The sequence below is a fragment of the Akebia trifoliata genome, chromosome 3 (genome assembly GCF_017979445.1).
Source record: "Akebia trifoliata isolate Shusen 1 chromosome 3, ASM1797944v1, whole genome shotgun sequence".
Taxonomy (NCBI): domain Eukaryota; kingdom Viridiplantae; phylum Streptophyta; class Magnoliopsida; order Ranunculales; family Lardizabalaceae; genus Akebia; species Akebia trifoliata.
In genome coordinates, this window is record NC_141377.1 from 54,053,627 (window position 1) to 54,339,169 (window position 285,543).

The 285,543-nt window shown below is 34.5% G+C and overlaps 18 protein-coding genes across 25 annotated transcripts; 10 read left to right on the forward strand and 8 right to left on the reverse strand.

The window, feature by feature from the left end:
* The first annotated feature begins 202 nt into the window (after positions 1 to 202).
* Positions 203 to 5,620, forward strand: LOC147408007 (NADH-ubiquinone oxidoreductase-like protein). The gene is made up of 2 exons (XM_086436830.1): positions 203 to 556; positions 5,227 to 5,620. The coding sequence occupies exons 1-2, from the start codon at positions 244 to 246 to the stop codon at positions 5,418 to 5,420; spliced, it is 507 nt and encodes a 168-aa protein (XP_086292956.1). The 5' UTR covers positions 203 to 243; the 3' UTR covers positions 5,421 to 5,620.
* Positions 5,621 to 8,626: 3,006 nt separating this feature from the next.
* Positions 8,627 to 22,878, forward strand: LOC147408008 (protein SGT1 homolog B-like). The gene is made up of 10 exons (XM_086436831.1): positions 8,627 to 9,037; positions 14,527 to 14,596; positions 14,907 to 15,031; positions 19,516 to 19,690; positions 20,004 to 20,100; positions 20,235 to 20,300; positions 20,885 to 21,023; positions 21,456 to 21,535; positions 21,640 to 21,744; positions 22,542 to 22,878. Exons 1-10 carry the CDS (start codon positions 8,878 to 8,880, stop codon positions 22,647 to 22,649), a joined length of 1,125 nt encoding a protein of 374 aa, XP_086292957.1. The 5' UTR covers positions 8,627 to 8,877; the 3' UTR covers positions 22,650 to 22,878.
* A 3,242-nt stretch (positions 22,879 to 26,120) lies between these two features.
* LOC147408009 (late embryogenesis abundant protein Lea14-A-like) lies at positions 26,121 to 27,272 on the forward strand. The gene is made up of 2 exons (XM_086436833.1): positions 26,121 to 26,412; positions 26,888 to 27,272. Exons 1-2 carry the CDS (start codon positions 26,207 to 26,209, stop codon positions 27,135 to 27,137), a joined length of 456 nt encoding a protein of 151 aa, XP_086292959.1. The 5' UTR covers positions 26,121 to 26,206; the 3' UTR covers positions 27,138 to 27,272.
* A 2,832-nt stretch (positions 27,273 to 30,104) lies between these two features.
* LOC147408010 (serine/threonine-protein phosphatase PP1) lies at positions 30,105 to 41,084 on the reverse strand. 2 transcript variants are annotated; one of them, XM_086436834.1, is made up of 4 exons: positions 40,387 to 41,077; positions 32,165 to 32,724; positions 30,556 to 30,765; positions 30,105 to 30,445 (listed from the first exon to the last, which is right to left on the reverse strand). In XM_086436834.1, exons 1-4 carry the CDS (start codon positions 40,568 to 40,570, stop codon positions 30,431 to 30,433), a joined length of 969 nt encoding a protein of 322 aa, XP_086292960.1. In that variant the 5' UTR covers positions 40,571 to 41,077; the 3' UTR covers positions 30,105 to 30,430. The 2 variants fall into 2 exon arrangements, with proteins under 2 accessions (XP_086292960.1, XP_086292961.1); XM_086436835.1 differs by lacking the exons at positions 30,105 to 30,445; positions 30,556 to 30,765 and adding an exon at positions 30,772 to 30,949 and having other exon boundaries at positions 40,387 to 41,084.
* A 9,029-nt stretch (positions 41,085 to 50,113) lies between these two features.
* Positions 50,114 to 52,816, forward strand: LOC147408011 (uncharacterized). Its single transcript, XM_086432876.1, has 3 exons — positions 50,114 to 50,278; positions 50,563 to 50,692; positions 51,753 to 52,816. The coding sequence occupies exons 1-3, from the start codon at positions 50,146 to 50,148 to the stop codon at positions 52,357 to 52,359; spliced, it is 870 nt and encodes a 289-aa protein (XP_086289002.1). The 5' UTR covers positions 50,114 to 50,145; the 3' UTR covers positions 52,360 to 52,816.
* A 4,900-nt stretch (positions 52,817 to 57,716) lies between these two features.
* LOC147408012 (small ribosomal subunit protein eS10z-like) lies at positions 57,717 to 60,810 on the forward strand. Its single transcript, XM_086436836.1, has 5 exons — positions 57,717 to 57,827; positions 57,916 to 57,964; positions 58,069 to 58,348; positions 58,806 to 58,938; positions 60,447 to 60,810. Exons 1-5 carry the CDS (start codon positions 57,825 to 57,827, stop codon positions 60,531 to 60,533), a joined length of 552 nt encoding a protein of 183 aa, XP_086292962.1. The 5' UTR covers positions 57,717 to 57,824; the 3' UTR covers positions 60,534 to 60,810.
* Positions 60,811 to 61,337: 527 nt separating this feature from the next.
* LOC147408013 (CAAX prenyl protease 1 homolog) lies at positions 61,338 to 70,089 on the forward strand. Of its 2 annotated transcripts, XM_086436837.1 has the most exons (14): positions 61,341 to 62,566; positions 63,479 to 63,626; positions 63,728 to 63,812; positions 63,918 to 64,013; positions 64,145 to 64,210; positions 65,282 to 65,380; positions 65,503 to 65,616; positions 65,759 to 65,869; positions 66,176 to 66,238; positions 67,265 to 67,357; positions 68,080 to 68,193; positions 69,361 to 69,432; positions 69,522 to 69,587; positions 69,655 to 70,085. In XM_086436837.1, exons 1-14 carry the CDS (start codon positions 62,392 to 62,394, stop codon positions 69,769 to 69,771), a joined length of 1,419 nt encoding a protein of 472 aa, XP_086292963.1. In that variant the 5' UTR covers positions 61,341 to 62,391; the 3' UTR covers positions 69,772 to 70,085. The 2 variants fall into 2 exon arrangements, with proteins under 2 accessions (XP_086292964.1, XP_086292963.1); XM_086436838.1 differs by lacking the exon at positions 69,522 to 69,587 and having other exon boundaries at positions 61,338 to 62,566; positions 69,655 to 70,089.
* A 1,479-nt stretch (positions 70,090 to 71,568) lies between these two features.
* Positions 71,569 to 84,901, forward strand: LOC147408014 (mitogen-activated protein kinase 4-like). The gene is made up of 6 exons (XM_086436841.1): positions 71,569 to 71,971; positions 77,902 to 78,031; positions 81,456 to 81,593; positions 83,431 to 83,763; positions 83,930 to 84,113; positions 84,224 to 84,901. Exons 1-6 carry the CDS (start codon positions 71,811 to 71,813, stop codon positions 84,394 to 84,396), a joined length of 1,119 nt encoding a protein of 372 aa, XP_086292967.1. The 5' UTR covers positions 71,569 to 71,810; the 3' UTR covers positions 84,397 to 84,901.
* A 550-nt stretch (positions 84,902 to 85,451) lies between these two features.
* LOC147408015 (putative polygalacturonase) lies at positions 85,452 to 90,174 on the reverse strand. Its single transcript, XM_086436839.1, has 6 exons — positions 89,966 to 90,174; positions 88,301 to 88,633; positions 86,991 to 87,117; positions 86,705 to 86,879; positions 86,468 to 86,544; positions 85,452 to 86,290 (listed from the first exon to the last, which is right to left on the reverse strand). Exons 1-6 carry the CDS (start codon positions 89,996 to 89,998, stop codon positions 85,581 to 85,583), a joined length of 1,455 nt encoding a protein of 484 aa, XP_086292965.1. The 5' UTR covers positions 89,999 to 90,174; the 3' UTR covers positions 85,452 to 85,580.
* A 7,774-nt stretch (positions 90,175 to 97,948) lies between these two features.
* On the reverse strand, positions 97,949 to 113,225 carry LOC147408016 (uncharacterized). The gene is made up of 4 exons (XM_086436842.1): positions 112,910 to 113,225; positions 106,645 to 106,906; positions 100,887 to 100,954; positions 97,949 to 98,501 (listed from the first exon to the last, which is right to left on the reverse strand). Exons 1-4 carry the CDS (start codon positions 113,039 to 113,041, stop codon positions 98,244 to 98,246), a joined length of 720 nt encoding a protein of 239 aa, XP_086292968.1. The 5' UTR covers positions 113,042 to 113,225; the 3' UTR covers positions 97,949 to 98,243.
* Positions 113,226 to 121,078: 7,853 nt separating this feature from the next.
* On the reverse strand, positions 121,079 to 149,488 carry LOC147408017 (uncharacterized). 2 transcript variants are annotated; one of them, XR_015176942.1, is made up of 24 exons: positions 148,935 to 149,488; positions 148,702 to 148,809; positions 148,063 to 148,211; positions 147,903 to 147,984; positions 145,969 to 146,384; positions 144,154 to 144,586; positions 143,839 to 144,062; positions 139,185 to 139,380; positions 138,874 to 139,019; positions 138,621 to 138,795; positions 138,433 to 138,486; positions 136,965 to 137,144; positions 135,843 to 135,955; positions 128,182 to 128,358; positions 126,885 to 126,942; positions 124,919 to 124,978; positions 124,603 to 124,644; positions 124,379 to 124,509; positions 123,627 to 123,762; positions 123,466 to 123,543; positions 123,169 to 123,285; positions 122,204 to 122,266; positions 121,810 to 121,970; positions 121,079 to 121,683 (listed from the first exon to the last, which is right to left on the reverse strand). XR_015176942.1 is itself a non-coding variant. In XM_086436843.1 (23 exons), exons 1-23 carry the CDS (start codon positions 149,079 to 149,081, stop codon positions 121,890 to 121,892), a joined length of 3,366 nt encoding a protein of 1,121 aa, XP_086292969.1. In that variant the 5' UTR covers positions 149,082 to 149,488; the 3' UTR covers positions 121,079 to 121,889. The 2 variants fall into 2 exon arrangements, 1 of the variants encoding a protein (XP_086292969.1); XM_086436843.1 differs by having other exon boundaries at positions 121,079 to 121,970.
* Positions 149,489 to 163,858: 14,370 nt separating this feature from the next.
* Positions 163,859 to 184,887, forward strand: GSH1 (glutamate-cysteine ligase). 3 transcript variants are annotated; one of them, XM_086436845.1, is made up of 17 exons: positions 163,859 to 164,039; positions 164,174 to 164,265; positions 165,157 to 165,476; positions 167,241 to 167,391; positions 167,620 to 167,727; positions 170,495 to 170,587; positions 171,033 to 171,116; positions 171,335 to 171,403; positions 171,485 to 171,555; positions 171,996 to 172,064; positions 176,690 to 176,783; positions 176,884 to 176,973; positions 177,074 to 177,154; positions 178,542 to 178,634; positions 182,439 to 182,622; positions 182,712 to 182,781; positions 184,486 to 184,887. In XM_086436845.1, exons 3-16 carry the CDS (start codon positions 165,166 to 165,168, stop codon positions 182,774 to 182,776), a joined length of 1,563 nt encoding a protein of 520 aa, XP_086292971.1. In that variant the 5' UTR covers positions 163,859 to 164,039; positions 164,174 to 164,265; positions 165,157 to 165,165; the 3' UTR covers positions 182,777 to 182,781; positions 184,486 to 184,887. The 3 variants fall into 3 exon arrangements, with proteins under 3 accessions (XP_086292971.1, XP_086292970.1, XP_086292972.1); XM_086436844.1 differs by lacking the exon at positions 164,174 to 164,265 and having other exon boundaries at positions 163,860 to 164,039; XM_086436846.1 differs by lacking the exon at positions 164,174 to 164,265 and having other exon boundaries at positions 163,863 to 164,039; positions 182,542 to 182,622.
* A 3,199-nt stretch (positions 184,888 to 188,086) lies between these two features.
* Positions 188,087 to 222,226, forward strand: LOC147408019 (transcription factor jumonji (jmjC) domain-containing protein). Of its 3 annotated transcripts, XM_086436849.1 has the most exons (34): positions 188,087 to 188,272; positions 188,356 to 189,723; positions 196,279 to 196,336; positions 199,004 to 199,126; positions 199,586 to 199,643; positions 199,755 to 199,891; positions 200,797 to 200,958; positions 201,056 to 201,142; positions 202,824 to 203,006; positions 203,576 to 203,728; positions 203,822 to 204,013; positions 204,108 to 204,179; positions 204,733 to 204,828; positions 205,035 to 205,121; positions 205,251 to 205,367; positions 205,482 to 205,689; positions 205,802 to 205,866; positions 206,237 to 206,295; positions 206,385 to 206,516; positions 206,596 to 206,755; positions 206,836 to 207,165; positions 209,662 to 209,844; positions 209,998 to 210,059; positions 211,088 to 211,166; positions 212,881 to 213,030; positions 213,117 to 213,250; positions 213,923 to 214,043; positions 214,120 to 214,193; positions 214,807 to 214,954; positions 215,067 to 215,216; positions 215,927 to 216,022; positions 216,117 to 216,212; positions 216,313 to 216,524; positions 221,865 to 222,226. In XM_086436849.1, exons 2-34 carry the CDS (start codon positions 188,387 to 188,389, stop codon positions 222,109 to 222,111), a joined length of 5,568 nt encoding a protein of 1,855 aa, XP_086292975.1. In that variant the 5' UTR covers positions 188,087 to 188,272; positions 188,356 to 188,386; the 3' UTR covers positions 222,112 to 222,226. The 3 variants fall into 3 exon arrangements, with proteins under 3 accessions (XP_086292975.1, XP_086292973.1, XP_086292976.1); XM_086436847.1 differs by having other exon boundaries at positions 188,087 to 189,723; XM_086436850.1 differs by having other exon boundaries at positions 188,087 to 189,723; positions 200,800 to 200,958.
* A 5,434-nt stretch (positions 222,227 to 227,660) lies between these two features.
* On the forward strand, positions 227,661 to 242,727 carry LOC147408020 (protein REPRESSOR OF VERNALIZATION 1-like). The gene is made up of 8 exons (XM_086436851.1): positions 227,661 to 227,985; positions 231,929 to 231,991; positions 234,125 to 234,880; positions 235,355 to 235,489; positions 239,272 to 239,355; positions 240,463 to 240,522; positions 240,621 to 240,710; positions 242,312 to 242,727. The coding sequence occupies exons 1-8, from the start codon at positions 227,758 to 227,760 to the stop codon at positions 242,591 to 242,593; spliced, it is 1,698 nt and encodes a 565-aa protein (XP_086292977.1). The 5' UTR covers positions 227,661 to 227,757; the 3' UTR covers positions 242,594 to 242,727.
* A 1,511-nt stretch (positions 242,728 to 244,238) lies between these two features.
* On the reverse strand, positions 244,239 to 251,865 carry LOC147408021 (putative prolyl 4-hydroxylase 3). The gene is made up of 8 exons (XM_086436852.1): positions 251,517 to 251,865; positions 251,343 to 251,427; positions 249,822 to 249,919; positions 249,571 to 249,668; positions 247,928 to 248,057; positions 247,614 to 247,801; positions 247,197 to 247,283; positions 244,239 to 244,596 (listed from the first exon to the last, which is right to left on the reverse strand). Exons 1-7 carry the CDS (start codon positions 251,711 to 251,713, stop codon positions 247,210 to 247,212), a joined length of 870 nt encoding a protein of 289 aa, XP_086292978.1. The 5' UTR covers positions 251,714 to 251,865; the 3' UTR covers positions 244,239 to 244,596; positions 247,197 to 247,209.
* A 3,664-nt stretch (positions 251,866 to 255,529) lies between these two features.
* LOC147408022 (F-box protein SKIP23-like) lies at positions 255,530 to 256,762 on the reverse strand. Its single transcript, XM_086432649.1, has one exon. The coding sequence runs from the start codon at positions 256,760 to 256,762 to the stop codon at positions 255,530 to 255,532; it is 1,233 nt and encodes a 410-aa protein (XP_086288775.1).
* Positions 256,763 to 259,433: 2,671 nt separating this feature from the next.
* LOC147408023 (F-box protein At2g26160-like) lies at positions 259,434 to 260,686 on the reverse strand. The gene is made up of 2 exons (XM_086432650.1): positions 259,885 to 260,686; positions 259,434 to 259,780 (listed from the first exon to the last, which is right to left on the reverse strand). The coding sequence occupies exons 1-2, from the start codon at positions 260,684 to 260,686 to the stop codon at positions 259,434 to 259,436; spliced, it is 1,149 nt and encodes a 382-aa protein (XP_086288776.1).
* Positions 260,687 to 275,030: 14,344 nt separating this feature from the next.
* LOC147408024 (F-box protein SKIP23-like) lies at positions 275,031 to 276,275 on the reverse strand. Its single transcript, XM_086432651.1, has one exon. The coding sequence runs from the start codon at positions 276,273 to 276,275 to the stop codon at positions 275,079 to 275,081; it is 1,197 nt and encodes a 398-aa protein (XP_086288777.1). The 3' UTR covers positions 275,031 to 275,078.
* Positions 276,276 to 285,543: the final 9,268 nt, after the last annotated feature.

Consider the following 285,543-nt stretch of genomic DNA (forward strand, 5'->3'; position numbering starts at 1 on the left):
TAACAATATGAAAAATTGTGGTTTAATATAAAAATTTGTAATTAGACCAGAAAAAGTCAATCATCTTTGGAATTTGGATCCTATAAATGTCGAATCAGTTTGTTTTTTGAGTCAGATCGGATCACCGATTCAAACTGGACTCGTTCGTTACACATCCATTGGTTCTTAAACGCATCAGTCGCAAACAAGTAAATATCACACACACACACACACACACACACAACACACACACCAGGAACGAAAATGTTCCTTCGTAGGTTTGCGCGGCCATTGTTGGCGAAAGTGAAGGAGACGACTGGTATCGTAGGGTTGGATGTGGTTCCAAACGCACGAGAAGTCTTGATCTCACTCTACTCGAAGACCTTGAAAGAAATCAAGGCCGTTCCTGAGGACGAAGGCTACAGAAAAGCAGTCGAGAGCTTCACACAGCATCGATTGAAAGTTTGCAGAGAGGAGGAAGATTGGGAGCTGATCGAGAAGCGAATAGGTTGCGGACAAGTCGAAGAACTCATCGAAGAAGCCCAAGATGAACTCAAGCTCATCGCCAAGATGATCGGTCCGTACAATTTTCCCCTCAAATTCTGTGTTAAATAGATTTCTTAAAATTCCCTAGTTTTTCTAAAAATTAGTCTGAGATTTGATTCAGAAGAGTTCGATTTAGGGGTGAAAACACAAACTTTAGAATTCGCGATGCGTGGATCTTAGAATTTTGAGCTTTATGTGGAGTCTGATTCCGAAGAAACACAAATTGGTTAGAATTAGCTATCCTTGATGCCCTAGTTATTATAAGCATTAGTGTTAGATTTGATTCTGAAGATTCCGATTTAGGGGGAAAAACCCAAATGTTAGAGTTCTCGATGCGTGGATCCTAGAATTTTGAGGGTTCTGTGGAGATTCTGAAGCCCTGGTTTCATTAGTGATAGTGAATATTAGAAAATTAATGACATCTGGGATGTGGGTTTCTAGGGATTTAATATGAGAAATCGAAACATAATGCAATTTGGAAGAACCCTCAGAAATTTTCAAGTAAATTTGGTGTGAATGTGGCATATGTTTCTTTCTTCTTTTAGTTGGGGATCCCAACATGAAATGTTTGATCTGCAAGAGGTTGAGGAAACCTTCCTCAACAGAACCTTAAAATAAAAAAGTAACAACAAAGTGGAACATGAGCCCAATATGCAAAAACTAGAAAAACCTCATGCAATTAAGGAATGCCATCTATAAACAAAATCATCATTGTACATCCTCTTTGACTTCTCTTGGATATTGGCAAGGAAAAAAAAAAACAGAACAATATAACTTTGCCCATGATAGTACTGAGTACCGATCCATCTCCGTCCTTTGCTTTAGCAAATGGTAATAGGCTCTAGAGGCTATTACATCTACCATTAAAAGCATAACTAGCCGTGAGCAAAAAAAAAAAAAGAGAATTGAACTATCCGATACATATGGAGCAATAGGAAAATGTGAAACAATATGGATCTTGCTCTAGGACAATGAGAGAAGAGGTGTTTGCCATTTTCACCAGTTCCATACACATGACACAAAAGTTCACTATTAACTTCCTATGAACAATGATATTATCGATGGTTAAAATTTTCTCAAGGTTACTTGACCATTCAAAATGGCCATTTTTTTGATTGAATATCTTATCTGCAAATAAAGGAAATCAGAAAGGGTTTAGATGAGCAATGGGACAAGAAGGAATAAAATGACTTGATATAAAAGTAACATTTTCGATTATTTAACCATGCACTCATGTCTTCAGTCTTTGATGAAATCCAAAGAATCATCATCTTGACAACTAAATCCATCTCCTAATCGCTCAAATTCCTTTAAGGTTGAGTTCCCATGATATCTCCACCCTTGAGCTCACAAGCATACTTAGAACGGGTTGATTCTTTTTGTAGACAGACAAAAGAAAAGAGGAAATTGATATGAGAGAATCTCCATATCATCTATCCTCCCCAAATCTCACTTTATAGCTCGTTCCTACCCTAACTCTAATACCTTTATTGAAATCGACACTCTCACCCGAAATACCCCTCCAAAGATCATGCCCATAGGAATTCTAACCTTACCACTTCCCAACCTGAAACGTCACATCTAAAATTTTCCATAATGATTTTCTTCCATTGACTAGAATGCTCACCAAATCTCCACAATCATTATGCTTGATTCATAATTTTCAACCTCCTTATCTCAAGCCATACTTCTTAAAAAACGAAGCTGTAAAGAGAATAGAAATCACACACAAAAACAAAGGAGTTTATGTGGTTCGGCAGTGTGCCTACGTTCACAAATCAGGTTAAAAACAATTACTATTTTCTTTTACACGTTTTACAACCCTAAAGATCTCTATTTATAAAATCAGGAGTTGCTAAATGTGTCTATCTCCCCAAAAATAGAAAAAACCATTAAGAAAATATTACATAATTTCCCTTTTAGTAATCCTAAAAATTTGGTGCAGAGCCCCCCCCCCCCCACCTGACAAAGAACATTGCCCCTACCACTCAGCATACTGCCAACAGAATACAAGACATTTACACAACTCTTCGTTCTTCTTAGAAGTATGCACCTTTCCCACTTAACTAAGTGGTACTTGTGTGATTTCTCTATGTCATTCTGCAAGAAAATTCCCCACTTTCCTCTCAATGACCTTAACCAATTGCTCTGACATTGAGTACAATGAGTACATAAGAATACTAACTAAGACACTCATAATATGAGTCAACCTACCCACCTTTGAGAGCTGATAGTTGAGGATGTTAGCCTTCTTTCCACATTCTCTACCATGAGGCATTGTATTGACTTCATTTTATACCTAGCCCCCTAAGGCAACCCTAGATAAGATGATGGACAAAATGCCCATGTTATGCCTCAAAACATGGGCAAACATATTGGTATTTCTGCATTCTTCAACTCCAAGCAGCTTTTTTTCCCAAGTTTATCCCCAATCTTGAAACTTCCTCAAAACAACAGTGAAGTACTGTCAAGCATCTAAATTGGTCAATGAATCACTCTTTTGCCTAATGCTTATACCCATCCTCACTAACCATCGGAAAATTTTCATCACTCTCCCCAATTTGGAGGTGATTCCCATTAGAATGAAGAACAACGGGAGCAATATATAGGAAGGCTAGATAATATACTCTCAATTACTAAGGGTGCAACTTGGACGTGTTGGGTTGAAGAGGGCCAGCTCAGCCCAATCTGAGATGCAGACTGCCCAATCCAAGCCAAACCAATCTTCGGGCCTTAGGTGCTAGGTAAAGACCTATGTGACCTTCACACCACTCGGCCCTAGCTTAACTTGCATTAATTCAGGTTTGGTTGAATTTGTCAAGTTGGTCACATTTTTTCAGGCAAATAAAAGAGAACCAAAAGAAGAAGAACTAGAGAACCCTAATCATTACCAAATCACACAGATTCCCCATCTCATTAACCCCGAAAACTTTAGAGAGATTGATGCAAAGGTTAGGAACACATCAGCACATCTAAATACTGAGCTAGCATATGTTTCATGCTTGTTTGAGTAATAGCAATGAGATTGCTCAATATCATGCTAAGAATAGCTAGGATTTCCAGAAGAAGATGCCATTCTTTTGATGAGAAATAAAAAGGAATATCGAAAATTTGAGTGGCTGAAGCTGAAGCAGCTACTCTCAAAGTAACAGAAAGAAAAGCAACGACTGGAAATTAGGTACCCCCGTTGATCGTGCACATCGTTAGTAAACACAAAAATTTCATTTCAAGTTATCCTATTGAGAGCCTCTACCCCACCACAATAAACAAAAACAAAGAGTGAGGATTTCCTTGTTTTACAAGTTTCTGACTTTTGTTTTGCTGTTCAGTTCTTATATTTGTAGTTTGCTTGTATTTAGTAATCACATATGCTATGGGTTTGTAGAAGTAGGAAGCTTTCTTGTTCAATCAGTTGTAAGATAGAGATGGAATATGGTTGTCCCCTTAGTCCGTTTGTGTTCTTTGCACTTCCAAGCTATAAGAAAATAAAGTGAAGATGATGATTGTCTTAGTCTTATGCTGTTGGATTATTTTGGGGTTTATCATTCCATAAGTGGACTGGTTCTATTAAACCCAGGTGAACTGTGGTGGCACAATGCTTCTGATATATGTGACACTGAATTGGTTAGATGCTGCTTTGACTATTCCTCAAATTCCTTCGATTCATCATTTATAATGCCTTCTTCCTTCTATTATATGAGATCATGAATCCTATTTTGCCTTTCAATTCTATCTAGATCTTTATATTTATTTTTGAAGGAAAGTTGGAAATAGGTAGACCCCTACCAGAATTCTTTTTAATCAACCAAAAACGATTACAATCTATGGTATTTACATCCTTATCTAGAGCTAACTACTGGTAAGGCATTAGTTTTCAGATCTCTTGTTACCAAACCCATCGATGAATTCAATAATTATATCTAGGTCTTTGCCTTGCATGAATGACTCAGGAGCTCTTAGGCAACAAGGCAAATGCCCCAACAATGATCTGCACCATATGAATCATAGTTAATCTCTCAGCTCCAAGTGAGCACTTGTTGCAATGGGGGAATACTAGGGGAATCGATTGTATGTCTAATTCTCTGGTGTAATGGTAAGCCATCCATTGACCTTTTTACATCCTACAGTCATACTGAGGAAGAATTAGTTGTTAAGTTAAATTGACTCAACATGTGGAGTATGTTAGCCTCATACCGTAACAGACAATTGATTTTCGTTACAAGTTATCCGTCTGTATGTGCTATTTTTATTAGATTGTGTTAATTTGTGTGGGCGCACAATTAGTACATGTTAGTACAATGTCCAACGATACCCGGACAATCCCTTGTGATCTCTGAACCATGTTGTAATCTCCCCTCGCTTGTTTGGCCTTGGATTGGGCTATCCAACTCAGGATCATCAGAAACCTTAAACAATGAGTCCTGGTTCTATTACCCAATGAGCCATTTTATAATAGGAGATGCCCTTTTTTGTTGTCTTGGTCCTTTACTTTCCCTATGTTTAAGATAACATCTGCTTGAACCCAGATCCAAGCTTCCTTTGCTCTAAAACAAATTAATATGCTCATAATGTAGATCTACCATATTATTGACTTGAATATAAGGAGCTCACACTGTTTTTCTTCTTACATTTGTTTTGAGTGTCCATTCCCTCCCTTGATCTTCTATGTTACTGATGTTTTAAAAATATTTGGGAGTGCAGAGTGGGACCCGTGGGGTGTTCCTGACGGCTTTGAATGCGAGGTTATTGAAAATGATGCTCCAATTCCTAAGCACGTCCCTCAGCATCGACCAGGTCCACTACCAGAAGAGTTCTATAAGACTTTGGAGGCAATCACTTCTCATCCAAAGGATGAGCCGGCTCTCACTTCTAGCGAGTCTAAGTCTAAGGAATAACCACCAGCACTTGCTTTGGTTTATCTTCAATAAAACTAAATTCTCAATCTTGATCCATGCATTTTTTTTTTTTTCATCTTTTGTTTGGTGGTGTTTGATGTATTTTTCATTATGTCTCCTGTGTTGCATGAGATAGCTTACTTCATGGACAAAAACTTAAACAATTTGGTGAATAATCTTGAGCTGAACTTGTTTTAAAATTAATGTGCAGTTAGTTTGACCATCATTTACCAGGAAAATCGCAATAAACAACAATTGCATTCTGAAATTGAAAGTTTCTTCTGTTCTGACATGGAAAGTTGTTCCCACGTCTTAGGTCCAACCCCCCTGAACCCATATTTCTTATGTTAACCACTTATCTATCTTTGTCTATATTTAAAAAAAAAAAAAAAAGTTTCAAGATAGGATTCTTTTGGAGAAGTAAAAGAACAGTGTCTTTTTTTCCCCTTCTTTCTTTTGGAAGAAAATGAAAAATATTGTGCATAAGCCTTTGCTACAAGCGCACGATTGTTATCCAAGTCAAGCTTTACAAAAGAAGTAAGTAATTAATTCCAACGATCAATTCCCAAAGAATGTGTGTAAATTAAACGTAATAAATATTAAAGTACGGTAAGAAACAATATATGACCACAATACAAGAGGTATCTATATGAAAAAGGGGTCAATTCGACGTTGAATTTGGCTAAATTCAAGCAAACTCAGCAGTCTATTCACGGGGAAGTCAGCAAGTTTTAATTTATTATTTTATTTTTTCGATTGATAAGTATAAATATACTAATCAAGATCAAAATTACAACAATACAGATTAATACTTAATCTCTCAAAGTACTGGTGAAATTCACCAAGCTCTCTATATCCAATTTAAGTAAAAATTCAATGGTGTTAATCCATTAAGTTATCTGTCTTTATTTTCATTGTCACAAACTTGCAATATTAAAAATAATCAATGATCTTGAGACTATAGGATTTTAATAAGAGAAGAAGAAAATGAGCTAAAATAAATGAGTCGTGCTGGGGGTGACACAGGATTTACTGTGATTCTCACAATTCTGACATGGACATGCATACATAACCGTAGATGATTTTTACTCGTATCACGAGAAAACACATCTATGTTTATGTGCACATCCCACGTCAGACTTGTGAGAATTGCAGTAAAATTCTTTTGTCATTTCAGCATTTTTCCTAATAAATAGTCTATTTACTACTATTATCCTTTCTCAACAAAATGAGAAAATCCACGTTTAGAGAAAATTCTTTTGTAGATCATCTTTTATGGCATGTTTGATTGCAAGCAAATCACCATGGAAAATATTGTTCTTTCAAAAACTAGTGTATGATTGATAGGAAAATACAAATATCGGGGAAAAGGATTTTCCATATGTACTTGATTTGCCTTAAGTAGCCATATATCTTTTTTCATCCCTCCCACCTAGGCAAACGATTTGCCACCTGAGACAGAAATTTGGATCTCATAAATACCCCTCAATTTTAATATAATTGGGTCATTTTGGTCAAAACCCAATAGAATTGCAACATTCGACTTCATAATCCCTATAGTATAGGTGGTTAATTATAAAAATTGCAAAAATATCTATTTTATTGTATAATTGTTAAAATTCCATTTTTTAGTATTTTATATCACAAATAAAGTTTAATTAAAAAAGCTTAAATAAAGAAAAAAAATGTAGAAAATAATATTTTTTCAATTATTTTTAGTTTAATTTAAACTAATAAAAAGATTATTTTAGAGTTTCAAACAAAATATTTTTTAAAATTTAGATAGCAAATCTAAAGAAAAAAAAATCATTTAAATAGATTTAATATATAATGAATATACTATCATTTATTTTAGCATTTAAAAAAAAATTATCATTTTTAACTGGAATTTATTATTAGTATTTTTTTATTTAGGTGGTAAACCTAAATAAAAAATTCATTTAAATAGATTTAATATATTATCATTTAAAATCACAGATTTTTTTTAAATCTAAGCATTTTTTAAATGTTATATTTTTAATATAAAAAAATACATATTTCATATATTAAATATTTAAATAAAAAGATACCAAGTTTTCCACATGATTTTCCATGATCTCCCCAAATGGTGAAAATGGATTTGCTTTCACATCATTTGCCTGACAAATGATTTGCCAAGGAAGTATTTTCTCTCCAATCAAACACGCTCTTAAAATACTTTAATAGTCCCTGATGCACCAAATCAAGTAATACTATCCTTCGGTGCAACTTGGTTCAATTAGGGTCAAATGGGAATCTAACGAACTTAGGTTATAAGAACCAAACCAAAATGTCAATAAAACCGAAGCAAAGCAAAGCAAATCAAACTAAGTTTTGGATCTATGGGTTGCCAATATCCTATAAACCTGGAAGCAACATATTTACTATCGTAATAAGAAAAGACGGATAAGAAATGGTTTGACACCAAATCTTTAGTGGTCACTAATGCCCTTATTTTTATATCTCAATTTAATATAATTCAGGTTATTATAGTTTAAAACGCAAAACATTGCAACTCACGATTGTAGAATGACGTAACTTGCTTTTCAAGATTACAAAAATATCTTCTTTTTTTTTTACTATATAATTTACAAAAACCGTTTTATCAATATTTTAAATTACAAATAAACTCTTTTATACACGTGCCTTTTGCACATGCCACTTTCTAATATTTTTTATGATAAAAATAAATAATAAACTTAAAATTTCATATAATAGATGTATATTCTAACTCCTAAAATTATTCATAATAAATGAATACATGTATATTCATTTAAGAGATCATCCTCATAAAAAATCATTTCATTCTAAAATTTCTAACCCTAATTTACAAATTGAAACATCGTAAACTATTTGATTTTTGTAAATCTTTTATGAGATTAGAAATTTTAGAATGGACTGATTTTTGATGAGGATGATCTCCTTCTATACATTAAAAAAATGTTAGGCATAATGTTTGGCTCTTTTTAGGATCTTCGAACGTCATCCTGTATTTAATCATAACCATTGATGATTTTTTACTCATATCTCAGTAAAATACATCTATGGTCATGTGTGCATCATCAAATCAAATCAGAATGTACAAATTATGTAAAATTTAATGTTACTTCAACATTATCCTTATTTAGTATATAAGGGTTGGGAAGAAAATAAAATTGATCGGTTATTCAATTTCTTAACTCAGAATCGAATAACAATTTGTTACAAACCGGCCCAAAACAATCAGCCTGCTTCGATTCTCGATTTGAACCGGATCAAGTTGTGGTCTCCTCCAGTCGTCGTTTCAAAGAACTCTCTGGAAGGAACATTGAGAATCTTTTTTTTTGAATCCAGCTCATGTTTCCATCTCTAAAACCTGAATATTCTATTTCTTTATTTTTCTTGACTTAATCAAGCCCAGTGCAAGCATAGTTTCATTCTGTCATTCAATCTCTCTCTAATGGCGGCTCATCTGGAAATGAGGGCCAAAGAGGCCTTCGTTGACGATAATTTCGAGTTAGCAATCGATCTCTACACGCAGGCGATCGATATGGACCCTGAGAACGCAGATCTCTTATCAGATCGAGCTCAAGCAAACATCAAGCTTAAGAACTACACTGGTATCCACTTCTCTCTCTCTCTTGATTCGATCGCGACTCTTACTGAGATTTTCTAGGTTTAGGTTTGTTATTACTTATTAGTATGTGCTATTCGTAGGAATTTTGAATTAAAGTTTTTATTTTGATGTATAGAGGCACCGCCACACTCAATTTTAGTAGAATTGAATGAGTTTAAATATAGATTTCTTATTGAAATGTTCATTCTTTTGCATTGAGATGGTTTTGGGAAGAATCGTGATAATCAGACTATCCCACGTGGCAAACTCAATCGACTGCCCTGACGTGACAAGTTCGAAATCTTAGATCTGCACTCCTCGGGATACATGTCTGCACTTATCCATAACAGAGTGTGTCTCGAGGGAAACATGTTTCCCGAGGAGCGTAAATCTACTGTTCCCGAATTTGTCATGTCAGGTAGTCAATTGAGTATGCCATGTGGGGTAGTCAGATTATCACGACTCTTTTGGGAATTAATTCGTCAGAGAATTCTTGGAAAATTCATAAAAGGTAGTGTAATAAAGCATCCATACGGATTCATCCAAAATTCTAATTAATAATTTGATGAATCATGTTCATTAGAGATAATATACTTATAAATTAGTTATAATAAATAATGAAATTAAGAAGCATTGATTCAATAAAGAATGAGATTGATGTAGGAAAAAATTTAATTAAGAGTTCTATTACTGACTTCAAACATAACCATTGATAGAAAAGTGATGGGAATGACAAAGCATGTGATTGTAGAAGATTCTATTGAAAATGCATCGTAATGACCCATTGTGTGGGATGGTGGAACGAATTAAGAACCAATTCATTTATTGTGGGAGGTAGGGGTGGCAATGGCTCGGCTCGGCTTGGCTTGGGTTGTGTCGTGTTCATGCGTGTCGAGGCAAGGATATTATGAAAACTTACCAAATCGAAACCCAACCCATTTAATAATCGTGTCAAAAACTTAAACCCAAACCTAACCCATTTATAAATAGGTATATCTGACCCAACCCATATATAACCTATTTAATAAAATTATAATCTTTATTGGGAAAAATAAGTTCCATTTCCATCACCAAAAACACAATTCCATTACTAAAAATAATTTCAACCATAGACTAAGTTCAATGGTGAAAAATAACTTTCTTTTGATTTTTTTTTTTCCAAAGTTCATAGAATTTTGTCCTTTACAACCCGTGGCATCAGATCATGTTTTTGGATGCCGTAACGTGATGTGGTCAGAAAACTTTCCTTAGTAAGGAAAGTGTTTTTCAATATTGTTATTATTATTATTATTATTATATTATTATTATTATTATTATTATTCTTGGCTAAGCAAAGTGTATTTCATTATCACATGAGACATACTAGCCTAACTAAGTAAGATCTTAAATCTTCCTGACGGACATTTTGCCCATATTAGGAATCAAACATTACATACCTCTAGATTTCAATGAAAAAAATAGAGTAAAAATTTATAAATATAAATAAATTACTTAGTAGAAAACTGTTTTTTCTTTCCCAAACTAAAACTTAACCATTTATTACTTTAAAAAAATCTTAAAATTTGAAAAAAAAAAATTGTATTATGAAAAAGTTTTAGGAAATTGTAGAAAAAAAATGAGTAATTTAAAAAATTCTTAAATAATTGTTGATATATTTAATATTATATGTTAATGACAAAATAACTAAACGGGTTAAGCGGGTTGACACCTAGAACCTAGACCCAACCCATTTAATAATCGTGTTAGATGGGTTGACACTATTATGACCCATACCAAATTAGGCTTGACCCAAACCCAGTAACTTTGTGTTGTTTTTGAGTCATGCTCGCGGGCCGTGTTTAGATTTCCACCCCTAGTGGGAGGTCAAAAGGAAAAATAGTGGACCTTACCCATTGAATCATGACTATATTGGCTATTTGATTTTATAATTTGATAGATACAGAATTGTGGGGGCAGACTTTAACTTGACCACGAGTTGTACATAATTAGCTTATCAAAATAACATCTTTGATATCTATTATTATTTTTGTGGGGTGTTTAATGAAGTGAATAAGGTATTGACTCATGCGATGTGATGGTTTTGGTTCCCACCTAAATTAAGAGGATGGTCATTTGATTAACATGGTACCAGAAAATGGTATGAGTTTAAAGGCAGCAAGGCCTTTGAACGACAAAGGTTGGAGGAGGCAAAGTGGGAGCTTGAGATCAATATTGAAGGCTAGAGATGCTAGGTTGAAACCAAAATGTCCAATCCTCCTCCTGCTAGGAGAGGGGGTCAATACTTATAAAATATGAGGAGCAACATGCTCCCCCTGGCCCAAGTCTTTTCTTTTCCTATCTATGAGTAGGTGGGGGATGTCCCTTTCATCGTGGAGTTGGTTTGTAGGGTTGCGGTCATCTGATGTACTAGAAGGTGGTCCACCTTTGCATCATGGACTCAACCAGCAGATTTGGTCTTGCATACTATTGGTACCTATTTTGGGCTCTTTCCTTTGAGTGTGAGGATGTTTCCCTATTTAGCACTTCACCTTTCGTTAAGTTACCGTTTGGCCCACCAATCCTTTGTCTCAACTTGCTCCCTTTAAAGTTGGTCGGACCTAGTTTTGAAAATCTGGGGTTGCAGTTGATGGTGCACTTGACTCCTAGTCAACGAGTTGAGAAGTCCTCATGCAATCATATCAACCATGGTGCCTAACTACCTACAATGTGTTTGTTGCCACTTGATGATGCCAAGCGCACCTTCTACATTGGTCCCATGTTTTGATGAAACAACCCTATTTCTTTGGCATGCATCCTCCTGGCAGCGTTCTCAGGCTTCATTGATCCTTGAAACACTAGGAGTTGGTTGACATCGTAACATGAGAACAAGCAGCTTCAAGGTTGTCAATGCAACCTTGTTGGTCTCAAGGCAACAAGGTCAAGAAAGAGCCGAAAATTGGTTAGTGGCATGAGAGCCAAATGACTACAAGGTAGTTAGGGTGACTTTATTGATTCCATAGGCAACAAGGTTAAGAGAGGGCCAGGAATGGCTAGCAGCGTGCAAGAAGTCAAGGGAAATCTTGTAAAATCACTCAAAAAGAAACTTCTCTTAGGAGACATTTTTATGCATTATGAAGCAAAACTTCAGTTTTTAAGTCATCGAGAAAATTTTGATGCAAATTTTTGGAGTACTCATGGCCCTTCAAACATGAGTTGAATTGGGCCTTCATATCTCTTTTGATTACCATCTTAGGCTTGACGCTAGGGGTGGGGTGTAGTAGTCTTGTTGCTCCTTGTTACCAGTCATCCATCAGGAATTTGTACTCCCTTGACCGATGTATGCTGCCTAGTGCTATACTGAAGGTGATGGCTTTGGCTTGGTTGGCTGAAAGAGATATAATCCATTTAGAATAGAAAGTATAAGTACCATTTTATCCGCGTAATCATGTTTCTTTTGTTGTATCTCATGTGGGGGAGTGAAAAACTCGCCATCTTTATCTAGCCTATCCAATAGGGGTGGAAATACTATTATATATTGTATTTATATATTACATTTTTGTGGATGAGTGTTTCCAATGTTACCGTGGACAATGCTAAAAAGGTTTTCCTTTAATTTTCTCTCTACTTTTGTAGTGGAGATACAATCGTGTCGCATATTATGTTTTTGTGGGTAAGTGTCCCCTTTACTACCTTGGGCAATACTAGAATGGTTTTACTCTAGTTTTCTATCTACCCTTATATATAATGTGGGACAGGATCAACAAACTACTAAAAAACCCATGCTACACAGAGATCACCCTCACCAAAAATCAGCCCATTCCGAAACTTCTAACCACAGTTTACAAGTTAAAGAATCGTGGACTGTCCATTTTTTCGTAAACCACGTTTGATGGGGTTAGAAGTTTCAGAATGGGCTGATTTTTGGTGAGGATTATCTCTATGGTGAGGAGATCATTCTAACCGAAAATCAGCCCATTCTGAAACTTCTAACCCACAAAGCGTGGGTTTTTTTGTGGGCTGGCGATCCTTTCCCTATATATATATATATATTCATTTTTAAATATTTTGTTTAATCTTTGTTACAGAGAATTCAAAGTTCTTCTATAATTAATTTGATGATAACTTTTTTTACTTCCAACAATTTCATTGCATTGAAGAAATTTCTCCTTATAAACCCTGCCAAGAAGTGGTTAGGCATGCCTTCACAAGTATGTGGAGATTCACGAGGAGGTGAGGCCGATTATCAAGTGGTTAATCCAACCAATGAAATATTTCTGTCATCAATTAAGATCATCCAAGAATCATTTTTTATTAATTTAGTAGATAAATTTATGATATTGGATATGTCTAATGTACTTATTGACATGTAAGGATAGCAATACCCATTTGGCGATACCTGATATATCATGGGTACGATGCAGGAGCTGAATGTTGTTCAATCAAGAAAAAATTTCATTGATTAAGTGGAACAAAAATGAGGGGATGCTGAGCTGGATGATAGTGTTTGACTGTTTGTAATTTGGTGTTGGAGTAGCTTGTTTGGAGCTTCATTGTTCTTTCTTTTCCTTTCCTTTTCTTTGCTTGTTCTTCCTTGTTATATGGGTTGGTCCACTCAACCCCCCTTCTTTCCCTGTTTAATAAAATTATCTTCACCGATAAAAAAAAAACCCTATGAGTAGCCCCAAGAGGTGACTAACTAAGGGAAAGTTGACAGAGATGGTTTGTTTATGTGCAATGAAAAATGATTATAGCCTTAGTTTGAAGGAGTGTGCAAGTTGAAGGTTCTAAAAGAGCAAGAGTAAGACCAAAAAGGAAGTGGTCTAGGAAGCAAATGTGCATATGAAATTATTAGAAGCATGAGATTAGGCAGCACTGAATGGGGGACATCCCAAATTATTTGGATATGGCTTGGTGTAAGTACTAAAACGTAATATTTTGAATGTGCCAACATGATGAGTCGGTAAAGTCTGTGAGTGGTTATACAACCAACCTCTAGCTGAACCCCCTCCTTCACTCTTTTCAAGAAATCAAAAAAAAAAGAAAGACATTTTGATAAATGGATCCACACATTAAGTGAGACACTTCACATATCTTCTTTTTGGATTCTGGAAAATGTTGGGTAGCTTCCTTTTCCTTGCCAACATCAGTATTTGTCTTGCATCTTTATCTTATGGTTTTGGATTAATTTCTCTCCCCCCCCCCTCTCTCTCTCTCTATATATATATATGTTTGGGGATGAGGGCAGATAATGAGATGACTGCTTGATATTTCTTAAAGAGGCTATTTTAGATTATAATCATTCTTCATGTAAGCTATTGTGAAGTTACTATTATTAGCATTTGTTAGGTTGGTTTCATTTTGCCCTAGCTGTTGGTTTGTTGTAATTACATCATGAGCCGGCAGTTCTCTAATATTTACTTGGACCACAATGTAACTTTTTAACTGCTGTCATTTTTTATTGTCTTTTTCTAGCTTATGAAATTGATTGTTCTTCTATCCACATTTTATGAACAGAGGCCATTGCTGATGCAAACAGAGCAATTGAGATGGATCCTTCATTAGCTAAAGCGTACTTTCGTAAAGGGTGAAAACCTTAATCTTCTATGACATTATTTGTTTTGTGTTTGGTTAATTCAGTTTATTGTGCACGTTTAAAGCATAAGCTTTCATCTCAATATCCTTGATCTCACTTGCAATTTAGGAATCTTAATAGGTGTGTGTTCTTTTTTATCTCGGGGATCAATACATATCTGGCTTTGATGTCATCTCATTTCTTTTCTATTTTTCTGATCACAATCTAACTGTCGATTACATATTCTTTGACATGAAGTGACTGTTTTAATAGCACTTCTTTCAGGAATTTCATTGTAAGAGTTTCCTGTTTATTTTTACAGTACTGCATGTATTAAGCTGGAGGAATTTCAGACTGCAAAGGCAGCCCTTGAAGCAGGTGCTTCTTTGGCCCCAGGTGATTCAAGATTTACTAAATTGATCAAAGAATGTGAAGAGCGAATTGCAGGTGTGTAAGTTGCTTCCGTTATAATAATTTATATCAGTTTTAGGATAATTGTTCACGATTAAGTTTAGGTTTATAAGCAAAACATATCTACTAAATTGATCAAAGAATGTGAAAGAGTGAATTGCAGGTGTGTACGTTGCTTCCGTTATAATAATTTATATCAGTTTTAGGATAATTGTTCACGATTAAGTTTAGGTTTATGAGTAAAACATATCATGTGTTATTTGCATTCTTTGCTAGTTTTTCTTGCATCCAGTCCTGATCTTAGCTTTTCTTATTGGTGATTGATGAACTTTCCGTCTCTGTAGTGCTTGCTATGTCTGGTTCCATTTATAGGTCTTCTCGACCTCTTCTTTCTTAATAAAAGCTTTATATTATATATGGTTACATAGAAGTTTTGATGCACGGTAGTGTGTTTCATTTCTCAACATTGTCATTTGGTAGAATAATGTTGTTGTTGGTTTTTTTTTCTTTTTAATTTATAGATGCCATTCAAGTTTCTTGATGAATTATATTAATTAATTCATCAAGAAACTTGGGACTTTGGGTTTAGAAGAACTTTCAATGATTGGGAGGTGGATGTGTTAGGGAGGTTAATTTTTAGGGTGGAGAATAACTATGTGCAGAATTCCTTAGAAGACCAAAGATGGTGGGTTGGCACTAGAGAGGGGAAGTTTACGGTTAAATCTATGTATGATAGCATTGCTCCAAGTAGTACAATGGATTTCCCTCATGCATGTGTTTGGGTGGTAAGATTCCTCCTAAGATATCGGTTTTCATTTGGCTGGCGGCATTAGGGAGACTCGCAACTCTTGATCAGTTGATCAAAAGAGACTTTATTTCTCCAAACCAGTGTCGTATGTGTAGAACTCAGGTGGAAACGGTGGATCACTTATTCATTCATTGTCGGGTGGCTCATCACATTTGGTCACATTTCTTATCTTTATTTGAGATAGTGAGTTGTTTTCCTCGCTCAGTCAAGTTGGTTTTGGAATCGTGGTTGGCTTGGGGAGCTTCATTTTCATATTCGAAACGGATTCTCTGATTTTTTACTTCTTTTGCTATTCTTTGGAGCATCTAGAAAGAACGCAATCGTTGCATCTTTGAGGGGAAAGTTTCTACATTGGAAGGATTGATTCTTTCGATTTTGGAGCTCTTGTTCTATTGGAGTAAACTTTATGTATAATTCAAGGGGGTCTTCTTCGAGGATTTTCTTGTGCGTTGGGATAGGGTTTGTTCATTGCCGCGAGTTTTTTTTTTTTTTGGTTTTGTTTTGTTGTGTTCTTTTCTTTTTTGTTGGTTCTCGTTGTTTTGGGTTGGTCACCTCGACCCCCTCGTTCTCTCTTTTCAATAAATTTATCTTTACCGGTAAAAAAAAAATATTAATTCATGTTGTCTAATGGGTTGAAAATTGTAAGGATGGATTTGTAGCTTTTCTAAGTAGTATGGAACTCTACTTGGTTTGACATATAATCAGTTCATTCCTTTTTTTTTTTTGATCGGTGTAATCAGTTCATTCATGTCACATGCTTTTAGCTACATAAATTGCTGACTCATGAATGCTTCTTGGACCTTGTTATCTGTTTGAGTAGGAAAACACTTATCATTTCCATGTGGGTAGTCTTCCTTGAAAAGCTGACACTTCATGCAAGGTCTTTTTGATCAACAGAGTGGTTGTCACTTATGGGACTTCCCCGTCTCTTCCATTTGTTGGAGCTTTGAACTCACATCTGTTCCTAACCCTATTTCATGAACTGTTTGTTCTACTCTGGCTTTCGGAGGCCCTAAAGGGAGCCAAACATTGTGCCAAACATTTTTTCAATGTATCATAGAGATCATCCTCACTAAAAATCAGCCCATTCTGAAACTTCTAACCCCATCAAAAGTGATTTTCAAAAATTGAACGGTCCATGATTCTTCAACTTGTAAACTAGGGTTAAAAGTTTCGGAATGAGCTGATTTTTGGTTAGGATGATCTCTACACTATAGAGACTATCCTCACAAAAAATCAGCCCATTCCGAAACTTGTAACCCTATTTTGAAAAATGTTTGCACAATGTTTGGCTCTCTTTAGGGCCTCCGAATGCTTCCCATATATAGATTTATTTTTTTCATCTTTTTACCAACCAAGTGGTGGAGCAGTGTGGTTCAGCGACCTAGTGTGCTCCCCAGGGCATGAGATTGGGTCTCCCCACGTGCTACTTAACCTGATACTTCCATTTTTTGTGGCTGGGTGTATCTGCAGGGTTTAGTCCCACCTCCAAAGGTGGTGGGGTCGCCCTGTTGCACCCAAAAAAAAAAATAGATGAATATTTTATTTTCTTTGTTGTTCAGTTAGAACTGTTTCTCCTGAAGTTCTGTTTTCTTAAAGTTCCTTGGTCTCTTTGATAGAGTGACTAATTATTATAGTTATAGTTAGGGGAACTTTTTTAAGGGCTAAAATGACTTCAAAAAAAAATATTTTGGTCATTAATTCATCTCTGGAACTTGATTCGTGGCCAAATTCTATTTTTAGTCTTATTTTTCTGATGCATAAAAGATTTTATTTTCAGTCTTGAGCTTAACTAATGGTACATAAATATAAAATGAATCTTACAGATAAGTAAATGTGCAAACAAATGCTTTTCACACGTTCAATAAATGTAAATGCAGCTTTTGTATTCATGGAAAAAGTATTATTTGTAGTGCCAGACTTGGAGAGGATTGGAGATGAAGCCAATCAGCTATTTGTGTCAGCTACATTAGTTCTGTCATGTCATTCCCTTCTTTCTTTCTTTCTTTCTTCTACTTTATTTATTTATTTATGGATATGTCATTCCCTTATTTTGTTTCTTTTTTCGATGGATATGCTATTCCATTCTATCTGGGATCATATCTTTTGTTAAAACATGTGGCTGCAAAAATATTTTACTACCTCCATCCCCATCCTTTTTGGCCTTTTACTTGACATCCTGGATCTCTTAACCTGCATCACTTCTACTGACTGGTTCTGCTAATGGTATTGTTGCATAGAAAAGAGAAAAAAAGCGCATCCTCTTGGTATTTTCTAAAATTTTCAATAAAATAGATGAAACCAAAATAAATATATTAAAATATTATTTATGTTTATAATCTCTTGGTGACAGAAAAATGATGCAACCATTAGAGATCCATCATCATAGATTTTATACCTGCTATTGGTGGTCAGTATGTGAATTTATTTTTGACGTTCTCCTCCATGTAGGATTTTATTTTCCATTCACGCTGCTTTTAATCTCCTTTCACTTCCTCAACAATGTTGTTTTGGTCTTCCCCTCTTCCTGGAGCCATCAACCTGCACCAGAATACTCCTAATTGGCACACCATCAATAGCCTTGGTCTACAACAAAGAGGTCGACCAGCCATTTCAAAGTTTCCTAATGAACTAAATGAATCCGTGCCTCCCCCTCCCCACCCCCACAACAAAAAAAAAAAAACTGAAAATTATATTCACATCTAAGCCTTTAATGCTGAAAAGTTATGAAAGAATTTAGTTATCCTCCATGGTTCAAAGTCCTAATCTGGGTATCAAGATCGTTTGACCCCGGTATTGAGTCATCTTGGATGATCCCGAATCTAGATTGTCACACTTAGGGTTTTGCGATTTGTCTTTGACAAAACAAAATTAAATTATCAAACCTTGAAAATAAATTTACTGTCAAACCATTTTAAGTAACATGATCAATAAATTAATCATAGAAATAAACTCCTACCTTTTTTTAACATTCCAATGTCTACTTATTTCTCGTCCTTCCATCTGACTGGGCATGTAGCCAACTATGCTTGTATGGTGGAGAATACATCGGAAACTGTCGAAGATGCAATGGACCATTCATTTTTGGTTGGACATGCTCCTACATCATAGAATCTATTTGACAAACGTGAGACACAAGACTAATCAGTCCCACAAACTTAGGTATTGAGTGAACTTTTCTTTTCCAAAAGAAAACTTTCTTCTCTTTTTATAACTGATACATGTTGTACTGTACAAAAGAGTAAAAGGCTGAGATGAAGATATGAATCCGAAATGATGTGAAATACAATTCATACATAAACCATGACTCGGTAAGTCTGAGTTGACTCGTTGAGACTGTAAACCATAAATGTGGCTTATTTAAGACTCTTACAAGTGCCTTGTATCGTAGGACAAGATTGAGACTGAAAAACCATGAAAATCTCTTATTTAGGAATGTTGCAACAGCCTTTTTATCTTGTCAAAATAAGAAAATAAGAGAATGGAGCAACAAAGAAGACAGAAGCGATTGAAGGAGTGGGATATTTGTCGAATCATCACCACATATTATATCTATTTCATTTGGTGCAAGTTAAATTGAACTATAATTATGCTATTGTCTTCATGGTGATTGTTGGATTGGGCAACCAATTTTTCAGTGTTTGATGTGTTCATATTTGCTTACTTTTACTGTTTCGTGTTTATGATCTGTTTTTATGATTGCTGTATCCAGAGGAAACCAGTGATCTACTGAAGGAAGTGACGCCGAATGCCCCAGCAAATATTTTATCTTCTTCATCTGTGTCTCAGTCATCAGATGTAAGCACAGAAACTGTAAAAGATGCTGAGCCAAGGCATGAAAATTCCCATCAGCTGACAGTGGCAACTCCAGCTAAACCAAAATACAGGTTTTTTTTCCTTTTCCCGAGTCTTTTCATCTTAGTATGTTACCTGTCCTCTTTGGTTCAAAAAAGAAATAAAAGGGGAAAAAAAGGTCTTGACATTATTATTGCATGATCCCCAATTAGAAAGCCTGATTTTTTCTTCATTTTTAAAGCAGCCTACTTAAGAGCCTTTGTATCATATAATGCTTATGGTGCATTGAAGTTGAAACCTTTTCCAGTGTATTATTAAGTTATCACACTAAACGAATGAACAAGAAATTCATTTATTGTATTACTGTCTCAGCTAAGTGGTTTATCCAAAAAAATGCTTACACAGGCATGAATACTACCAAAAGCCAGAGGAAGTAGTTGTGACAATATTCGCAAAGGGTATACTTGCTGAAAATGTGGTTGTCGACTTTGGTGAGCAAATAGTATGTTTCTTCTCTGAACAGTTCATACCAATTTGTTAATTTTCCACTAATGGATTTTGCAGTTGGGTCTCAAAAATATCTTAGTACAAAAAAATTGATGGGCTACTAGAATGTTATGTATTCTTGCCTTGCAGTTCAGTATTACCATCGATATCCCTGGGGAGGACGCATATCATTTTCAACCTCGCCTCTTTGGAAAGGTACGAATTCCATTTTGATAGACAATTTCTTTACTCGTTTAGTTTTTCAAATAATAAAGGATTACCTGCATTTTGTGTGTTCCATGAAGAACTTGCTGAGTGTATGGTTTCCTCCACTCTCGGGTGTATCATACCCCAGTTAAGTTCTGTGACCCTCTTATATTCATAGTCTCTCCCTCTCCAACCGATTGATCTTTTGGAGTAGTTGGTTTGTCAACATGGTATCAGAGTGCTAGGTTCGTATGGGTCAGTCTGATTCTTTCCACCCTTATGGGTGAGAGGGAGTGTGTTAAGTGTATATTTTCCTCCACTCTCAGGTGTGTCGTACCCCAATTAAGCCTTGTGACCCTCTTATATTCATAGTTCTCCCCTCCTCCAACTGATGGATCTTTTGGAGTAGTTGTTTAACAGAACTACGTCCCATCTGTATCTGCTTTTTTATTTCTTTCTGTCTTTAGCGATAAAAGCCTTAATCCCAGAAGGCTGTTTAAGTTGTCACCACTATAAATTTGCACTAGTTATTCTAGGTGTCAATTTGGATTGCTAAATCATTTTTCTCTTTGTATTTGTTGCATGACAAACAGATAATACCTGAGAAGTCCAGGTACGAAGTATTGTCAACTAAAATTGAAATACGCCTTGCCAAAGCTGAAGCAATTGTCTGGACATCTCTGGAATTTAGTAGGGGAAGTACAGTTCCACAGAAGACTATTGTATCATCAAGTAAGTTATGATTCTCGTTTATTTTGCATTGCCACCACTTAGGATGTGAACAAATGTTTTTTGTTTTTCTTATTATTATTATTTTTGTTAATTTCAACCACAACAATGTGTGCACATTTCTGCTGGTTTTGTCTAGTTTTCAGTTGCTTTTGTGTACCATTTGTCTAGAGAATGTATGTATCAATGTTGCATGGAATTGGCCCGAGATGTGATAGGAAGTCAAAACTCGTCAAGCCGAAAAATTCTGGCCATTCGAAATACCCTGAAAGCAGAATCAGATAGCATCCAATTGGACACTTCACTAATTTGGGAGCCCATGCAATACTGAATTTCATGCATTGAAAATATATTCTCTATTATCTGTGAAAGAATAAATACGTACATTCTCTATTATCAGATCTTTGTGTACTATTCTGCCTTTTGAACTTGCAGGTGTTGGATCCCAAAAACCCACTTACCCATCTTCAAAATCGAGAGATTGGGATAAGTTGGCAGCTCAAGTCAAGAAAGAGGTTAGTAACTTTATAGCTTCTATTAACAGCATTCTCCGTGTCATCTTGAGACCACTCTACACATAAACAAGTGATTGAGAAATGATTGGTGATTGGACTTTCAGGAGAAAGAAGAGAAACTAGATGGGGATGCAGCTTTGAACAAACTTTTTCGCGAGATATACCAAGATGCTGACGAAGACATGAGACGGGCCATGAGTAAATCTTTTGTAAGCTTACTGGCCCTTTGTTTCTCCTACCACATGCACAAGAATAATGCACCATCTGATGACTTTACTCACTCCAAGCAACAACAAAAGCCTTGCTTCAAAGATTTGGGGTTGGCTAAAAGTATCTCGTTCCATCATTCCACTCTTTTTAGAGCCAAATCTTTCGTTATTGAAAGTGAGTTCATATTGTGATACTTTTTCACCATCTCCATTCACATTCTTTTGGGTCTTCTTTTAGTTCTTTTAGGGCATTCAACTTGAATATTTCTTTTAACTGGAGCTGTAATTAGCCTTTGTTAAACATGCCCAAACTATCTCAGTCAACTTTCTTTTGTTTATCACCTATTGGAGTTGTATAATTTTCCAAAAGCATACATTTCTAATTTTATCTTTCCTAGTCTTTCCAATCATCCATCCCAATATACTCATTTCTACTACACTGATCATCATAAAGCATACTTATCCATCTAATTCCATCTTTAGAAATGGAGTTCCATTAACAAATTCCTCATTTAAACTTTAGAAAGAATTCATTAAGCGAACATCAAATCTTTGGAATAATGCTTTGATGAAAACGACGCCGATTTTCATTTGCCAAAATTATCTGACATATTTCATCATCATCATCACAGCCTTATTTAAAAAATTTGGAGTCAGAGCTGAACAAATGTTGTTCAATCAATTCTCATTCTTTTGGAATGGTTTCTCACTCCAAGAATCCAAGTGTTTTTTTCTATGCCATTATTATCGTTCAATTGAATTTAAGTTTTTCCTACACTGTTAATGTATTATTGCAGGTGGAGTCAAATGGGACAGTGCTGTCTACAAATTGGAAAGAAGTGGGGTTTAAGAAGGTGGAAAGTACCCCACCCGAAGGTATGGAGGTAAAGAAATGGGAGTACTGATTCTTGCACCTACTGTAATTGCTCTGTGTGATTTTGTTTAGCTTTAGCTTCTTTTTAACTTTTTATTTATTTATTTTCCATCTGTCTCTGTATCTATCTTATGTTTCGCTGTTTCAATTTTCTTTCCAACAGTAACTTACCAACTGTAATAACCGTTTTTAGTATGTTTTGTGTTGGATGATGTTTTTAAAACCAAACCAAACCAAACAATTGATGATTGGACCAAAAATTACTGTGATGGTTCAATTTGGTTGGATTACTTTACATTTACTAAAAACTTAAAAATATGTAGTTTTTATCATTAAATTATCGCCATTTTATTTTTTATGAAATACAAAATTCTTGAAAACCCATTGACAGCTGATTTTATGGTAGAAGGTTCAATGAACTGTTTTGAGGTCACACTTGTTTATGAAGTCCGTCATGTCATCTTAGATAATCAACTCCCAAAAGTATTTAATTGGATGGTGCAGCTTAATAAAATATTAAATAATGAAATCAAATTCAATATAATAAAATAAATTAATGGAGAAGAAAGTAATAAATAGGATCGGATAGACCGTGGCTTTGGTACTAATAATAATTTTGTTATTATTAAATTCCAATTTATAAAAACTTTTAAAGATTAAATTTAAAAAAAATCAATCAACAATAATTTAAAATATATATATATATATATATATATATTGGTGAATGATTGCATAATTTTGTTTCAAAAAAATATGTTTTTCATCAATAGAAAAAAATTCACTCAAGTTGAAAATATGATTTGATCTCCAAAATGTGAGTGGTTTTTTTTGAGTCCTTGACATGTGGTGTGAACGACATCAGCAATGAGAGTTTCTCTCCTGCTCAGGGTGAAAAATAGAAAATTTCTGATCTGATCAAACTTGTGACATTTGAAAATATGATCATAGAGTTGTAGAATTTTATTTTTAAATTTGAGTGCTCCATAGCCGTTCTTTTTCTACAACTTGGATCAAAATCAAAAAATAATTTTTATTTTATTTTTATAATATGAATATTTTCACGAAAGCTGTGTTATTGGATTTTCAATGTGATAATCAATGTGGGCTCAACGACTTTTTTTAAGATCTGAAATCTAAAAAAAAATTAGTTTGTGGGCAGAGGAGATGCGGGGAAGAGGGAGAAGCTCTCTCTCTCTCTCTCTTGCTGATGTCTTTTTGCACCACATGTCAAAGTAAATTATACTTTCACCGCCTATGCTTTGGCATAATTTTATGTCGACCACCTAACATGTTGACAATTGCACTTACCTCCTCTGTATGGGTGCACTTATACTCCTTCCATCTATTTAGGGTTGCAACTCGGGTGGGTTGAGCCGGATCGGGGTTCAACCCATGCCCAACCTGACCTTTGCCATGAAATGCTTAATCCAAGTTGGATTGATCAGGTTGGCTCATTTCTCATTAATACTAAAATAATTTTATAACGTTAAGAACTTGTACGAAAGTACGTGATGTAAAAAAAATTAAAATCTACAATTATTTTTCCCAAAAGTACATTTCATAATTCGCATACATGAAATTTTAAGCAAAACATGACGATGATTAACTGGTTTGAAATGTGACTTGCGAATGAGAAAAAACAAAAAAATTTAAATTATAATCATATTAAGTTCGAAATCAAGCAACCTTTTGCTTATGCTCAAACCTAACACGATTTGATTCGGTAAAAAAAATTTGCCCAAACCTGACCCAAGGTCAGGTTGAACTAGGGCTGTCAACGGATAGCTATCCGATCGGATAGTGTTATAATCCGAATTCGAATCCGAAAATAAATACTACTATCCGAATTCGAATTCGAATCCGATCGGATATCCCTAACATACATTCGAATTCGAATCCGAAAAATATATCGGATATCCGATAATATCCGATTCGATAAAAAATTCGACGAAACCCACAGATTTGTCCGAAAAATCACTCCGACCAGTTCAGATCGGATCAGAGAGAGAGAGAGAGAGAGGGAGGGAGAGAGTATGTACCTGCATGCTCGCCGGCCGGAGAAGACTTGTCGGGTTCGCATAGTTGAAACGACGAAACCCACAGATTTATCCAAAAAATCACTCCGACCGGTTCAGATCGAGAGAGAGAGAGAGAGAGAGAGAAGAGAGAGAGAGAATACTTACCTGATGATCGCCGGCCGGAGAAGATTGTGGTCGAAGTTCGATCGAAACCCGCTGTTGCGTCTGGTTCTTTACGGCTTTAGGTGGTTTGAGAAGATGAAGTTTTAAAAATAAAATTTCGTTGTATGTAACGAATACATAAGACATATATATACATATATAAAAGTTTTGTTATAAAACATAAATACATGATATATGTATTGTTATCGGAGCGGATATTATCGAATCGGATATCGCAATATCCGAATTCGTATCCGAAATTCATTCGAATGTTAAAATGACATCCGAATCCGAATCCGATATCCGAAATTTTCGAATAATATCCGATTTTTCGAATTCGAATTCGAATTCGAATTCGGATTTCGGCTATCCATTGACACCCCTAGGTTGAACCCATCGAGCTCATTTTCGCCTGCCCAAGTTGTAGTCCTTCATCTACTTGCAATCAACCAATAGTTAAAACCTGAATTTAAAAAAAAAAAAAAAATTTATAAAGATCATTTTCCCTTTTTTAAAATGATTTTTTTCTTTTATAAAAGAAATATTCATTTGAAAAAATGGCTTTCCTTTCCTTGTGAATACTTCCAAAGGGATTTTTATAATTTCAAAATGAGAAACATTTTCCTTACTTAGTAAAGATTTTAAGTCTTACTTAGGGTCATTTTGGTCAAACGAATTATCACATCAGCAATCCAACACCAAATCCCTCTAAGTTTCATCGAAAAATTCTGATCAAACAAAAAAAAAAAAATAATTTCTTTTGAGTTTGATCCAAGATTTTGAAAATGAACGGCTACTGAACTTTAACATAACTCCCAAACATAAAATTGAAATTCAATGGTGAAAATAATATTTTTTTGAAAATTATTTTTTCAAAGTTCTTATAATTTTTTCCTCTACAACATTGAATCATTGAATCATATTTTTGGATGCTAAAAGTTGAACACAAGGGCCCTTAGTAAGGGTGAAATTTTTATTAACTTAGTAAGGCTGGTCGGAGGATAAAAAATAAAAATAGTAGACGGTGTGTGTGAAAAGGAAACAAGGAATGTATCATGTAACTACAATTGTAAAAATGTAGGGGTCAAGATGGAATTACGCCAAACGACAGGGGGTCAGAGTGTAATTTATCCAAATTAAATATCTAACGCGTAATTTACGCTTACCCAAATAAATATCTAACACCATCTAGTACACGGAATCGACTCATCTCGTAAACCACAAACCATGAAATTCAACCACGTGTCACGCGGTATCATCAAGCACCCAAACAAAGTGGACACTTGGCAAAAACCCACTCATCTATATAATAAACTAAGATTGCTATCTTCAGCCAAACACAAACCTTACGTATCTCTTCTAAAACCCTAAAAACAGTATCGAAAGTTTAAAAAAAAATAAAAAAAAGATGTCTCAATTGATGAACAAAGCCAAGATGTTTGTAGCAGAGAAGGTGGTCCACATGAAGAAACCTGAAGCCGACCTTACTGACGTCGATCTCAAGGACGTTAGCAGAGATTCCGTTATCTTTAACGGAAAGGTGTCCGTTACTAACCCATACGACCACTCTATCCCCATATGTGAGATCTCTTACACACTCAAGTCCGCTAACAGGTAATCTATCTATCTCTCTTTTTTTTTTTTTTTAGATTAGATAGAATTCGGGCGAGTCCGATTTGACTCTGACGAGTTGAGCTGTCTCGTAGGTGTTTGGTTGAACTTGAAATGTTGAGAATTCATTCCCTTGTGCTTTGGTGAATATATTTTAGGAGAGATGCTATCAGCACACCAACTTTTACTTATGCCACACTAATCCTTTTGAAATTAGCAAAGTATTTAATTTACAGATAGATAGATTAGTGTGTTATGAGTAAAAGTTGGTGTGTTAACAGAAGTTCTCCTTAACTAATGTGGGAACTTCTTGAAAAAAATTTTTGGAGGGTTTGATTGACATGGTTTAAAGAACATGTTTATGGGAACCGATCAAACCAAACGAGTTGGGTTGAGTTAACTTTGACAATGGGACGAGTCAAATCCTCTTAAACCGGTTTGAGTTACAATTCTAACAATTTTATGGTGGGTTGATCAGGGTTATAGGGTCGGGTAAAATGGCTGATCCGGGTTCGCTTGAGACAGAGCAGGCAACAAAACTAGAAGTACCAGTGAAGGTGCCGTACAGTATATTGGTGGACCTGATTAGAGACATAGGTTCGGATTGGGATTTGGACTACGAATTTGAGGTGGGCCTCACCTTTGATTTGCCCATCATTGGAAACTTTACTATCCCAATCTCTAAGAAAGGAGCGGTCAAGCTTCCTACCCTCTCTGATCTCTTCTAACTTTTATTTAATATAATATACAATATATGTGTGTTGTACTCGAGACTTGGGATGAGTTTTTTTTTTTTTTGGTCTTGTATGGTTCAGAATAATATCTATATAATTTGACTCTGTTGGGTCAACTTTCCTCCATCATTCAGTGATTAGTCCTTAGTGGGTGTTTATGTTGGTTTTTTAAAGCTGCTATTGGCAACCCAATTTTTAACCTTATTTTATTACCCCCTAATCAAAGATTAATACATGTCATTCAAACATTATAAAAAATTTGGTTAAAGCAAGTTATTATTACCTCAACATTTAAATAAAAAAATAAAAAAAATATTGGTTTGCTAGGTCAATATTTTGATGGGCTCGTAAGATCCACGATCATGTCAAAACAATGTTTTGACGGTGTTGATTGACATTTTCTCATATATTCAGAAGGTACACTTAGTGTCGTGTCACTACTTTTTATATAATTATTGTCGAATTTGACAGTAATTAAATAAAAATGGTAAATTCGATACTGTAATGCAAATAAGATTTTATTTTATTTTTTCTTTGCATTTTTTACAATTTTGATACTTGATTAATCTCTTTAAAATATTAAAAATATATAAGTTTTGATTGAAAATCAAAAGTTACAAGGTAATTATTAAAAAAAAAATTGAATATCAATTTTGTTCTTTATTTTTTTATTATAAATCATCGAAAAAAAATATATATCTTAACTCTTTAAAATTAAGAGAATATCATTTTTCATTTGTCACTCACGATAAAGATTGTATGAAATTATCCTAATCTTCTTTAAAAATTCTAACAATGTGAAGAAGACAGCTTAATAATGTGAAGATGAGAAAATGGTAATTTGGATATTTCAAATGTCTTGTACAGGTGACTGGGACTGGAGATGAGGTCCATGACCATTGGTCCTGCTAAGGGACCATTTAAAAAGAACCTCCATGAAAGTCTTTTTAAGTAATTTTTTCTATATCTTAACAAATGGAAATCTAGTGAGAGCTTCTATTGACACTTCAATTTTACTGTTTCTTATTATTATTATTATTATTAATTCAGTAATAAGTAAAAGTGGATGGGTGGGATGTGGGAAACTGATGGCATAACCGTCCCACAAATATTTGAGATGGCACCACTAAACATATACCCCTCTTTAAGATTTTGTGAATATTTGAGATGGCTCCTGTGTTTTCGAAGGGATGACATGCCGTCTCTCATAGATTAATGAAAAACTGATTTGAATGGCTCGTCATTTTCATCTCATCGTCATTACCATCACAATCATCGCTGTCAAGATCACTAGTTTTAATGATTTGAGAATAAATCGAAGGTTTTTAAGACATTTTCTATTAGTGATGTAGCGGAAACATCTAAATCAATATATTCTAAATGAAACACACAAAATTAATTCGAATCAATATATTCAAACTTAGAAAATAGGTGAAAATCAGATAAATAAATTGAAATAAAAGAAATAACTAAATTCAAAATTTATGATTTGTTATGATATTAAATTGATTAAATTTTATTTTTGAAATTTCTTATATAGATAATTTCATCATAACAAAAATCTTCTAAAATACTAAAATTTAACTTTATAATCTATTTATAATTTAATAATAATTTTATAGACCAACTTTATAATCTATTATAATTCAATTTAGACATTTAAAAACATTTCTAACTATAACTTAAAGAATATAAAAACGAATTTAGAAAAAAAAAAAAAAAATAGAAACCTAAAAATAAATTAAAAATTAAAAATTAAAAAAATTAGAAATTTCCTAAAGTTTTAAATTACTTAAAATTGAACTAAACTCTACTAATAGAATGGAAATCAAAATTGGGTTGAATATGGATCCAACTTGGTCAACCCAAACAAAATTATTTAATTGAGTCAACTTGATCAGATCTGATTGATTCGATCATGAAAATTCTCTTCTTTTCAATCTTTTTTATGATCCATTTTCTCTAGGAAATCAAGAAAAATCCATTCTACATCAATATTGTCTATAAGAAAAGACTAAGATTAAGGGGGACAGGCTATCAATTTGAAATGGCAACATCAACCAGTTAAATGGGGAATAGCCCTCTGCATTCCACCTCCCCTATCTAAGTGTTAAATGAAGGATAAAGTTCAGAACATAATACTTAATATGTAACATATAACTCTACCTAGATTTTAACTTTGAATTAATGAGTTTCCAAATTTATTCCTAATTGTTTAATTTAAAAGTTTACCAAGAATTAATCCAAAAAAGCTCTAACAAATTCTATCAATGCACATTTGTCTAAATGTAAGGGACATCGGTGAACAGTCAGAACAGACCAAAGGGGAACGGTGTTCTTCAACCACAAAAAAAAAAAAAAAAGGAAAATTGCTATTTTAGTCTTTTAACTGCTTGATGAAAGATCCAAACTTGTTATTGAAACCATATTCACATTATCACTTCTCTTTTGTAATTTGTTAATAGGTTAGAATCAAAATGACTTGTTGCATGTACATTGCCAAGAGAATGATCATAATAATGGAAACACCTCGTTCAAGATCAACTCACCTTGGTTCGTATTACCTGACCAAACTAAATAAACAAAGATATTTTATTGACACACCACCAAGAAACTCAAGAACTTTTTGGGGAACTACTTAAAATTAAAAGAACGTTACAGGCACTCCATGTTAAAAGCAAAACTTTTGAAGTCTTTTCTTTTAACTTTGGCTCGCCCTTAAAAAGTTAGTGGTGTGCCAATTTAACTTCCCATTAACAAATTACAAATCACCATCATTGGGATAGGACCAACCAAAGCCTCCCTAGTTCTAAAATCTATATCATCACCTGAGAGAAACTGATGTTTTATCTAATCGAAATCTAGATTAATCTAGTGGCGTATCCAGAGAGAGAGAGAGAGAGAGACTTCCCTCATTGGGTTGATAAGCATCACAAGGCAAAGAAATCAAGGTTGGTCATGTGAGGGAAAAACATGGAATGTTCACCATTATAGTTTGCACCGATTTTGTCAGGTTTTTCAATTTTAATTTACAGATACTCATCATGTCAGCTTCTCCCACACAATGTTGCAGCAACTTCATGCCTTTCCTTCGTGTTCCTACTCTTTCGGCCTTAAAACACAGCAATAAAACAGATAAAACTTCTGATTCCAAAATCACGCTGGGCCATCCGAGACCCAACAAAAAACCTGTCCATAAACCATGTAAACAAAGGGTTCCAAACACCATCAAGTGTCGTCGTTGTCGTGGTGCTTTGCTCCTTGGGTAATTGGCAGTGCCCATAGAATTATCCCTTGCCGCCCTGAAGGGAAAAACATAAAAACACCCTCTTCAGTTAGTTAAAGAAACAACATTGTAATCAATAGAAAACAAAAAAAAAATCACATTTACAGGAAATTCATGCTCTTGTACCTTGTGAGGTGGTGTCCCTGGTCTTGACATGTTACCAAATCCTATTTTTCCTTTCTTATCAGAGGGCTTAAGGATTTGAAATGAACATGTCAATGAGTCGTCCACACTCATCATGGCACCAGCATTGTCGAACTCCCCACAATAGTTTGGGGCAGAGAAGATGGTCACAAGAAGTCGTTTGGCAAAGAATTCGTACCCATCTTCTACAACCTGTCACAATCATAACTAGATAAAAGTACTGAGAAACATCAACCCATGAACCACTTAGTTAACATGATCACTTGGGTTGCAAATCTGTGGATCCCCAATATAAGGTGTTTGAATATGTGAACCAAAATATGAATGTCACAATTTCCTCAAGCACCACAAATTGAGCAATCCACACCGCTGAAATCTGCAAGACAAATTAATTTGGTGACTCACAAGTTACGATACCTAGCCAGCATAGAGACTGCTCAGACATGGACCTGAGGTGTTCGATACAACAGGGAATCCCAGTATGCCAGTCAGGTCCATGTGAATTTTTTATAGGCACGTAACAAAGAATTTTCTCTCTTTTTCCTTTTTTTTTTTTTTTTTGGCATGAACATCTAATTCATGCAACTAGAGCATAAATAATGATTGCCAAAAAGAACAGAAGAGAAGATGAATATTTCTGTCCCCCAATGTTTTACTTGGAACAAGTAAACTGCACCATATCTAAAGATTAAAGAAATGCTTTTAAATCTTTGGGTATATTATGAGTAGTCTATATTTCTTGTTTTTACTACCTATTTATACTCGCTTGTAGGGCTCACATGGATATCAAGTTGGGGCATCAATTTCTATAGTGTGTTCTCAATATTATGGAGAGCATCCTCAAAAAGACGAATTCGTTTTACATTCAGAACCTCATGTAAAATTGATATGAAATTGAAAAATCTAGACTCTTGTATTAAACAATTAATCCAAACCAGCTTTTCATATGATTAGCAATGTTGGAAGAGACTGATTTTTGATGATTATAAAAGTCTCAGTGAGGATGGCTAAATCACATGGTTGGATAGTATAACATGATACTCATGAGGACCCTATGAGTGGGATTACGAGTATGAAGAACAACATATAGGCATAAATTGAAACATCAGCTAACACCCAATCATATCCTAAGGCATTGGAATTATATTATATTTTGGCTTCCTATCACTTATGCTGTCAAGTCACCAATTATACTACCGCATTCACGGTTGCCAGATAGATACCCATGGAGAAGAACATTGAATCTCACTCCCAACGTACACAAGTTAAGAGGAAGTAAACATAAGCTGTAGAAACTATTTATTACCCCAAGATTGGTTGATTAATCATCAGGGTTTGAATTAGGTAAAAATAATAATAAATTCATGGAGCTTTGACTACTGTATGGTATGCACCACCATACTGGGGATAAAGCAAAATGAGTGAATGGTTGGGAACACCAAGGTACACATAGAATTGGTAATGCAGATACCATAAGTCATCTATACATAAATGCATCAATCGGAAAATGCAAATATTCTTACAATAAACAGAAATAAAAGCCAACCAAGCAAGTTATAAAAGTCAAAATTTGAGTTCTAGTTAAATTTACCTGGTGAGCGCGGCAAATGAGATCAAGGTCATGTTTCTGAAGAAACTCGGCAACCTTGTCAGGCCCAAATGTATAGGATACACCTCTGTCGTTCTCCCCCCAGCCCTCGATATCTTTATCAGGATCAGCCCACAGCAAATCACAAAGCAGACCCTGATCTGGAACATCAACAGGGCGAGCAATACTCCTGATATTATCCAAATTCTTCAAGTCAGGAGACAATCCTCCATGCATGCAAAGGATTTTCTCATCAATAAGGGCGGCTACGGGTAGGCAGTTAAAGCAGTCGGTAAATATCTTCCAAAGACGAACATTAAACCTTCTCTTGCACTCGTCATAAAACCCATATATACGATTGATGGATGCACATTCATGGTTGCCTCTTAGGAGAAAGAAGTTCTCCGGGTATTTAATCTTGTATGCTAGGAGGAGACATATGGTTTCTATACTCTGCTTACCACGATCAACATAGTCTCCCAGGAATAAATAGTTTGCCTCTGGTGGTAAACCCCCATATTCAAACAGTCGGAGAAGATCAGAATACTGACCATGAATATCTCCTGCCAGTTCAAGAAAGTAAGCTTCAGAAATGACTATCTAATTAAAAGGAAAGAAGGTTGAAATATAACATTTAAGATTCAAATTATAAGAGATAAATTTCCTGATAATGTATTCGTATCATCTGGCTTAGCATTTATTTATTTAGACCTAAACAGATAGATAGATAGCCAACCAGAGGCCATGAGGAAAATGAACAGTTAAAATGCAAGTGAACGTCCCAAACGCACCCAGAACTATTCCCTATTTCTCCTAGAGTGAATTCTTTGAAAATTTCTTCCCATGGTGAACTTTGAGGCAATTGGAAGGAAAGGACTTGGAGAAATGAAGGACCTCCTACACAAGTAGTCTTTAATTTTTAGATGGGAGTATCTTGTGTTCTAATTCTGTTTATTCTATTGGTTTGATCCTATGTCTCTCCTCGAGTCACCTTCACCTTTAAGGATATGTTCTATCTTTTTATAAAAAGATTTAGTCCATTAGTCTTACCCCGAAGAGGAGGGCGGGGCACCGTGGGGGAGGACAAGAAAAAAAGAAAGGTCCCAAATAGACCCATCTTCATATTTGCTAACATTGACTCCTCTTTAACCAAACATATGAGGTACCAGGCACTAATTCCTTTGGAGCAGGTACATGGTCTTTATGACCACCATCTTTGTGGATAATGGTTAACCTCCACTCAAAACAGTATTGGGTCAATACATACTTCTTCCACCTTCAAACACACGAAATAATAATGTTGAAGCAAACAATATGGTCAAGCATCACAGCCTGAATATTCTACTCATTAACCATGTAGGGTTGTATTAAAATATGAAGAAACGTCTCGGTGATCAATTGAGATTTGTATATGATTTTTTTGCTTGAATGGTACAACCGTACCAAACTCTATGTATAGGCTTTAGTTCCAAAGCAAAGAGAAAGGGTGCAAGAGTGGTAAGGGGAATATTAACCTCTAAGCTCAGATTTATTTTATTTTTATTTTTGAAGGACCTATAATCTCACTATGTCTATCATATTATTAACTTTTCACGTGAATTCTAACTCTACTCAAATACCAACTTGGTCATTTATATCATTTTGCTTTAGATACTCTATCATCATTCATCACTTGCTCTCTTATACTAAACCAACAAATATTCTCTCTTTAAGAACTTAAAATGGATAATCTCTCTGAAAAGGAAAACCCATTTTATTCAACTAAATTATGCTCTGAAAAAGAGAATCAGGGCTCCTCTTTTCTTCATAGGGCAATAATGTTTCCAATTCAACCCAGGCCATAACTTGCTTACATTTCCTCTTACCCTTGCTACAGCTTGCCTCTCATCACATGTTGCTACCCTAACAATCTACAATCTCCAATTAGTCGCAAATAATTCTTGTTCAAATATTGAACTTCTATTTTTTTTTATTAATGAAAATTTTATTAAGAAACAAAAAACAGCACCTTACAAAGAAACTGAACAAACACACACACATACACACAAAACAAAAGGAGGAGAAAGGCCACTCCACTCAATCAACACATAATACATAAGATCTTCAAAATAAGACCCTCTAAACTCCTTCAAAGTTTTGCTACAAAGGAATGTTAACTCTGCTATGGATAAAATGACCTCGTGCAGCGAATGCTCTTTCCCTTAGAAAGCTCCACTATTCCACTCCATCCAAATTCCCCAACATATGACAAATAGCCCTTCAGACTCTCCCACTCATACACATTAGATCCAAATTCCTCAAAAATGATTATTCTCCACATACTAGATATCTTCTCTCCGAATATCCACATCCATTTACCAACAATGGTTGATTACACAAACTTCATCCTCCTTATTCCAAGACCTCTTTTAAGAGAACACCTTCTCCAATTTTACAGAGTGGTACTTAGGCGCATCCTCACAAACATTCCATAAGACCTCAAAAATGTTAGTTGTAACCTCATGATATTACCACCAAATACTATTTTCCAATTCCACTACTTGATATGTAAGCTTGTTCCAAAATCAATATCACAAGTAATTATCATCAAATTCTAGATCAACCAGGTGATAAATGGATAATGATATTGAAAACAAGTAAATGACTACATGAATGATTGGTGATGCCATTTGTGCTATCCACACGGTACTTTATGTGAATGACAAACCAAGATTTGTTATCATTGGTCAGAAAATGTGTTGTATATCTTTTATGGCATTCTCAGCTACATTAGCAATCCAAACCAACACTTGAGCATCTTAGGCAAGTGCTTCAAATCCTTAATAAAGTAAAAGTAATTCGTAAAGTTAAAAAGGTGTTCTTTCATGATGGATCAGATAGTGTTTTGGGAACCTTTTGTACCGACAAATTGAGTATAAACTTGCCTAATAACCTGTCAAAGCATGGAAACAGGAGTGATTAAGAATACTAGAGAGTATGCTTTTGATTAATCACGAGTTCCTGCCTTTAGATAGGAATCTAACCTCTTAGTATCCTTGAAGTCTATCAACTCTTTCTATAACCAAGTCCAAAATGGACTTGCTTGTATAGTTGGCACCTAGAGACAGTGCAAATAGCTTGTTGGAAAGCTACCCACCTAATAGCCCATGAAACCCACAAGGCAACTGAGATTGGGAACAGTCCCAACCCCAAAAAACTTCTCTTTTTGATAGGTTGAAGGTAATTGGAATAACCTCAAAACAAACAAGGAGCTTCCTAAGAAATTTTAATTGATGAGGACAAGCCTCAACAAAAACTAAAATGTCATCAGCAAACTGAATATGATCGGAATGCTCAACATGAGGAGCATTAATCTGGCATTATGAAAGGATAAGAAAGCTTGGAAAATTTTTTGTCAGTTGTTTGACTTTCAGTCCTCAATTCACTCCAAACTAAGTATTCCATTCCTTTACATGTACTGTATATTTTGTACTTTCTACATGAGATATTTATCATCTTATATTTTCTACAAGAGAAGGTTTAATTTTTCTTTTCTTTTTTTATGAAGTTGTAGGGACTTCACGACCCATAAATATACATGGGTGGAGACAAATAAGGCAGCTCATAAATTAAAAATCCCCTCTTTGTAAGCACTCTTGTGCACATATCATGTTTCTATTGTGTTCAATTCTTTAATTCATCTTGTACTTTGGTTTTCATCTTGGTTTGCATCAATAATTTATCTACATCTCCTCAGGCATAATATGACACGGTAAGTGTACATAACAAACATGGCAATTATACTTGTGAAGAATTAAACACAATACAGCATCCATTTGACAGTCCCTGAAACATTTATGGTAATTTAATTTTTTACAAGGCTTGACAGAGCAATGATAAGGGAAGATTATGCTAATTTGAGAGATCTCTGCAAAATTGAGTTTTTTACTACTCAAGATGCATTCTTGTCTTTTTGAGTAGTAAACAAGTTGGGTGGGTGGGTATGTGTTAGTAAAAGTGTGCAGGAGTGCACACGTCCATCTTGCGAAAAGAGTATCTTTCTGGCATATCCCACAGCCAGTCTGGACATAAGAAATTTTTTCCCTATTCCACAAATAAGTGATTTAATGCTAGGGGATACATAAGTCAAGAAGGGCTCAACAAATATTTATCTCCAAAAAAATGGAGAAATCACTCCATCTTCCCTATGATCACCAGAGGGTCAGAACACAGCCCCTCGTCTCATGAGAGGAAACACTTTAGAATATTAATAATACGGTATATAGAAGAACTAAAATGAAAAAAAAAAATCAAGTTATAAAATGAGTAAAAATGCACTAAGGTACCACACAATCATGATTCTTTCGTAGCCAAGATATGACCTCCAAATCTACCCCAATGATATTATAATTAAAGTTATTTGTCATCACCCATGTCTTCAATAATGTTCCATAATCTCCAATGCATGTTGAAACACCTCCATGAGCAAAAATGCACTAAGGTACTGCAAAATCATGATTTTCTGTAACCAAGATACGACTTCCAAATCTACCCACTGATAATATAATTAAAGTTCTTTGTAAAAGGATGGACATTCATCATCCATTTCTTCAATACTGTCCCACAATCTCCAATGCATCCATCCCCTAACCTACCACCAAAGTCCCAGTTATTCAAATAATAAAACTCAAAGAGTAACCTCTGGCGTACATAGGCTAGGCCCATCAATGGATATTCAAAAATCCAAATCCAATTTGAATCCGTATTAGAAATTTTGAAAACTATTGAAAAAATTCGGATATTTTTAACATTTGAATGTATTTCGTATACGGATTCGGATGTTGATAATCCGAACTAATAAAATACGATATGATTTAAAAAATACTATATATATATATATATAGAGTAGCGTTCAATGGCCAACAGTTTGGCAAACACATTTTTCAAAACATGGGTTAGAGGTCTTGGAATGGGCTGATTTTTGGTGAGGATGATCTCTATGGTGAGGAGATCATCATCACCAAAAATCAGCCCATTCCAAAACTTCTAACCTCATCAAAAATGGTTTACAAAAAATGGACGGTTCACGATTTTTCAACTTGTAAAATGGGGCTAGAAGTTTTGGAATGAGCTGATTTTTGGTGAGGATGATCTCCTCACCGTAGAGATCATCCTCACCAAAAATCAGCCCATTCCAAGACCTCTAACCCATGTTTTGAAAAAGTGTTTGCCAAAATGTTTGCCAAACTGTTGGCCACGAATAGGGACCCATATATATATATATATAAATTTTCTTTAATGCTTTTTATACATTTGTTCTTTCCTCTCTACAAACTCTTCACGACTTAGGGTTTGCTACCAAACCAGGAACTACAATGGGGACATTTTCTCTGGCAATCCAAGATCTTCACCAGCAAACTTCCAATCTTGCAAATAAGTTCCTCTCTCACATCTTCAACCTCAAAAAAAAAAAAAAAAAAACCCTTGATTTTCTACTTCGAGCTCCGTCATTTTAAAATAATGCCCCAAAATCCTATCTTGCCTTGAAGTTAAAAGTTGAAGTAGATAGAATCGTGAAGTTTAGGGTGAAAGATCATGGGTTTTTGACATGGGTTGAAGATGAATAGGTTTGAGAAAAAATCAAGGGTTTTTAAACAGAGGTTGAAGAATGAATATGAGTGTTTGCTTGGTACAGGATGATGGATTTGGGGAAAAATCAAGGCGGGTCGGCTTGTGAAAAAATTTGGGGGTTTTGCTTCCACCTTCTCCTATAAGTTCAAATTCTTTATAATCAAAATTTTATTAATTTTCTTGCTTTCTTGGGTTTTTGACAAAATCAAGGGTTTTTTATCATTTGAATTCGAATCAGATATCCAATAAGTTAATCAGATCCGAATTCGGATATAGGTACATCCAATTCGATTAATATCCACTAACAGGCCTAGCATAGGATACAAATCCAAAAAAACCCATAGATGATTAAAGACCGATTGAGCTTCAACAATGTTGGAGTCTGACAAACAATGCGAGCTAAAAAGCAGGTAAAGTCACACATTTTTTGGGGTGGGTTTAGTGAGAAGGTGGGGTTTCGATCCTAAGTCTCTAGTATTACCAAACACAAACTTAAACACTACGCCACGGTGAAATCTTCAAACATTTATCCTGTTGTAGTAGGATACCAACCAGCAACTCTTCGTATTACCACAAGAGCTACCGACAAGGTTTAGATATAATGAACTCTAAAATAATAATTCACTTTTTATTATCAAGATACATCTAGCCTTTCCGAAGGATAATCATATGTAACTATTGTTCACCACTAACAGCCCATCCTGCAACCTTCGGTGGTCATGGCTCACTGAAAGGACCTTGTGAGTATCTTCAAACCCATATTGTAAGAAGAAATAAAATGACACTCTACCAAAGAGCACAACACTAGTATTAGTGAGAATCTTAAATTCTAAACATTTTCTTTAAAATAAATATATGAATTTGGTTGTCGATTGCGTAGGATGACTCCCTAGGAACTCTTTGGACCACATCACACCATAAAAAGTTACAAGTGCTTAAAGGTGCCAACTTGACAAGTTGGTAAAACCAGATCTCAGGATCGAACCTTCAACCTTAATACCCATAGAAAAAGTTACGAGTTCTTAGGAACCTATAAATTTAACAATGCGTTGATTTTAACAATTCTCTCACCACTTATTCATGTTTGCAAAAGCCCTCTGGGTTATAGAAGATTCTTAGCCTTTGACAGCAAAAAAAAAATTACGCAAAGTCAATTTGCCCAATTCAATGATCCATGCCAACTATAAGAATCCCAAAGGACTTAATTTTCAAATTAAAAAGCCCAATCGCAACTTCAGAATTAAGGTCAGGAAGATCATGAACCAGCCCAAGCCCATATTCAACCAACAATCTATCCATTGGAATTCTCACAAAGAAACAATAATACCCAAAAATTGGGCCATGCACAGTTACTAAGTGTGGACCAAGAGGCCAAGGATTTAATGAGCTCATATGAGCTTGATTTTTACAAATTCCAAAATGCCCCCAGTCATAACATTTCACGCCCAAACATTTCTAAAGAACACCCCCTCCCCCCTTATAAATAAATAAAAAAGTGAAATATGGGTTCTAGATATTTTACGAGAAACATTTTCCTCACTAGACTAGTAAAGATGTTAAGCCTTACTAAGGGACCTTTTGCTCGACTGCATTAACACATCAGCAATCCAACACCACAGCCCTTTAGGTTTCATTGAAAAACTCAGATAAAAAAAAAACTTCAAAAAACAATTTGTTTTGAGCGTGATCCAAGGTTTTGAAAATGGGCGGCTACCAAACTTCCACATAACTCCAAAAATTAAAATGAAACTCAATGGTGAAAAATAATTTTTTTTTTTGTAAAAAAAAAAATAAAATTGGAAGTTCATAGAATTTTGTCCTGTACAACCCTGAAGCATCGGATCATGCTTTTGGATGCCACAAGACGAGCCCAAGAACCCTTAGTAAGGATAAAATCCTCACTAACTTGGTAAGGCTAGTCGGACTCATATTTTACGACTATAACTTGTATAAATATAAGTTATATTAATAAGTTAAAGTATTCATTACTTCAGGAAGAAGAAGAAGAAGGACAGTAGCAACAGTGTTGTTGCTACTACAGCAAAGCAGAAACATGTGCTATTGTATAGTTGCTAGAACAACAAAAAAGAAGAAAAAGAAGAGAGTGAATTTTATATATGTTATCTAGATGATACCATGCGTGCAAGGCATGCATCCCTTAGGCCCTGCACCTTGATTGAGGTGTGGTCTAGGCATACGCCTCACTTACATAACTCACCTCACATGTATCAAGGCATCTCGCCTGAGGCACGAAGGCACTAAACAACTTTCTATGTGTTCAAGAAATCCCTGAGATCACAATTCAGCTAAACATCAAGAGAAAAAATTTAACACAAAAATCCACCTAAATTGACAGTCAATTAACAAAAAAAATTACAACTTTTAGCATTTTAGCACACAATTCTCCTTAATACAACTTCACAAACAATATAGAAATACTAAATTCAACATTTAAATAAATATAATTAAATAGCTTCACCTTCTAAGCGGCTACTCTAACAAGAACTAAACATCCACGAATATTAATATTAAACCACATAAAAAACAATTCCAATACGAATATAAAATCAATAAAAAAAATACATTAAAAATTAAAAATTAAAAAAATCTTTTACCGCAAATCTTGATTGGTGCTTCGAGTTCAAGCAGATTAGGCTGACTGAGAAAGATCTCCTTAGAAGTAACACAAAGCTGCCTAATTTCAGCCTCGGCCAGCTGTACTTGTCTCGGCGTTCGTCCGTTCTTTGCATCAAGAAGACGTCGTATGATGTCGTCCAACAAACTCTCGTCCATCGGCATCGTTTATTATAGATTAAGAAATAAACTTCAACAAAATCAAAACCCTAGCTTCTCCTCCTCTCTTCTTCTTCTTCTTCTTCTTCTCTCTTTATCTCTATTTTGCTAAAACACGATAAGGTTCGAGATCAAAAACAGATTCAGAAAGAACGATAGATCTACGAAGATCAAAAAGCGAAGAGATTCGATGCGTGAAGACAAACGAGCTTTATAAAAGCTAGAGAGAACAATCTACAGAGAGGCGAATATTATTAACAATGAAAACGAAGAGTAAGTGATTTATTATCCTCTGGTCTGACTTAACGGAATCCGTTAGATTTAACGGATATTTGTTGTCAGATTCCGGTGACCGCAAAGCTTTATACGGTCTCCTCTTCCCGCCTCTCTCTCTCTCTGTCTAGACTCTAGAGAGAGAAAATTTGGCTTGGGCGGCCACTTTTAGAGGCAGAGATTGTGTCGCAAACAAACCCTACCCACGGCAAGAGAGGTTACTTTATTTTCTGAAGTCAACTTCATACGCGAGTGAGATGGACGCAAGAGATAGAGACGAGAAAATATCAAAAATAGGAAAATTTGGTGTCGGTCGTAAATATATGTCCCCCGTGTTACCGTTCTCCTAGCTGATTGAGCCCCTTTTTCGTTAAAGTTTAGCAATTTAGGGATGTCAATGTGTGGGCCAGCCCACTGTCTATCTTGGGCTTGGGCCTTGACCTTGAGTTGGCAAGGAAGGGTCGAGCTCATAATTTAGGTTCACTAAACAATGTTCATCGAGATATATAGTTAAGTTCAAATAAATTATTGTCAATAGTAAATTTTTTGCCTTCTCAAGACGTTTGAAATAATGTAATAAAGTTTTTGTGTGTGTGTGTGTGTGTATTCTTTGATGAAAGTAATGATACATCTTCATTTTATACGCACTCAATGGATCATTATTCTCTGATTTATAATCAAGAGTTTGGTGTATAAGAGTGTGAGGTTGATTGGTCAGTTTCTCAATCTTCAAGTTCAATTGACTGAAAATGATGCTTTGTTTTTAAAGAAGAGCAAGCTTGTGTGCTTAATCTTCTTTAGAGGGTTTGTGTTGCTTTTTATTCCTTTAGAGACTTATGATGGAGAAATTTGTTAGTTTTTAGAGAAGGACTTGTGTGCTTGATATTCTCAAAAGGCTTGAATTCAAGTGTGATTAAGGAGGTGATGCTTCTTTGGAGAGTTTATGTTGTTTCTTCTTCTATATAGATAAAGTCTAGGTTTCTTACGTTTTTTTTATATTAAAATTAAAAAAAAAAAAAAAAAGTCTAGATTCCATCGGGAGTTGACTCAATGGCAATTTCGAACCGATAAATGGTGAAAGTCAATAGGTCATGAGTTCGATACCTAGTATGAGCATTAATTCCTCGGGGCCATCTTCGAGGGCCTACCCTCACTTACCCGATGCGTGTGATGTGTAGGTGTTGCATGTGCTCGGTGGCCTAGTCTTTGATTCTTCCGGTACCACTAGTTCGATCTAAGTTCAGATACCCCTGTATATATATATATATATATATTTATGTTCTTGCGATATTCAGTTTTTCAAATTACATCCTTAACCAAGTGGGGGTTTATGTAATTTGTGAAAATAGATGACCCAGGCACCACCAATCTCCTAAGATGAGGGATTCACCATTAAGCTATTTGGTGTCTAAGTTACCTAGTTTTCGATGAGCCTGGAGGCCCAAGTCGGAGGTGTGGGCTTATTCATATTTTTCCTACAATTTACAACTACAATTGGATACATAAAATTAATAAATAGAAAAAATAATAATTAATTTTATCATAACCTTAGGGGTATAGGGTAGGCCATCACTTTGAAGGCAAGGATGTGGCAATATTGGAATGGGACCTCTTTCATAGTCAAGGTAGATTGACTTGATGTAAAGTATGTTGTACATCATCCCAATTTACATGAAATTATTGTTCACAATGCTTATGAAAGTGATCAACCCAATTGCGAATAGAGTAAGAAATTGTTTATGGAATGATGTAGGTGTTAGGTATAAAAAGGACGTAGAGTACAAATCAAGCATTATTAGGAAAATGGTTTCGTAAGTCTGGTGAAGAGAAATTAAACCTTTTAGAGTAGAATTATTTTTGAAAAAATTGGTTGAAAGGCCTCTAGCTCCTTTTGAATATGGAGCTTGGAGATGAAACCTAAATAAGGAGGAGAAATTCAATAAAGGCGTCTAGTTTAAGGTGTGGACGGATGGTCGTACAAGATTCTAAGAGGATGGTTGGTGTGAAAACTTTTTGTTAAAGTCTTAATGGTTGGTGTGAAAACTCTTCGTTGAAGTCTAAATTCTCTAAATTATTTTATTCGTCTAATAAGAAAAAGCATTTCATTCAATGTGTGACTAGGAATCTTACAATGCTGCATCCTTGAATTTAATTTCATAACAAAGTTGAATGAGTTTGGAAAGCGGGGACAACTACTTATTTCCTTTACCTCTCCTCATATGATATAAGTTTTGGTCAAATGTTTTTATTTCCTTCATAGTTGTTATTCTATAAACACTCTATTTTTGCACTCACTTAATTGATTAACCTGTCAATCCAATTGCGACGATTTTCGATAATTACGAATGTTCTAAAAGTTTTTGTTTGTCATTAGATATATTCTAGAGCTCGTATGAGATATTTCATGCAAATAAGCTTTTGAAATCATAATACGTTGAAAAATGTGACTCGAAACATGAAAATCATAATTCGAGGATAAAAGAAATTTTACAAGAAAAATTGACCAAAACACCCCTAGATACTACATCATGCTTAGTAAAATCATTTCGAACATGTGAAATAACAATTTGGAATCAAATAAATCATTTTGTCAATTTTTACAAAAAATTTGACAAAATTATCAAAATGCCCCTCATGGGACATGCACTCGTCTCGTGTTCAAAAAATCATGAATGAAATAAATTGACGTTTCCAATGAATTCCTTGTGAAAAATCAATTCTGAAACACCCCAGAATGATGAAAAATGACATCCTAAATGGAAAACCTTTTTTGAGGGTACAATGATAATTTACCAACTTAAAAAATCGAAAATCTGAAATCAATAATTAAAAATCTTAATTTTAACGAATCAAATTTAATTTTTAAATGCAATTAATTAAGTCAATGGACTAAATTCTAAGTATTGACCCATTTATTTAAGTGGGGCCCACCAAATATTTAATTAAAGATCCCTCTAGGAGATCTCAAATAATTAAATAAAGATTCATGGGAGGGGTATCAAAATAAAAAAATAAAAATATTCTCCATACATCAATTAAATCAAACCCAGATTAAATTACTTGAAATTTTATCTAAAACCACCAAAGGATTAGTTAAGGCTTTATGTAAACTTAATCTAACTCAAACATTATAAATAAATAAAAATCTCTTTAAAAAGACAATCCTTCTATCAAATCTCGGATGCCTTTAGCAATTCTAGGAAAAAGTGATCAAAATCTCTCTAAAACTTTTCCAAAATCTTAAATCTAAAACCCCAACTCAATACCCATATCTTAAGTCTGAATTTCCAAACTGATAAAAAAAAAAAAAAAAACCCTTCAAGTCACTCATATCTAGTAAAAAAAATACTCATGAATTCTTATTTTAAAGCTTGGGAGAAAATTTAGAAAATAGATACAGACCAAGAAAATTCGCAAGAGAAACACTCACTACTAATCTCTGAGAAAGCACAACGCCAACAATTAACTGTCAATTACATTTGAAGGTAATCACAATAATGTTAGAAAATATGTTATTTCTGCAATATAGATTTTTTGTTTGAGTAGAGACCAACTTGCTTGACGGGATTCGTGTCTAACACATTCCAACCTCGGAATTTGATCTCAAAATCCGATCTCTTCGTAGATCTTGGTCCTTTATCTATTCTAGAGTCGATTTAGGTCCCTAAATTGTAAAATTAGATGGCAACTCCATAAATCCCACTAAAGAGATTTTCTACAAATTTAAAGTGGATCACCCACAGATCAAGTTGCTTTCACATTCCAACTTCCAATTCCTAAAGAGCAATGATTCGGGATCTAAAATCCACTTTGAGTTGTGTGTGGTTTTGTCCAGTGGTAAGAACATTGTTCACTCAACCATAATCTTTTCAATAAAAAAATATATTTTTTTATTTCTTTTAGCTAACTATCTCTTTGATGCATAAAATGTGAAGGATGTCATTTTCCTCTAGCTTGTGATAGAACTAGACCTCTAAATTTGTTCATGGCAGAAAACATCGTAAATCTTCGTCTATGTTGTGTTATTTTCTATTATTGTACATGGATTTCATGATTTGATGTAGGGTACCACATCCACAAAAGAATAATACTAAAGTAACTCATCAACAGACACTCAATTGTCGTTTTATGTGCACGTGACCATAGATTTTTTCCTTGGGTATCTCGAGTAAAAAAAAAAATGATTCCGTGCACATGACACATCAGTTAAGTGTATTTGAGTGTTTTTCTTAATTAGCTTAACACGACTCTTCGCCAAATGTCAATTCCGTACGAGGTTTTAATGAGATAAGATATTGGGTATCCCATAGAATTAAGATGTGGGGTCATGAATAAGACTATTACGTCCCTTGAGTGATAGTGGACAAAAAACTAGACCAACCCTGCTTGGACCAGGCCTCTAATGGACCAATTTTAATATGTATTGGAGTCACTTTGCTGGTTGAGAGAGAGAGAGAAAGGAGAATACCTACTTATCCTTCTATCTATGGATTGAATTTGGAATGCTCATTGACAATGGCAATTATTATCATCCACTTATAAATTTTAAGTTAAATAATTGAATGCTTGCACGCATACCACTAGTGTGTCTCATCAACTATCAAACATAGTCAATCCCATTAGGGAAAAATAGTGTAAAATAATATTTATATTTATCATAACTACCATGCCATCTTTAAAAAAAATATATATATTTTTTTTTGTGAAGTAAAAAAGATATTATTTTACTTTTTAAGTCCTTTAGGCTTCAATTTTATAAAAATCGATTTTTACCCTAAGTCGTGCCTTGGATTCATCGGACACAATAGGCTCTAAAGTTCTAAAAGTCTAGTAGGGTATGTAAGATTGAGAATGGAATATAGGAAAGAAAATGATATTGGAAAATGCAATTTACAGGTTTCTCTTAGATAGTGGTCCATCGGTTTGCATCCATGATCAATCAATATATAGGTCCACATATCTATACTTTTATACAATAAACTATAAATTTCCATCTCATAGCACCACCACGACACTGATTCTCGTTCTCATGCCGAACCCCTCCTTGTCGTGACTTCAACTTATAGTATATTATATATGTGAGTGAGTGGAAAGATCTTTATAGAAGTTCTTATTTGATTCAACCAAAGAGTTAGTATCTTATGCTTATATATTTTGGTTACGATCCGACGGATCATTTGAAATAAAGATCAAGCTATTCTGGATTGACTAGGTGATTGTATCCTTTCTTTCCCCCCTCTGATAGTGAAATTATGATATGTTAGCCATGGATTGTGTTTATCCGGCCAAAGCCAACCCATGTACTCAGAAAATGACTATTCTCTTATGGTTGATTACATCTTCACAAATGTCGAGAATGAAGAACTACAACAACACAAAGAAGTGCAGTGGTACGGGGTACAAAACTCTCGTTTACTCAAATTCTTGAGGGATTGAGGCGTGGAGTAAAAAGAATTCTGACCTCACTCCCTGAGAAGATGATTTTCACATCCTAATGTTATTCTCCCACAATCCCCACCCCACTTTGGAAACCGACACTATGTTTGAATTTTTTTTTCTTAAGGGCAACCAAACAAAATTCATTGTGGAATTCAAATTATTACCACGACCATTTTCCTACGAATTCATTTTCTCTTGAAAACGAGTTCCTTGAAATCATAGACCCATAGAAGAAAGAGGTCTACATGTAAATTAGGAGATCCTTGTGACCTTATATTATAAAACTTGAAAACTCTAGTACTTGATTGAATCAAATGTCCATTGAATCGAGACTTGATTGAATCAAATGTCCATTGAATCGAGTCGACTGCACATTTCAGTTTCAACTTACCATTAAAGGCTTTTTTAATAAGACATCCATTGAAATTGAAAATTTCTCAAAACAGTAGACTATCCATTTTGATTCCAAAAATCATAAATTACCATTTTTGGAATTAAAGCATTTTAGTTAGAGTGGGGGAAAATTAACTGTTTTATAAAGTGAAATTTTAACCATTCATTAAAGTTGGAAAAATATTTGTTGTTCTATAAATTAAGAAAAAAAAAATCCCCACTTTAACCAAAATGTTTTAATTCCAAAAAAATTAATGGGATATTTACGAAAATGTGATCAATTTTTGACGAATTTACGATTTCGGCTCACTGTTCATTTCAATTATCAAGACGTGAACAATAACAAATTCGAAGGTTTTTAAAGTGTCTATTTCACAGGTTTAAAGTGACTGTGCGGAAATAGTCACTTTAAACCTGTGAAATTGTCACGTTAAAACCACTGAATTTATTACCATTCTGAAAAAATTTTTATCGAAAACGTGATCATTTACATTTTGGTAATTAAAATGAACATTTAACCAGAATAGTTAATAGTTCATTTTCAGCTCATGCAATGGTAATTCACCCAACATTAATTTACCATTTTATAAATTAAAATGAATAGTCACTGTTTTGGGAGTTTTTCAAATTTTATCTACCTTTTTTGGAATTTCCCCTTAATTAAATCAACCCTTCTTAAGTTTACATCCCGAGTTATTACCTCGAACTCAATTGAGTCAAACTGACTCAGCCCAAGTTTCAAGGTACTCAACAAGTTTTAGGACCATATGCATGTGACTAACTAACCACAACCACTAGTACTAAACAAATAAAAGGTGGTGTGAAAAATGAGGAATTAAAACATCTAAATATAGGGGGACAAGGTTGAGACTTTCCATCTATGACTAAGTAACCCAACCAACCATTCTTTTTAAAGCCAACTAATACTTAAAATTCCATGGTAGTTCGTTCCCACACTCCATTGCTCTTCGCTAAAGGTAAGTATAATCATCATTTTTCCTTTTCAAGTCGTCCAAAGAGAAGGAAGACTCCCTTCAATAGAGATTTTTTTATATTATTTTCTCTAAGTTATTTTGCCATCCATCCAAGCAAAAGACACTCCTCCCCTTTACATAATAAAATGTGGTAAGTGATTTGCATCAATGAAAAGACTTCCTCGTTTCCACTTTCAACATCCATTAACCCTTACACTTACAACACACAAATACGTATATAGGAGGGTTCTAAATATCATTAATTGGGTAAAAGATTAGGAAATATCTAATTAATTATTCATAAACAAATTCTTTCATAGTTAATATTATAATCACCCCAACCCCATACTACTCTATCATTTGCCTTTTTCCCATACATTTTTCTTGTAATTAATAAGACATTGGCAAGCACTAGCTGATTTAGTTGGTAAAGTCTATGAGTAATGATATTAGAGATCTAGGTTCAAATCCCACCAGTACTAACTTACAAAATTCATTAAAACAGACTTACTGATAAACAAATAAATAAATAAATAGATAAGGACTTTGCTAACTCTCTTAATCTAGTTATCGTCTAAACCAAATCAATTGTTGTTCGGCCATTACAACATAGACGAGATGAAAGAACAAAGTCTTGAGGTCTTTCTAAAGAATTATAATGCATTCTTTGTTCTATACAAATAAAATGTGGTGAGAATCAACAATAATAATCAAAATAAAAGGCAAATTAAAGTAGAGAGAGCAACACACATAATTTACCCGGTTCAACAAGATTGCCTCTGTCGTCTACAAATGATGAGATCCTTTCACTAATTCCATAGAAATTCTAATGAGGCATGAAGCTACCTTAGATGGGCCATGTGATGACATGCATGTGATTAGATATTTGGTTGCCATAAATTGTATTGAAAATAATTTATATATAATAATATAAGATGAAAAAGGTTAATCTTCTATAATTATCTTTATAAGTAACAAAATGCACAATGAGAAGAACCCACAGTTATGAATAGTATAATAATAAAACATGGAAAATCCTAAAGTGATTGCGTGGGACAAAGCATTCAACACTGAGTTGACAAGGAGGTGTATACAAATCCATAGATGTTTTCCTCAAGATACAAGTGAAAAGCGTTTATGGTTCTACGCATATTTCCATGTCAGCTTAGTGTCTAACACAGTGTCCTGCAATGTCATTCTAGCATGACTCTAAAACAATTTATTTATAATAGTTCAAACTTTTAAGTCATGTATATTAATTAGGATTTTGAAGGTGCCAACTTGCTAATTAAGATGATTAAAGTCAAGGGCGGGTTTAGAGTGGGGGCACTTGCCCCCACAAGAGTTTTCAAATTCTATGGGTTAATGTCCTATTGCAACAGATTTTAGTGGCGGATTAAGAAATTTGCCGCTATTGCCTCACAAAATTTTTTTTTCCTCTTAGTTGCCCCCACAACTATTTTTTTCACTCTTAATTGTCCCTACAATTTTTTTCCTACCCTTGGTTGCCCCCACATGAGTAAAATCCTGACCCCGTCCCTGATTAAAGTCAGAGTGTTGATTCCAAGATACCTGGGTTCAAAACCCATCTTTTCTTATTTTGGTACCCATTAACATTATAACATGCTTGCCTATAAAAGAAAAGACTCGTGATTTTCTGACTCCCCCCTCTTTGACATACTCCCCCATACTCTCCTAACATGATATGTGTGAGAACTATAGATTTTTCTTGGGATACATAACTGCACATCCCCATGCTATGAGAAAAATCTATGATTCTCACACATGCCACGTCAGGAGAGTATGGCAAAGGGGGCACTCAAAAATATCATTATTAAAAATAAATGTTAATTAGCATGTACACTCTCTTTATTGGATTTGGGTGGGTCTGGAACTACTCCAGTGCATGTCAAATGGTATTTGGACCTAGTAACTTATTGGATCTTGCCAAATCCAATTATATAAATAATACTGTGTATAATCAGGTTCTAGTAACTCATGAGAAAACATATGATCTTGACCGTGCAAATACAAAATCCAATGATTGAGATTTATAATCTGAAAATTTTTATTACTACCCCAACTTTTGCTAAGAGCAGCCTAATTCATGTGAAATGAATGGAGAATTAGCACACATCTTGGTGTGCTCTTAGTAAAAGTTGGTGTGGAGATCATGTATATTCTCATGAGTCACCTGAAGAGTGAGAGTGAGAGACATGTGGATTCCTTGAGAGCAAAGTAGGAAGGAAAGAGCGAGAGACAGGGCATGGTTGGGTACGTTAATAGCTAATACTTGTCTACGTACATTGATACCGGAATGAAGTCGATGCCCAGTCATTTTAGGGTTAGATGGAAGGCTGGGACCCATGAGGGTGATGTTGTTGGGCCCTTAAAAGGGAGATAAGTTGATCTTAACTTCTTCACAATTCTTTACGATCATTAGAACCCTCAAAGTAAAAGACAACACAAGGGTTAAGACTTAAGAGTGAGAGAAGATCATCCATGGGTCAGCATTCATGCTGCAACCAACAGAAGGTTAAGAGGGGCCTTTGGTCACCAGAAGAAGATGAAAAGCTATTTAGATACATAACCACTCATGGGTATGGTTGTTGGAGTGAAGTCCCCGAGAAATCAGGTCTTGATCTTCTACTTAAAAAACAAACTACTCTCTCTCTCTCTCTCTCATATGTTTTAAAAATTGTCCGAGACGCAAGTCATATCGGTATCGTTCAGGAATGAGATGACACATCATAACCTCTATGTTTTAAAACTCCAAAATCATCTGAAACGCTCAGATGATTCATCCAACTCATCCTTGTATCATTCGTGAATGAAACGATACACATGAAACCGAGATTTAAAACCATATACTCTCTCTCTCTCTCTCTCTCAATATTATCTTTTTCTTTTGGGGTGCAGGGCTTAAAAGATGTGGAAAAAGTTGCCGTTTAAGATGGATCAACTATTTAAGGCCTGACATTAGAAGAGGAAAGTTTACCCTAGAGGAGGAGAAGTTGATAATAAGCCTTCATGGTGTTGTAGGAAACAGGTTTGTTTAAAGGAACTTCAACTTCTAGTACTTTTTCTATACTATTGTTTTATTTATTAATGTGCTTTGATTGCTTTCCTCAAATTAATAAGAACTCTGATAGATTATTTAATTAATGTTGCACCCCAACTAGTTCTGTGATTTGCTCTCTAGGTATCAATATTTGCTAAGAGTCCCATTCTACTCAAATATTTCTGATATATTATGCATTATTAATGAATAACAATATCCACACATCGGTAAGAAAGTTCATTTACAGTACACTAATGCTGGAGTGACACAAACAGGGACAGAGGGGTGACACAAATGATGTGATGGCGCACGCACATAACCATAGATGCTTTTTTACTCGGAAAAGCATCTACGGACTACGGTTATGTGTGCGCCACCACTTCTATGTGTCACCCCAGCATGACTCTTTACAATAATCTGAGGCTTTGGCTGCTTTCCTCCGACTTCTACCCCTTAAATTTCTAAAGGCTACACTGATAAATTCATTAGGCTTCTCAATTTTGCATCATTATTAGTTTTGTGATGGGCTCTTCAAGGTTTAATGCTGAAGATGTGATAAGGAGTCCCATTCTACTCAAATATTTGCAAATTGGTCTCCTCTGATCATGACCTTTTTTTCTTTTTTACTTCCTTGTTTTCCTTCATTCCACCCTTCAAGCTCAACTATCCAATTAATTCAAGGAATGTTATCATGGGTTTTGAATCTTCGTGATATTTACGAAATGACCATTGTACATTGACAATAAAATCCTTGCCTTTTTGTATTGAAAGTCAAAATAAGATTACTTAATTTGTAAAGGGCACTCATAGAAGAAACATAATTGTGGAGGATACTAATGTTCCAATCAAGTTTTGGACATTAGCATTCCCTCTACCCCCATCAGGAAGCACAATCAAAATAGTTCCCACATTAATCTACAGAATAGTACGGGACACCTATCGCATCGAGAAGGTTTATGTGGTCCAATTAGTTTGAGCTCCTCTACAACCTCATTTATTACACCCTCTTACTTCAATTGTTAAGTTATAACTTGCATGAGGTTTGCAGGTGGGCTCACATAGCAAGTCACTTGCCCGGTAGAACAGATAATGAGATAAAGAATTACTGGAATTCATGGATTAAAAAGAAATTACAAAAGAAAACAATCTTGCCCAATGTTGAGAATCTTCACTCAAGTTATGGTTCAAAACAACAAGATTCTAAAGCAAAGCCACCAGCTCAAGAGACCATGATTTCTTCTCCTTGCCCTCTCTACATGTTTGAAACGAGTCGGGTCGATGTGATGGACAATGCACAGACCGAGATCTTCTATGAAGCCGCAATGGACCCGAATTCAAACAATCATGATCAATTTAACCCTTTATTATCTCCTCCCCCAATATTCACAGGAGGCTTTGAATCAAATTATTTTCCAACATTTTGGGAGAATATGGAAAACATTGTACCTATAGAGGTGCAATCATGTAGTATGGATAATGATGGAGAAATGGTCATGGAATGCTTGCAAAGACAAGAGTTGAGTGAATGGGTAGAGTCTCAGCAGTGCCCAGGGTTTCTAACTTGGGAGAATGTTGAAGCACAATTGAGTGAAAGAGTTGCACCGGCTTCATCAAATATGGGAGCTAAGATCTCTTCCTACCCTTCATCTTTATAATGTGCTAGTGATGGTCTCTGTCGCTCTGTCTGATGGGTTGTGATTATTTAAAGAGTCCTGATAATATGACTCGCCAGGTGGCATACTGAATTGACTCCCTGATGTGGACAAGTTTAAGAACCGTAGTTCTATACACCTCGGGATACATGATTCCCTCGGGATACACTTTTTATGGGGAAGTGCATTCGTGTATCCCAAGGCATGCAGATCTATGGTTCTTGAACTTATCCATGTCAGGGAGTCGATTGAGTATGCCACTTGGCGAGTCATATTATCACGACTCTTATTTAAAAGGAGTTTGTTCTCATTTTTCTTTTTCGTTTTTATTTGTTATTTTGTTTATTTAACTTGGGAGAGGTGTGAAATTAGAGGAAGCATCCAGAAATGGTTGATGATGATGAGATATTATTGAATCCTTCATTTGGAGGATGTCATGTTGTTTATTGAGAATAATGGTTCGCTTGATTTATATGAATTTTTCTAGCCTCAAAACTTATTTGAGTAATCCTAGGGATCTGTTCTGATTTCCTAGAGATAAATTATTTAAGTAGTCCCTAGGAATACCTTCATATCTCAATAGTGGTAGACTTGATGCTTTACCTTAGATGTAGTTTGAAGATAGTATTTTTTTGTTACATCTTTTTATACCTAAAATTTAGGATGATTTTATATATAAAAGAGTCACGATCATGTACGGTGTCCCATTTGGCACTTGCTGGTTGGAGATAAAACACATTGGGCTGTGTGCCATGTAGAGAATGGCTTGTTGAGGAGTCCATTGTGTTTTAAAGTCCAACAAAACAGTATCATTTGACACATTTTGGTTGGAGATAAAACACATTGGGTTGCATGCTATGTAGAAAATGGCTTGTTGAGGAGTCCATTGTGTTTTATAGTCCAACGAAAAAGAGCCATGTAGACACCAGTCTTAATCAATAGGAACAACATCCAGACCCATTCTAGGCTGGATCCCGATCCTTTATAAATAGATCAAGATCACGCCCTTCTTACACGTAATGCATTTCAATCCATACCACACAAAGCACCAAATCATCTCTCTCAATCTCAAGAACCATGTGAATGACTTCATTACTCCCATGGATCCTTCTCCTCAAGGCAACATTTTATTATTAACAATATATCTAGTTTATTGAAAGGGTAATTATAAAAGCACCCACGAATTAATAAGAGCAACCCACACCATAATGAAATTGTTGTCTTATATGGCTTAAAAGCTTCAAAATGAACTGAATTTTGGTGAGGATGATCTCTATGGTGAGGAGATCATCCTCACCAATAATCAGCCCATTCCGAAACTTCTAACCCCATCAAAACAAGTTCAAGAACTGTAAATTGTCCATTTTTTTTTCAAACCAGTTTTGATGGGGTAGAAGTTTTGGAATGAGCTGATTTTTGGTGAGGATGATCTCCTCGTCATAAAGATCATCCTCACCCAAAATCAGCTCATTCCGAAACTTTAATCCATATAAGACAAAAAAAAAAAAGAAGCTATGATGGGGTGCCCTTGATAATAATTGGGTGTGCTTTTATAATTTCCTTTATAAAAATGTCACTACCTGAAAAAATGGGTAATTTCGACTTGACCCTTTTAAACACTTTTTGAAAAAAAAAAAAATTGTAAAAGGGAAGTGTATAAAATATAAACTCAAGACATTGCATACATTGCTATTAGAGATCCTAGATGTACATATTTGGATCATTTGGTACATAAAGGAATAAAACTGTCCAAGTGGTTTTCACTAGGGGTGCAAGTTAATTCGGTTCAAACCGAGAACCGAACCAATCCGTGTGTTTTGGATTGGTTTGGTTCGGTTTAGATGAAAAACGGTTCGGTTTCGGGTTTTAAAAATGAAGAACCGATGGATTCGGTTCGGTTCTCGGTTCAGACTTAATAAAAAACCGAACCAAACCGAAAACCGAACCAATCATTATTTTTAAATAAAATATATATTTTTTTCATTTTTTAAAACCCTAAACCATTTTCATTCTTTCATTTTTCCTTCCACTCTCTCTCTCTCTGCCGGGCTCTCTTTCTCTACCGTCGGAGGAGCTGCTACGGGCTGCTCTCTCTCTCTCTCTCGTCGAAGGAGGAGGAGCTACTGCTCTCTCTCTCTCTCTCTCTCTCTCGTCGTCGTCGAAGGAGGAGCTGTTGCTGCCCTTTCTCTCTCTCGTCTTCGTTGGAGTTTCTGCGGGCGACGGCTGCTCTCTCTCTCTCGTCGAAGGAGGAGCTGCTGCGGGCGGTGGCTGCTGCTGTTGCTGAGGGCGACAGCTCTTGCTGCGGGCGACAGCGGCTGCTGCTGCTCTCTCTCTCTCGGCTTGGGACTGCAGGCGTGCGAACTCCGGTGGCCGGCAGATGTCCTCTCTCTCTCTCTACGTGCGGCTGTGGGAGCGCGGCTGGAGGTTAGCTAAACCCATTTTGTTTTGGATGGATTTTGGAGAAAAATTAATTTTTTCCATAATTTTTAGAAATCTAATTTTTTTTTTTGAAATTAATCTAATTTTTATGTGATCTCATATTTTTTTTTTTGTTTTTAATTTTTTTTATAATTTATGTGTTTACCTAATTTTTTTGATAAATTTGTGGGAGAATTTTTTTTTTTTTTTTTTTTTTTCAACCCATGAAACCGAATCGAACCAAACTGAATTAAGATCGGTTTGGGTTGGTTCGGTTCTAGACCAAATCGGTTCGGTTCTGATTCTCATATAATGGAACCGACCTTGGTCGGTTCGGTTCTAATTTTACTCTAAACCGAACCAACCCGAACCGAGTTGCACCCCTAGTTTTCACCAATGTAGCATCGAAAACTCTCTCTATATTTTCTTTGCAATAAATTTTAGAAAAACACTTTCCCTACTAAGGAAAGTTCTTTGACCGCAACATGTAGCATCCAAAAGCATGATCTGATGATACAAGGATGTAGATCAAATTTTTTTAACAACCTTGAAAAAAGTGAAATTGTTTTTCACCATCGAATTTTAATTTTAAATTTGAGAGTTTGGTGGCCGTCATTTTTCAAAACCTTGGATCTAGAGGGGTGTGGTGTTGGATTATCTATCTGGCAATCCTTGTGCTCCTCTAAGGGGAAATTTCATGGTATTAGAGCACTTGCCTTACTGAAAGACCTTGATCCTTATTGTGATGGCTTTCTATGATAACTGATAACTTGAGGGTCCATTTAGTGAACTTTTTTCCTTTTTTAATGCCCTCAATCACCCTTCAATTGGTGAGGTCAATGATTCAAAAGGTCAAGATCAACAATTCAAATCATTGAGATCAACTTTTGTTCCACTTGTCGAGATCAAATTTACAATAGTCTATATCAAAGAATATTGCAAATTGTCATTCACGACGTTTGAACATGAATCATCAAGATCAACGATTCAAATCGTCGAGATTGACGACAATTTGAATTGTTGATCTCATAAACGATTTGAGTTCACCGTTTAACGAGGTGAGGGGGTATTAAAGAAAGAAATATTTTACTAATTGGTTTGTTATGATACCACACCAAAACTCAAGGTGCATTTAGAAAGACATCCCCTCCCGCAGTTCTATCAAGCAATTTTTTCTTCTTCATATTATTTCTTCACTTTCCTTTGGTCTAATGGTGTTTACCAAGCTAAAATCCCACGACTTTCTATTGTGGAAGAGAGAATTTTCCCATTGATCGAGGAAGTTCTAAGTCATTCAGTTGGCATAGCATGTTCTAGAGACATATGGCTCGCACTTGAAAATACATTTGCTCAATCTTCAAAACCTAGAGAATTATTGCTTCGTTATGAACTCCAACAATGTACACGTGGAAATCTATCGCAGATAACTATATAAGTTCAAGAGCATATGTGATTCTCTAAGAGCAATTGAACAGCAGTGCCAGACATAGGTCTTGGTCTTGATTACAAGCCATTTGTAGACACGAGGCTTACTAAACCACTACCCATTCCAATATATAATGAAGTTACACCCAATTTGATGAACCATGAATCGTGTCTCAACTCCATGAAGCGAAACATTCTCATGGTGAGACAACCTTAATTCATAGGCAATGTGGCAGAAACAACTTTCATCATAATGGCAGAGGAAGTGTAGTTGGTGGAATAATTAAATAATTTCGATCAAATAGAAACCAAAATCGATACTACATTCCTACAAGACAGCCAAATAAGGGAGTCGTCATCTGTTTTAGTCACACAACATGGTTACTCTTCTCTCACACAAAATCTCGACAATGATCAACAAACAATCATTTATGTGGAAAAGCAACACACTGCATTCATGGTTATTGATCCTAAATGGTACCTTGATAGTAGACCAATTTCGTTGGACAACCTAGTGTGCTTAATGGATCCCTTTTCCACTACATTTGTCATTTTGTACTAGAAATTAATATTGCAATGTAGACCATAGGTCGTGAGTTCGATATTCAGTATGAGCATTAATTCCTCAGGCGCCACCCGCGAGGGCGCACCTTCACTTATTTGGTGCGTGTGATGTGCTTGCACGTGCCCTGGGACTAGTCCTTGGACAAGACCATGCTCTATGGATTGGGCAAAGCCTAATTACAGGCTTGGTCCGCTATCTACAGGGATACCCCGATTGTCCATGACTACTTTTCTATTCTTGAGTTTGGGTCATAGATTTTCTACTTGACTAGCATGGTTTCAAAACTCTTCGGAGGCCGAGATGTATCGCGGTATCAAGCATGGACGAGACGGATAGACAAGTCAATGTATCAGACGAGATTTAAAACCCCACATAGTTCATTTTTTTGATTGTTGAATGAGACTTCTCAAATGTAATAGAAAATTCGTTTGAGATGACTTGGTATCAGGCATGGACGAGATGAGATGCAAAACCGAGTTTTAAAACCATGTTGATGGGGCATTTTGTGATCTTGTTCTTTGTAGTCCTATTTGGTTTATACTGGTTTTCGGATTGGATTGGGTTGGATTAGGACCAACTCAAAAACATTGATTTTTCAGATTGGATCAGATCCATTATATAATACATCTCATATTGGATTGGTCCTGATTTAAAATGATGAAATTTAACTGTTTAATTTCAGATCTATGTACGACTTTCATAAAATTCTTATCAGATCCCTACCAATTCGGTGCCAATGGATCCAATTATGGGATTGGATCAGATCCGGAATAATACATCTCAAATTGGATTGGATCTGGATATATAACGATGAACGGGTTCGGATTCAGGTACAGGTTAATAAATTTCTTATCAGATATTCAGACCTCTGTCAATTTGGTGCCAATCTGATCCAAATATATTAATTTGACGGGCCTAATTATCCTACAAATAGCCCAAAACCCACGCCAGGCCCAGACATATCGTATAAATACAAGCTTTCTAGGGTTTTGGAGAGCTCTGCTTGAACTGTGGGAGAGAACAACCGAAGCTTATCAGCGGCTCCTCGTCACAGCCAACCATGGTAAGTAAAACCCTAATTTTTTCTACTCGAACTCCAAATTTTATTCTAAATCTTATCTACTAAACCCTAATTATCTTTTCCACTTCAGATCATCCCAGAGAAGAACCGTAGAGAGATCTCAAAATACCTCTTTCAAGGTTTCTCTACTCCTCCCGATAATTTTTAGTTTCAAAATTCAATTTTTCGATTACAAATTTTGATATTCGATCTGATTTCTTTGAATTTAACTGAAATCGATCAGAGGGTGTTTGCTTTGCGAAGAAAGACTATAATCTTGCGAAGCATCCAGACATCGATGTTCCAAACCTACAGGTTATTAAGCTCATGCAGAGCTTCAAATCGAAGGAGTATGTTCGCGAGACCTTCGCTTGGATGCACTATTACTGGTACCTCACCAACGATGGGATCGAATTCCTCAGGAACTATCTCAATCTCCCCTCGGAGATCGTCCCCGCGACATTGAAGAAATCGGTTAAGCCTGGTGGTAGGCCCATGGGTGGCCCACCAGGAGATCGACCTCGGTAAAATTCAACTTCTATAATTTGATGTTGTATAGTTTGTTGGTTTTGTTTACTGGGTTTTCTTTAAATTGATTGATATATGTTGGGTTTCTGTTAAATTTTGATGTTTCAGAGGCCCTCCTTGATTTTATTGCTGTTTGTTGGTTTGGGGTTTCTTTAAATTGGTTGTAGTGTGTTGGGTTTATTGCTGTTTGTTGGTTTAGGTTACTGGGTTTTCTTTAAATTGGTTGATATGTGCTGTGTGTCTGTTAAATTTTAATATTTCAGAGTCCCCCATCAATTTGATGTAAAAAAATGCAACCTATGTTGATCTAATTGCTTTTTGTTGGTTTGGGTTTCTGTTAAATTTTAATATTTCAGAGTCCCTTTGATGTAAAAAATGCAACCTATGTTGATTTAATTGCTTTTTGTTGGTTTGGGTTCCTGTTAAATTGGTTTTAAATATTTGATTTTGCAGTGGCCCTCCTCGGTTTGAGGGAGACCGACCCAGGTTTGGGGACCGTGATGGATACCGTGCAGGTCCCCGTGGGCCTCCGGGTGAGTTTGGCGACAAGGGAGGAGCCCCACCTGAATTCCAGCCTTCTTTTAGGGTAATTTTAAATATTTTGAATGTTACTTGATGTCACTATTTTGCAATTTTTTATGAGAGTTACATTTTTTGGGCTTTGAGGCATAGTGCTTAGAATATTGATATATGCTTCGATTCTCTTCTATTGTTCATTGGGTTGATTTTTGGTTGGGATATTTAAGGCTCAGTTGAAGAAGCGTGGTTCAAATTAGTATTCATGGGAGTGTATTGGGCTCCATGTCATGATGATTATTGTCAACTATGTTAGTTCTTTCTAGTGTTAATGTTCTACGGAGGGCCTATCCTTACAATGGTGGTGATTTTGATGGTGTGCAGAGGACATTGAATACTTCAAGACAGTCATTGTTATAGACTTTATAAAGTCAACTGGCCTATGTTTGTACCATACCTAATAACATGACCTCTGTATCTGAATAATTATACTATCTTCTCAATGAACCTTGCACGCACCAAAGTTCAACAAATATATATACTGAAGTTGGTGCAAATACTTCTATAAATATCTGCATCACCAACGCATACTTTATGGAATTCAACTGAAGAAAACTCCTAGGGATGAGATACTAGTTAAGAATGATGGTAAAGAAAAATTCTAAAGAGGCCACTTCCATCATTTAGGTTAAATTATCTGTTGATATGTACAGATGGAGTGGTAGAGTATTATGTGATTTAGTAGTATCAGTCAAATTATTATGTTAGTTTTACAAGACTACAATAAGGTAACCATGCCCTTTGAAGTGAATGTCGGGCTTCCAAGAAATATGTTCATAGCAGGGATAGGGATCAAGATGGATAACAGTTTAAATTAGAAAACATTGAAACCTATATTGATTATATTTGAAGTGAGATAAAGAATAACCCCAATAGGAGTCAGAATAAATGAAAATTGTTTGAGTTGGTTTAGTCATGTACAAAGCAAAATAAATAACAGCACACTAAGAAATGACACTTTGGTGGCAAGTCAAAGACTTTAAAGGGGTGAGATGAAGGTTGAACATGATGTGGCTTGAGATAGTAAAAAGTATATGAAAGCACGTGCCTTGATTTAAGAAAAAAGTAGTAGAAAACTCAATATCTAGAATAACTATATTACTTTTAGATACATCATGATTGTTGTCGTAAAAAATCAATTTTATAAAGGTATCACATGATGTTTTTCTAATAACTTGAACAAATTAAACATATATAATGTGTATCATTATGAATAACTCTATTGAGAGCTTTCTAATGATATTATTTTTATCATAGATAAATTCACTGCTTGCAAATCATAGCATTTTGAAAAATTCGAGTAAAAACAAAATTAGTTTTGAAGAATGGAACTTTAAGAAATATAACTTGAGAATAAATAGAATAGCGTGTCTTCTTTGTGTCCCCTATTGTGGATAAATAATTTAAGAGCATCTTTGGATAGTTTAACATCAAAGATGCTATATGCATCATTCCATTCGAATATGGATTTGTTGATTCTTTCATAGTCATTCACATTTTGTAATTTGGAACATGCAGGGTCCTGGTGGAAGGCCTGGCTTTGGCCGAGGTGGTGGTGGTGGTGGTTATGGTGCAGGAGGACCAGCTAGCTCAAGTCTTGCTTGAGAGAACATGCTGGTCATTTGAGCTCTCCTAATTTTACCAGTTTTAGGAGTTCGTCATCATCCAAGCAGAACAACTTTGTTTTTGTTGAGTTTGATTTAGTTCCATGGGTTATTTTCAGCATTACAGACAATATTAAGTTTGTTTCGAAATATTTTTTTGTCTCAGGTGTTGTGGATTGAGAAAGAAACCCAAGCTTGTGTTCTCTTTGAAGTAGTATCAGTGTCTAATTTTATTAAACCATGGGTTACATTAATAGACATTTGCTTCATTTCTGTCATCATGCCCACTCAATAAATGAAGCTGAAATTACAAGCATAACTCTTAAGTGAAACAGTTCTGCTTAGTTTACTTTATGGTTTAGTTTGATCCGAAGCTAGTTATGCTTACATAGATCAGACAGCCTTGTTTTTAGAGGAAATAGAGAGGGGAGACAACTGCGTTAAAGCTTAGACCACTGTTTATCATAAATCATGTAACTATTATGACTCAGGAGAGACCCTGACTAATACTACTACTACTTCTACGGATGTTGATTCCAAAGAGGATGCTTGTGCAGGGACAAGTATTTATGGTAAAAAACCCATAGTTCCAGTCCAATTCTTAGGAGCCATCTGGGCTAGATCAAAGATTTGAGAGAGGGCATTTAGTCCTCATTCAGAGTCCGAATTATTACACCCTGAAGCTGCATGTTGTTGCTCTGCTTAGCTTTAGTCTTAGATGATATAAGGTATTTTTTATTTCGGGGGGGGGGGGGGGGGCTGAGTTCAATTCCCCATCTTGAGGTCCACCCTTCAATAATGGTATTTAAAAAAATAATAATATTAGAGTGGATTAGCAATTAATTTCTTTATAATATTCAAATTAATAATATTGAAATTATTAAAAATTAATTATTTTATTAAAAAAAAAAAAAATTTGGTTGACTCTCTTGATTTTAATTAACTCACCCAATATTTTCCAAACACCGTACAAGTCTCATAGGATCTCCGAGGTTCATGAACGACATCAAGATGACTCCTTGACACATCTCAATTTTGGATAATTTTTAAACCCATGGTCTCATTTTAGTTGATATAGAATGAGATTTTATCTGCTAACTTGGCCCAACCACCACCTTCAAAAAATAATGTTAGACAATTCTAAATGATTAAACAAAATGTGTTAATTTAATTTTTAATAGAATCAAATTGATCAACCTGGTTGAGTTTGGACTTTGGGTCAGATTCATTTGGTCTTAATTGATTTGATCCCTTGACTTTCATTAACCTGGTCAAACAGTTGACAAAAACAATAATCATTTAATATTGATAATAAAATGTCAAAAATACCTTTATGTGTTATGAAAATGTCTTTCGATCAAAGCAATTCGATCGTGTTTGAAATAATTTTAAAGATGATAAGCCTAGAGAAATGTAATCATTTGAAATCAAATTCTCATTGATTTAAACTTAAAATTTGTTATTTTAAAACTTAATCTCATCGTTTTCAATCATTTATCATCATTTTCAATTCAATTTCATGTTTTTCAATCTAATACATGTGTTCATCCCGATCTCATCATTTTCATCTCATCCCAAAATGCATTTTTTGACTTATAATGCTTAGAATCTCCACATGGAAAATACTAAAACATAAAAAACTATGAAAAATAGAAAATAATAAAAAAAATGAAATTAGTAGTACTCCATCAATTAAATATGTACGTTAGTCTCTACTCCCTTGCCGTAAAGAACACAATCAATAATTTTTTTTTCTGTTTTTTTTTTTTTCCTATTTCGTAGGGGAGGGGGAGATAAACCTAATTTTGCCTATTTTGCAGGGGGTATTACTAAAATACCCTTTGAAAATCTATCGATTAATGTCGAATCGGGTGAACCGGCCTCAGCGGGTACCGATTCGATCCACAAGACAGTTTTTGAACATATTTAAGCTCCAAATTCTAACTAAACGTCCAAACCAATCTTCCTTCTCTCTCTCTCTGTGCACCTTTGAGTCATCTCCAATGGCGTTTCCGTACATGGAAGCTGTAGTGGGTAAGCAGGATCGTGTAGTCTCTCTTTCTCTGTTTTCTCTTTCTTTCAACCACATTCTCTGATGGCACTTGTCTTTTATGTATTTAGTGCTACTTGATTCTTCTTCAACTCTGCTTGAAGGTCTAACCATGTTTGTGATTCTTTTTTTTGGTGTTTTTCGTTTCTTATACTGTTTTCTTTAATCTTGATATTGAGTTCTTTAGCTGGTTGTTGGTGCTGTTGTCTGATTTCTTGTTAAACTTCAGTTTTAAAAGAAATAATAAAGTACAAGTCATGTTAGTTCTGGGATTAGCAAATGAGGGAAGTTTCCTCGTTTTATTGCATTTAGAATCGAAAAAATGGAACGCTCATTTTGTGTTTTTGAATTGGGATTTTTGGACTATTTTTCTTGATGTAAGTTGAAGATGTTTTAATCATTTCAGGTTGGTTCCCTTTTGAATTCTTCTCTGTTTCCGTATCTTCCCCCCTCCCCCCCCCCCCCCCCCCCCCCCCCTTTTTTTTTGAGTTTCTTGGTAATCAAAGCCTTGTGATTCTTCTAGGTGGGGATTAAGAAATGAGGCAAGATTCCTCCTTTTATTGCATTTGGAATAAGAAAAATAGAACCCTCATTTGTGTTTTTGAATTAGGAATTTTGGATTCTTTTTCATTTTCTTCGATTTATTCGATTGTAATAGGGATTTTCAGATTCTTTTTCATTTTTTCGCTTCATTCAATTGAAACTCTTTTTCATGATGTAATTTGAAGATGCTTTAATCAATCTTGGTTGACAACCTTGTGATTCTTCTGTATTTTTATTTTTTATTTTTCCCTCTTTTTGATTTTCTTGGTAATCAAAGTCTTTTTTATTTTATGTGTAAGCTGGACTTGAACCCACGATTAAGCCCATTGGTAATCAAAGTCTTCTTGTTGCAGGCATTATGATCTTGATGTATATTTTCGAGACTTATCTTGATTTTCGGCAACATGTTGCTCTCAAACACCCAAAGCTTCCCAAGCCTTTAGAAGGAGTGGTTGGTCAAGAAAAGTTTGAGAGGTCTCGAGCTTATAGCCTTGATAAAAGGTTTATTTGTACCTCATCATCTTCTTCTTTTCTGTTGATTTCCCTCATCGAGAATGTTAATTTAGTTTTTAGTTTCATTATTTATTGTCAATATCTTCCAGCCAGTTTCACTTTGTTCATGAAGCAATAATCGTCCTGACGAACACAACAATTTTGTTCTTTGGTGTGTTACCTTGGTTTTGGAAGGTAAGCCAGTGAGGATATTGTGCCGTAATAACATTGTTTATGTTTTCTCTTTTTAATTATTTTATAGGTTACAATATTTATTTGAGCTACTCCATTTGGCTGCAGAAATCAGGGGACTTTCTGATGTATATTGGCCTTGAAACAGATAATGAAATAATTCACACCCTTGTGTACTTAGCAAGAGCTATGATTTGGTCGCAGGTGTGGATAAAACCCCTTTTTTTTCCATCATTCTACACATGTAATTCCCTTGCATTGGAATCCATCTCTATATCCCATTTATATTCCTAAGCTCTTTTTTACTAACGTTGTTTTTGCGATTTTTTGTGCAGATTATTGACTTGCCATTCTCATTGTACTCAACTTTGGTGATTGAGGCCCGCCATGGTTTCAACAAAGTTTGTATTCTTGTTCCATAGTTTCTTTATATATTTCTAGTAAATAAAATAGTGCTTTCAGACATTTTTAGGTGTTTGGGAAGTTGATTTCAACTAAGATTATGTTATTTCAGGGTTATTTACATGTTTGGGTTAGTTTCTTTGTATTTTCTATTTTGGGTAAGTACGGTGGTAGTATAAAGCATAGTCAAATTATAAGTTTCAAAGTTTGTTGAAACTATTGTAAGGGATATGTTTATTATGATTATCAATCAAATTTCAAATTCTTTAGAGAATTGTTTCTCTTGTTCTGCCTTGTGGATTCAAGAACTTATATGCATACATACATACATACATAAGAAAGAAGATGGTGATCTTCTCATTCGTTTCACCAAACTTCAACTACGTCACATTCTTTGCCGACTTATTGTACATACCAGTGTTTTTAAACGCTAATTGTGAGGTGAGGCATTTTATTAGCCAAAGCCTTGAGTTGTAAGGCATAAACCCCACAAACATGCATTTTTTTAAATTGATAAATAATTAAATATGCAATAAATATATATAAAATTCTAATAAAAACGTAGGGAAATTTTTGAGAAAAAAAAAAGGAAGAAAAATTACTATGATTTGCAATGTCACGTTCCGCAGTTTAGTATCTAAATCTAAATTAAAATCCTCAAACAATGTATATATAGTTAAGTACCTCATGTAAATTAAATCTTATAGTAAGGACAACCTTACAATTATAAGGATTAGTATGTAATGACATTACTAAATTAGAGAGAAGATATAACATGTCCCCATAAAGCATACGCCTTAGCCCAAGGGCATAAAAAAGGCATGTGCCTCCCCTAAGGTGTAAGCTTTTTGAATGCCTCATTGTGTAAGGTGTAAGCCTATGAGAGAAAGACCTTTCCTTGAAACCTCAAGGAAGTTTTCAAGAGCATTGCTTCAAGGCGTAAGCCTCCAACACCTCTCAAAACATCGGTATAAACATCTTCACATTCTCAATTATTGGGCGTTCCTTCAATTTGCTTTCCTCTATATCTCGCTGAGCTCTCTTTCCAAGATTTCCTTTATTTTTCGCAGAAAACAATACGGATTTTCTTTATGGACATGTTCAAAGGAGTCTGTCTCTCTATCTTATTTGGACCGCCAATTGTGGCTGCAATCGTTGTAATAGTACAGGTATCACTATCATTTGTTTCATCTTCTTTAAATTTAGAGGAGTACATGATCGGAGAAATCGTTTGCTTTTAGTTGAAACATTTAGTGATTAAATTACGCAATTTTGATATGCGTTGCTGCAGAAAGGAGGTCCTTACTTTCCCATCTACTTATGGGCGTTTACATTTGTTTTGTCCATTACAATGATGACGCTATATCCGATTCTAATAGCTCCACTTTTCAATAAGTTCACTCCTGTGAGTATTGGTATTTTTGTTGTTAAATGTTGCATTGAATTTATGGTAAAAAGGATCTGTTAGACTTGCACATGTGGTTGAATTCATTAGTTGATTAATGGTGTTCAATTTTCTTCTTTTCTATTTATGCTGTTTGCAATAGGTCCCTGAAGGACTACTCAAACACAAAATTGAGATACTTGCTTCCTCCCTGAAGTTTCCTTTAAAGAAGCTTTTTGTTGTCGATGGCTCTACAAGGTCAGGACATAGCAATGTGAGGATTCGATTTTCCACTCGTATCTTTACTTCTTATTATTGATTCTTGTACCTATGCTTCCTTTCATTTAACAACTTTTTACAACAACGGAGATTGCACTACCTTCCAAATGATCCATTTTGCCAAGAGAGTATCTACATATTCATTTCATACAGGTTTCCTACCAATATGAGACAAGAGCATTAATTCAAAATCTTGTTTGATGGCTTTTGATGCTTATTTCTATTTTTTGATATACAACTAATATTAGGTATTCCAATGATCTTTGTTGTGCCCTAATTAATCTTACTGATACCTCCACAGGCTTATATGTACGGATTTTTCAACAATAAGCGTATAGTCCTTTATGACACATTGATTCAACAGGTCCGAAGGCACTTTTTATGTTATCTTTTCTTCGTTTTTTAAAAAAATTTTGTTTAAATTTTTTAGTCGTTGAGGTCTTTGAATGCAATATCATAAAATTTCCAATCAATCAATCCACAAAGACTTAGCCCTGCTATTGGTTGATTGATTGACATGTTCCCTATTTGAGGATAAACAAGAAGTAAGCATTCCTTAGAACCATACTGTTTTTATTTAATTTCTTGTTCTGAGTCAATGTTTCAGGAGAAGAATTGAGACAGTCTCAACCAAAACATTCCTAGACAATCCGAAATATTTAATACTTTAAGGTCAATGTTTCTTTCTGGTCTTGGCTGAAACTGGAATGTTCACCTGAAACATTTCGAACAGAATGAAAATTGTGAACAGTGGTCCTAACTTATAATTAATGTTAATTGGATCAAGTCTTGACGTTAATATTTGGGCTGATGAACTCCCCATCTTACACTGATGATCAACCCCGACGTATCTATCCACGTAATAGTAGAGAGGTTGGAGCTAAGATGGTACTTCTCCAAATGCATGCCTCGAGCATGGATGGATATATATTGTAATGTTCAAGGTTTAAAATCTTGTTTCAAGGCAATTCTTTAGTCAAGAAAAAAACCGAGACGGTCTTGATCGAAACTTCTCTGAAACATTCTCTGGTTCAGGGTCAATGTTTCGTTCCAGTGTCAGCCAAAACCGGAATGTTTCTATGATGAAACATTCCTGTAACTTTGAAATTATGGATATACTGAAGGGAATATCAGAAAACAAGTCTTCAGGAAAAGAGTTAACCTTTTATTTAAAGAAATGACTTTGTGAATGCATTGATTTGGATTATATTTGTTCTACTTAATTTAGAGAGATTCTATTGCCACACCAACTTTTGCTAACTCCACCCCAATTCAATGTAAAATCATCAAATAATTACCACACATCTTGGGGTGGCATTAGCAAAAGTTGATGTGGCAATAGAAGCTCACTAAATTTATTATATATATGCTCATAAGTGACATTTTGCAGTGCAATAACGAGGATGAAGTTGTTGCTGTTATTGCTCATGAATTGGGACATTGGAAGCTTAATCATACAATGTACTCATTCATTGCCACGCAGGTGTGTTCTAAATTTCTGGTCTTACGGAATGTTTTGATTATTGGAGTTCAACCACTAAATAAACATTGTCTTGACTTCTGATTATTTCACAATGCTTTCTAGAAATGAATTATCTTGGACCTTTGGTGTTTTCTTGTAAGCATCTTATAAATTTACGTGTGTATTGTGGTAAAATGTGCAACTAGTTCTCCTAAAACTTCACAGGAAACATATTTAAAGGAAGTTTTACTTTACATTGGCATGCCATATGAAATCGACATATCAACTCTCAATTGTGTTTATTTATGTTCAAATGATATATGGATTTTAACGAGTTATTCTACACTTATTTCCTCTTGTGAGGGCATGGATAACATTTTAGACAATCCAACAGTATGTTGAGCCATTATCAACATGGTCATTCTCACAAAAAAATCTGTCCAATTTTTCAAATCTGAGTCAACTTTTCATGATTTTAAGAATGTTACGATGGTTGAAATTTTGTGAGGATTCATTATATATCCATATGGGCCTCACAAGTGGGAGAGAATATAGACTAATCAAATTTGAATGTTTGTAATAGTTGAGGACATTACTTCAAATAAAATAAGGTTAGTAGTTTGTATTTTGTCCTATTGAATACCTAGTCCAGTTGATATTATTGATCATGTCCGCTCTTTTGAGTTTATAAGAGCACTTTGATATGGTTGGCTCAGCTTTATGTAACATGCATCTGACTGCAGATTCTATCATTTTTGCAATTTGGAGGATATTCTCTAGTAAGGAACTCAAGTGATCTGTTTCAAAGTTTTGGTTTCGAATCACAGCCAGTACTCATTGGATTCATCATTTTTCAGGTATGGAAATATCTTTAATCCATTTCATACAGAATAAAAAAAAGAGAGATTCTATTGCCACAACAACTTTGCTAACACTACCCCAATTCATATGTAAATCACCGAAGAATTAGCACACATCTTGGGGTGGCATTAGTAAAAGTTGGTGTGGTGATAGAAGCTCTATAAAAAAAAAAACCTATATAATTATGAGCCATTATATGGTGAACCTGAGGCTACCATGCACTCGATATTCCCCAAAATTCATGTTCATCTGGTGTGCTATGTGCACACCTCAAGACATGTGTGCCACATAATGCATATATGTTTGTAGTTTGCAAAGGATTGGGTTTTACTCTGATCTGCTCGGCACGTCTATTTTGGATAACTTACCAATAAACTGTTTCAAGAACAATATCAATGAGATCAGATGAATTTGACCATCCAGGTATCTCCAAATTTTTTGCGTAAATTAGGAAAATTTTGGCTAACAAGGGGTTGCTCCATTAATTCACCAAATTAATTGTCAAATCACAGAATAAAAGAATATTTTTTCTCTGATCAACCAAATTAGCCCTAACCTCCACTCATAGTCACCAAGTTGGGATTTGGAAATAAGTCGGCAAGGGAAAATTTCAAAAAAGTTGGTAAAATCGGAAGAAAAAAAAATCGGGCTAGGCTTAAGTCTGTAATTATTCAAACTAGGTAGTGTTCTCATATTATATCACCAAATGTCATTAAACTACAATGATAAATCACCAAACGCCCCATATAGATTGATATCATCCTTGCATCCACATTCAAGGTCATCCTCATTATCTAATGCTTCATCAATAAAATGCTCACTGACATCTTCATCAAGGTCATCTTCTCTTACTAGTTCTTCGATTTCATCTTTCCTTTTAATCTGATTTAATTGCAAAGTTCGCAATTTAATTGAGAAGTTCATATAAGTCCTTATTTATTGAAAAAGTCATGATTAAGTTGATGAATGAAAAAAAAGTCACAGTTTAATTGCTACTTTTTCAATAAGTTGGAGAATTTGGTGACTATTCCTCCACCTCTTTCCATCTGTTGAAATCCTAACTTCGTTATGCACCTATTTTATTGCTTAAAAACATCACTTTTGTAGTCCCCAATTTTTTTTTTTTTATAAATCTCTCCCTGACTAGTTTGCTTATTTTGCAGCACATTCTCATACCTCTCCAACACTTTTTAGGCTTTGGTCTGAATCTAATCAGCCGAGCTTCTGAATTTCAGGTAGAGATATCTTTCCATCGAAATGAGGAGGGAATGTTGTGTGGTTTGAGTTGCTTTGATACCTAATTTATTTTATTTTATTTGTTAAGGCTGATGCTTTTGCTAAGAAGCTTGGTTATGGCACACCCCTTCGAGCAAGCCTTGTGAAACTACAGGTGATTATCCTCATTCGTAGTTTACATGTTATTGTTCACTACTAATATGAGGTTTTAATGGTTTCAGGAAGAAAATCTGACCACCATGAACACGGATCCATGGTACTCGGCTTACCATTATTCGCATCCTTCACTTATCGAAAGGCTGGCTGCCCTCGATGAATCCGATAAGAAAGCAGATTGAGTAAAAAACTCAAACCAGTCAACATCTCTTTTACAAATGGGCACAAATTCGACCGCCCTTCCATGCTATTATTAGTTCATTTTCTAGTTAGTCAGGAGCATTGTAAGCTTGAACATTATCCATTTTTTCTCACTAAACTATACAAATTGAGGTAGAAATTACATAACTAGTTGCTATCAACTTTTTCATTGCCTCAGCTCGGACAACCCTTCGTGGAAAATGAGGGAAAGATTTTTAGTGTTGAACAAAATTGAAGAGGATATTTTTATGATCTTGAAAATTACAGAGTAAAAAAGAGGATATTTTTATGATTTTGAAAACTAACCAACGTAATCTGTAATTTTCTTCATTTTTAATTAAAATGACTTTAATCATATTAAGTTTAAATGTTAAGGTGGGGGATTACATATTTTTTATTTTCAACATACTGAAAATCAATCCAACATATGAAGTAGAACTCTTATTAATCTCATAATCTTAATCATGTCGGTCGAAGACTTCTATTTCTTGACCATTGACCAATCTTTTAATATACCTTCAACTTGGATAAAAAATTAAGATTTTTCCTAAATAGATATCCCAAGTGAAAGTCAACTCAACTCTTTGAATAGTCTTAGTCGAGGAGTTGGCGGACAGGGAAGTTGAAACTCGATGATGATTAATGCTGTGCACCCCTCACAAGCAACGGTATCTGATTAATGTGATAGAAAATGATTGACCATTATGTTATTGACGTCAACAATCCGGACCATTCATGTGTGGGGCTATGGAAATAGATAGATAATGATGAATATACTGAGTCTTGGTACTTGGCTGATGTCTCAAGGGCACAGAGCCACACATCTTTGCTTGTGTGTCTTGATGAAAATGATTTATGATTTTGTATCCTTACCACGTCATTTACGTACCCAATCGTGTGCGTTCATCATGATTCAAATAGATAACACCTATGCTTTACAAGTCGTCAAGTCAATTCCATTGGATTGGATTTTAAGTTTGACTATATATCTTCTAAAACTCGTCCAAAACAAGTTAAATGAATCAACTTGAAATTATACCGAGTCAAAATAGGATCCCGACTCAGTTGTGTGATTATATTTAAGTTTTTTTTTTTTTTTTTTTTTTTTAAATCTTTTAAATTTTAAATAATAATTAAAATTTAAAATTTAAAATATTGATGACATAATCACATTTTTTAAAAAACTTATAAAATACTCTAAATAAGGGATAAATATTACATTGGTAAATCAAGTATATCGATTGATTGTGAGTATCTTCCACCCTTAGAATTTTATTTCTTTAACATTCAAACCTCAAGAACTAATTAGACTTTGGGGACGTTGAAACTGATAGGTTTTAAATAAAAAAATTCAAAGACTTTATTTATATAATCCCTAATTTTTTTTATTTTTTTTTTTGAATTTATCCAAATTAAACCTTTAAGGAATAATTATTAATTATCAATTTTTTACTATGATTATATTTTAAATATTTAATAAAGGCAGATTCTATTGCAACACCAATTTTTACTAACGCCACCTTACTTCATATATAAATCACCAATGAATTACACACATCTTAGGTTGGCATTAGTAAAAATTGGTGTGGCAATAGGAGCTTTCTTAATTTTAACATATTTGGTCAAAGTGAGTTTTCGAGCTTTAAGTGGATGATTTGGAAAACTAACATTATTTTTTGAGGTGGGCCATACTAAAAATCGACGGTGTAGATCAAGGGATCATCATCTAGTTTTTTTCACCTTTAGCATCATATACCATTTAAAGAGTCAGAAAAGAAGAGAGAGAAAAGCATCCATCCACGAGTCTGCAAAGGCCACTTCACGGATTTTCGAAGTATTTTCTATTAAAGTTCCACAACTTCTTCAAAAGATGGACAAAAAGAGCGGAGAAATTTCAAAGCTTTTCAACTAGATTTAACGGAGTTTCAGCTAAATTTAGCGGCGAATCCTTCATTCTCGCTCTCTGAAATCTGCTTCTGAGTTTTCGGATTTGGATCCTTTTTTTTGGGGTCTTTTAAAGATGTCTGGGGAATCTGGTTCTGGTTCAAGTGATATCAAAGGAGTCCTCACTCATGGCGGTCGATACGTCCAGTACAATTTGCACGGAAACCTTTTTGAGGTCCCTACGAAATACGTTCCACCGATTCGACCCGTTGGTCGAGGGGCCTATGGCATTGTCTGGTAAGATTTTTGGAGATTTAAAGTTTCTTAATTTAGTGATTACTTTGATTTTTGATTTTCTGTATAAAAAAATGGGTTTAATTTGGTTGAAATTTTAGACAGTATTGAGATTCATGTGGTTTGAGTTGATATATTTTGGTTAAATTTCGATTGGGTTTTGGGAGTTTTTAAAGAACACGTGGAGAAGTTGTGATTCTATTTATAATGATTTCTTGCTTAGTTGGTTGACAGTGTGAAGATTATGGATGGTTGTGAATTTAGGGGGTTTGGTGAATTTTTTTGAGTTGGTTTGTAGGAAAATTAATGAAGAATTGGAATTTGGGATTGGGGGTGTTGTGTTTTTTGCAGATAAAAGTTCATGTGATACCCTAATTGAGGTTACTTGAATCTATTCTAATGTAAATGAAGAAGGATCCCGAACATTTCTAGTAATGGAGAATTACAAAGTAGGTTTCTTGATCTATATATTATATAGAGTAGAACAAATAAATGAAATTATAAGACTATGGTAAGACTGGCTATGCTCCATGGAGCTGAAGGTTGGGCAGTTGAGAAGCATCATATAAAAAACTTGACTGTGGCCATGATGAGGATGTTGAGATGGATGAGTGAAAAGACTAGGAAATATTGAATTAGAAATGAACATATTTATTAAAATGTAAGAGTAGCTCCAACAAGTGATAAACTAAGTGAAAGTCAATTGAGATGGTTTGAGCATGCTAAAGGCTAATTTCAACCCTAGTCAAAAGAAATATTCAAGTTGAAGGTTTTAAAAGAGAGAGGAAGTCCTAGAAAAACGTGGATTGGGATAGTGAAAGTGGATGGAAACAAATTTTCAATAATAAAAAAGAGCTGCTATTGGCACCCCAACTTTTACTTATTATATCCCAATTAAAAATAAAGAAAATAAGCGTATGATTGAGAATAAGTAGAAGTTGGGGTGCCATTAGCAGCTCGCTTGTTTTTTTTTGCTAGATTTCAATTTTTTGGGTTTAGGATTTTATGAGCCTAATCATAATTGTAAACAGCTACTGAAATCATTTGAATGAGTGTTATAATGTTGAGATTATTATTTAAGCTAAACCTTTGTAATGTTTGAAGAGTGTGTTTTAATCCTTAATTGGGGTGTGATAAATAATTTAAGAAATTGTGCTGTAATAAGTAAAACTTGGGGTGCCAATAGCACCTCTAATAAAAAGATGTGGCTCTAGACATAGTGGAACAGAGTGACAAGATTTGTTTAGAAGACCTCAAATATTTGGGATGAGGCTTTGATAATGATGATGAAATGCTTCACATTAATTTGGTGGTAAGAAAAGGGATTTCCAATTGTAATGGTTTTGGATAAGGGAACCCAAACTCCACACTGTTTTTCATTAATATGGATTCATTAATTGCACAACGAGAAATCACCTTGGTGTATGTGATTTGCATAAATGTGGTGTTGGTTGATGAAGCTAGAAGGCTAGTAAATACTAAATACTAGAATTACAAATGGAAATTTAAAAATATGGGCTTTAAGAGATTAGAACAAAGAGATAATATGTGCGATTCAAGTCAACTTTATTAATGATACTCATAGGGATGAAAAGCTAGTTAAGATTGATAGATGAGAATATTGCAAAATGACCAATTCCTTAATTTATATTCCATAATAATATTTATAAATATGAAGAAATTGGTGAGGATGTGAACCATGAAACTTGTGTTGGTGGCTAATGTAAAGACATGCTTTGGGATATATGTAATTGGCATATAATGTTCAACTTCAAAGAAAAAATTCGATAAAATGACAATCATAAGCCTTTTTTTACGGAGGTAACCGTTGGGTAGTTAAGGAATAAAATGTCCACATCATGAGCGTAAAAGAGATGAGGATATGAAGATGAATGCGTGGTAAGACTCAACAAGACATATCTCAAATGTATTCATTTGAGAGAACCTAAAAATATCTGCAACATGGGATGTTATAAAATAAAGTTGGTTGAGATGGTTTGGGCATGTGCAATGAAGACCAATTATGGCAGTAGTGAGCACTTTGGTGTAAGTTAATGCTCTAAAAGAGGGTGAGGCGATGGGAAAATTGACGTGGATTAGGTAGAAAGAAATAATCTTAAGACAGATATATAGATAGAATATATAACTCTAGATAGAGTTTAATGAAGAAGTAGAAGTAATTTCCGACCCTAATAGAGTTGGATAATGTGTAGACTTCATAACTGACATATACACGTGTTAAATATGGCTAGACATGCGGCTGATACTTGATAGTATGAATGAATTTGTCTTGAATCTAACTCTAAGAAAAACAAAAGATTGAGGGCCTATTTCTCGTTCTTTCGATATAAGCTGTCCCAACAAAAAAAAAGGTATGTGCTTTGTCGTCATCATCCTAAGGAGGAAATGATCTCTAATATCCGCACCAAGATATGGTCCTCCATCCAACGATCTAGACCCTAAGAAGAGAAACCTCATAATGGTAACATCATTTCACTAAAATGAGTTTGTTAGACTCATTTATTATGCTACAATAGATTCTTGTTTTCTCATCAGTAGTGAGATTTACGTAGTAGAATCAAATATTCTAAGGTAAGTGGGGACCCTTTTAACCTTCTCTTTTCAAAAATTTCAAGTAACTAATGGACTCACCACTTGTCAAGTAATTGTTGATTGCTTTTAGCTTTTTAAGAAGTCCACCATCTTCTACAAGCAAGAAACAAGTAATTCTCTTCTTTTCTTTTCCCACAAGTATTTGAAATAATTTTATTAAAGTATAGATCTAATAATCAATGTATTTGTTCCGACATGTCCATTTTTTGGATAATTTGAAAAAATTGTACTAGACATTTATTGGTGTTAGATACAAAAAAAAAGGTGTCTTGTCATTGTTACATAAGGAGTAAATGATGGTGATGAACACTTCTCGTTAGGCTAAAAGTAGTTATTTGTTTCTTTATATCTTTTAAGAGAGATGTCGATGACTTTAATGGTGTTGACTTTTGGAAAGGCATTGTTAGGCAAGTGGTCATGGAGATTCGGGGTGGAAAGAGATAACCTTTGGAGGAAAGTGGTGGTTGTGAAAATTTGGGAGAGTGATTTTGGGTGGGATAGTGGGCTGGGGAGGGGTACTTTCGGGTGTGGGGTGTGGGGGGGGTATCCTGAAGACGTTTCAGTTTTTTTTATCAAAGAGTAATGTTTAAGGTGTGGGATGGTAGGCAGGTTTGGTTTTGGGAGGATTTATGGTGTAGGGATGTGACGTTGAAAGATAATTTTTTGTCTTTTTTTTTCAATTGTCTTCCAAGAAAGGGGCTCCAAATTCTGATTTTTTGGTGGATTGCGATGGGCTTATTGGTTGGAATTTTGGTTGGGCATTTAAAAATTGAGAGGTGGAGAAGGTAGCGTTGTTGACAAGCTGGCTAGAAGAGATTCATGCGCCCAAAGGCTTGATTGATACAAGGATTGCAAGGACGCAAAGGAAGGCTTATTTTTAGTAAGATCTTTATACAAATCCCTTATTTCTACAGAGGGTGTGAATTTCCCAGCAACAACTATTTGGGGTCCAAAAGTTCCTTCCGAGATTGCTTTTCTTTTTTTGGGTCTGCGGCTTGGGATAGCATCCACACCATGGACAGATTGATTCAAAGGGGCTTTTGCTCTCCAAACTCTTGCATTATGTGTAATAGGGTTGGGGAATCTGTTAGTCATCTTTTATTACATTGTGCATGGGCTTCGGAGATATGGAACTACTTCTGGGGTTTATTTGGTGGTGTGGGTTGTCTCCCTCGTTTGGTGAAGTCCCTTTTCGAATCTTGGCCAAGAATGGGAGCTTCTTTTACATGACAAAATGAATTTTGTGGTCCATCATCCCGTTCTCGGTTTGTTGAGAGGTGTGGAAAGAAATCGTCGAGTTTTTGATGGGTTAGAAGTATTCTTAGAGGACATTTTTGTATCTATTAAATGTTTTCTCTTTTCTTGGTGTAAATTTTTTGTTGAGTTTAAAGGAGTCTTGTTTGAAGACTTCATGGGGAGATGGGATTGGGTATGTAGATCGTCCTAGACGTTTGGGCTGGTTCGTTTTCTCCCTTTTGTACTCTTTTCATTGGTCTCCTTGACCACATTTAATACCAGTTGCATTTACCTATAAAAAAAACTGTTTGTTTCTTGATAAAATGGCAAAATCAACGTCAACTATTACTTCATAATGCATCTGATTGTCTGCAGGTCTTAGTGAAAATTTGCAATCCTTCATCCCCCATTTTTCAATCATAAAAGTGAATTGCTTTTTGCCGTTCACAGCTTTGTTGCAAAATATACAAAAACCTTCTTACCGCCCGAGAATGTGAAAAAAGAGCTAAGATCAAGTTCATCCTCTTTGAGTCTCTAGACTCCAATGTTCCATTCCTTGTCATTTGGCCAATCATAACTATCACAGAAGGGGAGTAAAACACTTCAAGTTTGGCCTAAAATAGGTTGTCATTGCCCTTCATAATCTAGCCCTATCACCAGGGGAGAAAAGTAACTATGGGTGTTTTTGTCCATTGTTTGGAGAAAGACAGGGAAAAAACAAATCAAGAGATAAAAATGAGTTGAAAACCAAAAAGAAGAAAAAACAAAACAAAAAAGAAGGATAAAAGAAAAGAATAAAAAAGTGAACAAGGAGGAAAAGATGAGAAAACGAACAAAAAAGATGAAGGGAAGTGGGCAGTCAATTTTGCTTGCTACTATGTGTTGCACGTTATGTCTCACCCAAAAAACAGAAAAATAAAAAAAATCCTTCCTAGACTTTCACTGCAAGATTGCTCGTGAAATGTGCCCCCTGTCATGTGGTTGCTTGAGTTGAGCCACAAAGAGTGTGCTTGTTGCAGCTCCGACCGTGCAAGAAAGACGCCATTGATAATTTTGTTGGATCCAAATTTCTTCAATCCGAGGTGAATGATGCAGTTCAAAAAGAGGGCATTGATTGATGAAAAGAGGTGCATTGGGAGTTTAGCACTTCAAGATTATTTTTAAATTTTTATTGTAATTTTGGTTTTTCATTCGAGTGAAGCTATGAAGAACAACCCAAGGGATATATGACTGTCCCTAGAGTTATAGGCTTTAGTATTGATTCACATTTTGAGGAGGCGGGAGCTTTTCTTGGAGAAATAGATGAGTTTTGGGAGCTTTCTTCTCATGGAGACAATGAGCATGGGGCTCTTCCCTAGTGTGGCTTGGAGCTGGGTAGAAGCAAAGCTTCCCGCCCATATCACATGAGCTTTGGGGTGGAAGAACAACCTATCCATCTATATTATTGAGAAAAGAACGCTTAAATCTCTTCCTCCAAAGGTTGGGGGTAGAGGTTGGATCTTCCCAACACACCCATTTCTTGGTGGTTGAAGCTTGCACCCACCCATCTTTCAATCCACAAATCTGGGTCACTCATCTACATTACCTTGTCACCAGTCTCACCCTTGCCCCAGCTTCCAAACCTTCAGTTGCAGTTGCTTCTAGGATCAGCTGCTGTTAACATTGTTCCGCCAAATGACCTTTTAACTAAATTATTTTTGTTGTGCTTAGCAGCTATCCATTGCTTTCGTCAATTCTAAACATTAATACTGTATTTTTTTATTCAACTGACAATTGATATGTTTGGGACAAACTCCTTGACCACATTTCTCTCCTATGGATCTTCTTTCGTGTTTATTAAGAATTTTGTTTTCTAACTATCACTCAAAAGTCATGAATTTGCTAGACATTGAGTGTTTGATGGGAATGTTAGAGAATGTAGTTCTTTTATTTGAATCATATGTTAATCTTTAAATTGTTTTGAAAGGTTTTAATGATATGATTTGTTTCACCTTGTGTTTTATTTTATTCACATAATTTTATCACAACCTCTATTTTTTTCCTTTCATTAAATGATGATATATGTGAATTTTCATTTCCTCCAGCGCTGCTGTGAATTCTGTGACACATGAAGAGGTTGCAATCAAGAAGATTGGTAATGCGTTTGACAACAGGATAGACGCCAAAAGGACGTTAAGAGAAATTAAGCTTCTCCACCACATGGATCATGAAAATGTGAGTTTAGTAACCTTAGGGCCTGCTTTGTTACCCATAGAAAATGGAATACAAAGTGATTTTCTATGGATATACAATTTTTTCTAGTTTGATTGATTTTTCAGGTTGGGACATCTTTTTCCCGTCAAAGTGACTTACTGATTTTCCCATATGGATGGGACTGTATTGTCCCACCCCGGACCCTTCGAAATTGGAATCCCACCAAAGCAGGACTTCACACCATCTGTTCTTCCATTTTTTCTGATTTTTCCCTTACCGCAATCAAACGATGGATTTCAGTTTTCAAATGTGTCCATTTTCCATGATCATTGTCCCATGGAATTCGAATTACATGGAAAATGAGATTCCAGGCAATCAAACAGACCCTTAAATGTTCGTAAAAATATTTTAGTTTGAGTTCACTTATGCTGTCCTATTGAGACTTCTATTGTTCACGAGTTTGAATGTTCTCTCTGTTTACTTACAAATGCATGGCTGTGCTTCATTCTGGACCTACTGTACTGTTTCTATTCTCATTTCATCTTTTCCTTCGTATTCTGTGTTCCTGGTGTTGTTGCAATAAATCAAGGACACCAAACTGACAATATCTTGGTAATGATCCCTTCCTTACAAGGATGTCTACAGGTTGCCGTGGGTACGCAAGACTACTGTACTGTATTCTATCAGACTTGTACTAATTGCACCAGTGCCAAATTTAAATTACTCTAAATTGCAATGGTGGAGTACAGAATGACAGATTTACAACCTCTGAAATGCTGTATTTGATGAAGTGTTCCATCTGAGGCATCCACTGTTAGAAAATTACTTCAATGTAACAATCCCTGTTAGACGTTTAGATGATTTGGTTTGAGTCCAGAGAGTGTTCCTATGCTCTTAAATGAATGCTTTATTCATTTTATAACTAACCTTTATAGTTAATGCTTCACCTAGCAGGGACCCAAAGTGGTGGCCATTTGGATGCCCATGACTTGAGTTAATGGTTGTGGTATACATCCTTTTGATTCTTTAACCTCTCTCCCACTTCTCTCGCAACCAACTCCAGACACTTTGTCTCTCAACAAGTGTTTTTATTTCAACCCTACACCTTACTAGATGGTGCTCATCAAGACCTTAGGTAGCCATGTGTCCTTGACCTAGTCAATTTTTTTAGTTTAAAATTTTTAAGAGGCGGTTGTCTAGCATATCACAAGGGTGGGACACCTCCCTCAATTCTCTAGCCACAACTAATAAAAAGAAAATGACTCAAATGCCCCTCGATTTATTCCCCCTCCATAAACCCACTAATAGCACATTTTGCTCTTCCTTCCAATTAACCAAGACGGACATCACTGCCTTATATGATTTGGTCCTTATTAGGCTCATCAGAGTGATGGGGCCCACACTTTAATTTCCAGGTTTAAATAAAAAAATAATACTAAAAATTCTGAGACAGCAAGGAGTTTGATGGGGTTTTCTTTGAGGATTTTGTTTTTAAGTCGGATGCTCTATGTCATGAGTAGCTAGTGTTGGGCTTGTTGTACTTCCGCCTCTTTTTTCTTGTACTAGGTGCCACCTCAGCCGCTTTTTATCAGTAAAATTTTGTACTTATCCCCAAAAAACACAGCAAACAATTTTTTTTTTCTCGGGAAATTTTCAAATTTTGATATTCATCAGGAAATTATATTTTGAGTTACTTTTGCAACTGGGCCAACTCCAAATCCCTTCATTTGGTTGCCTGAATTGATTGATTTCTAAATAGATAATAACAAAACTGCCATTGAGGGCATTAGAAACAACCTTTTCTTTGCAGTTTCAACTCATGAGCTCACTTGGGCCCATATTTTTGGATTAGGACACTACTCTTTCGCTATCTTAATCCATCTTCTTTTGGATTTTCCTCTCGCTCTTTTAGAACATTCATCTTGCATATTCATTTTTATGGGTCTGTACTTGGTTTTTGTTGACCGTCCCCAAACTATCTCAGTCGACTTCTTTTCTTAGTTTATCACATATTGGATACAAACAGGTAAGCTTGTATTCTATGTATACAATTCAAGTTATACATAATTAGGAGTCCTTGAATTACAATGATTTTGATATCACATCCCAACAAATACTTTCCTGGTGATCAATCACCAACTAGATCCAAGACATCTGTCAAACATGCATGTATGCAACCTCTTTTCCTTTGGTGCTTGCTTAGGCTATAGGTGCTAAATGGTATAGGCTAAGCTAAGCTTTGATTACACTCCACTCTACCTTTTGCAATCTTAACTTGTTACTTCTTTCACCTTACACGATCGTCTCTTTTCTATCACCTCCTTCCAACAAGGATTCTTTGGACCCTTTCATGCTTATTAGTTGCTTCATTGGGAATTTTGAGCCAAAGAAAGAGTATATGTGAAAGTTTGAGATATTAGTTTTGCAGGGGTACTTCATCTTTCCAAAGAAATGTAGTCCCAACTTGCCTACTATATCCCAAGTTTTCCCTCAGTGGGACACAGGCGACCCCATGGAGAATTTTCACTTGTGTTACCCTCCTCAAACTGGTAATATATATAGGTTTGGGATCAGGTGACAATCCAGTTGACAACCATTTGTAAAGTTTTGGAATGGGATGATTTTTTGTAAGGATAATCTCTATGCTAAGGAGATCATCCTCACAAAAAATGTCCATCAAAAGTGGTTTACAAGTTGAAGGTAAAAAACTTGACGGATTCTTCAACTTGTAAATCACTTTTGATGGAGTTTGAAGTTTCAGAATGGACTGATTTTTTATGACGATGATCTCACCATAGAGATCATCCTAAAAAAACCAGCCAATTCCGAAACTTTTAACCCGTATAGGACAAATGGTTGTCAAATAACGATTGTCAACTGATCCCGACCCTTGCATGCGTGTGTGATTGAATATTTAAGTTTCTTGAAGTGTACACTCCTCTGGTTGCTGACAGGCTGCGATTTATATTCTTTATCTGTTCAGATGTCATCCATAGATTCCTGGTGTTTATATAGAAATTAATTTTTTTTTAAAGAAACTATAACCTATGGAACTCTAGGAAAAAAATAACTATCTAGACTGTATTGCTTCTACCTTCAACATGGGGTGTCCAATTCTGAAGATTGTTAAACTTTATTTGTTAAAATGCATGGTGACAAAAGACCTTTTAGCAATTATTGAATTTCAGTGTTGTTGGATTTTACTCATGGATAGAATTTCTTTTATTCTACATAAGCATTGACTCTATCTCCAATAAATGTTATATCATATCTGAATTCACATTTCTTAGAATGCAAGAGGTTAGTTTCCACCACAGGTTCTATGTTTGAACTTATTTGTACTGGTTCACCTGTTCTTGTTGGCTTTAGTATTCAGGCTGAAATGGTTTTTGTGTTCTCTTTTTCTTCTAGTGTGATCTGACTGCCAGTATTTTGTCTTCCACAGGTTATTGCCATCAAAGACATAATACGCCCTCCAAAAAGGGAGACCTTCAATGACGTGTACATCGTTTATGAGTTAATGGACACTGATCTTCATCAAATAATACGCTCAAACCAACCATTGACAGATGACCATTGTCAGGTTTGGCACTGGCCTTCTTTCTTGGCGCATTTAAGAATTTACAGTCATCATGTCAAGGATGGGATGGAAAGCAATCTCAATGTTCATAGCTTATCATAATTGTTGCTGATTGTTTTCTTTAACTTCTATGGAGGGAGTTGAATTGGGTAATAGATGCGCCCTTTCATACCATATTTAACTCTTCATTATTAACAAACAAATGTTTGAATTTAGGACTTAGACCCATAGCTCAGTTGGTGTGACACATTGCAAAACAACTTTGAGGTCATAGGTTCAAGTCCAGCTTACCCATCCCCATCCCTCCTCCCCCCCCCAAAGAAAAAAAAACCTTTCACTTTAAAGGCTTTCCTTTTTTCAGCCTTTAAAATAATTCCTGAAATGACAACTTATATCTGTCAACAGGAGAATAATATCACATCGTCCTGCATCAATATCGGTCAAAAAGATAAGGGGAATACTATTACATGTGAATCATTTGTCTGCCATCGGACTTCATATTAATATTTTAATTTTTGAAGCTATGGACTTGACATTTACCACTGGTCTATCTTTACAAGCAGTAGCATCCCAGAATATTTTTTGAATTCTTGGAGTGCTTTGTGATCACAAACCATCAAATTAAAAGGAATCTTCTATAAGATGGTTGTAAGACCAGCTATGCTTTATGGAGTTGGATGTTATTGCAATCAAGAAGCATTATTGATGAGGACATCAAAACTTGAAAAGTAGATTTTTTTTTTTTTTTAGTTTTCTGTCTTAAGACTTTAATTTTATGTTTTTTGGACTTATTTTGATATTTTATTAGCCCATGGTCTTAGTATAATATTTAGGGACTGTTTAGTAATTTTAGTTTGTCTTCTATTTAAGTTTATTACGGTTGAAAAATTAGGAGAGAGAAAATTTCGAAAATGAGGTTATTTATTTGGTGTTTTAATTTGATTAGGACTCTTGGATTTATTTTCTTTATATAGATTGTATTAGGAATTTTTTTAGCGAAGAATTTTGATGAATAAAGAATGAGTTTCTTTTATGGAGTGGAGTGAGTTCTCCACCATTCTTGGTGTGATTCCAAAGTTCTATCTTTTTTATCATCTTCTCATCTTTCCATTTTTTTGCTTCTTGATTTTCTTGAAATCTTGAATTCTTAAATCCATCAAGAATCATCTTTTCTTGATTTTCTTTTAATCCTTGAATTTTTTTTATTCTTGATTCTTGAAACGTACAAAATTCAACCCTTAATCCTTTCTCCATTCTCTTAACCTTTAATCATTTCCTTACCATACAAATCTTAACCTTTAATCTTTGAAATAAAATTTTCATTTTACCTTTTGAGTTTACCCTATCCTAACCCAAATCAAAAAATCCAATTTCAAATTCTTACAACTTACCCAAAATTCCCCAACCAAATTTCCTAATTCCCCAAATTTCTTTTCTTCCCTCACCTTCCTACATCAATTATGTTAATAAAATTAGCTTAGTAACGATGAGGGTGTTGAGATGGATGAATGGAAATTCTGGGAAGGATGAAATTAGAAATGAACAAGTCAGGAAAATGTAGGAGTAGCTTGAATAGACAATAACCTACGAGAAAGTCGATTGAGATGGTTTGGGCATGTCTGCCGAAGGCCAATTACCACCCTAGATAGAAGAAATATTCATGTCAAAGGTCCTAAATGAATGAGTGTAAGACCCAAAAGAACATGGATGGAGATGGTGAGAGTTGATATGACCTGACGTTGTTGTTGTTGTTGGCATTTTTTTTTTCATGATTACTATGTCAGCAACTTGTTTGTGTTTGAAGTAAATGAGCTTGACATTCAAAATGCATCCCTTGCAGTACTTCTTGTATCAGTTGTTACGAGGACTGAGGTATGTGCACTCAGCAAATGTCTTGCACCGTGATCTTAAACCCAGCAATTTGCTCCTAAATGCAAATTGTGATCTTAAGATTGGTGACTTTGGACTGGCAAGGACGACATCTGAAACAGATTTCATGACGGAATATGTTGTCACTCGTTGGTACCGAGCACCAGAGTTGCTCCTTAATTGTTCAGAATACACTACTGCCATCGATGTTTGGTCAGTGGGTTGCATACTTGGTGAAATCATGATGCGAGAACCTTTGTTCCCAGGCAAAGACTATGTTCATCAGCTGAGGCTCATCACAGAGGTATGGTTCTGATATTTTCTTCATTTTCAGCCTGCCTCTAAAAATCTAAAAAAATAATAATTATGCAAATAATTATTCTTAAAAATGCTCTGTTAAAAAAGGTTCATCCTCATCAAGTTTACTAGAATCTGAAAAGCTTCACATTTTTTATTTGCTATATATATAGCTACTAGGTTCGCCTGACGACTCCAGCCTTGGGTTCCTTCGAAGTGATAATGCGAGAAGATATGTTAGGCAGCTTCCACAATACCCAAAACAACAATTCTCAGTTAGATTCTCCAATAGATCTCCTGTAGTTGTCGATTTGCTAGAGAAAATGCTGGTCTTCGATCCAAACAAGCGTATTACAGGTATAACCACATAGGTTCTAATTTTAAGTGCAGCATCTTTTTCTATTTGGTTTATTATTGGAAGTCATTTCATATATTGTGCTTAATTTTTCTTCTTGATCCGTCCGCAGTCGATGAGGCACTTTGCCACCCGTACTTGAAATCTCTTCATGATATCAATGATGAGCCCATTTGCCCAAGGCCCTTTAGTTTTGATTTTGAGCAACCATCACTCACTGAAGAGAATATTAAGGAGCTAATCTGGAGAGAAACTGTGAAGTTTAATCCAGACCCAACTTTTTAAGAAAAGATTTGGTAGTAATGTATATTATAGAAAGATAATTGGAGTATCAGTTTGTCACATACAATGCATTGTCCATCATAATTTCCCATAAAAGATACAATGCACCTGAGCAAGGAATCTGAAGCAACACTTATGAGGGATTTCTAAGTTTCAACAACGCCAAGAAGATGCAAAATCTATCAGTGTGGGACCGTATTTGAGCTTCAAGTCTCCAATTATTAGCAAATCTATGTTTATAAACAATGTAAGTGCAAGTCATCTTTTTCCGTAGAAACCGAAGGCACTCTGAATTCTGTGGAAGGTTTGCCGCAGAGATTATATATGCTTGTAAGGTTCATCACTTTCTGATATTCTCACCTATCAAATAAAATGTGAGAACCTTTAGATTTTTATGATGTATTAGATAGCTTTTGAGTTATCCCTGTTTGTCTTGAAAACCTATGTAGATTGCTTTGTGCAACTCTCTGTTTGATTAATTTTTTATCTTGGGTACTGTGATATTAAAGCTTGGTTATTTCTTGGTTTACACTCAAGACCCCACCCATGTATAGTGGGGGGTATAGTGATGGTACGGATCAAGCCTCAAGGCCCTACAGGTGTCGCAGTGCAGCTGTTTACTGACATTATCACGAAGAGTTTCCTAGCACACACGAGAACTCCAGACGATCCCCTGGAGGTAAGGCTTGGGTTGAGCCAAGGCATGCCCATAGATGGCCCTTCATGACTATGGGGAGAGGATGTGCAACTGCCCCCTCCTTAAAGAGTATGCTAAGTCTTTTGACCATTCCCAGAAAGAAACATCAAGACATGGGGAGAGTCATATTGGGCTCTATCGAGGTCCAAACCCGCTTGAACCAATTATGTTCTCTTTGATTTCCTCCCCATGTTGATTGTGCTTTTCAATCTCACTAATGATCAATATGGTAGGACATGCATGGACCGATCCATTCTGCACCATCAACAATTCTACGTGATAAGAAATTTTAGGTAGAAATGCTGGAGAAGAACCTCAAAGAAAATATGACAACCGATGGAGGACTGCTACACAAAAGTAATTTGTAGATAATAAAAACACAATTTATTAATTTAAGTCATTTGATCCTCTACTTTTAAGGTTTATAAAGGAACCACATAACAATGAATGGATTAACAAAGAATCCATTGCAGGAAAATAGATTTGAAGTTCATAAATGTCCAATGCTGTAAGAACAAACATTCAATCGAACATCGTCACTCCATAGACTATCATCAGTCGGAAAATTGCAGGTAGTTGCTTCTTCATTCTGATCAGGCAACAATCCACACGGCTTCGGACTCACATTATTCGAAATTCCTTCAATGTCAGTGCAGTTCCATTGCAGTTTCTTCGGTTTTGGAGACAACGTAATAGACACATTGGAGATGCAAATTCCCGTAAAAGGATGTTTCTCAATTCCTGCCAAATTCGCAGACATTGTAACATTATCCGCAATAATGTCACTATAATTGATATTTTCAATCACAGGAAGTGCATTCGGGTCATAATTTTCGTCGGGGTGTGACCCGTAAGCTCCAGTCATCCAAAACACATACTTCATCGTTTTCATCGTCATTCGTCTCACAAATATATCTTTAACATACCCGCCTCTACCTGGAGCAGTCTTGATCCTTATTCCGGATTCTGAATTAATGGCTAATATGTCTTCGGCTCTGACATCTTTGATCCCACCCGACATCTCGCTTCCTAATGCAATTACAGCGCTATCGGGAGAAATGCAAGTGAGTCTTCTGATCATTAGATGTTCGGTTGGGATTCCAACTGCGATTCCGTATTCGTCCCAACCGCTCTTTACAGCAATGCAATCATCTCCAGAGACTATGTAACAGTCTTCGATGAGTACATTCGAGCAAGAATCTGCAAACAAGAAAAAGTCATCAAAAAATAAAATAAAATTGCCCAGAGCTTATATTGTCACTCCAAATTTTTATAACATACCAATTAGTAAAATTATATATCACCCACCAAACAAGGATATAGATACACCAAAAAGCGATTATAAAACAAAAGAATGGAATTATATTCTACACACACCTGGATCGATACCATCGGTGTTTGGAGATACTGGATCAAATGGAGCGAGGATCGTAAGTCCCTGGATGATAATATTTCTGTATTTTTCACGTAAATTTTGATCGGAACACGTTAAAATCTAAATTTGAGTATGATTGCAAAGAAAATATTTTTTTTTCAAAAAAAAATGACCATAAGAAAATATATTTAATTGAAAATGTCAAAAAGAAATTTGGTTGTGGAGAAACAGAATCAAACCTGCTGTAAATTGGATGAACAAACCAAGATGGAGAGTTGAGTAATGTGAGATTAGATATCTGAATCAGATCAGAGTACATTATTTCGATCAGATAAGGTCGAGTATAGTTCAACTGATTCTTATGAAATTTGTCCCACCAGATTGAACCTTGGCCGTCGATTGTCCCATTATCACCTAAAAGGAAATCAGATCAGACCAATCAAAATTAGCCTTGATTGATCAACTATTGCATTGTAATTATGGGCCCACTTAAAAGGGAATTTTAGATGGGTATGTAAGTGATACCTGTAATTACAACATCAGTGAGATTTGTCCCAAAAATTAGGCTGCCATATCTTAAACCGCCTCCGGGCGCATCTCGTCCTCTCCCATAAGAAGGCAACACAGGAATAAGGGGCCATTCATTCTCATCCTACAAAGCATAAGATCAAGTGTGGTGTATGATAATAACGTGAGTACGGTTACATCGAAACATAGAGATAAAATTATATGTGAGTTCTTTTGATTTTTAAGATATTAAATCAAATGTATATGGTTGTGTATTATTATCTTATAAAATGAGATTGTAATCATAGTTTAAAACCCGAGTCAAGCTTTCTGTGTCCACCAGGTTGGTTCAACTCGAAAAACACAAGGATTGACTTGCTCAAATAAAATTATATTGAACTTATAAATATTTAAAGGGAACAGATCAAAGAACATATGTAAAAACAATGTAACATTAATAAATTTTCAAACTCTGATTTAGAAGTTTTGGATTGAGCTGATTTTTTGTGAGGATGATCTCTATGATGGGAAGATCATCCGAAAAAAAAAAAAGCAGTCCAATCTGAAACTTCTGACCCCATTAAAAGTGATTTAGAATGTGGACCATCGATTTTCTGTCAATAATTTGTAAATCACTTTTGATGGCTTTAGAAATTTCAAATTGAGCTGATTTTTTGTGAGGATGATCTTCTCATCATAGTGACCATCCTCGCATAAAATAAACTCAATCCAAAATCTCTAACCCATATTTTGAAAAACCATTATTTTTACATATGTCCCATGAACCGGCCCCATATTTTAAACTACCCTACACTTTACAAGACATGTGGCATTTTCAATTTATTTCAAACCCCTACATTTTTGCCAAAATTTGAAATACCTCCTTGGAAATACCACACGTAATCCAACGGAGAGGGTTCCTTCAAAATTTTGAAGCAGGATACACAGCTACACGCTTTTCCCCTATGAAACCCAGTCGAGTCAGAGTGGCTGAGTTTCGAGTCTAATCAATGATGTTAAATACTATGATCTAGATTATAATCAGATAATTATATTTAAATGATATACATGTATTTTCCAATGTATGTCAAATTCATTGGAATCGGTTTTTTCACTGAGTCAAATCTGACTCAGTGGGCAACGATCCAATACAAAAAAAAACTGGCTTCTAAATTATGGTATGTGGACCCCATTAAAGTTAGCGTGCCAATAGAATATCTTTTTTTAAATAATTTTCCTATGATCTGTGGGGTCCACTAAAAGCATAGATAAATAGATAGACTGACACGTGTAAAGATCATAAAGGTATAAGAGGAGAAAATCAAGACCTCAGATGCAAGGATAACTGCATCCTTCTGAAGATAAAGAGTGAAGTAGCTGGTGAGATTAAAGCTACCAGTCAGCCATTTGCCAGGTGGTACAATGAGCTGCGCTCCGCCGTCAGATTCAAACTGACTTAGATGATCAATGGCTTCCTTGAAGGCCTTGGTGTTTGAGGTCTTACCATCTCCTACTCCTCCGAATTCTATCAGCGATGCGCTGTGCTTTCGACAGCTCATCGCGATGTACTGAAAAGATTTAAATTCAACGGCTTCCTGGCACTCGGTTCCTCTTAAGCTCAGTAGTCCCAATAGCACAATAAATGAAAATAACTCAATCACCTGCATAATATAATAATATTTTTTTTAAAAAAGGAATAATGTGAAAGGTGTCATTTGGGCCCACTAACAATATAATAAAAATAAAACAATATACAACCTCCTCATTTTAGGAAATGAAATTTTTTTGATAAAGATATTGCTATCAAAATTTTGATAAAGATGCAGCACTCTTGGTCCTGGGACTACTATCCCTTAAAGAGATGATTTTCCTCACTAAGAAAGGGTTTCTGCCTTACTAAAAATCGTTTTGCTTAGATGGATTATAACGTTACCAATCCAACAACACAGCACTCTATATTTTTTCTGAAATTTTTTTTTTTTTGAAATAATTTCTTTTGGGTTTGATCCATGATTGAAACGTTTTTCATCATTGAATTCTTAAAGAGAATAATTTTCCTTACTAAGTAAGGGTTTAAGCTCTTACTAAAAGTCGTTTTGCTCAGATGGATTATTACGTTAGCAATTCAACAACAAAGCACTCTAGATTTTTTCTAAAAACTCATATCCATTATGAATTTTTTTTTTTTCTAAAAATTATTTCTTTTGGGTTTGATTCATGATTTTGAAAATGCATGGCTACCCAAAAATCCAAAATTGAAATCCAACAGTGAAAAATAATTTGTTCTTGAATTTTTTTTCAAAGCCCATATAATTTTGTCCTCTACAACACTAAAGCATTGAATCATATTTTTGGATGTCAGAAGCTGAGTCAAAAGACCCTTAGTAAGTGTGAAATCCTTACTAAGATAGTGAGGTTAATCGTAGACTTTCTTAAAAAATTGAACCGAGTTTGTTCTCTACGATCCTTATCATAATTTTGATAAAGACGACTTTATCAATGACGAACTCCTCTCTCGTGACTATTTAGCCGGCCTACCCGGACATTAATTGATCCAGACCTCAGTGGTCAGCAGTCAACCACGCTTTCCATAATTCCACCACCACTTTTCTGAGAACTTTTCCGTTTTCCACGCACGTGACTAGTACTTTGTGGCAGTCTTTGGGTGCAAAAGCCGGACCAACTTGATCCGGCTGATTTGTACAACATCGACATACTAGAAACCAACTAAACCATAAGGAACGACCATTCAGAAAGGAAACAAGATGATATTATCCGCCAATAGCGGACATAACGAGACGCATTTCTGGAGATGTACTTTGTAAATCTCGAGGATAACCAAAACAGATAAAAACCCAGAAACCAAAGCAAGATAACATAACCACCAAAAATCAGGAATCCGTCATGGATTAATAAAACCCAGAAAGAAAAAAAAAAGTGGGAAAAATCTATTAAACACAGAACCGAGAGAGAGAGAGAGAGAAGAACTTTACCTGAAATATTGGTGGATTTCTTGGAGACTCCATTGTCTGAAACGCAATTTTTCAGATATCTTGTTATGTGGGGAAGAGAAGAATAGTATATAAAGAATTTTTGAAACTTGCAACGGAAACCCGTAAATTCCTGGAATATAACTTAAAACTTCCTTAGTTTGAACTTTTAAATTTAGAAAGAAACAAGATATATCTTATATAATATAAAAGGGGCATATTTTCTGGAGCTACGGTCCAGAACTCTTCTTAAAGCTTGCACTTATGTTTTTGTCTTTTTAGGAAAGGAGAATATCAGTAATAATATAGACTCCCAAGTCCCACCCCCACAAGTTTCAAGCTATTAAGGTTCCGAATTTGACTATGGTAGGTCTCTTATTTCTCAATTATTAATATACTCTTCTTTTCCAAATGATATAAGATTGAATTAGTCACGATTCGTTTCTTTTCTGAATAAAACAACTATTTTTATTTTTTTTCTCTCACAATATATCTGACATGGTATTACATTATATATTCTACTAATACTTCAACTTCACTATTAGGTAGTTGTCAACCGTTGATCATCTATGCGTAACGTTAGTTAGCATTTATCAATAGATTATACTCAATTTATAATGTCTTTGTGTCAATAATGCAATTAATTAACTCTTAAAAATATTGATGTTGTCCTTATATTTAAGTTCGATCTATATTATTTTAGGATTAATAACTATTTTCCAACTCGCCCTTCTGACATACTCCCCCCCCCCCCCCCCCACTCTAACGACGTGTCATGTGACAATATCGTAGATTTTCTTTCTCAAATTGCACAACTGCATATGTTTATGGGGTTGTGCATCCTAAAAAATAAAAAATCTACGATTATGTCATATGTCATGTCGGGAGAACAAAGGGGGAGTATGTCAGAGGGGGGAGTCAGAAAATCACGACTCTTTTAGACACAAGAATTAACACATTTGACCAACATGGGTAAGAGTACCCAAGTGCTCTTAGCCTATAAGAGGACTTGTGGGGTATTAATTTTTCTTTTAAACTCATGTTTAGAAGATTTGTATTCATGTTGCGACTCAATCATGTAGTTTATTAAAAAATATGAGCAAAGTATTTGGAGTAGCACAACAAAGTAGATAAATAGATTAACACAATATATGTTAGAGGTCTTAATTTACATAAGGATATACCCAAAGATGATGATAATTGTGATAATTTTGAAAAGGGGGATAAAAGTAATAAATCTTAAGAAAATTAGAGAGTTTTTAAATGTTGATAATAGTGGTGAAGAATTTGGCTAGCTTGATTACTTGAATTATTGATTTTGAGCTATAAATGCATTAGCAAAATCTACAACTTTAACTTTTCAAAAATGTCCATGAAATACATTTTTATGGTCTTTTAGTCCTAAAGGTACGGATATTTGGTACAATGGCCTTTTTATAAGCATCAAAAGATCTTAATTGTGTTTAGATAAAAATATTGATTATTGTAAAATTATATATATACATTTCTAAGGCATTTTTGAAAAATAAAGTTACAAAGGATGTTAATGTCCGCATTAAACTTTAGCATTTTCCAATATAACATCATTTGAATCATTTTCGTATTTTATTGTTAGGGTTGTTAGTAAATCGGGTTTGGATCAGTTCGAGGTTGATTTGGGACTAATACAATAAGAATCAAACCTGAAACTAATCCAATAAGCATTGAATCGAACTCTTGTTGTATTAGAGTTTAAACTAATCAAACCCAATTTAAAATACAAAATATAAATAAATTTAATACATAGAACAAAATATATAATACAAGGTATATACTTTCACACATTTTAACAGATCGGGACATGGTTGATATAGAATGATTCAATAACCTATTTGATCGAATCCTTATTGGAGAGTTGTATAATCAAAATAAATTGGATTTTGGGTTTTACCTAATCTATAGACAATCGTATTTTTTTATTTCTTCAATCCTTTTTTTTTTTTTAATTTTAAATTATATCTATATAATAAAATACAATTGTAGGTCCTACTGTTACTATAGTTATAGGGGATAAACATCACATCCATCCCATTCGGTAGATCTCATTGTATTTTTTTTTTTCACCCCTTCAACTATATTGTCTTTCAAATACTCATTTATTCTTCTCTTTTTTTCGATAATATCCTTCCAACTACTATTTTTTCTCTTTTACTCTTTTAACCTCAAAGATTTTTTAACAATACCCTTCCGAAATTATTATTTTTCCTCTTTTATCCTATTAATCAAGAGGATGCTTGTGGCACTTGCCAACCTAATAAAATTGAAATCACCTCGACCCTTCCAATTGGTAAATGGGAGATTTTTTTAGAATTGGGAGCTGCCACCTAATTTAATTCTAGGAATAAAAAATAACTCCAAAATGGATCCAAATCGATCAACAGATAAGAGAAATCGGTAATGGGTCAGATTACAGGTTTTAGAAGGTGCTAGGTACTAAACCCGCCTGATTGAGATGATCGATCTCTACTACGATTCAAAACTATCCCATGATCAACGTACAAAGACTAAAGTCCAATTAGGGAATTAGGGGCCAATCATCATCAATTTATATCAGATTTGTTAAATGAATCTTAAGGTTAAAATTCTCCCAAATATTTTAATAATTACTCGAATTTCGCACAAAAAAATGAAAACTTTGAAAAATCCCTAATTTCATTCCATGTCTAAAGTTCACGTGGTAATATTTTCCAATTAATCACATATGCAAATATTTTTCAAATCGGCAATAATAGAAATTATGAAATTTTTTCAAGTTTGAAAATCATAAATGTGAAACTGCCAAATTGGCAACTTATGAAGTTTCTAAATTAGAAATTAAAAATTTCCTAAATTTGAAATTTAAGAATATATGATAAATTCCCAAATTAGAAATTTATAAAAATAAAATTTTTAAATAGAAAATTACAAATATAGGACGAGTTTCAAATTAAAAATTTACGAATAGAAAGTTTTAAAAGAACATAACCTTTTCAAATTAGCAAATTATAAATCAATATAGAATTTCTAAATAAAAAAACACGAAATTCCTAAATTAAAAATTAATAGATATGAATTTTCCCAAGATAGAAAATTAAGATATTTTCGTATTAGAAAACCCTGAATATAATTTTCTAAAATAAAAACTTTTGATCATAAACTTTCCAAGATAGGAAGTATGGATATGGAATCTTAGCAATTTGCAAATATGAACTTTTCAAAAATAGGAATTTATGAATATGAATGTTTTTAAATAAAAAATATGAATATGAGTTCTAAAATAGAAACTTATGAACATAAACCCTCTCTTTTTTTAGAGAGAATTCGTAAATATATAACGAATTATCAAATTTGAAATTGATCAAAATAACCTTGCATACAAAGTTCCCAAATTGGAAAAATCCCATATTAGCATGTTTACCAAATCGAAAATAAATAAATAAAATGAAAATTTTCAAATTAAAAAAAAAAAAAGAAAAAACCTCCACATTTGCCTAATTAATCCGATGGACATATGTACAACTCTTGATTCTCCAAAATAGCCCTCGGTCAAAAACATATACATTCATCTAAAAATACATCATCATATGAAAAAATTCTGAAATCCTCAAAAGATAACCACAAAATTGACAATATTGTCTAATACTACTAACATAAAAGATGATAAAATAAAATTTTAATTTCCATTACCATGATTTGCACAAATTCGATTTGAGCACAATGATCATAAAGTTTACAAAATAAAAATAATATATATATATATATATATATATATATATATATATATATATATATATATATTATATATATATATATTTATCCTAACCTTGTTAACATAAAAAGGAGAAAAATAATGAAAGAATGAACCTCTCCTATCATAAATTAGTTCAAACCTGATGATCATGAGATTATCGCAAAAAATAACATGGTACATAATTCGGCTAGTTGGAAAAGTATGAGAACAATTAAAAATAATAAAAAAACTACTATGATATATTAATAAATGATAGAGATAACGTGAAAATAAAAAAGGGGATTCATCGCAAAAAAAACTAGAAGAAAACGAAGGAAATACTGAAACAAAATAAAAAATGACTTACCTATAGAACTAAGTAGCAGTTGTTTTATTCCTTTAGAAGTGAGTTGAGAACTTGTGAGTACCGTAGTAAACGAAGGAAAATGACGATGTTACTATTACTGCAAGTATATTACTATTGTTGTGGCTGAGAAGTGGATTGTTGAGTTAGTGGCTAGCTATTGCTATGGGTCAATTAAGAGAAGAAAAGGTTGTTGAGGTTGTTGTTGAGGAGGGCGTTAGAGAGAAGAGAAACAAAAAAAACATAGCAACTGTGTTGTGGGGCGTTTAATTAAAAAACTGATTGAAAACAACAAAAGAGGGGCTACTGGGGCATTTTAATAGAAAAAAAGGAATAAAGTTGCAGACAATGCTGCTAGGTTTTAATGGTGCTTTGAGGAAAAAGGAGAAGAAGAGGCAGATGATGCTGCTCTTTTTTTATTCTTCAAGTCTTATTCTTCTTCTTATTTCATTTTCTTCTTATTTTTTTTCTGATTGTTATTCTTTCTTTTAGTTGCTTACTGTCCGAGAGGTCAGAGAGAGAAAAAGGCAAAAGAAAATCCTGTGAGAGAAGAGACAGATGAGTCGCGGTTGAGAGAGAAAAGAGTGGATGTGGAGTCTGTGAGAGAGAGACAAAGAACTAAAGAGAGGGAGTCTGAGAGAGGAAGTGTAAAGTGAGAGAGAGAGTCTGTAGAGTGAGAGAGGGAAAGTTTATCCTCTAAAACGTGAGAGAGAGGGAGAGTTAGGAGAGAAGAAGATGTCTTTTAACTTGGAAAGACCTCTCTCATATATACAATTTTTTGCTTATCTTCCTTTTTTTTCAATTTCTTTTTCTTCTATTTATAAAAGAATAGGAAGTCCTCTTTAAGAATTTTATTCTTTTTATTCATAAATTTGTTGATGATTTATTTTCGATCACGTTTTCCTAAGAGTCAAAGTCGGACATTGAGGGGCATTTCGATCATTTTTGTAATTTTTCATAAATTTCTCTGTTTTCATCGATTTGAATCTCGTTAGACTCAAAATTATAATTTGAATGCAATGAAGATACTTTCGAGATTTTTCGGAGATCCAAGATTCATGAGAGGTATTTTCGTTATTTTGTAGATTTTTACGAATTTTGACATAAATTTTTTTCTAGTCTCAACGTAATTATTTTTAAATTTCGATGTCATATTTTTCTAGCATGACGAGGTCTCTAGATTATCAAAATGTGTAGTGAACCTAATCGTACATATTTGCTAAATCAGGTATAAGGTGTGACAATCTTAAACGTACATAACTTTCTATGTCAAATCGTAATGAGTGAAAGCGCATCTATGGGCATGCGCACCTGTGTTGTACCCACTGAGGTCACTCTAGCAACATTAATCTGTTTGCATTAATCTATAAATAAACGAGTATGACCTCATCAACCAACAAGAAAAAAAGCATAGCTACATGATAAGGAGTCCGAATTTTGAAGAAACCCTCCTTGTCTCAAAACACGTAGCAATTTATATTTATTCTAGTCCCTACTTATCGTCAATATCTAGAATACCTACTCCATGGAAAACATGGGCGCTCCTCTCTGTCTACACGAAACATTCAGAATAAGCAAAACATGACGTCAAAGGAAAGGCGTATAAATTAAAAACCTAAACCTGACGCAATTGCTTGCTTTATGATCAGGTTGCAGTTCCTGCAAGTCTGTAACAGTCTCTCGCTCTCAACTTGTTTCCACGTGGCATTATTTTTTCGTTCCATTGACCACCCTTTGTAATAAAAGATCATGAGATCAGCATTTTGGCCCTTTTGTTTGGCTTTTGTGGTGAACGGTTGTTGATTTGATTTTGTTCTCTCTCTCTCTCTCTCTCTCTCTACATAGAAAAGTAGTTAGTGGCAGGCAGGGCACATGCGGATTTGCGGAGGTAATAGGTATACACCAAGTGGTCAGAGCATCTTTTATGCCACTTAGACACTTTTATTACATCTTGGTGACTTTTTAGTAAGTAATTTATTTAATAGTTTCAGAACTCCAAATATGCATGTTAGCCACTTTTTTTTTTTAATTATTATTATTATTTTTAAATAAATTAATAAAATAATCATTATTTTCAAAACTAAACACATTACAAGATGAGCTTTGAAGTGCATACGGTGGCTAAAATTAGTGGAGCTGACACTAACAGATCCACTAACAAGTTCATTGTGGAAAACTCTTAGTGGGAGGATTTCTGAGGTATTGACTGTTGATCTCATGAAGCTTTTCCAAAACTAACGTATCTGATTTTTTTTAAAAAATGCAAAATTAATTCTATACCTTTTGATTAATCACCTATATTTTTATTTAAATTTAAAAAATGCCATTTCTATATGATACCTGAAACCACCAAAAAAACTCTCTTGGACTATGTAGGAATCCTCCTCTCTTTACACTTGTTGATCCTTCCATGTTTTACTGGATATGATAGTGATGACAAGGGCGTTGAGGACATTCTGACCATTAGTCCTTGCTTCAGTATAAAAAAAATGCTGTAGTATTAAAAAATATATATATGGGAAATGTTCAGCACCAAATATTTTGGCAAAACATGGGTTAGAAGTTTTGATCATCATCATCAAAAATCAGTCCATTCCAAAACTTCTAACCTCATCAAAAATGATTTACAAAAAATGGACGGTTCATGATTTTTCAACTTGTAAACATGGGATTAGAAATTTTGGAATGGGCTGATTTTTGGTGAGGATGATCTCCTTACGGTAGAGATCATCTTCACCAAAAATCAGCCCATTCCAAAACTTCTAATCCATGTAGGACAAAAATGATTGACTAAAATGTTGGCCAAAATGTTTGGGGTTGAACGGGACCCTCTCTCTATATATATAGGGTCAGGTTTAAAGGACAACCATTTCAACACACATATAGACAACGTGTTTTGTCTTATATGGGCAAAAATGTTTGGAAAGGACTGATTTTTTGTGAGAATGATCTCTGTGATGAGGGGATCATCCTAGCAAAAAATCATCTCATTCCAAAACTTGTAACCCCATCAAAATTGATTTACAAAAATTGGACGGTCTATAATTTTTCAACAAAAATTGGACGGTCTAGAAGTTTCATAATGAGCTGATTTTTGGCAAGGATGATCCCCTCATCACAGAGATCATCCTCACAAAAAATCAGTCCATTCCAAATATTTTTGTCCATATAAGACAAAATACGTTGTCTATATGTGTGTTGAAATGGTTGTCCTTTGAACCTGACCCATATATATATATATATATATATATATATATATATATATATATATTTCAAGTGTAAAATCATCAACTTGAAAGAATGAAAAAAAAAAAAAAAAAAGCATCTTAAATATTCATGGAAAAAACGTTTAAGGGTTCCACTAAAATTTGGTTTCAAAGTTGAACTTTGGATTGATGTATTTAAGAGTAGCATTTATTTAGAAAACTAAAAAAACACGATCAAATGGCATTGTGGAGAAGAAGTGGTGATCTCACCATCACCAAAACCCAAGGCAAGTATTTTGACGAGAAAATCGAAGGGATTTTGAGTCCCGACTTTGAAGTGGGTCAAACCGCTTAAAAATTTAAGAAACCCTCTTTCTAATATGACACGTGCCTTTTACATTTTCGTTATTATTTGAGATAGCTCTTGAAGAACCACGTGTAATGCAATGCAAAGCGGGATGGCCACTTCAAAGTTTTTTCCATTGCAAAATGTAAAGACATGTTCAAAAAGGGTATGTCATTCGTCTGAAATTTAATGCAGTTAGTCTCACGTTCTCAAGCCTCGGGTCACAAGAAGATTTCCATGCAGGCCTGTGTACCCCGAATAGAGAGGAGAAGGTAGCAGCCAACACATTCTCTCTAGCTCGCACTACAAAGCAGGAACACTATTTGAGGGAAAGTATAACAAGATTAGAACTCAAATGATTCACGTGAAAACACACTGATGTATGTTGGATTACTTACAGTGTACATAATCTTTTTTTTTTTTTTTTTAAACATCTTGGTTTTGGTTTTGAACTGGAATGATTTTCAGCTCAAAAGGGAAACAAATTTTAGTGTCCAAAATAAATGAAAAGAAAGCACAGTTTTGCTAACTAGTAGTGGTAGTAGTAGTAGTAGTACAACAACAATGTAACAGCAATGGATGACGGTGGGCACCAATTCCGCATCAGAGTTTGTTGTTCAGTAGGTTACCCGTTGTGGCTGCTGGGGTTTTGTTTTGTCTTCAGCCTGGTTTTCTAGTTCTGAACTACTACTACCAGATGGTCTGTTGCCAACAGATGATAGGCTTTTGAGCCAAGCTACTTGAAATCTGGGGCTGCCTCTGTTTGAATTGTTTGGGGTCTCGGAATTGACAATCGAGTTGTTGGAGGCAACACCTGCCAGGAATCGGTATGCCACTTTGCTTGCAGATACGATCTCTTCTTTAGCTTGGCGAAACTGCCAAAAATACATAATACATATACCAAGTTGAGAATAGTTTAATTCACAAGCCAGACACCCAATTCAGTATGAACAACAGAGGATTAAGAAAACAAGATAATAATTGAGTTAGAAAAAGACTGTTAATCATATTTAATTCATTGCTCCTTTTCCTGTGAAATTTGGATGCATTCTTTCAAGTGGAATGTGTTTTCCCCTACGCTTTCTTTCAAATCCTGGAACGGTGGACTAATAATACCTTCCCTCATAAAGAGAGATCTTTGGGCTATTCTTCCATCGGTCATTGGTTGTTTGTACTTAAGGTTGTAGCTGGTTTGGGTCTGCCTTAACCCGATAATCTTTAAAAATAAAAAATAAAAAATTGGGTGTTTCAAGGTAAGGAAAGTACTCCCCAAGCTGTGGTTCGGGAGATCTAGGGCTTGCTCTACTTTTGGTCAAAGCTGAATAAAGATTTTGTTGGGGTCTCTTTTGCGGATTTTGTCTTTAGATGGGATTCTGTACGCTTTATGATTTTCTGGGGGCTTTTTGTATATGCTTTCTTCTTTTTTCTGATCTCTTTTTATGGGGGCTACCTCAGCCTCCTTTTCTTTTTCTCTTCTGTTGATTAATAAAATTTTAACACTTACCAAAATATATATATAAAGCTTATTATATTATCTCACCAACACTTTTATACCACACCAAACAATGAAATTAAATATCAAGTCTAAGATGTGGGTAACTGTTCCTATATTTTTAATAACTGCACCCCTTCCCATTCTTCTCCAAAGAAATGTAGGTTTCTACTCAGGTGTGAGAAGTTCTTCAAGTTCTAAAGGGACAGACAAGATATGAGAATGATCAACAAAAATTTTTGTTGGCTGTTGTATTGAGTAACATGCCTTATATCAAGGCATGTGAGTTCAGATCTTCCCTTACTACCTCAATCTACCCCATTTTTTGCCTTCTGGCCTTTCTAGAGAAGTTAAACTGCACCACAACACTCCTCAATAGTTTTGTCATTGGACATAGTTGTACATGGGCCAAACCATCTCAAATGAGTCGCCTCCATTGTATCTCCCAGTGGGGGGCCATTCCTAAATTTCTCAAATGCACTCATTTATGAATTTTTTTTTTTTAATTCAAAGATCTTTATTAATAGCATGATCGAGGAGACCATTAAGTAAAGTACAAACAAGAGGAAAAAAGAAAGCAACAAAAAGAAGACGAAACTCAAAGCGAACTACACAACGATGCTACACACCCAATCCCATTTGGCTATGGAATCTTCAAAAAGACCCCCTTAGACTCCACGAAAATCTTGCTCCACAAGATTGACCCCAAGATAGAAAAAATAGCGTTTTGGACCAAGGATTCCTTTCCTTCGAATGTCCTAAGATTCCTTTCCCTCCAAATTTCCCAACAAATGGCAAATAGAGTAATGCTCCAAAGTTTTCTCTTAAATGCCGAGAAGCCCGCCCCTATGGCAAACCATTCTTCCACTAAATTCCAAAACGAAGAGTGCACCACATCACCCCAAATCATCTAAGAAAGAAGATCCAAATCTCTAAGGCCACCTTGCAATGAATGAACAAGTGATCTATGGACTCCCCATTCTCCTTACACAACCCACAATAGTTAATGGATATGACCCCTCTTCATAACATTATCCAGGATCAAGATTTTACCCAATGACGCCACCCAAACAAAGATAGCTACTTTTGAAGGAACTTTTAGGCCCCACGCATTCACCACCGGGAAAGAACACTCATACCTCCCTAGTAAATTACAATAGAAGGATTGGACCGAGAAAGACCTGTTCTTACCCAGATCCCAAGTACGACAATCCACCATCGAAGAACTAATGACCACGAAATCCACACTTGCAATGAGCTTACCACTTCCACCTACCAACCATTGAAAACTCTACTGAAGCCAAAACCCACAATTCCTAGAGGAAGAGGATTTGGCATTTTTTCAACTTTATAATTATGCATTTTTTCTAATCTTACAACTCATTTACTGCAACATCCTCATCTCTACAATGCCCATCTATGAACATGATTCTTTATAAGCATGGCTAGTTTTATTGCTGCCTTTCAAAAATTTCATGTAGTTTCAGCGGTGATCACATAGCACTTGAGAAGTGTGCCACCACTTCAGCCAACCAACACTAAAATCTATTGAGTATGTTCTTGGCCTGACCACCTAGCCCTACTCGCTTAGAAGCTAACTCACCCTCTCCCTCTATGCACATCCCCATCAATCTCTCAACAAGTGTCTAAAAGAGCAAGTTTGAAGGCCCAAAGGAACCTGGATTACCATAGTGAAAGATAATAGCACACTTTCAATAACAAAAAGAAAGAAAGGAAGCAACCAACGTAGAGGGGAAGTGCATCTCACTCGTAAGGCCGTATTTCCAGCAGCTTCCATGGCTGCATCCCCGGCATTGGCAAACCGATTGACCCAACCTGTAAATGACAAAGTGTAAGAATATGGTCCGTAAAGTGGACCACAACTAATTTTGTTTTAGTACATCAGATGCATTCTACCAAACGACAATCCAAATAGATAATTATATTTGTGATACATTGATCTAAGGTCAAACAAACATAAAAACTGTGGTACCATTAGGTACTTTGTAAAGAACACTAAGAAATTAGTGAATAACAATGAAATTTTTTTATATACATAAGGATAGGTGTGTCATGATGTCGTTGGCTAATTGGAGTAAAGAGAACCAAATGTTTTGTGTGCATAACAATTGTAATTAGCTTCCTCTTCCTCCATATATTACTTCTTTCTATTTTATTGATTAGTTGTTGTACAGTAGGTCTAACTTTATGAAAGTATTTGCAATTTGAAAAGGAAATTCTGAGGAATCAAATCCATACGTCTTTTTGAAAAGTATACATTTGGTAAGCTCCATGAAGGAACTCATGAGTCAAAGTTTTGTTCTGTTCCAACATGTTTTGCGGAACATTCCGCTTTAGGCCGTGAACACAAAGGAACATAGGCTCTAAAATATTGAATGCTTTGGTAGTGTTTCAGATTGTCTTGAAATTTTTCAGAAAGTCTTGGAATATTTCGGTTGAGACTATCTTGGTTTTTCTCTTAAGTAAAACATTGCCTCAATACATTGGGTAACATTGCCTAAAAGTTTTGTTCTGTTCCAAAATGATTTGGCGGAACATTCCGCTTTAGGCCGAGACCGTAAAAAAACATAGGCTCTAAAATATTGAATGTTTTGGTAGTGCTTCGAATAGCCTTGAAATTTTTCAAAATGTCTTAGAATATTTTGGTTGAGACCATCTTGATTTTTCTCATAACCAAAACATTGCCTTAAGACAAAATTTTAAACTGTGTAAAGATATCTCCCCCACCACTCACCTCCAACATGGACCAATGAGAAAATATGACCTCCCTATGCAAGTCAAACAAAGAAGGCCACCAGACCAACGGTTCAGAGTAAATTTCAGAAATATCCAAGTCAACGACAAATCCCAACCCGCAAGTTGGTGTTCATCTATGGAAGTAGTATTAATAATATTATTAATAGTAGATGTAGAAACATCCATCTCCATTGGGAGTTTGTTGATTTTTTCAAGAGTTGATACGCGTCATAATTGTTCAAATACTTCTCCTTGCAGCAATCCCCCAAAGATCAATGGGAGTCAGTTGTTCAGACATAAAATAAATTTTAGTGGAACAAGTCAGTCACTTGCTACAAGGATTGTATTTATTATGTTGGCAGATCATTGTGTTGTGTAGAAATTCTGATTAATGATTCTGATAACTCTTGCAACATAACTCATGATCGCCTTCATGTTCTGGAACTATGATACATGCTCCCAACTGTTGTCACACCTTTCATATAGAGGGAAAGTAGGTGTCATGTATTCCCTTGGGTAGGGTAACCGTTGTAGGGTAGTTAGGTGCGACAAGTACTGTTAATAAGGAAACCATCTTCTTTCTAAGAGCATTCCTTTTCCAGGCACTAACCGAGCTTTGTGATAAGAGACAAAATCATGAGGCGCCCAATCTTGTTTATAGAGTTTAATTCTAATAGCAGGGCATAACACCTTAAAAAAAACTAAAGAGTCATTTTGGGAAACTTTTTTAGTTGTAAAGGGTGCCAAACGCTATTCTGAAAGCTCATCAACAAGTCAGAATCATTGTGTCTTGCAGCAAGTTCTATATTGCCAACGAGCTACTCACTTGTGGGCACCAATTTGCACCCTGTAGGGATCCAAGGAAAAACAAAACTCACAAGCCTGTGGCCCGATCTGGCCCAACATTTTTTAGGGCTAAAGCCCAATCCAACACTCAGCTCCAGGCATGGGCCTTGTCTTTTGCAGCCCAGTCTCACCACTCCTGTTAACAAGAACCCTAGATTTTTCCCCAAAACCAGTCCACTTCAAGTTTTTCCACCTCGATGGTAAATTATTTTTAAACTTCTAAACCTTAGCAACAATCCATCATTTTCAAGCTCGCCTTAATCCCTTGTAGATGGTTTTCTCCTTCAAAAATCTATTATTTTCTACTTCAAAAATCCAATCTTGTTCTTGATATTTGAAGGTTGAATTAAATATTGTTTTGTTCCATGATCACACCTCCATGTGGCATCCAAAAACATGGTTGGATGCCACATGGATGTAGAGAACAAAATTTTAAGAACTTCAACAAAAAAAAAAAACAAAAAAAGTTTATTTTTCACCATTGGATTTTAAATTTGGGAGTGCAATGGCCATCCATTTCCAAAGCCTTTAATCAGGCCAAAAGTTTTGTTTTATTTTATTTTTAAATCCAATCTAGACCATGAACTTTAAAGAGTCGAGGTGCTATTTGGCCAACATGACAAACCACGTGGGCTTAACAAACCTTAACAAAGGTGGGAAGACGGGAATTTTTTTTTCCTGCTGCAGAGTGAATGTTGAAGAGGACTTTCTTAGGTAATTACCCTATTAGAGAGGACCAAGGTCACGGGGTATGTTACTAGTTTGAGAACACTAGGGGGATGGGGGCACCTCCAATATTCACCAAAATGGAGACGGGTTTGTACAATTACCTTGAAAATTTTATAAAAAATAAGCCCGGCTCGAAGCCCGACATTCTTTAGGGTCGCAAGTTGGGCTCGAGCTAGGGGGTTCTAAATTGGCCCTTGCTGATTTGGTATAAAACCCAATTGGCCCAGCCCAATCATGATCAAACAAGGTCAAGCTCATTTTACACCCGTAGCCCCCTGTAAACAATTGACACGCCTAACACTCTCACACCTTTTGGTTGGTCCCAAGGTCCATTGGCATGGAATACCTAACATGACACCAAGCGTCGACATTGGGCCTAAGGCGCACCACCAATCTGTCACTTTGATTTGTCCCTCTCTTAATATGGTTTACCCCTTCACAAGGACAAATAGATATCTATCTCTCAAGCATCCATGTAAACAAATGGCGTCTAAGAATGTGCATAACATGTGGATGTCATTGAATATGTTGCAAGTGCTAACTAGGATGACACGATATGCCTATCTACCAGGTCTAATGTGAAGGCATGGTTTTGATCCCAGGTATATAGTATTACCAATGGACTTTACCACCTTACTGAAATAGCACCTTCAAGATTTAATTCATGTTACAAAAACAAAAGTTCAATGATCCAAGCATGGGTAGGTAGATTTACAATGGTGGCAGTGGGAGCACTAGACCCCACAAGAATTTTCGAAGTCAAGAAGGTTATGAGCCATTGCTACATATATTGCCCCAGCACCAAAAAAAAGTCCTCTTAGTTGCCCCCACAAAAAAATTTCCCTTCTTAGTTACCCCCACAAAAAACTTTTCCCTTCCTAATTGCCCCCACTTGGGAAAATTCTTGGCTCCACCCCTAAATCCAAGCAGTCTTTCAACTATAACACCCTTATAAATCTATATGTTCCTTAACAGATGAAAGCATACGCATTTTTTAATAACAATCTGAACTGACTTTTTACCAAATAATGGACTTGTTCCATTATTCTATAAGCTATCATCAAATAGAACGATTTAATGCTCCATTACAACTTCTAGACTCCATTGTCCTCATCTATGGGGAATAACAATTAACAAGTTCACAATGAGAGCAACCAAGCTAACTACTGATTCCAACTCCCAATTATATAAGTTCATTATTAAGACCAAGTTTGAGGAAATTTCATCACCTAACCAACTGATAAAAGTTTGGATCATTTGGTCTTGAATTAGGCTAGTAAGACTAACTCTGTCATGCTCCCACCCTTACTAAGGCTAGTTCGGCACACACATGGATTACTATGTTGGCCAATAACACCACAACCCTCCGGATTTCTTGGCTTAGATCAAATTTATAAAAGAATTCAAACAAAAAACTTTTTTTGACTTGATCAAAGGCTTTGAAAATAGACGACCACCGAACTCCCAAATTCAATTGCAATTTTTTAAAGTTCTTAAAATTTTGTGATCTACATCCTTATGGCAACTGATCCATGTTTTTGGATGCCATGTAGAGAAGTGATCATGGAAATTTCTTAAATTAGTCAAGAAAGAGTTTTCCTTCAGTTTTTTCTGCTCGATATAGAAAATAGATTAAAAATAGATGTCCTCAAAGAAGTACACCATACCAGCAGTCCTCTAATAATTGAATTTTACTACCTATTCCAACTTTGAAGCCAATAACCTTGTTAAAAGCTTCCTCCCCTTTAGAATTCCCCTCTAGACTCCAAACCCAAATGAAAATCTAGCCAATACACTTCGCATCCAAAAGAATCAAATCCAAAATTGTCAATATTAACTCTCCTCGTAAGACCAAAAAGATATGCATCAGAGGTCAATTGGTCATACAGTGCATGCAAACTATTTTTTTACAAACTCAATTTGGTATCAAATCATCTAAAAATGCACAAGCAAGGACAAATACTAGCATCTTCCTCCCCAAATCTCCACAATCATTTGTCTAAAAGGGCCATTAATTTTAATATTTGAGTTATGAGTCCATCATTTTATTTTATTTTTGAAGACAACATTTTTCCATTTGATGGAATGGTATTTTGGCTTCCCCTCCCTATCATTCCAAAAAAAAAAAAAAAAACACAATTTTCCTCTCTATGATTTTCACTATAGCAGTTCGAATAGAGATTTAAAAAAAGAGCCCTAGGCAAACAACTTTTGATCAAAACCATTATGGCCCCTTTTAATAAGTAGATGTTATTTTCATGATGCGAATCTTTTTATCTATCTTATCCACGACTGGATGCAAAATCTTCTTTATCCTGATCTATGATGTTGACAATCCACTTACTTTGCATAACGAATGCGAGTGAAAGATAAAATGGTCTCCGATTTCACACACTTTATTCATGGTTATAGCTAACCAACACAAAACACATTCAAATCATCAAGGGAGACTCCTCAAATATTTGAAGTGCTCGTAGGAAGAACCAAAACAATTGGGGCATCGTCTGCAAACTTGAATCGCTTTCGTTTGCCTCAAATCCAGTAAATTTGGTTTTAAAAGTCACACTTACCAACAGCCTTCAACATTACTAAAAACTAGAGGATAGCGTATCTTTGTGTCCCAACCCACGAGAATCTCTCAAAAAAGTTCATCAAGTTCCCATTAATCACAATTGAGAATAATACAATGGATAGACATGTCATGATCCAAATTCTCCACATAATTCCTAAACCCATTATTCCCAACAAATTAGTCTTGCAAATGGATCTCATTTTCCGCATCTCCATCCTTAAGTTGATGCACTCATTGACCATCAAATACCACCTAAATGTTTTCTAGTCCTGTTCCAATGTCCAAGCCAATCACCGCTACATATTCTACGAGAGCTAAGTTGGGCCAAAAAGAAGTAAGGCATGCACTTAAAAGCTAAAAGTTACATGATATTTAAGTTGCTGCAGAGAAAGGTGTAAGTAATACCGTTTTCCGATTAAGTTTCTTATTATGGGCTTGTATTGCCATAACTAAGAAATAAAAATTCCCTGCATTTTAATGGTTGAATCACAAATATAATTCTACTGAGAAAACCTTGTGATTGTGACAAACAAAAGTAACCAGAAAAACATAGGCAACTGAAAGTATCATTTCAAACAACATGGAAGGTTTCATGGATAAATAAAAAGGACTTGGACGCTACCTGGAAGTTTGGGCACACCAAGCCTTTCACAAAACTCATCACAAAAGTGATTGCAGTTTTTTGACAGCAGATCGTATGAGTTTCCAGGCCACTCTCTGCTCAGTTCCCTTAGAATCTGATTTACTTCAAAGATCAAACAGTTTGTTTGCCCGAGAACAATGCATTCACGATAGGTATACATTGGATTTTTACTAGGAGGACAGCTAAAAACTCCACTGCCTTGATCACAGAACCCGAATGACCATTCCTCGTCACCATAAACCTGCCCAACAGAGTGCACCATAAATAAAAATGCCTTAAAAGTAGAGTGATGATCTTTCATAGTAAGATTCATATTCTTCATGCGTACTTAAAATCTAGAGAAACTTTAGGAGTAAATAATAGCAGAAGAAAATCAAGGTTGCAAACTGAAAAATGCATTAGGAAAAAAAGAAGGCAAGAAAAACTTCTACTTGAGAAAAGCCTTACTGTGGTAAATATTGAAATCAATTGGAAAATGTAAAGAAAACAGAAGGATATCATAAACAATGCGTTCGATAAAAGGATGAAAGAAGCTAAGGAAGTTTTCTAGTACCATGTCTAGACAATATAATTTCCATATTAAAGAAGCTTTTCAAAAAAATTGTGCTAATATCTTGCATATAGGGGATTCCTACCAGATTATTGACAAAGATGTTAGCCCAGAGGATCATAAAGGTGATGCCATGAATCATAGGCCCACGATAAAGTGCTTTCACCAAGGGGAAAGAGATTCTAGATGGGGCCCTAATCGCAAATGAAAGCATCGACTCAATTACTAAATAAAGAGCCCCAAGAATGGTTTGCACGATCAACTTGGAGAAAGCCTATGACCATGTAAATTGGAACCTCTTAGGATGCATGATACATAGAATGACTTTTGAGAGCTTGTGGATTAAGAGAATCACGAAAAGTATCATCGTCCTACTTATGATAACAGCCCACAGGATTTTTCAAAAGTTATAGGGGCTCAGGCAAGGAGATCCTTTTTCCCCATTTATATTTGACATAGTCATCAAGTCACTGGGTAAGATGATGGCTAGGACAGTGGAAAGGGGTGATCTGTGACTTGTTTCTAAGGAAATGGTGGAAGTCACAGGGTGATATGTGAGTATTCTATCTAAGGTTTCTTTTTTCATTTGGATTGTCATCTCAGATAAAACCCTAATTTAGTCATATTTCATTTCTTTAATGTGCATCGGATGGGTTTTCCCCAAATCAATGCTTCCTATTTCAAGGTTGGACTTCAAATCATTTCAGATTGTGAAAAAGATAAAACCCTAATTTAGTCATATTTCATTTCTTTAATGTGCATCGAATGGGTTTTCCCCAAATCAATGCTTCCTATTTCATGGTTGGACTTCAAATCATTTCAGATTGTGAAAAAGATAAAACACTAATTTAGTCATATTTCATTTCTTTAATGTGCATCGAATGGGCTTTCCACAAATCAATGCTTCCTATTTCAAGATTGGATTTTAAATCATTTCAGATTGCGCAAAAAGAATTTTGCAGAGCATTCTCTCCCATTTGTACAATGCTGAAGAATTCCGAAGCAAAAGAATAAACACGACAAGGTTCTAAATCTCAATTTCAAAATCAGTTCTCTCATTTGTACTTCAAATCATTTCAGATTTAGATGCTGTAGAAAAATTAAATGGGTGAAAAAATATTCATTTAGTTGACTCCATGATGATGATGATTTGAATATCATCCAAGACCAGAACTGATTTCGAAATTGAGATTTAGAACCTTGCCTGGGGTCTAAGGGAGAAACTAGCAAATCATTATCTTACCACGTATAACCATGCCATTCATAGCATAAACGTGGGTCCAAGAAATTACAGTCTAACGTAAAATCCAAGTTACTACATTACGAAATTTAAAAATGCTTGATAGAAGATTATGCTTTCCTAATTTGTACTTTTCTTTAGAATAACACCTCTGCTTACCTATCAAAAAATAATAATAATAATAATAACACCTTCTGCCAATTTTATCAAGAGTTGTTCAATTTCATAATCCAACACTCTGATTCTTTTACGAGAATCAATAACTTCATCCAGAAACCACATTGATTTCTTAAAAATTATTTTCAAACCACGTTGATATGCATTTAACTAGGTCATGTTCTCCAAGGGAAAAAGAAGAGCTGCACAATCACCTTTGGATTTGGCAAGAACTGCAAAATTGTGGGCTACAAAGAAAATCCCCCCTCGCATGGCTCATGAATCATGAGGCCGTGAGAAAGAAAATCTCCCCTTGCCTAACTCATGAATCATGAGGCCGTGAGAAAGGCAAGACCAAATACCAACCTGACATCAAAAACTTAATATCCCATATTGCCTCCACATTACATTTGGGATGTCCTTAAACCACCAACTTGTCTTGGGAGAGACCCCAAAAAAGAAAGAAAATAAATGTGATGCCATCATGAAATGTTAGACTGGCCAAATGCAGAAGTATTAATATTTCTCTACAATTTTTTTTTTAATGATGTATTTCTCTACAACTTTCATACATGCACAAACAGTGCATTTTAGGCTAGATTAGAATACCCACCATTAGATGGATCCCACCTAAGAACTATTCAAGGGAAAAAGCAGCTTTACTGACTGACAATAACCAACAGATGCAGTCACCCATTTCAAAGGCCTCTATGATGAAAAATCAGAACGGTTAGATGTGCTTCAAATTTCATGGATCATTCAGAATTGGTATGAAACAAATACTGTATCATTGAGCACTGATGTTGATGTTACTTGCTTATTCAACTCATGCAGCTTCAACTAAATTCACTATTCTCAAGATGTGATGCACCATTGGAGAGGGAGGGAGAGGAATGCACAAGTCCCCTTACTTGAATTCAACTACATTATGTTCCTTGGAATCATTTTCTTTTTCATAAACTTTGTTACTCTTCAATTCAAATATTGTTCCACACGCCAATTGAAGAACAAAAGTTCAAGAGAAGAACATAAGAAAAGTCATTTCCATATCAGAACTCAAGAAGCTTTTGTGTGACAACTTCTCTTTTTTGATAAGTATAAATGACAAATAAATAAATAAGAAAGTGGTCGAGATGACCAACCAAGGTACAAGCAAGACAGGACGCGAAACCCAAACCAGAAACACTTTACCCTTTTACTGTTACAAACCCGATCCCATGCTCGACGTGGACGTATCAGGCTGATAAGAGAATCGACAATAAATGAGCACTGGAGTTGATGGGCATTTGATCAATACTCCTCTTAGCTTCTTTCCATATCTCCAACTCAACCAAGGAAGTCAACCATGCTAGCATAATGTTGTAATTCTGGCATCACACCATGACGCTTAAACATCGAGTTTAGTCAGGAAATGCCTCCTTCACTAGCTCTAAGAGGCAGAATAACTAAAGAACTACAAGATAAGTTCTCATTTGGGTCCATGCCCAATATGAGCATCTCATTGAATGCGTTCAAAGACTATGGCCATGCTGTGTAACCGATCATCATGGCATTTCAAGCAACCAAATTGTCTTTGAGTAAGTCTTTGAAAAACATTTTCACATCATCCATGCTTCCACAGAATAAACGATGACAATAGCACTTCCAACAATTTTTTCTTGGTCAATCCCACATTTCAAAACAGTGAATATAACCTATTCCATCGTTCCACTGTCATTAAACCACCGCAACTTTAAAGAACTCTATTGAATGATAAGCCATCGCGTTCCACTTCCACCATTCCATCCATCTTGGAATAACTTCAAGACATCCACATAGTATCCACAATGGCTTGATTTGGAGCTTCCAAGTTGAAGAAAACTTCGAAAACACTTCCCAGGATAAATTTTGTGGGATACTAGCAATGAATGCCACATTGCAGAAAACATCACCACCCATCCATTCTTAGCGTGCCCAACACTCAAAAGATTCAAAGAAAAATTCCATCAAACACATTTATAGCTAACACTTCCCATAGATAGAAATCAAGGTAACAACAAAATCCACCAACAAGCACACAGCCTTAAACCACTGAGCTTCGATTTTCTTATAGGGCCACAACATCCTTAAGCTCCCTATCGCCAATGTACTCATTTATTTCCCATGCCTCACGAACATAACAATCTATGACATTCCAAACATCTTAATCCCATCAATTTTACTTCTGCACCAGCAATCCATGGTCATGATTGCATTCCTTAGAAAAGTTGGCGTGCAAGCCAAGAAAACCATTTCTTGTTATAAACATTATTAAGAGGGAACCAGGGGCCGAGATGACTAGGCCCAAACAGAGGGAAGATACTTGGGGGGGGGGGGGGGTATTTGCTCCACTTCTATGATTTCGAAATTCAAACAATGCAACAAGAATACTAGTCGGGCTGAATTGATTTTTTTTATATATAAAAAAAAAAAAAACGCCTAACACCCTCATTTCCAAGAAAAATGTTCAAACCATGTCAACCTTCCAAATCCAAAGTACCCAAAAATCATAGTGGTCCAAACCAAAATGTCCATAACCATACCCAACTTTTTGGAAATTCCAACAAACCCACTACTAAAGATAGCACCAGTGGCAAAATTGCACCAGAGAGAAATCACATATCTCATTATCTTGGGCAATACAGCAAGCTTTGATTGAAAACCTCAATGCACAGACGTTAAACTGAGACCAGAGCAACTCAAACCATTGAAGAGACACAAAATGTGGGTTAGGTAAATTGGATTCTTGGGAAGCCATTTTTTTGTTGTTAAGCAAGCAAGGGATTAGTGGTAACTGAAGATAGGTTCAAAGGGATTTGAACCTAGGTCATAGGATCAACTTTCCTCAAGCTTTTATCACTTAGCTAAGTGGTACCTTCCTTAGGAAGCCATAAATTAATGTGTGATGTGCAACAACATCCTTTTTTTACACATCAAGGGAACAGTGGACAACATTGGATTTTCAGAATTTCGATGAGGGAGCTGCCAAGATGTCGAGGAATCCAGATTTGGTAAAGTGGGAGTAGATTTGATTGACAAGGCAAAGGTTGAGTTTTCACCAAAGCATTGAGGGCTTTAGAGTAGAGGCCATGGGATACTAATGCTTTGAGGAAGGTAGTAAGTTGGAGAAGAGAGAGGGCTTAGACCCATAGCTCAGTTGATTGATATGTTTTAAATCTAATGCAACTTTGAGGTCGTGGGTTCAGGTCTCCAGCTTATCAAATAATAATAATAATTGGAGAAGAGATAAGCTTAGATGCACGCAAGGGAGTGTATGAGCCTCTTCATGCATGATGTGAGTTGTGTACAGTGATTGATAGACACTTATTTCATTATTGAAAAAAATTTATCAAAGGATTACATGGGGGATGTTAACCAACCAAATACTCCAAAAGACCGGTCTGTTGGAGAGAGGGAGAACCATGAATATAAGAGGGTCACGAGCTTAATTCGGGTTGACACACTCGAGAGCGGAGGAAAATATATACTCAACACTCCCCCTAACCCATAAGGATGGAAAGAATCGAACCCGCGAAATATACGAGCCTAGCACTCTGATACGATGTTAACTAACCAACTACTCCAAAAGACTGATCTGTTGGAGAGGGGGAGAACTATGACTATAAGAGTGACACGGGGCTTAATTGGGGTTGACACACCTTCTTCCTTTCTACTAACTAATAGAGAAATTACAAATAACTATACACCCCCACAAGCTTGGCACATATATGCTTCTAATTTTCAACCGAACTTGGCTAAGTCTTATAAAATAATCAAAATCATACCATAATTTCATATAAAAAAATTATGCTTCCAACAGGACCAAAATAGATTTTGAAACTGAGATTTAAAGCCTTGTCCAACATCCATAGGAAAGAATCGCAAAATCCGATCTTTGACTAAGTATATGAGAAAATGCTACCTTTGATAACAGTAACGCTGTTCTAGCAGATTACAATTTTACAGACGAAGGATACCAAACCAAAACTAACATGCAAAAGTAATTTTCTCTAATATTGGTCACGAATTACACTTACTTCATATTCGAAAAAATCTGAATCAAAAACTTCATATGGATCTAAACAAACTGGTTGAATATCATCAAAGTTGAAACTTGAAACCCTAGATCTCGTCTTCAACAACAGACATTGCAGTATTACAAAGGTAATCCTGGATAGATCAACTAGAATAGAAAAACCCTAAATTTTTCTATTGAATCAACAACGGTTTCAGGAAAAAGAAAAAAAAAAACTAACAAAGAACAGAAAGATGAATCAGACCTGAACAGCACTGTGGAAAATCCCTCCCAAACCAATACCGTCTTTGAAGATCTTGTTGATCTGAACAATGGTGTTGTTCGTTTTTACAGAACCACTATTTGTCACATCGTAGATATGGAGGATCACCTCCATTATCTTCAAATAAAACTCCTTTCTCTTCCCTCTCGATTGATTCTGAAACCCTAAAAACCTAAATCTTCTCTCGCTGATCAAACTCTTTTCTCTTTCTCGCAGTCTGTAGTTTTTCTCTCTCCCTCGGAATTTTCAGAAAAAAATCAGAATTTCATATCAGACAGTGATGTTAATGTCTCGGGATATGTACGAAACTGCGAATATCTTTTCTCGTTTATTACGGGTAAAACAGAAAGTTTATTTACCTAATTACCCCTAATCTTGTGAGAATGAGATGGACTTGGACTGTTGGACACGACGTGTGCACATGTACCTTTACGTTTTGTGAATATTTTGAGATAGCCCTTTAGATTTTTAAATTTATGACATGCTCCCCTTGACCTAGATATTCTCTCAGAAAGTTATGACAATGACCTCAATGCCCTTGTCAACATCGTTATCGTTGTCGCCATCATCATCTTTTATCTTCAAGGAGATTTTTCTTGAGAATGAAAAAATAAAAAGATTTTTAAGTCATTTTTCATTGGTACTAAGAGAAGATCGAGGTAATGAGACATGTCACTAATTTCAAAATATAGCAACATCTTAAATATTCATCAAACGCCAAGGGTCGTGTATTCATTAAAGTAAAAGGTTCCTCCAAAATGTTGAAATCGTGGATGGCAAAAATTGTATAGGCTTTTTCTTTTTTCAAAATTATTTATCAAAAAAGACCTTTTTGAAGTGTATTTAAATTTGAAATCTCAAATGCCAAATTTTTTGGAAATTGTTGTATAGGCTGGTGTTTTCCAAATATCTACCAAAAAGTTTACAGGTGTGTTTGAGAACATTAGTCGAATATGAGGTTCAACACCTGAAAGTTGAAGGTGAAAGTTAATTTTAACTTTGACATTTAATTGCCTTCGATAATTCAAAATTGAAGTTAGAACTTCAACTCCATCATTGACAGATCCAAGATAAGATCTAGGGTTAGGGTTCCGCAATTGAGCCTAGATCATGAATCATCTCTCAATTTCATGTCTCAATGGTGATTTCATGGATTAGGGTTTATGTGCAGGTTATAGGATCTACCATTAAAGTTGTCGAGAATAGTGATAAAAAGAAAAAATAAGGGAGGGGACTTGTTTTGGGTTTTCAAAATAGAAAGATTAGGGGGGGGGGTGAGAAGAAGAAGAATAAGAAACCCATGTTTTCAAGCTCTGGAAGATTAAATGAAAAGAGAAAAAAAAAAAATAGTATATATATATAATATATGTATATGTTGGGTTTGGATTCGTTAACTCATAAAAAAGACTCATGGGGTCAAAAACACATGATCCCAACCGTGTGAACATAAAATCCAACTATTGAGATTTATCTTCAAGATTTGTGTTATTTGAATTTGTATAAATTATGACTGTTGGATTTCATGTTTACATAGTTTTGGAATGGGCTGATTTTTTCTAAGGATGCTCTCACCGTCATAGATGTTGAACTTGACGTTCATATATATATATGCACCCTACGTTTTGGCAACATTCACCTCCCATGGTATAAGTGTATTAATTGAGTAGGAGAGTTGGCAAGTCTGCAACTCGTGTGGATGGTGCCCTCCAAACACACATAAAATACCAACTTGCATGAGTTGCCAAACTCATAGAGTCAATTAGAGATTTTCTAAGGCATCCTAAAGAATTCACACCATTAGGATGTGAGATCATGAGAAGTATTTTAAAATATATATTCCCATTTAAACAACTTTAAAAGTTTTAAAGGAACTGTCCTTTATTTGAGAGGTGATCTCCACATTTCTATGAATATTTGAGGTATATCCTTATTTCTTAAAATTGATAACATACCCCCATAACCTTGATCTTTTTTTTTTCTTTTTTTTTTTTTATAGATTAATGAAAGATGATCTAATTATAATCAAATACCCTTTATTTTTCTTCCCACAACTTTGTAGAAAAATCGATCTAAGAATAATAAATATAAAAAAATAAATCAAAATGTATCAAACACAAAATAAAAAGATTTTTACATAATTCCCTCAAGATTGACGTACATCAACGAATCACACCAATTCCATTATAAAGAGAAAAATCGAAGTTACAAATTACACCCTTTTAATGAAAATAGATATATACCCCCTCAAAAAATTTAATTAAAATTTTACATAATATCAATGAAATTACAAAAATACCTTTGACCTGTGTCTTCACAATGTTAAATGATGAACAATACTTCTTCTTGATCAGGCTCCACATACCATAATAAACTATTCATTTTCAACCCCTTAGATGATGTTGGCGATAAGTGGTGATAATGACAATAAGGTAACAATAACAAATACTATTAAAATTATGGTGATGATGATAACAAGGATGAACATGGTAAAGATATGTGATAATGAGGATGTGGATGATGATGGTGCCCAGGGGCGGAGCTAGTAAGGAGCTGGTGGAGGCAATTGCCCCCACAAAACTTTGAGAAACCCTTATATTTTCAATTAACTACATGTCCCATTTGTCCCTACTCCCTCACCTCTCTCTCCATTTGCCCCCACACCCTCACCTCCCTCCAATTCTTGCCCCCACAAAAATTTGAGACACCCTTATATTTTCAACTAATTACATGTCCCATTTGTTCACATTCCCTTACCTCTCTCCCCATTTGCCCTCACCGCCCTCCAATTTTTGCACCCACATAACTTTGAGATACCCCTATATTTTCAACTAATTACATGTCCATTTGTCCCCACTCCTTCACCTCTCTAATTTTTTATTGATGACATTGCCTCTTGATCGGGACTTCTCAAATACTTATTGGAAATGGCCTAACTATCATTTTCTTCATCTAGTAATGAAAAATCTCATAATTTCTCCCTAAAATCATTCATTTTCACTATACAATTAACTATAGTTTGCCCCCACTACAAGAAAATTCTGGCTCCGCCCCTATTGGTGCCAATGATGCTGATCACACTAGCCATCATGGCGGGTGTTGTCATTCAAGAGGTAAAATATGATTGTTTTTTGGGAAAAAAATTAGAGATATTTTTAATCATTGGAGACATTTGTCATTAATTTATAAAATAAATAAAAAAGACCAATGTGAAAGGGTATGCCAATAGTTTAAAAACACGGGGGTATCTCAAATGTCGAGGGACACCTCCAGTCCAGTTGGCTTGACCCATTTCAAACCAATTTTGTGGACGTGGGTTCAAGTCCAGCCAATTTGAAGAGAAAAGGACAAAGAGGGTAAGAACGTTGAAAAAGTGATGTTGACCTTAAGATCATTTTAGAACTTGGGGATCAATAAATTCTCCCACTTGGCATGCAAGGAATACACCCTTCGAGTGTTGTAGATAAGGATCAATATACTCTGCTTGGCTTGGGTTGTACGTCAGATCCTTTGTAGTGCGAATCTCCTGTAGCTCATATTAACGTTTGAGGATGTGCCACACCATCATCATGATTGCATCCAATCATTTAAATAGAGAAATACAATGTCTATCCATTTTCAAACACTTTATTAAAGTTATAAAAAAAAAATTTAATAAATAAATAAATAAAATTTTAAATTTGATCAAAATCATGAACCCTAGAAAGAATGTGTTGTTATTTTCCATGAATGTGATGTTCTATGAACTATGAAACAAGAGCTATAGAGAGGTATAGGAGAAATGGGATATAGATGATCCACTCTTGTACCTCAACCTAAAATGTGGGTGTGAATGGGCCTATTTTGATTCGGTTCTTAAGGTATTCAGAATTGAAATCATCATATTTTTTTCGATTTTAGTTATTATTAGTTTCCATTCCAATTTTAAAATGAGACCAACTAGTTGCACATCATTATTGGTTGGTTGCATAATTTGTTTGTTCATCTGCAAGGTGATTCTACTCATGTTTTCTTTGTTTTAAGATATTTAAATTGTTGATTAATCAATTGAACTAAAATGGTTTTTTTTTTAATGGAAATATGTCTTGATCCTTTGGTGAACCTAATAAAAAATTGGTCATCTTTTTTTACAAAAAATTTCAACAAACAATAATTTTTGTGGGCATGATTGAATGAGAATTAAGGAAAAATATGCAGTCTTTTTATTTTGTACTGTTTGGATTGCAATAATACAAATGAAGTGCAAAGGGTAATTTTTAAGTGATGGAGTGCAATTGGTGATGGGTGATGTGCAACTATTCGATCCCTTTTAATATTTATAATTACAATTTATTTTAATATAGATATAACTTGATTTATTATTTTTTATTTTTTCAAAAATAAAAATCCATCTTCTTTGTAAGTAATAAACTTATAAACCCCAAGGGGTTGGCTCAATGGTAATTTTGGATCGATAAGTTGTTAATGCCCGTAAGTCATGAGTTCGATACCCAATATGAGCATTAATTCCTTAGGGATCAACTGCAAGGACACACCCTCACTTACCTAGTGCGTGTGATGTGTAGGCACTGCACGTGTCCCGAGACTAGTCCTTGGACAAGACCAAGTCTATGGATTGAGCAAAGCCCAAATACGGGGTTGGTCCATTGTCTGTAGAGATACCAGTTATCAAAATAAATTAATAGACAATTTAAATTAGAATACACAATTTTTTTGAAAACTTGAGATTCTTTACATAATACTTCAACTTTAAAAAGTATGGGAACCTTCAATTCTTATTGGTTCGATTCATTTAGACACGACTCTAATCGGGTATTGTACCTAGGGACCTAGAATCAGGGTGTTGATTCCTAATATGGTTTAGTTCCAGTAAAATGGGTAACCAATGCCACACCTAGCATAAAGCACAAAAGACAATAGACTAGTTTAAGAGTAAGACAAAAGATACACTAAACTAGTTTAATAGTGTTGAGTGCAGGGGACTCAAAAAAACAAAAAGAAATCAATAGGTCCTAGTGAACTTAAGCAGATCCAATAGAACTCGGTCATCAAACAAAGTGTTTGTCAATCCTTGTGATGTATTATTAGCTTATTAGGGCATACTCTTTTAGGTTAAAGGAGTAGAAGAGGATAGACAATAAAATTGACAAGATATTATTGGAAAGGTGGGGGATGAGGAAAGATAATAAATCTAGAGGGGTATTATTGAGTAGAGAGGGAAAAGAGGATAGTCAATACATAAATTTGAAGGGATATTTTTGAAAATGTGGAGAAGAGAAAATAAAATTAAATTAAAAATTATCTTCGAAAATGAGACAATGAAATTGAAATTTGAATCCCAACCCCACTTTATCTTAGGGGGATTAAGATTAAGACAAATGATTGAAAACAAATCTTCTTGTTATATACTAGAGTTTATCATTATCATAATTTGAGGGTCATTCTTGGAAGTTGGGAGGAAAGAAAATGTATTAAAATTATCTTCGAGATACTTTCTTAATAGGGGGTAAAGATTGAGAAAAAAGAAAGGATAACCATTGTGTTTTATCAATTACTAAAGTTTTACAGTGCCTAAGGCATAATCATTCTCTTTGGGGTTAAAGGGGGGTAAAAAAGAATATAAGAAAGTTGGAGGGCATTATTGAAAAAAGGGGTAGACGAGAAAAAAAAGTAAAGTTAGAGGGACTTTATTAAAAAATGGTAGAAAAGAAAAGTCAATAAAATTGAAGGGATATTCTTGAAAAATGAAATAAAGTTACAAATGTCCTTGAGATTTGTAGAAATGTTAAATCCCTACCCCTTACTTATGTGGGGGATAAACATTGGGAAGAGAACCGTTGTATTCCATTATATAAATACTAGAGTCCGCCCATGGGTTAAGGGTGTAAAAGACGAAAAATAATAAAATTAGAGGGAGGTCAAAGGGTTAAAAGAGGAAATATATTAAAATTAGAGGGTTATTATTGAAAAAGGGAAGGGGTGGAGGGAAAAGAAAAATAAAGATACTAAAGTTGAAGTGGGAGAAGGAAAGCAATAAGGCGGGTCACTGTAGCTGAGGGGACAATTTATCCTTTACAATTGGGTACCACTGTTGTATTTTATTATATAGACTAGAGTTTGTCTTGACTGCACCACAATGGAGAAAACAATAAAGTTGTTGAGATATTATTGAATCTCAACAAATCCAATCTCACATACATTTCAATGAACAATTTCAATTTTATTCCCTTATTTCTAATTCGTTTTCAAGAATACCCCTTCTACTTTATTATCTTATCACTTATAATACCCCTCCAACATTATTTTCTTTCATCTTTCCTCAATTTTTTCAATGATACCCCTTCAACTTTGTTGACTTTTACCATTCTACCCATTTTTCTAATAATACATCTACAATTTTATTGTCTTTCCTCTTTTACCCTCTACCTTAAAGAAGATGAGAAACTCTAGTTATATAAGAAAACATAATGGTTGTCCTCTTTGTCTCAATCTTTATACCTTATAAGAAAATATCTTGAGGATAATTTCAATATTATTTCAACAATAACCTCAATTTTATTGTCTTTCTTCTTACATTTTTTAATAATACCCCTTAAATTTTACTATCTTTCATTATTATTATTATTATTTTCAATGATACCCCTTCAACTTTATTATCTTTACTTTACATTTAACCCCGAAAAGGATGCTCATGCCATAGGCATGGAAAACCTCCTGTAAATATAATGCTACCGCTAAATTTGTTGACACCAAAATTTGATCTACCAAAAATGTCTCCACATTTACATCTAATAATGGAAATTTTCATTAGAAAGAATAAATTTACAATTCCAAAACACTTGTAAGCACATTAGTTAATTTTTAAAATTACAATTTTTTTTTTTTTTTAATAAATTTCATAATTTTCTAAATTAATATTTTAACTTATAAAGAGGCCGTTACAATATACAATTGCAATTTGCAATCCCACAACCCCTATAACCACCAAAGTTTAAAAAAAATAAAAAATAAAAAATAAAAAAACAACGATGAACATATATTTTTATTATGTTATCTTCAAATTCACCTTAGTTTATATTTATTTTAAATTACAGAAAGGGCATTACAACATATAAATGATAAAATATAATAAAAAAGCAATAATATCTATTTTAAAATAATCTTTAACATAATCATGCAGAAAACACTACTTTTTTTTGTTTGTTTGTTTGTAATAAATGTGGTTCTACACGTGCCACCTACTAGTATATTACAATTTATTAGACAAGTCCCCACAACACACCATTATCCCAGTTTTTTATTTTTATTTTTTATGAACCGAGGCATCTGGGCCTCTTAGACCACCCATTATCCCAGTTCGTTTGTTAAATACGAATAACTTTTGCACTTCAATAGAGATAGTGGGCCTGACAAAATTAGAAAAAAAAAAAAAAAGATTTTATCTTATTTTTCTTTTTTGGAAAAGAAATTGTGTTTGACAAGATTTTTGCAACATTAATAATGTTAGATCTAACAGTTTCAACCCAGCACAACAATTGGCCAGCCTCATAAACCTTAAGATCACTCCCCTAGACTTGGCCGAAACACAATTGCAAACTAACCATTCAAACCTATAAAATAAAAAAAAGTTGGAGCAGCTGTCCGTTAAAAGAATTATACATATACATGGGCTGTTAAGCATTTATTTGGGCACAAGAACTGCCAGAAAAGAAAAGGCTACTTCGAGAAATGAAATACTACCATTGACCACGGTCTTCTATGAGAGACTAATGAACCGTAATACCCTCAGCTTCAACCTATTGCGGACACCTTGATTTTTACCCTTCGTTTAAATACCATCATCTTCAGTTGGAAGGATTCGTGTTTGGAATCAATTTCGTTTTTGAAGGAAAAAAATCAAATTTTTGGGAAATCAAGGTTTCTATCCTGAAATGGTTGAAAAAAATTGCCATTTTTTCACTGATTGAATTTTAAATTTGGGAGTTAGTTGGAGGTTCGGTAGCTGTCTATTTTCAAAATCTTGGATCAAACCCAAATGCAAAAATTAAAAAATTGGGAATTGTTCTGTTTGTATGCAAGTTTTTTCCATTAAATCTAAGAGGACTTAGAATCTTATTTAGTAAGGTAAGTGTCAGTGATTTGAAAACCCATGGATTTTTCTCAAATTACCCCCAAAAAGGCCTTTGATGCTCATGAAGAATCCACATTTAAAATACCACAGAACACAAACAAAACCGACAACATTGAAGCAACTAGCTACTCGACAAGCACACTTGCTTGAACGAGGGCCGTCTTCCTGCTGTTGTTCACCACCATGGAGGGTATGGAGCTGAAGACACTCGCATGGGAGATTCAGCACGAGTCTTCAGCAAATTACAAAGAAGAAAGGTCCGATTTAAGGAAGCCTATCAATCCTCAAGAGGAACTTTTGCTTGCTCTAGTACAAGCCATGATCAGAGGCAAAAAAAAACTTCTAAACCTTCTTCTCATTCTTGAAGAACTTCACCCAGTACGAAGAAGATGTCCATTCATGTCCCAACAATGAAGAAGAGGAATATGATTCACTAGAACGGCAGTACGGCTTCAGAAGCAGAAAAGAAGACCATACACAAGGCAAATCTCACAGTGCCCATATTAGGCTTATTCTTGTTAATTCTTCAATAGAAACAAAAAACAAAAAAGTGGTGACCTCTGAACCGGGTAACTCTGGAACATATATTTGAGTATGGCTATTTACATGGCTGAGAAGAACCTACGATCTCTTGTCAGAAATCCGAAGAACCCAAACACATTGTCAATAATCTCAACCAATAATTGGGCGAACAGAAAATCCATGAAAAAAAGGAACAATATCTATTAGCAGTAAATCCATTGTTGAAACTGACCTTGGGATTGGTTGACGAAAAATGGGCATCTAAGTTTTCAAGTATTTCATCGGTCGGAAAAAAAAGTCTCCCAAGTATTTCTATTCCAAATCTGGGTCGGTTGAAAGTTGCTCTTCCAACATTTTCAGCAGATCATAGTATTCAGTAAAAGCAGGTTGCGACTGGAAAATAAACACAAAATTAAGAAAATCACGACTGCCAACTAAATTGCATGCGTGGTATCACTATTATATTAGAGAGCTTCTATTGCCACACAAACTTTTGCTAATAGCACCCCAATTCATATGAAATTACTGAAGAATTATCACACACCTTGGGGTGCTCTTAGTAAAAGTTGGCATGGCAAGTAAAGCTCTTTTATATTATCATGGAAGCTATAAACGGAGAGACATACCTGAAGAGTGAAGCTGTATGCTTTCCATAACCGCATATCATTTCGGAAAAGATCAAAAAGAACCTGTGTAGAAGGCATCGCAAAAATTTCAGAAATGATCAAGGATGTGAGATGTGAAAATTTCAATTCAACCTCATATTTTTGAGGGTATTTACTTGGGTCTCATTTGGCCAGCTCCACTTTCAAAAAAAGTGCTTCAATGGAATCAGTTCTATAAGAATTGTGATTGTGATATTGCTTGTTTGCCGGGTGTTCAGCAAAGTGCTTTTTGAAGTCTAGAAGCTGAACAGTGTTTGTGAAAAACAGCTTCCAAGGACATTTTGGCCATTACATAGAAAAATTGATCATTAACTTAAACTCTATAAAGCATCAGGTGCATTTTTTTATGAACTGGTGGTAAGCTGGACTTGAACCAGTGACCTCAAAGTTGTTTAGTCATGTGTCAAACCAATGGGGGCATTTTGACCATTAAGTTGAATATATCATGACCATTTTTGTCCAGAAAAATTCTTTTTTTCTTCTTCCTCCTAAAAGAGCTTTTAGGGAGAAAGCTAAATTCCGTCACCAAGAAGCTCAACCAAACACTACCTTACCACTAACATAGCTTGAATGCATTTTATCCTTTAAACGTGATATTATATATTCAGTCATATTGATCATCATATAACTGTATACAGTCTAATATTTATGATATTAAACCATTAAAAAAAGACACAAAATGAACGAGTCTGCAAGCACTAAAGCACCATGTAAAAAGACAGGTAACAAAAACATCTGCTAGCAATAAAGGATCTCACCATTCATGGGAACCAAAAAAGGATCATATTTCATTGAAAAATGGATCTCACTAGAAGCCATTTAAAAACAAGAAAAAAATCTTAATATGCTTCTTATTCAAGGATAAAAGTTAGATTGCCACCAAAATAGGTGTTGGAGTTCTATATGATCAAACAAGCCAGTTATACCTCTGGACGTCTCAAAAGAGTAGCAAGGACAACAATCCACTCCTTAAACTTGACAGAGCACATGTGAGCCAAAAGGAATTCAGCATCCAGTCGGCTCTGCAAAGTACTCATTTGAAGCTGCAAACATAGAATAAATTAGAAAATCACCCAAGGAAAAAAATAACACTAGTCACTCAGATAGATTCATAATAAAAATCATAATTTGGCCGACATTCCACATGCGAGTCAAATCTTGAAAATGGCTAACATGTTCATCATATTTATTCTTTAAATGAAAGTCAGGTTGGTGTCTGATACCTTTTGCCCAATTAGTTCAAGTCCCGAAGCAAAATTCTCCAAACGAGCAGATCCATTTCTTTCTCGTTGAAGATATTCCTACAATAAGTTGTAAGCAATCATTGCAAATTTTTGAAATGGCTGAAGAAAAGTAGTCTAAATAAGAAATACGGGAAGCTCACCACAAGATCAAACTGGGTGCCCTTAACGAAAGCGACAAGCTTGGAAAGCTCTTTCCCTGACATTAAATAGCTAGCATGGCTTTCTAAGATGTTCTTAACTGAAGCAAGATGTGCATTCTTCTCTTTGAATGAGGGGCTGCTCCAGTATAACAGTGCCACATTAGACCACCATCAATCAATTATGAGCTCAAAAATCAAAACTATAAGAATTTGATGAAGTATGCTACAACGGCGAAGTACAGAAGTACATAATTACAGTAACATTTAGAGCATCGTACTTCAAAGCTATGTTTTAGAACTCGTCAAGTCAACTAGAAATTTTGCTAAGTCAATTTGACTCATTTCGATTTTGATTAGACTTGGTACTAAAATTGCTTTCAATCAACGTGCTGAGACGACTTGGAAATGCCCCAAGTCGGATTAGACACTCAACTGAGTTATACTGTAATATTTAATGTTTTTTTCTTTTAGGGAAAAAATAAACAGAATTCTTAATTTTATATATTTTAAATGCTTAATCAATTTAATATATATTTATCGGACTCATCTGAGTCGAACCCAAGTCATCAAGATAACTTGACTAAATGGGCAATCAAGTTGAGTTTTGAGGGGTCAAGGGTTGGATAATGCATGCGAAATTGTTTCCAGCTAAATTACCAACAGCAATAATATACAAAAGTAGAAATGGCATTTGGAAGCATCCATATCACACCCATTGATTACAATGCCCATTTAAGGAATGTGTTTTTTACCTTCTAGATTCAAATGATTGTTTCTTGTAACCAGAACTAAAAAGAAAATAACTCAAGAATCTTGGGGAGAGTTTGTCTGATTCTGCGTTTGGATGTTCATATTCCCTTCCAGATCTCAACAAGAACCTCACCTGACAAAAACAGAAATTTTCCCTTTAAAAACATGGAATAATGCAATATTTCTTCCAACTAAAAGATGCATATGATGATGACCCAAGTAATACCAGCTCCCCAGCAAGTTCATATAAAGATTCATCAAGAGTTGCCTGCAATGAGTAGGTATTTTTTTGTCACTGTTGAAATAGCAATTAATAGAAGCAAGAAGAAAATGAAAAAACAAAAACAGAAACAAATAGAAGAAATGAAGATAAATAAGAGAGCTTCTATTGCCACACCAACTTTTAAGAACAGCAACCCAACATATGTGTTAATTCTTTGGTGATTTACATATGAATTAGGGTGCTATTAGCAAGAGTTGGTGTGGCAATAGAATCTCTCATAGATAATTATGACGTTAAAAAGCAAAAATCATGTGTTTACCTGTAATAAACGCAGCGCACAATACTGACTCACGGCTGGACCTTCAAGTTTGGCAATTACCTGTTGCATTCATCAAGACGTGAGAATGTACAAGATAAACTTTAGCATGAATAACAGATGTTGAAAAATCTAGCTTTCAAACCTGAACTAAAACAAAGTCAAATTCTTGACAAAAGGGGCCAATAATAGAAGAAAGAAGAAAAGTTTCAGGGGACTCCAAGTCTCCAATAGATTAAGTATTTTACCTTTTTTAGTAAATTAATTTTATTATTATTTATAATAATGTATGGGTTTAATATTTATAGTAAAGCATAAAATTGGTATTTACAGTAAATTTGTGTTTTAATACTTTTAGTAGATTCGATAGTAAGAGTTTAGTAAATTGAGTCTCCTCAGGAAAGGTTTTATACTTAATTGAGTGAGGAAAAAGTTCTAGAATTTAGAGTTCTTCTAATTTTCTTAGTAAGTTGGTAGAAGTTTAACTTGTTTTACAAGTTAAGGAAAGAAAATAGGAGACATTAGGAACCCCTATAAATACCACAAAACAACCAATTTATCATCCGAGGTCTATTATACATAAGGTTTGAGAGATTGAGGATGATGTTGCCCATAGAATTAGAGTTGATGGTTAAAGTGGAGGTGTGCTTATGGAGTATTATGTGATAGATGCATACCAATCAAACTAAAAAAAATTATAAGATGGTCGTAAGGCCAGGTATGCTTTATGGAGCTTAATATTACATCATGTGAATAAGCATAGAGGAGATGAGGATGTTGATATGGATTGCCTAGCCAAAAAAAAGAGGATGATGAGATGGATGAGTGAAAAACAAGGAAATATAACATTAGAAACAAATGCATTTGGGAAATATATAGGTCTAAGTATCCAATTGGAGATACAATAAGGAAAAGTCAGTTGAGATGGTTTGGGCATGTTCAACGAAGGCTGTTTATAGACCTAGTTAGAAGAAATATTCAAGTTGAAGGTCCTAAGAGAGTAAGAGGAAGACTTAAATGAACATGGTTGAAGATAGTGAAAGTGGATAAGAACTAATTATCAATAACAAAAGACTAGTGGAATGGAGGAACAAGATTCATTTAACCAACCCCAAATGTTCATTGATGTGGTTGAGAAAGTAGGAGCAAGGAGATGACATATCAACCACGTGCACAACTACGAAAATGATCTTTCTCTATGTTGATTGGGTAGGCTCTCCTGTTGATCATAGATTTACAAACAATTAACGCTTCTGAATGGTGAAATAGGATTCACGTTGCTGACCCCAATAGAATTACTTAATGAAACCTAGTGGAGGAGTTTCTTTATAAATAATCCCTCACCTTTTGGAAGTATCTTGATGGTCCGGATAAACTTATTCTTTCTCATGGTCCCTTACCCCTCTTTCAATCGTTGAGATCAATCTTTGCTCCTAATGTCTAGATCATTGATCTCGACAATTTAACTTGAATTGTCGAGATCAAAGATTGAAATCGTCAAAATCAATTATTATATATCATCGATCTCGATAATTGAACATGAATCGTTGAGATCAAACATTCAAATCGTCGAGCTCGACAATTCAAATTGTCGAATCTCTGGTTTGAGTTCACCATTTTATCGGCGTTAAGGACCATTAAGAAAGAAAGATTTTTACTAACTGGATTGTTAAGATACCGTCCTAAAACTCAGGGAGCATTTAGAAGCACGACCCTCTGCCATGTAATTTTCCCTAAATTTAAATACTTTTAATTATCAAAAAAGGTTTGTTGCCGACCCAAATGTTTTGGCTAAGGCATGGATACTGATGATAACATTTAGCATTTGTAATTGGAAGCTAAGAGATATGAATGATTAAGAAGTAAATCTGAGGTTATTTTATCAATTAAAAGTTCAAAACAGGAGCATTGCCACAATGTATTGGAGTTCACTAGGCTCAAGGAATTTTTACAAGCATATGAATCTTACTAGTATATAGCAGGCTGCAGTACGGTACCATCTTCTTTGGAAGCATTCCTCAAACAACCTGGAAAGAAAAATAAATAGTACAATGATGATAGGAATGACAATAAGAACAAAAAAAGTACTTCAAATTCAGGCTCCAATTTACTGTAAACCGCACTAGTCAAACATTGGACTACTTGTTTCAAAGAAAGCAATGTAAGTTCATTGCCATGAGATAATTTGATTCCAAACATATAATGCAGCAAATCCACTTGTCAGATCATAGTTATTATGAAAAGGCATTAATCGTTTCGAAGATATCAACTATAGATAGTAGAGAAACTAATATTCACTCATCTTTCATTGTTCAGCTTCTTGATTATGATATACTCCTTACCTTCTATATAGTAGTTTGAGAATGTCTCATGTTTTTAAGTCATCAAAGCCAGAGATATGTTTTTACGTAATTCTACCCAGAACAGGTCTTCTCAAGGTTCGAAGTTTCAGGATCATCCTGAATGGAGATGAAGTAGTCTAGGACAATCTAGGAAGGATGCATTGTAAGATAAATGTGAAAAGCAGAAATCCCCTGAAAATCCTAGAAATCCAAAAAAAAAAAAAAAAAAATTTGGAAAAAAGAAAAGAGACACCAACAATCTGCATTATACATTATATACATCTATATCTGTTGTTCCACACATTGATTAGTGTGATCGCTAGAACTACCACTATCAATTTGTAAAGATCTTAACCTTGCAGAGAACGATTTATAACAGATCTTATGTGATTTCTGAACCACATAAGAATCAAAAGTCTCCCAGGACAATCCTGATCCATCACAGGATTGTCTGAAACAACCGTGATATTTTTAACTAATTGTATTTTTCCATCTGTGCAATAAGTTGAGGACAAGTTATTAAGTGGCCATGCAGGTGGACCACAAGGCTAGTCCCTTTTCCCTTTGAATTTGCATCAACATGTGGTACCAGGTTTATTTATTAAAACAGATGCCCACTTACATCGATCAGATCAAAAAGGGACCTATGGTCAGCTAATTTGATTATTATGATCTGTGACATAATTTGATTATTATGATCGTTACTTAGAATTATAGCTGTTTTCAGCGATCAAGCTTTTTTACATACATGCCTACACTGACCAAAATAGGCAAGAAAATCGAAATTCAATATCTGGAATAAAATCATGATTACATCAACAAAAGATGTGAAAATCTGAGAAAAGAGCCGGGATCGAAGAAAGTAATACCTAAGCTACACAAAAGAGGTAAAATTAAGATAAAATTTGAAGTAAAAAAACATACTCTGTTGATCTTCCAGCAGCAGAGAACAAATCTGCCCAATGTCGCCCATCAGTTTTTCTTGCTACACTTACAACTACATCAAGATATTCAGGAAAATTTCTGATTAAATTGCAAGTCTTCACCAACAGACTGGTAGCACTTTTAGGTAGAGAAGAATGGTTCTTGTTTGTATTTTGCCTGTAAAATAGATTCATCATGATTTAGATAACAGATATTCAAACAAACATAAATGTAAAGCATCAACGATACAGACCAAAGAAGGAAAAGGAATGATCCATGAGAAAAAATCAAAGTACAATCACTAGATAACTATGCCCCACCGACCACCACTACTACACTCCATTTAAAAGTTTTAACTCCACATGAGGTTATACACTAGTTGTGGTGAACTACATTATTTTGTTTTCTTTTGATAAGCAAAATTACGTAGGCTAAATCAGTGTTTTTAGTCGCACGAGACTTGCACCTCAGGGTGAGACTCATTAAAAATGGCTAGAGGCGCAAGAAAGAAACGTAAAAAGACAGTTGAGTTTTACACCTCAGACTAAGAGCCCCTAAAAGATGTATGAATCAGTATTAGGCTCAAATCAGGCATAAGACTTTTGACAGAGCTGCACATCTCACGCAGGTTTTCCTGTTTTTGCAAGACCATGTATTGATCGTATTTTCAATTAAAATATATATTGAATTTCATCTTACTGCTAGCATTCAACATAATTAGAGTATTTTTACAAATAAATTCGACTATAAATAATAATATATTTAAAGAAAGATATACTTTTTTAGCTTTTAGTATTACACAAGGAAATTATTGACAAGACAAGACAAGAATTTAATTGTATTTTAGTAATACACATAATAAGTTATTTACGTCAGAAACTTTTAATAATTTAAATATAAACATTTCTTCCATATTTTATATCATTATTAGTGTAAGGCATTAAAACTTGGAAAATGCAGCGGCTACCTATTATTTTAGTTTTCAATATTACTTATTTAAGTAGGTTACATTATTTATTTAAAAATACCATGCATGTGAGATTTATGCCTTATGCCTCAAGGCATAGGCCAGGAAGCTCGCCCCTCCATGCTTGAAAACATTGGGCTAAATAAAGGTACCTAAGATTTATAACAACTCTATAATACATATCATTGATAAATGTAAGATTTATTTTGCCATAGAAATCCAAGGAAACTTACCTATTACATGAGAGGAAAAAATTTAAAACAAACAAAATAACCACTAGAAAACAAGAAAACTTCGTACCTTACAACCTCACGTTACACATGAGGTCCAACGTAAATGGAAAACCCTCAAGAGAGACCCCCTTTAATTTTCAAATGATTTACACAAAAATAAAGTGAGTCCTAAAATGTAAATAATGACTTCAAGGGTGTCCCTACACATGGTTGAAAGTTTTGCAATATTTCATAATGTTTGTGCAAAATATTTTGGTTACAAGCGAGACCAAAACAAATATTGAATCATAAAAATTATATATTTGAGGATGTTTCGGACGAGGCTGTTTCAATTTTTCTCTCGGTTGAAACATTGCATCGAAACGAGATTTTAAACCTCCCTCCTTCCCATTGAAGAGATGGTTATTACATTCCTCCCAAATGCACCAACAAACCACAGAGGGAATGAAAACCTACATAATCCTTTCTCTAAACCTAAACGTCAACAAGAGCCAACTTTGAAAATGAAATGCCATGGACCCAGGAAAAATCCAACAAATATATAATAGGGAATTGAAATGGGACTAAATATCTCAAGCAAAAGAGAATTGGATTAAAAGGAGATAAATAGAATTGCCAATAGCTTTTTACATATAGCATAAATAAACGAAGGTGAGGCCCTAGACAATGATGTGGTCAATCGATAAAAATCTTGTCTAAATAAATCGACCAAATGAAGAAAACTACTTTTGTGGTCCCAAATAATTGAACCTAGAAAATATGATTACAGCGCATGGATAGGGATTGATGGAATGAATTGACCGAAAAAGCACCATCCCAACTCCACAACCATACTCATCAATCTTCCTACAAAGGAGTGATGAAAATGGCAAGCAAACTACAAACAAGTAGTAATAGATTCAACCACCCAATAATTAGCATTCCTCTGAAATCCAAATTCCAAAGAGATTTCCACCCCTGGCCGAAATATGAGACTCTAAATCAACAAACTCTTTTACGAAAAAAATGAAAAGTAGTTAGATAATTATTCTTTGAGTGGAGAGTAAGACAACTCACATCCAAGAGTGGGGTAGCGAAAGGGTCGCGGTTATGATGCGTGGAACGGTATTTTGAGGAGGCTTCCTCTGTTCAAGAAGAAGGTGAAGTTCAAGGTGGGAAGGGAATAAAATTATATTCTAGGAGGATTGGTGGTTTGGGGATCGTGCTTTGAAGGAGCAATTTCCTTATTTGTATAGGTTGTCAAGTAAGAAAGGGCACACAATTGCGGCATTTTAAGAAAGGGATGGGAATGAAGTGATGGGATTTTGGATTCAAAAGAATGTTTATAGATTGGGTACTCAAAAGGTTTGGAGAGGTTAACTGTGTGCTTGGAGTCCTCTGTTAGTCCTAACATGGAGGATAAAAGGAGATCATATGGAAACAGATATGGGAATTTTTCAGTGAAATCTTTGTACTTTGTTGGGTGTGCAAAAGTGACTAATAACTTTCCTCACTCCTTTATTTGGATAAAAAAATGTTCCATCCAAGATCTCTTTCTTTATTTAAGCAGTGGCAATTGAGAAGATTTTCACTTTGGATTAGTTGATCAAAAGGGGCTTCATTGATCCCAATTTCTTTGTCCTTTGCAAAGAGGAGGGAGAGTCCGCCAATAATATCCCGATGCATTGTCATTTTATACATCAGATTTGGTCTCATTTATTATCTTTGTTTTGATTGGACACTTGATTCCCCTCCTCTGTTCGTGGTTTGTTTGATAGTTGGTTGGTTTGCAACAATGTTTTCACTTTATCAATGGGATCAAGGATACTTCTAGCAAGAAATATATTGAAGGGTTGGCATCAGCCTATTCGAAAATTAAAGTTTATCAGAAGCTTGGTCTAAAATTCCTGAAAAATAAGTACAGGTGTATCATTTGGGGCCTTTTACCTTTTGTCATCTGTTGAAGAACATGGAAGAAAAGAAATGCTTGTGCGTTTGACAATAAAGAAAGCTTTGTTCAACAGGTGATTTTGTCTATCCTAGCTTTAGTGTTTCTTTGGTGCAAGCTCTACAAAGAATTTAGGAGCATTTTCTTTGAAATTTTTGTTGTAAGATGGGAAAGGGTTTGTAATTTGGATGTAGGATAATTCTTGGTATGAGGGCTAGTTTATAGTTATGTTATCTTCTTTGTATTTCCCGGGTTGATCACCTCGACTTCCTTTTTAATAAAATTGATCTTTACCTATAAAAAATCAATAATAAAACGAACTCCATATCAAGCCCATTAAGAAATACTAATAGTTTCTAACCATATCAAACACTTTGGTTTTATCAGGATACCCACCACCATAACTCAAACAATCAATATTTGCAGTTTTCTTTTTGTGATTCAAAAAACATATTAATAGTTCTCGATAAAAATAAAACATAATGATATTTATCTAATATTTCAAGTGGTAAAGACAATTATAATAACAAAAATAATAATAAATTTTATGGTAACATTTGTTACGAAAATGTAAATAGCATTGATGATTCCAGCATAAGAACTAACGCATATTTAAGTGATTTTGAGAAGAAGTTAATACGTTCGGGATATGTATACAAATATATTGGATTTACAAGTTCAGTGCAAAAATTGTTATAGAATAAATTATAGGAAACTTTTCGGTAGAAACCGAATGTTTGTGAACAACGTGTATACCTTTTGAAAATGAGTAGTCAAATAAAATTGAACTTTTAATTAATCCATACACTTGAGATCCTATCCAAAAATACATGGTTTCTATATAGCACAATAAATTATTTTCGGAGGAACAACCTTTAAAGACCATATTCATTCCTAGAAGGAGTTAATGAAGCTGTTTTAAAGGCAAAGATAAATATTGGATTAAAGATAAAAAGGAGGCCAAGGTCGCCTACATACAAAGGGATAGGCAAAACAAGAACAAAGAAAAAATATAGCCAACAAAATCACTCAAACAGAACATAATAGCACCCACTAAATATGAAATCCTCAAAGAAGATTCTTTTATATTCCGTTAAAGTTTCCGCTCCTATAGAAAATGAGAGAGACAATAAAATATGGAAAAAGAAGGTATGTACATTCTTCTTCTTCAAGAATGAGAGTCGAGATAGGAAAGAAGATGCAAGAGGTGAGACTCGAGAGGAAAAATGAGAGATGAGAGGCAAGAAAAGAGACAACAAACAAGAGGAGTTGAAGAAAAACATAATTAAATTAGGGCTTTTCCCCCTTTCTATCAGGTTTGGGGGTATTAGAGAGGGTTCATCAAATTTAAAAACTAACCTTCAATTCTATGGAAAATATCTAAGACATCCTTAATATTTTAAAAAGGTTTAAGGTTTGTAGGTCAAAGATTCAAGAATTCAAGAGTTCTTAAATTCAAGAAAATCAAGAACTAGAAAATTTAAAAAAAATCAAGAAAAGATAAATAAGATTAGAAGGAAAAAAAATGATAGATTTACCTTGGAATCACTCTCACTGATTTACATGGCAACAACATTCAAAAAAGAAATCACACAATTCTGAAAATTTTATTCCAAAAGATAAAATAACATAAAGATGTGTTAAAAACAAAACCCTAAAGAGAAAAAGATTTAAGTTACCCTAAACTTAAAGATAAATTACAAAAAAAAGTCTAATTTCGTAACTTTCTCTCTCATAAATTTTCAACCCTCATAAACTAATAAAAAGACATACTAAAGTTCCCAAACATCTATACTAAGACAATGGGTCAATAAAATATGAAAATAAGCCCCAAAACATAAAAATAAGTTCAGAAAAGAAAAAGAAAAAAAAAACTCTACTCTTCAAACTTTGATTTACCTATTAGAAAATGCTTGAACAAAGGTGACATAGACTGGAGTAGGGATGTACAACTTTCCCATTACCCAAAACCCAACCCGGAACCGAACTAAAAAAAATGGAACCAAACCGAACCTGAACCAAAATATTTCGGTTCAGTTCTGGGTATTGCCTTTGAGAACCGACCCAAACCAAACCTGAACCCGAACCCGAACCGTGAGCCGAAAGTAATAATATGTATATTTTTATTCGATTTAACACAAATACTAAGTTGGCTAGTTGGTAAGACTAGTTGTGATTACCACATCTCAAGTTCAAGTCTTTTAAACCCCACTTAAAATTCTTTTTCTTTAAAAAAATTAGTCAATATCCGGTTACCCGAACCCAAACCGAACCAGAAGTTAAACCCGCAATTATCGATTCAATTTGGTTCTGGGTATTGCATATTGATGAAAACCCAAACCGAACCCGAAGAACATCGGTTTTGTTTCAGTTCTAGTGATACCCGACGTGAACCCAAAAATTCTGTTCGTTTCTACCCAAATGTACATGCCTAGACTGGAGAAAGGTCCAACACACTTGGAAGAGAGAAGAAATGAGACCAGAACATATTGGCTCCCTCACCATGAAATAGGTCTTAAACATTTTTCCACATAATTTGGGCATGACACAAAAGTATAGTTTGTCTACTTGCACTTAAATTTCAATCAAAAGGATCTTGTCTAAAGCAAATGCGCAAAAGAATAAAGTCACTCTAGACTAAAATTTTAACCCCCATATGAAAGATCCAAGGAATGTGAGTTTTGAGAGTATGTCATAAAAGGATCTAACTAAGAAGACTCTATTCTAACTTTTTATCAACACTCTATGGTCCTCCCCATGGAGAAAGTTGCAAAAACTTCCTAGGGCCTCAATCACACAATCCATTAAATCCACTTCCCTATCTTTGAGTTTCTTTTGAGATCCAGATCCCAAGAGAGACCATCACCTGACCAAACCATAAAAGTTCGAACTGCATGATTCTTTTTAATTTGACAAAGAAAATAGATTAGGTATTGTTTCTTCAACAGTGAATCCCCATTTATTGGTCCTCAAAAACCTAATTTACAACCATTTGTAAGCTTGAATCTAATGTCTTTCCTAAACTCATCCACTCCATTTTGGATGCCACTCCAAACTCCACAACAATATTTGGATCTAATCCTATAGTCTCTCATCCAAATTTCCATGCCTGAACTTTTGTACGATAACTTCCCACCAAAGACTCACATAATGCTTCCATATCTCCATAGCCATTCTACAACATTGTAGCTCTTGAGCATTTCTTCCCAATGTTACTGTGAATTCTAGCTTTCTCTCAACCATCAAAAACATAAATGACACTCCTATTATTTGGTATGCTGTAATTGCCTTTTTCCATAAAAGGCTAGTACTTTTTCTCTCTTTTGGATTTGATGCCAGGCCTGTGGGATTACTTCTTATAGACTTTACCAACTTACCAAGTTGGTACCTTCTAATAAGCTAGTATTTCAGTTACTGCCATTTGCAATATGTCAATATTCTTCGAGAGAATTCCATATACTAACAGAAATAATGTAAATGTGAAAGCAAGCAACATATGGTAGGAAATAGGTTCTTGCAAGTTCTGTTCCACCCAACCTCATTCATGTGCAAAATGGTCAAAAAATGTAGTTAAGTCCGTACTCGTGATCAGCGAATTGGCTACTGACTTAGGATATCAATAAACACGGGTAACTAGTTAATGAATATTTGTGGGGTTATCGATGTGGCAAAGTTGCTAAAAATTCGGATTGAATCATCACAGTAGTCGATTGATCAAATTGATTTTCGATTGATGAAATTAATTTAGATTAATCAAAATCCAACAAAAGTTCTCTGAGTCTACTACAGAATTTTTTCAATCTACCGAATTAATTTTCGATAGATCAAATTCAGAAAACTTTTTGTGAAGGGACCGCAACACTTTTTCAATCAATCGATCGGTTTGTTATTTATGAAACATATAAGAGATTATGTGATTCAATTCAGAGAACTGACTCTCTAAGGGTTCTAAAACATTATGTTCACATCCTAAAAATCCTCGATTGAGTTCCTCTGAGGTTCATGTGAAGAAAGACTTATCTTCAAGACTTTCGAATTGAATCAGTGATCCCCGCACAATCAAATCATGATTGTGTAAAGATTCCTTTCATCTTCAACCACAAAGCCCCACTTTGTGAAGAAAGACAGTTTGAAGATTTGAAGCTGAAGATCAAAAGGCTACTACCATTTGCAGAAACTGGTCATGGACTCGAGTCAGTTGGGTAATCTGTGTGTCTAGTACTTTTGTATTTGTATTAATTTCTTAGTGCGATTTGTACTTGAATTAGGTCGCATGATTTTTCCCATCAAGGTTTCTCCCGTAAAAAAAATCTGTTGTTTATGTGGTGTGTGAATGTTCATAATCAACTGAACAAGATAAACATATTTGTGCATCTATATTGGTCATATTGATTTAATCCATCTAGCATTTTAATTATTAATCCATAGTCAAGAGAAAGGATTAATGGAATTGCACATTTCTACATGAGAATCAGAATATTACCTCAAAATCGGATATCAAGTTTTCAGATTCAGAACATGAAATGAACGATACCTGGATATTTCAGCATCAAACACAGTAAAAAGAAGCCACTCCAAACAGTGGGAGAAATGAGGCTTTTCTGCAGATAAGCGCGCTAACCGTAAAGCTTCCTCATTTTTGTCCCTCTGTTGAGTAGAAACATAAACCAGAATTATATATTCATCAGGAAAAAAAAAACAAAAAAAAACATGAGAGCAACAGACATAGTTTCATGTATTTACTCATGTAACTCTCCAAAAAAAAAAAAAATTGTTTCAATGTCTTGGCCAGTATGTCTTGGATATGCAGCGATTCATTACTCCCTAAATCAACCGATCTCAACTTAAAGCTTTAAGCAGAAACAGTATTTTTGCATGACTCATACTGTATTTTCTCTTTCATGAGATCCAGAAAATCATTGACTGCCACGAATGAAAAGTTATTACCCTACAATTGACTCAAGCCTAAGAGATACATCTAAGTATACACAGAGTCTAAAAGATAAAGCTTTTCTCAAAAAATTTAGTCTCCACCCATTCTGTACTCTTTGGCCTCTGCTTTTCACCTTTAACAATAACCAAAAGTAATGCAACTCTCCTGATGGTAGCCAGGGTAATACAGAAATAACAAGACCCTACGTCATGAACCCATTAATGGAAACAATTACATAAAGTTGATGCAATCTATGAACAGCTGATAAAGCATATGCCATAGAGAAAGGCTTCATCAGGAACATGGAGTATAAACAAACCTCAAGGAAAATGTAGATAGAAGACTATGAAAACGGGCCAAAGTAAGTACAAATAAGCTAAGCATATCTGTATTTTTCTCTTGGGCTTAAGTACACTAGGTTAACATCAAGTCAATATTCCAGTATGCAAACATGGCACAATGGAGGACCTATGCATTAAAAGGCCCAATGATATTTCAGAAGGGCACTTAATTTTGATTTCATCCATCTCCAATAACATTCATTGATTAAGGGCGGGCTAAGAGATCCTTTGTTAACCCAGCAATACATTCATCACTCATTAGAATAATTCAGAAGCACCAAGGAAAGTCCAAGTCTTGCACTAGTTTAATGTGGTCTCCCTTACATGAACCTCAAAACTCATGAATCACTAATAGCAGGAAAAGAAACAATGAACTGTGTACCTGAAGAAGGTGCCGGAGCAGGCAATGCAATATTGTTTGAGCTTGAGGGGAAGGCTCAAAACAAGGAAACTCAGTGCATGCTGAAAATGACATTCTCTGGGAAACACCAACCACGACCCCAGCGCTTGGAAGAAGCCCCAGTGGGTAAACTTCACGATCAAATTCTAGCTCAGGATCCAACTAATACAATATATAACATGAAAATAATTAACACGAATGCCATTTCTATGTGTATCATGTGCATCAGATGATAAAATAAATAAGGATCAACGAAAAACACATTAGGACTTAGACCAAGCAGCCATGCTTCATGCAGAAGACCATTAATCAAGAAATCATGATTGTACAGATATTATAGGAGAGATAAATGAGTGTAAAACTTTCAAAAGACAAAAACAGAAAGGAATGCATTCAGGAGATTAAAGGGCTAGGAGAAGAGCTATAATAATATAAATAAGAGTCAATTGAGATGGATTGATCATAACCAATAAAGACAGATGACTACTAATGAGAGGCTCTAAAACAGGGCTTAAAACCGATCGGGGTTCGGGCCAGATATGAGTATGTCAATATCCATATCCAAATTGTTTATCTGGATACAAATCCAACTCGGATCCTACTAGCTAAAACCATATCCGAACCATTTTACTTTCATCAAATCCATATCCGGATCTAATCCGGCCGAATTAATTGATTCAGGTCTGTTGGGTCGGGTGGGTTAGATAATGTCAAATCGTTCAAAGTTATTTCAAATAAAATTGTTAAAATGTGACCAAATAGTGACTTGAACTCAAGACCTCTCCATTTTGAAGAGAAGCCTTGGCCACTACACCCAACTGTTGTTGGTTGATGAAAGATAGCTTGAAAAAATATAAAAATACAACTTGCAAAATAATACATAATTTGGTTCTTGGCGGCTATAGGGATGGATCTGTATCCGACTCAGGTCAAAGGCCATCAACCAATATCTGAACCATATTTTAATTCAGATATTCTTGATGGAACCAAACCCTCTAAATTCAGATTCGGATACTTGGATTTCAGATAAAAAACTCGTCCCATTTTAAGCCTTACTCTAAAAGTGTAAGGGACAGCCAAAAAACTGTAATTAGGATATGGAAGGAAAAAAAAAATGATCTGATCTTTGAGGATAGGGAGCACCTGCTTCACGAGATCACTTCGATTTGGGGGTCTATTTTCTTTGGGTGTAAAGTGTTTCAGGGATCTCGAGCAGATGGGATTGAGTTTGCAGTACTTCTGTCTAATAGTGCCGCAGCATGTGAGTTATGGGTGTGTTATATGCATGTGGCGGTTTACGTCTGGATGGTCATCTCAACTTTCCCCCTTTTGTAATAATTTTACTCATAAAAAAATGACATGAAATGAACAACAGAAATATATGCACAAGTAAATACGATCTGCACAGAACCTAAACCATATATTGTTATAATCATGGAAAGTATAGTACCTGCAAGAAATCCTCCTGTTTAAAGGAGTCAACACCAGGAGAAGGATACCAAACCTGCAATTATAAGCTTCCAAGCAGAATCTACATCAGCCAAGAAAACAGACAGAATGCCAAAATTGAAGAATTTATGAGTAACTATAACATACTCAACATCTTAGATAAATAATTTTGAAGAACCATATTGTTACCTGCATTCCTCGGTGACCATAATCTAACCACGAAACTTCCTCAATAAGGTTTTCTTTCTCCTCGGATTGACCACAAGTGACCCAATACAATTCCACTGAATCAGTGAGCTCCCTCTCATGCCCATCATCCAAATCAAGTAATGAAAGATCCCCATTTGTTCGAAGAATTAAACATCTGACAGAATATACAGCATTTAGCAGATTATGGTGTACGGGAAATACAATCATCATTTGGAAGGATGGGCACAAATACCTAGTAGGCTGACTGACTAAGGAATCAGATGAAGATGAAAAGTGGTTCTGTGAAATGCAGTCTCTTTGAGGCTGATCAGGAATGAAACGCATTGCTGCAGGATGGACCTTTGCAGTCATGATTGAAAGCTCTCGTACTGTAGAAAGCTGTTTGTCATTTTATTACTTACAACTGCATATAAGATAAGCATTCTAGATAGAGTATTTTACGACTCAAAACGACCAAAAGTTAGCACTTTTCAAAAAACAAAAACCATAAATGGCTTCAACAAGATCATAAAAGCAAAAGTAGTTCAGAATAATTTCCTGTACCTGCAAAACTGGAGTGCTGGAAGGCGACAATTCGCCTGAGATTTTCACATGAAAAATATGAACATCAAATGGACGATATGTGACGAGTATATAATCTTGAAACACATCCATGACCATTGGCTTGCCAAGCAATGGTTTCCGACTAAGTAAAGAGCTCTGATCAAGATGATATCTTGGATAAAAAAGTAATTCGTATCTGCAAGGATGTAATTAATTTAACTGTTATGAACTGCATATTAACAAACACATATAATATAGTTAAATCAATGTTAACTGCATATTATCAAACAAGTTTAATAGAAAAAGTAACACCTTCTAGTAATTCGTACTAGAAAGTGTGTATGCAAAAAATGGTATCAGAGACATGGCACCATTATTGTGTATCTCGAGGTAGTGATCAATGTGTATTCCAATGCTAATCCAATGCACGTCCCAAGAAGAAGATATGTACCATCTATTACAATGACATGTGGCTTAGTAACTAATGAAGTAAGATTTTAGGGAAAATAATCATTTGAGAAATATATGTACCTTCTAATAAGATGACATGTGGCGTAGTAACTAATAAAGCAAGATTATAGGGAAAAGAATCTTTTTTATATTTCTTAATTAATAGATACTCTCCTCAATCCCTTGATTTTTTTTTCTAGGTAAACAAATATATTCATTAAGCTAAAAGGAGGTCGAGAAGACCAACCACAAATACAAAGACGAACAAGAACTACAACAAAAAGAAAACAAGAGAAACACACTACAAAGAACACAATGATCCCACTTAAAAACAAACTCCTCAAAAAACACCCCTTTAAAAGCTCCATTCAATTTGCACCAATGAAACAGAAGACCAAGCACCGTCAAAATCAACTCCTGGATAGAGCTCTCTAGGCCCAAGAAGATTCTCCTATTTCTCTCCTTCCAAATGCTATAGCAAATGGCAAAAGGTAACGAAACCCAAAGAATCCTTTTCCTACCCAAGTCCAAAAAACATCGATTGCAAAGAAAACCCACTCCAACTTGAACAAACACAATAAATGAGGTCAATTTTGAAAGCAAATGAACAATTAAGTAACAAATGATCAACAGATTCCCTACTTGCCCGACACAAGCAACAAAAATTTGGAGTAACGAAAACCCTAGAGATAAGATGGTCTAAAGTTAATAATTTGTTCGAAACCACAAGCCAAGCGAAGAAGGAAATTTTTCAAGGAACCTTGGAACCCCAAATTACTTTGAAAGGAAAGGTAGCTAAACTTTGAGGCTCTAGAATTGATGTAGGACATCAACAATCCTAGTTAGATGTTTAATTTTATTTCTAGTTCTAGTAGAATTTTTATTTCATAATTATGTTAAGAGTACAATTCCTTGTTAGTTTCTAATTGTTTTAAATTCCTTTGTATTATTTAGACTATAATTAGAAAAGTGCATAGAAGTGTCTAATTTGAGTTTTAATAGGATTAAAAAATTAGTATTATATTATAGATAAGTTAGAAATGATAATTTTCGGTATTTTAGTACGATTCTAAGTTGTTATGATGGAGTTATCTATCTAAGGAGCTCCAAATCCGAAAATAATCAATCAATCAACAATCATCAATTCAATTATCTTTTCTCTCTTAATTACTTTTTAACTTTATGCTTTATTTTCTTTCAAGCTATTGTTTATTTATCAATTAAATCTATTGGTTCAAATTGATTTTGAGTGTTCCATTAAACACAACCTATCGAATCTATTGATTCACACGCTTCTGCTACGCCAAGAATGGCCTAGAAAAATCTTACCGAGAATTTTTTGTCCTTGCTACGAGTCCATACCCAAGAGTCGCTCCCTTAATTGATGAAACGCTGATGGTATTTGTAAGTAGTAGGAAAAGTTACCTATTAGGGAAGGATTGTTTTCTTTTTGTATTGAAGGGGTCTTCTACAAGGGAAAAAACAAAGGATGAAAAGGAAGGAAACCATGGTAGGCCTATGGGGAACTACTTTATAATAGGAGAATAATGTAACAATGACATGATAGCAGAATGGCTCTCCAAAGCCTGGGGACATAGTTCAAATTTGCAATAAATCCTATCAATAAATGTATTGTCTCTCTATTTTCTATGCATAATGTATGATCTTGTTTGATGTTACAAAGAGGAGAATTTGCTAGATGGGGGAAGATCTCAAGGAATCAACGGCATCAGGGATTTTCCCCCGGAGTTGGTATGCTCTAGCCTTATTTACATCTTGTGGGGCTAGTGTTTGGAAGAGTATTTTTAAGATATACAACCCTCTCAAAGATTGTACTAGCTTTTTATTTAGCTCGGGCTAGAAAATAAGATTTGGGATGACGTTGGGTGTGGGAAACACACCATCACAACACTGCATCTCTCAACACCCTTATTGTCAAGGATTGAAATTTAGCACTCTATTTGAACACCACCTCTTTCAAAGTCCTTTGTCAAACCATTGCAACATCACCTACTTTGGCACACCGTGTTGCCAAGAACTAACACCCTTGTTGTTATACCGTTGTTTGCTCACAATTCTTAGACTTTGCTAGCCTAAGTCCAAAAAGCATTACAACATCTCATGGTGCCCTTCTAACCTTCGTTGTTGTGGGCCTAACTAGATCGCCATATCCTTTCAAAGTTGTTGGCCTAGGTATAGCAAATTACCATCCTTGTATTTCGATGTCTTGTTGACCTTACTAACCCAAACTATTAAGTCTTCATAGTGTCCTTTTTGACATTAATTGGTTCAAACCCATCAAGTTTTTCATTGCCGACTCAGTATCAAAATTATGAGCGCCCTTTCTCGATGCCAATAATTCTTACAAGGTGTCGAAGTCAATTATGTCTCTAGAAAACCTTCACTTGACTACATTGAAGTCGTTCATGACTCCCAGCACCAGTAACATTGTTGGCTCAGTATCGAAGCTATCAATGCCTTTTCTCAATGTCATTGACTATATGCCAAAGTTACCAACAAAACCTCTCAACATCCTTGACTCCAATGGTTTACGATTGTAGTGGTTCACACTCCTCACTCCCCCAACTTTGTTGCCACGGAGCTAGAGTCTCTTACGTCACATGACACCCTTGACATTTTTAGCCCAACCGAATGCCTTCTATCAACAATATTGTTTTAATGCCAAAGTGACACTGAAACCTCATCTTAGCACCCTTGAGTTCGCTACCTGTAAGTTTTTTATGCCTCTCAATGCTCTTGACTTCTTCAGACAAATGCCAAAGTCACAAACACCTTGCCTCAATACCTTCGTTGACTAGATGCCGAAGTTATCTAACTTTTTATATTACCCTTGAATTCCATATTACACCTTTCAACGACTTTATTTTGCTATCCCATAAATGCTTACACCATTCTCAACGCTAATTGACTTAAAACTATCAAAAGTCGTCTATGTCCTGGTGCCCATTGACTTCACAGTGCTAAAGTTATGTTATTGTCTCCCTTACACTTGACTTTGTTAGTCTAGAGTCTAGACTAAAAAGTTGCTTGCACCCATGCATAGTCGCCCTTATAGTTGACTTTGTAGCCTTGTAATAACAAGGCATTGCATCCAAACTGTAGACGCTATTTGATTAGACTTTGTTGACCAATGTTAATAAGTCGCTTGCGTCTACATATCCTTACACCCGACTTCATTTATCCCGGACTAACAGGTCGCTTGTGCCCATGCTATATATGCCCTTAACATTTGATTTCTAGCCCATGCTAACAAGTCATTTGCACCCACGTTCTAGGTGCCCTTACACTTTACGAGGCTTAGTCTAGCGAACAAGCCACTTCTGCCCCTACTCTAGTCGCCCTATAAAAGTTGACCGTGCTATCATTTTAGGTACCCTCATGTTTTACATAGGTAGTCAACACTAATATGTCACTTGTGGCTTAGTAAAAGATTTCGTTAGTATAGACTTACAAGTTGTCTCTATTTTGTCCATAAGCATCTAACATTTGATCCCATTAGTCTGAACCAATGAGGTCATCAACATCTAAGTTGGTTCGATAACTTTCAGGTATGATATTAAATGTGAATAGCACATTTCGATTTTACACCAGCTAGCACTAAATGCTAAATTAGCATCTAGTCATCCTTTTAACTTTTGAGGAGCCTTGTATGATACCGTATGAGTAAAACCAATCAGGTCATGTGGCATGTTGTGTAAGGCACCACGCATAATGGCTTAACTTCATGAGCACGCCTAGTTGAACCTCCACAACGCAGATGTCACATTACGTCGACATCTCATGTTATAGAATTCCTACAGCGTCTCGCGGCATGTTGACATCGGCCTATGAAAAGAGTGTGGACTTTAGGGTAGCATAGGTGGACTTGATTGATGAATGAGGCATGATAAAAAGTAAGATTGACGGTCTTGTGAAGGAGACTTTGACATATCCGAGGAACAACAGCCCACTTTAAAGGATGAAGACTTGGCTGTGGGTATCTGTCACAGTTTTTGAAAACATTAGTGTGGATGATTGATATCTTGACCCCATTAGGGGAACATTAAAACACTGACGCGGGGTGCATTGGGTGTGCTACATGAGTGCCACACAAGGCTTACGCAAGTGGTAATTTTTGAACCTGTGAAAGGATGCTCAGTAGAACGATAAAAATCAAACGTAGAGATGAGGATATAGTTCTCACGAGTTGGAAGAATCAACGTAGTTGCATACAACAACAATTTTCCCCAACCATAACAGGCCTTTGCATTGGATTCTTTGTTCCTGGGAAATATCTCCAAAAAGACGCCATTTTTTGAAACGTAAATCATATAAGATCAGCCCATGGAGACCAGCAACTGCTAAGTACATCCCATCCTTGCTAGCAACCACATGTAAAACTGGCCAATTTTGGGATATGTAAGATACCTGGCAAAAAAAAGCACAATATGAGAATCAATCCATGTCAGACTCATAAGGAAGTTTGACAATTAAGCAATAGGCATTTTAAACACTTAACTGGAAGATTAAGATGTATTATTTTAAGTTCATCAGTATCTTCAGACTGCACAACAAGCAACCGATCTTCACCATAAATTACTTGACGAACATGTGTCGTACCCGAAACTCCTCTGTTAAGGCAACATTTGCCAAAAGAAAATGAAAGAATCCTCTCGGAAGACCCTTCCTCAATAGCATAAAGCCTATATCCATACTCATCCCATTGCATCAATGAGGTCCCTCCCATCAGAGGTTCATATTTAAAATCCTGGTTTGGCTTTACCATCGGCGATGAGACAGAATTTAAACCAATTTGACGGATTGTACACATCAAACGGCACCCAGATACTGACCAAACTGTAAGTCCTCTTAACTTCCAGCCAACAGCAAAAGCAGAATTATCAGGTGTCCAAGCTATATAACTGATGGAACCAGTGTCCTCCACAGAATATCTGCATCGAAATCATAATAAAGTATAAGAAACTTGTGGGAATTCTCACAATCTCTAAGAAAAATATGAATGGCACGCATTAGAAGAATGAGATAACCGAATGTCACTCAAAATATAAAAAACAGATGTTTGAGAACGGAATCATTGTTCCGTAGCAGGCAGATTACAGATTATATTTACAAAGTATAGCATCAATGAATAGTACCAAGTGAAGAAATTCACAAAAAACTAATGCAAAGGAAGCCAATATTAGTATTTCCAGTGGAGCAATAACAAATCCAAACAAAATATTACAAAATGGCACTTGGCAAAAAAAAATAGATTAAAAAACGGAGAAGTAACAATCAAAAGAGAACCATCTGAAATCTACAAATTCAAGAATATAGAAATGGCTGAAACAGAAGTATCAGTTTCTTTCTGATAAAAGCAAGAATTTACTTATAAAAATAATTAATAATAATCTTTTACAGAAAAAAAAAATGGAGGAACAGAAAATAATTACAATTGATGGGGGGGGGGGGGGGGAAATTTAATATCTAATGGCCAACGATGGCATCCAGATCACATTTCTAGCTAACGAGTCAGTGATCTTACTGCAACTTCTCAAAGTATGGCCAGAATTCAAAAGTGAGAGATGTAACAATTATTATAATCTAAAATTTCAATTTTTCTCATCAGGTCCCACTTTGTAGGGATGCAACTTGGTCTGATTCAAACCGAGAACCGAACTGAACCAATAGCTTTGAGCTGGTTTGGTCCGGTTTGGAACAGGTTATGGTTTGGTTTTGGGTTAAGAAAATGGAGAACCAATCAATTTGGTTTGGTTCTCGGTTCGAGGCTTGTAGAAAATCGAACCCTTAATGCCTTACTACTTTTAAGGAGTTAGGACATAGATTAATGACGTTTTTTTAGGAATAGATTAGTGGCTAATTATGTTAAATTTCATGTTATTTTTTTTTTTTTTTTTCTTCGAAAATATGTTGCTACCAAGCAAGTTTATAAGATATTGGAAACCCATGGAACCAAACCAAACCGAACCGAATGTCCTTTGTTCGGTAAGGTTTGGTTTGGTTCTACGGACAATTTGGTTCAGTTTTGGTTCTTATTTAGTGGAAATGACCTATTTTGGTTCGGTTCTGATTTGGCCCCAGACCAAACCAAATTGCACCTCTACCACTTAGTATCCCAAAATCTTGGGAGCCAGGCAATAAAGAGCAATAATTTTTTGGTAGTTCACTGGTGAAGTGTAAGAGATTATAGTTTGCATGTCGCATGCCACAAGACCACCAAAGAAAGCCAAAGCAGATGTAAGAAATGAATTTCATTAATTATCTAACTTATGCTTTCAGTTCACAGGCCTTCCTGATGATTTCCAACTCTTACCCCCAATCATACAAAGATACAGTTCGAAGAAGTGATGCAGCTTCTGCTAAATCATATAACTCCACAACACCTCTTCTGGTACCAACTGCAAGGATTTGTTGATCTGAAGCTAGTGAAGCACACACAGCATCACCAGTATCCAACCATCTTTCAGCTTTGATAGATTCAGTAATCTTTAAACCTTTCTTACTTACTGAACATAATGCAAGCTTCCCATTAGAGTATAATACAACCAGCATCCTCAACGGCAAGGACAACTCTAGCTGGATAACAGCAGAACTACTGACAGAGTTATGATTGGATGACAAGACTCTTAAGGCCCCTTCAGAAGCCTGCCCATTGCCCAACGAATGTGCTGGTTCAGTGATTTCATTGCTACCGCGAGCATAGCAATCAAGTTCAAAGCTCCTGGGGAACTGAATAAAACAAAACAAAAAACGAAGAAATTAGAAACGAACTCCTACTTCAAAACATATGCATCAGTTCCAGATATTGATAGAAAGTATAGGAAACACTCGCAGTCGCACTATACACATGACATATTTACAGTTCATTCCATTTGTCGAGATGAGTCTGCACTGCTTTGAGAGAATAAACTTGAGGGGTTCAAAAAAAGTGCATACCCAGAAGAGATTAGTAGGATCCATAAATCAAAAGTGTGATGGCTTAACAATCAGTGGGGAAGTGTTGGAAGCTGATGATAGTAAAGGAGTTTTATGAGAACTTATACAATGAGCAGTGCAGAACGATACCCCTCCTAGATTATCTATATGTCGATCAGAGCAGCCAGCCTGAGAGACGATTTCATGAGAACGAGGTCTGGGAAGCCATTGAAGGGTTGGGATGGAGATAAAGCCCCCACGAGTCTGGACCAATTTTTGTCAGCTTTCTTCAAATATTGGTTGAAGTCCATTTTTTGGCAAAGGAAGCAAGGTGATCATAAAAATAAAATGACATAATACACACTTCAGGGTTATAATTGACACCATCCTGTTCACTCCAAACTACCATACCAATAATGGGTCATAAGGAAGATAAGGAATCAGTAGATAGAGAGCTCATTCACATATGTTTCTAGAATAAAATTTTATTCAATGTTATCGATGATGTATTATGAATTAAATTTTGTAGAGCTCTTTCAAACTATGGTATTGGTAGTTCAATTCCATCACATTCAACTCTATGTACAAATTATGGTGACAAATGTCAAGGTAGTTTGAATGGACAATTTTTCTTATTGCATTAGTGTCTAGTCTAGTTAGTTTGATCCCACATCATCATATTAAGATAGTTTACCTTATTCTACATCAATATATCTTTTCAGATAGATGTTAGTTGTAGACCTTTATTTATGTCGATGATTTTAATTTTAATTTCGTTACTTGATTAGTAGGTTTGACCTATTTATTTTTTGATTGTTCTATTGCATGGAAGTCCAAGTAAAAGGTAATATTATGCATTTATCATTTACTATAAATATATGTGTAAAGTTTTTCAAAGAGTTGAACTCAAACCTTTTCTGTGCTACACTTTTGCTGTTCTACATTTTTGGCCGAATTTTTGAACAACCCATAGAATGACTATTCCAAGCGGTCTCTGATTTAATACCATACCGAATTTTTTTCATATTCGGATTGCTATCTATAGTCCTGATTGATAATGTGTATAGACTATGATTTGTCTGATAAATTAGAGAGGTTATAATCAAAAAAGTATGCATGGTTGTGTGTCAAGAGGGAGAAAGAATAAATAATGCATATGGATAAACTGATGTGCATTAGAATTATACAACTGATACCTAAAACAAAACATTTGAATATAATTATAAATTGTTTCAAAAAGAGTGTCGCCATGCATTCAAGATTGAAAATTTCTAGAAAATTAAATGTCCTTGGCCCTGCTTCTACTGAATCTTCATTCAAGTTCAAGTGTACCTCCCCCTTCCAGGATATAAGTTGTAAAGACCCGTCTGAAAGTCCTAGAAGTAGATGTTTGTTGTCACATACAATATTGCTCCTGAAACAAAATGAAATACGCAAAACCATCAAAATCATTCTCAGAATTAAATCTGAAATAGTCAGAAAGAGTCCTTACATTGTCAAATTCTCATTTGCAAAAGGCACTTGTTCACTGAGAAGTAGAGAAATGGTTGCAAGAAACAACCCAGAAGGCTGCTTTCCGGCAATATTTAGTTTCTTGTCTGTAATATGAACCTTAAAAATGTGAAGAAAGAACGAAGATGTCTGCATTAAAGAAAAACATCATAAGTAACTTTTTTTTTTATCGGTAACATCATAAGTAACTAAATTTGAGAATGCAACACTTAGATGGAGTTGGGGCCAAAATTTGGAAGAGAAGAAGTTAACAAGAAAGCGAACGACTTCAAAGTCGGAGTGGAAGACTCCTTATACCAAAAATGAGCTCAATCATAATGATCTTAACCATTCTTAAAACAAAATTCCTTCTGGATCATCAAAATGCACACATTTTTTAACAAGGAAATCATTTAGATTTGTCATATATATATAGAAAACCTGGATTGAAAAAGACATCTTTTACTCCTAAAACATAAACTATGCTACCACCGAGCTGCAATTATCTCAAATTCCCAACGATAATTACAAATTAAGGTTAATTTTTGTTATTGTGAATTAATCACAAATTCACAATAACGCACATTGCACTTATTCCAAGAATCAATCGAATATGGAAACAAACGCATTGAAAACTTACTAGAACGGCGATCAATTTGGTATCAGGGCTCCATACAGCCTGCAAATTCTCCCCTTCTCGTTGAATCGAATCCGAATCTCTCTTGTATTTTCCTAACCTAATCTTGTGCTGAAATTCCAAATGTTGAATTTCAATTTCAAAAATTAATGTACAAAAAACGATAATTTTGAATCTGATTAACTGAAACAATGATTAAGTGAGCTCCAAAGCAAAAAAAAAAAAAAAAAATCTACCTGAGATGAGCTCCAGAGTTCTATATGAGATGGAGCGACAACGAGTAAGAATCGATTGATGAGTTTGAGGTAGACGATCTGCTGTGAAACAGGGCAGAGTCCTTGTTCAAGTGGGATGACCTGAGGCCATCCGTACGCCATATACATCTTGAATTGCTGTTTTTAATTTGTTAATTATAATTAGGTTTGAACCAAAGATCGATCAGATCTGATAGGGTGAGGGAAAGAGAGATCTGAGACAGAGATCGAGAGATGAAACCCTCAAACGCGAGCACTTTGAAGAAGAAGAAGAATACTTAATCTGAAGAAATAATCAAAAATTCCCCATTTTTTGCTTCGGCAGATCGGTTGTTCTATTTTTGCTCCCCTTGAAAGTTACATTACAGTGAAGAAAAATATATTGACGTATATACCCCTGACAATTATTGAAATCGACTCGTTTGAGAAATAAAACGTGAAGAAAGGATGCTTGCTATGCGCTTTACAGTTAGGGGATGCTTAGGAATGGATTTTCTGGAGTGAGGCTTCAGATCTTTTCACTGGAACATTGTCCAGCGCTTCTCTCGTCGCGTCATCATTTTTACGGTGGGATCGTGGGACGTCAATCGGATGAGTGATTTTTTTTTTTTTTTTTTTTAGAATCACTCTTTATAATATTTATTTAAAAATATTTTAGATATTTTTCTTAAATTTTTTTCAAAAAATTTCTTTAATACAAAATAAAAAATAATCAAAGAAAAATGATTTGAAGAAATGAATAAGAAATAAACTCATATTCTTATATTCTTATATTCTTTTATTCATATGGTTAAAAATACAGATAAATTCAAATAAAAAAATTTCAGTAAATATGTTAAAATAAAAAATACAAATATGAAAAACTACAAAAAATAAAAAAATTGAATCAACATTTTTTCCTTTTAGAGCAATAAAAATCATGAGATCTGTTACAACTCCTCTTAAATCAAAAATACAATTTCAAAAGGAAATTTCACGTACACAAAAATGATCTTTCTCATGTAATAGAACAAAATAATTATACAAACACATATCTTCATCAATTAGGACAGCAAATATGATCAATATCTAAAATATCCTTTTAACAAATTTACAAAATATTTGATCTAAAAATATAATGAGAAATAAAAATTTTGACCTATTTATTTAGTTATTAATATTTCTATAAAAAATAACTAAAATTATGTTTTTATTATGTTTAAAATTATGTTTTAATTATTTATATATTTTAATAAATCTAATGTGCATAGACCAAATCAACTTGATGATTATCATTGGTGTAGTCATCATTATCTACGTGATTTAAAGATTACTAGTTTTTGATAAGTGAAACAAGTTTTTTTTTTTTTTTTATTGATGTATAAGAGATGACCATAATTAAGTGGCGTGTCATTAATTATAAAACATTGGAGTAGCTAAAATATTATCAAATAAACATGTTTCTTTAAATTTCAAAAATCATTAAAAAGGTAATTATGATATTTTCACTTCAAAAATCTTTTGTAGACTAATATTTGATAATTTTTGTACTAAAGAGTATATATATTTTTATAAGGGACTTTTTGATACATATTTTCAAAAATATAGGTCTTTGTGATCGTTGTCCTCTTTTTTTGGCCTACAACTCAACAAGTAATAGCCATTTGACAATACGCAAATGACACTAACAATAAGGAAGAAATTCTACGAACTTTAAAAAATAATGAAAATATATATAATTTTCAGTGTTGAATTTTTATTTTAAGTTTGGGTACTCAGTAACTGTCCATTTTCAATTCCTTATATCAAGCTCAAAAAACTTTTTTTTTTTTTTATACGGGTTTTTTCATATAATACAGATGGTTGTGGTGTTGGATTGAAAATGTGATAATTCACGTGGCTCAATGACCCATTTTAAGATTTTAAATGTTAAAATTGAAATTTGTGGGCAGAAGACGTGCGAACAAGAGATCAATTTTCTATATATTACTAATGTCTTTTATGTCACATGTCAAATGATTGTTGGGTTGTAAACAAAAAAATCCCTTCAATCAGATAACTATTAGAGTTAGACAATGCCTATTGCACAGGAGGTAAAAGTTGGGAAATAATTTGGTGAAATATTATTTTAAAAAAATGTGCCTACGAGCATCCTCTTTAGGGTTAAGGAGGGTAAAATTTGACAGAATAAAGTTTGAGGGATATTATTAAAAACTTTTGTGGTTAAAACGATAAAAATGAAAAAATAATAAAGTGGGTTAATAAAGAAGTATAATAAAATTAAAGAGGGTGAAGATGAAGGAATAAAGTAAATCTCACAGAAGGTTGAGACGTTTATCCATCCACAAAATTGTTGTTGACGAGATGTTTATCCCCCAACACAAAATTGTAGCAACTCAATTATGTTTTATTACATAGATTTTTCATAAATAAATATAAATACAAAATTGGATACGTAACATTTCTTATAAATATAAAAAAAAAAAAAAATTAATTCTATAAGTTAGTAAAAAACTTAGATTGTTTTTTTACACCACTTTAGGCTTTTGTTTAGATAGAAAGTAAAAAAATAGTAGAATAATGTTTTTTTTAAATAATTTTTTAAAAAGTACAAAGTGGTTTATTTAATTAAGAAGTTTACATTTTATTGTTTGAAAGTAATATTTAAAAAATAATCTAAATAATTTTTCTAACTTTTCAACTTCCAAAAGTTATATATATAGGGTCTGGATTCGTAGACACGTAAAACTACTCATAAAGCTACAACGTGTTTTGTCTTATATGGGAAAAAATGTTCGAAATGGACTGGTTTTTTGTGAGAACGATCTCTACGGTGAGGAGATCACCCTCGTCAAAAATCAGTCAATTCTGAAACTTCTAGCCCCATGTTTACAAGTTGAAGAATTCTAGATCATCTATTTTTTATAAACCACTTTTGATGGGGTTAGAAGTTTTATAATGGACTAATTTTTTATAATGATCCCCTCATCATAGAGATCATCCTTACAAAAAATTCATCCCATTCCAAATCTTTTTGCCCATATAAGACAAAACACGTTGTAACTTTATGAGTAGCTTTACGTGTATACAGATCTTAATATATATATATATAGGGAGCGGTTCGGCAGCCCTAAAGTTTGCCAAGTTTGGTGCCAAACATTTTTTGTAAATCACTTTTAATGGGGTTAGAAGTTTTGGAATTGGCTGATTTTTTATGAGGATGATCTCTACAGTAAAGAGATCATCCTCACAAAAATTCAGCTCATTTTGAAACTTCTAAGCCTAGTTTACAAGTTGAAGAATCGTGGATCGGTCAATTTTTGTAAATCACTTTTGATGGGGTTAGAAGTTTTGGAATAGGCTAATTTTTTGTGAGGATGATCTCCTCATCGTAGAGATCATCCTCACAAAAAATCAGCTCATTCCAGAGCTTCTAACCCATATTTTGAAAAATGTTTGGCACAAACTTAACAAACTTTAGGATTGCTGAACCGTCCCCATATATATATTAAAGTGTATCTAAACTGGTAATTAAAATGGATCTTCTCCTAAATCATTATAATTTTACTTAAAAATAATATTGAAAGTATAAGACAAAACATGTTGTAACTTTATGAGTAGCTTTATGTATACACGGATCTTAATCCATATATATATATTAAAGTGTATCAAAACTGGTAATTAAAATAGATCTTCTCCTAAATCATTGTAATTTTACTAAAAAATAATGTTGAAAGTATCTATATAATACATAAGATACTGGATATTAATGTGACATAATATCTTTAAAAATATCCCACTCTAAGACCTTTTGAAGTCCTTATAAATATCTCATTCTTTCATTTGACAGAAAATCTTTAAAAACATCTCAAGTCGTAAATATGTGTTGTGAAAATTTTTATCTAGTTTGAATAATAATTAATATGCACATAGACGGTAAGATAGATAATTCATAGATAGGAAGACAAATAATATAAATAAGAGAGATAAATAAAGTAGTAACAATGGCTTTTATTATTATAAAAATGTATAGTTTTAAAAGAAATGTGAATCCAAATTTGATCCAACTATAGATATACAAGTGGAATGAGAAATTTTGGTGTCCCACCATGATATAGAGAGTTTAGTTTTTGTTGTTTTATATACTCATAAATACTTTTTTCATATTTCATTGCATAATATGTAATTCAAGTTTTGCAAAAAATAAGGAAATCATTACTTTCGTGAGGATTAACTTAGAGTCTATTCTTTACAAAAGCCAGTTCCAGCTCTAGAAGCCCAGAACTTGAAAAGCTACATCTAGCAGAAGTTGATTCGTTACAAAAACACATAAGCTAGAAATTGATGTTCGTTTGATAATTTTTTATTATTGAATTTTGGTAAAATGATCAAAATACCTTTAATGTTGACAATGCATCCAAAATGAAAAAAAAAATTACCAGAATACCTTAATAAATATATAATTACACTATATATATAATAAAATTATATTAAAATTTTCTAAAAATAATTATTTTCAATTTAAATAAATTTATAAATTTTATAATTCTATCGAAATTGTAACATCTCCTCTTAAAAATAGACACATGAAGATTTTTTAATAAATAAAATACATGCATAATACCCAACATCCACAAAAAAGATGAAGGGTGTTTTAGTAATAAAATAGTGATAATGAATTAATTTTGATCTTGGTAGTAAAGATGAAGGGTATTTTGGTAAAGATGAAGGGTATTTTTGTAATAATCCCCTTTTAGAAGATAAGTGGTATTTTAGTAAATATGAAAGGTATTTTAGTAAAAAAATATTATTTTTTAAGGTTAAGTTTGATTGTAAATTTGATTAAAGCTGAAAACGTATTTTTAAAGGTGAATGTTATTTCGATAAAGATGAAAGGTATTTTAGTAATCTTCTTTTATTTTTTAAGGTTAAATTTAGTTGAAAATTTAATTAAAGATGAATGGTATTTTGGTAATTCCTTTTTATTTTTTAAGGTTAAGTTTGATTGTAAATTTGATTAAAGATGAATGGTATTTTTGTAAACGAACAGGCCTTAGATTTCTTGTGGTTTTACATTTGAGTGATCACTATAAATTAATTCCCTTCCAAGATATAAATTAAAAACTTTGTATGAAAATTATCATTTTGAAGTTTGGTTAAATTAGTTTCTTTAAAAAAATAAGAACTCCACTAAGCTAAGAATGTCCAAAGAATCAAGTCAAGTCGACGACATACGAGTTAACTTAGATGAGTTAAGACAAAATATATAATATATACAAATGTTTTAAAAGATAAAAATATTTATTTAATTATCTAAAAAAAAACATATAACAAATATTTGAAAATATATACGCGGAATGTTAACGTCAAAGACCTTGTGGGGACCATAGTATTCTCTAACGCATTTTTCTTCTTCTAATAACACCCCTAAAAGACAATGGTATATTAGATTTTTTATAAAATAAATATTTATTCACATGATACATGTGACACCCCTGAAATATTAATATAAAACCCCATGTCCAATCTCGAGGTATTAGATGGCGATTCGAAATTTCAACATGGCTTCCTCTGTTTATGTTAGCATTTCAATGCACTTAAACACCTGATAAATCATACACATGATATCCTGCATATATATACAAAAATAAAATAATAACGGAAGTCTATATACATTTAACAATGGAAGTGCGAAATAATTAAATAATATATCGAATTCTATTGAAACTCTTCACTCTAACAAAAATCCTATTACTTAACCCAAAATCTACAACACCACATAGACGAACTGACGCTGCTAAGAGGGTATAGCCTCAGTACCTATCAGATAACGAGTTTTTGTCATCTATTTGACCAATCAAGTAATCCTCACTTGCTAACGTTATTTTACACCAACCTTATTACGTACAAAACTATGAACTAAAAAAATGAGAAAAAAATGATAAGCAACAATGGTTACTCAGTAAAGAAGCAAAAAAAAAAAAAAAACTTTTAATAATCTTATCATAACATGAGCGATTAAGCATTCTAAATTATTTAAATACATACAAAATTTTACATAATGAATTATGATTAACCGGTACATATAGTCAGGGGTGAGCAACTAAATAATTAAAAATTCAAATTATATCAATCAATAATACTTATTATAACATTTTATTTTTACATGAATCTAATTGATAAAATTAAAATAATAAACATACTTTTTATTTTATAATATAAAATAAAACAACAAATATATAATACATAATGGTGAAATAGTAGAATTAGAGAGTTGAGATTCTACGATTGGATCACTTCCAATCGAGACGTGATGTTTCAATAATAAAGTATTGGTAATTGATTTTGTGGTCGATCAATGCATCATCACATTTGTGAGATAATTTATCACGCTTATGCTAATCATTTGATGTGTCAGAACGTTCGAGTACTCTAGATTGTTAATGATCACCGACTAATCATTTTCGTCTATACCTATCTGGCGTGCATGTAATTCCCATTATACAATTTCATTCGTGTACGATTTTAATAGTTCATAGAATAACTATATATCATTATTCTTTATAAAAAAATAATTAATAAATTAACATTATAGAATTGATAAAGGATATCCAGTTTCCTATCATGCAATTGTGGACTAACATCCTAATATAAATAATAGTACAAATTCTATAATTATAAATAAACATGCAAATCATCTTGTGACAACAAAAAGTAAATTAACTTTGAATATCTCTTTATTAACCCACACATAACATCACAATGTAAAATGCAAATATCACTTCTCGGATATGATTCTAACATTTTACTATTTCATTTTTTTTTTTGTTTTCGTACTTTTTAATTTTTCGAACACAACATCCATTTTTTGATATTTATCCACTTAGTATGAGTTCATTGAATATTAAATCATTTTTTAAATTTTGAAATTCATTTTTATTATTTAAATTAAAAATTTATAAAAATTTGATCAAATGGGGTCCGAGCAGTGCGCAAGACCAAACTAGCAGAAATAATCTAGTAAAATGTCTCAACAAATATAATTTGTTATAAAATACAATTAAACACATCAAACACATATATTTGTATGAATCTAACATAAATAATGAAAATTATAGATTTAAAATCAAATCGAAAGGTTTATAAAAATCTTAAATGCATTTTTCAAAATTTATGATTACTAGTAAGAATCATAAGCCTCTTGCAAATATCTAAAATTTAGAATTAAATAATGTGCACAGAAATTGAGGCAGGTCTAATATAGAGACGATTGATTTTTGAATCAGATCTGATGATTTTGAAGATCTCAATGATGTTGTCATTTTGTTTCTTTTGTAGTCGATGATGGTTTGGACTCTAAATCGATGAAATCAAAGGTTGAAGGGTCGGAACCCCCGTTATATTTTTGATGATTTTTCGATGAAACGTAGAGAAAGAAAAGAGAAAAAAATTAAAATGAACGGACTCTGTAGAGTTCGACATCACGAACGTTTTTCTCTTCTTCACAGAGTATCGACGACGATCCGATAACTAGAATCTATGATCTAAGTTGATAGAAAACTAATGTTTTCTTTTAAAACACATTCGGTTGATTTTGGTCGGTTTATGAGATAATGAATAGTAATTTTTTTAAATAAAAAATCTCTATATAAGTTAAGGGGAAGAAAATCGACATTTTTTAAATTATTTTATTTGACGATAATTCAACCTTTTGGACTCCGAAACAAACAAGCGAATGCTCATTTTTCTATAATTTTTTGTTGCAGATTTAATGATGTGATCAGATTTTACAAATTATATCTCTAACAAAAATTCACTTTTTTAGTCCGATCCGACCTAAAAATCAAAGTTGTTTCCGTTTTTTATGATAATTCGACTTTTTAGACTCCGAAAATAATAAGTAAATACTTCATTTTTTATAATTCGTTACAAGGCCAGTGATGCAATCAGATTTTACAAATTCTTTCTCTAGTAAAAATTTGTCTTTTTAACCCGTTTGATTCGAAGTTCGAGGATTTTGCAACTTTTCAATTCAGACTTGAATTTAAATGTACTTATAGGAAAAAATATGTTTTTTAGTCATTTTTGTGAGTTATATTTAATTAAAAATGACTATAAAGAAATTTTAAAATTTTACCTTAAGTCTCACTTTTAGAATTTTTTCAAAATTATATTATTTATTTTTCATCGTTATACGAATAAAAAACTCAGGGTATTATAATACATGATTGTCTTTTGCATATTAAGTGTTAAGAACATTTATTATTTATATTAAATATATTATTTGTAATAAATGTTGTGGCAATTAATGCAAACAAATATTTATTATATAGAAGACTAACATGTCCTTATTTTTTCTTGCTAATAAACAAAATAGATGGGGTGTTATTGGAAAAAATATGATAGACAATGCTAACTTCCCTGTGAGGTCTTGTATATTATTATTATATATATAAAACCTTATGAAGATATTAACATTATCCATCGTATCTTTTTTTCAATAATACTCCCCTCATTTTATATTTTAGTGGAAAGATAAAGGTATTTTAATCTTTTACATAATAAATATACTTTGTTATACCTTTAATAAACGCATTTATTGCTTTGCCATCGATTGTTAAAATAATTATTACAAAAAATACATTTAATTAAAATATTAAAATGCCCTAACATTTACTATCTAATAAACATTTATCATGTAAAAGATTGACATACCACTACTTTTTTTACTAAAAAACAAAATGTGAATCATGGTAAGTAGATAATATGGAAGACTCTATCTTCTTCATCCTCAAAAGTTTGTCATTATCTGTACTACCATTTAATCTAAACTCTAACATTTACATTTGGGATGACATCCATCCATATCTCATCTCCATAATCTTTAAAATTTTACTAAGGACATTTATGTTGACAACATCATAGTAATAAGAACTAGAGGATGGAGTTTATGATAATAATGCTAACTACTTATACCAAAATGGTATTTTTCACCAATTCATTTATTTTTCATATATTGACAAAATGAACCAGTGGAATGTAAACATTATTACTTATTTGAAATCACGTATAACACTTTTAATATATTAATCACATTTCTTTAAATAAGATAATATTATTTAACAAAATAAAATTATTAGAGATAGAAATATGTTTATTTATCAACGTGCTATGGTGTCAAATATGCTAAATTTCCCTCATCAATAATTTATTTAAAACAAATTTTATTTTCCACTTAGTGTATATTTGATTGCATGGAAAGTGACTTTCCATGAAATTTGAAATCTATGAAAAAATAGTGGTGAAAAATAAGTAGGGTTGGAAAATTAAATTATATTGTTTTATTGTACTTGGATTAAATCACGAGAAAATTATAAGGAAAAATAAGAAGAAGAAGAAAAATGAGAGGAGGAAGGGAAAGAAGATGAAAGAGAGGGGGGGGGAGAGGAAGGAGAGGGAAGGGGAGGATGTGGCGGTGGCAACGGAGATAAATGAGGAATAAGAGGGGAGAACGTGGTGGTGGTGGTGACGAAGGTAAGTGAGGAAGATGAGGGGAGAACGTGGTAGTGGTGGCGACGAAAGTGAGCGTTGGAAAAAGAGAAGAGAAAATGTGGTTAGAGATGATGATGATGGTACGGTGATGGTGATGACGACGAGGTTAATGTGATGGTGATAGTGGTGGTAGGGAAGAAGAAGATATGAGTAGAAAATAATTGAGAATGAAAAATTTAGGTGGATTTCACTTTCCCACCCCATATGAGGTGGAAAATTAATTTTCATTTTCATGTGCAATTAAACACTTGAAAAATGACATTTTTCAAGTGTTTGATTGCACATGGAAATGGAAATTCATTTTCCACCCCATTCAAAAAGTCCACTAAATCATGGATTTCACTTTCCCACCCATATGGGTGGGAAAATGAAATTCACCAATATTTTCCATCCTCAATTCTTCCTTACCACCACCACCACCACCATTACACTAACCTTGCCGTCGTCGTCACCATCGCCATCGCCGTCGCAGTCGCCGTTGGCTCCGTCTCCGACCACCTTCTCTCTCTCTTCTTTTTCTTTTTCTTCTTCTCCTTCATCTTCATCCCTCACCTCCTTCGTCACCACCGCCACCACCACCACGTTCTCCCCCCATCTTCCTCACTTACCTCCGTTGCCGCGCCATCGTTACCGTCGCCGTCGTCGTCACCACCGTAGTCGCCGCCGCCGCCGCCACATTCGTCGTCACATCCTGCCCTCACCCTGTGAAACCCCGAATTTCTGATTTGTATCTCGAGGAAAAATAAATAATGAAATTTTGAGAAAAATATTGAAAGTGGGACTTAGGGGTAAAATTTTAGGATGTTTCTGATCATTTTTAATGGAATCTGACCTCACCATTAGATTCAAAATGATCGAAAAACATAGTTTAGCTTGTAAGTACGCTCAAATACGAGTCCGAATATAAAAGTTGCAAAATCCTCGATTACCGGGTCGGACCAGGCTAAAACAGTGACTTTTTGTTAGAAGAATAATTTTTAAAATTTGATCATACCATTGGGTTCATAACGAAAAATTATTCAACATAGACTATTTATTTGTCATTTTTGGAGATCAGGAAGTCGAATTATCGCCAAAAACGAAAATGACATCAAGTTTAGGGGTCACGTCAGGCTAAAAATGTAAATTTTTGATGGAGACATAATTTGTAGAAATTGATTATACCATTAGATCCGGAATGAAAAATTAGGCAAAATAGAGTATTCGTTTGTCAGATTTGGAGTCCGAATGATACCAATTTCGTCCCAACTTTTATATAAATAAAAAAATTTAATTTTTTTTTTAAACCCATCTTCCCCAATGCATCCATACAACCGAGACATATAAAACGATTTTTTTTTTTTCTTTTCTCTTCGACCTTCCACCTCAGATCCTTCGCAAACGGTTCGCCGTCGACGATCGCCGCAGAAGGGAAAAAGGTCCGCAGCTACATTCTCTACAAAACCCACCCAACCTTTCTTCATTTCACTTTCTATTTCACCCGATATCGTCAAAAATCAGCCATATTTGGATACGGAAATTTCGAAACTTTGACCTCGGATTTCGTCCGTTTCGGGGTCAAACCGTCTTTCGACGCAGAAGGGAGAAACGCCCACAGCCTCATTCTCTACATAACCCAATCAAATTCCTTCCGTTTTCTCGTATTTTTCACCCCGTATAGTAAAAAATCAGTCGTGTTTTTATACGGAGATTTTCGTAACTTCGACCTCGATTTTCATCGATTTCGGGGTCAAACCGTCTTTCGCCGTAGAAGGGAGAAGAGACGAGTACATCGAGATCTTCGAAACCACCAAGCCAGTTTTGAAAATCAGCCGCTTCGAAATTCGGTCTGCCTCGATTTCCGTGCCAATCGTCTCGATTTCTGCGCACGTGCTTCAATTCCATCGCCTAGTGATTATAAGGAACTCTGAATTTCTATTAATAATCATAGATTGTGAAAATTGCATTTAGGATTTTATTGAAAAAATTTGGATGTATTTTCGAAATATAGAATTCTTTGTTTATTTCAAAATTCACGCCAGAAATTGCATGTTTGATATGTTTAATTATATTTTTAACAAATTATACGTGGGTAGAGTATTTTAACGGGTTATTGCCATAAATTGGGTCTTGTGCACTGCTCGGACCCCGTTTTGATATGAAATTTGTATTTTTTTTCAATATTATTGATAGAAATAAATTGTATAGTTGAAAAATGTGATTTAATATTCAATGAACTCATATTGAGTTGATGAATATCAGAAAATGGATATTTTATGAAGAGATTGAAAATTGTAAAAGTCGAAAAAAAGGGAAAAATGGTATGAAATGGTAAAATGTCAGAGTCACACCCGAGGGGTGATGTCTGCATTTTACGTTGTTGTGTTGTATGCAGGTTGGTGAACGGATATCCAGGGATAATGTTACTGGTTGCATGTTTATTTACTTTCTGTTAGCGCGAGGCGCTCTGTTATGTTATTTATTTTAGGCCGGGTGGCCACACTTGCATGGTAGGAAACTGGATATCTATTCTCAACCTTGTATTGTTAATTTCTCTTTTGTTTTCAAATGAAAATAATATATATAAGTAGCTATTTTGTGAGCTGTTAAAGAGTTTGTGAATGCCTGAAGGGATAGTGCATCATATCATCTGGAGTGGTGTACTATCCTGGGATGTACGGTAGGGACCACCAAACTCATACGTGGTATGGGACGCGTATGAGAGTGGAGTCACAACTGGAATCCGGGTTTATTCCTCTCTATCTTTACCAGTGAACTTGTAATGTAAAGGTGGTCGTATACGAATAGTTTGTATCTTTGGGAATCACATGTACGCCTGATAGGCATAGACGAAGATGATTAGTCAGTGATCACTAACAATCTATAGTAGTCGAACGTTCTGACACATCGAAAAGAGACCCATTGCTTACGGTCACGTCAAACGGCCAGCCTGAGCCGGATAAATGGTCAACCAAGCGTGGTAAACAGCGACCAGCTACAAAATCAGGAACTAAAAGCCCGAGAAGAATTGTAACATCATGTCCCGACTGGGAGCGATCCAGTCGTGAATCCCAACTCTCTAATTCCAATACTCCACCATTGTGTATTATGTATCTGTTGCTTATTTTGATATATAAGATGAAATGAATGTTTATTGTTTCTATTTGATCAATTAGATTTGTATAAAAAGAGAATGTTATAGTGAGTACTGCTGATCGATGTAATGTGAGTTTTAAAATGTTTAGTTGCTCATCCCTGGCTATATGTACGAGTTAATCGTAGTTTTCTTCTGTAAAATTTTGTTTATTTTAAAATGATTCAGTATGTTTATTCGTTCATGTTAGGAGAGGTTATTGGCAGAAATTGTTGCTTCCTTACTGGGTAACCCTTGTTACTCACCATTTCCTTCTCTATTTTTTTTAGTTTCAGATCTAAAGCTTGGCGAGACAAGTATAGAGCATGAGTGAGAATCATCTGGTGGGTCAAATAGATAGCCAGACTTTGTCACTTGGTAAGTATTGGAGTTATACTCCATTTGTCTAGGAGTATTATAGATTTGTATTGAGCGTTAGGATTCTTGTTAGAGTGAGAAAATTTTGTATAATCCCGTAAATTTTCTTCTTCCGCACTCTGATAATTCGTACGTTATTAGACTTATATAGGCTTCCGCTAGTATTATATTTTGTATATGTATGCAGGATTGTATGTCGTTTATCAGGTGCAGGTTGAACGCCTTGGAATGCTAACATAAACAGAGGAGACCATGCCGAAATTTCGAGGTGCTACATAATATCTCGAGATCTGACATGGGGATTTGTGTTAGTGTTCGGCGGGGCGCCACACACCCTCTTCCTCGTTATCTTCTTCTTCCTCTCCCCCTCCTCTCATCTTTTTCCTCCTTCTCCTCTTTTTCTTTTTTCTCATATTTTTCCATGATTTTATCCAAGTGAAATCAAACAATGGAATTTGATTTTCCAACCCTACCTATTTTCCACAACTAATTTTCCATGGATTTCAAATTCCATGGAAAGTGACTTTCCATGCAATCAAACATACCCTTATTCTCTTCCACAAAAAGATAATACGTTGCAAATAATATGGGGTTGGGATTTAATATAGTTAAAAGTAAAATATGTTAAAATTCAAGTTTGGTCTTTCATCCATCAATTATTATTTTAGTATGTCATTAACTCACTGTATAAAAAATTTTGAATTATAACTTTTTTTCCACATCTAACCTATATATAAAAGATAAAGAGCTTATATTGCTCCATTAACATTTACATAGAGTACCTTAAATATATGTGCGAATTATTTTTTAATTCCATATAATAGGGTGTTCAAAGTAAAAGTTAGTTTGACAATAGAAACCCTATTTTTTTGTTAAAGATAATATTTTTTGTTTCTATTGGATGGATCACGTAGATTAAAACTAAAAAAAGAGACATTTTAAAATACATTAATTAGTGCAACTCTCAATGGGCCAAACATTTTTCAAAATAGGGCTTTGAAACTTTGGAATGGGTTGACTTTTTGTGCCGGTTATCTCTACAAAGCCAACTTATTTTGAAACTTCTAACCCTAATTTACAAGTTAAAAAATCGTGGACTATTCAATTTTTTAAAGATGAGGTTAGAAATTTTGAAATGGACTGATTTTTGGTGAGGAGGATCTCCTCACCATAGAGAACATCTTTAGAAAAAAACATCCTCCTCACCATAGAGAACATCTTTAGAAAAAAACAGCCCACTCCAAAACTTCTAACACATAAATTGAAAGAATGTTTTGCTCGTATTAAGGCCTCCAAACATCACCACACACATATATATGGAAAATGCTAACGACTTATACTTCATGGGACATTAGCATTGTCCAATAATACCCCTCATTGTTTTGTGTATGCCATTATTTTTTCATCAAAAGACAAAACGGAAAGGAGTATTGTTAGAAAAATACACATTGGATAATGCTAACGTCTTCATGGACGTTAGCAGCTCCTTATATATATATATACACACACTTAAGATATGATATGGTGTGTTGTTCTCATAAAATAAATTGGGTGTCTAATTGGTACGTTTTAATTGGTGTTTAAAATACTTTTACTCTTAAACAAGCAGTTGATGCAGCCCAATTGTTTATTTTCTAATCAAATTATGCCACGTAGACAGCGTTCATATCTATAGAAACGGGGCGCCGTAAGGGATTTCGACTCTATGTGATATTTTGTATTCATGCAGCGCAGCCGGAGGCTGTGGCAAGAGTCTATGACGCGAGACATGACCATAGATTTCTTAGACGTGTTTACGTGTCAGCAACTAGGTTCGGGGGGTCCACTTCAAAGTAAATAATGCAACCTAAATAATATTTATCTATCTTTCGTTCATCGCCAGCATCACCGTTTGTGCTCTTTTTTTCCTGGCAAACAACGACACGTATATTCACATTCAGTGCGCCCTCCATTTATATATATAGGAGAGCATTTTTATATATAAGAGAGACATACAGAGTGAACGTGTGTGGTCTGGAGCCCTAGAATTTGTTCCTTCCTGTCTCCGTATTTTTCGGGAAAGAAAGGTTAGATCTTTCTTTCAATCTCTTTTTTTATTCGTTCGGTTAAGGGCCATGATTTCGTCAAATCTCGAGTTGAAAAAAATCTTAGGATTTCAATTATAACTCTCTGAATTTCTGCTTGTTTGATGTATTCTTAGATTGGAGTATTTTTTTTCCCCGACAAGCGGTTGTTATAATCCAAATAAAAGTTTTGATTTTTCCCCCATTTTTACGGGATTTTGATTTTCAGGTGAAGTTTGTTCTAAGATTATTGTTATCTAATCTCAGTTTGTACTTGAAATATTGTTTATGATTCCCCAAAGTGGTATTTGTTTATAATCCGAGTGAGAATCTGTTTATAATATTGTTTGACAAAGATCATCCTGGTTCGCAAGCTGGAGCAACTACTTTTTGAGTTTCTCAAGAACATCCATTTTTAGTTTAAGTTGTTTAAATAAATCAAAATTCTTGTTAGTTTACTGAATTTTGGCAGAATCCGATCTCCAACCAATGCAGGTGCCAGCTAGTTTAGTTGGTAAAGGCTTTGGGTGATGATACCATAGTCTTGTTAGTTTTATTCTCGTCGGCACTGAGTTACTGATCTCATTAAAAACATGCTTACCCAGTGATAACAACAAATTTTTTTCTGGTGCCATCTAGCTTAGTTGGTAAACTCTATGGGTAATGATACCATAGACTTGGGTTCAGGAGCTTAGACCCATATCTCAGTTGGTTTGACACATTGCAAGGCAACTGTGAGGTTGTGGGTTCAATTCCAGCTTACCTACCCATAAAGAAAAAAAGGAAAAAAAAAAACTTGGGTTCAGTTTCCACCAGCACCGCTTTACTAATTTCATTAAAAACAGGCTTACCGATCAAAATAAAAAAAAATTATATCCAACCAAGCTGTGCATGCGTTTGTTTATACATTCCATGGTTTATAATCAATTCGTGCTGTGCTGGAGCAATTAATGTTAGCAAAGGTCAATGTGATGCAATGAAATGGAATCAACTTCATTTAGAAGCTCTTTTCATTCTTCAAATCAGTATATATCTAATATATTTAACAGTTTCTTGATATAAACCATGACCCCATTTCATCTTCATTGGATTAATAGTTGTATTGTGGGTAACTTTTTAGGCCCGTTCGATGGCTCTATTTTCCCAGATTGGTCCTTCTGGTTGTGTTCGTTCGCATACATTGCAATGTGGTATGGAGCGACATGTGGCTTTTAACATGGTAAACAATATGGAAAGTTTGGTTGGTTTTCCTTCTTCGGCGTGGAATGTTGCAAAAACCCCATGGAAGCATTCAAATGGTGTAGGGTTGAAACGAGGGTGTCCGCTAATTGTTTCTGCAAGCCCTCCTACAGAGGATGCTGTAATTGCTGCCGGACCATTGACACAAGAAGATCTTGTTAGATACCTTGCTTCTGGGTGTAAACCAAAGGAGAACTTTAGGTGCGTTTTTTATTTATTACTTCTATTTTTGAAGAAATGCTTTGTGGTCTTTAAATGAACCTTGACATGTAGACATCTGCAAGCATGATGGTTTATCAATATAACATTTTTATAGGCCGAATATTGACTTTCACTGCTAGTGTGATTTCTTTGTGAATATGGTATTTATTCTGTTAGTATACAATATATAGAGCTCTACATGCTTCTGTAAAAATGAGTATTATTATACAATTGTGTCATACCTTGAATGATTTGCCACTTTAAAGTCTAGTTATTAACTATCAAAGTAGATTTAACTTCTTTAATGATACAATATGGTAACACTTTTTAAGTCATTTTTTTTTTTTAAATTTTATTTATTTATTTATTTATGTCTATCGATAGAGCTCTATTTTGACCCAAATTCGTTATAGGACTTTGAATGGTTTCTCGTTCCCCCATTTCCCCTCATTTCTTCCTTATTTTAGCAGAGAATACTAATACTGATATTATATCCTTCCTAGCAGGTCAATAGAGCTAGAAGTCAGGCTTCATGCCAAAAAGTTCTTTGATATGACACTTTTGTCTCTAGCTGATCCTTTATGATAATTCGACACTGATGCAACAAACCATATAATTGCCATGGAACTTTTAGTAGCTTAGATCATGTTTAACCCACCTTTTTTATAAGAATAAGAACAACAATAACTGTGGGTTCAAACTTTTCATTTTTGCCCTAGTACTTGGAGACAAAATGGCTAAAAGTTTGAATGGCTTCTTTTTCTGCCATTTCCCCTTATTTTCTTTTACCCATAATTCACCACTATCAAAAATAGAGAATATTAATATTGATAATATATCCTTCAAAGCAGGTCAATAAAGCTGGAAGTCGGGCCTCACACAAGTTCTTTGATATGACACTTTCTTCTCTAGCTGATCCTTTATGATAATTCAACATTGGCACAACAAACCATATAGTTGCCATGGAACTTTTTAACATGTTAGATTATGATTAGCCCGCCTTTCTTATAAAAACAACAATAATTGCGGGTTCAAAGTTTTCATTTTTTTGCTTGAGTACGTGGAGCAGAGGAGACAAATAATGGGTTGAATATTTCTTTTTGAGCTCTGCCTACAATCTTACTCTGAAGATCAAATGAGTTTATGTTTTGGGAGAATACAAGTGAATTTAGAGAATGCTATATAGCTTTGCCTTCAATGGTGTCACCTTTATAGTGGGGTGAGTTTAACCCCCCCCTCCCAAAAAAAAAAAAAATGGAGAAAAAATACTAATCTCATTGTTCTTATTTGGGAATTACCTTATCTCACCAACAACTGTTTTAATAATACGTTCAATTCTATCATACATATCCTTAATGGCTTTATTATAGCCAAGAATCCCCCTTTTCATCCAAAACCACCATTTATCATATTCTTTTCAAAGTCGATAAAAACCTTTTAAATTTCCTCTTCTAAGTAAGAAGACAATCTTATTCATTGACTTTCCTGTTATGAAAGCCAAATTGGTATTCTGATATTAATGTTTCTTGTCTTAAACTTTTTCCTATAGAATTTCCACAAGTTCATAGTTTTACACATCATTTTTATCTCACAATAATTATTGTAATTTTTTCATAAATATTTACCTTTGTGGCTCTGTCATGTTTTCTATTTGGAATTTACAAGAGCTCTGAAGAGAATTTATACTGCGAAATGCCTTCCTAATAGTTTTGGGGCTCCGTTTTCTCTTTTAAGTTTTTATCATATTTGACATTGTCTTTGCAGGATAGGTACTGAACATGAAAAGTTTGGTTTTGAGTTTGGAACTTTACGTCCTATGAAGTATGAACAAATTTCAGATTTGCTCTATGCTCTTGCCGAGAGATTTGATTGGGATAAAATAATGGAAGGAGAGCACATTATTGGACTCAAACAGGTGAAAGCAATACTTCTTAATACTATAAATTTCTTATTTTCAAATGGTTATGGGTACTTCATGTTTGGAGCAGAAAGTAGGCTTGTCTTCATCTAATGATTTGTAGGTCTGAGTGCATTTTAATTATATTTTTGTTATGAATAGGTCAATTAGCTTGAATGCTTATTCCTTTTGGGTTTTTTTTTTGGTCGTGTTTCATTTGGGATTTTTTACATTACGATTGGGCAGGGGAAGCAAAGCATATCATTAGAGCCTGGTGGTCAATTTGAGCTGAGTGGTGCACCACTGGAAACACTACATCAAACTTGTGCAGAGGTTAATTCACACCTTTATCAGGTCAGGTCCAATTGTTTTATTTTTAGTATCTACGTGTGAAAGAAAGAATGATGTATGTGCTATCTTGAAAGCTGTAATGCTGGAAAGTTTTTGGTTCACATCCTTGTGAGTGGTTTGAAAGATTTAAGGTTTAGTTTTCTTATTTTATATATTTTACAAACTTTTGTTTTGATCAATACTTCTATTTTATTGGCCTTCTTTCTTCCAACAATTGTGATCACTAAGTTTTATTAAGCGGCGTATCCATTGAACTCTGAAGTTATCCTTTAGTGGTTGCGATACTTTGTTATAATTAAGCATCGAACTAATATCTTCTGCATTTGCTTACAAAGAAATTCTTCTACACTTAGTGCTGTTGAAATTGTCATATTTGAGAGGAAGACCAAACAGAATGTGGATGAGGTGGTGAGAGCATATATACACTCTCTTGAAATTAATAGAAGACATGACTTCAAATAGAATTAGATGGAAGAACAAGATTCATTCAACCGGGCCCAAATTTTTGGGATAAGGCTTTGATGACAGTGATGACATTCTCATATTAATACCTTCTCGCCAACATCATTGAAGGTCAATATATTTATAAGTAGAAGAGGCTAAATATATAAGGATAAATTAGATGAAAAAGGGGTAAGATATGATTGGTTTTAATTACTAAAATTGATTAATCCAAAAAAAATGAGTGCTTTGTATATCTAAGTATTACAGCTAGCCTATAAAAAGAAGGAAAGCTCTAGCTCACGATGTCCCAACTTGTCTCTCGTGTAGGAAAACCTAAAAATTTACAGTCCACTTTTTAAGTGTCGTTGAAAGAAAAAGAACCCTCCTTTCAAATACAAAGATTGCACATTTCTAACTCAGCTGTCATCTTCTCTCGTATCTACAACCTCATTGATGTTGATGTCTAACTTATGAGTCAACTCACAACTCCATGAATCTTATATCCTCCACAATCATATATTTTGACAGGACAAAACATACGTTGATTTGGGTGGCACTGTGGCATTTTACTTGGTATAAATTTTTTTTTTTTTGATAAGTAGAAGTTTTATAAAATTCTAAGAATGAGAACATAGAAATCTATCTAGGATTCAACAAAGAAATAGATCTAAAGTCGTACTGATGGAACTATGTTGGTGTGCACAATTTTTTAAAATAAAATTCTTTAATTCTCTTAAAGATTTTGCCAATCTTATGTTCTCTTTGATGTCCCAAGTTGTGGCGGTGTGGAGGATCATAAGGTGTGCTCCTGTAGTCAGGATGGTAGATTCTCTATGAAGTTATTTTATTATGCTATGGGCCATGAGTCAGTGTATGAGTTTCCTCTTACCCTTGTGTGGGGAAAGAATATTCCGTTAAAGGTTTCATTTCTTCTCTTGATAGGATTCTTACCATTGATCATATTGTTAGTAGGGGCATTCCATCTATCAATTTTTGTGACATCTGTAAGGCTAGTGGGGAATCTGTCAATCATGTCCTAATTCAATGTAATTTTTTGCTTGGGATTTGGTCCCAGTTTCTATTTATCTTAAATATGTCATGGTGTTTTCCTAGTTCCCTGATTTTGTCATTTTTTTCTCTTGGCGGACCAATGCTTTTAACTCTAGATGAAGACTTGATATTTGACTTATTTTGATGTTTATTGGGGCATTTTGATGGAAATGAACGTAGGCTTTTTGAAGGGAAGGAGTGATCAATTCCAGATGTCATCATTTCTGTTATGGGTTTGTTGTTTTGGTGGTCTAAGTTGCATGAGGAGTTTAGAGGTATTTTTTTTAGGATTTTCTATTCAGGTGGGATTCGGAGGTGATATCGACAATCTGGTAAAAATATTATCATTGAGAATTACCAAAATGATACTTGAGCAATGTAGGTCCAGACTTTAGAGTGATAGGGCATGAAATGGGTTGAGCCATGTGGATCCTTATCTTGGCCCGAGATCAATACAAAGCCAGGTTTGAGGCAGATCTAAACCTAAGATTCAACTCCAGCTCATGTTACAAGCACGCAACCTATTCTGATTTGGATCTGTTTTGGGAGTCAAATGTGTTGTAAACTATTTGAGGGGGGAGTATGATAACTAAGTTATTGGGAAGGGATTTGAAGATATGAGAACTGTTTGAAAGAAAGGAAAGGTGATTGACGAGGAACAAAAATCAGATAAATTAGTTTGGGAAGGGAATATAATTCTTTTCTAACTGTGATAAGTGGTTGGATCTTTTTAAGAAGGTTTCTGCACCTGGATTTTTTCTTAATCAAGTGCTATAAATATTTAAGATGCCACTAAATCACAGAGCTAACCCTTACTTGAGTTAGTAATAAAGTATGACAAAATTATAATATCTTAATGAGCTTACACTGCATAAATAAAATAAACAGAAGATGCTAGTACACTTTAGATGCTGTACTTTAATGACCTGATTCGTTATCCACTAAATAATGGGAAGGTTTTATAGTCCTCGTTAACTTTTTTTGTTTTTGTTTTTTGCTTCACTTCTTATTTACTCAGTTGAGTTTAAATGTTCTCCATTTTTGTTGTTGTTGAGAAAAACTCTGTCACTTGCAATGTTCTTTATTTAAAAAAGATTGTTTGTGTTCTTTATTTTTTTCCTTACTTGGCCAGTTGGGAATGCAATTTTAATGTTCTTTTTTGAGGACGACGGCCCCTTACTTTTGTGAGAAAAAGGTTTTAGTTTTTGGGATTTCATGAGATCTATCATTTCTATTAAACTTGTATCAATTTCTTCCACTTGCTACCGTATCGCAGGTCAAAGCTGTTACAGAAGAAATGGGAATTGGATTTTTAGGAATTGGTTTCCAACCCAAGTGGGGACTCAAAGACATACCTATAATGCCCAAGGTATTATTGATTTTGTTTTCGGACTATATTGAATGATGTTCGCAAATATGGTTATGGATGCCTACTTATGTTCTCATATATGTATATGTGATATATATTCTTGCATTTATAGGCAGTAACATCTACATTCAAACATGTTCAAATACATGCATCTTGAGTTAGTCCACATTTGATTTATTTAAGAGAGGTTAGGATATTCCTCTTTCTTCTGGCTTGAGCCAATATTGCTGTCATTAGGCCTTCTTTAACTAACTAAAATTTCTTACGATCTATATTCTTTGATATTTCAAGTTTCTCAGAAAATCTGACATTTGTCACATTCCGCAATCCAGTTTCAGTTTTCACTCTGAATATCGTACCTATTCTCATTGAGCTTTAGAAGAGACTCTTATGCATTTCTCATTTCTGCAATGATTGCTTTACTGAGAGTTCATTTGTGGCTCAGGGAAGGTATGAAATCATGAGGAATTACATGCCAAAAGTTGGCTCTCTAGGGCTTGATATGATGTTCAGGACATGTACTGTTCAGGTGAGAAATTTGCATTTATGGCGTTCATGTCTTTCCTAATTGATTTTTGAAGGCTTTTTTAAATGTTTTAAAGAATTTTATTGTTCTATTTCATGACTTCACAGGAAAACCATGCTTTCTAGTTGAAGTTTCTTTGTTGGTGTAGAGGCCAGTAAATAAATAATAGGGCATCAAACAAATTGGAAAAACTAATGGGCATCAATTTCTATTTTTAATAGGTTAATTTGGACTTCAGCTCTGAAGTAGACATGATCAGAAAATTTCGTGCTGGTCTTGCTTTGCAACCTGTGAGAAATGTGATCCATCTGCTTTATTATTTAGAAATTACTCTATTCCATGTCATCTGACAAGTGTAGCATCGGAAACAGATTGCAACAGCTCTATTTGCAAATTCACCTTTCACTGAAGGCAAGCCAAATGGTTATCTCAGCATGAGAAGGTTTCTATCCGCTACTTGTCGGCATATATATGTATATGCATACATATAGGGTGGTGTTCGGAGGCCCTAAAGAGAGCCAAACATTTTTTCAATGTATGGGTTAGAAGTTTTGGAATGGGCTGATTTTTGGTGAGGATGATCTCCTCATCACTTCTAACCGCATCAAAACTTGTTTACAAAAATCGGACGGTCCACGATTTGTCAACTTGTAAACTAGGCTTAGAAGTTTCAAATGAGCTGATTTTTGGTGAGGATGATCTCTTCACTATAGAGATCATCCTCACCAAAAATCAGCTCATTCCAAAACTTCTAACGGCTATTTTGAAAAATGTTTGGCCCTCTTTAGGGCTTTCAAATGCTTCCCATATATATTATATTGTATCAGATTGTAATAATTATATGCTCAAGGTGGTTGTATCTAACATTTTCATTTTCCACAGCCATATTTGGACTGATACAGACAACAACCGTGCAGGAATGCTTCCGTTTGTTTTTGATGACTCCTTTGGGTAAGCTATGTTTTTGTATTTCTCTTTTCTAAATTCTTGATGGTCTACTATTATGTGCTTAACAATGGTTTTGCCAAACTTGCATGATTCGTTCTGTGTCAAAAAATGTAAAAAATTCTGCAGAGCCACTTGATAATTTATTTTCCTGTTTATTTGGAATAAGTTAAAAAAAAAAGTAATTTCTTTAGTTTATAGCACTCATAATGTTAGTAACCATTTTATCCTTCAACAATGGGCTCACATAGCTATTTGGAAGCTGGTGCCTTTTGTGGTTGTGTAGAATCAAGTTCTGTCATGGTACTAGATTTTAGGTGCACTGTTTGCTAGAGTAAAGGTGTGAATGATGATTAAAGATGATAATAGGCAAGGTATTTCTCTTGAAAAGTTCCTTTAAGCTTCTCTATCAAAGTTGATGAGTGCATAGATTCTAGGATGAAATTGGGGATCCCTAGCATTGCATTTTGTGCCTTTTGTGCGTTATAGGGATCTAAGTAGGAATGGAGAATTGACTTTCCCTCATGTCGTGGTTTTGGGTCCTAGGGTGCCATCCAAGGTTGCTTTTTCGTTTGGTTGACAGTTTGGGAGAGAATTCAAACACAAAATCTTCTTATGAAAAGGGGTTTAAGTGGTCTAAACGGATGTTGCATGTGTTTGTTAAGTGAGGAGTCTGCTAATCACTTGTTCGTTGTGAGGTTGCAAAGACGGTGTGGGACCATGTCTTTTCTTCGTTTGGGGGTGAGTTGTTGGGTTCCGAGATATATTAGAGGAGTCCTTGGGGAGTGGCTTCAACTGGGGATGAGTTTTTGTCATGCAAAGAAGCTTATTTGAAGTTTAATGTCGTTCATGGTGCTTTGGGGAATTTGGTCAGAAAGAAATGCTAGAACTTTTCAAGGGAAGGCAAAGTCGTTGCAAGAATTGGTTAGATTAATCCTTAGGCTATTATTCTTTTGGTGCAAAATTTTTAAAGAGTTTAGAGGTTTTTTTTTAAAGGATTTTTTCTCTCGGTGGGAGGTTATTTGTAGCATTGAAATGCCTTAATGGTGGTCGGTCTTGTTTTGTTTTAGTTTTGCTTTTGTGTTGATTTGGTTTTTCTGTTTTTTTGGGAGGGTCATCTCAACCTTTCCATTTGTACCTTTGTTCCTTTCTTCATCTTCTCAATAAAAAAAAAGAAGAAGGTGTGAATGATGATTAAATAGTAGGCTTAGTATTTCTTTGGAAAGTTAAGTAGTTTTGTATTAAAGCTGATGAGTGCATCCATTCTAGGATGAAATCAGGGATGGATAAAGATATGATCTGTTTAGTTGTTAAGATATTGAACTTTGGCTCAAAGTGGAGAAGATGGATAAATAAATGCATTTCTTCTACTTTCTTCTCGATCTTAGTGAATGCTTCAACAACTGGCAGTTTTAAGAGTTTAAGGGGTTTGAAGCAAGGGGATCCTTTGTCTCATTTTATGTTTATTTTGGACTTTTGGTTGTGGAGGCACTGGGGACAATGTTTTTTAAAAAAAAAAGAGTATTTTGAAAGGTTTTGATGTTAGGGGTGGGAACTAGGGCTTAAAATGGTACGGATTTTATCCAAAATCCAAGTGATTTGAATCCGAATTTAGCGGGTTTGGTTTCATCAAGTATGTCCGATTAAAATATGGTTCGGATATGGGTTGATGTCCATTGACCCGAGTTGAATCCGAGTCAAATATAGTTCCATCCCTATATCTGCCAAGATCCGAATGATATATTACTTTGCAAGATGTATTCTTATATTTTTTAAATCATCTTTCATCAGTCAACAACGGTTGGGTGTAATGATCAAGGCCTCTCTTTAAAATGGAGAGGTCTTGAGTTCAGTCACCATTTAGTTACATTGCAAAGTAATTTTAAACCGAATCAATAAATTCGTTCGGATTGAATTTGGATATGGTTTTAATAAAAGTAAAATGGATTTGGATTCGGATTCGAATATGAATTCGGATATGGATATGGACACAATAATATCCGTCCCGTATCCGACCCGTTTTAAGCCATAGTGCGAACATGATTGTTTCACATTTGCAATTTACTGGTGAACATTCCATTTTGTTTGGGCATCAATAGATCAACTGTTTTGAGGATTGAACATTAATCTGGATAAGAGCAGCGTCATTGGGGTGGGGTTATAAATAACATTGAGAGTTTGCAAATATCTTGGTTTATGGCTCATCGTTACCAAATTCTACGGCATTGGAAAAGTCACGATTAAATCACGACATTTTCCTTCAATGATATACTCTCAACTTTTCAATAAATCACTTTTTCATTTTATGAACTTCATGATTAAACTGGTATTTTGTGATTAAATCGGAAAAAATAAAAGATGATCTTAATGTAGTGGTAAGAGAGATGACCCTGGTAAAGATCATAGTGACCATTTTACTGATGAGCATCAAATAATGATGATGCAAATGAGAATGCCAAGGAATTTAATGATCATGACTGATTAATGATCCTAACTTGGATTCGTGATTGTAATCTTTTAATATTTTTAACAATGCAAACCTTGAATGTGTCGCAAACTAGTATTTAGTTTTTGTGGATGAATGGATGATATTAATATGGATTTTGGTGATCTGTTATTGAGTTTAATATGGGAGTAGATGATATAATATGATAGCACCACTTAGTAGGAACAATTACACAGCCCTAACCCTAGTTTGAATTTTCCACCTTTTTTTTCTTCTTCCTGATTTTACCAAATTTTCACCTTGCTGACTTATTCCTGAGACCCTGATTTGGTGACTATGATGGCATGGCTTCTTTTTAGTCGAAATGTCTTGGTTTTTCTTCTGGGGCTGGCGCAACAGTCTTTAACTTTTTGTGGGACCTTCTCATTGAGAAATTTTGTAGGAGACTAGCCTATTGGAAACCTCACTATCTGTTTTTTGTTTATTTTTTAACAGGGGTGGGGGTAAGTAATCTCTCCATTCTTGATGATTATAATGTGTCACATTTTTCTATGTTGATTACCATCGGTAAGGGGTTGGAAAGATTGATGATGAACATTTTGTTGAATGCTCATATTGTTTGATTGGGAAATCATTTGGACCCTGAGATTGCGGGAGGATTTGGGATTAGGTAAGTGTCCTAGATCCACGAATATTGCACTTCCTGGAAAATGGCTTTGGGGGTGTGGTGTTGAAAATTTGAGTCTTTAGAGCAAGATCATCATATCCAAGTAAGAAGTTAGTATGCTTGGTTGGGAGAGTGGTCTCCCCATAATTTCTTATGGTCACAATGTGTGGAGAAATGTTCTGAAGGTAAGAACCTCTTGAATGAATATTCTTTACGTTGGGTCTGGATCTGAAGTGGTAAGATGCTTTAATTCCACCTTGTGTTCTTGTCGAGTTTTTGGATCAAAAGTCCCAACCAGAATGGCCTTTTATGCTTGTATTTCCTCCTGTACACTTAGTTTATCGGAATTGGCTTATTGTTGATTTTTGCCTGAAGTGTTAAGATCATCTAGGGCTTCATTATAGCTTGGATGGGGGAATTTGGAATCCCTTGTTTCCTCAATTTGGTATATGTTCCTAAAAATGCTGAGATTAGTTTTTGAGAGTTAACGGCTGGTGTTCCAGAAACTTCTCTTAGAGATGCCTCTTATGATGCTTCGTTCCCATAACAATTTTATTGGGAATTTTGAAGGAAAGAAATTAGGATAGTGTTCGATGGGGAAGAAGCAGATGCCCAAGATGATTCCTCTGTCGATCAAAGAGCCTTTAAGGATTTCTTGTTTGAGATGGGATCTTGTGTTTGGTCTTTGTTTAGTGTCTATTTTCTACGATATTTTTTTTCTTGACTTGCTTCTTTTCCAAAATAAATTTATACTTCTGAAAAAATTAGATGCTGATTTTTATAGAGTTTTTAGTTTGTTGTTCTTTGATATTTTTCTCTAGATTGAGTTAATTGTTATTCTTCTTGTTGTGAAGTCATTTCCATTTTTTTCTTTTTCTTTTCTCTGTTGAAGGTCATTTCGACCTATTTTTCTTTATTGGATTCTCCTTTTCTCTTTATGAGGTCTCTGTTAATTATGGAAAAAAGAGAGGTCTCCGCTAATTTTTATAATGTGCCTGTTGGCACAGCTGTACCTTTGATTCGGGTGTGCTATATGTATATCTGGACTTTTTGGTGTTGGTATGTGTCTTCTGTTCGTGCTCAGGCATTATAACATGTATAATTGGAAGACTATGTTTAGTGTATGACATATGAGGTTCTCATTAATCTCATTTATGCTCATATAATTTTTTTAATAATAATTATGCTTGGTTTTAGGTATCTCTCTCTCTTTCACCTTCTTCTTTCCCCCCTTTTTATGTTTAATTCTTCTCACTTCATCTAATTAGTCTAGGCCAATTTTGTACCAGACAGAGAGTGATTTGATTTTTCCCATGTACTGCTTTCTGACTGTTTTCCATTTTAAGTCAAATTGAACCACTTGTCTGTTATTTTCTTCAGCCTGCTTAAATTGTTTACTTCAACATGCGATTTTCTCAATTACTGTGCTTAGTATTTTTACGATACAAATGCTGGAATCTACTTTTTATCCATCTGTAGTTAATTTTTTCAGATTCATTCTTGTTTTTCCTGTTGCAGGTTTGAGCAATATGTGGACTACGCCCTTGATGTTCCTATGTATTTTGTCTATCGAAATAAGAAGTATATCGACTGTTCTGGACTGTCTTTCCGAGTATCCATCTATCCTTTATATCTCTTGCCAATGATTTACTTGAGGTACTTGTCAAAACCAAAATGTTCACTTGAGACATAATGCTTGTCTGTATTTTCAGGATTTTATGGCAGGAAAACTTCCTCCCATTCCAGGGGAATTGCCAACACTAAATGATTGGGAGAACCACCTGACTACAATTTTTCCTGAGGTTTGTATACACGTATATGATGACATTCTGCTAAATATTGATCTATTTATTTTCCAGTAGCAGTGCCTCAAGTAAGCTATATGGTGATCTTTCCATACAGGTAAGACTGAAGAGATACTTGGAGATGAGGGGTGCTGATGGGGGGCCTTGGAGAAGATTATGCGCATTGCCAGCATTTTGGGTATTTGGCTTTCTTGATCTCTTTATTAATAGTGTACACCTTGGTTGCATGTCTGGATGACGATCCTCTTAAATATAACATTATTAGACTTGTTCAGATATATGGATGGATGTATAAATCCTATATGTGAATAAGCTATTTTGCTAAGGATCATGGTTTAAAATTTCGTCCCGTTCCGTATGAAACATTTCGGAATTTTAGTTGGCCTAGACAAAACAACATCCAAACTGAAACAATAAGGTTTCGATAATTCTTTTTCTGATTTTTCCTAATCTACAAGGGAGATCTGGGGAGAAAAACACACATACAGAGAGAGAAGGAACCTTGTTGATGTCGTTGTATGTCTTGGTCTTTGAAAAAAATGATAGAAACGAGATTTTAAACCATGATGAGGATGCCCTTGGACACTTTTGACGTGAGACAGGCATGCAATACAAATGTTTACTTGTGATTTATTATTTTAACATAATCAAAATTGATAAACATATCTTATCATAATTGTTTGTGGTCTGCTGCTCAAATTTTGTAACACCATTCCATGCTATGAAAGACCATATTTTCTGTTAAGGCATGCTTCTTCACTTCTTTCCCCGGTAAATTGATTCCATGTTCTTTTCAGCCTTACCCTTGTCTGCTTAGAACTTTTTCCCCAATACCCCAGTTGATACTTGATGGTATTTCTGGTACTTGGCCAACCATCCTAGTCTGACTTGATTTGTTTGATCATTTATTTGAGCTTTTCCTTGGTTTACTTGGATGAACATATTGTCTTTCTTTTGTTTTGCCACTTCCACCATTTGGGCATCTTCGTCTTGGAAAATTTGCTCACTGCAAGGTGTTACATTTACATATTTCCTGAAATTTTGTGAAATATTTTATTTCCCCATGTTCCAAGATTGACATGCACTTTATTGGGCATGGCCTGTTTTCTTGTATTCTTATAGAATCTTCCCTTTAGTATGATCAGTATATCACGTTCTACTTGGCAACACAGCCAACTCTATTCTGTGGGAAACACCTTCCTCAATTCCCCTCTCCCAATTGATTTTTTTGAAGAGTAATAAGCCTCTCCCAATTGATAATAGAACTAAAATGAATTATTCACTTTGGCTGCTGTTGATACACCTGCACTAATAAAAGTTCATTTATTCCATCTTGGGCTGACTTGTTTTAGAACCCTTCAGTTCCAAGGTCAACTGTCTTTGCTGTGTATAATTCTATCATCAAAATTTCTTATGTCCTTACAATTATGTGAACAATATTCTGCTTTATTTTCCAAAGTAATCATTTAGCTTTAAATACATATGAACATTAGTAGATGGTAAGTGCTTGGTAGTCAAGCAATATCAGTGGAGTTTGATTCTTTTTTTTTCTTTTTTTTGCACAGGTGGGTTTGTTATACGATGAGGTTTCACTACAAAATGTACTAGATATGATTGCCGATTGGACCACAGAAGAAAGACAGATGCTGAGGAATAAGGTATATGAACATTCCTAAGAAATAATGTGAAGTTCAAAATTTAGACAAATAAAACATGGATTCATTTCTTAAGGATATATGTTTTAGTAGGTTCTTTTTGGCCTATAATAGCTAATTATTCCTTACCAAAGGCTTGGTGGGACAAAAAGGGAAAAATTGTCCTTCATAAGATATGCATCATGGACCTAGCTCTTACCAAGCATTTTGTCCAACAGTTGAGCTTACCCAGATGTGACCTAGGTCAGTCTTCCCCAATGAATTCTCTGAGTTCTTGCAAGTTGTGACTCCTTCGGCAGTTGCACACAATCAAGAGAATACTTGTAGAAGTGATGGGAAGAAAACTTTGTATAGCTCACAACCATAATTCTCTGAGTTTATGATAAATTTACCACGAAAGAGGATCTTTTAAACTTCTCCACGTAAATAGGCATACTTTAGAGCTTTCCTAGACTCTCTAAATTGTTCTAGCTTTTCTAGACCTTGTGAAGCGGAGAAACCTCGTCTTGAACACTTTGTGCACGACAACTCATTTCCAACTAATTGTGTCGATGCATTTGTTGGGTCATTGTTCTTCCTCTTTCAAATTGCTTCCTTGGGTCATTTGTCCCTTGCCAACTTTTTTGGCCTTCACACTTACCCCTCGTATTTGATCATAGGTATTTGGAGATAAATTATAGGGATTTCTTTCGCCTCAAGTAAAACTCTATACCCAAGACTACCTTATAGTAATTTGAGTGTATTGTTGTAAAGTTGGTTGTGTCAGTCCATCTATCAACATGAAACCTTCATGTCCTTCGCTTCTTGCAAGTAGATGTTGCCTCCGAGTTTGACGAACTGTCTGTTGCTTGAGTTCTTCACCAATTGAGACCTGATCTCTTTGCTTCCTTCTTGGACTTGAAATTGTGGGTTGTACATATTTCACCAATGCTTGCTTATCTTCCCATGTCGACCAAGTCCAAGGACATCAGCCCCTTTCTCATGGCTTCGCCCCTATTATAGCCTTTGAATTTTGCTGACCAACCTAAGAGCGTCAAACTTTAGGTCCTCAACTCCTTCCTTCATGGGTTCCTCTGCTCTTGGAACGTTCATAGCTTTCCTCCATGGGCGTTTTATGGCCTGGATCTCCACCAAACTTGAAGCATATAGATAGCTTCGTAGGTTACTTTTCCTTACTTTGGTTACCTTATTGTCTGCCCTCATTGGCCCCATGCTCTCCCCTCCCCACCATTTGCTTCATAATTTGTTAAACTGTACCCATTTCCTTGGTAAATCCAACCCTTGTTGCCATGATCAAGTAGGTGTTCCACCACTGCAATAGCCAAAGAAAAGTCTTTAGCCCCTAGTAATGTAGTTCTTATTCCACCCCAAATTTAATGTTATCCATAAATAAATCTCGACTTTCTTACTCATGTTTGCGATGTTGAGGAACCTAGTGTCCAATTCCTTGACATTTTGGTGTGGAGGTCCTTCATCCATTCATGATCGTTTTGGATCCGGGTTATTCCAGGGTAACTCCTCCCAGTGTTGTCAAATGTGGTCGCATATGCGAATATGCGATCACATATGCTATTTCAAAACAAAAATCGCATATCCAGAAATATGCTATCTGAAAAATATGCGATGACATATTGTCCAATGGTCATAATTTTTTTTGTAGCATATGCGATGTGCAAAATTGCATATGCGAACAACACGTGTTGGTCGCACATGGTTGCATATGCTATTTAACAACATTGACTCCTCTAAATCCAAGCGTGCGTTGTGGGGTTTGGTACCTTTTGTCATCTGTTGGAATCTATGGAAGGAAATGAATGGACATGTTTTTGAAGGAAAAGAGTTTCCTGTGCATGATTTTATTGATTGTCCATGGCTTTGATATACCTTTGGTGTAAACTTTTCAAGGATTTTAAGGGTATTTTCTTGTAAGATGAGATAGGGTGTGTAATCTTTAGTAGAGGTAGTATTGTGTTGGGTAGTAGTCCTTGTATTTTTTCCTCTTGTTCTTCTTTGTACCCCTCGAGTTAGTCATCTTAACCTCCCTTTTTTCAATAAAATATCTTTACTCCGAAAAAAAAATTCCTTGACATTTTTCCGTATCAATCCAATTTGCTAATGATACATGATCCTTTTTCCCACATAATCCACATTCTCTAGCAAAAATTTCTCCCTAAGCCTCCTTGAGGTCCTCTCATGTCTGCATAGTGCAAAGACCTTGCTCTTTGTTAGTGCAGTGTCGATGCCACCCTAGCATTGCGTCGTCCCTTAGGTGCGTAACCGTTGCATCCATGCAATACTCATCATCTTCAAGTTTGATCACCTTGAAGTGGTTCTCCATTTTTTGTGCGGCATTCTCCAACCCTTCTCGTCTCCGGCATAACCATATGGCCTTGGTTCAAGAACGTTTTCTTTGGCAACCTCCCTCGTAACCATAGTGCCATTGGCCACAACCTTTCCAAGACCACCACATTAGTTTTAACATCCTAAAATTGGGCCATCAATCTCTAAGCATACCTCTGGTTTCAACCAAGGTTTAAAATATTGTATCGATTGAATGTTTTGGTTAATGAAAAAAACGATACGGTGTCGGCCAATACATTTGATGCAAACCGAAATATTCTGGTGCATACCTGATACATTCCCGAAACATTCAATGTTCCAATGTTTCGTATAGGTCTTGTCCGATTCTGATACATTCCGATATTTTAAACTTTGGTCCTAACCCATGGGAACATTGATAAGTTATCGCATCTCAATCCTAAGCAATCCATTTTGTACCTTGTTTGTTGGTCCACTTCAACATACCCTTGTTATTCCTAAATCAAAATTTCCAACTTCTCTCCATTAGTAAGGCAAGCTCCATCTTACCTGGTGCTTCTCCATCGTCTTGATCCTAGCTTCCAAGGTGGCATGCCTTTCTAGTTCCACTGATTCTGACCTCTCCCACCTTCCCTTGGGGTCGTCATCACCGTTGGTTGGATCCACGATGGTTTGCGAGTTGTTGACCTGGGACGACATTGTTCAGTCACAAGACCTGAATTTGATAACACCTCATAAGTGCAGCCCCAATACTTACGTTCTATAAAGTTTAGCCATTGACTTCTATCGAGTTGGCTTTGATACCAGCTATCACTAACCTAGCTCCTTCCCAGCTTAGTGTCCATTCAAAACTTGAGCGAACCCATAATGTATCCCAAGTCAGCCTCCCAATGACATCAAGGAGTTCCCTATTCCCTATGGATCTTTCCCCCTTTTATAGATTCGGGGAGATGATATGGGCCTACTTAAGAGTTTTCGTATTGTATACAGTACATGACTATTCACAATAACAATGGTACAATAGTAGCCCAAGAGTTGTCATATAGACATGGGACCCTGTAGCTTTCCCAGCCTTGCTAAATTTCTCCAGCTTTCTTTGGGCCTTGTGAAGGGGAGAAATTTCATCTTGAATATTCTGTTTGTGACTTAAAGAACTTAAATTACCACCACCAGCGTATGCGCAAGGTTTAAGGTGTGAAACATGTGCCATACTTAGAGCCTCAGTGAATAAGGAGCAATCGTAATGGGCTTTCATGCTTTTCTACCAAAGCCTCATGGCGTTTGGTGAAGCTTCGCTCTTATGTGAGCTTGAAGGCATATGCCCCAAAATTCCTTTTAAACACTGGTTTGAATGTGAAAATATTAGGTCCATTTGGCTGAGTTTTGAATTGATCACACGGGAAAGCTATTTTCAGGTCATGTTAGTATTGCTTCTATTATATTTTTAGTTGCACATTGTCGTCAGATCATCACTCGGTCTTGTTACAGGATGACTTACATCCTTCTTGGGTGCATGAAATTGAGATCCATATAATTCAACATCTATCCGAAATAGAGATTTCTAATTGCAATGACTGCAAAGTGATAATAGGTACCAAAGGATGGTCTAAATACACCATTTCGGGATTCACTGCTGAGGCATGTTGCAGAAGACGTTCTAAAGTTGGCAAAGGTAATTTAGACAAGCAATGATTGTGCAGATCCATTCTCTAGATTCAATACTAATTTCATATAACATACATCAACGTTTTTTTAATGCAGGATGGCTTGGAAAGAAGAGGCTACAAGGAAACAGGATTCTTGAATGCATTGACCGAAGTGGTTAGGACAGGTAATGCATTTAAAGTTGAACAAATTATTTTCGATATGTAGCGTGCGCACTTATGTAAGGATAAGAAATCCTTAGGTCTCCCCATTTTTCAATAGTAACAAAAGTAATAAATTTCTTCATGTTAACTTACCTTGCGAACATTAGGCTTGCATTTCTGGTCCGTAGTCAGGATACAGGCAGAGGATTGTGAGTCAAAGCATTAACATGGGTCCGATCTTGCTATGACTCATTCTAGGGCATTCTCTGGAAACAGCATGTTGTGTCCTCTTGAAACAAAGCATCACAATGGTGCTCATATTGTAAACAAGGGTTCCTACTCTAGGCTGGACAAATTTTGGTAAAGTAGCTAGTCCACTAAAATAGGATCCTATGGCCAATTGAACCTTAAGGACTTCGAAAGATAAGGAGTGGGAGTTGGTTGATGCATTGATAAAATGAGAATTAAGATAGCTAGTCTACAAGTGAGATATGGTGGGTAAAATGTTCGACAACTAGGTGAGGGAAATATGAGCTATTATATAAAAGGAGATGATGATCCTAAAATTTGGGTTGGTATAGTGGTAGAGAGATTTTGGGAAATGGTGTTGTATGAATCATGGAGTAAATGTTGGACTTATGCCAATCGAACTATTCTTAGGATAAGAAATACTCCATCAGCTCTTATTTCTAGTAGGATTAGACGAGAGTTTTAGCGGACAATTTTAGGAAAAGATGGATGAATTGCTACACACAATTCTTGATGGGAAAATAATATTTATAAGAAAGGACTTACATGGGCATGTAAGAAAGATAGCAGGGATACGACGCGTGGAGAGGGTTTGGAGAAAGAAATGATATGGGATTATGATCTCTAGGATTACAATTCCTAGAGAAGACTCTTTATCTTCACTTGAAAGTATTTTGCCTTCATTCAGGAAGGTTGGATATCTAATTACTTACAATTCTGGAGTTATGTTACAGCTCTTTACTTTCAAAGTTACCTAGATATTTTTATTACAACACACATAGTAGCATATAAATTTCTCCAGTTCGTCCATATTATATAGACATAGCTCTGTAATTCTTCTCTGTTGATGTTGATTGTGGAGTTTATCACACTTCCCAAATTATTGAAGACTGTCTGGTGGATCACCTTTTATGCACGTGTGGAATTTTGTTTCTTTAAAGTTTTTTTGCATGAATGACTTTGAACTTTAGAATAACGAAGTTACCCATTGTATCCTCTATAGATTATTTGCGCTGAATCTACTGAGTTTTGTTACTGGGCAGTGGTATATATTTCATATTATCATGTAGAAGGGGCGCATTAGTCATTCAAGTAAATATTGATGTAGCTGTCAATATTTCTTGCTGTGAAGGTACCTAGTTTCTTTTTGCAACATATAAATAAAGGGTCAGGTTGAAGTGCCAACTTAGTTAAGTTCGTAGGATGTGTGGAGTGTTGTTCCCATGTCATAGGCTCAGACTCCCTTGAACCCAACTTCACCTCGCTAACGACTAACACTTTACCCAAAAATAAATATAAGGGATTAGGGCTCTTCCAAACTCTAATTTAGATTTACCATCGCATTTCTTCATTATTTTCCTCCTCAATAACAAACCTCAAGTAATTTCCCCCCGTTTGGGTTGTATATGGTATGTAAATTGGTTTCCTTTTAGACAAAATTAGATGCATTATTGGTGCCCTGTTTTTTTTAATGGCAGGTGTGACACCAGCGGAAAAGCTTCTAGAATTGTACCATGGGAAGTGGGGAAAATCTGTAGATCCTGTTTTTGAGGAGTTGCTCTACTAAGGTGATAATCAAGATTCTTCTGCACGCTTCATTTGTTTGCACTCTCGTGTAAACCTCCCTTCGATTTTTGGGAGTAATTATAATTTAATTCTCTCAAGTAGGTATGTTTATGGTTGTAATAATGATATTATTCCATAGGAATAAAGCATGATCTGTATCTCTGTAAGCATGGTGTGTGTATGTGACATGAAGCTCTACATAGGAATCCATCAAGACCTTTTCACACTGAGAATAATCTGTGCCAAACATGATTGCTATATTTTCTTGATCTGTTGTATGATAAATATCAAACGAAGTTACAAATTTTGGTTCATCAACGTATCCTTTCTTGATCTCTTGCTCTGATATTGGATGCAACCTCAACGAATTGTTGAATTTCATCTTACGGATCTATTCATGTCAATAATGCGACATGTAAGGGTCGAGTGAAGACTTGGAAGTTGACTCTATCAAAGGTAGAAATGAGTTATGTACATGACTTGGAGACTTAGGACTTTATGCTACACGACAAGAGGTACCAAAAGCAGATGCTCTTTCTTGTCTTTGCCTTAATTGTTACAGCAAAAGCAAAGCAAGGATTTTGACAATGCCAGATATTCTTTCATGTTTTTGCCTTATTGTTAGGCCAAAACCTTAGGTAGTTTCAATGTGGTCCTTGCACGTTATTGAACCATCCACAAAGGCATTTTAAAATACAATAGGGTAGGGATCCAGACTCATGTAACTGAACTCACATCTTCTTCACACACAATTTCGACCATTTGTATGTGATCTCACATATACACTGTCAGGCTTGTGTGTAAACATTTGAGTTCACTTTTCACGAGTCTACGGATCCTGACCGTATTTTTTCTAATTTTTCTTGGTTGATTCCCTAGGACAATCATAGTCATCTTTTTTGTTTGATATTAATACAGCCCAATGGTTGAAGACAAATGACCAATATCCAAACAAGGCATACCAACAAAAAAGAAAAAAAGAGGATGCAATTGTTGCTCAAATTTGGATGTATGATGGCCATTTTTGTGCACTTTTCCAGACAAATGATTGTTAAGAAAGTGAATATTTTTCTACAATCAAATGTGGCCAAAAAAATAGATTTTCCACGTAAATGTTTTGTTAGAAGGTATTATCATTCCTGCTGCTTTAAACATAAAATTTATGGGCGTATTCGGTTAAAACCTTTGTTGGTACGTTGTGTAGAGTTGTACAACATTTCGATGAGATGGTTCCTTTCTTAGACTTAAATAGGTTAACCGAAACAAGGTTACCATCTCCTTCTATTCCTTTCTTGGGTGTGCTGAGCGAATCTTGTTCCTCCATTTAATTCTGTTTGAAGCCATATCTTCCATTAATCTATCATGTTATTAACAAGTCTTACCACCTCAGTGCATATCCTTTATGGTCTTCGTGTTATTATTCTATAATTATCAAATTGTATGTTCTTTCTAATTGAGGTTGTAATTGTTCTTCTTTGTACACGAACAAATGATCTCTCGTCAACTCTATGACGTCTATTATCCTTTGAATAACTGTCCAATATCTGTCGAGGAAAGATGGTGGTTGTTCTCCTTCATAGACATCTTTCTTAAAGAAGAAATAGCATGAATTATGATTCAAAGTTTTGTTTTCAAAATATTTGGATAGGTAGTCATATAAAATTTTCTTTGATTAGAGGACCTGTTTAGTTGACAAATAACCTCCTAATGGAGGGAACAAAATCTCAGACCTTCGATGTGAGACCCATCACCCCCAAAGAATGGGAACAATTGGTATGTCACTGCTAATCAAAAGTTCCACTTCTTACCCATTTAAATCATCTCCTAGTATCACCTATATTGATTAGTGGTTGATTATTTGACTCTTAATGCCTGAACTTGATAGGAGCATTATATGGATGTATAAGTTATCAATTTCTTTAAAAGTTTAAGCTATTTTTTTTACAGCTCTAACCAAAACTAGAGAATACCCCATTATTGAAATCTGGGCAACTTTCAAATTCGACATTGTTTCAAATATTTTATCTAAGTAAATATTTTTCTCAATCTACATTATAAAATTAGACATTTCAAGATGTTGATTCAACGAACAGATAATGAAATCAAACTTCTATTGTGGATCATTGAAAATGATTTAAATGCCTTTATCTACTGATTTTTTTTCTTTCTTCTTCAAAACCATTCATCTTTAACCTAAAGATTCTATCTACTTTAACCTTCAAACCTAAAAATATGATGGGATTTTGGCTAGAGAATATTGGACTTTATGGAAATTAATACTATATTAAAAGGGGGGCGTTCAAGGGACATAAGTGAAAAACAACCATTTTTCAAAATATAGATTAGAAGTTTTGGATTGAGCTGATTTTTTGTGAGGATGATCTCTATGATGAGAAGATCATCCTCACAAAAAATCAGCCCAGTCTGAGCCTTCTAATCCCATGAAAAAAATTTAGAATGTGGATTGTCGATTTTTTACCAATAATTTATAAACCACTTTTGATGTATTTAGAAATTTGAAATTTGACTGATTTTTTGTGAGGATGATCTTCTTATCATAGAGATCATTCTCCCAAAAAATCAGCTCCATCTGAAGCTTCTAATCCATATTCCTTCTTAAGTAATTTTTGATGGAATGAAATCTCTTAAACTCGATTGAGATGCCAAAAATCCAATTTTTTGTAATGAAAATGATGAGTTCGAATGATTAAGACATGCAATCTTGAAAAATGTGGGACATGAGGTCTAAGGACCGCTAAGAAAAAAACAAAAATTATTAAATGGATTATTAAGAGACCACCCAAAACTATGATTTAGAAAAATAGTCCCTCTATCAGCTTCTTGAAGAAAATTTTCCTTGAATTTAAGACAAAGTTTAATAGATTAGATAAGAAAGAATTTATCCAATAGGTTTAAGAACTTTAAAATGATTGATTTTGGGCAAAAAAAAAATCTCATGTTTTTGGATTAGAATTTGAATATGAGGACATTAAGGTCATTTAGTATTAAGTTATAAGAAAAGACCAAAGTCAAGGGACATTTTTGTCAGTTAGAAAAGACCAGGGGTATTTCAAATAATCACCAAAAGGTAGAGGGGTGTGTCAAAATGTAGATAAATTTTTTTATTATTTAATAAGATTTTAATCTCCTTTATTTCACCTTCATTGTAGGAAACTTCTTAGCCTACCCTCCCAAAATATGACTTGATTTGGAATTTTAATAATATACTGAATCCCGCGTAAGCGCGTACTTCCAATATCCATGTCCGTTATGGATTAGTAGGCACGAAATTATGCCACGTGTAACTAATGACATCAAAACTTCAAGTCAAGAGTACAGCAAATCTAACTACTAAATATTTCGGAGAAAACTTCCGTAAAAGTCCTGGAATTATCACTTCCTTAGGGATACTTTAGACTTTCTCCAACCCGGGCAATATCAATCCTCCGAAAATCATGCCTAAGAAACATGGAAAGCCAAAACAAACTGATATTTCTGTAATTTCGACAAGAATTAAACCCAAATAGAAGACCCTTCTCTCTCTCTCTCCCTAAACCTATAAACGATCATCGTTTCCTTAACCATCAAATCTCCTACGAAAAACAAAACAGTCTCCTTCCACTCAAGAAGACTTATAAAACCAGACGAATCCGCTATTAAAGATCTGAACCAAAGCTTTTCTAAAATCTCTCAATAAAGGTACGTCGAAACCCTAGAAATTCTCTCTGGTTTTCTCTTATTTCAACATCAGTCATTCAATTGCTACGTGTTTTCGTTTCTAGTTTCTTTTTTTCTACGAATTCTGGATTTTTAATGGGGAAAGGAAGACCTAGAGCAGTTGAAAAAGGGGTTTTAGGGAACAGTTCTATAGTTTCTTCATCTGGAGCATTAAACATACCACAAGGACCTGTGTTCTATCCAACTGAAGAGGAATTTAAAGATCCTTTAGAGTTTATATATAAGATTAGATTAGAAGCAGAACCATATGGGATTTGTCGAATTGTTCCGCCGAAGAGTTGGAAACCACCTTTTGCCCTAAATTTAGAAACATTCACTTTTCCTACAAAAACACAAGCTATTCATCAATTACAAGCGAGATCGGCTGGTTGTGATCCCGAGACCTTTGAATTGGAGTATAATCGGTTTTTGGAAGATCACTGTGGGAGGAAAAGTGGGAAGAAAGTTGTTTTCGAAGGAGAAGAATTAGATTTGTGTAAGGTTTTTAATGCTGTGAAGCGTTATGGAGGTTATGATAAGGTTGTTAAGGAGAAAAAGTGGGGGGAAGTTTGTAGGTTTGTGCGTTTGGTTGGAAAGATTACGGAGTGTTCGAAGCATGTTTTGTGTCAGTTGTATCGAGAGCATTTATATGATTATGAGAATTATCATAGTAGGTTGAATAGTGGGAAGACCGTGAAAAAGTTTAAGAGGGGAATGCGTGGGGATAAGAATTGTGAACATGATTCTGATGCTTCGAGTTGCAAACGGAGAAGGAAAAATTCTAATGGGGACCGAGTTAAAGTGGATAAGTTAGAGAATCAAGAAGAGTTTGATCAAATATGCGAACAATGTAGAAGTGGGTTGCATGGAGAAGTTATGCTTTTGTGCGATAGGTGTGATAGGGGTTGGCATATTTATTGTCTTTCACCACCACTAAAGCAAGTTCCGCCTGGGAACTGGTATTGTTTGGAATGTGTGAATTCTGACAAGGATAGCTTTGGTTTCGTGCCTGGAAAGCGGTTTTCATTAGAAACTTTTAGGCGGCTGGCCGATAGGGCCAAGAGGAAATGGTTTGGTTCAACATGTGCTACCCGTATGCAAATGGAAAAAAAGTTTTGGGAAATTGTGGAGGGATCGGTTGGTGAAGTTGAAGTTATGTATGGTAGTGACTTGGATACTTCTTTGTATGGGAGTGGTTTTCCTCGAGTAAGTGATTTGAGGCCACCATCGGTTGAGGTTGAGGAATGGAACAAGTATACTGCATGCCCATGGAATCTCAATAACTTGCCCAAATTGCGAGGATCAATGCTTCGTGCTGTTCATGACAATATTGCTGGTGTAATGGTGCCTTGGCTGTACATTGGGATGTTGTTTTCATCCTTCTGTTGGCATTTCGAAGACCACTGCTTTTATTCAATGAATTATTTACACTGGTATGTATTCTTTTGTAATTTTATTTATTTATTATGAAGTTACTTAACCATTTATGAATTTGTTTCTAAGATTGGACTTGGCACATTCTTTAGTTGGTGCATTTTGTTCACTTTTTGAAAATGAAAAATATGACCATAATGTTACTACCCCGATTTTTTAGGATATTTGATTTTAAAAGAGGGGGGGGGGGGTGCTTTTTCCCTCCTTACCCACATAAGAAGGCCCAACAATGTGTATTACCATTCAGAGGTAACATGATCCTAGATAAACCTTGGATCTGTCCTCCTTTTGGCTTTTGAACTACAAGAGAATTAGGATTGGCTATTGATTTCCCACTTTTGCACCTGGAAGGCTCTTTGAAACTAAAGCACACTGCCCCGGCTCTGATGTATGTTGCCCTTCAAAGATCTTGTGTCCACAAACTTTGACCCTCCTCCCAAAATATAATTTTGCACTTTTATAAAGACTATTTACCCTTTCTAAAATGTCATTCTTTCTCAATGACAAGAATATCATTGTGAAAAAATGGGTTCACGCTTAAGAGAGTGAGAACGTTTAGATGGGGGCATTTTTATCTCTTTCAAAGTATGGTATGTTTTATTATTATTATTAGTAGTAGTAGATTATGGCATGCTTCAAAATCCAACAAATGTAAAACAATTACAGCAACAATTATTTTCCTCAATTGCCTAAAAGAAGAGTTTATTGGGTAATGGTAATCACCTAAAGGGAGATATAGGGTTTGTATAGTTGGAGATTAGGGTTTAGCATAAGAATTATGGTTGTTTAAGATGATTGGCCAGGGTTTTGGGGCTGGAGTAGGTTTCGGTCAGGGTATCTAGGTTGGTTTTTTTTTGGATAAGTGGGGTTATTTTCAGCTAAGGTATTAGGGTTGGGGACGGTTTTGGTTAGGAGATAGAGGGCTGGGGTAGTTTTAGGCCAGGATTGGTTTGATTGGGAGGTTTTTAGGGATTGGGACTGGTTTGGTCAAGAGTTAGGACAGTGATAGGATTTCAATTTGGGAAATTTGGGCTGGGAATTGTTAAAATATAAGAAAAAACTAGAAACAAGAGATGAAGGAGAAGAAATTAATGGATACAAGTTCAGATTCTACCTTGGATTCACACCTTTCCATTCTCTGAAGAAAAACTCAAAAACAACCTTTACTTTAGTCAAAACTACCTAAAATAAAGGCATTACAAGAATATATAAATTTTTTCTAAATCCTATCTCACACTTAAAACAAACCAATTGCTACGATTTAAACATAACTAATTAATCAAAATTCCCACAACTAATAAAACCTTTTCTAGAAATAAAGTAACAAATAAGATCCTAAATGAGGCCCAATAGGCCCTCCATGCCCCTATAGTAGCCCACCTGCATCTTTGTAATGTGGAATCTTCTGGATGTCATGTAGATATTGTATTCTGTCTCTATTGTTGTATGTGTTTGCGTAATGAGGAGTTGGCTAATCATCTCCTTCTACATTGTTGGGGGTGAGATTTCGTCTTTCCAAGAGGTTGCTTTGGAGTTTAACTCTGTTCACGATTCCTTGGCGCCTTTGGAAGGAAAGAAATGTTAGAATGTTTGAAGGGAAGGTTCATTCAAGCCAAGAGTTATCTTTGTTGATCCTTGGGTTTCTTCGTTTTTGGTGTAAGATCAACAAGGAGTTTAAAAGGATCTTCTTTGAGGACATCCTTGTCTGTTGGGAGTGCGTTTTTAATATGTCGGACCTGTAGCTCTATGGTTGTCTTTTGTTTTTTCTTTCCTTTGGTAGGCCATCTCGATTTGCCACTTCTATTTGTTGTTCATTAAATCTATAAAGTAAAAGTATCCACTAAAACCTTAAACTTGGTCCAAATAAATATCATCTAACCATAACGATAATTGTGCATGGGCTTCTCTATCCTCTTCTTCCTTTGATAATCTCTAAAGTGTGAAGCACTAATGTACTCATCACTAGGATCTATTGGTAACATATGAGAATGAAGGAAATGCAAATTATGACCACAAGGAAGAGAGAGAGATTGTAGATAAGGAGTCCAGATATATAGCTTGGAATTCCTTAAAAATTGAATCTAAAAATCCACCTTTTTAGTTGCTAATATACCTCCAAGGACTGGTGAACCTACGCAAAAAAAAAAGGAAAACCGAAGAGCCTTTTTTGCTTCTTTTTTACCTGCACCTTTCTCTTCTTCTTCACGCTCTAGGAAAAAATGGATTTTCTTCTAATTTCCCTATTAATCTTACAAGAGATGTGCAAATTGATGTTCTTTCTAATATTTTATGCCAGATGAATGAGCTCAAGAGTCCAGATATCAATTTCTTGCTTTGCTTTCTACTTCTTGCACCCAAAATGGGATGGATGACAATCTGGAGATTGCGTGATACACCCCAAGTAGACCTAGTACAAACCCATCCCTCGAAAACATCTTGAAAAACTGGTTGTACTCCGTTAACCATTATGGCTCCTTTCATATCTTCAAAAAATGACCTTTGAAGTAAAAGCAATTAGGAAACTCATTTATAACTTCTAGACTTTCGATAGAAAATGTGTGAGACCATCTAAGTAATAAAAGAAGTGGTTGATGCAATTGGCCTACTATTATTATAGGCTTGAGAGATGACCATGTTGCCTTGTAAGTAGGGAAAATCGCCTCTTGTCCATTGCACACAATCTGTTAGTCTAGCAACAACTGGATTCCCAAGGCTCATTCGTGCCTACTAAAGGATAAGAAATTGTCATAACATCGGTCAAATGCTTCTACATGAACCTACTTCTCCTAAACCTTTTGTGGCTCTAAATGATTTGCTCTCTGGTATTTATTACCAAGATAACAGGTGTTCGAGTTGGAGGATTGAAAATGCGGAACACCAATCTTGACCTTTTTAAATGAATTTTGTGAGGGAGACACATGACAACTTTATTTGGATTCTATTGGGTTCCTTCCCTAGGCACATCAAATGAGGTCTCTACATCTTTTTGTGCTCCCTTCCATATTTGATATGTCTATGGTAGTTTTTTTATATGATTTTATAAAGTAGAGAAAGAGAAAAAGAAAATTAAATTGGTTTAGAATCTTCAATTTCGTTGCCTGTTCACAAAGTAAGCATGAAACGATCCCTCCCTCTCGAGATATTGGAACCAAAGAAGTTAATAAACTTTATCGTCAATAAAGAAGAAGCTTTACTATCATCGAATGGAGCAATATGAAGAGGATTTGGGGAATTAGAAATAGCTTCCAAAGTTAACTAGATGTCCTTCAATGAAATTTCAGCCTCGACTATATTGCACACCACATTTCTTTTTCAATAACATAGAGCTCAGAAACAAAAATAGTTTTGATATTGATATTCAAATAAGGGATAATTTATCTTTGAGCTACCATAAAACCAATGTCTACAAACGTGCAAAACTGTCAAAGTCGACTTTGAGAAAGCCTATGATCATGTGACTGGAATTTGGTGAAATACCTGTTGAGGAGAATGGGCTTTGATGATAGGTGGATCCAGTGGGTTATGAAATGCTTCTCAACTGCCACGTTTTCGGTCTTGGTCAACGGATAGTCAACTGGTTACTTTAGAAGCTTGAGGGGTCTTCGTCAGGGAGATCCGTTGTCGCATTTTCTGTTTGTGATAGTTATGGAGGCCTTGGGAAGAATGTTATCCAAGGCGGTGGTTGAGGGGGAGCTTACAGGTTTTTATACTAAGGTGGGCGGTCATGTTGCTTCTTAAGCGGCATTCTTGGGTGTTTTAAGGCAATCTCTGGTATCCCAGTAAATTTTCGTAAGAGCAAGCTATTTGCGGTAGGTGAGGAAGAAGGGTTAGAAGCAACGACGGCCTCCATTGGGTTTCAGACTGGGGCTCTGCAATCTACTTATTTGGGACTTCCTTTGGGAATGGGCTACACTAAAAAAGACATTTGGGAGCCGGTGATAGAAAGGATGAAAAGAGACTTAGCAGTTGGTAAGCTAAGTTGTTATCTAAGGGTGGAAAGATTACTCTTATTAAAAGCGCTCTGGCCAGCATTCCCATCTACACCTGTTCTTTATTCTCTCTGCCAAGGTCTGTGGAAGCGCAATTAGTAAGAGTTTGCCGAGATTTCTTGTGGCATGGCAAGGACGGTGTGAGAAAACGTCATTGGGTGAGTTGGAGTAAGATATGTTTACCTAAGAAGAATGGGGGTTTGGGAATTCACAATTTTGGCTCTATGAATACGGCTTTGTTGGAAAAATGGCTCTGGAGGTTCGGGGAGGAAAGGGAAAGTCTTTGGAGGAAAGTAATTACCAACAAATATGGTGTTGAAGGAAATGAGTGGGAGAGTGGCCTGGCGAGAGGTGCGTTGGGGTGCGGAGTTTGGAAAGGCATCCTTAGAAGACTTACGATTTTCAAGAGTAGAGTGAAATGTAAGGTGGGGAGGCGGAACAAGGTGAGATTCTGAGAGGATTGGTGGTGTGGGCATTGTCCTCTTAAGGACTCATACCCGGTTCTATACAATTTATCTTTGAAAGAGAACCAAGTCGTCTCTGCGTTCAAGAACTTCGAAAATAGCATGCTAAGCTGGGACTTTGGGTTTAGAAGAACATTCAACGATTGGGAGGTGGACATGCTAGGGGGGCTAATTCTTCAGGTGGGGAATAACTATGCGCAGAATTCCTCAGAAGACAAGAGCCTGTGGGTTCGTACTCGGGATGGGAAATTCATGGTTAAATCTTTGTATGACTATATTGCTTCAAGTAGTATAATAATTTTCCCTCACTCTTTTGTCTGGGGTGGCAAGATACCTCCTAAGATTTCAGTTTTTGTTTGGATGGTGGCTTTAGGGAGACTCGCAACTTTAGACCAGTTGCTCAGAAGATGCTTTATTTCTCCAAACCAGTGTTGTTTGTGTAGATCCCAGGTGGAAACGGTGGATCACTTACTCATTCATTGCAGGGTGGCTCATCACATCTGGTCGCACTTCTTGTTGTTATTCGGGATAGGAGGTTGTTTTCCTCTCTCAGTTAAGGCGGCTTTAGAATCATGGTTGGCATGGGGAGCTTCTTTCTCGTCTTCTAAACGGACTCTTTGGTTCTTGACTCCATTTGCAATTTGTTGGGGTATTTGGAAAGAGCGTAATCAATGCATATTTGAAGGAAAAGTTTCTACAATGGAATGACTAGTTCTCTATTTTGGAGCTCTTGTGCTCTTGGAGTAAACTCTACAAGGAATTTAAAGGGGTCTTCTTTGTAGATTTTCTCGTGCGATGGGATAGGATTTGTTCGTTGTCGTGAGAGTGATTTGTCGCTTGCTTGTTATTGGTTTTTTCCTTCTTTTGGCATTTCGTTTTTTCTTCCTTTGTGTTTGTCTCTTTATTTTGGGTTGGTCACCTCGACCCCCTCGCTCTTCTTTTTAGTAAAGGTACCTTTATCGATCAAAAAAAATATTATATCTTTGATCAAGTGACTCGAATGCGAAATTGCTACAAGCTTTTGGAAAATAGGAGATCTATCAACAGGAAATGTGATTTTGAGGTTTCCATTTACACGAAGTTCGCACAATGATAGCTAAGGAACACCAACCTCCTCCATCAAAACCTTCGTGAATAAAAAAAACCATAAGAGGCATACAACTTTATGTTATTTTTTTTTGTTATTTCTACTTTTCTCCTTGATTACTTTGGGATTTACTGACTTTGAGTCTATTCTCCTAACTCTCATTCCGTTCATGCTTCCTTTTTTCTACATTTCCAAAATTTGTTCTTGTAGTTCTAAAAAAAAAATGAGTTCTCAAGTTGTTGATAAAATATGTCCCTGCTCTAGTTGATTTGCATTAAACTTTTTCATCTCACCTTTAATGCGACCAATGCCCCCCCCACCCACCAATGAAAAGAAAAAAATACATAAAATCAAGGAGTACTTTAGTGCTTTAACATTTGAGTTGTTTACCTAATGTGGGCATTATTACTGGTGGCGAGGGCATGATGGGTACAACCCTTAAAGAAAACAACTTGAGGACTTTTCGCTATGTCTTTTCTTGAGATGCACCTCAAAATGAACGCTCCAACTGCCTTTTTTAATGTCAGTATTACGTGTTAGCTAGTAGGAGTTAATATGTACCATGGTTCATTATTGTTTAGGTTTCATACCTAATATCTGCTATATTGTCATATGGCTAAGTAGTCCATGTTTGATAATTTTGATTTCTTGGATCTGTTTGATGCAACTGTGGACTTGTATGGTTATATAGTAGCAATAAATATGCCATGAAGTTAATGCTGGACCATTTTGTTCCATTATTGCCATCATGCATGGCATAACCTCTTTACTCTTTTCATGACTCCCAAAAGTTACTTTCAAAATTTTGATGGATGTTTACTAAACATTTTTGTATATTTTGAGCCTCTCCACATTTACATAGAACATTTTGAGTGACAACATATCTTGTTCCCCCTTTCTGATCCTTATGGACAACCCATCCGTTCTTTGTGATCCTTGATATCTTCTGCAGATATTTATGAAAATAAAATTTCATGGGCTGTAGCTTAATCAATGTTGCTAATTGTTTCTCAGGGGAGAGCCAAAATGTTGGTATAGCGTTCCTGGTAGTGATGCCCATGCATTTGAGCAGGTAATCTATGAAGTTGTTTTAAATTTTACTTGTGTTTGTTCTAATTTATTTTTCAATAAATTCATCTTTACTGATAAAAAAAAAAAATTTATTTTATTTTTTCCCTAATTGGATTGTCTATCAAGCTCTTTGTTGCTGGATAATTGATGAATAATTGTTGCATTCATGCCACTTTGTCTTTGTTTTTTGATCTGTAAGAATTTTATTTAGAAAATGAGCAGACGAGAGGACCAATCCATTGAGAGTACAAAACTAGAAAACAGAGACCAAGACAACCCACTTAGCAATTACAATGTTACAAACGTAACAAACCAACTCCTATCTCCCCAAAAAATCTTCATAAAATACACACGTAAATTCTTTGAACACCTTTACATTAATAAAATAGAAAACCTAAAACTCATATGATAAGATCCTGCACAAGTTGCTCCTTGCTATAAAAAATCCTGCAATTTCTTTCCTTCCACAAGCCCCAACAAATAACAAATGGAGCAAGAATCTGTAGTAACCACTTAGAAGTGGAAACAGCAATCCCTCACTATAACCAAGGTTGGATCAGAGCCTGGGTTGAAGATGGAAAACACCTGATCATTCCAACGAGAGACAAATTGTGATCCCATACCTTCTAAGCCAAGGACAATGAAGAAGGATATGGTCCACCACCTCATTACACTATGTAGAGAGAACATAAATTTGGCCCAACTCACCTTCTTCTAATTAGCTGATTTGTGGTTTGAATTCTATTCAGAGCTGCTGACCACATGGAGAACGATATTTTAGATGGAATCTTAGCACCCCACAGAAACACCATCGGAAAAGGATGAACAGTAAGCCTGAACCATGGACTTGTAAAATGGACTAATTGAGAAATACAAATCATGAGAACCATCCCACCCTCAACAAGCCTCCCGATCTATCTGGACCAAAAAGGAACCAATACAACTAGTCAGTCTAGCTATACTCTTTATCTCCCCCATTCATTGAAAGGCTTTTTTTTTTGATAAATTTATTGAAAGACCTTATGGAGCCAATATCCCATGAGAAGTCTTTTCCTAATCTACAAATGAAAGTTGAAATTGTCCGCTCTTTCTTTTGAGAGATCTCATAAAGAACGGGGAACAAATCTTTACGGGAAACCTCCCTACTCCTGAGGTCTTCCAAAAGCGGACCCACCCCTTATTCCTCAAGTAAAATTTTACTTATTAGAGAAAAAAAAAAAAGGAAGCAAAAGAGGTGGTCAAGGGGACCAGCCCACAAACAAAACCACAAGCAAGACCCAAGCAAGAGGGCTACATTGTGACTAAATTGCTTACCCACTCCCATATGACTATGAAATCTTCAAAGAAAATTCTTTAAACACTTTCCCAAAAAAACCCAAGCTTGCGGTTGATATGATCATATCCTGCCGTGAATGCGCCTTTATCCTCAAAGATACACCTATTTCTCTCCTTCTAGATCCCCTAACATACTGTGAAGGGAGAATGATCCATAGGTCCTCTTGGACTTGGTGAAGGACACTCTCTTGTGGGACCAGTAAAGCACCCATGGACTTAGACCCACAGCTCAGTTGGTTGACATGATATAATTCCACTTTGAGGTCGTGGGTTCAAGTTCAGCTTTCCTATAAAATAAAAAAAAGGAAGCACCCCATAATGCTGCCCCCCCCCCCCCCCTCCCCTTCTCTTTTCTTTTTTTGCTTGTTCTGATTCTTTATTCAAAATCTTAATGATTTATCATCTAATAGTTAATAATTAAATAAAAAATTGACTATATTGCATGTGCAAAGTATGGAATAGTATTACCTTTTGATCCATAATATGGTGGTCAACAAGATTTGATTTGATTTTTTTTTCTCTTCCACATTTATTGGACCCTTCCCCAGTCAGCGTTGTGTCTGCGAAATAGTTGGTTAAATTCTTTTTTTAATCCTAGTGGCAGGATTCTTTCGAGGAAGTTACCTTTTACAATATGTTGGTATATTTGGTAATAGAGGAACAAAAAGACCTCTGAGGAGACCAAGGAAAGTACTTGTAACATCTTTTTGGTCGGTAAAGCCAATTTTTCTTTTGGGTCTAAGATAGATATACCCAGAATTCAAGAGCATATTTTTGAGTTTTTGTCCTTAGGTGGGATTTTGTAATGTATGAGTAAAGTTTTATTTATGTTGGTTAGTCTTAGCCCACTTTGCAGTAGCTAGCAGGGGTGAAGTTTGCGGGTATTATACCTGTTTACTAGGTACTTATCTTTAGATGAAGATAGGAACTACTCTAGGTCTAGATTGCATTCTTATAGGTGTGTGAAAGTACATGTTAGAAACTGGCTTTTCGTGACTACCTAAACTATTTAACAAGATTCTTAAGATTAAGAATACGTTGGATTAGTGGGGGAGAATCCATCAGCCCAAGAAGTTTCTCATGCATTTCATGAATGGAATAGTGGCTGCAGGGTTGAAATGTTCAAGACATGACTCACTTCATATTATTTGCTCCACTATACATTTTCTTTGAAGGAAGCCTTTCCATTATAACTGTGGACCCCCATTTATTTTGATGCATGGAGTTGTCATGCTTCTGATCTTCCCACTTTTCTTGAGTGCCACATCTGCAACTGCACTGCTGTTCTTATTTTTGAAGCATGATTTGAGTAATGAATTAAATTTTTATATAGGTTATGCGGAACAGTCTTCCGGATCTATTTGACGCGCAACCAGATTTACTCTTTCAGCTTGTCACCATGCTGAATCCATCTGTTTTGCAAGAAAATGGTGTTCCAGTTTATACTGTACTACAGGTTAGTTGTGGTGGAGTTGAAATTAACATAATGTGCATGGAAGTTAGCCTGATTTAGTTTTTCTTTTTCTTGGGCTTCCACTGACTTGTCTAATATTTCTTCTGTGCTTTTTTGTACTGGAACCGTCGTTGGAATTTTATGTTTAATCAGCCCTTTATACCTCTTATCAAAATCCGAAGTATTAGATTTCAGAACATTTTCCAACCATACATCTATGATACATATATATGTGTGAGAGAGATTATTCTTTCTTTCTTTCTTTTTAAACATTTCCCCTGAATTTTCTCTCAACTACATGTATTATTTGCAATTCGCTTACCAATTTCTGGAAGTAATTTTATTCCTGTGATTTGTAAATGTGTTAATATTTTCTGCATTCAACTTATCAAAAATATATTTTCTGCATTCGATTGAATATACTATTCAAATTTCCATGTGGTGTGGTGTGCTTTTTGATAGGAGCCAGGGAACTTCGTCATAACCTTTCCAAGGTCTTTCCATGCCGGTTTCAATTTTGGTAAGTTCATTTACAAGTTAAAAATCCATCTAATGAGAATTTATGCATGATGATGTGTCATAACTAGCAACTATCCCAGTAAAAGACTTAAATATGTAATTGTCTTTTCAGGCTTAAATTGCGCTGAGGCTGTTAATTTTGCTCCTGCTGATTGGCTGCCTCATGGTGGAGTTGGAGCTGAGCTATATCAGTTGTATCGTAAACCTGCGGTTTTATCTCACGAGGAACTATTATGTGTGGTAGCTAAGGTTGCAGTTTCTCAAACCTTTTTACTGTTTTTGGTTCCATTTTTGTACATCTGTTTACTCTTGATACTCAACTTTCCACTAACAATTAGGGTATGGTGTTCCCATTTTTATGCTGTTCTAGATTCGTAATTCGTCTTCCTGAAATTGTTTATACCAAGGTTTTTTATTAACTTGTCTAATTGTATCTCTCTATGAGTTATGCCACATTTGTTAGTGAAGGAAGCTTTCTTTCTCAGTCAGATTCATATTTAACCATTGTGAAATAGATGTTGAAGAAGATGAGAAGAGAAAGAATGGAAGGAACTGATAATAAAAAAAAAGAAAGAATGGAAGGAGGAGATGTCGAACTAAGTAAGTTTGGCCTCCTCTATTGTGTCTAAAAAAAGGTGCAAAAAGGCCATACTGCCCTTGTGCAAATAAAATAGAGAAATAAACTCATAAATTCCTATATTTTGACAACCATGAATTTAACTTAGACATGGATGTAACTTTTACCAGAGACATCATGTACAGATTCTAGGTGTCAGATACATCTCTTTTCTTTTGATGATGAAGACAGGAAAATTTCAATGAATGTAGTTAGTGTGGTGTGGCTAGTGATTGTAGAGGTCAATATAATCTTCTGTTCTGTTCAAGGCTTCTTGCATTTCCTAGTAATAATTATTGCTGACTTCACATTGATAATTTTTTCTTTCCATATGATGCTTAAGTGATTCTTTCATAGGCCTGTATTAGATTCTGTCTATCCTGTCTCATTTTCAGACAGCCTTTTGTTTGTTTAACTCTTCTGGGGAACTCTATGCCTTCTGCTTCTTACATTGATTCAGGCAGTTACTTCAGTGTTTTTTGTGTGTGTGTGTGTGTGTGTTGCATCTTCTTGATTGTTTTCATGTTGTTATAACTAGCAGAGTGAATGTGATGGCAAAGTTCCTCCTTATTTGAAGAAAGAATTGGTTAGAATATTCGATAAAGAGAGAACTTGGAGAGAACAACTCTGGAAAAATGGCATTGTCAAATCATCACCAATGTCTCCTCGGAAGCGTCCTGAGTATGTGGGTACTGAAGAGGTAAGAGTCATGCACACTTGTCTCATATGGCCCTCTCTCCATTATTGAGATAATGATGTTGAGATGATACTTAGTTAACCCCTTGTTACTTTTGTAGGATCCAACATGCATTATATGCCAGCAGTATTTATATCTTTCAGCTGTTGTATGCAGCTGCAGGCCATCTGCTTTTGTTTGTGTGGAGGTATGCGAACATGCTACTATCTCTAATAAATAAGTTCATTTGTCTAAAATTCTCTTTAATGCTGAAGTATTCGATGTTAAGGTTTTTGTATGGAGCTGTTTGCAAATACTGGTAAGCTGATGATCTGGGGTTTTGTTTTCTTGAAACTGATATTCTCATCCGTGGGCCTCTTTTTTCTGTTTGATTTTCCTCTTTTTTTGAAATGCAAAATTTCAAATTCTAGTGATGGCTATCTGTACTTACAGGTCTTCATTGATACTTGTGTGTTAGCTTTAACAGTGGTCGTAAAAGCAACATGTGCAGTTTAGTTGCAGTTGCAGTTCTTCACACCAACTGATTCACATATACTAGGGAGGGGAATGTGTGATGCACATTATGCTAATGTAGCATCATTGTATAAGTTATTTTTATTAATATAATCTTTTGGATAAAGTAATAAAAATTTTATTGAAAGGCTTTGTGGGCCGCTTAAATATCTATATTTCTATTCCATACTACTCTTTTTAGTCACAAAAAGTCAAAAATTTTGGTGTTAGGAAAAATTAAATTGAAGTAAAATTACATTGTAAAGTTAGGGATTCCGTCAACAACTCAAGATACACCCCAACAGTCACGATTTTTTGGGTGCATCAATCATATACCTCTCTCCTTCTTAAGGTAAAGGTCCAGGCATGGTGGGGGTAGGAGCATCCAGTCGGCAATCTTTTTAGCTTGACCAAGAAGTCTTATATCCTTCAGGAGGAATTGGCCGATGAGGAAGACTTGGTGTTCTAATTTCTAAAACTCCAAGTCTCTACCTTGTTGTATGTCTTTAAGACTAATGATCAAGTACAAACTTCAAATTCAAATTAATATTTGAAGTTTAATTTTCCACTTTCTGTCTAGTAACAACTAACAAGTTAAATAAATTTAACCACTTCAAACTAATAATCCAAGTAACTAAAGTAAGTGAGTAATAGAATTTGGAAAGAGAATATAAGTAACTAAGTGTTTGAAAACTTCTAGTCTTCTGTGAATAAAAAACTTAGAAAACTTCTGGTAGTAAATTTATAATAGTTTCTAACAAGTAGATAAAGAAGATGATGATTAGATAAATAACTAGTAATCAGTAAGTTTTTTAAAACAAGTCATGAAGTAAAAAAGTTTCTAACAATTATGTGACTATGTTCTAAGTTCTAGCTTCTAAAATTAAAATCAGTCTAAACTACTGGTATAAATACCTTTTTTTTTAATGAATCTATTGGTATAAATACCTCAATCTTGGGAGATGGCAATTGGGATATAATTAGGTAAAGAAAATGATGATATATTCTTGTGAAGTTGTGATCAAGTCTAGTTATAGCTAAATGTTTTTCCATACTCAGTGAAGCTACCATAAAACTCTTTCTGGGTGGATGCTTAAGCTGGACACTAACCCATGACCATGACCACGACCACATAGTTGCATTGCAATATGTCAACCAACTGAGCTATAGGTCTCTGGGTAAGTTTGTTTAGAATGAGATCAATAGCTTGGGTAAGGACTGTTTTTTAGCCCAGGTCTATGGTATCAACACTTACAAACTTCATAAAAAAAAACTAGTTGGACACCTTCCGCCATATAACTTTGTCATTAGCATGATATGAAATTTTTGTAAGACTTTATTATACATTCTAATTATGATATTTATCTCCCATGCAGCATTGGGAACACCTCTGCGAATGCAAGCCTGGAAATCATTGTTTTCTTTATCGTCACACGCTTGCCGAACTGAATGACTTAGTGCTTATGATGGATCAATGTAATTTCGAGGAGACACCCCAAAGTAGAACCTGCAGGCGACAATTTTTATGTTCCAAGGATTCAAATGATATGACTAAAAAGGTTCTTGTTTTTTCACGTTGAGGCTCTTTTCTAACTTATATTAGTAAGACTTTCTTACTTTGTGCTTTTGTCAGTAATGTTTTGCTGCTCCAAGTTTGTTTACAGATGTATGATATAGCTATTTTGCTATTTCTTTGCCCTATCCCCTGAAACATTCAAATTCACAAGAAACATTTTGTAGTTCTTGCGAGAGGGGGAAGGGTTATGAATTTCCCAGGTGTGGGACATCACAGTGTTCAAGTAACCCTGTTTTCATAGTAAAAGATTGTGAACAGGCACAGGAGCATTGTAGATTCTTCGACCACGTTGCTTGTCGTCCATCAAAGTCTTGATGAGAACATTGTTTATACTAGCTATGGAACATATTTCCCAAACTCTGAGATTGTTTATACAAGCAATCAAAGGAAGTTTATTTTATTGTGTACCATAATGCTGCCTCTATTTGGTATCACTTAATGATGGTCAAATGTGTTTTTTAAAGCAATTTTTGTCAATGCGAGGTTGGTAATACAGTAATCCTCTATTATTAATAAATATATCAAGATTATTGAGCCCGTTTAAGTATGCAGGTAAAAGGTGGCCGTGCTACTCATGCCCAACTTGCAGAAGAATGGCTTTTGAGCTCACGTCAGATTTTTCAGAACCCATTCTCGGATGCTGCTTATATTCGTGCTCTAAAGGAAGCTGAACAGTTTCTATGGGCTGGTTCTGAAATGGATCCGGTATTCTTTTTGTGTGATTCTTGTGGATTTCTTCAATATCTTTGCAACCATGTTATATATATAAATGATTTAAGCTGCGAGTTTGGCATGCAGGTTCGAGACATGACAATGAATTTGACTGAAGCTAAGAAGTGGGCAACGGATGTAAAGAATTGTCTTTCTAAAGTTGAAACCCAGTTGCATCATCGCAACAATGATATAGAGAAAGTGACCTTGGGAGATGTCGAAAATTTACTTGGTATTAATCCTTTGCCATGTAATGAGCCTGGGCATCTTAAATTGAAGGTAAGCAAACTTTAGAGTACTTGTTTCCACAGTTTTGTCCCCCACAGTTAGCAAATTTATGCTTCGGCAGCTGTGTTTTATTCACTCCATACAGGATTATGCAGAAGAAGCAAGGAGGGTGGCTGTGGAGATCAAATCTGCCATGTCAACATTCTCATGTGTCTCGGTAATTACATTTTCCTTTTGATTCTCTCTCTTAGATGATGGACAAAGAAGGTTGCTTTTGTTGAAGGTCCCAACTTAGTAAATTGGTGAAGTCTATGAAAGGTAGTACCACAGACCAGGAATCAATTGCCGCCATCACCCTTTTGCACAACCGGGAAAAAAAGAATAATTTTACTGCTTTCCATTGGCAGTATCTTACTTATCACATGATGGCCTTAGAAGTTTGTCAATTTTTTTTATATGAATCATTGAGGATCTTAAATCGATGCATACTTTTCTTTTTTTCACTATTTTCCTTTTACTGTACGTATATATTAATTTCATTATGATTTGTACATTCTTTTTTCGGATTAGATGCTACCTTGCTATTGTCTTGAATATTGCCCGTTCACCTGAATTTATTTAAGAGCTCTATAAGTCCATATCTCTTCTTTTAGGAATTGCACCGACTTTCTTTATTTTATGACTCTGATAAAACACTTTGTATTTTCTAAATGATGCTCATTTGTTGTTTTGGTTCCTTAATTGCCCTGTTTGACAAATTGTGATTCCAGATGGATGAGTTGGAATTATTGTACTCTAGAGCAAGTGACTTACCGATTTATCTAGAAGAATATGGAGAGTTAGCGAGAGTGATCTCTTTGGCAAAGGTATCTATTGCTGACACATTCTGTATCAACTAACAAGTATTCCCTTTTTTCCGAGGGCTACATGGTCTCATTTTATTAATTTCTTTTTTATTTTGCATCGACCCTTATCTTATTATTGTTTAAGTAGGTCTTCTGAGACACTGTTTTGTGCTTATCAATTTTTCCTTCTGCTTCCATTTAGTGATTTCATTACCGTGGTCTTCTAGGTTTGGATAGATCGCGTAAAGCAATGTGCCTCAGTGAAAAGACCTGCCACAATTGAAGTTGATGTCCTCCACAAGTTAAACTCGGAGGTGAATCAGTTCCATTTATTTATTTATTTATTTAATAAATATAACTACCATCTCATTCTCTAATTTTACCCTTCCTAGAGTTATTGAGCTATTTTAATTTGATCATTATAAACTTTTTATGTTGTATAGATGTTGGCATTTCATGTTCAACTCCCAGAAATGGAGTTACTGTTGGATCTGCTAAGGGAGGTTGAATCATGGCAAACTCGATGCGGTGAACTTTTGAAAGGTCCTATCTGTTTGAAGGTTGTTTCCCTGATGAAGCTTTAATAATTTCTTTTCTATTTTTACATTTATGGAAGTAGAATGTCACTTTCATTTGGTAAGGATGTAAATCATCTCAACTTGTCACTTGTGCAGGAACTTGAAGTTCTTCTGCAGGACGCAGATAATTTCCCAGTCAGCATTCCTGAACTAAAGCTTCTGAGTCAATATCATTGTGATGCTGTCTCCTGGATTTCTCGCTTTCATGATGTTCTAGTGAACCTCCAGGAAAGGGAGGATCAACATAATGTTGTTGAAGAATTAACTTGCATTCAGAAGGATGGAACACTGTTGACAGTACAAGGTCCGGCTTCAATGCATATATCTTGGTTTTTACTATTTGATTAATCAAAGTAGTTGGGACTTTTATACCTTCGTTGTATATGGTCCTGAAATTCTGTTTCTCTTTTTAACAGTTGATGAACTGTCTCTTGTTGAGCTAGAACTAAAGAAGGCATGTTGCAGGGAAAAAGCTCTTAGGGTAAATAAATGCAAATTTGTTTTTTTCCGCATTTCTGTGCATGGTGATTGAAATTTTTTTATGTATCTATCTAATTTGACCATTTAGCCTTTTAAGTTGATCATCTTTTTCTTTAATGCGCCATATGTAAATCACATTTTCTTGCCAAATGTTTCTTACTTCTTCCAACAGACCCACTTTTGTCTTCAGTCCATTTTGAATGTATGTGGTTTGATGCTTTCAAGTACCTAAGCAAGGAACTGAATAGTGGTTGAATGAGTTTTAAACTTCATTTTCATTCTGTTTGATTGTTGGGTATATGGAAACTACATTTGCAGCTTTAGCATTTTCACTATGAACTTTCTGAGTTATATATATGACATTGGTACAGGCGCGAAGAAATCCAATGCCACTCAACTACGTTCAACAACTAATGTCTGAGGCTGTTATGTATGTTTTCTTGTCTTGCAATCTCTGCTTAATGGATAGTTCTATTTTTAGTATTTATATATTCTTTGTTATTCTACCATCTTTTACAGACTACAAGTTGAGAACGAGAAACTGTTCGTTGATATTTCTGAAGTACTTGCAGCCGCTATTTCTTGGGAAGAAAGGGCAAAACATGTTCTTGGAGCTATGGCTCAGATGTCTGAGTTCGAGAATGTTATAAGGTATTCACTGTTCTTTATTTTTCCTTTTGCAGCCTTCTGATACCGTATTTGCTATAATAAATGAATTTGACTATTGCAGGGCATCAGAGAGCATTGCCGTGATTCTACCTTCCCTTCATGATGTCAATGATGCAATGTCAATGGCCAAATCTTGGATAAGCAGATCTCAACCATTTCTAGAGTCTGCTCTGTCTGCCGGGGATTCTTCAAGTTCTTTGCTGAAAGTTGATGTGCTCAAGGTTCTTCTTTTATCCCATATGAAATCATGTTTTGCTGAAATTGATGGATAATTCATTAGATCTTTATTTACATTTTGCAGGGTTTACTTGCCGAGTCGAAACTTTTGAAGGTGTGTTTAAAAGAACCAGAGATGCTTCTTGACATTATGAAGAAATGTGAATCTTGGGAGAATGTTGCCCGTGCTATCCTAGATCGTGCGGAGTCTTTATTTAAAATACTTGATATTGATACTGCCATAACCAATGGTCTTACCATAAGAATTGAAGAACTACTTGCGACAATCCAGTCTGCTACAAAAGATTCTTTAGGTTTTGACTTCTATGAGATTTCAAATCTTCATAATGTTTCCTCCAAACTGCAATGGTGCTCAAAGGCCCTCTCTTTCTGCTCCAGTGCTCCTGTACTTGAGGTGATTAATTTATTGTGTTTATTGATAAAATAGAGTGATTTTGTCTACATTTTGTGCAAAGTTATGATCTGTGGTAATCCTTCATCAAGTGATTTTGCAAAGGAATTTATATACTTCTCTCTTGTGCTATTTACTATTGTTGCTTTTAACTGCCTAGTTAAACTTTGTATGGTTCCAAGTGCATTTGTCATTGTTTCATGAAACCTGAAGTGTATATTTTTGTTTCCAGTGGATGGGATATAACCATTAAGGTTGAGAAGGTGTTCTTATACAGACGTGTAGAGAGGATGCTTTTGTGCTATAAGATTCACATTTGCTTATACATTCTTGTGTGTCTTTATGATTTCTACTTTATTGTCGAAGACTCAAAGGCAGTAGATCGATTAGGAATTGGGATCTTGTTCTTGAAAGAATTAGGAAAAGAATTGGCTCATGGAAAGCCAAGTATCTCTCTCTAAGGGAGGGAAGCTAGCCTGATCAAGAGCACTTTGTCCAGTATTCATGTCCATCACTTGTCTTTGTTTATAGCTCCTAAAAAGATTGAAGACCAAATTGAAAGAATCTTGAAAGACTTACTTTGGAATGATAGTAGTGGGAAACGAAAGTTTCACTTGGTCAATTGGAAGTTCGTGTGTTGTCCCAAAAAGAATGGGGGTATTGGGATTAGGAGGTTGAGACAAACGAATCAGGCTTTGTTGGGTAAGTGGTTATGGAAGTTTGGTGTTGAAAAGGAGAGTCTTTGGAGGAAGGTTATCAAGGCTAAATTTGGAGAGGACCCCAGGGGGTGGTGCAGTATTATGAGCAACAACCTGTATGGGTGTGGGGTGTGTAAAGGCATCCAAAGGTTAGACCATCTCTTCCTTAAGTTTATCAGATTCAAGGTGGGACCTAGCAACAAAGTTCTTTTTTGGGAAGATAGGCGGTACAATGATTCCCCTCTTTAGGATGGTTTTCCTACCCTCTTTGCTTTGTCTGCCAAAAAAGGATGCATGTCTTTGCTTTTATGTTGCGTACTGGTCAAGATGTGCCTTGGGACTCCGACTTCAGAAGAAACTTTAATGACTGGGAAATTCCTGAGGTCTCATCCCTGCTTATTAGCATTTTACCTTCTACTGACTCGTTTACCCAATTGGAGGATAGTTGGATGTGGATTGGTACTAGGTCCGGTCTTTTTAGCGTGAAATATTTTTACAACCTTCTTGACACTGTTTAGGAGTCTTCTTTCCAGTTGCTGCTTCATTTTGGTCTTGGTACCATACCTTCAAAAGTTGCTTTCTTTCTTTGAGTAGCGGCTTTGGATAGGCTCCTTACGGTTGATCATTTTAGATTGAGGGGAGTAGTTATTGCAGAATTTTGTTCTCTCTGCAAATCTAATGGTGAGTCGATCAATCATCTTTTTCTCCATTGTGGGGTGGCCCATCAAGTTTGGTCATTTTTCCTTTCGTTGTTCAATCTTTATTGGTGTACCCCTTTTTCGATTCGGTGTTTACTCGATTGTTGGAAGGCTCCTGACTTAGTTGGCAAGGAGATGATTCTTTGGAAATTCATTTCCTCGGCCATCTGTTGGGGTTTATGGAAAGAAAGGAATGGGCGGATCCTGATGGGAAGGAGCAGTTGATGCAAGAGATCATATTTAGCATTGTGGGCTTATTGTTTTATTGGTGCAAGCAGTTTCTCGAGTTTAGGGGTTACCGCTTTAAAGATTTCTTTTTCCGATGGGATCTTGTAACCAGTTCATGATGTATCAGTTCTGCGTGGTGGTTGTTGGTGTTTTTGTTTTTTTTTTCTTGTTTTTCTTGGTTTGTTGTTTCCGGCTTCTCTTGTTCCTTTACAAGACTCCTTGTCCTCATCTAAGAAAATTCTTGGTTATAAAAAAAAATGATAAATTGGTTTATTAACTAATCCATGCCTTGTGAGGGCAGGATTGTATTTGGAGAAATTTGATCTTTGAGAATAATTGATGTTCATGAAAGATGTTCGAGCTAGTTTGACATATCTTCACTTCATCATCCTCCATTGCAGTCATTAAATGTGAAAGACAAACTGTGAATATATGAGCTTAATACTCAAATAAGCTTGCTCTTACTTTCAAATAATATTGCACAGGTTATGAACTGATTGTGCTTGTTACTTCTACTGAATATTCTCATTCTTGCATTCAATGCTTCGTAGGAAATGTTTTTTGATAGGTAAAGATAATTTCATTAGAACCAAAACGGAGGTCGAGATGACCAACCGGAAGATGCAAAGAAACACAAACCAATCAAAAAGGGGAGGGGGCGTGACAAGCCCCACAAAAGCAACCCTGAAGAGAACTACCCCATATCTAAATTACATTCCCTGTCCCACCAAACCAGGAAGTCTTCAAAAAATGCACCCCTGAACTCTTTAAATGTTTAAACCAAAAAAATAATAAAGTTAAGATCTTCAAATGATAATGCTTCATAGGAATTGTTTGGTACATTTTATGAAAACAACTTCTTGTTTGTCTTTTAGGAGGTTGAGAGCTTGATAGAAGAAGCAGAAAACCTGTCTGTAGCGTGCTCCCGCAATAACTTGGAGATCTCATTGATGGATGGAGCAAGATGGCTCAAGAAAGCATTGGAGGTGTGTCCTAAGCGTTTTACACAGAGAAGATGCAAGTTGGCTGACGTAGAAGAAATTCTGAAAGAATCTCAGGTATTCAGTTTATTCACATCCTCTCTGTTTGGCCTTATTATATTGCCAAGAAAACCACTGCTCTAACTGTATTTATACCACGTATAAGATATAGGTTTTACTTAATGTCATTATAGATTGCTTATTTTTTTTTTTTATACCTTCAACTTGCAGTGCATTAAAGTTCCCCTTCCCATGATGGTTGCCCGACTTGTAACTGCCATTGAGAAACATAAGTAAGTTTTCTGATATGGCGAAATTTGTTTTCCCCTGTTTGGGTTTTTTCCGACCCTTTGTGATATCTGTCTCATGGAAGTTTATTTTGCTAGTAACTCTTGCAGTTGCACATTTTTGCTTCAAGTCTGTTTAATATGAATAAGGTCAGGTTTCCTCAGCAGACCAAAATGGGCGAAAGCATACTAAAAATAATCCATCCTCTCTAATGGGCAATGACATACTTCTCTGTCTTCTGTTTCTGTAAATACCTATTTGAAAGAGATTTAGGGTAGGATTTGAATATTATCTCTGTAGAAATATTATAGTCTAAATCAGAGCTGACTTGTTCAAAGAATTAGAGGTCTATTCTTTTGAGATTTCATATATAGATGGGAACAAATGATCTGCAGTGGCAACTAAATTAGTTTTGTTGCTCCTCTTAGTGTATTATTTGCCATGGTTTGTTTCCTTTTGTTAGTGCTAAAATGATCGTCTCAACCTCCTAATGTACTCTATTTTTCTCTAATAATACATGCTTATACCTATTAAAAAATAAATAAACTATGAGGACCCTTTCAATTTTCAGTTTCTGTAATTTTGGTTTCCCAAAACTTGTGAATTTGGCCTCCATTTAGTGTTTGCATTGGTTTTGAATGAATATACTGCTTATTCAAGATGGTAGTATGAAAGTAAATGTGGGTGAATGCAATGTAAGACTATGAAGGGATGCACTGGAATCCAATGGCATTACTATATTTTGTTTCATGATAATGTAGTGCAGCTCCAAGGAGTTGGATAGACACAGCTTTGGTAAGTTATTTGTTTGAGTCATGGGTGACGTTGGGGTCTTTTGTAAACTTGTAAAGTGTGCAGCTTATTCTTCCATTTTCATGCTCCTTTCTCTGTATTGGACAATTTCTCAAGTTTTGCAGCAGATGTTGCTTTATTGAGCTTGCATTTCATATATTAGTGTAACTTAGCATGTTTCTTTGTGCTTCAGTGAACTTTCAAATTCTTGATTATTTGTTTCATTTCAACTGAAATGCAGGTCTTGGCAAGAACAGGTGCATGTATTCTTCAATTCTAAGTCAAGGGAACAATCTTGGTCTTCATTGTTACAACTTATGGTAAACAATCTTTCTTGTTGTTTTTTTTTTTTGATAAATAATCTTTCTTGTTGTTTAACTTATGCTTGTTTATATTTTATCTGCTTCTGTTCCTAAAGCACCTTTTCTGAAGACTTAATAGTTATTTTATCTATATTTCCAACCTCTTTCGTGAAACCTTCAAATCTCAAGAACAAAGATAGGGTTCTTATGGAGGTTGAAGTTGATGGATTTTGGGAAAGTAACTCAAAAAAATCATTTGTATAATCCCTATTTTTTTCCGAATCTTTCCCGGATTTATCCAAATTAAACCAAACTGACCTCCCTGCCCCCCCACCACACCCACCGGCTGAATAATTACCGGATCTGAATTTTGTTACTATGGGTGTGGCTAGGATGCTTTTTTTTTTTTTTGTGTGTGTTTACCTGTTCTGGTTTCCATCTCCCAGGCCTTCTAGTTAATGGAATATCATTTCATACTGTGAATATAGAATGGATCTCTTTTCCCTTCCCAATTTAAGGGTTCCCATCTATCAGGCCTTTTAGTGGTTTGAAATATTAAGTCATACTTTGAATATATGAAGGATCTCTTTTCAGTTCCCAATTCAGCTTCCTAGTATTCTATTGGATTTTTCTGAATTGTTGGCAAATTTTGTTGGTATATGACCTTGCAATGTAAAAGCGTACTTGTAATATTTAAGTGACTTTTACTTCTCCGGCTGAAACTTTGAAACAAATGAGATGTGTTCTTGCCCCTATTTTTCCACATTTTCTTGCTTTGGGAAGGTTGTTAGGTTCAAAAGCACTGCTTCATTAAAGGTTTCTGAATCAAAAACAACTTTTAGAGGTTTAAATAAAAGATTAAATGCTCTTTGGGCTGCATATTTTGCAGTTGTAAAGTCCAAACCATTCTCCTATGTAATTCAATGTTTTTTTTATACATTTAAGCTACATCAGTTTTACTAATGTATAAGTGAATCAGATTTATTGACTTATGATGCATTTATGCTAGATTTATTTGTGGATTTTAGATATTTAGGTTGAAAACCAAGAAAATTTGAGGAGACTCCATCTTTTTTATGTTTTACCATAAACAGTAACATCTTGGGTCATAGGTCAATTTGGCTATGAAACATCAGTTATGCTGTTGAATTTATTTTCTTAAATGACATCATGTTTAACATTAATTGATAATTTTGCCTTCTCATATTCTCAGTTTTAGATACTTGTATCAGTATGTGTGGAATGCCATTCATCTTGCTTGTAATTATATTTTTCCTTTTTTGATGATATAGTGAGTTATGATTCTTATTATTTTGCTTGCTCGTCATTTATCGATGAGTTTTTCCTGAATCTTGGCTATAGTTCTTCATAATTTTCTATGTTGGTGAATTTTACAGAACTTTTCCATAGCAAATTAAACTTCTTTGGATTACTTCCAAATCTTAACTGAGTGAAGCTTAGGGAAAAATTTCAAAGTTTACTACCTTGGTTCCTGAAGCTTCTCCTTTGCTCCCAGGGAGGCTAATTGTGCTGCTTATAAGCCTATTTTTAGTTTTTCTGTGTACATACAAAAACTGTCTTTGTTGAACTCGAGTCTCACAAGGTGTGCTTATATACTCAAAATGAGACAGTTTTTTTTTTTTTGCCAACAAAGTTGTGTATGACTTCTTGTCATAAATTAAAAAATAAGGTACGGCTTATGTGGTAATCATGTTTTGGTTGCATATTTCAGGACCTCGGGAACTCAGATGCCTTCAATTGTCCAGAGCTACGTATGGTTGCATCTGAAATTGGCAAAGTTGAGAAGTGGATACTATGCTGCAAGGATGTTGTCGAGCCTTTAGCTGATGGGGAGAAACCATTGTTTAGTGCTCTAGTAATGGTGAGTGTTCAACTACATATTCCTTGTACTTCAATAAACAGTCGACTCATTTACAAGTTCCAGTAAAAATTACCATTATTGGACAGATCAAGCATACACTAGATAGATCGCTACAAATACATCAAGGTTCAAAGGGTGGCAAAGGGAGAGGTTTATGTGTCTACTGTTCCATTGACTCTGAAGACCAGGAAGTGCTAGCTTGTTTGAAATGCAAGGACCGGTAAGGTCCCTTGTTTTAATTTTAAATTCCAGCTATCAGTCCACTGACTGTAGATCATTTTAGTTTTAAATTCACTATTTTAGTAATAAGTAGTAAACTATCTTTCTAACCTGCAAGCGTTTTTATTTTGAATTGGAGAGCTTTTGTGGATTTGACAGTTACCAGTCATTTCATAATCCAATGGTGTATTTATCATCACCAGGTTGCTTTCGTAAAAGCAACTTCCACACCTTAATCAAAAGGTCGGAAGTTCAAGTGATGGTACCGAATCTTCAGCATAATCCAATGTTATATTTTATGTACTTCATTAATTCTTGGATTGTGATACATTTGCTTTATATGCGTGTCCCTATATTTGGAGTAGGCAAATAAATCCATTCAGAATTGAGACTGCATTATCACTTGAGCTTTTCCTGGAATATTTTCATCACAATGTTCAAGACGTGCCTTTTGAGACTCCACAGTATTCATTGATGGAGATCTTTCATAAATACCGATGGGCAATCCGAAATATGAGCAACCCATATATAGATCTTTGATATTTTATTAGATGTCTCTTTATTGAGTAGGTGTATTCCCCAACAATTTTTTCAACCATTATTGCTGCATTTAATTTACTTTTCTAACTTTCAAGCTTTCCACATGACATAAGTTTGCTTTATCTGGACACAGGTACCATCTCCCATGCCTAGGGTCAACCCATACTAATACAAACACTGCAAAAGAATCTATTTGTCCTTTTTGCCTTTTTATGGAGAGAGGATCTATTTCAAGAAATGGACGCTGGAATATGGTATATGTTTGTTTTTAAAGTAAGTTATATTTAAAGAAACTTGAATGTTCTATCCGACTTCTGCTACTTATTATAGGTATCCAGGGGAAAGCGCCCTGAATTGAAGATGCTCGTTGAACTTCTATCTGCTGCCAAGGATTTTCACATTCGGTAACAACCCATGCATTAGTGCATTCCTCTTTGATAGAAAAGCTATATGATGTTATTGTTCCTCTTTTCTCCTTTTGTTATCAAATGTAACATCCATATTTAAAAGTCTGCTGAGATACTTCGAGATCATGTTCTTTTCTATTTTTGGCCTTGTTCGGAATCATATATTAATCACTTTCATGGTGGTAGCAACTTCCTCAACCAAGTATAATGGTCATCTTCTGAGGATGATATAATTAGTGATATCTGTATTTGTACCTCCTCTAGGGACATTTGTCTGATTATGGCCAAGGTTTAAAATCTCGTCTTGAGGCAATGTTAGGGGAAAAAACTGAGGCGTAAGCTTCAAGGCGCATTGAGGCGTAAGCCTCAATTAATTTTTAAAAACAACTCCTAAAACATATATAAAAATTATAATAAATTCAGAAAAAATATAAAAACAGGTAAACTACCTTCAAGCATCAAATACAAATTAAACATTAAATTCATCTTGAGGCAATGTTTGGTTTATTTATGTAAAATAGTGAAATTTTATTTCAGTTGTATCATATATTCTCAGTTCTGCTCTTGATTACAGGAAGTGAATTTATTTAATGGGTGTTGCTTCTTGTAGAAGGATTGAAGAAATAGATATTGTTCATAAAGTCGTGGAACAAGGTCTTGCTTGCAAAGCATTTTTAACAGATATAGTAGACTCCGCCCTTGCTTTTCTTGATAAAGACCTCAGCTCCATGTCTGGCAAGCTTTTGATTGCTTTGAAGGTGCTTGTTACCTCTTCATTTATCATTTACTGGTGTTTTATTTTGTTCAGGGATCTTTTTTATGCAGGCTAATCTTGGGTACTTGGACTGACAATAGTTTGGTTGCACACAGGCAGTAGCAGTGGCTGGTGTTTACGACCATGAGAGTAGCTGCAACCTTGAGTTGGCATTATCTAGATACTCATGGAAAATCAAAGTGAAGAAAATGTTGGATGGTCCACAGAAGCTCCTGATCCAACAGATTCAACGCTTGCTAAAAGAGGTGTACACTGTCTGCAATTTTTGTCTGTGGGAAATCCAATATTTTGAATAATAAATGCATCACATCTGGTGCATTCATGATCAAACACTTTTTGTTGTAAAAAAAATCCATTCAATTGGGTCATGATATGAGTTTGAGATACAGAAATAATTAAGCCATTTTAGAATGAAACAGGAAATGTTCTGTCTTTGCCAAGATAAACAAAGGGGGAAAAACATAAATGAAAAGGGGCCATTAATTTCCAATTGGATTTAGTTATATATTAGCACCATACTTCCTTGTGTACTGGTGCATCTTTTATCGGCTAATCTGTTAGCAGTTAGCTAATGTATGGCCCACTTCCTAGAATTCCTTGTAAAGAAGAGTTCAAAGGGGTCTTTTTAGACGACTTTCTTTTTGGATGGGATTCGATGTGTAGGTCTTTTGTAGTGTGGGAGTCCCTTTTTGTCTCTTTTTGTATTAGACAGGCTATCGCAGCCTCCTATCTCGATTTTCTTTAATCAAATTCTCTTTACCATTAAAAAAAATCAATAGGTCTCCAATCCTAATGCAACATTTTCTTACCTCAAGTAAAGGAACTTACTGTTATCTTCTTGTCCACCTTAATTTTCTTTTTTGGCATGGAGTATGTTTGTACACAGGTCCATATACATTGAAAATCGCTGTTTTAAGTTATGAATGCTGAATCACAGCTGGTGAACATGTGGCAGGGATCAGCAATAAAGATACCATCTGAAGATTATTTCCTGAAGAAACTTACAGAAGTGAAGTGTATTGGCTTGCAATGGGCAGATACTGCCAAGAATGTATGAGACATTTCTTGTGGTATTTTCTGTTTAATTGTTTCAGGATTTCACTACCACAATTTTTTTCATAATCATATAATCTTCCTTCATGCAGGTTGCTTCTGATTCTGGGGCACTTGGCCTGGATGAGGTATTTAAACTTATTACCGAGGGTGAAAATTTACCTGTCCATGTTGAAAAAGAACTTAAGGTGACTATTTTTTTTTATATAGTAACTTTAGGTAAGTATTTCATATTTATATGGCGGTACCAGTGTTCTAAATGGACTTTCCTTTGCTTGTCGAGTGCAGTTATTAAGAGCTCGGAGTGTACTTTATTGCTTTTGTCGAAAGCCCTACGATCAGAGAGCGATGATTGCTTGTGATAGGTGTGATGAGTGGTATCATTTTGATTGCATTAATCTGCGTGGACGAACGCCAAAGACGTACATTTGTCCTGCTTGTAAGCCACCGACAGAAGAAGAGCTATTACCTCTCTCACCAGCTATGAACCATGATGAGAGGTAAGTGTAGACAAAAATATTGATATTTCAATTGCTATTTTGATTTACATTAGTTGGATATGTTTATGATACATGTGCTTTGAGAGGTCATATGAAAACCAATTTAAAATTGAAGTGAACTTGGGTACCAATGTTAGAATTCAATGACCAGTTTCTTAGCTGTGTAATAGTTTTGAATAATGTGCCAAATAGAAATGTATTTTAGCTTAGGAAACATCATAGCTCTCTGGCTCATTATGATATAGTGACCCATATTTTGAACGATATGTTTGGAGCAGCAGCTTATTTGCTGTCACACCCCAAATTCGACTATACGTCGACTTGGCAACATAATTGGAGGATAGTCGATCCCACCCCAAACCCGAAACTTGAGCATAAACCTCAAAACTATGCGAGGGAGAGATCTGCTAACACCTAAAGCTTATTAGTCTAGATACCACTCCTCGGGACTCTTATGATTCCCAAGGTATGGGTCGAGAGTTGAGGTAACTCAAAGACCTTTCTACCCAAAGAAATTTCAATTTACTCAGTAATAGAAAGAATTAATTATTCTACAAGCTAATGATTTGTAACACCAGAATTTTATCAAAAGCATAGGTGATACTATAATATATAGATGTTCAGTGACATAACATATCATAGCGATAACAAAAGAGTAGTATATATGGTATAATAAAAGACATCCCAACATCTAACAAAAGACCTACTGTCGGGGAAAGCAGATTGTAGCAGTGGCAAACCGATGGCTCCTCGAGGCACGATCTTTGAATTAGGGTTTAGCTTGTAGTACGGCTCCTCAACGTACTCATCCACCAAGAAGGTGTCCTTTATAGGGAAACCTGAAGGTGGAAAAAAAATGGTATGAGCGACAAAGTCGCCCAACACATACTAACTAACCCTAAGCTAGTCATCCAAGGGTGGGAAAACAATCTAGTTTTAAGTTTTGTGTCCTTAAAATACGGTGTATGAAATGAATTTTATTTATGAAAATCATGATGCATAAATCGAGAATTATATCTAACTATGTTTAAATGCATCTACTATATATCATCTACTAATAGAAGAAAATGAGTAAATCTCATGATAGTCGCATATTTAAAGCATTGCAATGATAATCAATTAATTTTAGTTCAATTATAGTTATATAATGACATAATAAATATGTATACAACATCACATTACAATACATGAGGTGAGGGTATCTCTAGTGGGTTCAAGCTTGCGACTGATCTTCCGATCAAAATCGACCTGTCCAGTCGTGCATAGTTCTACTATGTACCGGCGTAGAATGGAATTGAGGTCCCATTAATATATCGATGAGGGATCTTAACATCGTTGGCCTTTTAAGGTCGGGTGTCTTCACCTGTCTTGATTTTCTGGTCTGGCATGGTAACCGTTGGCTACTATAGAGAGCGTGGGGTCGTTTGTAATATGCCATCTTTTTCGACTCGAGTTGTCGTTTGATAATAAGGTCAAAGACCAAACTAAAACCTAATGGCAGTCAACCATTCGACGACTACAGTTTAGGATGGATCCATGTCTAAACCAGGTGTGAACCTCGCGTCTAATGCCTATTAGACGTATGTGCAATCTCAAATCCCTTTAGATATTGACCTCAACCTCTTTACAACCAAAATCAAGGTTTATTGAAAAAAGATATAACTAGTACTTCCTAGACGTCGTTGGTAGCGGTTGTTTCCAATACGTCCCATACCACCGGGGAGCAAGTCAAATCCATCGATATCTTCGGTAATTCCTCGTTTCCGGAAGAGCCAAGGGATTACCCAAAAGGTAGTTTCACGGTTATTTTTTGGCTTACCAATTGTACTAAAATAATATAAGTATGTTTTATTTGCAATAAATCCCGAAGAAGGTGAGATGTTAAATCATCGGTATAATAATTGTTTTAATTCCAGTTTGTTAAAAAGAAAATCAAAACACGAAAACAAAACATTACAACTCATACCATGGATACCCATAAATTACCCGTCAATTCTAATGTTGTGTTTCATCGTGATGTACTCAGTGAATAATCCATCCATAATCATAAACAATGTATTATCCATTTCCAAAATTGATCGTCCTCTATCACACCTAAACTACACCATCATGTATCCATGTGACGAGTACACATCACAACAGTCATCTATACATACATTGTCATCTATACATACATTGTAAATGCACATATTTATATCGTAGATAACTTTGAAAATAGAAGAGGTTTCTTTATTTCCAAAACAGAAACATTTGATAAGAAAATAATATATTTTTAACTTACTAAACATGATATCTCATAGTAAATATAAGAGATTTTTAAGTTATAAATTATAAATTTCTTATGGTAAATAGGAAACATTACTACGATTTATAAAACAAAACCTTTCATGGGTGAGATGAGATGGTTCTAGATTATAAATCAATGTTACAAAACATAAATTTTCTTAATAAAAATGAGGTATTTGTATGATGTAAAACAGAAATATTTGAGAGCTTTCTAGGTAATAAAACATAAGCATTTCATGGTTAAATGATGTATATTTATATAGCAAAGCAGAAATGTTGAGAATTTTGTGGATAATATTTCATGATAACAATGATATACTTCCATATTATAAAATAGAAATATTACATGAATAACATAAGAGTTCTCTATGTTATAAAACAGAAATATTTCATAATAATTATGAGAAGTAGGTTGTAAGAATTCTAGTGATGTTCTTTCTTCGAATAGTTATGTTCCTAGTTTTTAACAAGATGGTAAAAACAGTCCATAATTTAGAAGTATATAAACATTTGAGGATGAAACTTTCTTCTCTAATGAATCATATCAAATAACCAAGTCATGTATAATTAAGCCAAGAAAATCATTTTACAGATGGCAAGTGAAATATTAAACACGTTATCTTTCCCTCCTATGTCAAATAAGTTGAATGAAGTAGATTTTGAAAACTATTAGTTTTAAAATCAGCAATAAAAGTATTTTAGAAAACATGTCGGGTGACCTACCTAGGGTGAGAAGGTACATAAGAAGGTTGCTGATTTTTCTCTTAAAGAGTCCTTTAGAACTTCTTAATGGTTTTGAAATGAGAGCTTTAGAAGAGGCATATAAGAGGCATATGCACTAGACTTGAGTTATGAAGATTTGTAGAGGTAATTGAGGGGGATGAGAGGTCTTTAGAAATGCTTAGGAAATTGAGAATGTATGAAAGAGTAGAGAAATAGAGATTTACCTAATTTTTATATAATGGAAAGAACTAGGAATAGAGGTGGCAATATGGAGCCTTATGGACTAAGTAAAGGGGGTTAGGTTGAAAAATAGTGTTTGCATAGGATCATATAGATTGGGCTGAGATTTAATCATGGGTGGAGATAAACTAACTAGGGTCAAGTTAGTTAACTAAGATTAGTTAGAATTTCACCCTAGTGAAGTGGTGGTTAGGGTTGGTTAAAGTTTAAAGCAACCATAGTCAAGTTAAGTTCTAACTAGGGGTAATGCATAAGGGTTAATTAGACACTTGTTTCTTAGTTAAAGACATTGTGTCTTTGAGTGGAAATCTGATGTGGCAGCTATGGTGAGGTAGATAGAAATGAGAGGGTTCAATTTTTAAGGGACAAGTGTGATTAGATGCATGGTAGGTGGGTTGGACACATGGCAACCAAGTTTTACATGCAAGACCATATGTAATAATTTGCAACAATGATGTTACTAATGTAAGCCATCAGTTTGAGGTGACTGGGGACAATTTTTATTATATGCTACATTTAATAACATACAAAGTTACCTTCGATGGATGAGATTTCAGATCATTCTTCCAAGCTCGTTTTGAGTCTGATTTTGACGATCTAATAGTCGATTCTCATCTATTCGACGCGCAATGGTGTAGTTTGATCTTATCAATGATGCTCTGATCAAGGATCGTCTTACAAGTAATTATGTGAATCTCAAGGCAATGCCTCGAGATTCGATTTACGCAACTTACTAGTCTATTTTGCTTGATTTATCTGTATATTTCTATTTGTCATACTCGATCAGATCTCTTTTTTTTTTTGCATGTATCTCGAGGTAATTCCTTGAGTTTCATTTCAACTTTGATCTAGGTAATCTTATAATTCATCCTAAGTAGTTTTATTTTATTTCTTTATTTTTGAGGAGTAATCATTGGTGATGTTTGTTCACTTGGTTAATTCCCTGGTTAACCTTTAATCCTTATCTAATCCTAGCATGTATCTCGAGGAATTATTGAAAGACATAATTATGATTGTATAATCATTCTATTTTAGATTAATAGCTGTATAACCAATAAAGTAACATGAAACAATTAAATTACCAGTTCTCTCTTTGTTCGTCTTGTTTGACGGGTCTTGACATGTGTTTCAAGAAAATTCTTGATAACTAAAATCAAGAATCTTAAAGTGACCCGGCCTCTCTAGATGAGTGTTTGAGGTTATCACACTAAGAGTGTCTAAACTACTTGTCTGAAAACCCTAACAGTATAATCCAACTAGGACAGAGGTTGGTTTTGCATTAATCATTAAATCACTAAGATGTCAGTATCTTAATACAGTGTTCTGTGTGGGAATCATTATTTTCTTATTCTTGCCAAATTTCTCTATACTGCAGTTAGACAAATAGGTCTATTTGTATTGAACTTTTTTTTTTCTCCCACCTGTGGAAGTAGTAGTCACTCATTTACACGTGATGGTCTCACGTCTAGTATAACCCTGAATAATGTTTCCTCTTTATCGGCTTATTGCTGTTGTTGATCAAGATCATAATTCTAGTGTAGTTGTGGCTATACATCATTGAGATAACTGTGGGCAACGAAACCAGATGTATAAAGTTAACATGTAATGGTCCCACAGATGCCATATCCGTGATTATGGTTTTTACTATGTATTTTGCTGGAGCGGAACTGTCTAAGTTTTTTATGGGGTTGAGAACTCGCTTCATAAGGTCATCACCAATATTTTAGCTCTATCATTATAAAATAAATAAAAATAAAAAAATAAAAGTGTGAGTTCAGAGGTTTCTTCTTCGAGGACTTCATATATAGGTCGGGAACTTCTGTCAGTATGAAGTTGGCCCTCTATTATCATTTTCATGTTTGTTTTTTCTAATGTGTTTTTGTTCTTTTACGTCAATCTCCTTGAACTCCTCTTTGTATATTGACCCTTTGTTTGAAATGAACTTATTAATTAAAAAAATTGGAAGAAAAAAAAAAGAAAAAAAGAACAAAAAAAAAGAAAGAAAGATAATCTTTCATTTTGGATTCCATGTTCTCCATCATGTAGGTCTTGTATTTTTTGTGTAATATATAATTTATTTTTATTTGACAGATCAAGTGGCACCAATGAAGTAGGACCTCAGACACCCTCACCTCGGTTCACCAAATCAAGGAGACCCACAAAATCAAGGTCCAATCTGCAGCAGAAGATGTTAGTTGTTACTGACCTTACTAATATATTGAGGGGTTCTTATGGTATCGATCAGTTGTGGTGGAGAAACCGAAAGCCTTTGAGGAGAGCGTCTAGAAAACGAACTGAACTTGAAAGCCTCTCACCATTTTTCCATTTGCAACAGTAAATGGAAGGCTAAATAATCATCAATCATTTAATTTATTCATTTGATTCTTAATGTTTTCACGCCAAAACTTCTGCTAAGCTCAATCTGCAATAATGAGAAATATTTTTATCTTTTACTGTCTTTGTTTATATGATGCTTAGTTGCAGATTATCATTATTATTATAGAGAGGGAGGGAGGGAGGGAGAGAGGGGATGCTAAAATATAATGCTTCGTTAGGATTTGAGCATCCTCCACAAGTTTTATTTTTTGAAAATACCTTACCTTTGAAATGCATATATCATTGTCTTTCATTGCAAAGAATTGTTACGAGAAATTCGAGTACGATTTGGATTATATATATTTAGGAGTTCATTTAACGTTAAAAATGCAATATGAGATTGGTTGTGGTATAATTCAATTTCAATATTTGAAAAAACTTTCAAAAGTTTGTCTGTATGTATATTAAAATTTTCACAGTAATTATATTCAAATATTTAAAAAAACTCCCTTATTTTTCTAAGATTGGTTGTTTTTATATCTTTTTTTTCAAAATCACCATCAGTATCAGCTATCTTTGAACATGTCCTTAGTAAATTAAGAACATATGATATTTTCGTGCATGTATATCCAACCTTATTACAAATCAGTAACACTTGGATACCTATACATATATTTTATTTTAATATTTATTCTAAAATAAAATATATAGAAGAAGAAAAATTTTAATCCAAGAGCATATGTTTTTTCTTCTTATGATTAATCATACTAGCAACACAAATCTTCAAAATGCAAAGTGACTCATGTTAAAAAAATCATTGAGGAGAGGGAAGATATTTAAAAGGAGCGAAAAAAAATAAGTGTTGATTGATAATCGTGAGATTCAATAACAAATAATGAAGTTTTAATAGTTGTGTATCAATCAAAAATTTTGGGTATAATTTGTGAATTATTCAAAGAATTACTAACTATCATGAGTTCACATCTAAACACTATGAAAAAAATATATATATTTTTCACCGGCTGTCATTTTAAACAAAATGACATCTTGACCGGCCAGTTGGACCACACCCGTAAACCTCTATGGGTTGAGTCAATACTAAATACCCCAATTTAAAATTTAAAAAAAAAAAAAAAAAACAATTGGCCCAAGTAGGTATACCGGTTCAACTGGTTTAACCAGTGATCCAACTAGGTTTTTAAAAGGATCGGTCCAGTTTTTTTTTTTTTTTTTTTTTTTTTTTTTTTTTTGTGATTTTTAAATACCCCTTCATAATTTGGTGTATATTTTAGAGGCCTCTTGTGTTCTATAAATTAGTGAAAAATGATCAATCTTAGAAAGATTTTAATTAATGGTCCCAAATGGATTGTCACATTGAAAAAATTACACTACAACACCCAAGGTAAATTTTTTTAATTTTAATTTTTTGTAAAAATTATTAAAATCTTGTAATGTAGCTTGTAATCTATATCACATTGCATTACATCGTGTTTTAAAATCCAAAGTTACTTGATTTTGGGAAGAAACAAAAAAATACTTAATATTTCAATTTTGGGTCCGACAGATTTGACCCACCGGTCGGACCTCTTTGGACCGACCCAGTCAATCATACGGGTAAAGATCGGTTCAATTTTTAAGACATTGATCAAGCTCAAAAAATAATTTTCCTTCCTCAATCTGAGTTTTTCCATGAAATCTAAGTAAAAGATTTTTTTTTTCTTTATAAAAGTATCATCATAAGAAAAAGCCTGACTAGCCTAAGTGTCCTAAGGCTCACCTTATTAGGGTCGTAGATCGAGGACAAAATTCTACGAACTTTTAGAAAAAAACCTTATTTTTTTAAGTTGAATTTTGATTTTAAATTTTGAAGTTCTGTGGAAGTTCAAGTAGCCATTCATTTTCAAAACTGTGAATGAAGGTCGCAAAAGCTTTTATTTTTTATTTTTTATTTGAGTTCTTCCATGAAATCTAGAGAGTTGTGGTGTTTGATTGCCAATATGTAATCCATTTTAGCAAAATGGCCCTAGTAAGGAAAGCATTTTTCTATGAAATAATTATATTCGCAAAATATCATTAAGGTTTTTTCATATTTGAAATAAATATAATTGTTAAAGGACCAAAATACCTAAACCTTTCTTCAATAGATGATCAGAATTTTAATGATGGTATTGAAAAATCAAAGTTGTGAGAAATGTTAACTCGGTCTCCAACATTGCGACAAAGTCGTTGTTGGGGAATAATTCGACAAGAAAAAACTGTGAAAAAAGTCAGCAAAAGATCAATAGAGTTGGGAAAACATCTGATTAATTAAAAAATATAATAATTTGTACATATAAAAAATGTAAACATGTATGTACTCCATATATATTAAATGATAAAAATAATTCTTAAAATTATTAAAAAAATAAAAATAACCTGTGATTTATTTTTCCTTAAAATCATCAATTAAATTATGATTAACCGTGATTTTTTGAAAAACCAATTATTTTTTCAAAGACTTCATGACTTTTTTGAAAAATTGTGATTCAATAAAATCATGATTTTTTTTCAAAAAAATCGTAGATTTTTGTCACTGTGGTCTTCAATAAAACTTGAACTTTTTGAAATAGTTGTGATTAAATTTTTTGAAGAATTACATATTTTGTTGTAAAAGAAAGGTGTGTTTTTCTATATGTGTTCCTTAACTGGTTCTTATTTTTTATTGCAAGAATAAAAGATTTATTGTGATTATGCAAATGGTATTTTTAAAAGTACTATATTATCATGCAAATGGTATTTTTGTGATATTTTTATGATTTAGGGTATTTAATCTCTCTTTACATTGGGGGTGTCAATGGGTCGATTCCGGTTTGATTCCTAAGAAACTTAGAACCATAACCATTATATTTAGTTCGGTTTCGGTATTTGTCGGTTCTGGGTCCGATTCCAAAATAAATGAAATTGAAATCAGAATAACAAAAAATCATGGGTACCCATCGATTCTGGTTCTCAATAATAGAATGAGGATAAAAGTATTTCAAATCATTATAAACAAAAATTAACATATTATCAACAAAATTATAAACTTACTTATAATTTGTTATACTATAGATATAATTTATGATTTCTTTCATAAAGAAAAATTTATCTTAGTTAAAAGTAATATTTTTAGAAGAGTAACACATTTTAAGCTCCTCGATAATTTATATCCAAAAGTTAAAGATTTTTTTTTAATAATATGCATTGGTTTTGAATAATATATATATATACCTTAAATCATCTATAATATGGAAATAAATCGGTTCCAGGTACCCATTTGGTAGAACCTAACGGTTCTGGTGCCTATAGGTTTGGTTACATGGCTCTCTATCAGTTCCAATAAAAGGGGAACCAGAATCGGGGTTTTGGTTTTGATTAAATGAGTACCCATTGACACTCCTACTCTCCACTACCACTACCATTATTCTCTTACAATAGGATGAAACTTTCTTCTAACATGAAATGAAGACTATAATGGAGCAAAGTTGCATGCTTAAGATTAATCTAAGCTTGAGTATTTTCGAATAATAGAGGTATATCTATTCCAAGATTCAACAATTTCTTCATTAACTAATATAAACATGGATACATTACTTTTTTTTTTTTTTTTTGGACTAAATCTTATTGTTTTGGGGATTATCAACTTCAGAATCAGAGAATTTTATGAAAATCAATGTTTGTTGAGTTGGCAATTGTACGGTCATGACTCGATTCCTTTTATTTGTCACAGCTTTTGATTGATTTAGTATTTTTTTTCATATCTAATTTGATTTTAGTGTCTAATTGATTGTTGTTTTTCGTTTTTCTGGACTAAATCTTGTTGTTTGGGGTTAATCAACTTCAGATTCAAAGAATTTTATGTAAAATTAGTGTCTGTTGAGTTGGTAATTGTATGATCATGTCTCAATTCATTTTATTTGTTGTTGCTTTTGATTAATTGTCTATTTTTTGTATGTAGTTTGATTATAGGGTTTAATTGATTGTTGATTTGAATAAATATGTTTATATTTGGTGTTAATTTGAGGGTTCAAGCTATTAATATCTCTATAGTAAATGATCATGGAGCGATTCGTTTAAATGCGAGGAGTTTATAAATGGTAATACATTAGTTATTTGTTAGGATTTAGGAGATAATTCCCTTATCTATAATTATTTAGTGAATGTAAAATTGTAATTTTTTCTAACTTAAAAGTAATATTGTATTTCAAGTAATTTTTTTCTTCTTCACACAATAATCAAGCACACGATTTTGTGTGTGTTCGATACAACCAAGCACTCCACTCGCAAAAAGGCGTAAAAGTCCATAATTACAAGACTCGGCAAATGTCTTCTTGTATAAAGAATTTTATGGTGCAAACAAGCGAGAACTAATGTTTCAAATGATTACAACTCACTTGTCACAAGTGTATACATAAATATTCACTCTTCACACATGATGGAACATCATTCAGGGTATATTTGATAAACGAGAGTAGTGCGCGCTAGTCGCCAACTCATGTAGGTAGAGACTTTTGTGCGTTTGGAATATAAAACCCATGAGTTTCCAAATTTGTTATCTTTCGTAAAGAACATAAATGACTTGTGATTCTCTTAAAATAGGAAAGGTAAACCCTAAATACATCAAGTGTTTTTGTAGAGTCTGTTTTGAGTTTTTGCACAAAATATGTTTCTAGGGTTTTATCGAGTGAAAATATAGATATTTTGGAGGGTTTTTTTTTGAAAATTATTTAGGGTTTTGTGGCAACTTAGGGATTTGGAATTTATAGAAGAAGGAGGGACTCACTGAATACAATTATTTGTAGTGACCTGCATTTGTGCCATGGTTTTCAATCTTCATCTATCGAGATAACTTGAACCAATCATGTCTTCGGGAGTTATGAAAAGATAATTTTCATCGGCACACCAACATTTACTAATAACATACCAATTTACTAATAAGCAATTGTTGTGCTATAAGTGCCAATAAAATCTCTCTTTGTAAAATCATGATTTGTGTTGACGTCAATTAACACGCACTAATGCTAGAAGTAGCGATAAATATTGAAAAATATTTTGCTCGAAATTTTTTTCGTCACTGTGCTCAGACTGTCCAGTGCCTGTCATGTCAAACCTAATAAGGGTAGTTTTATAAAGTGGTGATCATTTCGAAAAATCTTTTGCTCATAGATTTTTTGTGAATAATTCAGAAACACCCCTGTAAAATTAATGATATTAGGTTTATCTCGATGCAAAATGAAATATTAGGTTGAACATTGAGTTTTCTTGATGATTTTACGATAAATGTTTGATTTTTTTTAATATACTTTTCAAATACTTAAATTAATAAATAAAAAATCATCGAGAAAAAAACAACATTGACCTATAGTCAAGGGTGGCAAATCTAATATTGCTTTTAGCAAAGGGGGTAAGCCTAATATCACCAATTCTCCAGGGGGATTTTCTAAATTACTCAATTTTTGTTGTTGACAGTACTCACAGATTATCTTTCATCGTTGCATTCAACGATTAACGCGAATTCCAGGGAAGGGCATATACGTTATTTTAGTAGAAGTTGTTGTACTTTTCTGGACTTTTAGTTCACGATCTGCATAATAAAAACCCTCGACTTGGCGGTAAACCTCATTTTCTCACAAATTTTCCCACACAAACGATGGGCAAGAGAAGGTTGGCACATATTTTAACAAGCGATAGCGAAGATGATAAAGAGAAGAAGGCGAAGAAGAAGCATAAAGACGAAGAATCAGAAAACAGTGATAAAGAAGAAAGCCCTCAAGAAGACGCGAAACCAATCGGTGAAGTAATAAAGGTCTCTGGAAAGGGTAGAGGGAGGAGAAATCACTATAGGGCTTTTGAATTCGATGGAAATCGAATTTTTCTTGTAAGTTTATTGTGATTTTGGGTTGTTTTTTTAATATCTTGGAACTGTTTTTGTGATGATTTTGATCTTTCAAGTTTAGGTTTTTTTAGGTTTGTTTCGTGTGAAACCTAAATTTCTTATCTTTAAAATCAGAGATCATCAATTGCATAATAATGTGCACCATCATCCTTGGTACCCGCACATCATCCTTGATACCCATACCACACACCCAATCCTATCCTCCATACTCCCATTCCTGTACATCCAACCTACACCGCATACCTTCCTAAATGCATATTCTAACCAGATCCTACTTTCCTTACGAAGCTTCTCTTGAGCCATGCCAATTACCCATTAAAGTCAGAATAATACCTTCTTAAGCCTTCTTTAATTGATCCTATCTTTATGCCAATCCTTGAAAGATCTTATCTTCAATCCATTATTCCCTAAATCTATCCATAATTCTCTCAATCTCAGAGCTGAAAATGCTGAATTACCTCTTGTTAATTTCCTTATTTGTAGACATGAGAAGTCAATAAATTGTACTGTTCCATTGAGAACTCCCAAGTTGAATGATAAAGTGTTCATTGTGAACTTAGGAGGTTCAACCACCTCGAATTGGCTCTTTCTCTCTATATATTTCTCTGTTTTTCATTAATTTCTGTTTTTATTACATTACAATGATAAGAATCGTAACACATTACTCTAGTTGAATTGTGCACAATTTCTTGTCTTAATGTAGTTTTAGTTTTCAATTTTTTTTTTATAGGAAATTTACGTGCTTTAGAAAGTATCTGTTTATTGAGATTGTCAATACAGCCCTGTTTGGCTATCGTTATTTTGAAATTGGTTATAATTGAAGAATTTCTTTTTTGGTTGCCTAATTTTTTTGTTTTTATATTTTTGATGGTTCTGACAGTATCTCTATTATTGCACACTATTGCTGAAGCAAACTAACCAAGCAAGTAGAGAAAGACGAGGGGATTATGTTTGTTAGGAACCTAAACCAATATGCCAAAAGGCCTAATTTAGGCCCTTAACCACTTAGGCACGTAACAAACCACCACACTTCGCAGTTGACGTCAACGACAGCTTTCACTCTAGGTGGGGAAATACCCAGGGTTTTTTTTCTCAAGGTTTTCCCATACCCTATATCCCTCAGGCACTTCTCAAGGCTTTTCTCAGGGTTTTTTTCCTGTAGTCAGTAGCCCTCCTAGGTAGCCTTTTCCGTCACTCAAACCTGAGTCGTGGTGTTGGCTCTGATACCAATAGTTAGGAACCTAAACCAATATGCAAAAAGGCCTAGACTTGTTGGAATGAGTCAAATTTAATCCTTAACCACTTAGGCATGTAGCAATGTTTTTCTTTTTTGGAATATCGCTGACATTCTCAAATTTTTTAATCTTACTATGTAACATTATTACTACTATTTTTTTTTACTATTATTTAGTCAATTTTTGTAGAACTCACCACCTTTCTTGTCCATGCATCAACTACTTCGTCACATTTCTGTTGGTCCATCTATCTTTCTTGTTTATGCCATTGAATATCTATCAATCTAGTATGTAGTGTCATAGGTTATGTGTGTATCATAATATCTCAATTGGGATTTTTTTTACCTTGCTTGGTTATGTCATTGATGAAGTCGCATATAGGTGTGTCTATGCATGAATGGACCCGTTGTTGACAATATTTTGATGGTGATTGGATGTATTCCGAGAGGTCAAACTAATTAGTGGGAAATAGATAATTTTGGTTTTGGGGTGTTAAAATGAAATTAGGTGAGGGAGGGGCATTTCTATATATCATTATTTAAATATATATATATATATATGGGTCAGGTTCAAAGGACAACCATTTCTACACACATATAGACAACGTGTTTTGTCTTATATGGGCAAAAATGTTTGGAATGGACTGATTTTTTGTGAGGATGATCTCTGTGATGAGGAGATCATCCTTGCCAAAAATCAGCTCATTATGAAACTTCTAGACCGTCCAATTTTTGTTGAAAAATTATAGACCGTCCAATTTTTGTAAATCAATTTTGATGGGGTTACAAGTTTTGGAATGGGATGATTTTTTGCCAGGATGATCCCCTCATCACAGAGATTATCCTCACAAAAAATCAGTCCATTCCAAACATTTTTGCCTATATAAGACAAAACACGTTGTCTATATGTGTGTAGAAATGGTTGTCCTTTGAACCTGACCCTATATATATATATATATATATATATATATATTGTTTATGAAATAATTGTTTTTTGGTTTAGCATTATCTAATAATTGATTATGTATGCAAGCTTTTGCTCGTTTATAGTGTTGATAATCAAGCAGCCCCTATATTTATACTTGGAATAAATATTTTATGTTTTCGATGTTGAGGAAAGCTGGCTCTACTTGCCCTGTGCCCATTTGATGTTATTTTGGTACATAGCCAAAATTTTTTCCTCAGATAGATGTGCTAGTAAGGTGAGCAGAGGAGATAGGAAAGAGATAAGATTTGAGAAAGAAGAAGATAAAAGAAAGATAAAGGATAGAATGATGAAACCTTGGAATCACACCAATGAGTTTCTTCGAATCACACAAAAAAACTGCATAGAGAGAATTCACCCAGAAAACTCTAAAATAAAACCATATTTGTTCAAAAAAATCTCTGTAAATAAATGCTAATACAAGCCATATATAATGAAAACCTATCTAAGAATCTTACTAAAACTGAAATATTAAATAAGGATCCTAATCAGTCCTAAAAAGATTAGACTACTAAAAGTCTAAAATAGAATCCAAATCAAATGAGGATTTGATCTCCACGCACCAGTCAAAAGAATTTATAAAAATCAAAATACTAACTATGCTTGGCCGCGAGTTTCTTAAAGAAAGAAAAACGAAAGAAATAAAACTCTTATATTACTTTTAACCCCTACAACTACTCTGAATTAATCATAGGCCCTTATAATTCTCATAATTGTGAATAAACTAGGGTTGTGATATTCTAACAATAAGGTCCCTCACTGGAAAATATAAATAAAAGATTAAAAAGCTCTACTCTTCAAGCTTTGATGTCCCCATCACACCTTTTTTTTATTTGTTTCTAGATAGCTCGACCTTTAACACTATTAAAAACAGCCACTATTAATACTTTTGCTTGCTTGACAAGTAATTGTAAGCATAGTCACCGGTGAGGTTCGGGAATAATTTGGAAAAAATGGTGAAATTTGAAAAAAATTGCAAAATTTTCGGTAAGTTTAATAAAAAATCATCCTAAGGTTGGATTGTATAATGTTCCTATTTAGTGAAATTCTCATATTATTTCATAAAATCCCATATGAAACTACAATAATAAATCACCAAACCCATATTGATAGCATCCATATATCCACAAAAGTAATCATAGACCCACAATATATTCAAGGTTTATATTATTCAAAATATAAAATAATCACAATCATTAGTCTGAGATGTGATTGAGAGGAAAGTGGACAAGAAAGAGGACAAAGGGTTAGATGCTAAGACTTTAGAGAGGGGAATTCGAGAGCCAAATAGTTCGCCCTTGAACATGACCCTATATATATAGGTCTCTCTTGAAAATTCTAGCTTGCAAATAGTGTTGAAAAATTTGCGTTTTAGCTAACCCATAAGTTTGGTGGAAATTGGTTTGATCTCTTAAAGCTTTTTCTGGGTATGTGTTTCTCTGTTTTTGGGTTGGTCATCTTGACCTCCTTTAGTAATGAATTTTTACTTATAGGGAAGAAAAAAGGCTTTGTGGCCAACTGGTTTGTTGTTCCTAACTATTCACTAAATGTTATTGGTTGAATTTTAGTTTATTTTTAGATACATATTGAAGTTCCCTCTAGTTGTTACTTTACTTTTGTAGTGAAGTGTAGTTGAAGATAATGTTTATAATTTGCTTCTTCTATTCTAATTATCCATTTCATGCAATTTCTTGGTCTTGATGTAGGAGGATCCTGTTCTTTTAACTCCTGAGGATACAGGCCAAAAGCCTTATGTTGCAATCATTAAGGTGATTCATTTTCTTTAATTTTACTATTCAATTGTGTTATTCTATTGGATGTTTGTAGTTTTCTTCCATGCGCTTCTGGTTTATCACTTTTTGATTTAACAGGATATGTATAAGAAATTGATTGTCTCAGAACGTGTGTTTTGAATCCATCCCAATCATTTATGAGAATTTTTTTGACCAATTAATGTTACTGATAGCCTGATCCTAATCTCTTCATGCACCATTTCTAGTTCAACTGATTCTGTCTTCTTCGTGTAATTAGATTTCCAACAGATAAAGTTTATACAAAAAGTCATTTTTGAAGTAAAAAAATGGCACTTGTCGAAATTGAGATTGGATATCCTTTTTTTTGTTTTGTTTGCACAGTCAGAATTGAAGTGAAAAAAGTTTGAGGGCCATAAAGTGATGTTCCCATGTGGATCCTTCGTCTCTAGTATCTTACATAAAGCAGGCTATGTAAATGATTTACTTTGTGTTTAAAAAGCGGGGAATCGATTTCTCACTTTCTGATTCATTGTCCTTTGGTGCTTAGGATTTGGATCCATTTCTTGTATCTTTTCAATTGTTCTTGGGTTTTTCCTAATTCAGTTTTGTCTCTTTTCCAAGTTTGGAATAAAAATCCTTTTGTGGGAAACAAAAGGTACTTATGGTCCATTACCCCTTTTGCTGTGTGGTGTGGTTTGGCAAGAAAGGAATACAAGAATTTTCAATGGGAAGGTTTTGGTGTTTCAAGACAATATTATGGAGGTGCTAGGTATCATGTTCTTTTGGAGTAAACTGGAGGTGGATTTTAAAGGGGTGTTCTTTGACGATTTTGTATTAACATGGGATGCATTGTGTGATAATTTGTTGCTTGATTTTAATTTTGTGATGTATGCTCTTGTTGAACTTTGGCTGGTTATCTCAACTGGTCTTTTTATTAATACAATTGATCTACTTATAAAAAAAAGTAGTAAAAGTGTCAATTTGCTTCTATAATTATAATACAACTCGTATTTTTTTACTCTTAGTTCTTTATTTATTTTTTAATATATCATAGCACTTGTACCAGGGGTAGCTTGGCTTTTATTAAATTTATGTAGGATTTCTATTGCATGTCATTATGCAAGACCCCCCCCCCCCCCTTGCAAAAAAAAAAAAAAGGCCTTTGTTTACATTCAATTGTTCTATCAAAGACAAATTTGTAATTGAGTACATTTGTCGAAATTAAGGAATAGCTCCAATGGGAGGTAAATTAAGAGAAAGTCATTTTTAGATGGTTTCGGCATGTGCAAGGAAGACCAAGAACAGCACCAATGTGGTGTGCGTTGGTGCAAGACAAAGGTCTAAGAGGGAAAGAGGAAGAACTTAAATGACATAGTAGAAGTAATGAGGAAATATATAAAGGAATATGCCTTGACTGAGGATATGGTTCAATATAGAGTTAAAATGGTGAAATAGGACTGTGTTGCAGACACCAATACCTAGGATAAGTTGAATGATGATCATGAGGAGGGACCTCCTACTTGATACGACACCGGGTTCTCCTCTCAGTCTACTTGATGTCAAGGTTGTCTAATCTGTTCACTTCGTTTGCTTTCATTATCAAGTTATCATTCTGTAGGTTCACTTCATATACTTTCGTTCATTTCACACACACACACACATATTCATATTAGTGAAAAAAATAATATTTTGAATGGTTTATTATTAATTCCTATACGAGAAATCATGAAGTGTGAATTTGGGAGCTTCATCCCTTCATCTACAACCTTGCATACAATTTTTTATTCCTTCTACATAAAGATGCCTAAATGTTCATTGGAAAGCTATTTGCTTAATCATGCATTATCACTTTTTGTTAAGGTTGTGTAGTATGAGTTGATTTGCTTGTTCCATTCACTGTACTTTCCTTTTTGGTAGATTACCTTATTTTTCTCTTTCTCCTCCTACCTCTTTAATATCTTCTATTTATAAAATTTTGTCCCAATTTGTAGATATAGAACCTCGAACCGTTTTTATATTTTGACTGTACCTTGGATGTTATATTTCCTGTTTTGTAATTTCCAAATTTACATATGGTCATTTTGATTTATTGAATCCTTTTTCTTTGGGCTAAGTTTTGAAATATGGAATCTGGTATTGTCTTCACAGGACATTACTCAGGCTAAGGATGGAATGATGGTTACCGGGCAGTGGTTCTATCGGCCTGAAGAAGCAGATAGAAGAGGAGGTGGAAACTGGGAAGCACGTGATTCCAGGGAGCTGTTTTATAGTTTCCACCGTGATGAGGTTCCAGCTGAGTCTGTAATGCATAAGTGTGTGGTGCATTTTGTTCCCTTAAACAAGCAAATTCCATGTCGCTCAGTGCATCCTGGTTTTATTGTACAAAAGGTCTATGATACTGTCGAGAGGAAACTCTGGAAACTAACAGATAAAGATTATGAGGACAGTAAACAGCATGAAATTGATCTTCTTGTACAAAAAACTCGAGAGAGTTTAGGTGAACTTCCTGATATTGAGATTGAAGATGCCTCGGTTGAGTTGGAAGAACAATTGAAGAATAAACGAGCTCTTAGAAAGAAAAACATGATCCCCCTTGATGTTTCAAGGGAAGATGATGCAACCACCAGACCTGATCAACATCCAATTGCAGAAACGCCAGGAAGCTGTGCAAATGATGCTTCAGAGTATTATGCAATTTTGGCAAAATTCAGAGTCCTAACTAAAGATACTTATCGTGACAAATGGTTGGAGAGGCTTCTTCAAGGAATTCAGTTTGCTTGTGACAACAAGGACAGTATGCAGGTGGATGATAAAGAAAAAGATGGACCCAATTGCATGGATTATAATGCAAGGGGAAACAATAGCTCAGAAACTGCAAATGAATTCCAAGAGAGGAGCCCAAAGGTAAGTAGTGAATAGTTAATCCAGTTCATGTTATGATGCAAATAACAAAAAACAAACTCCCGTTTTTCTTAAAGTCTCGTATAAAACGCGTTTTGCACCTTTAACGATTAAAACAATTTTTAAAAAATGGCTTTTCAAAAAAAAAAAAAAAAAAAAACACGTCTTTATGTTTTAAACACAACCTTTGCGTTTTAAACATAATTAAAAAAAAAAAAAAACCATGTTTTGGCTTTATGGTTGTTTTTGCTTGGTTCTCCATTTAATGTAGAATTTGATGATAATGTTTTGATATTATGGTTTTTATTTTTATTTTTTATACATCACATTATGAATATATATGTTTTTTCCCCGTTTATTTCTTGTTTCTTTCCCATTTTTTACAAGGTTTTCCGTTTCCATTTTAAACCCATATTTCGACTTGGTGACTATGGTATGATGCTAGGACCCTTGATTAACATTTATGGATCTGTTTAGGGTGGTGGAACCATTCGCTGGCCTGAAGATGCTGTTTTAGCTGTAGTTGCTCTTGAGAATGCCTCACATGATGCACTTAGCTTTGATTTTCAGAAGTATAACCAAAAGATGCGCCAAATGCAGTTCAATCTTAAGGTTTGGAGACCATCAAACTGTTGTTTTGATTCTCTTTTTTATTATTTCGTTTTGAAGTATTGATTTGGAAATTTCTCGTCTGTTTCTTTTATTTGTGCGAATGCTATTTTACCATTTTTTTAATATTTCTATTTGGAACTTGGTCTATAATTCTTATCTTACAACATAATTCTATATCTTAGAAGTGTAGGTTTTAACTGCCATGGCATGATTTTTGTTTACTTGCATTTGTTTGTGATAGGTAATTGAGTATTTGTAGTGTGGCAATAAACACCACCGAAAGAATATACAACCTAAATACACCGTGGAAAAAAAAACTGAAAACTAACAAGGTGCAAAATCAATGTTGTACCACCTTAATGCAAAATCATAACAAAAAAGAGCTTTACATGGTTAGATACAAAGTGCTTTAATATTCAAGATAAACCTTTAGGCATGATTAAAATTTTCATTATATTTCAGAATGCTTGGATGGAACATTCTGTTTTTCCAACATAATAAAGCAAAACATTGAGAAATTTCAATTTGGGAATGTTTCATATGTTTTGGAGTGCATTGCAAAACACATTGGTAGGCATGTAAAAAACCTTTTATTTGAAATTTGAATGGTTTAGGACATTTTGGAATGTTTCATAGGTTTGGGAATGTTTCCTTGAGCATACTGAAACATATCAAATGCAGTGTTTTGAGGTTGCTACTTTTTTTTTGGAAATTTTCAAAGCATTTCTAATGTGTATATGTGAAAAGTGCGTTTTTAATTGTAACTTTCAATTATATATTTTTATGAATAAATATACTAATATTTAATAATTTATGGTGAATGTTTCAGAATGTTCTGAATATTTTAAAACGTTTTGGTCCAGTTTCATCCATTTCGGGTTTTTGGAAAACCTGAAACAACTAAATGATACAAGATTTCTAACCTTGTTTCTGATGTTAAGTCTCTTTCCCATGAAAAATACAACAATTCCCTTTGTTCCAAATTTCCAAAAAATATAACAAATGGAAGGATCATAAGACTATTCTTCTAGGGGAAAAGCACATCATAGGTTCTTCTCTGCATTGGAAGAAGATGTTATGCTCATTACTCAATTTGTTGAAGAGATGAAATATAAGATATCCATCAAGCTAGAATTACCATCGCACTTCAGGCATAATCCACAACATAAGACAGGAAAGATCATACTCCATGCCTCCCTCTCCAAGTTACAACAAAGAAGCATGGGACAAACTATTTCCTTACTTGATTTACAAATAGCGTAAAAGTCCACAATTATTTTCTTCTGGGAAATCAAATGATTCCCTGCTAAAACTTATCCAAAATAGCTTTCAGAATGTTAAAGAAACATGGATTGATCAGTTCATCCTTTACAAAGGAAGCCTGGAATTCCTGAGGTATTGTCTAATGAAGGGGAAGGGATAACATGATCGATTTGAGAAGGATTGTCATTATCAAGGCATCATTTTGTCGTCTTCATGGGCCCAAATCCTCATTTATGAGCATGGCATGACCTTGTGTTGTGGCCTATTCCTTGGGACCAAAAAAAAAAAAAAAGTATATAGACATCACATATCATGCTTAGATATGCATGGCTTTGAGCTCGAACTTAAGCTCTAACCTGTTATCAAAATCCAAAATGCTAACCCTCCCCCTAACTCATAAGACAGGAAAGATTGGACCCAATCTCAAGAAACCTATCTTATTGTGCACATTTAAAGATAGTAGTCCCGCAATACAAATGCTATTTGGGCGTATACTAACATTCATTCTCATGAGAGCACCCATGAGTGACCCATCGAGTGGAGCCATATTGTCATTGGGATTAAATTTGTTGGATGCCACAAGCAGTTAGACATGGCCTAGACTCTTGGGCCTGTATGATCTAATCAAAAAAGAAACTATGATATTGACTATACAAATTTTGTCCACTTCCATTTGGGCTTAGCATGATGTAAACCTTCTAATATTGGGTACTAAAAACCTACATATACGGACCCTAGATCTAGGTTCTTGAACTTATGTTGCGTCAATAACCTAATGACCCTATTTCAAGTGAAAAACTTAGACCAACCACCAAACTTGAGTTGGAACTCACCTTTTTTTTATTGGTAGTTAGAACTCAACTTAAGGCCATAGTTTTAAGCCTTGCCTATTTAAAACCCGTAATAGTGAGCCCATAAGCACTACCTATTTAAGCCCCACAGCATTTTAAAAACTTTTTAGGGTTCATTCCTAGTAGTACACCTCGAGGCAAAGCCCATAAGTCCATAACAGAAAGCCTGGAGTCATGATCCTAAATGTGGACTTATCTCATGATGTGCAGTCTTCGGACGAGGTGTAGATGAAGTGTATGTCCTTGTGTTGAAGCATGCTTATATTGCTTTGTGTGCCTCAGATCAAGTGTCACATGTAATAATCTCATTTAATTTAATTATTGTCTTAGGGTTCATGCCTTGGAGTACACCAGAGGCAAGGCCTGTAACAGAAATTCTTGAGTCATGATTCTAAAGGTGGACATATCTCATGATGCACACTCTTCGGACTAGGTGTAGATGAAGCATAGGCCTTCACATTGAAGCATATGCTTATATTGCTGTGTGGCTCACAGCTTAGACCATAGAAGTGCCACATGTAATGATCTCATTCAATTTAATCAGTCTTAGGGCGTCTAACCCTAAGATGTAATAATCCCATTTAATTTAATTATTTTCTTAGGGTTCATGCCTTGGAGTACACCAGAGGCAAGGCCCATAACAGAAATCCTCGAGACATGATCCTAAAGGTAGACATATCTTATGATGTGCACTCTTCGGACAAGGTGTAGATGAAGCATATGCTTATATTGCTGTGTGGCTCACAGCTTAGACTGTAGAAGTGCCACATGTAATGATCTTATTCAATTTAATCAGTCTTAGGGCAACTACCCCCAACCACCACACTAGATTTCCTCCATATTTTTTTTTGTTTTGGATAAGTAAATCTTTAAATTTGAACACAAGCATGCACTTGTGGGGAAGGGTTATCAGCTGTTGATTGCAGGATATCGATCAGATTTTGCTGGTTTTTTTTTTCTTTTCTTGTCATCTGTCTCCCCACCTGAGTTTTTGGCACATCTTGTTCCGTCGATAGCGATGCATGCTCAGCTGTTCACTTAGATAAATCTATCAAACTGAAATTGCAACACACCTCCAAACATATAAGTATGTTGTATCTTTTAAAATAACCTTGTCTTGAATGAGAGGAAGGGACATGTTTGAATTTTGAAAGGGAAATTGGGACAGATGTTGCAAAACTCATTTTGCAGTTAATACCTGAGTGCCTTCGAAATTGGACAAAGATGAATTCTAATTTCTGTATTCTCCTCATTTTTTTATTATATTAATGAATGGTGGTTTCGTAAGGTTTTCATCTCTTTCCTCTCAAGGTCTGTATGTCTCACTTGATGTTATGAAAACCTCATGCCTATACCTTCAAAAAACATTATTAGTGGTACTTCCATTATTTACTTTTGAAGCAGAGGATTAAACCTGTCAGATTCAGCAAAAGTTATATTTTATGCATGAATTTTTTATGGTACCAGCATATACTTCTGTTGAAATGCTTCTATAGAGTGCCCTTCAGACTTCATAGTTCTCTTTCCTTATTTATAAAATCTCTGTAGTAAATGGACCAGCAGTTCAGCAGTGGCTGGGGATGCTTATAATGTCATAATATTTATTCTTTCTTCCTCCCTTAAAAAAGTTCCATTCTTGTAATGAATATATATGATAACTTGTTGCAGAACAATGCACGTTTGGCTAGACGTTTGATGAATAAAGAATTGGAAGCTTCGGTAATTCTGAACATGACGCCAAGTGAATTGAAGGTAATCTTTTCTATCCATTTTCTAATTGATTCTCTTACATTTCTTCAAGGTGGGGAAATTTCATCAGTTTATCTTGGGCTTCGTCTTAGGGTGAGCTATAAATTCAAACTTATTTTGGGACCTTTTCTTTGAGAAGTAAGATGCAGATTGGATATCTTTCAAAAGTAGGTTGATGGATTCTCATTAAAAGTTCTTTTGGCTAGCATCCTTGTATACTAAATGTTACTCTTTTCCCTCTTCCCCTTCCTAGGATTCCAAAATCTAGGTTGTGAAGTCTTGTCTAGATTTTGACTTGGCTTTGGATGGAGGGGAATGGAGGAACAAGATTCTTTTAACTGACCCCAAATATTTGGGATAAGGCGTCATCTACTGCATCAGAAAAAACCTCAGCAGTGCATCATCTTATTGTTTTGAAAGAAAAAAAAAAGGATCGTTGTTAATTTCTCTTCTGTGTGCAAGGCAAGCGGAGCATCAATCAGTTTGTTATCTATTATCACGTGGCAAATAATATCTGGGCTATTTTTCTTGCTCTTCCTAGCAAGTATGTTGTGGGATTACCACTCTAGTTAAATAGGTCAATGCACTTTAGCTAAGGGATACAATATTTAATATAGTATTCACCCAAGTGAGCAACATCAAACCCTTGTATATTAGTGTCATATTCATGTTGACATGGAATACATTGCACTTTTTATCGATCATATCATTGTGAACTGTCCTTGTTGCCATTTGTACAGCGGTTCATGTTCTCTTTGTGCAAGCAATTTGGGATTCAAGGGTTTTATTTGTTGTTGTTGAGAATTTTCTTTTCATTGGGAGCTTATTTATTCTGTGTAAAGGTAGATCAGGTTTTAGTTCTGTTGTTCTGCCTTCTTGTTTCTCTTAATCTTTGAGGTAGGTCTGCTCAACCTCCCCCTTTCTTCTTTTGACGATATATCTTATATTCATCAGGAAAAAAAAAGAAGGAAATAGATTGGTGTTTGTCATAACAATTTGAAACTAAAATTGTTGTGTTTTTTTTTATATACTCCTAATTTGAGTTGAGGTTACCTGTTAAGTACCTTCTGTATCTGTAATAGATTTCAATGAATTATCTCTTCATTTCAGGATGGTTTGAAAGCAGAGGAGACGGCAAAAAAGGAGCCCGAGGAAGCGGAGCGCATGCAGGTGACTACTTTCTCATTAAGTCATATATTTGTCATAGCTGGCTGGAAATTCTGTATGCATTGTGTATGTACTCAGCATGTATTTTGCATATAAAACAGATGACGGATGCCCGGTGCTCAAGATGCATGGAGAAGAAAGTGGGTGTGACAGACATTATTCAAGCAGGAGGACGTGGAGATCGCTACCAGGTTGTTACTTTTTTCCAAGGGTCTTGTTAACGTTTTCCCCTAGGGCACCCATTAAAGTGCAATAAATACACTGTGGAAATTGGAATCTGAGGGTATTTTGGTAAAATATAATTTTTTTAAGGGCATTTTTGGTACAAAATAAAATTTCCAAACTGTAGTTATTGCACTTTAACGTGTGCCTGTGCCCCTTGGGGCACACGTTAACAAAATCCTTTTTCTAATACTTCACTTTTAGTTTCTGTTTTTTTTTTCCTTTTTATATCTTAATTTTTATCCATAGTATTTGGTAGGTTACCCCATGACCCAATTTAACCAAATTCCAAGAAAAGTAACAAATAACCCTAGAGATCAAAATCGTGAGCTTGCAATTGTGGAAAATTACGTAGAGGCAAAACTTGTAAATAATTTTCAATCTATTAAGAGAGACTCGTTGACATGTAGAAATGTCTAAATACTGGATAAATGGCTAAGATAGGAAGAGATTTCCTAGTCATTCCTGTGGAATTCTAGATTTCCTACAGATCACAGTTTCCTTGGTGAATCTCTTCCCACCTCATTCTTTGTTCAACAAAATTGCCACATTGGACTCCAGCATTTTCCGACAGTAAAAGGAACCCTCTGTGCAAGAAGGCCATAATTGCAGTTTACCCAACATAAATAAAATATTGTGAGTACCAATATTACCAACAAAATCACCGAGGAATTGAGAGATCATTTAGGGTCTTGTTCATTACGCATGGAAAATGGGCTGGCATATGAATTCCCTTGGAAAATGCATGGTCATTTGATTATGCATTTTCCTTAGAATTCAATTTCCTACCCAAAGTTAGTTTCCATCCAGGAGAGAAAATGGATTCTCGTCCCTCCCCATGGGAAAATGATTTTCCAACTCCTAATGTTGTTCTCTCACGATAATTACCATGCTTGAAAAAATTGAAAAACATAGTTTTAGACCTTGACTAAGCATGGATGTCTATGGACTCGAGTCAACTCGACAACTCATGAATTGACTTGAATGAGTCAAATAAAATGTATTCAATTTATAAATATTTATATTGGAACAATAATTTTTAATATGTTATAATAAATAAAATATTTAATTATTGTTCTCAATTTATAAATGGATCGGATGAGTTTCCGACTTGACTATATGTATTTTTGAGCTGACTCAACCAATTTGACTTGATAATTTCGCGAATTGACTTGTGAGTTGGTTCCATTGAATTTTGGGGCCAAGTTACCTTGAAACCTAATAGCATCGAGTCCTCAGTAAAGTTTGGAGTTGACGAGTTTTAAAACAATGCTAAAAATCAACTCACTTTTTGATGTTTTCCTAGGTGCAATCGGATGATGGAAATTATTTTCCAATGATATTCATTTTCCCTTGAAAATGAGTTCTTGCAATTAAAATCTAATATGCTGCTACATCATTGTTCATAGGACTTTTTGAACTATTGAAGTGGAATACCAAATGGGATATAACACGGCCTCAGAAGTCATAATTGAGAAAGCTCATCTTAGAACCTTGATATATGTTGGCATTTCTCTCAATGTTGTGTGGACTTTGCCTTCTGACAATTTTTTATTTTGATGGTCTCCAGTTGGAATGTATTGCATGTGGCAACACATGGTATGCTTCTCGAGACGAGGTATCCACGCTGACAATAGATGCGCCGAGTGGTGGAGGGAATGTGGGCACAGCACCCTGGGCCACATCCAAGTTTGAAGAAGTTGAAAAATTATTGGTGAGTCCCCGTGAAACTGAGAAAGCCGCTGCTGATCTTTTTCAAAAAACAACCGCGCCTTATGTTCCTACCTTGGAAACCCAGAAATCACTTAACAGGTCAAAAACGGAAGATGCTCCACCTACCAATGCAGAATAGAAACTATGTAAGATTTATTTATTTTTTATTTTTAAATTTTAGTTCACTGTAATTAGCTCGTCAGTAGGAACAAGAAGATTTTCACTTTGTTTCTAACACCCATCATAAGAAAGAGAAAAGTATAGTAGTGTTCATCTGTTTTAGTGTTTGCTGTATATTTCTTCCAGTTAAATTAGTTGTTACATTTCATACTTAGCCGTTAATTAGTTGTTACATTTCATTCTTACCTGTTAGTTTTATTTTTGTTTTGGCAATTGAGAAATTTTGTTAAGTAATAAACAAAATTACGAAACGGAAGGTCTCGACTGTGGACCTAGGGAACACTATGGTAGATGATAGAATTGGTTCCCACGAAGGCTTTGATCTTGAACTACTATTTAGATGCGCAAGTATGATGTATCGTGGCAGATTTTTAACTCTGCTTATCATGTATCAGTGAATCGATGTTTTAATTTGGTCTATCAAAAGATTTCACAAGTTTGGGCTTTTTATCTTTCCCAATGGATTGGGGGGGTCTTTCGATAGAGAAAATCACTGGCAACAACAAATCGCTCTATAATCAAGAGATCCGTCATATTTTCATTCAAATTTCAGTTTCAATCTATGCTGATCTTCCAACTTCTCAGGACTCCTGACTTGTCTAGGTTGACTCAAGGCCAATCTTTTCCGACTTGGACAAGTTTGGATCTTCCGAAAATTGATTCAACTCCAATTCCACATTATGGAAAATATTTTTATATATATAAATATAAAAAATAATTATTTTTGTTAAATCTTTGATTAATAAATGTGCAGCCACAAAATCTCATTGAACTTTAATCACAAACTTAAATCTGAAAATAAAAAAAGAAGTTAGAATTGAATCAAACCAATCAGCTTGGCCAAATTTTATGATTGGAAGTTGAACTTGAAAACTCACTCAGCAGCCTTTTGATTCCATGTTAACTCGTCCAATTGATTTGATCGATGCGTTTAATACCCAAGATTAACATTCAAGATTAAAACAAAAGAAACGCGAGATTAAAATTAAAACAGAGGAAATATTAACTAAATAAACCAATTTTTGGGTGGTAAATTTTAAGATCCAATTGGTGAATATTTTCTATTTTCAGTAGTCCGGTCATACATCAAACTTTTTCTATTACGAGAAGTCACGATTCAGATGTGTGAGTAAAGTTACTGTCCCAAAATTGTAGTACTTAGAAAAAAAAAAAAAATCACATCTCCATCATATGGAGACAACATTAAATCCAATCGATCTGAACTTCAACAAGACCCAAACAGGTAAGATATAAACCCAAAACCAGTATATAAAAAAAAAAAAAAACCATTTTACTTGGATCAGTTTACTGGGTCGATCCAGCCCATGATAACCCTAAAAAACTTTTGCTTCTTCTAGGCTTGGAAACCTGGAACAGAGCCCATAACATATGTTCACATTATCCATTAGATTTCAATCAACTTTTTTCCCATGTTATTATCACAATGCAAGAGAAAATAGGCCTTTAACTTAAACAGTAATTTGCTTTAATGATGATAATGAATTGAGCTAATTAATTTTCTGAAGCAGTGAAGTCCAAAGTAAACTGAATTAAATAACTGTAAACAAATAGTAAAGATAGCAAGCCCTAGACTGGCATCATAATAAAGAGAACCGAAGAAAAATGTATAAAATCTCAAATTGATGTATTTTCGTCTAAAATGGTATGTGGTTTTACAGTTGGGTATCAGATTACCACAACGATATATCAGCAACCCACTTCGTAACTTTTTCTAATAATAGTAATTCCGATGAAATTTACTCGTCCAACAAAGAGAACACGAGTTTTTATTGTTCCAGAGAAGGGTGGTTGTCTACCAACCTTAAATCCTAGTTAGGGAAGATACAGTTTTGTATCTAAATTGAAGGCATGAAGGTACAGAGCTGTACATGTTACATGGTTGACATTTGAACAACTTCTGTTACACAAAACACAACGATTCCTCCTGGTGAGAAAGCTAACCTGCCAAACAGGAAAAAAAGAAAAAGAAAAAGAAAAATATTAAGCATAAGAAACATTATAGGTTGAGGTACCGTAAAATGATCTAAATAGATATATAAAAAATGTTGTTTGCAAGAAACCAAGAAATCTTGCCAGTAGGCTGTCACGGTCACTAGTTAAAGGGAAGACATACGGGTCAAAACTTTTGGCCACCATGAAGGTCAAGGAAAGAGGATCACCATCATGAAAGACACGCTATGACTCCGGCAGTACAAGAAAATATTTCATCAGACTGAAAAAGGATTTCCTGAGACTATTTCCAGTATGAGATGAGTGAAACATCCACTTTGGGCATTTTGTCACGAGCAAATGAATTTTTACCCATGTTTTCAAAGGCGTCAAAACATACTTTTTTTTTCGGGGTTGAAGGGTTCCCTCCCTTTATTTATTCCTTTATAAGAAAGATCGTCAAGTACTATGTTCATAAGTTCTTGAAGAATTGAATCAATATTCTCAACTACAAAAAACACATAACCATATGCTCCAAGGCGTCAACATACTTATTATGCTTTGATGCTCATCTCGGGTGAAAAAAATACTCATACTGGACCTCAAGACAGTTAGAAAAAAAGCTCATGCTTTTAGAATGCAGCCTTGACTAGAATGCAGACTCGAAACTCAATTTTGCTGGAAGTTCAACACTCATTCAAGGCTATTGGTCACTCTGTACAGGTTATCAGACGCCAAGTGGTTTCATTCATTTGCACTGTTTGTAACAAAGAGACAGATATGCGTGCTAGTGTTGTATACAAAGTGCAACACCGTGATTCCCATGAACCCAAAAGAATGCATTTTAAATATACAGAGAGGCATTCTCTATCAATATTTAGATTCATGTGCATCCACACAAATGATAGTTAAAATCAAAATATTTACATAAGATTTTTTTCAATACTTGAATGGAATTTTTTTGGAAAATGGAGTGTCTTTTAACAGAATTTGCACCTATACATATTGCAGGGCGCCTAATATTTTTGGTAAGAGTCCTACACCAGAAAATACAATGACCATGATGTTGCAAAGACATGATGGATCCATTTCCTCAAAAGTTTTTGGAAATGACATACGACCACACAATCAATTTTTAGGAGCGACTAATAAAAGGCCTATCTATTTTTAATATCCCATATTGATCATACAACTGGTGCAAATTTAGGATAAGCAAAACTAAGACTGAATACATGGTGTAAATTTAGCATTGACACCAGAAGAAGAATATCTGGTTAAAATTCATGGGCTAGAAATACCTTGAGGTGAACAATTTCGTTATCATGGGTCTATTTGGATGGAAAGATTGAGAAAGATGTTGCAATAAAATCATACTTGGATGGTTAAAGTGGAGGTACTCTTTTAGAATACTATGAAACATACATATATGAATCAAACAAAATGAAAATTTTATAAGAAGACAATAAGACTAGTTATGCTTTATGGAGATGAAAATTGAGTCAAGAAGCATCATATTAAATAAATTGAAGGTAGCAGAGACGAAGATACTTATATGGATGAGTGGAAAGACTGGGAAAGATAAAACTAGAAACAAACACATTTGGAAAAATGTAGGAGTAGCTTCCATAGGCAATAAACTAAGAGAAAGTTGGTTGAGATGGTTTGAGCATGTTCAGCGAAGGCTGATTACAGCACCAGTTAGAAGGTATATTGAAGTTGAAGATCCTAAAAGAGCGAGAGGAAGATCCTAAAAGAACTTGGAGCTTTGAACTCATTCTCAAAAACAAAATACCTAGTTTTGGATAGAGTAGAATGGAGGAACAAGCTTCGTTTAGCTGACCTCAAATCTTTGGGATAAAGCTTTGTTGTTGTAGTATGTATCACTGATAATACAACACTCCGGTGCTCCAGAAGTAAAATGAATCACCAAAATGGGAAGTGAATATTATATTACCATGATAATAGAAGCATGGAACTAAATTATAAATGCTAGACCAGTATTTTAGTAAGAAGGATACAATGTCCAATAAAGTGAAATCCAAGGTGAATGGAAATGGAATGACTTGGAATACAAAACTAAATAGACTTTCAGAATCCCACAAAATATGGCATGGATGACTTAAAATCCCCATTTTTTAAAGAAATAATCTGAATCAAAATGTCCAGTTAGTAATTCATCAAAAACAAATCTAGTAAATTCCAATGTGGATCACAAAATCCAGTGTTCAAAACTTGATGATGCATTGTAATCAACCATAAATTACTCTGCTTAAGTCAAGCAAACATCGTTGATCATTGTGGATTGAGGGATCAACAATGTTAGGAGTACAATATTATTTAATGCTAGCAAGTTTAACAATAAAGGGATTTATTGTAAAGCATGGATGGACACCAAATGCAGGGATGAAGACAAACGCCACAAGAAATAGCTCAACAACAACAAAAATCATGTTGCTCGCATACCTTAATCCATCCAAATATATTAATTCTTACTGGACCAAGTGAAAGTTTTATTTGTCTTAGCAACTAATCAGATTTGAATAAAAACAGCTGGAATATCAATTAGTAGGAAATAATGATAAACAGCAATGTCTACCACAAATTTTCTTTACCTTGTGTAGTAGATTAGATCTTATATTCATTGACATGCATCCACTTTGTAGATGACCATTTATTCCCCTTAATTACTGGGCAACCACCTGAACAAAGCCAGAATGAGAATAAGACTAAGACAATTAAATCATTTTGTATGACTAAAGAAACTTTCTGTTGTTCTATGTACAACTAATTTAGGAAAAAGTTGGCTTCCGCCTCAGAAGGACATCCTCCCTAGGTTCTAAACCGTTGTGAGATCCGGTCCGGGATCCAAGGAGGGTATCCTCCTGAGGCAGAAAGAAATGCAGCTCAACTGTTAATTGGTAAGTATAAATTATGAAAAACAACTTAATATCTGTCTCAAGAGTAAGAAAAATGTGTATGCAGAATTAAAACTGAAATAGAAGCTTTAATTTACCGAGAACTAAACTTACCATGCAAACTTGATGGATCAAGAGTAGCATCAGGCCTCATGCTCCAGAACAGCAATGCATCACCCATCTTTGGCTTAACAGAGAGGCCTTTTTGTCCGCATTCAGATAACTCATTCCACCATGGTACAGCACTGAAATTTCCTTTAGCAGCGGGAAATATTGTCTCTCCTCCTTCTTCAACATCTGAGCTGCAACAATATCAAAAGGGGAGAGGATAAAAGAGGTGGGTCAAAGTTGGTCTCTGTAACAAGCAAGCCAAAGCAAAACTGGATGTAATAACATCTACTTTGTCGTAGAGAGAGTATGATTCTTACAGATACATCAGAACGGTAGCTATACGCTGCCCTCCATTCTTAGTGTTAAATTCGTCAAGGAAGTAATCATAGTGAGGTTCGTATTTCTGTCCAACTTCGTAGTGAAGAATTTGAAGTCCTTCTCCATGCTCTGCAAATTGTAATTTGGTTAAATAGCAGATCAGTATAGTAGATCACAGAATAAAAGAGAAACTATGAAACAGACCATTAAAAGAAAAACTATACACATAAATGAAGTCTAAGCATCCAAAACAAACCTAAAGTAAAATGGGTAGCTTGAGAAGGTGTGGAGGGCTTCCCTCTCTCCGCCATAGTTGCCAAAATCTGCGACTTATTTAAAATATTTTCCTTCACTGATTTAATCATATGATTTAATCACGATTTTTTCATTAAGTTTGAACCTTTACAAATCATGGTTTTTTAAATAAGTTTCGACCTTTACAAACTTCACGATTAAATCACAAACTTAGTGATTACATCGGAAAAAATAAAAGATTACCTTGATGCACTAGTAAGAGAAGATGATCATGATAAAGATGATGGTGATCATTTTACCAATGAAGTGTGAGATAATGAGGATGCAAATGGAGATGGATGTTTTTTTTTTTTGGTAAGTAAAAAAAATCCATTAATAAAAGGCGGTTGACGAGACCGAGCAAGAGTACAAGACACCACCAAGACTTTGCACATTACAAAGGGAGTCCCATCTAAACATGAAATCCTCAAAAAAGACCCCTTTGAAAATTAACATGGTATTTGATTATATAATATGAGAACAACACTAAGTAAGAAAATTACACGGTCCTAACTGTAGGACGATCTTTTTTCGAATGTTTCCCAATTTTTTCGTTTCTTTCGAATTTTTACCTTGCCGACTTATTCCCGAACCCCGATTGGGTGACTATGCTCTCAACAAGTCCTCTTGAAGGGATCACAAGAAAATTGAAGTTCTAGCCATACCTGGTAAAGTTTTACCAAAAAGATGGAGACCAAAACTCTCTAAAAGTTGAATTATAGAACTAAAAGTCATGATTCAACATCCCACAAACATTTTCAATCACAACAATCCAAATCTATTCCTAGCAAAAGCCAGATTAAAGATCAAACAAAGATACACTGGTAAAAATAAAATCAAATGCGTGTTTCCTTACGACCATAATGACATGTCTCTAAGGCTACTATGAAAGCAGTTATTACTTATTAATGTTGATGTTCCCATTCCTGAAACAAGCTTATTGCCATAATTATATTGCTATAATTAATAACATCATTATAGCGCTGAAAGTCTTATTTCTTAACAGCTATTAGCGTCTCTGGCTTGAGTGACTATCTCTTTCGTTTCCCCTTCAAGACTTTGAGGAAGTACGGCCATAGTGATTCTGTTTAGATCAGTTAAAAGTTCCATTCCTTATAGCTTTAATGCTAATCCTCAATCCAGGTATCTATTAGCTGCTATTTTTTGACAGCTCCGTACTAGATCTTCCCGTAAGTGCCATTCTCTTTATCATTAAAAGCGGATTTCATAAATATCAAAAACATTATAAGAAAGGGCAGGACGCAATAAACCAAAATGAAAAGAATAAGAAAAAGCACCAACCACTAAACTCTAAAAACTTCAGAAAAATATTTTCGTAACCACATACCTGCAGGTATGAAGGTGAAATCTGCAATTCTTTTCTCTATGGTTCTGATGATCTTATCCCTTCCTCTCGGTAAAAATGTTCCAGAGCTTGTACGAACCCTACAGAGCAAAAAAGTGCATGCTGAGCACCATATTAAATGCATGGCTCCCTTTTCTTTTCATGAAAATTACAGGAAAAAAGAGGGGGAGGGGGAGAGAATAAAATCCTTCTCACATTTGACCAAAAGTGTAATAGAGATAGAGATTGCAAACCTGCTGTCTTTGCTCCGACCAGTCGTGCTATCAACAACTGTTGACTTTTCCATATGAGGCTTGGCAAGATTAATCAAGTACTCGCATTCATCCTTAGACTGCTCAGAAAGTAGCACAAACAATATTTTGTGATTCTAGACTCTCGTTAATTTATCCTGAACTTGTACGTAAAATCACAGAAAAAAAAAATGAAAAACAGGTACCATATCCCCTCTCTACAAAGAACAAACGAATAAACACACAGTGTGAGACACAAAGTAAATGCATCCAGATGGACGTATGGAGATGGAAGTGGACACATAACCACTGCATTATGGTAGAGATATAATTCAGTCTACCTGATCTCTATTAGTTGTTTTTAAAGGAAACAAAAACATGATTAAAGTTCCTTTACACTAATAGGTAGATATCCTCGAAAAAGCTTCGTTTTGATAAATGTGCAAAACATAGTTCTTAGTCAAACATTTAAAAAAAATATGGGAGATAATGTAATGCAAGTCTGAGATGTGGCAATAAGTGTCAATATATCACATGAAATAAAAGGAAGTCCAATAATTATCCATACGAAGTAACCACCCATATAGAAAAAAACATAGTTCTTAGTCAACCATCCAAAAAATGAGAGATAAAGCAACACTAGCTGAGATACAACATTGAGTGTTGATCTATCACATCGCCTAAAAGGGAAATCCAATAATTATCCATACTAGGTAACTACCCATATGCAAGACCTATTTAAACTATCAAAATATTTTCTTTATTGGCTTGGGAAAAACAATTTAAATGTTGAGGGATGGAGTGAGGGGAGGGCCACCAATGGTCTAAAGAATGAGGCTGAGCCTCTAGGCTCTAGCCTCATGAAGATGCATTTTTATATCTTAAATGACCACTGAAAGTATATAAAAATAGGGATGGGGTAACTTCAATAGAGAGAAAAACTTAAGAAAAAAGATAGATTTATTTCATATGGAGAAAAATATGTTTTTTTTTTCTTTCCTTTCCTTTACTTTGTTTTCTTGATATTTTATTTAAAACAGCTTATTATTATTATCAGGCGTTAGCAGCTATGTAACAAAGATATGATTATGTTTCAGTATTTGATGCCCCTTACAAACCCAATATGCCGGTATTTTGGTACAATTTATTTTATAATTTAAGGGAAACTAGTTAGTACTTCAATGCATTTCAAGAATAAATTATACAAAGAATGTATTCAAATAAATTGATATACTTTAAACTCATATAAACAGCACTAAAACAACATATAACAATACTTTAAACTCAAATTTTCTAATCATAAATTATGCCAAATCACTCTACATTTGTTGCCTTTATTTCATTATTTGTATATTTTGCAGCTCTATACAACTCGTATACTCAAGAAAATAATTCACAAACTCAGATCTTTAGACTTCATCGTCACACACGATCACAATCACACATGAATCATAACTGTCATCGGTTCTTCCAAAAAAAAATATCAATAAAAATTACAAGCCCGATCCAAAACCGAAATCTCACCAGGAAATTATGATAAACGAAGGCTCTAGGCTCCCACGAAAGAATTTCCGTCCATTGCTCTACTCTCACATCGACACCATCGTCTCTGAAACATTAAAAAAAAAAAAAAACAAATCAGCCACAAAATTCCGACAGATCAGTTCATAAAAGACCAAATTCGATGCTACAACATACCTCTCTGCAGATTTATGCACGAAAGAACTGAGATCGTTCGCTTTTGGAGAATCTTCGGATGAGATCGGAAGTGAGAGAATTCCTAGAGCGAGAAGCATCAAGAGAACGAACGAGAGCATGAGAAGCATAGCGAGAACGAGTGTAAACGAAGACAATCTCTTGCTCATATTCCGAGAATGTCTCCCACCTCTCGCCATTGTTGCAGATCGATAGAAAAAAAAAACCCTAGAGATCGATCGAAGAAAAATAAATCCTAATTTTAGAAGAACAAGATCGGGTTTTCTGTTACGGTGTGAGAAAGAGAGATCGACTTTCTACTTCTTCTAAATCTCACTTTTATTTTTAACTAATTTTTTCTCTTTGAAAGAACGACTTTGATGCGAGTTCCTGTATCAGAAACTATTCGAAATGTGTAGGAACTGATGACGTGTCAATTTAAAGAAGTTGAAGTAAACAGCAACTTCGATCTTTGATGACGTGTTGGCTCCTGAGAGCTTCTCTAGAGTTTTATTATGCTAGGAGTTTACATTAAACTCGGCCTCCTCCTTTGACCGGCTTCCGCTTCAATTTTTGAAGCGGTGTTCGAAAAAGAGTACGAATTTGCTGTCAGAAAATTTCCGTGCTAAGGTAGTTGTCTAATGGCATGACGCCACGTGTATTAAATTTTTTCTAAAAATAGAGATCATGCCAATCGTTCATGTATAGGAGTATGAAAGTATAACGAGGCATCTCAAATATTCCGGAAGTGGAGAAAGTCATCAATGTCCGTGATAAAACATTTTATTATATGGTTATATACTTACTCATTTGTCTTTTATAAATTTATTATTATTATTAAAGATTAGATTTGATTTTTCCACCTAACATTACTAAAAACGCAAGAGTCAAATACACAAAAATCATGGTGGTTTTTCAAAATGTACTCTCATTAATGACATATATATTCATTGATTTTTATTGGAAAATTGTCAACAAATCATGGTGGTTTTTTATAAAAAAAAAATCACGATTTCGTATTAATGGCGACTATAAGTAACATTCGACAATGAATTTGCTTTGCCAACAACATTTAATGATAACTGCAGTTATTATGTAAATTATCTGTGTTTTTCTAACAGCACTTAATAGATATATGCCAATGTTCTATATATTTTAACGTGTTAATTTGATTAATTTTGGTGGTATTTTATTTTAATAAAAAATTTGTGTATTTAAGGCAGTTTACATAAGTGTCACAGGATTTAAATATCGATACTGGTTGCACTCCATCACTTTTTAAAAAAAACCACTTGACCACCACTGTTATATACTTGCACTTCAAAATCTAAAATGTTGCACTATTTTTTCTCATCTTGAAAATCAGAGTCGAACAACAACACTAAAGCTTCATAAACTCTAGATTAAGTTTTCAAAACTTCATGTTCTACAAATAGGGTAAAAATTTATAGGAGCTTGTGTTAATGATAGGTTTGGTGTAGAGTTTGTAGGAGTTTCCTCAAATGATTGGTTCTTTATCTTTAGTAGTGGTGTAAAATTCTTTCAAGTAGAGATATGATGTTAATAAAGAAAAATGTTAAGTTGGAGTGCAGTCAGTCCGTTGTGCAACTAATCAGTCCCAAATATATGTGAAAGCATCCAATTTTTAATTGGTTAGGAAAGATTGAAGATCTTCCATCCAAACCCAACTCTCTAATATACGCTCTTATAATTGTTGTATTAGGTCAAAGTTTAATAAGCAATCAATTAAGTGACACGCTAACTATCATGGGCCTTTAATTTTATAGTGGACTTCCTTTCGGTGGGTTAGAAGTTCGGTAGAGATCATCCAAACAAAAAATCAGCCTAATCCAAAACTTCTAACCCATATATGACAAATGGTTGACAATTCAATTATCAAATGAGCATTGTCACATGATCCCTCATGATCGTCCGACTGGATAAACATGAAATCGACTAGTATTTTTTGTTTGGATGACCGAGATGTGTGTTATTAAGACACATACAAATTCCGACCATTGGAACCGGACCCTATATACAGGGACAACTATTGACACAATGGTCTTTACAACACCGCATATGAAGAATTACTCATGAGAAAACACATTATCCAACCCTTATAAACATAAAATCCTATGATTAAGAATTATCCTCGAGATACATGTTATTTGGGATATGCTTTATAGGGATACATATAAATCCCAACCATCGGAATTTCATGTTTATACTGTTGGGATCATGTATTTTCTCATGAGTTATTCTTAACAAGTCACTAGAACAAGAAAAAAAAATTGATTTTTCAAACTAATTATGAAGGGTGGAGGTGTCATTTGGGGCTCTATGGCAGTGCACATCGCCCAAATGAGACACTCCATCAAGGCTTTACATTGTCCTTAGGAAGTGTTTAGAGACCCTAAATAGAGCCAAACATTTTTCAAGAGTTAGAAGTTTCAAAATGACAGATTTTTTTTTAGGATGATCTCTGTGATGAGAAAATCATCATCACAAAAGTCAGCCTATTCTGAAACTTATATCCCCATAAAAAAATCAGCCTATTTTTGTAAACCAATTTTGATGGGGTTGGAGATGATCTCCTCCCCATAGAGATCATCCTCACAAAAAAATTCATCCCTTGAAACTTCTAGCCCATGCATTGAAAAATGTTTGGTTCGTGCGTGAAATAAATTCTAAACCCCACGTGTCTTGTAACTAGGAGGCCGTGTCAAAGTTGGACTCTTCCTATAAAACAGGATCGGCGGACTAATAACCAAGCCATTTTATATATGGCAAACAGTCCGATTTGATTAATATCCAACGAAAACCTGCCCAAAGTAGACACAGTATGTTCCTATAGGAATGGGACACCGTTCTAGATCAAGAGTAGGTGTAGAAAGTCAAATATTTGTAGTGCACTTTTCAAACAACCAAAAGAAATATAAAATGATCCATTTCAGGACCAACAAAAGTTGGGATTGGGTCACAACTTCATGGAACACCTTAAAAAAAAAGGTTAACAGTGTCACATTTTCATTTTATGCCTCTTCGTGACCGAATTTCATTCCAGTCTTCCAAGGTTGAGATCTGTCTTTCTTTTTTTTCTTTTATGAGGAAATTGAGCTTGAGCTTCAGTTTTAGGGGGTTTTTCCTCTTGCTTGCTTTATGTTGTTTCCTTGGATTTGTGTAAGTTAAATAGATAATCTACACCTAAAATCGTAAAGGATGTCACAATGTGAAAAAGTCCATATTTAACAGACCAAGGCGTCAAATTTTTTTCTTTCGACAAATTGAAAACGTCAAATTAATGGAGGATGAGAGAAATTCAACGACTCTAAACTGTCGAATTTGGGGAACATAAAAAATTTCAATAGACTTGGGCCGTCAAAATTCATGGGCCTTCACCCGTGGAATTTTCATGTCATATTTTCCAGTTTTCACATAGTGTGTGATCTGTTCAACTTCTATCATGTTATGGTATTTTATGTTTTTCTAACTTCTATCATGTTTTGGTATTAAATGCTGTGAAATTGGGGTGTTCTGGGCTCAACAAGTACATATATTTGGAATTTCGGGGTGTCCAACATGTTAGTAAATAAAGTTACGACTTGGTCTAAAGGACTAATTATTTTCTTCTAGTAATGAGATTGCTTATTAAGCAATGTCATAAATTGAGATTTGTGTTTTCTCAGGTTAAGAGCAGACCATGCACCAATTTGCCTTCCCCACATCCATGGTTATACTGTGACTTGTTTTCTTTTATTTTTTCTTCAATTTTTTTATATTTTTACTGTATGTCTCTCTTTTAAGAGGTCCAGAGATGGTACAAATTAAACAATGCCTCTAATTCTTTTGATGAACCGAACCATTGCCCATAAATTCTACACCCGAAAAAAATGGGGTAAACAAGAAGGAAACACTACTTTATATATAATTAAATGAATCAAAGTAAAATGGATCTCCATGCATCATAAAATTTAGAATAGCAGGTGTTTTGGTGGAGACAACCAAATAAATATTACTTAATATAGTGATGGGGTGACCCACATGGGTGGTTCGACAATTAACCTAAACTTGTCCACAGGGCATGGAAATCGTTGTACACTTTCGTCCTCCAAGTTGAACATGCCTAGATCATGACCGGGGCTTGGAAATCGTTGTCCACTTTTGTCCTCCAAGTTGTATAAATAAGCCACGCAAGCCTCCAGATTATCGTCAGTAAAGTAGATGCAATTAGCTTTAGCTCCGGGAAAGTCGTTGGCACAAAGAGATAGAGAACAATTATCACCCAAGAACAACATGTAATCACCTAAGCTTTTCATATTGACCCACTTTTGATTCTGATTTAGCTTGAAAACTTTGAAGAATAATGTTTCATAGAATTCAACTTCCTCACAATCCTCATATTTAACAATAGGATATACTTTGTGCCTATAGATGAGCAATAGCTCACCCGAGAATTCCACTAAAAATTTCTTGTCCAATTGACAACACAAATTATTTTCCCGTGGAGTGATTGTAATTACTTTTGGAGAACGACCCGTAATATCACAAACAACAACTTCTCCATGGCAATCAACAGCATAGAATTGCCCATTATAATATATGATGTCGTCATAGGAGCGGTGGTCCTCTTTTATTACAGTCCACTTCTTATCTCCTACTCTACAAAAGGCCAATCTCTCCTGATCTCCAAATATTGACATCGCAAGACAATCGTCGAGAGTAGGATTTTTGGACAAGATGACCTTCCTCATGTAAAAGGACTTCACCTCTTTTAGGCTAAGGACACTGATTCCACCATGACAAGCCAGATTAATATACTCTTTACCAATTTCCATAACCCGGAAATCCAATATGTTTGGAATTGCTGTCACGGGCGGGAGCTGGATTTCGGCCCTTGTAAGAGGATTCAGTAACGAAATCACTGGACTCTCTTCCACAAAAACCAACCATCCTTGGGAGGATCCGCAGCAGCGTTTGTCACGAGCCTCGGGTAACTCTAGCCAATGAACCTTATTGTTAGATGGATTGAAAAAGCCACGAAGTGTGCTGATTTCGTCTTTGTAGGGTAGCATCAACCATGGAAGTTGGCATGATAACTGATGATGAGGAAATCTCTTTATCTTTGGTAATAAAGCAGCAGATTGCCAATGACGACAGACAGCGGGAAACCGAATATAATCTGCATTGATGGTAAGCCGGTTTAATATCTCCACCAACAGATCCTCTGGAAAATTTGACCAATCCGCCATTGTTGTTTAATATGAGTTTGAACGTGTGAAAATATAAAGAATAGAGAGGGAAGAATTATTAAAGCTCACTCTACAGAGAGACTCACCCTTAAATAAACCTTCTAGGAGTAGGAGTAGGAGTAGGAGTAAGAAATTGAAAAGGACTATCCTTAATCACGATACTAGCATGAGTATTCTGCCGTAAAATAAAATAATTAATTAATTTATATTTTAATTCTTTAAATTTAAATAAAAATAAGTAGTTAATATCAAGTAAATTGAGATATTGATAACTTGTTCCTATTAATGGTAGCATCCTTTATCCTATGATCCTTTCTAATATCGAATTGCATTCTACACTATACGAAGACTTTGATTGGAAAATAGATTTCTAAATTAATTAAACTTTCTAAATTGATATATAGAAAGAATCCTAAAATAATAAAATTCTATCTAATTAACAATTACATTTTAAGACAATAAAACAACAAGGAGTGTGTTTCATAAGAGGGAAAGTTGAAGACTTGCAAGTTGCTAAATATTGTGTTTGGAAAGCTCATCTCATGGGATTGTAAACTTACAAACTCTCTAACTTCTTAAAATTGATGTATTTCACCTTTCACCCTAAGAGGTGAAAGTTGGCAACCTCTCGTTCTCATCTTATTTTTTTTCTCCAAAATTTTTATTTATTATTATAATAATGTGAAAATAATAATAATTCATATATTACTATTTTATTATAATAATGAGAAAAATAATAATAATAATAAAATTAAAAATAATTAATAATAATATTAATATTATTCTTATCATTATTAATAAAACTTATATTACGATTTTATTATAATAATAAATAAATTTTTTGAAGAGGATTATAATTACAAACTTATATATATGGGTGGTGTTCGGCGGCCCTAAAGAGAGCCAAATATTTTTGAAAATAAGGGTTATAAGTTTCAGAATTGGCTGATTTTTTGTGAGGATGATCTCTGTGATGAAAAGATCATCTTCACCAGAAATCAGCTCATTTTGAAACTTCTAACCCTAGTTTAGAAGTTGAAGAATCGTGGACCGTCTAATTTTTATAAATCACTTTTGATGAGGTTAGAAGTTTCATAATGGGCTGATTTTTTATGAGGATGATCTCCTTACCATAGAGATCATCCTCACAAAAAATCAGCACAACGTAAAAAATGCCTATGTTTGACAGCCCAAGACTGTCGAATTTCATAAAGACGGACCCAAGTGTCAAAATTTTCATTGTCAATTTTTTTTTTGATGGACCGAAACCGTTAAATTAATGGAGGATGGGAGAAATTTGATGACTCTAAACCGTTGAATTGGGGATCATCAAAATTTTCAATGGCCATAAGCCGTCAAAATTTACTTTCTAAAATTTTTGGGCTTTGGCCCATCAAATTTTCTTGTCAAAATTTTCAGTTTTCACATATTGCAGCCCATTCCAAAACTTCTAACCTATACATTGAAAAAATGTTTTGCATAGTGTTTGACCCTCTTTAGGGCCTCAGAATGGACGTTGTTTTTGGCCAACGCCCCAGACGCCTCTTTTTCTCTCCTACCCATAGTGAAAAAAAGCAAATGTTCCTATAGGAAACACCGTTCTAGATTGTGAGTCAGAGTAGAAAATCAAATATTTGTAGTGCACTTTCAAACAACCAAAAGAAATATAAAATGATCCAGTTCAGGACCAACAAAAGTGGGGATTGGGTCACAACTTCATGGAACACCTGCTACTCATGTAAGGACTCTTTCAGGTATAAAAAAAAGGTTAACAATGTCACATTTTCATTTTTTGCCTCTTTGTGACCGAATTTCATTCCAGTCTTCCAAAGATGAGGTCTGTCTTTCTTTTTTTCTCTTATGAGAAAATTGAGCTTGAGCTTCAGTTTTGGGGGGTTTTTCCTCTTGCTTGCTTTATGTTGTTTCCTTGGATTTGCGTAAGTTAAATAGATAATCTACACCTAAAATCGTAAAGGATGTCACAATGTGAAAAAGTCCATATTTGATGGACCAAGGCGTTAAATTTTTTTCTTTCGACAAATTGAAAAGATCAAATTAATGGAGGATGTGAGAAATTCAACGACTCTAAGCTGTCAAATTTGGGGAACGTAAAATTTTTTAATAGACTTGGGCTGTCATTGTGGAACATAAAATTTTTTAATAGACTTGGGCTGCCAAAATTCATGAGCCTTCACCCGTGGAATTTTCCCGTCATATTTTCCAGTTTTCACATAGTGTGTGATCTGTTCGACTTCTATCATGTACTTTATGTTTTTCAAACTTCTATCATGTTTTGGTATTATATGCTGTGAAATTGGGGTGTTCTGGGCTCAACAAGTACATATATTTGGAATTTGGGGGTGTCCAACATGTTAATAAATAAATAAATAAAGTTAAGACTTGGTCTAAAGGACTAATTATTTTCTTCTAGTAATGAGATTGCTTTTTAAGCAATGTCATAAATTGAGATTTGTGTTTTCCCAGGATAAGAGCAGACCATGCACCAATTTGCCTTCCCCACATCCATGGTTATACTGTGACTTATTTTCTTTTATTTTATTTTATTTTACTGTATGTCTCTCTTTTAAGAGGTCCAGAGATGGTAAAAATTAAACAATGCCTCTAATTCTTTTGATGAACCGAACCATTACCCATAAAAAATAAATATTACTTAATATAGTGATGGGGTGAACCACATGGGTGGTTCGACAATGAACCTAGACTTGTCCATGGAGCATGGAAATCGTTGTACGCTTTCGTCCTCCAAGTTGAACATGCCTAGATCATGACCGGGACTTGGAAATTGTCGTCCACTTTCGTCCTCCAAGTTGAACATGCCTAGATCACGACCCTCTGCTGTGTATAAATAAGCCTCCAGATTATCGTCAGTAAAGTAGATGCAATTAGCTTTAGCTCCGGGAAAGTCGTTGGCACAAAGAGATAGAGAACAATTATCACCCAAGAACAACATGTAATCACCTAAGCTTTTCATATTGACCCACTTTGATTCTGATTTAGCTTGAAAACTTTGAAGAATAATGTTTCATAGAATTCAACTTCCTCACAATCCTCATATTTAACAATAGGATATACTTTGTGCCTATAGATGAGCAATAGCTCACCCGAGAATTCCACTAAAAATTTCTTGTCCAATTGACAACACAAATTATTTTCCCGTGGAGTGATTGTAATTACTTTTGGAGAACGACCCGTAATATCACAAAACACAACTTCTCCATGGCAATCAACAGCATAGAATTGCCCATTATAATATATGATGTCGTCATAGGAGCGGTGGTCCTCTTTTATTACAGTCCACTTCTTATCTCCTACTCTACAAAAGGCCAATCTCTCCTGATCTCCAAATATTGACATCGCAAGACAATCGTCGAGAGTAGGATTTTTGGACAAGATGACCTTCCTCATGTAAAAGGACTTCACCTCTTTTAGGCTAAGGACACTGATTCCACCATGACAAGCCAGATTAATATACTCTTTACCAATTTCCATAACCCGGAAATCCAATATGTTTGGAATTGCTGTCACGGGCGGGAGCTGGATTTCAGCCCTTGTAAGAGGATTCAGTAACGAAATCACTGGACTCTCTTCCACAAAAACCAACCATCCTTGGGAGGATCCGCAGCAGCGTTTGTCATGAGCCTCGGGTAACTCTAGCCAATGAACCTTATTGTTAGATGGATTGAAAAAGCCACGAAGTGTGCTGTTTTCGTCTTTGTAGGGTAGCATCAACCATGGAAGTTGGCATGATAACTGATGATGAGGAAATCTCTTTATCTTTGGTAATAAAGCAGCAGATCGCCAATGACGACAGACAGCGTGAAACCGAATATAATCTGCATTGATGGTAAGCCGGTTTAATATCTCCACCAACAACTCATCAGGAAAATTTGACCAATCCGCCATTGTTGTTTAATCTGAGTTTGACCGTGTGAAAATAGAAAGAATAGCGAGGGAAGAATTATTAAAGCTCACTCTACAGAGAGACTCACCCTTAAATAAACCTTCTAGGAGTAGGAGTAGGAGTAGGAGTAAGAAATTGAAAAGGACTATCCTTAATCACGATACTAGCATGAGTATTCTGCCGTAAAATAAAATAATTAATTAATTTATATTTTAATTCTTTAAATTTAAATAAAAATAAGTAATTAATATCAAGTAAATTGAGATATTGATAACTTGTTCCTATTAATGGTAGCATCCTTGATCCTATGATCCATTCTAATATCGAATTACATTCTACACTATATGTAGGCTTTGATTGGAAAATAGATTTCTAAATTAATTAAGCTTTCTAAATTGATAAATAGAAAGAATCCTAAAATAATAAAATTCTATTTAATTAACAATTATATTTTAAGACAATAAAACAACAAGGAATGTGTTTCATAAGAGGGAAAGTTGAACACTTACAAGTTGCTAAAGATTGTGTGTTTCGAAAGCTCATCTCATGGGATTGTAAACTCACTAACTCTCCAACTTCTTAAAATTGAAGTATATCACTGTTCAACCTAAGAGGTGAAAGTTGGCAACCCTCGTTCTCATCTTATTTTTTTTCTTCAAATTTTTTATTTATATATTATTATAATAATGTGAAAAAATAATAATAATACATATATTACTATTTTATTATAGTAATGAGAATAACAAAATTATAATTATCAACAAAATTTAAAATAATTAAAAAAAAAAAAAAGTAATATTATTATTATTAATAAAAATTATATTACAATTTTATTATAATAATAAATAAATTTTTTGAAGAGGATTATAATTACAAACATATACATATGGGTGGCATTCGGAGGCCCTTAAGAGAGTCAAACATTTTCGAAAATAGGGGTTAGAAGTTTCAGAATGGGCTGATTTTTTGTGAGGATGATCTCTGTGGTGAAGAGATCATCCTCGTCAGAAATCAACTTATTTGAAACTTCTAACCCTAGTTTACAAGTTCAAGAATCATGGATCGTCTGATTTTTAAAAATCACTTTTGATGAGGTTAGAAGTTTCATAATGGGCTGATTTTTTAAGGATGATCTCCTTACCATAGAGATCATCCTCGCAAAAAATCAGCATAACATGAAAAATGCATATATTTGATAGCCCTAGCCTGTCGAATTTCATAAAATTTGACGAACCTAAGCGTCAAAATTTTCATTTTCAAATTTTTTTTTTTCGATGGATCAAAATCATTAAATTAATGGAGGATGGGAGGAATTTGATGGCTCTAAACCGTCGAATTGGGGATCATCAAAATTTTCAACGGCCATAAGCCATAAAAATTCACTTTCTAAAATTTGTGAGCTTTTGGCCCATTAAATTTTCGTGTCAAAATTTTCAGTTTTCACATATTGCAGTCCATTCCAAAACTTCTAACCCATACATTAAAAAAATGTTTTGCATAGTCTTTGACCCTCTTTAGGATCTCTGCATGCCATCCTATATATATATATATTTTGCCCAGAAAATCCAAATATCCCAGTTCAATACGTCATATCTTTAGGGGTTGTCATGAGATAGATGTGACTCACCTGAAACATAAGCATGAAGAAAAAAATAATGTTCTAAAGCTTTTCAATCTAGTTTCGGCGGCCTTCTCCCTCGACCCCATAATTAGTGGTGCTAAATGGCCGTTGTTTTTTGCCAACGCCCTTTTCTCTCTCCTACCCGAAGGAAAAAAAAACAAACTTTCTGATTTGATCACCTTGTGACATTCAAAAACATGATTCGATGTAATAGAGTTGTAGAGGACAAAATTATATGAACTTTAAAAAAATAGTTATTTTTTGTCATTGAATTTTATTTTTAAATTTGGGTGCTTGGTGGCCGAATTTTATTTCCTTTTTTTGAATATGAATATTTAATGAAATCTAAAGGCTGTGTTGTTGGATTGTCAATTTGATAGTCAATGTAGGCCCAATGACCCTTTTTAAATTTTAAAATCTAAATCTAAAAAAGTAAATATGATGGCCGACTATTGCTGATGTTAATATTGCTCCACATGTTAAATGTTTGTTGGGCTATGAGCCAACACGTCATAAGAGATCTGGGGCGTTGGCCAAAAACATCGTCCATTTGGCATTTCTCACACACACACCCACCCACCCACCCTGGCACACGCACGTAGGTTTTTATCTTGAGGAGCCATTGCAGATTCAACAAATCGATGAGTGCAACCCTTCATTGTTCATAACCTAAACTCTTAGGTTAACCGTGAATGCCCCCCTTACTTTTCTAATAAACAAAGTGACCATATACCTAATCTTTAAACCAGCGTTACTCAACTCGTTATGCAAGTGTCGAACCACAAACCGGATCGAATTGAACCAATTCACGGTACGGTTCGTTGCGGGTTCGTGAATTGTAGCGAATCTTGCTAACTGTATTGTACTTTTTTTTTTTTTACACTTTTTAAATCATCCTCTACAAGTTGATAATATTTGCATATCACCCTAACATTTTAAATTGAACATGCCCTTTGACCTTGATCCTTATTAATAGACTACTAAAAAATGATCAAATACCCTCATATTTTAAATAAAAGAAACTTGATTTTACCTAAAAATTGTCACTTTCAATCTCTTTTTTACTTTACTCGTTACGTCAATCTTCAAATGCCATCATCTCTATCTAGTAGGGGTGTCAATGGGTACTCATGTAACCGAAATCGAATCGAAACCAAAATCGAAAATCCCAATTCTAAATCCCTTTTTATTGGAATCGATTAGAGCCAGGCCTAAAATGGAATGGAACCGATAAGAATCGGAACCATTAGATTCTATCCAATGGGTACCCACAAGTACCCTGAACCGATTTATTTTGTCATTTTTTTCCATAATATTTTTTTATTTCAAAATAATATATCTTATATAAAATTCTTCAATTTTTCATATAAATTATTAATTGGATCTTATAGCAAGACTACTCTTCAAAAAATTTATTACTTTTAACAAAGATAAATTTTTATTTTTGAAAAAATCATTAATTTGTATTTTTTGTATAATAAATTATAACTAAGGTAATAATTTTGTTGACAATATGTTAATTTTTTAAACGAATTTTTTTTAATAATGATTTGAAACACTTTGTTTCTCATTCGATTCTTGAGAATCGAAACCAATGATTTTTGGTCCCGATTCCATTTATTTTGGAACCGGACCAAGAACCGACAATAACCGAAACCGAATTAAATATCATGGTTATGGTTCTAGGTTCCTTAGGAATCGAACCATTAACACCCCTACGAACCGGGTTCATTCTCGAGTGATGAACCGCAAACCCGAACTCGAACTAAGTGAATCCACGAATCAGGTAACATAACTTTCAACCGTAAAAGCACTTTTGATTTTCTTCTCAAAACAATAGTGACAATAAAAGATTCGGAAAAAAGTAGATGAAGTTGGGGAAAACATCGGATATAAATTAAAAGAAAAATCCTGAAATAACATTAAAATTGACATCGATTCTCACATTGCTGATGTGGATGTATGTATGGAACCATAAATGCTTTTCATTGAGATACGAGTGAAAAGCATCTATGGCTATGCATGCACCTCCACATAAGCAATGTGAGAATCGATGTGAATTTCAACGTTTCTCCAGCATTGACTAAATTTATTTTATTTATTAAATGGAAAATAATACTTAAAAAATACTAAAAATAATAATAATCCATGATTAAAAAAAAAATTCTTAATTTAAAAAAAAAATCATGATTTAATCGACAATCATGATTTAGTTGGACTTTTTCATATGCTCAAAACTTACTCTTCAACCAGATTCTATCCACTACACATTTTAGATAAAATTGAAATTTTTTTCCAAAAAATCGACAAGATTTCAGCAATTGATCACTATATGACTACGATTCAAAAGTCTCTGGACCAATTATTCAATGTTAACTTACTCAAGTCAAGTTGGAAGTCATACAATTAAGTGTATTCACGTTTTGGATGAATAACTTAATCTTGTTCTTGAAGGATTTCTAAGAAGTATCTACAATGTTTCAGTAATTAGAGCTTGAAGTTGAAATGGTAATTCAAAAATCCTTGTAGACACTCCAATTTACATGAACCTATTAGAAAAATCCAAAATTTCTCAAACTGATTTCAATTAAGAGCTTAAAGCCTTTCAACACTCCAATCATGCATCATCTCATATTGTTCAGCATGCTCAAACCTTGTCCCTAATACAATCTAATTTTATACTCACTTCCCTGATCTGATCCAATCCAATTTCATACCCACTTCCATGGATCGACCCAATTTCATACCTGCTCCGTAATCCAAACTTACTCTCTATTAACTAATCCATTATCCATATCCTAACGTAATACCAAGTCCATATTCAAGCCTAATCTAAATATTCAAACTTAAACTATCCTAAGCCCATAACACATACCCAAAAATAAAATTCAAAGTCAAGTCTATTCTAAGTCCATACCAAACCAATTCTAAGTCCATGGTCTTACACCACCTCACGAAAGAGGATACATGGTGGTCTCCCATAAGCTCCAATGCCCAATGTTTTAAACTAATTAGAGAGTCAACTCCCTTGTAAAAACCCAAGAATACCTTTATCAAAAAGTATAATCAAACTAAAAAAACACTTTGGTATTTGGTAAAAATCCCTAAAGTTGGGAGAATTTCCAATCCTACCCCTAAAAGGTGGAAATCTTCAAGTATATACATGGAGCTCTCCCATTAGTCAATTTCAAAAAATATACATCTGCCCATGCTTTATAAGTTATTTATAAATGAACCAATGTCTACTTTTTACCTACCACTTCACCTTTACACATGTCACTTCTCCAACTACTTTCCAATTAATACATTTCAAAAATATACATTCACTTTTGCTTTATGAGTTATTTACAAATGAATCAATGTCTATTTTTTACCTACCACTTCACCTTTACACATGTCATTCCTCTACTCACCCTCCTAAAAATATTTTTATTCTCATATATTTATTTACCAGAATATTAAAGACCAAATGTACTTTTAGGATTTCTTCTCACAAATTTCACATTTACCCTCATAAAAATAAAAAATTCAAAAAAAATTAACCTAAACTTTATATCCATTATCTTTCTTTTTAGGGTTGAACCACTTTATCCCCAAAAGTTATCCAAAACTTTATAAATAGTCACATTTCCTATTAGCAATTCATACTCTCAAACCCTCATCTTTCAACCTAAAACTCTACCAACATCCCTATTCCATATCTTTAACTCTTTCTCAAATCAATCTTCAACTCAAAAACTTTCACCCATTTTTCAACCTTCAACCAAAAACTCACAACTTTTCTAGCTATCTACCCTCAACTAAAATACTCAACCTCAAATTCATCTCTCAAAACTCAAGTTCATTCAAGAACATCAAGGGACAATGTGGGTTAGATTAGGTTTTCATTTTCAAATACTTGCATCTTCTACTTCTAACCCTCTGTTTATTTTATATTTTTAGAAATCTTCTAATATGTAATGCATATTTTCTCCCACTTTCGGTAAGTTGGACTTTAATTCGGCCGAAATGGTGGGGGTTGAAGTCTTCTTTCCCTTACATATCTCATGCATCATATTGTACACCATGCACCCACTCACTTATGCTTGACCATGATGAAGAAATGTGTCACCCTCTTGTTGGGGTTGAAACACTAAGTTTCTAGCCTTGCATACATGCATTAAGGTTATGGCATTAAGGGAACTTCATCATGTAGTCTCTCTAAAAAGTTCAAACCAACATTCATACTCATGAAAAAATAATATAGATTATATAAGTCATCATTTTTTATATGATGTTCCTAATGTCACATTAACATTAAAACCCTTTTCTAAGAGAATATTTTCACTTATGGCACACACTACCTCTAACATGCACTTTCATATATTTTTCTTACTCTCTTAAGTTTTTCAAAAGATTGGCTAAGTTTCAAGGTTACCTTTGGTGGAAAGGATGGGGTGATTAACACCTTCTATATTCTTTAATTGAACCTCCTTACTTAGATTTTAAGTAAACTATGTCTTTCCAAGTATGAGAGTCACTATAATAATAAAATCAATTTCAAAATCATTTCAGGCGCCTATCTATACTCATTTTCAAAAAAAAAATGATGACAACTCCAAATAAAATAGCGTTGAGGTTCCATGACGAATATCTCATGTCTACAATCTTTAAAGAATGTTTTGGTAAAACTTCCTAAATATTTGTTTGAACAATACATGAAAGTAAAGGGAAAATTACTTAATGACACCCATTCCTCTAATTTGATAGTCCAATTAATTTTTTCTTAATGCCCTCACACCTCCCTTTTAATTTGTGAGACCAATGATTCAAACTGGTAATATCGACAATTCAAATCATTGAGATCAACCTTTGATTCAGATCGATTTTTTTTTACAATCGTTAAGATCAATAATTTTAAATCGTTGAACATAGATCAATGAGATTAACTATTCAAATTACCAATATCGACCTTTTAAAATTGTAGAGATATCGAGATCAATGATTATAAATTGTCGATATAGATGTTTGAATATGAATGATTGAGATTAACTACTTGAATCATTGATATTGATGGTTAGAATGATTTATCTCATCAATTTGAATGGTTGATTTTTAATTATTTGAGTTTAAAAATTTATAGGAGTGAGGTGAATTAAGAATATTGTTCAAACTACTCTTAAGATGTCACTTCAAAAGTTAGAAGAAAAAAAAAACTTTGAAGTAATCACCCTGTTTCAATGTTTTGGTAGAATATTACATTTAGCATGACACGTGGTTCACAATATTAGTTATTTTTATAAGTCCCATAAAAAATTTCTTTTTCTTGAATGATAACATTTCTTATTTCTTCTTTTGTCTACTCTCTTAAAACTCATTTCTTTTCCTTTTAAATTACATTTTCAATGAGATATGAATTCCATGAAAGAGAGTTTTAGCTTAATTGATCAGTTGAGATGAAATTTGATCGAGTTAAACTAATAGTATTTTGAGATGATTTGACCTAAAGTTAATGGAACCTAATTGATGATTCAACTTATCAACTCGATTGAGTTGATTTAAATTGGATTGAGTTGAGTTAGAAACTTGATTGAGTTATTGTATATATATAATATTTTTTTTATGAAAATAAGTATGTGTCGGGTTCCTGCAACACACATTGCGACACACATATAGACAACGTGTTTGTCTTATATGGGAAAAAATATTTGGAATGGGCTGATTTTTTGTGAGGATGATCTCTGTGATGAGGGGATCATCCTGGCAAAAAATCATCTCATTCCAAAACTTGTAACCCCATCAAAATTGCTTTACAAAAATTGGACGGTCTATAATTTTTCAACAAAAATTGGACGGTCTAGAAGTTTCATAATGAGCTGATTTATGGCAAGGAAGATCTCCTCACCACAGAGATCATCCTCACAAAAAATCAGCCCATTCAAACATTTTTGCCCATATAAGACAAAACACGTTGTCTATGTGTGTAGAAATGATTGTCGTTTGAACCTGACCCAATAAGTATTGTATATTTTACTTATTATAAATACAAAAATTTAGAAAAAAATTTTTTACCATTTTTTCATAAATAAAAAATAATAATTTTTTTAAAAAAAATAATTTTTTATCTAGATGATTTTTTTAGAAGAATAAGCTCAAGAGTAGTCGAATTTATTTAACAATAACTTCTATTACATATTGGTTGATAATTACATGAATGTTGAAATTTTATAGAGAATTTCATCAACCAAAATTATTAAAAACATACTTACTATAAAGATTCTACTATTAAGTACTATAATAGATCAAGATACATCACTAAAAGCTTAGCTAGCTATATAATCTACGTCTTCAACACTCAAGTTCCTCTTGGGTAGGGAAGAGTAAGCGGTACTTAAGCCTCTACTTCCTCTTGGGCAAGTGGAGGAGGTTGCTTAATCCTGTCACTAACTAAGAAAATGCAATCACAATGCAAGACCCCAAATTTTTTTCTACAATTACCAACTTCTATAAAATGATATAAACTTCTAATTATTTCAACATTGATTCGAGAGAGAAAGTATTCTTTGAAAACAAATCAAGTGGTATGTTCTTAAGAGCATCTCGTAAATGTTTAAGTTCAAATAGATAATATAAACAATCAGTTTTATTTTATTAAACATTGCATACATGTTATATGTATACCTATTTATTTATTTTCTCTCTTTATTTAGATTTTCTTTGTCTTAACCATTTTTTTTTCTAGAAATACTATGGATAACGAAAATCACAATTTTTATTATTGTGTACATCATAATTCGAAGATTTTCACAAGAACTGGAATGGAATAGACCATCACAATAAGTCTTGCCATAGGGGTAGCCCGAAGATTTGTGATGTATGTGTTAGTGCTTTTAAGACTAAACCAATTCTAGAATAACATGCACTATTGCATGTGTAAGTATTTTTAGTTTTAAATTAAAAAATTTATATTTAATATTTTTATTAACAATTATCCTTTTAAGAATAATTGTTAGTAAAAATATTAAATATAAATTTTTTAATTTAAAACTAAAAATACTTACACATGCAATAGTGCATGTTCTTCCAAAATTGGTTTTGTCTTAAATGCGCAACCACATACATCACAAATTTCTGGGCTATCCTTATGGTAAGACTTAATGTGATGGTATATTCCAGTTCTACTGAAAATCTTCGAATTATGATGTACACACTAGTAAAAATTGTGATTTTCACTATCCATAGTATTTTTTGAAAAAATAATGGTTAAGACAAAGAAAATCAAAACAAGGAGAGAAAATAAATAAATAGGTATACATATGACATGTATGCAATATTTATAAAATTAAAGCAAACTGTTTAGATTATCTATTTGAACTTAAATATTTACGAGATGCTCTTAAGAACAAACCACTTGATTTGTTTTCAAAGAATGCTTTCTCTCTCGAATCAATGTTGAAATAATTAGAAGTTTATATCGTTTTATAGAAGTTGGTAACTGTAGAAAGAAATTTGGGGTCTTGCATTGTGATTGCATTTTTCTTAGTTAGTCACGAAATCAATCAATCTCTCCACCTGCCCAAGAGGAAGTAGAGGATTAAGTACTGGTTACTCATCCCTGCCCAAGAGGAACTCGAGTGTTGAAGAAGTAGATTATATAGCTAGCTAAGCTTTTAGTGATGTATCTCGAATAAATGTTGAAATAATCAGAAGTTTATATCGTTTTATAGAAGTTAGTAAGTGTAGAAAAAAATTTGTGATCATGCATTGTGATTGCATTTTCTTAGTTAGTCACGGGATTAACATGGGTACTAATTCATGCCAAAGAGGACTTGAGCACTCATGGCTTTTGCATCCCACTTAAGGGCTGAGCCACATGTGGACGAGTGGGGGGCTATAGAAAAAAAAAAAATCTAATTTAACCCAATGTTGATGGATATAACAATTACCCCTTGTTTTTCTGTGACTAGCGACATAACAAGTTGCGTAGCCCCCATCGAAGAAGTTGTTAAAAACATAAAAGCTGATTTGACCCCTATGCTTTAGTTGATATTAGATATACTCCCTCTTTTTCAAACTAACAACATACATGATACATCCTTGCTGGTTCCAGTGAATTTTATTTAAAATAATGAGAGCTGTTACTAGCATCCCAAATTGTACTTATTACTTATTTAAAATAAGCTAGTAGTTAAGGATAAGTAAAAGTTGGGGGTGCCAATACAAGCTCTCATTTTTTTGTTGTTGTTAAATTTCTATTTTTTGGGGTTTAATATTTTATATGAGCCTAAACATAATTGCAAAAAACTACTAAATTATTTGAATCATTGTCATAATATTTTGTAACGTTGAGATAATATATTGAGCAAAACCTTTGTAATGTTTGAATGACGTGTTCTAATATTTAATTGGGATGTGATAATTAATTAATTAGTAAAAGTTGGGGTGTCACTACCAGTTCTAAAATAAGAAAAAGAAATGATGATGTAGCCCCTCACATTTTGTATTGATATTAAAGAGACCTTGTGCTTTATTAACATACGCATGCATCCAAGGCCTCAATCTTCTTGAACTCATACCATACTCAAATTTTTTTTAAACTTCTCCAAATTAGGGATTTACGCATCAAATAAGCGAATCAATGAATTAATAGATGATTTTTTTAATTAATCATTGAATACGGTAAAAATTTTACCTTTCACCCTTAAAATTTTATTTTCTTCAACATTCAAATCTTAAAAAAATTGAATTTGAGGGAGATTGGAGATGATGTGTCTTACAAAGAAACTTTAAAACATCATTCCATATTTTCCGAAAATTCTCCCATTTTCAATTGAAATTTTAATGAACTTATCTGAATTAACCGAACTGAACCTATATCGAATAATTACCCTAAATTTTTTTACCAAGACTCATGGAAAATGACTTAACGACCATCACTTGCAACATCTATAAACTTTTTATGGAAAAAATTAGTAATATAGACCCTCACATTTGGATTAATATTAGAGATAAGCCTGTGTTTGCATCCTTTGTAGGGACCCATTAAACTTTAAAAAAAAAAAGTTGGTGATTTAGCCATTTTGATAGTTATTAGAGATATCCCATGTATTTTTCAAATGGATACCACACGCCCATTGTCCTAGATCTCCCCGGACAAATGAAAAATGACTTAGGCCCTCACCTTCAACCACTATTCACTCTCAAGAAATATAATAACAAAGTTTGGATTCTGTAATTATTCGAAAGAGATTAAATTTGATTAAAGTCAAAAACTTTTGTAAAAAAATCAGAAAATTTTGAGAAATATAAAAATAATATTTTTGAGTTTCTTGCCAAAATCTATCATCTTCAACCCCTTAAAAATCAGTTCTTATTCTTGAGATTTTATTGTTGAAGAAAATAAAATTTTGAGATATTAAGTCTAAGTCAAACTTTTTATAAGTCCTAACATCTATGGTTTTATTAGAAATCTTCTGTCACTATTACAATGATTGTTGGACAACTATCATTTATTTTAACGAACTCAACATTTACATAGAAGGAAACTAAGATTATGAGTCGATCATCGTTAGCACTTATCCCCCACTAACCAAAAATCCTAACTCTGCCCCTGATCTCATTATTAGTAAATGAAAGTTTATATATTTAAAAAATAAAAAATAAAAATAATTATTTAAGAAATAGATTAAAATAAAATGTTAAAAAAAATAAAAAAAAATAGTGGCAAGCTTATATCCAATTAAAGTTCTGGTTTAAAGATATTTTAAATAAAAGTTGAAGGAGGGGTTTAAAAACAATAATACAAAACAGACCGTCGTTACAAGAGTCCGACGAGCCTTACAAAGTTCATCCACCATAATTTGTAAAAACACCTCGAGATTCATAACATATTTTCATGCTTGTTGCACGCATCTCAAGGTCTTTTTCAACGGTGGATGAGGCTTAGTTTTATCCTCACTATCTTAGTAAGGAAAGGGTTTCTCGATAGTACGGCTATGATATTTTGTTAGGGTTAGCGGTGCACCCACCACGAATAAAAGCAGAGAGCTGCCATTGCCACAGTAACTTTTACTATGCCACACCAATTCCTAGCTAAATCACCACCAAAGAATTGCACACAGTTGATAAGGCGTTAGTAAAAGTTGGTGTGGTTATAGTAACTCTCTAAAAGGAAAAAAGGGTGCGTCCAATTGCAAACATCAAATTAAAAGTAGCTTAAGTCAGGTTAAAATGAAAATGAAAAAAAAATGCAATTTACAATTTTATCCTTTCTTCAAAGATTAATGATCAATCGAGAGACACATGGGTGCATCTTGACTTGGTGGTGCACATATGCCCATAGAACCTTTTCTTCGAGATATGAGTAAAATGCATTTACGGACATACGTGCGCCACCAGATCAAGATGTCCTCCCACTAAGGTCACTCTAGCATGACTTACCTATTCAAAAACAAAAAGGTACGCACCCACTGAAATCACTTTGCCTTCCCCACACCCTCACCTTCATTTTGTTGATTGAAATCTTCAAATTTCCATTAAAATTTTGAAATCTCAATTTGAATGTGGGAAATCACTATTATTCAGCTATTACACCTACATAAAGACATTGGACATTGTTGAATTTAGTATTATAGGGCTTTGCAAAACCTAAATGATTTTTATTGATTTTGTTACATATCTATTAACCTAGGACAAATATTAGATGAATATAAGTCAAAAGTAGAAATTTTAGACTAGAAATGAAAATTTGAAAGCAAGAAAATGACTATTCAATTTTTTCGATTCCAGACAATAGGTTCAAATTGACTACTCAATATAAGAGTCGTTAGTCTCATACCGATTGCATAAAAAAATATTAACTAGTATTGTTCGATTAGTACGTATCATCGATACCAAAATTGTCAAGCAATGCTCGATATGCAAGTACTAAATATGTTTTAAAAAATTTGGTGAAGGGACACTGAACAGAGAGGGGAAAAAACTTATTAGAGATTGGTTTGATAGGAAACAACCGAATGAGCTAGTTCGGTGAGTGTAGATCGAGTGTGACAAAGCATATTCAGTATTGTGGCCGTACCGAACAGAAAAATAAAATTTCTACTAATGTACACATCTTTCTGTTCGGTATGTGCATACCAAAAGTTGATCATCACATGTGATTGATAACCACCAAAGAAACACACACACGGTCAGTGTGAAGGCACCCAACATAACTAAATTTTCACATGTTTACCTTGTTTCAAACCAAATTCAAAAAAATATATAAAATAAAACAAGAAATGTAACAAATATAATTTACATCAACATGGTCCGTATATCCAAGTATACGAAACTCATATTCACCACAAAATTATCCTATTAATGTAAACCCATGTCCACCACCAAATTATCCTATTAATATTTTGCACACACAAGCACTCAAACAAAACACCATGTCCACCATTGTCGCCATCTTCTTATTTGTGTGCCCTGTCTTCGCACCTTATGGGTCTCGTTATCCATGTTGCTTGCCATCCACTCATTTGGGTCTTGTTTGATTCCCATATAGATAGTTTGCTCAAGCAGTGCTACTTCTCGATCTCTATACGATATCTACATCGACAAACCACTATTGAATTAAATTTGGTAAAATAACATATTTAAACAAGAAATGTAGAGATGAGATAACCCAATCTTCATCTTGTCCCATATAAGGTGCACTTGGTGGTTCTGCTTGGTCAAATTGTGGTCTGTATCCCGATCTTAGTTCAGGATTTTACACCCACTTATAAATAATTTTATGAAGCCATGATATATAAGTATTGGCACAATCCCAACAGTTACCTACATGCCCTCCCCGCGTTTTAGATGAGCTGGAACATGTTGACCGAGGACTTGATAAAATACCTTATATATATATATATATATATATATATATATATATATATATATATATATTTATCGAGAGATTTAATGAGGATTATCTTTATTAGAAAACAACTGGACGGGGGTTTTCATAGGATTGGATTGGGGTGATCCAAACAATGATCGGATCTGCAATTTCCAATCTGAAAATCCAAGTATTAGATCCAAATCCTTTTTTTTTTCCCGGATCAGATATTGGATAAAAAATGAATCATTGCCAACCCTAGGCACACCCAATGGGAATCTGACAATAATAAGATGACTTCAGATGAAGGGTTGCAGATCTCGAGGCAGAGAGCAAAATCACATATACAGTAATCAAATACTTAGGGACATACCCATCTTAGCCACTAAAAGAAATATAAAATGATCCAGTTCAGGACCAACAGAAGTTGGGGTTGGGTCACAACTTCATGGAACACCCTCCATCGATCTAGGGCCTCTTTTAGGTACACAAAAAAATTAGTTAAGAGTCTAAAGAAGAACTAATTATTTTCTTCTAGTAATTAGATTGCTTATTAAGCAATGTCATAAATTGAGATTTGAAAATTCTCTGTTACATTGCAGGTTAAGAGCAGACCATGCATCAATATGCCTCCCCCATATCCATGATTATACTGTGACTTGTTTTCTTTTTTCCTCAATATTTTTTTTACTATAATTCTCTCTTTTAAGAGAAAGAGAGATGGTACAAATTAAACAATGCCTCTAATTCTTGACCATTACCCATAAATTCTACACACAAAAATATGGGGAAAACAAGAAGGAAACACTACTTTATATATAAAACATATGTATAATTAAATGAATCAAAGTAAAATGGATCTCCATGCATCATAAAATTTAGAATAACAGGTGTTCTTGGTGGAGCACAACCAAATAAATATTACTTAATATGGTGATGGGGTGACCCACATGGGTCGTTCGACAATTAACCTAGACTTGTCCATGGGGCAGGGAAATCGTTGTACACTTTCGTCCTCCAAGTTAAACATGCCTAGATCATGACCCCCGGCTTTGCCATTTGTGTATAAATTACCCCCCGGAAAATCATCAGTAAAGTAGATGCAATTAGCTTTAGCTCCGGGAAAGTCCTTGGCACAAAGAGATATAGAACAATTATCACCCAAGAACAACATGTAATCACCTAAGCTTTTCATGTTGACCCATTTTTTATTCTGATTTAGCTTAAAAACTTTGAAAAATAATGTTTCATAGAAATCACCTTCCTCACCATCCTCATATTTAACAAAAGGATATACTTTGTGCCTATAGATCAACAAGAGCTCCCCCGAGAATTCCACTAAATATTTCTTATCCCATGCACAATGCAAATTTTTTGGTGGAGTGATTGTAATTACTTTTGGAGAAGGATCCATAATGTCACCAACAACAACTTCTCCATGGCAATCGACAGCATAGAATTGCCCATTATAATATATGATGTCATCATAGACGCGGTGGTCCTCTTTTATTACCGTCCATTTCTTATCTCCTACTCTACAAAAGGCCAATTTCTCCTGATGTCCAAGTATTGACATGGCAATATAATCATCGAGAGTAGGATTTTTGGACAAGATGACCTTTCTCATGTAAAAGGATATCACATCTTTTAGGCTAATGGCAGTGATTCCATCCTGATCATGATTGAGATTAAGATAATCTTTACTGATTTCCATAACCCGGAAATCCAATATGTTTGGAATTGCTGTCACGGGGGGGAGCTGGATGTCAACCCTTGTAAGAGGATTCAATAAGGAAATAACTTGACTCTCTTCCAAAAAAGTTAACCATCCTTGGGAGGATCCACAACAGCTTTTGCCACGAACCTCCTCGGGTAAGTCTAACCAATGAACCTTATTGTTAGATAGATTGAAAAAGCCACGAAATATGCTGTTTTCGTCTTTGTAGGATAGCATCAACCATGGAAGTTGGCATGGTAACTTATGAAGAGTTGTCTTTGATAATAAAGTAGCAAATTTCCAAGGACCACAGACAGCTTGAAACCGGATATAATCTGCATTGATGGTAAGCCGGTTTAATATCTCCACCAACAAATCATTAGGAATATTTGACCAATCCGCCATTGTTTGAATGTGTGAAAATAACACAAGAGAGGACAGAATTATATATTAAAGCTCACTCTTAAACCTTTTTAGTTTCAAAATTGTGAATAAATAGGTGAAAGAAAGGGAGATTTTAGTACGAATAGGAGTAGCAGTAGGAGTAGGAGTAGGAGAAAGTGAAGAGGATTAAAATTTTAATTTCCTTAATCCCGATTCCAGCATAATTATTCTGCCGTAAAATAAAATAATTAATATAGTGCGAACCATCACAATATAATTGGCCTATAAGGACGGTCAGGGCCGTCGCTAAAAGTCCATCACTATAGACCAACTCCGGAAAAAATGGGTTGGAAAATCACTTTTAGGGACTCCATAGATACTTATAGCTACTAACCGTAGCTATATAGCAAACAATTTCCTAATTACACCTATAGCATTTTAGCAACGGTTGCGTGGCCTGATTTTTTTTTTTTGAGAATCCCTAGGATCTCAACCCTTTGTTTTGATAGAGAGCCTCAATCTTAAGTGAATCCCTAGAAACAATAATACTAATTCTAAGATGTATCCAAAATTCAAATTTAATAGGTTTGGATCCTTGGAGTAGATGATGAATTAAAAAATGGTTCGAATATGATTTAACGTCCCTTGACCCTACCCAATTCACCCGAAACTAGGGATGATTCTAATGTGAAATGCAAATCAACCTGACCCGACCCAGACCAAACCAACACAACAGGTTTGGATATGTTCTTAATTTGTTTAATCCAAGTTGGATTCAGATATGGGCCCAAAGCTGAAAATCGAACAAAGCTCATATCCATTTTATGCCCTATCTTCAGTGGGATGTGTACATTTTTCAAAAGTATTACAAAACTACTTGAAATAAATTTGTACTTTTTATATGTTTTCTATTCTCTATCCACTTTTTTAATTAAAGGTAATTAACAAATGTAGTATATGTTAAAAAGTTTTTTTTTAAGGGTAAATTACAGTTTGATTCCCTGTAGTTTAGCATAATTTCATTTTGACCCCCTAATGTTTTGATAATTGCACTTACCTCTCATTTTAATGGAATAAATTTCAGATGTTATTTTACTATTTTACCCTCTTATTTTATATTTAAAAAAAAGTTTTAAAACAAAAATTAAAATGTCCCACTCTAAGCATTCATCGAACCCATTTTTTCATAGGCATATTTTTATTTATAAAAATAAATAACATTTAAAAAAAGGCAAAATGGTCTTTATAATAGGAACGTAAAAGTTAGGTTGACGACAATTTGACAGAAGGGGGGTGAGTGAACCCCTTAGATAATTATAAGCGAGGTAAGTGCAATTATCAAAACATTAGGGGGTCAAAATGGAATTATGCCAAATCATAAGAGGTCAAACTGCAATTTACCTTTTTTTTTTAAAAAAATTCTTCATCTTATCCTTTATATTGAAATTAGAGGTCAGCGAGTCGCTCCCTTAATTTGTACGTGAGAATCAGGTCAAGATCAGTAACTCATGGGAAATTTTTGCTCATCAGTGACCAATAAAATACAAAATCTATAGCAATAAGGATTTATATGTATTGCAATAATACTTGAATATACATATCACTATGAGGGCCAAGGGCCATTGCTGATGTTATTGCGCCACATATTGAATGTGAGCCAATACGTTGTATGACGTCGGGGGCATTGGCCAAAAACAATATATATCCATTTAGCATTTCTCACACACATTCGTGCGAAGGTTTTTATCTTGAGGAACCATTGCATATTCAACAAATCGATGAGGGCAACCCTTCATTGGTCGTAACCTAAACTCTCTAAGTTAATCGTGAGTGCCCCCCTTACTTTTCTAATAAAAAAAGTGACCATATACCTCATCTTTAAACCAGCGTTACTCAATTCGTTATATATGTGTCGAACCACAAACCGGATCGAATTGAACCAATCCACGGTGTGGTTCGTTGCGGGTTCGTGAATTGTAGCGAATCTTGCTAACTGAACTGTACTTTATTTTTATTTTTTTAAATCATCCTCTACAAATTGATAATATTTGCATATCACCCTAACATTTTAAATTGAGCATACCCCTTTGACCTCAATCCTTATTAATAGACTACTAAAAAATGACCAAATACCCTCCTATTTTAAATAAAAGAAACTTGATTTTACCTAAAAATTGTCATTTTCAATCTCTTTTTACTTTACTCGTTACGTCAACCTTCAAATGCCATCATCTCTATCTAGTAGGAGTGTCAATGGGTACCCATTTAACCGAAATTGCAAATCCCAGTTCTAAATCCCTTTTTATTAGAATTGATTAGAGCCAAGCCTAAAATGGAATGGAACCGATAGGAATCGGAACCATTAGATTCTATTCAATGGGTACCCAAAATCGATTTATTTTGTCATTTTTTTCCATATTATTTTTTTATTTCAAAATAATATATCTTATATAAAATTCTTCAATTTTTCATATAAATTAAATATTATGGTTGTGGTTCTAGGTTCCTTAGGAACCGAATCATTGACACCCCTAGGAACTGGGTTCATTCTCGAGTGATGAGCCACAAACCCAAACTCAAACTAAGTGAATTCACGAATCAGGTAACATAACTTTAAACCGTAAAATCACTTTTGATTTTCTTCTCAAAACAATAGTGACAGTAAAAGATTCGGGAAAAAATAGATGAAGTTAGGGAAAACATCGGATATAAATTAAAAGAAAAATCCTGAAATAACATTAATTTTGACATCGATTCTCACATTGCTGATGTGGATGTATGTATGGAACCATAAATGCTTTTCATTGAGATACGAGTGAAAAGCATCTATGGCTATGCATGCACCTCCACATAAGCAATGTGAGAATCGATGTGAATTTCAACATTTCTCCAGCACCGATTAAATGTATTTTATTTATTGAATGGAAAATAATACTAAAAAAATAATAATAATCCATGATTAAAAAAAATTCTTAATTTTTTTTTTAAATCATGATTTAATCGACAATCATTAAAATCATGATTTAGTTGGACTTTTTCATATGCTCAAAACCTTACTCTTCAACCAGATTCTATCCACTACAAATTTTAGATAAAATTCCAAAAATTCGACAAGATTTCAGCAATTGATCACTATATGACTACGATTCAAAAGTCTGTGGACCAATTATTCAATGTTAACTTACTCAAGTCAAGTTGGAAGTCATACAATTAAGTGTATTCATGTTTTGGATGACTAATAACTTAATCTTGTTCTTGAAGGATTTCTAAGAAGTATCTCCAATGTTTCAGTAATTAAAGCTTGAAGCTAAAATGGTAATTAAAAAATCCTTGTAGACACTCCAATTTATACAAACCTATTAGAAAAATCCAAATTTTCTCAAACTGACTTCAATTAAGAGCTTAAAGCCTTTCAACACCTCAATCATGCATCATCTCATATTATTCAGCATGCCCAAACCTTGTCCCTAATTCAATATAATTTTATACTCACTTCCCTGATCCAATCCAATTTCGTATCCACTTCCATGGATCGACTCAATTTCATACCTGCTCCCTAATCCAAACTTACTCTCTATTAACTAATTCATTATCCATATCCTAACCTAATACCAAGTCCATATTCAAGCTTAATGTAAATACTCAAACCTAAACTATCCTAAGCCTATAACACAGACCCAAAAATAAAATTCAAAATCAAGTTTATTCTAAGCTCATACCAAACCTATTCTAAGTCCATGGTCTTACACTACCTCATGAAAGAGGATACATGGTGGTCTCTCATAAGCTCTATTGCTCAATGTTTTAACCTAATTAGAGAGTCAACTCCTTTGTAAAGCTCAAGAATACCCTTATCAAAAAGTATGATCAAACCAAAAAGACATTTTGGTATTTGGTAAAAATCCCTAAAGTTGAAAGAATTTTCAATCTTATCCCTGAAAGGTGAGAATCTTCAAGTATATACATGGAGTTCTCCTATTAGTCAATTTCAAAAATATACATCCACCAATGCTTTATAAGTTATTTACAAATAAATAAAGGTCTACTTTTTACCTACCACTTCATCTTTACACATGTCACTTCTCCAACTACTTTCCAATTAATACATTTCAAAAATATACATTCACTTTTGCTTTATGAGTTATTTACAAATGAATCAATGTCTATTTTTTACCTACCACTTCACCTTTACACATGTCATTCCTCTACTCACCCTCCTAAAAGTACTTTTATTCTCTTATCTCTATTTACCAGAAAATCAAAGACCAAATGTACTTTTAGGATTTCTTCTCACAAATTTCATCTTTACCCTCATAAAAATAAAAAATCTAAAAAAAATAATCTAAACTTTATATTCATTATCTTTATTTTTAGGGTTGGACTACTTTATCCTCAAAAGTTCTCCAAAACTTTATAAATAGTCACATTTCCTATTAGTAATTCATACTCTCAAACCCTCATCTTTCAACCTAAAACTCTACCAACATCCCTATTCCATCTTTTTAACTCTTTCTCAAATCAACCTTCAACTCAAAAACTCTCACCCATTTTTCAACCTTCAACCAACAACTCACAACTTGTCTAGCCATCTACCCTTAACTAAAACACTTAACCCTCAAATTCATCTCTCAAGACTCAAGCTCATTCAAGAACATAAAGGGACAAGGTAGGTAAGATTAGGTTTTCATTTTCAAATACTTGCATTTTCTACTTCTGACCCTTCGTTTATTTTATATTTTTAGAAATCTTCTAGAATGTAATGCACATTCGCTCCCACCTTTAGTAGGTTAGACTTTAATTCGACAGAAATGGTAAGGGTTGAAGCCTTCTTTTTCCTATATATCTCATGCATCATATTGTATACCATACACCCACTCACTTATGCTTGACTATGATGAAAAAATATTTCACCCTCTTGTTGGGATTGAAATACTAAGTTTCTAGCCTTACATGCATGCATTAAAGTTATGGCATTAATGGAACTTCATCATGGAGTCTTTCTAAAGAGTCCAAACCAACATTCATACTCATGAAAAAATAATATAGATTATATTAGTTATCATTTTTCATATGTGTTCCAAATGTTACATTGACATCAAAACCCTTTTATGAGGAAATATTTTCACTTATGACACACACTACCTCTAACATGCACTTTCATGTATTTTTCTTATTTTCTCAAGTTTTTCAAAAGATTGGTCAAGTTTCAAGATTACCTTTGGTGGAGAGGATGGGGTACCTAACACCTTCCATATCCTTTAACCGAACCTCCTGACTTAGATCTTAGGTAGACTATGTCTTTCTAAGTATAAGAGTCATTACAATAATAAAATCAATTTCAAAATCATTTCGGGTTTCCATTTACACTCATTTTCACAAAAGAATGGTGACGACTCTAAATAAAGTATTGTTGAGGTTCCATGATGAATATCTTATGTCTACAATCCTTTAAGAATGTTTTGGTAAAACTTCCTAAATATTTGTTTGAACAATACATGAAAGTAAAGGGAAAATTACTTAATGACAACCATTCCTCTAATTTGATAGTCCAATTAATTCTTTCTTAATGCCCCCACACCTCATTTTCAATTGGTGAGACCAATGATTCAAACTGTTAATACCGACAATTCAAATCATTGAGATCAACCTTTGATTCAGATCGATTTTTTTTTACAATTGTCAAGATCAATAATTTTAAATCATCGAACATAGATCGATGAGATTAACTATTCAAATTACCAATATTGACCTTTTAAAATTGTAGAGGTATCGAGATCAATGATTATAAATTGTCGATATAGAGGTTTGAATATGAATTATTGAGATTAACTACTTGAATCATTGAGATTGATGGTTAAAATGATTCATCTCATCAATTTGAATGGTTGATTTTCAATTATTTGAGTTTAAAAATTTATAGGGATGGGGTGAATTAAGAATATTGTACAAACTACTCTTGAGATATCACTCCAAAAGTTAGAAGAAAAAAAAACTTTGAAGTAATCACCTCGTTTCAATGTTTTGGTGGAACATTACCTTTAACATTACACGTGGTTCACACTATTAGTTATTTTTATAAGTCCCCTAAAAAATTTCTTTTTCCTGAAAAATAACATTTCTTATTTCTTCTTTTATCCACTCTCTTAAAACTCATTTCTTTTCCTTTTAAATTACATCTTCAATGGGACATGAATTCCATGAAAGAGAGTTTTAGCTTAATTAATCAATTGAGATGAAATTTGACCGAGTTAAATTAATAGTATTTTGAGATGATTTGACCTAAAGTTAATGGAACCTACTTGATGATTCAACTTATCAACTCGATTGAATTGATTTAAATTGGATCGAGTTGAGTTAGAAACTTGATCGAGTTATTGTATATATATATATAGGGAAATGTTCAGCAACAAACATTTTGACAAACATTTTGGCAAAACATTTTTCAAAACATGGGTTAGAGGTTTTAGAATGAGCTGATTTTTGGTGATGATGATCTCCGAGGAGATCATCATCACCAAAAATCAGCCCATTCCAAAACTTCTAACCCCATCAAAAATGGTTTACAAAAAATGGACGGTCCACGATTTTTCAACTTGTAAACTAGGGCTAGAAGTTTTGGAATGGTGAGGATGATCTCCTCACCGTAGAGATCATCCTCATCAAAAATCAGCCCATTCCAAAACCTCTAACCCATGTTTTGAAAAATGTTTTGCCAAAATGTTTGTCAAAATGTTTGTCAAAATGTTTGTTGTTGAACGAGACCCATATATATATATATATAGATATAGATATATATATGTATAGATATATATAATATTTTTTATGGAAACAAGTATTGTATATTTTACTTATTATAAATACAAAAATTTATAAAATTTATTTTTTACCATTTTTTCATAAATAAAAATAATAATCTTTTTTAAAAAATGTAGTGGATTGAATCTGGATGATTTTTTTTAGAAGAATAAGCCCAATAGTAGTTGAATTTATTTAACAATAACTTCTATTACATATTGGTTGATAATTACATGAATGTTGAAATTTTATAAAGACTTTCATCAACCAAAATTATTAAAAACATACTTAACTATAAAGATTCTAATATTAAGTACTATAATAGATCAAGATACATCACTAAAAGCTTAGCTAGCTATATAATCTACGTCTTCAAGACTCAAATTCCTCTTGGGCAGGGAAGAGTAATCGGTACTTCATCATCTACTTCCTCTTGGGCAGGTGGAGGAGGTTGCTTAATCCCGTGACTAACTAAGAAAATGCAACCACAATGCAAGACCCCAAATTTCTTTCAACAGTTACCGACTTCTATAAAATGATATAAACTTCTAATTATTTCAACATTGATTCGAGAGAGAAAGTATTCTTTGAAAACGAATCAAGTGGTCTGTTCTTAAGAGCATCTCGTAAATATTTAAGTTCAAATAGATAATATAAACAATCAGTTTTATTTTTATAAACATTGCATATATGTTATAAGTATACCGATTTATTTATTTTCTCTCTTTATTTAGATTTTCTTTGTCGTAACCATTTTTTTTTTCAGAAATACTATGGATAACGAAAATCACAAATTTTTATTATTGTGTACATCATAATTCGAAGATTTTCACAAGAATTGGAATATACCATCACAATAAGTCTTGCCATTGGGATAGCCCTAAGATTTGTGATGTATGTGCTAATGCTTTTAAGACTAAACCAATTCTGGAAGAACATGCACTATTGTATGTGTAAGTATTTTTAGTTTTAAATTAAAAAATTTATATTTAATATCTTTATTAACAATTATCCTTTTAAGAATAATTGTTAGTAAAAATATTAAATATAAAATTTTTAATTTAAAACTAAAAATACTTACACATGCACTATATGTGCATGTTCTTCCAGAATTGGTTTTGTCTTAAACGCGCTACCACATACATCACAAATCTTTGGGCTATCCTTATGGTAAGACTTAATGTGATGGTATATTCCAATTCTAGTAAAAATCTTTGAATTATGATGTACACACTAATAAAAATTGTGATTTTCACTATCCATAGTATTTTTTGAAAAAATAATGGTTAAGACAAAGAAAATCAAAACAAAGAGAGAAAATAAATAAATAGGTATACATATAACATGTATGCAATATTTATAAAATTAAAGCACACTGTTTAGATTATCTATTTGAACTTAAATATTTACGAGATGCACTTAAGAACATACCACTTGATTTGTTTTGAAAGAATACTTTCTCTCTTGAATCAATGTTGAAATAATTAGAAGTTTATATAGCTTTATAGAAGTTGGTAATTGTAGAAAGAAATTTGGGATCTTGCATTGTGGTTGCATTTTCTTAGTTAGTCACAGGATTAAGCAACCTCCTCCACCTGCCCAAGAGGAAGGAGAGGATTAAGTACCGATTACTCTTCCCTACCCAAGAGGAACTTGAGTGTTGAAGACATAGATTATATAGCTAGCTAAGCTTTTAGTGATGTATCTTGATCTATTATAGTACTTAATATTAGAATCTTTATAGTTAAGTATGTTTTTAATAATTTTGGTTGATGAAAGTCTTTATAAAATTTCAACATTCATGTAATTATCAACCAATATGTAATAGAAGTTATGTTAAATAAATTCAACTACTTTTGGCTTATTCTTCTAAAAAAAATCATCCAGATTCAATCCACTACATTTAAAAAAAAAAATTTATTATTTTTATTTATGAAAAAATGGTAAAAAATAATTTTTCTAAATTTTTGTATTTATAATAAGTAAAATATACAATACTTATATATATATATATATATAATAGGGAAATGTTCAGCACCCTAAGTTTTATCACACACTTTAACAAACGTTTTTTGTCCTACATGGGTTAGAAGTTTTGGAATGGGCTGATTTTTGGTGAGGATGATCTCTATGATTAGAAGATCATCCTCCCCAAAAATCAGCCGATTCCGAAATGTTTAGCCCCATGTTTACAAGTTGAAAAATCGTGGACCGTCCATTTTTTGTAAATCATTTTTGATGGGGTTAGAAGTTTTGGAATGAGCTGATTTTTGGTGAGGATGATCTCCTCACCATAGAGATCATCCTCACCAAAAATCAGCCCATTCCGAAACTTCTAACCCATGTAGGACAAAACGCGTTTGTTAAAGTGTGTGGTAAAACTTAGGGTGCCGAACGGGACCCATATATATATATAGGGAGCGGTTCGGCAGCCCTAAAGTTTGCCAAGTTTTGTGCCAAACATTTTTTGTTAATCACTTTTGATGGGATTAGA

Excerpts from the sequence above, each read along its gene's own strand:
- LOC147408011 (XM_086432876.1), top strand. The coding sequence starts at position 50,146 with ATGGGTCAGCATTCATGCTGCAACCAACAGAAGGTTAAGAGGGGCCTT. Across the intron at positions 50,279-50,562 it reads TGAAGTCCCCGAGAAATCAG|GGCTTAAAAGATGTGGAAAA; the intron begins GTCTTGATCTTC and ends TTTGGGGTGCAG. Across the intron at positions 50,693-51,752 it reads CATGGTGTTGTAGGAAACAG|GTGGGCTCACATAGCAAGTC; the intron begins GTTTGTTTAAAG and ends TGAGGTTTGCAG.
- LOC147408010 (XM_086436834.1), bottom strand. The coding sequence starts at position 40,570 with ATGCCGATGGACGAGAGTTTGTTGGACGACATCATACGACGTCTTCTT. Across the intron at positions 32,725-40,386 it reads AGCACCAATCAAGATTTGCG|GAGATATTCATGGTCAGTAT; the intron begins GTAAAAGATTTT and ends TTGAACTGGCAG. Across the intron at positions 30,766-32,164 it reads TCATTTGCCGCGCTCACCAG|GTTGTAGAAGATGGGTACGA; the intron begins GTAAATTTAACT and ends TGATTGTGACAG.
- LOC147408008 (XM_086436831.1), top strand. The coding sequence starts at position 8,878 with ATGGCGGCTCATCTGGAAATGAGGGCCAAAGAGGCCTTCGTTGACGAT. Across the intron at positions 14,597-14,906 it reads AAAGCGTACTTTCGTAAAGG|TACTGCATGTATTAAGCTGG; the intron begins GTGAAAACCTTA and ends TTATTTTTACAG. Across the intron at positions 20,101-20,234 it reads TCGACTTTGGTGAGCAAATA|TTCAGTATTACCATCGATAT; the intron begins GTATGTTTCTTC and ends CTTGCCTTGCAG.
- LOC147408009 (XM_086436833.1), top strand. The coding sequence starts at position 26,207 with ATGTCTCAATTGATGAACAAAGCCAAGATGTTTGTAGCAGAGAAGGTG. Across the intron at positions 26,413-26,887 it reads ACACTCAAGTCCGCTAACAG|GGTTATAGGGTCGGGTAAAA; the intron begins GTAATCTATCTA and ends TGGGTTGATCAG.
- LOC147408012 (XM_086436836.1), top strand. Across the intron at positions 57,965-58,068 it reads CTCAAAATACCTCTTTCAAG|AGGGTGTTTGCTTTGCGAAG; the intron begins GTTTCTCTACTC and ends GAAATCGATCAG. Across the intron at positions 58,939-60,446 it reads AATTCCAGCCTTCTTTTAGG|GGTCCTGGTGGAAGGCCTGG; the intron begins GTAATTTTAAAT and ends TGGAACATGCAG.
- GSH1 (XM_086436845.1), top strand. The coding sequence starts at position 165,166 with ATGGCTCTATTTTCCCAGATTGGTCCTTCTGGTTGTGTTCGTTCGCAT. Across the intron at positions 176,974-177,073 it reads TGACTACAATTTTTCCTGAG|GTAAGACTGAAGAGATACTT; the intron begins GTTTGTATACAC and ends CTTTCCATACAG. Across the intron at positions 178,635-182,438 it reads GACAGATGCTGAGGAATAAG|GATGACTTACATCCTTCTTG; the intron begins GTATATGAACAT and ends GTCTTGTTACAG.
- LOC147408013 (XM_086436837.1), top strand. The coding sequence starts at position 62,392 with ATGTCGAATCGGGTGAACCGGCCTCAGCGGGTACCGATTCGATCCACA. Across the intron at positions 64,211-65,281 it reads CCCGCCATGGTTTCAACAAA|AAAACAATACGGATTTTCTT; the intron begins GTTTGTATTCTT and ends TATTTTTCGCAG. Across the intron at positions 66,239-67,264 it reads ATGACACATTGATTCAACAG|TGCAATAACGAGGATGAAGT; the intron begins GTCCGAAGGCAC and ends GACATTTTGCAG.
- LOC147408020 (XM_086436851.1), top strand. The coding sequence starts at position 227,758 with ATGGGCAAGAGAAGGTTGGCACATATTTTAACAAGCGATAGCGAAGAT. Across the intron at positions 231,992-234,124 it reads CTTATGTTGCAATCATTAAG|GACATTACTCAGGCTAAGGA; the intron begins GTGATTCATTTT and ends TTGTCTTCACAG. Across the intron at positions 234,881-235,354 it reads TCCAAGAGAGGAGCCCAAAG|GGTGGTGGAACCATTCGCTG; the intron begins GTAAGTAGTGAA and ends GGATCTGTTTAG.
- LOC147408017 (XM_086436843.1), bottom strand. The coding sequence starts at position 149,081 with ATGTATATGGCGTACGGATGGCCTCAGGTCATCCCACTTGAACAAGGA. Across the intron at positions 144,063-144,153 it reads TAATACATCTTAATCTTCCA|GTATCTTACATATCCCAAAA; the intron begins GTTAAGTGTTTA and ends TTTTTTTGCCAG. Across the intron at positions 122,267-123,168 it reads CTCTTTTGAGACGTCCAGAG|GTTCTTTTTGATCTTTTCCG; the intron begins GTATAACTGGCT and ends CCTTCTACACAG.
- LOC147408022 (XM_086432649.1), bottom strand. The coding sequence starts at position 256,762 with ATGGCGGATTGGTCAAATTTTCCAGAGGATCTGTTGGTGGAGATATTA.
- LOC147408021 (XM_086436852.1), bottom strand. The coding sequence starts at position 251,713 with ATGGCGAGAGGTGGGAGACATTCTCGGAATATGAGCAAGAGATTGTCT. Across the intron at positions 251,428-251,516 it reads GTGCATAAATCTGCAGAGAG|AGACGATGGTGTCGATGTGA; the intron begins GTATGTTGTAGC and ends TTAATGTTTCAG. Across the intron at positions 248,058-249,570 it reads TTTCACCTTCATACCTGCAG|AGCATGGAGAAGGACTTCAA; the intron begins GTATGTGGTTAC and ends TACAATTTGCAG.
- LOC147408016 (XM_086436842.1), bottom strand. The coding sequence starts at position 113,041 with ATGGAGGTGATCCTCCATATCTACGATGTGACAAATAGTGGTTCTGTA. Across the intron at positions 106,907-112,909 it reads TTTTCCACAGTGCTGTTCAG|GTTTATGGTGACGAGGAATG; the intron begins GTCTGATTCATC and ends TCTGTTGGGCAG. Across the intron at positions 98,502-100,886 it reads CTGGAAATACGGCCTTACGA|TTTCGCCAAGCTAAAGAAGA; the intron begins GTGAGATGCACT and ends TATTTTTGGCAG.
- LOC147408014 (XM_086436841.1), top strand. The coding sequence starts at position 71,811 with ATGTCTGGGGAATCTGGTTCTGGTTCAAGTGATATCAAAGGAGTCCTC. Across the intron at positions 78,032-81,455 it reads ACCACATGGATCATGAAAAT|GTTATTGCCATCAAAGACAT; the intron begins GTGAGTTTAGTA and ends TGTCTTCCACAG. Across the intron at positions 83,764-83,929 it reads AGCTGAGGCTCATCACAGAG|CTACTAGGTTCGCCTGACGA; the intron begins GTATGGTTCTGA and ends CTATATATATAG.
- LOC147408007 (XM_086436830.1), top strand. The coding sequence starts at position 244 with ATGTTCCTTCGTAGGTTTGCGCGGCCATTGTTGGCGAAAGTGAAGGAG. Across the intron at positions 557-5,226 it reads GCTCATCGCCAAGATGATCG|AGTGGGACCCGTGGGGTGTT; the intron begins GTCCGTACAATT and ends TTGGGAGTGCAG.
- LOC147408024 (XM_086432651.1), bottom strand. The coding sequence starts at position 276,275 with ATGGCGGATTGGTCAAATATTCCTAATGATTTGTTGGTGGAGATATTA.
- LOC147408023 (XM_086432650.1), bottom strand. The coding sequence starts at position 260,686 with ATGGCGGATTGGTCAAATTTTCCTGATGAGTTGTTGGTGGAGATATTA. Across the intron at positions 259,781-259,884 it reads ATTTTTAGTGGAATTCTCGG|CTAAATCAGAATCAAAGTGG; the intron begins GTGAGCTATTGC and ends AAAGTTTTCAAG.
- LOC147408015 (XM_086436839.1), bottom strand. The coding sequence starts at position 89,998 with ATGGAGTCTCCAAGAAATCCACCAATATTTCAG. Across the intron at positions 87,118-88,300 it reads CAGTTATCCTTGCATCTGAG|GATGAGAATGAATGGCCCCT; the intron begins GTCTTGATTTTC and ends TATGCTTTGTAG. Across the intron at positions 86,291-86,467 it reads CACCGATGGTATCGATCCAG|ATTCTTGCTCGAATGTACTC; the intron begins GTGTGTGTAGAA and ends TCTTGTTTGCAG.
- LOC147408019 (XM_086436847.1), top strand. The coding sequence starts at position 188,387 with ATGGGGAAAGGAAGACCTAGAGCAGTTGAAAAAGGGGTTTTAGGGAAC. Across the intron at positions 213,251-213,922 it reads TGTTTGAAATGCAAGGACCG|GTACCATCTCCCATGCCTAG; the intron begins GTAAGGTCCCTT and ends ATCTGGACACAG. Across the intron at positions 216,525-221,864 it reads GCTATGAACCATGATGAGAG|ATCAAGTGGCACCAATGAAG; the intron begins GTAAGTGTAGAC and ends TTTATTTGACAG.